The 288,358-nt window shown below is 38.7% G+C and overlaps 1 protein-coding gene across 14 annotated transcripts; it reads left to right on the top strand.

The window, feature by feature from the left end:
- The first annotated feature begins 97,684 nt into the window (after positions 1-97,684).
- On the top strand, positions 97,685-276,813 carry MEF2C (myocyte enhancer factor 2C). 14 transcript variants are annotated; one of them, XM_059888099.1, is made up of 11 exons: positions 97,685-97,821; positions 115,787-115,873; positions 174,085-174,280; positions 193,901-194,104; positions 231,598-231,735; positions 241,722-241,908; positions 244,248-244,295; positions 261,927-262,099; positions 264,513-264,642; positions 265,491-265,626; positions 272,202-276,813. In XM_059888099.1, exons 3-11 carry the CDS (start codon positions 174,227-174,229, stop codon positions 272,425-272,427), a joined length of 1,296 nt encoding a protein of 431 aa, XP_059744082.1. In that variant the 5' UTR covers positions 97,685-97,821; positions 115,787-115,873; positions 174,085-174,226; the 3' UTR covers positions 272,428-276,813.
- Positions 276,814-288,358: the final 11,545 nt, after the last annotated feature.

Below are 288,358 nucleotides of genomic sequence, written 5' to 3'. Positions count from 1 at the left end.
TCTGCCAGTGAATTGGCCAAGTCAGGGGCTTTCTTATTTTTTGCCTCTCAATAATTTTGCAACCCAGCTCTGTTTCTAAGAATTCTGCTTTTACTTCATGCTGGAGAAAAGAAATTTGTTTGCATAAGGCAACAAGATTTAGGGATTGGTAATATGGGAAATAGATGGGGAAACAGTGGAAACAGTGTCAGACTTTATTTTTTGGGGCTCCAAAATCACTACAGATGGTGACTGCAGCCATGAAATTAAAAGACACTTACTCCTTGGAAGGAAAGTTATGACCAACCTAGACAGCATATTCAAAAGCAAAGATATTACTTTGCCAACAAAGGTCCGTCTAGTCAAGGCTATGGTTTTTCCAGTGGTCATGTATGGATGTGAAATTTGGACTGTGAAGAAAGCTGAGCGCTGAAGAATTGATGCTTTTGAACTGTGGTGTTGGAGAAGACTCTTGAGAGTCCCTTGGACTGCAAGGAGATCCAACCAGTCCATCCTAAAGGAGATCAGTCCTGGTTGTTCATCGGAAGGAGTGATGCTAAAGCTGAAACTCCAATACTTTGGCCACCTCATGCGAAGAGTTGACTCATTGGAAAAGACCCTGATGCTGGAGGGATTGGGGGCAGGAGGAGAAGGGGACGACAGAGGATGAGGTGGCTGGATGGCATCACTGACTTGATGGATGTGAGTCTGAGTGAACTCTGGGAGTTGGTGATGGACAGGGAGGCCTAGATTGCTGCAGTTCATGGGGTCGCAAAGAGTCACGACTGAGCGGCTGAACTGAACTGAACGTGGGAAACTGAGATATTGTGTCAATATTTCCACCAGTAGTTTCCAAGGATAGGATCATGCAACTATATTTAATCAGAAGACCTTATCACAGAAGCTTAGGATACAAATGTCAAGATATTGCATATAATGCAGTGTTGCCTGTTGGTATCCAGGATCTTCAGAATCCAAAGGAAAGACCCCCCAAAAATCCTTCCCAGAAAAGTCAAGAACTCCTGGGTATTTCAAAATGCTTACTCCTTAGTTGAATAACTGATCATATCTCCTTGATTCAAGATACCCATTTTTGACAACTATGGTTTCCAAAATCAGGAATCAACTTGTAAGTAAAGTATACATTTAATTCAGCCATCCATTACTTGCTCAGTTGTGTCTGATTCTTTGCGACCCTATGGACTATAGCCCACCAGACTCCTTGTACATGGGATTTTCCAGGCAAGAATACAGGAGTGGGTTGCCATTTCCTTCTCCAGGGGATCTTCCTGACCCAGGAGTGGAACCCTTGTCTCCTGCAAGTCTCCTACACTGCAGGCAAATTCTTTACCAATTGAGCCATTAGGGAAGCTCCTTTTAATATGGTGGGGTTTTTTTTGTTTTGTTTTGTTTTGTTTTTTGGGGGGGGGAACCTTTTTTAATCAGCGTGAATCTTAAATTATTAGTGATTACTTAGACTCCAGAACGGAGAAGGCAATAGCACCCCACTCCAGCACTCTTGCCTGGAAAATCCCATGGATGGAGGAGCCTGGTAGGCTGCAGTCCATGGGGTCGCTAAGAGTCTGGCACAACCGAGCGACTTCACTTTTGCTTTTCACTTTCCTGCATTGGAGAAGGAAATGACAACCCACTTCAGTGTTCTTGCCTGGAGAATCCCAGGGACAGGGGAGCCTGGTGGGCTGCCGTCTACGGGGTCACACAGGGTCAGACACGACTGAAGTGACTTAGCAGCAGCAGACTCCAGAACATAGGCATTCTAACAGACAAACATGAGACCAAGAATAAGAAGAGCAAACCTTATGAGAGGATCAAGATTTGCCCTGATATGTAAAACCTTAGAAAATGAAGAAAAATAGAAAAGGAAAAGTTCTGTACTGTGGTAGAGATCTTTGTTATTAGACACTAGAACTATGTTTAAAAGCATGTGGAATGTGCCTCCAGACTAAATTTAGTATCCTTGTGGGGGAGAGAATTTACTTGTTATTTATAAAAGCACTGAGTGTGTGTGTGTATGAGTGTGTGTGTGTGTGTGTGTGTGTGTGTGGTTTCCAAGTAATTCAAAGCACACTAAAGACCTTAATATCGTATCTACAATATGACAATTACTGTTTTCATAAAAGATAAAATGGTTACATGTGGTTAAGAGTGATGATAGCAGAAGAATATTTTTTTTCAATGATAGCTGTAGTTTGACCTGTTTTGACATATTAAGGGGAGACTTCAAATCTGAAATTTTTTTCTTAATTCATAAGTCAATTCAGTAATTCTAACTGAGGCTGTAATTGAGCATTTTGGCAATGCAAAGAGACTTAGAGATTATCTAGAACATCTGGCTCATTTTTCAGGCAAGAAAAATGAGGTCCAAAGAAGAGAGTCATTTGCTTCATCTGGTGTTGCCTAATTACTTAGTGACAAAACCACAGGTCGAACCCAGTACTTCTTTTTCCCAATGTAATGCTTTTTGTCTATGGAGAAGAGACTAGTTCCGTCCACACATATGCCAGAAATACTGTGGTTCTGGGTACCTTTGCCAGAACCTACAAATTGAGCCCAGGTCTCAGAGGAGTTTTGAGAAAGCACAGCTCAATACTATCACAATATTTCAAGTGGTTCTCTGTATGCCTCTAGCCACTGTGCAGAGATTAATGTCTGTCTACACGATTTTTGTAGTGGACCTGGGAACGCTTTCCTTCAAACACAGCATTTTAAGTGGTCAAGGAAGTCTTTAATAAGTCAGAATCATATATCATTGTGAGAATCGGAAGAGCCTTCTGCCATACGTTGCATTTCATTCCCCTCGGTTTACAGAAGAGGACGATAATGTCTGGGAAAGGAACATGTCTTATGGGTGTAGGGTCAGGACTGGAACACAATTTTTCTAACTCCTTGGTCACTGCTTTTCATGACAGCACACAGCTTCACCATGACTTATGCCCAGGAAATGGAAAGGCGCAAAGGTGAAATAACCACAGACAGCTTTCTAGGAGAGACGTCTCAAACGACGCGGTGAAATGGGTGATCCTTGTCCTCAGGCCTGGCGAATTCTCTAGCCCCGTCCCTCTCGTCAGGGTCCTCCCTCATGGGCTCTCCCCCTCTCTCACTACCAAAATACACTTTTTTTAGGAAAGGTTTCACCAGCTGTCTTATTTATTCTTAGCCACATATGCGGTAGGCACTGGTATTAGCCCTGCCGTTTAAAGATGGCGGAAGTCGAAGGTGTCTGAGGAGTGAGTCACTTCTCCGTGGCTCCACAGTTTGTAAGTGGCAAGCAAAGATTCAAGCCCAGAACTGTCAGGATTTTCTTAAACATTTGCTAATTCAGCACGGTATCTAGAACACAGTATGTGCACAAGAAATGTGAGCTACGGTAAAAATAAAGGGAGAAGGAAGGAAGGGAGGGAAGAAGGGAGAGCAGAGAGGAGGTAGGGAAGGAAGATGGATGTGGGAAGTGGGAGGAGGGGAGGCAGGGAGGAGAGAAGGAGGAAGGAGGGGAAGATTCAATTAAGACCAAGTTGTGATGAATAACATTTGAACTTGCTATCTTTCCGTTTGCATGTGAACAGGAAAAAAAAATCTTAAACTGAAGAAATAAATTAAAATTTCAGACATCTTCCAGCAGGGTGAGAAATTTGGCAGAAGATAAAGGTGCCCTAAAATTCCATGTTGGCCTTTTCAGAGCTTAGCAGTTACAAACTCATGATAAAACAGTTCTGTGATTATTTCAGAGAGGACTTCTCAGGATGCAGCAAAATTATCAACCCTGTTTCTGCCCAAAGACCACAGACAAAATGTTCCATGAAGCCCAAGGGTGGTTCCTTCCCTCAGTTTCCAAAGGGAGAGCTCAGGGAGCCTCAAATGCCAGAGGTGGACGCTGAGAAAAGTGGGTTCAAAATGTCCTGGTTTGTGGCAATACAGTGGAAAGCAGGGAGGGCAAACCTAGAGCCAGAATCCAGGTTTTAAAGAAAATGTCAGTCCTTCAGTCGTGCCCAACTCTTTGGGACCCCAGGGACTGTAGCCCACCAGGCTCCTCTGTCCATAGAATTCTCCAGGCAAGGATACTAGAGTGGGTTGCCATTTCCTTCTCCAGGAGATCTTCCCAACCCAGGAATCAAACCCAGGTCTCCTGCATTGCAGATTCTTTACTGTCTGAGCCAGCAGGGAAGCCCAGGGAAGGTTTTATTGAACTCATCTGCAATATCTTTGGGTTAATTCCTTAGATTTTGCTAAGGCTTTTAGGTTCAAAGAAGTGTTTCCAGGTAGGCCTAGCCATGGAGTCAAGCCCTGCTTCTGGAGATTTCAAGTTCCCCCCTGTTCGTGGTTCTGTCTGTATGAGGATATGAGGAGGCCAAGGAGGGGAAGGAGAGGTAGAACCAAAATGCAGAAGCTAACAGGGGAGACTATTGATGCTTTTAAACTGTGGTGATGGAGAAGACTCTTGAGAGTCCCTTGGACTGCAAGGAGATCCAACCAGTCCATGCTAAAGGAGATCAGTCCTGGGTGTTCATTGGAAGGACTGATGCTGAAGCTGAAACTCCAATACTTTGGCCACCTCATGCGAAGAGCTGACTCATTTGAAAAGACTCTGATGCTGGGAAAGATTGAAGGCAGAAGGAGAAGGGAATGGTTGGATGGCATCACCAACTCAATGGACATGAGTTTGAGTAAATTCCAGGAGTTGGTGATGGACAGGGAGGCCTGGCTTGCTACAGTCCATGGGATCGCAAAGAGTTAGACACAACCAAGTGACTGAACTGAATGGAACTGAACAGGGAAGGGAAAAGGAGGAAGACTGGGACCTTCTTCAAGTCAACTTAAGTGAGCCACTCAGGATCCCAAAGTCTGAAGGTCCTCTGGATCACTCTAATGTTATTTTCTTCATCTTCTTTCCTTAGATTATCTATGGCCTACCATCTGAGAATCAAAAAGCTGGGTCAAAGGCTCAGCACAATATAACTGCTGGTCAAATGGTCTGGGACAAATCAGTATTTTTATACCTCAAATTCATACATATATTGATGACAATTAATAGCTGTGTGATCCACCTCACCTGATGTGTGTTTTTAAAAAAAGCCTTTTATATTTAGAACATTCTGCAGCTGTGACTATAATCATTGCTTTATAATATGAATGTTCCTTTGTAGCTTTTTGGCCTTGTTCTTTTTCCCCTAAATTGGGATGCTTGAAGGCCACTCTTTACAAATAGGTGGAATGGCTTATCACAATGATGATATGTCCTAATGCCTCCTTATATTTAACATGAGTTGCAAAGACCATTGCTATAGAAATAGAATCATATTTCTACCTACTTCAGGTAGATCTCACCAAAGGTAGCACGTACCTACATGTAAATTCATAAACCTCAGGAAAGGACATAAGACATATATGTTTTAATAAAATATTCCCTAGGAAAACAGTTTGAAAGTGAAGAATATATAAGCAATTTCTACCTTATATTAATAACTACACAATATGTAAAATAGAGCAAGGATTAAGGAAAACAGGACTCCTAGATAACAAATGAATATATTTCACATATTAATCTCATATGTTCATTCCTATATATCTTATACCATCTTTCAGTTCAGTTCAGTTCAGTCGATCAGTCGTGTCTGACTCTTTGCGTCCGACTCTTTGCGACCCCATGAATCACAGCACGCCAGGCCTCCCTGTCCATCACCAACTCCCACAGTTCTCACTCAGGCTCACGTCCCTCGAGTCAGTGATGCCATCCAGCCATCTCATCCTCTGTCGTCCCCTTCTCCTCCTGCCCCCAATCCCTCCCAGCATCAGAGTCTTTTCCAATGAGTCAACTCTTCGCATGAGGTAGCCAAAGTACTGGAGTTTCAGCTTTAGCATCATTCCTTCCAAAGAAATCTCAGGGCTGATCTCCTTCAGAATGGACTGGTTGGATCTCCTTGTAGTCCAAGGGACTCTCAAGAGTCTTCTCCAACACCACAGTTCAAAAGCATCAATTCTTCAGCGCTCAGCTTTCTTCACAGTCCAACTCTCACATCCATACATGACCACTGGAAAAACCATAGCTTTGACTAGACGGACATTTGTTTACATGTATATATTGAATCTAAAGGTAATAAATGTAACACAGATTGCAAGGTATAAGCCAGAGTTCATTTTTTAATTGTTGTCCAATTTTTTAGAAAATAGAATACAAAGAGACAAAATTTCTTTAATATTTCAGAAAGCACACCATGGCTCTAATGGGTAGATTGAGAAGTTAAAATTTGGAGATCTTACTGTATATATTTTAATTTTAAACTTTTTCTATAAAACTCAATGAGTGTATGCCTGCCAGTGAAGTTTAAAAAGAGAGAGAAAAGTTTAAGAAGTAAATGCTGTAAATGAAGTGAAGTGAAAGTGTTAGTCACTCAATTGTGTCCGACTCTTTGTGACCCCATGGACTGTAGCCTGCCAGGCTCCTCTGTCCGTGGAATTCTCCAGGTAAGAATACTGGAGTGGGTTGCCATTCCCTTCTCCAGGGGATCTTCCCGACCCAGGGATCAAACATGGGTCTCCTGCATTTCAGGCAGATTCTTTACCATCTGAGCCCCCAAATGCTATAAATATTTAAATAAATATAACATATATGTACATACACAACTTGTTGGTAGGTATATTCCATTTCTGCCTGATAATTTTCTGTCTCCTCTCTGTGTCTTCCACCTCAATACAATACACTTTCTACAGAAAAACAAATGACACCACTTGCTCACTAGGTTCTCTTCAGGGAATAAAACTAATGGACAACTGCATAAGACACCATGGGTGAGAAGTTATACCTGCTTGGTAGTAGCCCGGAGCCTGACAGGACCAAGGGTTACCTAACACAGTGAGGCTAGAGGAAAGGGAAGAGTAAAGTTGAGGCAACAGGACTGGTTTGAAAAGGCAGACAAAATGATAATGGAGTCCATGTGCAGAAGATGAAACATAAGGTTGGAGACTGGAAGAATGAGGACTGAAAGGCTTGGTGAAAATGGGTTCAAGACAACACAAAAGAGTCACAGCCCTGCCTCTCTGCAGGTCCTGATGTGAGGGAGGACCTGATGACTTAGGAAACTAGATAGTTACTGACATGTATTTCTCAACTCACATACTATGGAGTCTATGATGACACTCTCCACTGTGCAGACACGCCAATGGCTCAGACATATGTGGTCAACTTCAGTAATTTTCTTGCTACTGCTAATTTGTTCCCAAACTGAATTTTTAGAAAACTTTGTAATGTATTTGTTGGGAGAAACATTGGGATTTCTAGAATCCTAAAATGAGAATGCATATAACCTTCATTTTAAGAAAAAATATATTTCAAAGAAAATCTTCAAAGGGTTATAATAAATGTCCCTCTTAAAATCTCTAGTAATTATTAATAATTTTAACAATGGCTTTCATATCTTTCTCAGTTGGGTATTTTGTTTAGCTCAAAAAAAGAAATAACTATGATATTTCTTTTCTAATAATGTCAGGAAGTTTCTATTATTGGCCAAAATGAAAATATTTCACGGTAGCTAATTTCCTTCTTCATTAAATAGCATAAAGATCAGGTGACGTAAGAGTAATTATTTTCCTGATGACCTCAATCTTCCTATTTCATAAAGGAACACTACCTCTCAATATTCCCAAGCCAGTTTGCTTTTGGATTTTGCATATTCAGGCAACTTAAGTGTTGGCTGTTTTACTGGTTTGAATAACCCAACAAGGTACAAGAGAATCTAACTTCTATGTTAGAACCTACATCTGCTTATGCTAGAATGAAAACCCATCTGAGAATCAATGAAGCACATGGAGAGGGTCTAATTAAACCCCTATGCCATTTCCTTTAAAACTGTCAAATTGAAATTGTAATCGTGTATTCATTCACCCCCAGTGGTGTAGTGGTAATTTTAGAAGTGGGAATATTTAAGCAATAAGAGCCAACAGGGTGTGTTTTGCTAGGATATCAACAAGCCTGGATAGTTCCTAGGTAAGCAGCCAATAGGCTGAAAACAAAACCTTTCCTACACGGTGAGTGAATCAGGAGACCCACTCCAAGTTTACAACCACATTAATGACAAAAACTTAATTCTGTATCAGGAATGAGAACTTATAAAGTATGTATGTATTAAATAATAGTATAAAATCACACGAAACTACTGAAATGATTCAAAGCATTGGCATATTAAAATCAAAATGATAATATGTTCAACAAATTAAAAATCAAACTTCCGAGATTTCTGGCTTTTGAATTCCAAATACTTCTTCTCTTTCTTCGTTGTCCTTTTTCTTCTTTGTCTGATTTTGTGGCTGCATTAATCCCCCAACAAAAATCTAACTGAATAAGTATGAGAGGGGTATATGCTCTGCAATTTGTTGCTGGGGTATCTTTTGACCTCATTTTAGGGAACAGCAATACTTTAAGGATGAGCCTCTTAAGAGCATGGCTATGCTCTTCACACATACTAAAATACATCGTGGCTCAGACATAAAAAAGAATCTGTCTGCAACACAGGAGACCTGGGTTTGATCCCTAGGTCAGAAGATCCCCTGGAGAAGAGAATGGCTACGCACTCTGGTATTCTTGCCTGGAGAATTCCATGGACAGAGGAGCCTGGCAGGCAAGAGTCCACAGGCTTGCAAAGAGCTGGACACAACTAAGAGACTAACACTTAACAACTAAGAGACTAATACTTAACAACTAAGAGACTAATACTTAACACTCTGGGCTTCTCAGATGGTGCTGGTGGTAAAGAACCTGCCTCCCAATGCAGAGGATGCAGGGGTATAAGAGACACAGCTTTGATCCCTGGGTCAGGAAGACCCCCTGGAGTAGGAAAAGGCAACCTGCCCCAGTATTTTTACCTGGAAAATTCCACAGACAGAGGAGCTTGGTGGCCTACAGTCCATGGGGTCACAAAGAGTCAGACATAACAGCATACACACACCCCTACATCATCAGCTAAGACCCAAGTTACCCAGGATGGTTTTTGTACTATGTTTAAATAACAAATAGGGAAGAAAGGCAACCACATTACACAGGTAATTCACTGCCTTCATATAGATTCAGCCTGAGTTAAGAGACCACCAGGGTATCTCCAGACCTCATCATTAGTATCTACACATTCTTGCTTCTAGGCTATGGTGTGGTTTACTCAATATAGAGAATGATCAAAAAAAAAAAAAAAAAGTTATGCAGGTTAAATTGTTAAACTGCTTTCCTTGATATACTTATTGACCAGAGAATTTGGTAGCTGGTGGTGGTTTAGTCACTAAGTCGTGTCCAACTCTTGCAACCCCATGGACTGCAGCCCTCCAGGCTCCTCTATCCAAGAGATTTCCCAGGCAAGAATTCTGGACTGGGTTGCCATTTCCTTCTCCAGGGAGAGGCCAGTAAAACAGGCTAGTGTGATGGTGTTCAAACAATCTGCATATTAAAAAGTCCTCCTTTCACTCACTTTCTCTCATTTGATACCCTCCCCTCCTCCTCCAAGCCCAACCCCAAACATGAACACATCTGCAGGGATGGGTGTCTGGCTGCTCTGCAGATGAAACCAGGCAGCAAAGATCATCAAGGAGGAGCAAGAATAGATAAAAAGGAAAATAGAGAATTTGGTTCACTTTGTCCTCCCCACTCTTTATGCCAGCCCTTGCACCACACAAAAGCCCCTTCGAAAGCCTTCCTCAGTCAAGCTGGGCCATCCTCCAATGTCACTGTATACAAGTATAGGGACTTCAGAGGAAAATTAAAGGGGAGTTTCCATTGTTTGTCTAGGATATCCTTAAGGAAAGAATTAAAGTAAGCAGTATTGGCGGTTAAAAAAATTTATATAAAGTAAAATAGACTTCTGTACAAATAACTATGGAAAACTGAGTAGAACTAGAGGTCACATGAAAGAGAGAAACAACTGGATAACGGCTAGGCATGCTTCCCATCTTTCTTGCCACTTAGATTAAGCCTGTTTAACTTCCGGTGTCTGGGAACGGGGGAGGGTTTGGAACACTTGAGAGAAAGGACATCTACTGCTTTGACCAAATAAACTCACCTTTTCTGATCTGATTCTCCTAGAATATGAAAATCACTCGCAACCACCAGTATGAAGAACCACAACACCAACTCACACAAGACGTTCTCTACCCTACACAGGCAACTATACAGAGAGTAAGAATTTATAGACAAGTTAAAGGAGGATAGAATTCACAAATAATGAACAGGAATTAAAAACCATCAGAATGCCAAGGGAGTCCATAAATTACATCTCTCTGCAATATGTCAGATCCCCAACATCAATCAGTGACAGGGAGAACATACACAAGGTTAACATGAAATTCCAACACTAAACTGACTCTTGTAAAAAGCATCATAAACTTTTCAAGCACAAGCCAACTTTTGAATTCTAAGGGATTGCTCTTTGGGCTCTTATGTTACCTGAGCCACTTTTGTCCACTCTTATAAAGAAGACATTGCCTTCAAAGAGCATATATTCCCACTTTCCAGCATTAGTGATAAATTTCTAAAACCTCTGCAGGGAGAAAAAAAAAAGGCAATAAATAACTTGTTTTCAATCCTCATCTGACAGCAAGTTTGAGGACTCAAGTTAACTGAATATTGTCCAGTAGACCATTTCAGAGACATCAAACACACGATCCTAAATTATAAGTATATTTTATATAATTTATTTCCACAAAAAAAGTGATCAGTTTTGCTGAAATAAAAGCATTATCCCTCAACTTGTATTTTCCTTTTTTTGGCAAAGAACCATATAAATGGATTTCAAAAAATACCTTTCATTTATCACAGGATATACTTTTTCATTTTTGCTAGGTTTTCATTTTTACATATAATATAAAATATCATAAATGTCTACAGTGAAAGGACTGAATCTCCACTTAAATAAATGTGCTGATTACTAGCATTTTATATTAAAAGGAAATAATTTTATAGCATCAGATGATTCACTCTTTCGTATATATCCAAAACAAAAACGAACCATTAATAAGTACTATTAGCACCTTAAAACATAAGTCAATCTGCTACAATGTAAGCAGGTTAATAATGAAAAATAATTAGTTATTAAGCCGGTATTTGGCCAGAAAAGAGACATGTAGAAGACACGCGGTCTAGGCATTTTAGACTAAATAACACCTGACTTGCCTTGAGAGAGAAAAAGAGCAAAACTTGTTAAAATCTCTGCTGTTTTAATTAGAGATGTTACATCATGAAATACTTACTAGTTGATTTTTTTTCCTGCTACTAGAAAAACACCTGCTTCTCACCCATCACTTGATCTTTCCAGTGCCCAAAGAGTGGAGAGCAAATGTTCATTACCAAAAGGCTTTCTGAGCAGTATGTCTCAACTAAACTTGATACACAGAACACAGGCTTGATAGAGGAATAATGATCCCAATAACCCTAGCAATAATTTTTCTTTGGAAGCCAAATGTTTATAAGTTTTCTTATTTCATGTGTGTTTTATCACACCTGTGCAGCTTTGCCAGAAGGCATGCTGGGAGTTCAATGGATGGCTAACATGAGAAGTTACATAAGGTGAAATTATGTTGAGCCAAGCCTGGGAACACTCATTAAGCTGTAGATGCAGCTCTCAAGGTGTTCAAACCAGTCAATCCTAAGGGAAATCAACCCTGAATACTTATTGGAAGCACTGATGCTGAAGCTGAAGCTCCAATACTTTGGCCACCTGATGCAAAGAGCCAACTCATTGGAAAAGACCCTAATGCTGGGCAAGATTGAAGGCAGAGGGAGAAAAGGATGACAAAAGATGAGATGGTTGGATGGCATCACCAGTTCAACGGACATGAACTCGGGCAAACTCTGGGAGTTGGAGAGGGACAGGGAGGCCTGGCATGCTGCAGTCCATGGGGTCACAAACAATGGGACACAACTTGGTGACTAAACAACTACAACCAGCCCTCAAGGAATCAAAATGTTATACTTAGGAGAGCATCACAGTCTCAGATGTATTGCTGCCTCATGTTTATACACAGGAAGCCATGCATGGGAAGCATGCAATAGCTTATGCTCAACAGGACAGACTGGAAGAGGAATGGTAAGCGTTATACGAGAGGTAAGCTTATAGCTGAGTGGCCTGGGGTTTGTGGCAGGACCCCCTCACAGCAAGCTGAACTGAGTGACACCTGAGAAAGTAAGCACAGTCATGGAAACAGCACAACTGGGTCAGGAGATGTGGTTGCAGCTTGGTAGGTAGCACGTGGGACTGACTCAAGACAGTAAGACCTATGCCAAGCTCCCCTGCGGGCAGACAGCCAGTTCATATTTCTCTTTTAGTCTTCGTTCTCTCTGCTCAAACCCGATGGAAATGAGCCTACAAGGTAAAGGGTTTTGATATCTAAATTTAAATGAGGCTAGAGAAGTTGTATATCTACCTCCGCATGGTCATTCATAATTTTTTTCCAACAAATGCTAAATTCTACATTCACATAGGACTGACACATATATACACGTGCTAACACACTTCTGTAAATATACTATGAATGATTTTCTTATACTGGACCTTTCAAAGGTCCAGATTTATTGCTGACTGCCAAGCCTTCTTGATTTAGGATAAAAACTAATAAATTTTACTTAAGAGTAGAATAAGATTAGAAAAGCCACATTAAGTTTATGACCTTTCACATCTGAGCATATTGTTTAAAATGTTCTAAAAATGATGTACTTGACTGAGAGATGTGCTTCCGGCTTATACGCCAGAACAGATTACGAAAATCAGTGGGAAAACAGAGCTGTGGAATAACCAGTGGAAATATATACACTTGCAATTCTGGGTTTCCTAATTTTAAGCTCTTGGTATCTTGATTTATCAAAAGCAAACTTTGAGCTTCTCCAGTTGAAATATTTCTTAAATTCTAACATAGAAGCATTTACGTATACTCCCCATTGTTCCATTTACTTAGAAAACCGATTGAAAAACAATGATGCTGGATTTCAAATGTCTGAAGGAAATACTGCATGCATGACATCTGTTTTCCCTGGGGATTTGACACACATTTGCTTTAATGTACTGGTGTGTTCTTCAATACCTTAGAAGCTATATGCTAAAAACAAGTGTGTGTTTCAAGTTTTCAAGGAAAGAAAAAAAAAAATCATAAATCCCAAAGCCCTTGTCTCTGAAGAAGAATAATTTAAGCATTAAGCTTTCACAAAATAAAAAATGCAAATGATCATGTTTCTATATGGCCCAGCTTTTTAAAGATTATGTGTAAATCTTCTATAGACTTCCATGTAAGTCTTCTTCACTACTGAAAAATTATCCAGAGTCAGAAAGAACGGGCCTTTGAAAATCAACGGCTAAAAGAAATAAGATCTTCATTTCAATTTGAGATGTTTGAAGTATTAATCTTCTGGAAAATTACTTGGCCTCCAGAAGCAGTCAATTGCTAAACATTTTTGGTGGATACCCTGGAGTTTTGCCACAAACTGACACATGAAGTTTCAGGCGGAATGCAGAAATCCACCACTGTACACTCTACCAGCTGGCTTGGGACATCTGCATCTATGAAGAAGTCCCCTTAATTAAAAACATATAAAATATCCAAATTACTTCCATGATTCTCACTCAGTATATGTTCAACCAACTTGCAAATTAAGGAATACCCCTGCTCGGCTCACCTGAATTTCAAAAGCTTTTGTAAAGATCCTTCATAGTGAAGGAACACAGTTCCATATGAGAGCTTGAAGAGTAAAGTACACTGCAAGTTGAAGTTCACACATTAAATGGGTAGATAAAATAAAATCTTTTTTTCTTCCACTTTATTTGTCCTTTGCCTAAAACCACCACATCAAATGATCAGATGTTACTCTGCAGCATGGGAACTTGATGGTGCTCTGAAATCAACAGTCTCAAATCATTTCCTAAGTCCAGACAATGATAATAAACATCTCTCGAAGGGTCTAAACCAGACCCATTAGTGAACATAAGCTGCTTCACCTCAGCTAAAAGGAAAACTGTCTCCTCCAGAAATTAAAGGGCAATTGATATCAACATTTGCTTTCTCCTGGCACCATCTTTAGAATCTTGGATTCAGACCTCTGACTCATGTATCCTGGTGCACTTAAATAAAACTGAAAAGACTTTAAAATCCCCCACTCAGTGAGCTGAAGTGTATAGGTGAGTAGATATAATAAATTGCATCCATACACTTAATTTAATTCAATTCACAACTTAAGTTGGAGAATTAGACTTAAGTTTACATTTATTGTAAGTGTCTTTTCCTATTAAAAACGCAGACACCAAGAGAGTCAGGGTGAGTTAGGTACAGAGGTTAGAAGGCTCATACTAAAAAGACTAATAAAAAGTGACTTAAATGTCACCATCTCTCTGCCAAAGTATGTGAGTGTTATTTTCAGTTTGACATGAAAACGCTATCCTTGTTTGTTGGTGTTGAATTCCAAACATAAGTTCTACAGTTTTCAGAAAGAAAGGATATGTATGTACTAAAAAGCTGAAATACTGACATCTTGGAAACCAAAATCTTCTGTTTATCCAAAGGTTAGGGACAGTGTACTCAACCACATACAAAGGCAGAGTACCTACAGAAGCTTTCCAACAGGAATCTTTAGGGTAGAACAGTAACTCAATGCCCACCTTAGCTAGGCATTCAGCAGGCATAGCTGGCTAAGTCTAGCTGACTAAGGCAAGTTACTATTAGCAAAGATCTCCACTGAAGATGAGATTTGGTAGTTTTTATGGTCTATGTCTCTTCTAGCTTGACTATTTTCAAAGCCTAGGAAACTATAAAAATATTAGAGTGCAAGCTCTTTATTGATTTAATGAATAAAACAATACATTGATTAATTGATTGGTAGAGACTGAAAGTATAGATGGGCAGACAGATGAATCTCAAAGACTGTAATCTATCATTTGTTCTCCAGTTTGTGGGTTGCCCACCTGTGGCTCTATGGTAGGGCTATTAGACTCTATGGTAGGGCTAATGGCGACCTCCTCCAAGAGGACTTATGCCATACACTGCACCTCCCAGGACTGAGGCTGCCAGGGTCCCTGTCCCCAAGGAAGGCCACTGCTGACCCATGCCTCCATAGAGTTTGTACATAAATAAGAGACCAAAATGCTTTTCTTCTTATTACAGTATACGGTCTGAAATTGTACCCAGTATATGGAAGACAGCTGAAGGAACCACTCGAGAAATTTTTCTTTAAGAGGCTAAAATGACTCAACAACTCATTTTCCGTGTATCATAGACATTATCATGGAAGGCAAATTGAAGAGATATTCCAAGACACAAAAGATGTCATGACCCTAGGTATTAATTCTTCAGTCAAGAGTTTGCCCTCACGAAACTCTGTTTACATTTTTCACAAAACTAGATTTTGAATCTCTTGGCTGGATATATGTAGTGCATCAGAAAAAGCAACTAGTTCATGATAAGCTAGATTCTCCATACACCAGGATCATCTCCAGTTGTAAATTAAATACCAGTGGAAGTCAAATCAGCAGAGTATAATTTATTAAGCTACTGCTGTGTTAATGCAACTTCCAAAGGTAGCTCATTTACTATCCAGGATTTGATTAGCCCCTAGAAGAACCTGGTTCATTTTATTCAAATAAGACTATTTCAAATCATAAATTCCACAAACTGACCCTCAAAGGAAAAAAAAATGTGAATTTAAGTATATTGGAAATCTGTAAAATTCTAATGCATTCATTTGCCATCCATATTGACACCTTGCTAGTTGTACCAGGAGTTATAAAACATATAATCCTACTGTTTTTCAAAGATAAGTAAGGGAATATCATGGGGAGGCATATTTTGCTCAGGGATCCTTACTCCATTATGATACTACCCAATATGTTATGGCAATTGTAATACTTTGTAGACTGGTGGAAAATATATCTAAAAATAACTGTGCCATTTCTGAGCAAAAGCAGAAGTAATTGATGTTTCCTAGAAAAATGATCCCACCTGGCTTTGTAGAAGAGCAGCATGAGCGTTTCAATGACAGGTAGATCCAGAACAGAGCTTTGTCCTCAATATCATTCCAATTCTCTGAAACTCCAAAGCAAGGTTCATAGAGATTCTTTAGAATGCTCCACTTGAAAGCCAGATTACACTATTTAAGTGGCCCATGGAGTTCTGTATTAAAGGCTCCCTGCTGCTCAGGCATTTTTCCCATTATAATATATTGCTGTAGATTTAACACTGTAAATGTTCTATCATTTAACTAATATGGCTCAAAAGGTTGTCATCGGGGATGATTCTAAATTATTATCACTGCAAATAAACCTTGCTACAGAAGGAACTGCTTATTTAGCAAAGACATTTCATGGCATATTTGCATAAAAATACTACTGCTGTCTTTCGAGTTCATCTGTAACATTGCTGCTGAGCAGAAGAGCATTAGATGTGTTACAAATACAAGCAACTTTGGCAGCAAGCTAATTTGTAAATGCATATTTTCAAACTTTAAGTGCACTGCTGTGCCCTAACTTATACCCAGCATAACCCATAGATGTTTGTATAATCAGAAAAGAGGGGAAAAAATGCTTATTACTCAGCTTTCCCATTTAACTTACGGGAAATTAGTAGCCAATCGTTGGATGTTAGTCCCCCATTACATGTGGCCTGCAAAGCAGGTGAATGAAGCAATTCAAAGCAAGGCAAGGCAGTTTCCAAAGGAGAATGAAATACTAGTCGCCTGGTTAGATTATTTGAAGAGATTTTTTTTTTACCACTTGTCTGAAACCAACCAACAGTGAACGTGAAAGCAGACGTGAGAATAAAGCTATTTACCAAGTATTTTCAAGGCCTCTTGATCTCAGTTGAGTGTCTGTGCTTGTTGGATACTGCAGAACATGCTAATAGCTTAGATTTCAAAATCAGAGAAGGCTAGGTTCAATATTTGTGTTAACGTATGTGCTATGTGATCTTAGACAAGCTGTTTGACCTAAGATTCAACTCCCTCATATCGTTTTAAATGTGCATAATACTCTGATCTTTGTGGTTAAAAGAAGTTAACAGCCTTTTGAATTAGATGAGGCAGACACCTTTACTTAGGTTGTTTAGACAGGGAAAGTAAGGCTCAACGAATTGAAGAGATTTGTGCAATGTTACCTACCTAGGAACAGAACAGTTGGATACAAATTCCCAGATTCTGGCTCTTGACTTAGACATATTTCTGTTCCATAAAGTTTCTCAATTTGCCTAATTTTTCACTGGGTAGTCCAACCTCACAAATGTACATATTTTCATTTTTCATTATTTTTCATTTTCATTTTTAATCCAAACAAATCTTTATTTAAAGATATTAAAAAGTGGGGGAAAAAAATCAGACAGTAGTCATGTCAAAAACCTCATACTTGCTATTTTGAAAGTCAGTCCCTGGTTCTCCTAAACTGTTCCTACTTTTTACAGATTCTTCATTTCACTTCTGAACTGAAAACAAACATAAAGCTTCAGCTTCTCTCTGAAATCCAGTCGTGTCCTGTGATACTAGGGAGTACAGGATGAAGGAGGCCATTTGTGAGTTTGTCATCATGGACTGAATGTTAACTGGGCAATGCCGTGGTTGCCACATGTTTGCTATAATTTTCCCCTAATTAACATGTTTATCTCAAAAACAGATGAAAACAATAGTCATAACAAAAATACATGCCTACAAATTAATTTACACATACAATGAAAAAGAGTTTTAAGTTCGAATTTATCCATGTCTTTTGTACAATATACCATATTATATAATTTATGTGTTTATTTCCTTTATTTGCTGCAGAATTTGTAATGACTATTGTCATACTACATCCCCAACACCTGGAAAGAGTGCTTCAGATATAGACATGTATTAAATATTTGTTAAGTTAAATAAATGAATGAATGAGTTACTGAGTGAAGGCATCTCTCAGTATAATACATCCCCCTACCTTTCTGTATACTCGTACTCTGACTTCCCTGGGTCAGGAAGATTCCCTGGAGAAGGAAATGGCAACCCACTCCAGTATTCTTGCCTGGAGAATCCTTCATGGACAAAAGAGCCTGGAGGGCTACAATCCATGACTCACAAAGAGTCAGACACGACTGAAGCGACTGAGCACACACTCTGACTTCCACCCATACCCTAAATGGGGGTATAAATTCCATCTAATGCCAATCCAACTATTTTTGTACTGTATCATCTTTTCTCATCTATTTAAGGTTAGGTTATCATCTGTTTAAGGTACAATTTCCCCTACACCATCAATTTACACTAAATTCTTCCCATACACATACAATTATCCATGATATCTATCAACTTGAAAACTAATACCTTGAACCCATAGCTCCCTCCAGCTCTGTCCTCATTTGTCTACTTCCTTTACATGAATCTTCCTGAAAAGGAAGTCTCCAGTTCCTGATTTCACTTTCCATTATTTCTTGTCATACACCTCTAAAACTGTAATTGTTTTTATTCTTATCAATGATCTCATGTTGTCAAAGTCAGTGGTCAGTATGGTTTCTTTATCTGACTTTATCTGACTCTTGGGACACCACTTATCTGTTTTCCTCTTCCTTTCTCATTGGTATCTACTTATCTTTTGAAACGAATCACTGGAATGTTCTAGGGCATTCATCAAGGCTCTTTGCTTCCATTTTCTATTAACACTCACCATCTAGGTAATCTCACCCAATACCATTGGCTTTAAATATCATCTATGTGAAATTATTCAAATTTTAATCACTAGCACTAATCTCCCCCTTGACTCCAGAGTCATATATACAGTTCTTATTTAACATGTTTGCCCTGATAGCTGAAAGACCTCTCAAATTTAACTTGCCCAAATGCAAACTCTTGATTCCACTTCAACCCTCAAAACCTACAACTTTTTCCAGTCTTTTTAATTTCAATAAATGGCATGTCCATGATTTCAACCATTTGAATTTACTGTCATATAAAATTTACTGTCATAATAGATTCTCTTTCTTTCATACCCCACATTCAACCCATCAATAAGTCCCAAAAGCTCTACCTTCAACACATATGCCTAACGAACTACTTCTTAATGTTTCTAACTCCCTAGTTGAAATCACTGTCATCTGTCACCTATCTTACTTCTATTCTAAAGCTTCCTAAATGTGTCTCTGTGTTTCTAACCATGCCACTCTAGCAGCCTATTCTCCATACAGTATCCAATAATATTTATAAAGCATAAACTGAATCATGTCAAAACTTTGTTAACAGCCATCCATTGGCTTCCCATATCACTCAGAATGAGACCAAAGTCTTATCATAGCATTTGTGAGTTGTTGTGTGTTGGTCACTCAGTTGTGTCCTCCTCTTTGCAACCCCATGGACTGTATCCCACCAGACTCCTCTGTGCATGGAATTCTCCAGGCAAGAATACTGGAGTGGGTTGCCATTCCCTTCTCCACTGTCATTCCCTTTTGCCATTCCCTTACTGACCCAGGAAATGAACCTGGGTCTCCTGCATTGCAGGTGGATTCTTCACCATCTGAGCAACAGCATACATGACTCTAAATCATCTCCTTCTACCCATCCCACAAATTCTCTGATTTCATCACCTATCATTCTTTTACTAATTCTGACCAAGTAAAACTAGACTTCTAGCTATTCCTCAACTATTCCAAGCACCCTTCCCTCATTGCAATTATATTTTCCTCTCCCTAGAAGAGGCTTCCTCAAAATGTTTCTGTGGCTGATCCATCACTTCCTCAAGATCTGTGCTCAAATGCAGATCTAGCTGTGAAGGCTTCATTGGTCATTCTACTAATATACAAAATAATGCCCAATCCCCTCTCTGTATCCCTAATCCTTCCTTCCTAGGATTCATCATTAACTCCTGTACATTATTTGCTTGTTTTTTTCTACTTCAGAACATAAGCTCCAAGAGAGCAGAAACATTATCTTAAGTGTGTACTGCTATATCCCAGTCTTGGGACAGTTCCTGGTATGGGGTTAACACTCAGGAGACAGCTATTGAATCAGCTGAATGGCCCCTCTTAATTATGAAAATACAGTGTAAGAAGAAACTGATGTCCAAGGGAAAATTAAAATACTATGACCTTGAACTTCCTGGTGGTACAGTGGGTAACAATCCACTTACCCAATACAGGGGACATGGGGTCGATCCCTGATCCTGGAAGATTCCACATGCTGTGGAACAACAATCCCCTGCACCACTACTAAGCCTGAGCTCCACAGCCCGCGAGACAACTACGGGGCCCATGTGCAGCCACTGCTGAAGCTCGCACACTCTAGAGCCTGTGCTCCCCAACCAGAGAAGCCACTGCAGTGAGGAGCCTGAATGCTACAACAAAGAGTAGCCCCCATTTGCCGCAACTAGAGAAAGCCCTCGTAAAGCAATGAAGACCCAGCACAGCCAAACATCAATTACTTTTAAAAAATACTATGATCTTGGTCTAACTTAAGGAGTCTACTTCTCACTGCTATTCTTTGACATTCAGAGCCCTGGGGATGGGTTCAACCAATCTGAAAAGGGAGACCCTGGGCCTTCAGGGAAGAAAGTTACAAAGACTCATCACCTATTACCCAAATTTGAGGTTAGAAAAACTGTTAAAATAGACTAAGCTGATTCTGTCCATAGTCTCCTGGTCCAAAAGAACATGAAGTCACCAAGCAGGAACTCACTAAGAGGGCAAGGGGAGTCTGAGCTAGAGATTCTGATTTGAGAGCCTATGAGAGCCAGCAAGGCTGACTCTGGAGTCAGACACTCTAAATTGTTTTATGCTTGATGGGTCAGTGACTGAGAAATTATTATAAAATGGCATTCTAACATTAAGGTCCTAGTACCGTGCACCAGTGATCAATGTCAGGGCTAGCAAAGAGAGGCATGTGGATCATCTTCTGTGGGTTTGTACAAAGCCACACTTCAGCAAAGGAAAATGTGGATTGCGGTTCACTCTCTGCTCTGTATTCAGAAAAATAAAACCCTCCTTTAGGACTGAGTAAATATCAGAGTTCTTAGACGACTTGAGAGAGTGCGGATAGGATGGGGAGTGATGGAGATGTTGATCCAATACAAGCGAGTTCCTGCTACTAATAGCAAATCAAGCCTTCAAAGAATTTTTTAATGAAAAGATATATGACTATATTTGCATATAGGGTTGGTGAAGCAGATCAATTACACAAACATGTCACAAAATATATTCCATGGACTATAAATGGAAGCTACCTAAAAAGAATTTCCATGGCCAAATAAAGTAAGAAAACACATAAATTTTAAAAACTTCCTTTACTGGAGGAAAGAGGAAACAGGATGGAGTGCAGCATTTCCCAAATGTATAGGGTTAGCAAAACCTTCTTTACAAGGGAGATTTCATTAGACTAAAATTCTGGAAGTACACTGGAGGAATGCTGTCAATTTTAAATTATATAGAATGAAACATATTCTGCAAGAAAGTTTTATTAATGACTTGAGTGAACACTAGTGGGGCCAGTTAGATATGGCACCAGAGTTTGTGTAAAATAATGTAATCAATGAAAAATAGTTTAATTCTATAGACATGGAAAAAATATTTTTAAACACCTAAAGATGGGAAATTTGTAAGGGAATGAGCTACTGCGTGCGGCAGGCATAAAGTATTCAACTCATAAAGTCCCTCACTTCATTTTCGTGGGAACTCTATAAGATGTATAATGTTATCTCTATTTGTTATATGAAGAAAACAAAACTTGAGCTGTTCAAGTGACATCCTAAAAAATTAATGGCAGGAGGACTCTGACCAGGTCATTCCATTGCCAAAACTCCCACAACTGACAGACTGATTGATTCCTTCCTTTTTCCCAACCATCCTTCCTTCCCTTCTTTCTCTTCATGATACCTCACCAGAACTCAAAATCAATTTTAAAAAAATCAGCAATATCACCACCAAGGTTATGGGAGAGATACTCTGTCTTACAAATCCAAACTATTTTGCAACTTACCTAAAAAAACAGGTCCCATTTCATTTTACAGTGATCCATTCTTTCATAAGGACCACCCTGCACTTCCTATATTCTCCCCAGGCTCTCTTTATTTCAAGGGAGCAAAAAAATTTTTTTCTCTTAAAACAAAAGTTTCATTTAAAAGGAAAATTAACTATTATTTAAGGTGCAGTTTAAATTACCATTTCAAACCATACCCTATTTCTCTACACCCAAGGCACTCTATATAGAATGCAGACTATTTTTAACACGGTCACTTTTTTCCAGTCCATGTTTCAATCACTTATGTGGCAAGCAGGAAAGCAAAAGTGTCATGCAAATGTGCTCAGTTGCCACCTAATACTGGTATTTTGCATTCTTGTTTTAATCCTCCTTTAAAACCAAACCAAGAGTTGTTCACATTTGGAAGGTATGATGGATCAAAAACTTATATAAATTCAAACAAATTGCTGGAAAGAAAAGAAGTTAATCTGCTTTTATGCCTTTACATTCTCCCCACTGCCTATAAAATTGATTATGATTTTGCTATTTCATGACCAAATTCTGCCTTAAATACAGGTTCTTTGCCCCAAGTTGAGCTCTGAAATACTACTGCTGTGATAAATCCTGACTGTAAGATTTGTCTTAATAATACTTACTTTCTAGCAACTTGAGTAATTTAAGTGTTATGAGGATAAATGATAGTATTGCCAAATTTGTGGATTCGTTCTCTAGTAACTTTAACTTTCACTTTCTCTTACAGCATCAGTTCAGATTAAGATTGAGATTTTAAATCCATATATATAAATCCATCAACATAAATATTCATAAGTAATGAAGAAAATGCAGATGTAAACAATAATGCATACCATTTTTATGTAAGGGGATAGAGTTACTAATCCAACTGTGGTAATCATTTTGCTGTATATAAGTGTATCACGTCAACATGGCACACACCTTAAAATTGTACAATGCTATATGTAAATCAAACTTCAATAAAGCTGGTGAAAAAATGAGATAGCATGCGGCAGTTCTTGGTGAGGGCCCTTTTCGGGTTTATAGACTGTCACCAGCTTGCTGAGTAATCACATGACCTCGTCTCTGTTCTCCAGCAGAAAGCAAGAGCTCCTGGGTCTCTCCCTCTTCTTATAAGGGGACTAATCCCATCATGAAGGCCCTACCCTCATGTTTAATCTAAACCTAATTACCTCCAAAGGCCCTACCTTCTCATATCATCACTTTGGGGGTTAGAGCTTCAACACACAATTTTGGGGTGGGAGAGGCCACAAACTTTCAGGCCATAATACTGACCAAGGACAACTTTAGAATATTTGTCAGTGGAGACACAAACATGCATAATCCACAGGCACAATTCCTGCAGTACTGCTGATGCTAATAAAATAGATTTAATTATACTGAGAAATTGTAAAAAAAAATAACACCAAGTGAAAACAGAAAGTAAAAATTATAAATACAGTAGTGATACAACTAACATTAAACATTTTTAAACACTTATAAATTATCCATAATACATATATGTATATAAAATAAAAATGAACTAGAAAGACATATACCAAATTCATGATAGAGATCTCCCATGGGAACCAGTACAAGACTGATACTGGTGGTTAATAGTAACTAAATATGAAAATTTTTTTTTTAATTGTTCATTATGGAAAATACAAAGTAGCTTACTCAGCTACTCTTAGAAGAAATGACTCCCAAGTCCATTCTTTGTATTTTTGAAATATTCTTTGTATTTTTTTGAAATATTTACATTTTAAAGTATTTTTAAAACAATTACATTATCAGAATCTAGCTACTTTGTGCTTTGTAATAAATTACTAACTACACCAGGGTTCAGGAGGCTAAAGGAGGTCATGTTATCTTTATCATGATTACAAATAAATGGGACATACATTTGCAGATAACCAGAACTGTTTCACAGGATTGGTAATTATATATTGAATGTTCCAACGAAATATTTACCCAGTTTGGATGTTGGAAAGACATTTTCAAATATAAAAAACCTGTGAAAATTTATACTATAATATGCTAAGACCACGCTGGTTGGCATTAGTAATGTGTTACATGATTGCATTGATTGCAATATGGATAAAAGTAGTGTAATCACACCCAATACTGAGCAACCTAAGGAAAGATTATAGTGTGACTGGAAGGTGGAAAATGTTGTTTTATTCAAAGACAATGTTGGCATGCATTCTAAAGTAAACCACCAGTGGATTTAGCCACTTGAGTTTCAAAACAAGTTTGAGATTAAGGATAGTTTACAGGAAAGTGTACAAAATAAAGGAGAAAGAAGAGAAGCATGGATTTATGTGACTTAATAATACATCTTTCTAAAAACTCCACCTGAGCTAGTGGTAAATGTTTTGAGCCTATGCTTCTCTAAGCTGCACACTCAAGAGTATCTACTGTCAAAATTTTAGAATTAGGTAATGGTGGCCACTGGCATTTTATTGAGACATGGTAAATGGCAATTCATTACTTATTTGAAGCTTGTATGGCTTCCCTGGTGGCTCAGATGCTAAAGAATCTGCCTGTAATGCAGGAGACCCAGGTTCAATCCCTGGGTCTGGAAGATCCCCTGGAGAAGGGAATGGCAACCCACTCCAGTATTCTTGCCTGGGAAATCCCATGGACAGAAGAGCCTGGCGGGCTACAGTCCACGGGGTCACAGAGTCGGACATGACTCACTGGCTAACGCACATGTGCTAAGAATATGTCCTTGCCAAAACTGAATGCATAGCTCAGGCCCCATCATTTGTTACCTGCTTATTTACCAATTTGCCTCCCTCCTCTAGGTCCTACCCGCTTTCTAGCTCATTGTTCACTCCAACATGGTATCTCTGATAAAAGATATTCTCGTCACATCAGTCTCTACCATGAGCTCACCCTATGGACTTGGGAGTCATTTCTTCTAAGAGTAGCTGAGTAAGAAAAGCAAGACATGGAAAAATATGTAAAGTATTCTTTCATAAAGCAAACAATGGCCCAAAAAAGCTGTGTGTATGGGTACTGTATATATATATTCACACATATTTGAATATGGTTATATAATCAAGGAGAAAGAAAAAGGATGAAAAATAAGTGTAAACATGAGTTGGGAAGGAAAGAGGTGATTTAGGAAGGGGGAGAAGATAGAGAGGAGACAGAACAATGAGAGGGAGGACTCAATATAAAAGGAAAAGGAGAAACCAGTATGTACATGCTCACTTCTGCACATACTGAAATACAGTATGTGTGTAATATTTTTAAATAAACACTTGAAAGGCAAAACAATAATTGTAACTTCTCTCACATGCTAGTAAAGTAATGCTCAAAATTCTCCAAGCCAGGCTTCAGCAATACATGAACCGTGAACTTCCAGATGTTCAAGCTGGTTTTAGAAAAGGCAGAGGAACCAGAGATCAAATTGCCAACATCCAGTGGAGCATTGAAAAAGCAAGAGAGTTCCAGAAAAACTATTTCTGCTTTATTGACTATGCCAAAGCCTTTGACTGTGTGGATCACAATAAACTGTGGAAAATTCTGAAAGAGATGGGAATACCAGACCACCTGACCTGCCTCTGGAGAAACCTGTATGTAGGTCAGGAAGCAAGAGCTAAAACTTCACATGGAACAATAGACTGGTTCCAAATAGGAAAAGGAGTACGTCAGGGCTGTATATTGTCACCCTGTTTATTTAACTTCTATGCAGAAACGCTGGGCTGGAAGAAGCACAAGCGGGAATCAAGACTGCTGGGAGAAATATCAATAACCTCAGATATGCAGATGGCACCTTCCTTATGGCAGAAAATGAAGAAGAACTAAAGAGCCTCTTGATGAAAGTGAAAGAGGAGAGTGAAAAAGTTGGCTTAAAGTTCAACATTCATAAAACTAAGATCATGACATCTGGTCCCATCACTCCATGGCAAACAGATGGGGGAAAAGTGGAAACAGTGGCTGACTTAATTTTGGGGGCCCCAAAATCACTGCAGATGGTCATTGCAGCCATGAAATTAAAACACTCCTTGGAAGGAAAGTTATGACCAAACTAGAGAGCTTATTAAAAAGCAGAGACATTACTTTGTCCACAAAGGTCCCTCTAGTCAAGGCTATGGTTTTTCCAGTAGTCATGTACTGATGTGAGAGTTGGACTATAAAGAAAGCTGAGCACCAAAGAATTGATGCTTTTGAACTGTGGTGTTGGAGAAGACTCTTGAGAGTCCCTTGGACTGCAAGGAGATCAAACCAGTCTATCCTAAAGGAAATCAGTCTGGAATATTCATTGGAAGGACTGATGTTGAAGCTGAAACTCCAATACTTTGGCCACCTGATGTGAAGAGCTGACTCATTTGAAAAGACCCTGATGCTGGGAAAGATTGAAGGCAGGAGGAGAAGGGGACAACAGAGGATGAGATGGTTGGATGGCATCACCAACTCAAGGCACATGAGTTTGGGTGAACTCTAGGAGTTGGTGATGGACAGAGGCCTGGCGTGCTGCAGTTCATGGGGTCGCAAAGAGTGAGACACGACTGAGCAACTGAACTGAACTGAATATCTTTGGGGAGAAGCCAAAACTCTGGTATGAAACGAAGTCTTTCCAATCACTAAGTTTGTATCTCACAATCGCACCAGCCTATGTACCAGCTGCTTCATTGTCCCCACACCACAGCATCCGAACGCTCCCTTTCTACTTTTACACAACCAGTGTGCATCTGGAATGCCCTTTCCTCCTTTCTCCCCAGGGAATCCCTATCTCCCTTCAAGATCCAGTTTAAATGTCCCTTGTGAAGCCTTTTTTTTTTTTTTAATTGATTTATAATTTTGTGTTAGTTTCTGTGGTAGACAATCGGTTATATATACATGCTGCTGCTGAGTCACTTCAGTCATGTCCGACTCTGTGCGACCCCATAGACAGCAGCCCACCAAGGCTCCCCTGTCCCTGGGATTCTCCAGGCAAGAACACTGGAGTGGGTTGCCATTTCCTTCTCCAATGCATGAAAGGGAAAAGTGAAAGTGACGTCACTCAGTCGTGTCCAACCCTCAGTGACCCCATGGACTGCAGTCTACCAGGCTCCTCCGTCCGTGGGATTTTCCAGGCAAGAGTACTGGAGTGGGGTGCCATTGTCTTCTCCATATATATACATATGTCCTCTCTTTTTTAGATTCTTTCCCAATATAGACCATTAAAGAGTATTGAGTAGAGTTCCCTATGGTATACAGTCGGTCCTTATTAGCTATCTATTTTATATATAGTAGTGTATATATGTTAGTCTCAGTCTCCCAATTTATCCCTTCCTTCCCTTATCCCCAGGTAACCATAAATTTGTTTTCTACATCTGTTACTCTATTTCCATTTTGTAGATAAGTCTTTATACCCTTTGACTAGATTCTGCATGTAAGCGATGTCATACAATATTTTCTGACTTACTTCACTGGGTATGACAATCTCTGGGTCCATTCATGTTGTTGCAAATGGGAAGACTGTCTTAAATTCAAATACTCTGTGTTCTGGGCCCCCTTACATCTCTACAGATCCCTCTACTATGATGTTAAATTATATTGTGATTACTTGGGGACATATTTTAACAGATGATTCTCTCACTAGATGATTAGTTCCATAAGGAAAAGTACCATATGCAACATTTTTGTACATCAGGCACCTAGGATAACCCCAGTATTTAGGAGATGGTAAGGATTTTTTGGTTGAATGAACTGACTTATTGGTTTCTATGTGATTCTACATTTCTTAAATGATGTGCAATATTGTTTGCCTATTGTGTGCCAAGTTTAAGCATTTAAATCTCCATAAACAAATTAGCTTTATTCTGGTTAACAGCCATGTTTTACACATATCTCACAGTTGCTTGTGTAACAGGTATTAGGGAGGGATCCGTTCTAAATTTTGGAGGAGACCTGCCGTAAACTAAGAACAAAACAATAGGTAGCATGTTCCCCCATCTAAAATGAGGTGCTCTCTCTCCTATACAAGACTTGAAAGGAAGTGGACTACAACCACTTGGTAACAGCTACCCTCAAGGTCTCAACGAGGTGAAATTGAGGGTGACTGAAAGAAAGGAAAGAACTTCTCTGGAGAAAGTCGCTGGGGGCTGCCACAATATTCCATCTCCCTCACCCATGAGAGAGGCTTTGAGAGCCCCTCTCAGACAGGTTGCTGTTTATTCCTTAAAGTTGGGAGGACAGAGAAGACAAGTGCTCGGTCCACTTTTGGAAAAGGTCAGGCAAAAGACAGTAGCACCAGAACGGTCTCCTCCGCAGCAGAGCGAAGAGACCAGCTGTACTTGGAGCCAGCAGCATTCCTGATGACAAGGTAGAGTTCTGTGGTTCTTCTAACCCAAGGTGGGGGTATAGATGGAAGCTGGCGAAGAGGCTCTTTTGGAAGGAGTTTTCTAGGAATGCAGGAGACCCGGATTCGATCCCTGGGTCGGGAAGATTCCTGGAGAAGGAGATGGCAACCCACTCCAGTATTCTTGCCTGGAAAATCCCACGGACGGAGGAGCCTGGCAGGCTACAGTCCATGGGGTCGCAAAGAGTCAGACACGACTGAGCAACTTCACTTTCTCTTCTTTCTTTCTTTCTAGGGATGAGGTAACCTGAGCATCGAGAAACTGTGAAAGTATTAGTTGCTCAGTCGCCTCCAACTCTGCAACCCCATGGACTATAGCCCACCAGGCGCCTCTGTCCATGGGATTCTCCAGGCAAGGATACTGCAGTGGGTTGCCATCTCCTACTCCAGGGATCTTGCCGACCCAGGGATCCAACCTAAGTCTCCTGCATTGCAGGTGGATTCTTGACTGACTGAGCCACCAGGGAAGCCACCATAGAGAAGCTACAGGGTCCGAATTGATGCCAAAGTTGAGGAGCAGTTAAAGCATTTGAGCAGAAGAGAGGTGATTGGATGGCTCTAGTGAGAGAGCCTCTGAGGAGCTCACAAGAGTGTCCACAGGTCAGCCATATTCACACCACAAGGCAAGCCTGATGTTGTTGCCCCACACATGCCCCACTTTGCTCCCTCCCGCCCCAACAAGCAAGGGCGAAACTCCAGAGCTGGTGGAGGATGGCAGGATGGCAGCAGGACCACAATGGGGATGAGAGGAGCTTGGAACTTTACATGAAACTGGGAGTTCATTACTGAAATAGGCTTGTTATTGTGACTATATATGACTAGAGTACTTCCTTTACTGTTCAAAAATGAATGAAAAAACTATGGAACTCACATGAGATTTCAACCCAAGGTGGGGAAAGAGCTAATCCATAGGCAAGTCTGAATTTAACATGTCGTACTTGCTCAAACTGCTGATGCATGTTACTTTACACAACAGGAATGGAATGAAAAATATGAATTAATTTGTATACATTTATTGCCACTAGCTAGGGGGGAAAAAACCTCAAATGCATGCTTGGCTCAGAGAGAAATACTGGATCATTGTTATTTTGAAGGCCAACATTAGAGTAAATTGCCTAATTCATATCATATATATATATATATTCATGATTGAAACTTGCAATTAAATCACAGCAGCAACTCTAACACCAAAAAAAAAAAATGTTATCTTCATAAAGAATTTTAAATGTTCATACAATATAAGATACTCTCATAGTCCAATAGAGTAATTAAGAGAATACTACTTTTAGAAACTTTTTTCTGCTACATTAATTTACTGCATGTCAGGTATGGTAGTAGGGACTGGGGAAATAAAGATGAAGATAACACATCCTTATTACCAAGAACTTCACAGCCAAGAAGGAAGATAAACACACAGACAAAAAGTGCCAGCCACTGGGTTAGTATCTGGCCACATCACATCTAGACTATTGTCAGATCACATCTAGACTATTATAGTGTCACCAAACTGTGCTTCCTGCCTCTAGACTCACGGCTCTCATGCCCATTTACATTAGCTTCTAAAATAAATCAAATGTGCCTACAGCATACACTTGTATTGAATGTCTACTAGCTTCCAGTAAACTTCAATTTTCAGTTCAAGTGCCTGAATCTGGGATGGTGTTTACGATCTGCCCCCTAACTACTTCTCCAGTCTCCCTTCTAAACACTCCCCTTTTGTAAACTTTATACTCCCGTGCCTCAAACCACACATACTGTTTCACACCTCTGCACCTTGGCCCATGCTATTCCTTCTCCCGGAAGTTCCTTCCCTATCTGGTGTGCTCAATCATGTTTGACTCTTTGCAACCTCATGGACTGTAGCCCACCAGGATCCTGGGTCCATGGGGTTTCCCAGGCAAGAACACTGGAGTGGATTTCTACTTCCATACTATAAGGCAGCAGTCCCCAACTTTTTTGGCACCAGGGAGCACTTTGGTAGAAGACAGTTTTTCCACAGACTGGGGTAGCGTGGATGGTTTGGGGATGATTCAGGCACACTACATTTACTGAGGACTTCCCAGGTGGCTGCTGCTTCTGCTGCTAAGTCACTTCAGTCGTGTCCGACTCTGTGTGACCCCATAGACGGCAGCCCACTAGGCTCCCCTGTCCCTGGGATTCTCTAGGAAAGAACACTGGAGTGGGTTGCCATTTCCTTCTCCAATGCTTGAAAGTGAAAAGTGAAAGGGAAGTCGCTCAGTCGTGTCCGACTCCTAGCGACCCCATGGAATGCAGCCTACCAGGCGGCACTAGTGGTAAAAACCCACCTGCCAATGCAGGAGACATAAGAGACATGGGTTCAGTCCCTGGATTGGAAATATCCCCTGGAGGACTGACTGACTGACATGACTTGGAAGTGAAAGTGAAGTTGCTCAGTCATGCCCGACTCTTTGCGACCCTATGGACAGTTGCCTGCACCAAGCTCCTCCGTCCATTGGATTTTCCAAGCAAGAGTACTGGAATGGGTTGCCATTTCCTTCTCCAGGGAATTTTCCCGACCCAGGGATTGAACCCAGGTCTCCAGCATTGTAGACAGACGCTTTACCGTCTGAGCCACCAGGGAAGTCCGACGTGACTTAGCATGCACATTTATTGTGTACTTTTATTTCTATTATTGTTACATCAGCTTCTCCTTAGATCATCAGGCACTGGATCCCGGAGGTTGGGGACCCCTGCTATAAGGACTTGGGAATTAGAAGAAACAATTAGCTCCCACTACTGAGAAATTAAACAAGAAATCCCTGCAGCCGGGAACAATGTTCTTCTGAACTCTGCTCAAGCTCTACATGCCGTTTGTTTTTTCATATGGCTACCATGTTCCTGTAGCTTTCCCTAAGGCACGCTCATGTTTGGAGAACCTGCAATAAAAAGATTAGATAAACAATAACAATGGCTGCTTTTCACTTATTGGAAATTCACACAATTTATATAAATGTATAAATGTCAGGAAGAATTATTAACCAGACACACTCCCCCACCACACACACACAATTCCTTGGTATCTTTCTTTTCTTCCTTGATCACATTTTTTAAAAACAAAAAGACTTGAACATGTCCTCCTAATTTTATTATTCCTGAATAGTAAATAATAATAAATTGTTCCTGAGTAATAATAGCTGCATGGGAAATATATATTTATCTTTAATTTATATATTTTGGCCATCCCACATGCATACAGAATCTTAGTTCCCAGACCAAAGACTGAACCCACGCCCCCGAAAGTGGAAGCATAGTCTTAACCACCGGAGTGCCAAGGAAGTCCCATGAATGGGAAATACTTACATTAATTTTTCCATAGCACCATGATTCACATCTTCATTTTAACATCCATAATTGCGATTAATGGTTCCTCATCTCTACCACTATCACTATCAGGAGTAGTAGAACATTTTTAGGGTCTTCTTATCCCAGAGATCAACTTAAGTTGGTTTATAGATTATGCACCTTGGTTTTTACAGTTCACATATACAAACAAGAAATCTAGTCCATTTAGACACAGATCACTACCTTGGCTCTGCATATCCCAAGAGGCAAATTACTAAGTAATCTATTCCAAGCTAACTGAGAGCCTGAAGCCTAACAACAGTTTCCAACCATTGATTTGTTCAACAAATACTTAGCGAGCTGCTACTGAGGGTCAAGTACTAAAACTACACTTTATAAATACTAATATACAAAGAACACGCATTACCTTCAGGGAGTTCCACAGTGAATCCACAGATAGTGACAGATACCTGAGGAAGGTGTATGTTGGAAGATTCTGAAGGAACCGAGGATACGTCTAGGAAGCCTCCTGGAAGAGGTTGTGTTTTAAGTTTTGAAGGATGAACAGGAATTAGGCCAAATAATGCAGAAGAGAAGTCTAAGCAGCAAGAACCACAGATATTAATGCATGAACTCATGAGCCTGATGGTGCATTAAGAAGCTTCATGCTTTTAATGTAACTGGAGCCTGGTGTGCAGGAGGATGGAGAATAGAGATGAAGCTGAACAAGCAGGCAGGCCTTGATGGTCAACAGCCTCTTGGGCCATGTTTGGATTTTCCCTGAAACTGATGAGGAGTCACTTCAGAAATTTTACCAGGCGAGTGGCTAGATCAAATCGGTATTTTTTAAAAATCATTCTGGTTGAAGTGTGAAGGACAAAGAAGAACCAGTGGCAGTTGCTGCAGTAACTCACGTGAGACAGGGAATCCTGAGAATGAGCTGTTGGAGATGGAAGACGCTGAAGTCAGTTGGGGGTGAGCTGAGATAGCTACTAGAAGATTAACTAGAACAGACACTTTCTGATTTCTATAATTGTGTAGTGTGCCCTTCTAACTAACCCTAGTCTCAGTCTAAACTGCATGCTTTCTGTGCAAGTAGTGCACTAACCAGTCTACTGTACGCCTGCTAACTCCAGACTGTTGTGTAGTTTTATAATAATATACCTGGATGATAGAGTTTGTATTATACCTGAGTTACCCACACTGCAAAAGTCTGTTTTTGGAATTTCAGACACTTTTGATTTAGCCTTAAATCAGGAAAGAAAAACTCTATCCTCAATGTCTTGCTTCCTGGGAAAAAAAAAATATCATGGAAATCTTGCTCCATGGCTATCTCTTAGCCAGAGCTTCATGGCATAACCAGGTAAAGTAGAAAAGATACCCAGAAGTGAAGAACTCTAGTTTTTGGTGTTTTGGTTTGGTTTGCCAATGAACAGAAAATTAACAAGCAACTACACTGCTTTGAAAATTTTATCATAAAGTCTTTTGCCATGATTTCTTAAAGGAAAACTGTTTTTGATAAATGCATTTTTGGATTATTCATCCTCCAGTAATTCCATCACATATGTCAAAGAGTTACTATATATGTGTCTAGAAACAAGGATAAAAGATCTAAGCAAGAAATATTCAAATATAATTTGGTTTAAAAACAACAAAAAACAAAGGAATTAACTTTTTAAATATGAAAGAATTACTGTCTCTGATTCCATCTTAAAGGCGAATGACCAAAAAAAATTAATGAATGTGAGTGCCAAATATCCTAAATAATGAGCTCTAATAACTAAACAAGTATGTTGGGATTTTTATTTAATGATCCAACTGTCACTATGCAATGTTTTCTTATTTGAATAGATGCATGAAGTTCCGCAATTCAGATACTTCACAAATTCCAATTTCCAAATTAATTTTGAAAACTTTGAAATGTTTTAAATGTGATTAACTCCAAACTTGTGATTCCATACTCCTCCCCAAAAAAGGGAATACTTCAGAAACCTTGATTTAACAGGCAAACTTAAAATGATAAGATTTTTAAAGTCTGAGATTCTACTCAAACTAGTAAGAATCAAACTAAAAAAGCTATACTCCCGCATTGCAGGCAGATTCTTTACCAGCTGAGCCACCAGGGAAGCCGATGCTAACCACTAGTTCATTAAAAAATGTTATTTTAATTTCTAAACATGCATTATGCAAAAAATAAAGAATATTTATGGTGATTTCAACTGGTATACTAGAAAAACGCTGAGTGAAGTATTGCTTTCTGTTCATGAAACTCCAAAATGTAGATGAATTTTATTATCTTCATAAAATCACCTTATATAAAAGGCCAATATGAAGTAACTCAAGAAATCAGCACATTTTCTACCCCTTGATAGTAGTGACTAGAAATAGAATTCTTGAAAAAAAATTAAGTAACATAAAACTGGCTTCTTAGTTAGCAACTCTGGAGTTTCCCAGTCTGTTATGTGGTTGGACTATTGCTGGTTTGTCTGGGTAGGGCTGACCACCCATCTAGCACTCAATCCACATGCTCAGTCTTGTGGGCGTCTTTCTGTTCTCCTGTTTTTAAAGCCATGTTTGAGTTTTCACTGACCTCCTGTTATGATGACCTTTGAAGCAAAAACATTATTACTCCCCCCGTGCTCTTATGTGTGATGTTGTAAATGTGAATTAAGTATTGGGCAGACGGGTTTTTTTAAAAAGGCTAGAAATCCATGTAGGAGGCCAAACCAGTAGGGGAAAAATGCAAAAATCTAAATTGCAAACTTCTGAGAACTTCCCAGGACCATCACATCATTTCCACACATTTTGAAAAGAATGTAGTAAGACGTTTTACAAAACAGAGACAGATACAAATAATAGCGGAAAGACAGAGAAATATAATTCATTTGTTGAAGACCTAAAAAAGATAGTATATTTTATACACAGTTAAAACAATGCCTGGATGTATTCAAAGTGGCACTAAATAGGTTCATAGGGCAACTAGCGTTTAGTCCCTATGTATGTACAAATGACATAGAAAGACCTCAGAAACAGTCTCTTCCCGTAGAGGCTTTGGGAAGAGAACCAACTGGGACTTCTGCTCTACCACCACTATATGCCCTTCAATCCAAGGAGTACTGATCTTAACTATTTTTTTGAACACCATTTTTTTTGAACAGTGTTTCATAACTTTAAGAAAATTTTTAAAAGTACTAATCATCTCTGGTACTCTGAAAGATAAATTTACAAGTTACAAAAAGATTGGAGCGTAGATCCCCTTTCTCCTGGGCATCCCTGGTGGCTCAGATGGTAAAGAATCCACCTGCAATTTAGGAGACACAAGTCTGATCCCTGGGTGAGGAAGATCCCCTGGAGGAGGGCATGGCAACCCACCCCAGATTTCTAGACTGGAGAATTCCCATGGACAGAGGAGCCTGGTGGGCCACAGTCCATAGGATTGCAAGGAGTTGGACAGGCTGCACACACCCCTTTCTCTTAACTGTTCAGCCAGGTTCTGCTTATCTACCTCATAGTAGCTCAAGTTAATTCAGCCAACAAATATGAAAAAAATCACAATACAGTACAGTTAGGCAGTGAACCTGACTTTCCTCTTAGACATCCTATTCTTTCATTCACTTAGACTTTTGTTTTATTTTGAAACTCTGAGTCAGATTTCTATTTTTCTGAACTTAGAGATTTGCAGCTGATATGACTAGTTATACTAGTTATACAATGGATATACAAGTTATACTAGATATACTAGTTATACATGATTACAGATAATCTTATAATCTACATTCCTCACTAACTGGTCCCAGCTTAGTTGAGGGTTGCAAAGTGTTCAGCTAAAAATTGTATTTCCCAGCCTCTCTTGCAGGTGGGTGGTCCATGACAAAATTCTGCCAATAAAATGTAAGCAGATGCTACTGGAAGGCGTGGGGGAGGGTGGTTGCTGAAGAGAACTTGCTCTATCACAGCTGTGAAGCAGAAAGCTAGAAGAATCTTGAGGCCTGGGTGACAATATGGCACTAACACACCAGCCCTAGAACTTTGCACTTTCCTCACAATTGGGTGTTGTTAATCACAGTCCTACCTTTGGTACAAAAATCACAGTCCTACACCTTGGTACAAAAACATATGGTAAAAATTCCTCAAATTCTCCCACAGTTTAAAAGTAGAAGAATAACAATACCTCAAATGTGTAAAGTTATTTTAATAGAAATGTATCACTCATTGATAGGGACGGTTTACATCTTCTACTCCCACTTCGAAAAGAATCTCAACTTCTGAAAGAGACAGTAAGACTACAGCATTTGCTTGATACATGGAAAATGCTTTCCTGTGAAAGTAAATCTCTGTGTAGTAACTGATTTTAATCAGATTCCTTGAAGAGAAAGTCCCATGCTAGTCCAATATTTCAATTTTAAATTGTGTCTAAAAAGAAACATAGTTTTATTGTTTTCCTAATGATAATATCTATTTATTAATAGCAAACACTTTAAGGGTTTGTTCCCTTATCTTAATTAAATATATAAATCACATGATTTCTTCAGAGCCTTGAAGAAATATTTTTATGTTCAACTTTGTTTTCAGCTTTATTGAGAAATAACTGATAGATTTTACTGTATAAGCTTAAGGTATAGAGCATGATGGTTTGATTTACATATTTTATGAACTGACTACAATAGGCTTAGTTAATATCCATTGTCTCATATAGATATAATAAAAAGAAAAGAAAAAAATGTTTTCTCCTTGTAAGGAACTCTTAAAATCTACTCTCTTACAACCTTCCTATATGATCATAGAGTGGTGTTAACTCTATTCATGTTATATCCATTACATCCAAGCACTTATTTCTTTATATAATTTTATTTATCTATTTATGTACGGCTGTGCTGGGTCTTTTATACCCATTACATCCAAGCACTTATTTCTTTATATAATTTTATTTATCTATTTATGTACGGCTGCTCTGGGTCTTCACAGCTGTGTGGGCTTTTCTCTAGACGCCATGCATGGATTTCTCACGGCAGTGACTTTTCTAGTTGTGGAGCATGGGCCCTAGGGCAAGCAGGCATCAGTAGTCATGGCCATGGGCTCAGTCGTTGCAGTTTCTGGACTGGAGAGCATAGGCTCAGTAGTTGTGGTGCTTGACCTCGGTTGCTCTTCGGCATGTGGGATCTTCCCAGATCAGAGACTGAACCTGTGTCTCTGGCACTGGCAGGCAGATTCTTTACCACTAAGCTAACAGGGAAGACTCCAAGCACTTATTTATCTTATAAATGAAAGTTTGGACCTTTGGACCACCTTCCTCTAATTCCCCTCCCACCCACCCCCTTCCTCTGATAGCCACAAACCTGTTTCCTTTTATTGTGAGTTTTGTGGGTGGGGGTGGGATTGTTTTGTTCTGCTTTAGATGCCAAATACATGTGAAATTATATGTCTTTCTCTGACTTATTTCACTTAGTATAATGTATTCAAGGTCCATCCATGAAGCTGCAAATAATAGGATTTCCTTTTTATGACTGAATAATATTCCTCTGTGTGTGTGTGTGTGTGCTATAATTTGAAATCTTGATGATACTCTAGCCAATGCTCTCATTTTTCAAAGGAAAAGGGAAAAAAAAGCCAAGGGATGCTAACTGGTACTTCTTAACTTTTCACTATTCACTGAATTCTATCTCAAATGGAAGAACTTTATGAAGTGGTGAAAGAAGAACATACTTCTACCACTTGCTTAGAGTTCTCCTTCCTTCTTTTCCTTTTCCTTTGATCTGCTCCCCCACCTCAAGGAGGAGGCCCTTCCATCCCCCACTTATCAATTCTGCCCTCCTCTAACCCAGACGACTGCAGCTCAGTCTTTAAGACTCTGTGTGGTCTCAAGCAGAAAGCTGTCCCCGACTCTGCCCACTCCCCATACGCCCAGGCCCTAGCCAGGCAAGGAGCATACCCTTTGCTGGCTCCACACTGCACATACCACCATCCCCACACCTACCTTGGATCATGGTGATCTAGGTATGCCTTCTTTTTCCCAAAAGGAAATGAACTCCCCAAGGGCCAGGGCCAAATCTGTATGTTCCAGCATGAAGCACAGGATCTGGCAGAATGTTCCTTCCACTAATACTTCTTTTTTAGAAAATATATGCCAGTGAACCCCAGGAAATGAGGATACATGCTGAATCAGTGGTATCTCACTCAGCTCTTTAATGTAGTTTGAAACCTTTCTTCTTCTGACTTCCATTCTACAGCCAAACACATGAGCCAAACACATAAGCTCACAAGAAGTGGTTCCCAAAGGCGACAAGGAGGTTTGGTAATACTGGAAATGTTGTGAACAACCTATTTTAACATATGGGAGTTACCCTATGCACAACTCAAAGTACACAGGTTGTCTCTGGGGAGAGGTATAAGAATTTAATTATAAGGAGCAAGTAGGGCAAATAAACAGAACACACTTGATAAAATTGTTTGTGCAAGGCTCTGGTTGCTCAGGCTTGGTTTCCTAGCACATTGTGAAAGTTACGGCTTTTGAAATTAATAGGTTAATCTAGGCTTACGAAAGGAAGATACAACAATGGAGAAAGCTCTGATGCAAATTGCGGCAAGAAATCAACTCTTGGAAGAAGCGTATTTCCTAGAACAGAGATAAGGGAAACTAGAATGTTTCAAATTATATTCTGTAAGCAACATATTAAATTTGTTCTTTACCACATCAACTATAATTTAGTTGAAGAGATTTCTAAATGAGAGTTCTCTGGTAATTCCCCCCACCTCTTTTTTAATGAGTACTCTTTTTCCATTCATCATATTTTAAATGATTCTATAAATAGTTTTTTTTTAATGTTAAAAAATAGTTTTCTCTTTAAAACAGAGTATGAAATGGGGGTCCTATATAAAACATCCTACAGAGTGAAATATTAGGAAATAACTTAACCAAATAATTGATGCAGGCATTTTAATTGCTACCTTGTTATCTGTGACCTAGTTTGCGTAGTGGTTTTTATGGAGCCTGACTCTGATTTACTGGAGAATCTTAGGTTCAGAGTGCATGTAAGAATATTCTGATCTCTTTCAGTTCTATTGGATTGACAGTATTTCTGTAAAAACAAATCAGGCCAATAAAATTTATATTTAGTAGTTTTTCTAAACAGCAAGTTTTTATTAAATTGTATTTAATAAGCTAAATATAAATTGTATTTAATAAAAAGGAAAAAATAATGTTTCCATGATTATTATTCCCTATGGAGTATATATAAGAAGGCAGACAAGACAGAAAATTATCTTATATTCTCTTGGAACACTATTACAATCACATAAAATTAACCTGAAGTCCACTTTTTTCTTTATAAACTAAAAACTAAATAAAGAAAACTTATTAAAACTTAGTTTCTTAAAAACTAACTAAAGAAAACTTAGTTTCTTTATAAACTAAGCCTGACAACTTCTGGAGTCTGTGTCAGGCCTCACACTGACACAGTTGTTTGCTATTCCCTATAGCTTCCCTGGTGGCTCAGATAGTAAAGAATCTGCCTGTAGTGCTGGAGACCCAGGTTCGATCTCTGGGTTGGGAGGATTTCCCTGGAGAAGGGAATGGCAACCCACTCCAGTATTCTGGCCTGGAGAATTTCCATGGACGGAGGAGCCTGACAGGCTACCGTCCATGGGGTCTCAAAGGACATGACGAAGCAACTAATACTTTCACACAGCCAGTCTTTCATCTGCAAGTGCTTCTTAAAAGCACTCCGCTTTATGAGTCATCCCATCTAACCAAGGCACAGAATGGCATTCATTTGTGATTACTATGTTCGCCGTGCAAGCACTCCATTCCCAGAATGTGTAAGGGTCTAGATGAAAACTGCAGAATCGTGAAACAAGTGCAAGGTATGCAGAAAGGCTTTTTTATGAGAAGCAGTGAGAATAAAAAACAAATGATGACAAAGTAAAGAGAAAGAGATAGGACAGGGTATTGTGAGACATGCGCGTGCATGGGGACCCTCCTGTAGGCGTGCCTGTAGCATCACTGCTTATAAGATTCAGTCTTACATGAACAGTCTCTCTGATCAGCCCCCATACTGGACAGTGTGGTGTTCTTTAGCAGTGACAGTATTCCTTAGCGGTGACAGTTTCTCGTTCCAGAGAAGGTGAACACTCAGCCTGAGGTGCGGACCCCATCTCTCCATATTTTGCTTCTCTGTGTCCAAGCATCTGTGTAGACACCAAGCACACACTTACCTAGAAGGTGATAATAAAGCGAGAAATTAAAGCCAGATCACCTGAAACTTGTAACGCCATGCTGCTGCTAAGTCACTTCAGTCGTGTCCGACTCTGTGCAACCCCATAGACGGCAGCCCACCAGGCTCCCCCGTCCCTGGGATTCTCCAGGCCAAGAACACTGGAGTGGGTTGCCGTTTCCTTCTCCAATGCAGGAAAGTGAAAAGTGAAAGTGAAGTCGCTCAGTTGTGTCAGACTCTTAGTGACCCCATGGACTACAGCCTATAGGCTCCTCCATCCATGGGATTTTCCAGGCAAGAGTACTGGAGTGGGGTGCCATTGCCTTCTCCATGTAATGCCATAGGACACCATAAAGACCAAGCTGGATAAAACTGTGACGTTGTTGATTAGGTTCTTCTGAGTCACTGGTGGTGAACTGAAGGGTTGCTAAAAAGATTAGGGTCATCTTTGTGGCTAAACTTGCCTCTAGCCTCATTGTGTTCTCTTATTTTGGTCTTTTCTTTGGCTATGTGATATCTTTCTAATGGGTTCAAGTCATTTTTACTGACTTAATGGTATTTCCCTTGTGAACCATTTGACTCTTCAATAAAAGACCAGATGGGAAGGATGAGAGGAAGGCAGGGAGAGAGGAGGACAAACAGGAAGACAGTAAGTGTGTGATCTGGGTGGTGGAGCTCAGGCAGCCCCAGGTGAGGAGCCCAATGTTCTCCAGTTTCATTTTTTTTAAATTTTGGGCACATTGCCTAAGTCGTAATTTGCTTAACTGCTCTGAGCCTCAAACTCATCTAAAATGGAAGAACATTAGTACCTACCCTGAATGGAGAAAATACCATAAGAGATCAGTTACTTTTTGTTTATCTCTTTCTTCCAGATATTCCCATCAACATCTAAATCCCATGTGTGTGAGGGTGTGTATATATCACAGAGTGCACACAGAGACATCTCATAGATGTCTAATCTATAGGTAAACAAACACGAATATATTTACATGTACACATATGTACACCCTCTTTCTCCACCTCACCCCCCCTACGTACACACAAAGCAGATTTCTGGGATGAAAGCCTCATTCAGAAGGTGCCCATTCATCAATTTCGAAAGAACTTCTAAATATGCCATTAGGAAACTAATCCATCCTTCATTACAAATGCTGTTTTGCTTTTTGGTTAAAATGATGACCTACTGAAGACACTGGAAGAACTTGTAGATATGCCATTAGGAAAATAAGCCATCCTTCATTACAAATGCTGTTTTGCATTTGTAATGCAATACCTACTGAAGATACTGGAAGTAAGTCTAGGAAAAAAGCCATTTTACTACGCAGAGTTTGGGCAGCCTCTGTGTTAACCGGAGCCTAAGAGAAACGGGCTCCCTCTGGGTCCCTCACCTGCCCGTCTGCTACAACCATCACCGCAGGCATGCAGCGCTCACCACTGACCTATCGCAGACAGGTAATCAAGAGCAGAGAGAGCAGCCTTCGGAGGACAAGCACTTACTTGTTCTCAACTTTTTAAAGTTCATAATTCAGTCTTACTGTCATTTCTTTCCTCATGCTGGTGCTTTTATGAAAGGTAAAGCTGAACAGAAAGAAAACCAGAGTCATTAACCGTTTGAAAGTTTAATGTGCTACCAAACCAGAATTAGATGTGATAATGAAATTTCCACTGCTGAAAGCAGACTTTGCTAACTGATGTATGTAGTGAGAAGGTGGTCACATAACCAATGAAAATAAAAACCAGGCTCATTTTTTTATATTTCTCATTCATTTATTTTATTTAAACTGGCCAAACACCAAATTAGATTTGAGGTAAAAATTGGATGTAGTAAAGTTCCTCTTGTTTCTTTTAGAAAATATATATTCTACACTCATAGTATAGATGTTGATCAAGTAACCTAATATCTAGAGACATTCTAGAACAATGGCTCAAGACTTATGGCTTAATATTGCTAGACTTTATTCAGCCATCTCATGGATCAGAAAGGCCATCCAAGTCACCAGAGTCCATGGCTGTGGGATGGCTCACCCTGTGCACGCCACTCCCTAGTCTGGCTCCCAGGGTGTGTCTACAAAGGATTCCTATTCACCTTATCTAACTACAGTCTACCCATGAACAACATGGTTTTGAATTGCATGGGTCCACTTACACGCGGATTCCTCTCAACAAACCCTACAGCCCTACAGTACTAAGCAACCCCTGGTTGTTTGAACCCTCAGATGCAGAACTCTGTGTGTGTGTGTGTGTGTGTGTGTGTTAGTCACTTAGTTGTGTCCAACTCTCTGTGGCCCCATGGACTGTAGCCTCTGTCCATGGGATTCCCCAGGCAAGAATACTGGAGTGGATGGCCATTCCTTTCTCCAGGGGATCTTCCCCATGCAGGGATCAAACCCTGGTCTCCTGCACTGCAGGCAGATTCCTTACTATCAAAGCCACCAGGGAAGCCCAGAACTGTGTCTACCAAGGGCTAACTATAAAGTCATGGGCAGATTTTCCACCGTGTGGAGAGCTGGTATGCCTAACCTCCACATTGTTCAGGGTGAATTGTACTGTGTTCTATGCTCAGAATTGTCAAAATGGACCATTAGCTGTTGCCCAGATACAACACACTTTTTCCTCCCCCCATTTTTGTCTCTGCACATCCTCTGTCTGCTCCTGAAGCTCTCCACCATGGCTTGTTTCCCCTTCTCCAGGCACCCTGGCCCCTGTGCCCTTCTTCCCAGTACTTCCACTCAAGCACCTCTGACAGATCACCATCTGTTGAAATGACACCCATTTAAAGTTCATTTAAAATGCCCTTTTTTCAAGAAATTATTCCTTCCTACCCATGCCAAGGTGCTTCCCAGGTGGCTCAATAGTAAAGACCCTGCCTGACAATGTAAGAGACAGTGGTCCAATCCCTGGGTCAGGGAGATTCCCTGGAGAACGAAATGGCAACCCACTCCAGTATTCGTGTCTGGAAAATTCCATGGACAGGGGACCGTGGCTGTCTACAATCCACTGGGTCACAAGGAGTCAGACATGACTGAGCCTGCACACACACAAACACACCCATGCCAAACTGACCTTATCTCTTTCTTCTCTCCAACCAGAGTCATTTTGCTTTAACTCTTGTACATCACTTTCCCCAGTTTTTGGCACAGAGTAGATACTCATTTACTGTATTATAGGTGAATTAAAGAATTATAGGTTATATTGCACTTTCATCTACTCCCTAACCTTCTCCTCCTCCTTAAGCATCTAGCTTCTTAATGGCAAAGACGGAGTTGGTGGGAATAGGGTGCTTATTAATCTTCATAACCTTTAAATTTTCTAATAGGTTCATTGCACATAATGAAGGCTTGATAAATATTTCTTGAATTGCATGATTAAACCAGGTCGGCCAGGCTGGGCTTGGTTAGAAGCGCTTCAGGATCGCCCCTTGATTTAGCAGGAGCAGTGCAGTGATGCAAGAGGTAATTTTCTTTGCTGAATCATAACTGAGTTTATATCACCCTAAGCTTTGGAAGGTACCATTTTTCAAATTAAATATAAAAACAATAACCTTTCTGTTTGTGACGGTGTAAGTTCTCCTGGCTCCTTTCAGGCATAGGGGCATTTCTGTAAGGTGTTGACCTAAATTTCTTGTGACCTAATTTCCTTGTTGCAAAAGGAATTCGGTGCAGCCAGCCCCTACTGCGGAAAGGTTTTGTTCTATATCACTGTCACATTTCAATGACAAATGGAATGAACTTTGTTAGTCCTTTTGAGATTTCAGAATAGCTCAGGATATTCCCCTCTAATATCTAAGAGGATTTCAGTGATTTGTCCTGCTGGCTACAGAGCATAAAGGGCCTCCCTTTGTCCCATGCATTCCCCAAAGCAGTCTGGCTTCCTCCCTGGAAGTACCAGAAACCACTTGTACACATTTTTACTGCACAGCAGCTGAAGAGATGCTTGTGATGAAGTAGAAAAAAATGCAAGTGATATAAATGCCCCATTGGGCTCTTGAATTAAAAAAACATCTTTCTCAACAATAACCAAGTGTACTTTGGTTCTAGTCCTAAGTATTTTGAAGCAAAACCAAACTAACCTCTACTCCTCTGACAGGAAAAGAAGTTTCCCCTTCAAGATACAAATGAACCAAAAAACCTATTTTTCCTATCTTTGTAAGCATGTGTATATGTTTGTGAGCCTGTGAGTTTGTGAAAGAGTAAACTAGTGAAAGAATAGGATTTATCTCAAATAATTCAGTAAGCTGTACACATCTTAAAACAATAGACAAGAACGTAAGAAAAATTCTTTTGCATTTTTAAAGAAAAGACAAGACAGTCTTCTATGAAGAATAGCCTCCTAGAAGACGAGTATACTGGATGACTCCTTAGGGCTTCTTTCTGGTCCTGTTATTAACACACGACCATTATCTGAATCAGGTGTTGACACGCAGTATCAATATGGGGTGGACTGATTTTAAGATGCAGACTTTTAATATGCATTTCAGTAATATAGTGAATGTGCTTTAAAATGCTTAAGCTGACTGGGATTCTCTCATGCTGAGCATAAATTATAACTCAGAAATGTTATTCCATTATTTCCATTTGGAAGCATGTCCCCTGGAAGACCTCAAGGCACCACACCCTGCCAGTTGGTGATGTGGTCGGCAAAGTCTAGAGCAGGTCAAAGAGAGCAGCTGGCCCAGCAATTTAGCCTCAGCCTAAATGGTAACATGAAAGAGAGTAACGGAGAAAAATATCAACAAAGGAAAACCAAAAAGTCTGTTTCAAAAAGAAAAGACGCAAGAAGAGCAATAGATAATAAAGAAGCATGGGAGGGGAAAAAAAGTTATTTCTAACAAACGATGAGAAGGAAAGTAAGTTTGAAGCACAGAGGGAATTTTCTTTAATTAATTAATTTATTTTAATTGGAGGCTAATTACTTTACAATAGTGTAGTGGTTTTTGTCATACATCGACATGAATCAGCCATGGGTGTACATGTGTCCCCCATCCTGAACCCCCCATCCCATCCCTCAGGGTCATCCCAGTGCACTGGCCCTGAGTGCCTGAATAGAGGGAATTTTAATGAATAAAAAAAAAAAATTACAGAACATCTTTGGAGTACCTCCCCAAAGGATCAAAAAATCATGAGTGAAAGACACACCTAGACAATAGCTTATACTAATAGAAAGCCCATCAGGTGAGAGCCTCAGTGGTCTAGCAGTCTCTGGGCAGACACGGCTCTGTGTGTCAGGGAGGCTGGGAAGACTAAGGCAGGCAAGCCCATTGCTTCACCATGACTCTGTTGCCAAGGGCAGAAAAAAAACTGAATGTTGTTTGGACGTGCATTTCTTATAGCCTGGTGCCTAGTACTAAACCAAGAGTAAGTCCTGACTATTCATTGGAAGGACTGATGCTGAAGCTGAAACTCCAATACTCTGGCCACCTGATGCGAAGAACTGATACATTTGAAAAGACCCTGATGCTAGGAAAGATAGAAGGCCGGAGGAGAAGGGGATGACAGAGGATGAGATGGTTGGATGGCATCACCCCCTCGATCAACATGAGTTTGAGTAAGCTCCGGGAGCTGGTGATAGACAGGGAAGCCTGGCATGCTGAAGTCCACGGGGTCGCAAAGAGTTGGACATGACTGAGTGACTGAACTGAACTGAAGACGAGAGAGGATGCATACAGATACTGAAACTATTAGACAGGTTGGCTCTTGAACAGAAAAGGCTAATATAGTAATCAGATCGGATTACTGAATAGATTAGATCCAGTAAAAGAATAGATTCTCCTCTGAGAGCACTTATCTGAATCTCTAGAAAGATCATCTACTATAGGGAGAAAAAAAGGGACAATCTTATGTGAAATCAAAGGAAATTATTCCAGGAAGTTGGTTTCGGCAAAAGAATTTCTTGGCATGTTTCTGTGAATTGTAAAGGATTTCCTAGTATGAAGTAAAATTTGAAAAATTTCTGCCCAGTAAGCAATGACTCAGCAGATGCCATTACAAAATGGCAGAGGACCTTGGCTGGATCTTTTGAATCTCTTTGATATCTTCTCATTCTAATTGAGAATTTACCATGACCCCTCCAGCTTGATTCATGTAGAAGGCAGTAAAGCTTTTATTAATCAAGTAAGTTGGGAACTTGAAAATACATGTCAACTCAAATGTAAGCTCTGTGGTGAACCTGAAAGTCAGTTCTCATGGGGACTAGCTTTCCATGATTGTCTATTCCAGGATCCAATCAAGGAGCACAGGACCTTAGGCTGCTGGAATTTAAATACCAAGCATGGTATCCTGGCGCCATTACCCTCTGCTTCTGATGAAATATACCTGCTACTCCCGGATCTACTCTCTATCAAACATGTGGAAAGGAGAACAACATCCAACATCCATTTTTTTTTAAACCTTACCAAGAACAAAGATGACAATTGGAAGCAAAAGCTGGGTCAAATTTAGCTCTCCATAAAATTGGCTGGGCCTGCCTCCACTCAGGGAAAAGCCTTGCTGAATCTCCACTTCCAGAAGCCACACTAGATTGAACAATCAGACTGTTTGAAAAACCCATCATCCCACAAGGATTTGTGAAGTGTTGAGCGTCTGGCACACGAGTGTTCTGAATAAAAGGATTTTGCCAGGAGTTTTGAGATCAGAGATCCATGATTAATTCTGACTGCCTGGATCAATAAAGATTGTTTTCCTTTGAAACAGAGCACCTATAAAATTATGTAATTTGAGGTATAGGAAAATCATTGCCGAACGAGCGAAGAGTACTTTGCTACCCACAGAATCCATTTGGTAATAATTTCAGCATGAAACATAAGACCATTATTTTGATAGGACAAATGCATTTGAAAGTCATGAAAGATTATATCAGTTACAAATTATATTTGCATAAAATCCTTTTTCAGGGCAAACTCACTCAGGTGTAGTACTATTCACACCAGAAATGCAATTCAGTGTGAGCTGTTTCCTAAAGGAAAAGTACATGTGAGAATTTAGATTATTTTGTCTAGCACAGCTGCTGCTTGTACTGCAAAAGCAGAGATGCAGCTGATGACAAGGTAGAATGGAACTTGGCACCTCCACTGGCATCCAGCCAAGAATACAGAATGTTTTAGCCGGTCTGTGGCATGTGATCCATTTCTTAATTGTTGATAACATATAATTAGGACAATCTAAGCCTAGTTTAATGAATGCAATAAGTTAAACTGCAGCGCCTGACTATACTTGGAGAGACTTTGTTAGTCTTGGAGCATGGAACTGCAGAGTAACATTTTATAAACAGTACAAAATGGAATCTTCCCTTTACAAACTATCAGCCTAGAATTATGGCCGACATCCTAACCCACAGTATAAATTCTGCGCACTGTATAAATGTCAACTGATATTCATGGCCAATGTGCCCAAAATAAATTTTCCCCTTGAAGATTTTAAAGGTAAGATTTATGTGAAGAAATTGGGCACATATTTAAAAATGACAGACTACAAGTTCTGCTAATCAGTTATCAACCTGATTTATTTTGACAGACTTCTTTCTAAGATGATCAGAGCTCAGTCTAGTGTACTACACGGTTTTTAAAATGCAATGATTTTCTCGAAAATAATGAATTGATTATTAACTTTTTATTCAAATAGATTCATTGCATTCCTCTTTTCACATGCCATATTACTTACCTGTAGGTGTTGCCAAAATGTTTGATTATAAAGCATACAAAAGAGATTTACCTATGCCACAAATAAGTTCAGCTGAATCTTTCATATCTCTGGTAAAAGAACTATTTTTTCCAAAGGTGTATAAATCCTACCTAGATATCAAATAATACAAGAAATAAAAACTTTTGGAAAAAATACATTTTAGCTTTTGAGTGAAAAAAAAATAAGAAAAGGAAGCTCTGTTTATTCACAGCATGCATGCTGCTCTGATTGTTTTTTTTTTTTTTTCCATCTTTAAATTTGTCCTAATGTTATCAGAATTGATTTTTAGTCTCAGTCATCCCAGAGGAACTGTCTTGAGTGAAGCTCTTATCGGGGAACTGTAATGAAGAATCAGCTTGCAAAGCTGTTACTATGGTGCTCACATATCTGAAGAAATTTTTAGTGGAAATAAAATTCCAAAGCACTAAATTTAGAGGTATTTCGTTTCCTAGTAAGAGGTATAAAAATAGTACTACTAGATACAATTTAAATTCCAAGGGGGAGATATTTATTTCTGTACGATGCTCAACCATGTACATTCTAGAAAGCCAATCTCTTTCCACAGGCCTTGAGACAAATTAAAAATCATGTTAAAAATCTTAGGCCACCAAAAGAATAATGCATTTTTAAAAAGAGAAATCCTCATTTTCACATTTTCATGCTAGTGTTGCTTTTCAGATAAAACTTTACACAGTGAAGGTATAAATATTTGAAAATATATTTTTCTTCATATATTTAAGAAAAAGCTTTTGACAATGATACATAACTAGTCTTGAAACTAAATTGTATACTACCTCACGGAGGACAAGGAGAGCTAAAGAATGTCAAGCCCCAGCTTGGTTGTCAGAATGTTCAGGTTTAAGACACACATTCCATTAAAAGCAGTAATTACTATAGTGCGCACAGTCAACAAATCTCCTTTTCCAAAAATAAAAAAATATTTCTGGAAATCATGACAAATTACAGTCCTGAAATTAAAGTGATTATAAGCATCATATATAACCATGCATCTTCCTCTGCCCTGTATTAAAATATGTATCACTTCCTAAAGCCAAATTGTATTCCAGGGATGCTGCCTAAGTTCCCCGTGTAGGGGAAGACAACTTTTGAAATCACCTTTAAATTTTCATTTTTATGATTAAGTCACCAAAAACGGCAGGAAAAAAAAACCTATAAGAATATGGGTAAGAATATTACATTACATCTATACTTCTAAGTTCGTAAGTCAAAAAGAGGGACTGGCATTTCTCAGGAAACAAGATGAAAGCAATTACAGTTCTATTTCATGTAAGTGATAGATACACATCTATTGACGAGGAGGAAATAAAGAGCACTGCCATAATTCGCTATCCATTATGTGTAATTTTATATATGTATATTTGAATGAAAAACTTTTAAACATTGAAATTTGACAAGCACAGTAAAGAAAAAGATTCTGGACTTAGGCTGTTTCATAGATACAGGAGAGAAGAGAAGGGTTCATGTTATAATTGCTTTTGGTTTTATTTATTCTTACAAAGTGTCCTTAAATGAAATTATTCAGAAAAACAATCCACAGCACTATCATCTAAATTAAACTGTAAACCTCACATTAACACAAATAAATGTATTCACAATTTCAGAGATTATTTTAGGAAATGTAATCATTATATGTGTTTCTTTTTATGATGAATTTGGGAGAAATTTTCACTTATAATTAGAATAGAATACCAAAACTAAAAGATACAATGCAGTGCAACAGTGGGTAATTTCCACTATTCTCTTACAAATATCTAATTCAGTACTTCTAATTATCATTTTGCACCACGAAGGAAATATTCCTTTGAATGCAGCAAACACACAGCCTTTGTTAAAGAATTCGCACGATTTCCTAGGTACACTTTTCAGGTTATCATAATTTAATTTTCACCTCTATTTGACAAGGCCTGCTACAAATACTAAAATCTAATGGGAAATAAGTATAGAAGTGAGTTGATTTTGCCATCGTGTAGAACAGAACTCTAAATTGCAGCATTCATAAAATAAAATTTACTGACACTTTTTTTTCCTGACAAAACACTTAGAAAACAATTCCTAAAAATGCCAGTTTAAAAACAGCTTCGGAACGTTACACTGTAAAAGTCACCTTTTTTGTTAATTCCTTATTTATTGATAAAAGAAGTGTTTGCCTGTTTTTTGTCACAATAGCTATTTTTTATAGGCTGTCTTCTAAATATAATCTACCAGTTTTATCCATTTTTATCTCACAATGAAACCGGCTTTCCACCTTTCCTACTTGCTAGACAAAATGGATCAGAAAGTGATTCTCATGTTAATTTTACCAGAAACTAGACAGTGCAACATGGAGAAGGAAATGCCAACCCACTCCAGGATTCTTGCCTGCAGAACCCCATGGACAGAGGCGCCTGACAGGCTACCGTCCATAGGGTTGCACAGAGTTGCACGGAAGTGACTGAGCACACATGCAGATGGTGCAAACTGCACGTGCAGCTACCCAGATTTTAGGACTTTTGACTATGTCTATGTAACTGTACCATGGATAGTATTTTGCAAACATTAAATCAATATATTTCATGGCATCCCCTAAATCATGTTTCTTTGCAGTCTCTCACCTCCTAGGCAGAGCCAGAAAACTTACTGCCCTGTATCAGGAGAGCAGAAGAATTTAATTTGAGAGCAAGGCTTTGTGGAAAGTAAATAGATGTGCTAAAATCTTTTAGCTCCTATTTAACATTCCAAGGACTAAGCCCGGAGGCTTCAACCACAGAATTTTTGTTTTGAAGAGAGTATACCTTCCACCTGTGAACTCTCCAGGCCATGCGGCAGGCTACCTTATGGGAAAAGGGCTTAGGACACAGAGAAAAGGGGGCAAAAGCCCACTTCCTATGTTTCTGAGAATGGTGGAGTGTGGAAGGCAATCTGAGAGTGTTGCCCAATTGTGCGTTCTGGCTTCACTCTTCTGAGTGGTAAAGTGTGGAAAGCCCAAGAGAAAGGCAATCTCAAATTCCATATCTGACTCTAGAATGAACCTGTGCCCCTCATCCCAGGCCCACCCCACATGAAACTCCTAGGAGCTCATATATTGGCCATTTCCTTCTCCAGGGGATCTTCCCGACCCAGGAATCGAACCCACGTCTCTAGCATCCTCTGCATTGGCAGGCAGCCTCAGACAAGGGATATCACCCCGAAATCCAGAGGAATAGGAGACTACACCCACAAAGACGCTCTCCACTACCACTCCACCACTAAGAGTGACAGAAGGTTGGGAAACCTGGGGGACTAAGCATGTTTCCCTACAAGAGCAGCATTACCTAGGGGATGGTTTTAATTACTGGACTGGCCTGAATTTTAAACTGCATAGGACTTTAAATTTCTATGAGAGCCAGAGTAGTTATAGACAAAATAATGGAGCAACATATCCCAAGCACATCCAAGTTGCTATGTGAGTGAAGTCAATGTTACATAACCAACACAAAGAAGCAAGTTTCTGTAGTAAAAATAATTCCCTCTCCAGACACACATTCTTGTACACACATACAAGATCTCAACATGGTCTTTGGTGAGAAGCCTGGGATGATCTTTTTTTGACCTGAATTGTCCCCACTAAATGACTATGTTAATCAAACCGACCAAATACCCATTTGGGTTTCCGCTTGGTTTTTCTGCGTATGTATTAGTCAGAATTACCAGTTTAAAAACAAAGTAAAAGAACTTGCTCTTTCTTAGTTTATTCATCTGCGAGAAGGGAATACTAATACCTGGCACAGTTATTTTGGGAATGAAATATGATAATGCATGTGCTGTGAAGGGCTTTCTGTAAATTGGCTAGCACCATGTCAGGCCTGAGTCTCTCCTTCCCCTCTTCCCTCCCCATCTTCACACCATTTCTGAGATCAGCCAGGTTTAAACCTTCAGCATCACTGCCATTCCACTTTCCATTACCACGATGTCCAAACTCTAGTCACTAAGTTGGCACGAATTCTTTGTTCTTCATGTGAAATAGTTCTTTCTCAATGCCGTGACCTTCAGTTGGGATGTCATTTCTTCTCTTTGGCACCTGCACTTTCTAAGCAACAACCTGTCTCTTGTTTGATTCCCTCTCATTTGCAAACTGTTGCTGAGTTCTGAGCTGCTCACTCCTCTCTCCAAGACCCTCTCTATTTTTCTTTCATCCCTGCTTTTCTCCTTGCCTCCAAATCTTTCACTTACTTTTTTTTTTCCTTTTAACCTCCATAAAAAACAAACTTAAAATGTTGAAGGGCTTCCCTGGTGGTTCAGTAGTAAAGAATCCACCTGCCAAAGCAGGAGACATGGGTTCTACCCCTGGTTTGGGAAGATCCCTTGGAGAAGGAAATAGCAACCCACTCCAGTATCCTTGACTGGGAAATGCAACAGACAGAGGAGCCTGGCGGGCTACAGTCCATGGAGTTACAAAAGAGTTGGACACGATTTAGCGACTAAACAACAACAACAAAATGTTGAAATACAGAACACGAATCAGTTAAAATTAAATCAAATAAAGATGAAACAAAAGGAGTAAAGAGAAATATCACAAGAATCTAATAGACCATTTTTCAGCTACGGTCTCCATTTAACACTGAACTTTTTGGCGGTTCATGAGGAAAGACAGATATTGTTTCAATGGTCATGAACTCAAAATTTTAAAACAATTTACATTATAGTTAATATTCATGTTTCACATGACTCAAGTGGTAAAGAATCCACCTGCTAATGCAGGAGTCATATGAGATGCAGCTTCAATCCCTGGGTCAGGAAGATCCACTGGAAGAGAAAATGGCAACCCACTCCTGTAACCTTGCCGGGAGAGTCGTACACAACTGAGTGTCCAAGGAGGAGGATGGAATAAGATTTTCTAAAGAAGTGCTGAAAAATTCTATTTTTTTAAAAAGCTGAGCTATTAGGAATATATGTTACATTACAAATTATCTATAAATCAATATCTAGCATATAATTTCTTAACATAATACATAAATGACGGAAACTCAATCAATGGGAATCTAGTTGGCTTAAATCCTCAGGTGACTGAATTCTCTTTTCTTCACTCAAATGAGGAAAAAGAAAATAAAGTGGGAAAAGTTACCAAATAAGAGGTGGTAATTCAAGGAGAAAAAAAATAACAAATTTAAAAATAACAAATTTTCTAGATATGCTCTGAAAGATGCAACTCATTTTTCTATATCATTTTACATTAACTTTGTAGAGATAATCAATACTCATATTTACATATACACACCATATTCCTAGCATCTGGCACACTGCTTTGCTCCTTTCAAACTGTCCATAAACTTTCATTTCTGAGTGAATGATATGCCTCAAAACCTTTCAGTACAGAATGGGAAATGACTCTTACAATGAAGACCCAGCTCCTTATGTAAAATAGGAAAAAATAATAACAAGTACACCCACAATAATAACTGGCATGTGGAGAACACAGGAGTGATCAGTGACTTTTTATGAGCATCTCATTTGATACTCACAAGAAAACTGGATTTCTCAGAGGTGAAACAAACTGATCGGGATTCCACATCCAGTAAACAGCAATGTCAGAGCTTGAACACAGCTTTGCTAAACTCTTTTCACAGTCCCAATCAGCTTCAATTGATTGATTAATTAAGTGAGAGTGATTAATTGCAAGCAGCTGGAGCCTGTGTCACTGAGAGTATATTCTTCATGCAGCCTCATCCAGTCCCATTCTGATGTGTTATACTGTCCTCATTTCCTTTTATCTACTTTAACCAAATAGATGGGAGAGGAGATAACTGAAGAGGGAGGAGAGTGACATGTTGCCTGTGTAAGATGTGTATTTCAGAACTGGGCAGATACAACTTCAGGACAATTTGCGGAGGGCTCATTTGGAAAAGACTCTGATGCTGGGAGGGATTGGGGGCAGGAGGAGAAGGGATCGACAGAGGATGAGATGGCTGGATGGCATCACTGACTCGATGGACGTGAGTCTGAGTGGACTCCGGGAGTTGGTGATGGACAGGGAGGCCTGGCGTGCTGCTGCAGTTCATGGGGTTGCAAAGAGTCGGACACGACTGAGCAACTGAACTGAACTGAACTGTACTTCTGGGAAAGGCGGTCCCTGAGGTGCTCCTATGTCTCTGCTGGACACAAACAGGCAAACAGGTAGCCCCGGTGTCAGCCGGTCATCCTGTGACCATGAGGGAAGCTCTGAGAAGCCAAGTAAGAGAGAAAAATACCCAGTTTTCTTGAGGAAATGGAGCCACCTACATTACACCACATTTCACTAAAGAGGCCTGTTCACTCTTGTCGAGCCAGCCTGAGTTGAGTTTTTCCCTCTTGCGACCAAAAATAAAGGCTTCCCGGGTGGCTCAGCGGTAAAGAATCCACCTGCCAAGCAGGAGACACGGGTTCAATCCTGGGATCGGGAAGATCCCCTGGAGGAGGACATAGCAACCCACTCTAGTATTCTTGCTTTAAAAAATCCCATAGACAGAGGAGCCTGGTGGGCTACAGTCTACAGGGTCGCAAAAGAGTTGGACACGACTCAGCAGCTAAACAACAACCAAAAATATCCAGATAAAGGAGAGAAGTAGGAGTGGAGGAGGGCAGTTCACGGTTTCTCATGCATGTCAGTCTTCTATGTAAAAGTCATCAGCTCACGCACTAAAGTTTGAAAGTGTTTGAGACCCTCATGGATCACACAGCAGGACTCACAAGCCATGGATACTGAGGTCTGAACAGGGCATGAGGGAGACGGCAGACGCCTTTCTGAGGGCTGAAGGAGGGCACAGGACAGCCCCCTCATCCTACACACTCAGTATGTCAGTGGATAGTCCCTCTGGTTTACAGGTGCCACAAACAACAAAAAACAAAAAAGCGGAGGAAAAATTAGCCCAGAAGGGTATGTCTAAGTGGAACGTCCTCTCATCAGATCTCCTCTCCTCAAGAGGAAAGGGGAGGATTTCCACCCACACTGGGCATTCTGTTGCTATTTTCTGGGCTCTGCCCTATCCCAGGCCCCTCTCCCTACTGAAAGGCCACGGAGAAAATAGACCTCACCAAAGCATAAGACAGAATGACCCACAGCGCAGGGCTGGAAGACAGCCAGTTCCTCAGCATTGATGTGGTCCCGCTTAACTCCCCTGGGGTGGATGCGTGTAGTGGCTCGGTGACAGCAAGCAAGCACAGCAGCGGGCACACAGGGAGCTGGAGTGGACTCCCTGAAAGAAGGGTGGGCAGCAGAAATGCTCCAGGATGCCCTGAAGTGTAATTTCGGGTGATGTTGCATTGTTTGGGAATTTGGGAAACCACAGGAGTAAACAGGCCAAGCTGGCCTGCAACAGGCCAAAATAAGACTTTTTTTTTTTTCTTCCCTGACCCGACAGAGAAACCAGATCAAAGATAGGGAGCAGTTGGCATGCAGCTCCCGGCTCTCTAATACTGTTTCATTCTGTTACCGACTGTTCATTGCGTCCGTACTACGCGTCACATACTCTGACAAAGGAGCGTAAGGGCATAATTCCTTTCTTTGACGCATACAAACCTGGAACCACCAAACTCAGACATGCAAAACAACAGCATTTTCTTTCTTTTTCCATAACAATTTCTTTTTTATTTCAAGCCCACACTAACACAGTGATAGAAATAAGACCTCCTCTAACCCGTCTCCCCTGGGTTGCCTCTAACTCCAGGAGGCTTAAAAAGTACCAGGGAGTCTAGAATGCAGAGTGGGGTCGAGAAATCCAGTCCTCACTGTATCATCCCTCACACTGGACACTGTGAGAAAGCCACAGGTACTTGAGCTGACAGGGAAGAGTTGGGGACATCCTCCTTATTCTAGAAGCAAGACCTCACCAGCTCCCACCAGCATCTAACTTCCTTTTCTCCTGTCTCAACTCTTCTCTTCCTAGAATCCATGAAATCTCTACCTACCCTGGGCTGAGGAGAGCACAACAGAAGCTAACCCCTTATTCTTTCAAGTCTATTTTCTAAATTGGGACCTTAATTTTAAGTTACAAAGACAAAGAGGTTGACTCCTTTATGGCCACTTGTTTCCTTTTTTGTCTCTTTCCTGAAGTAGCCTAGCTTCCAGAACGCAGAGGAAGAGTAGGGGATATAGGAAATACGAGGAGACAGGGGCACTGGATAATATCTTATAAAATGATCCCACTGCAATTCAGCTACATTTTTCTTTGAGAAGATGTTTATATTTTCACATATGTTCATATATTTTCATATGTTTTTCATATATTTTCACAATATATGAAGAGGAGAATATATAAGCCAAGGACTTGAAAACAGATTGGAGTTCACCAAAAGAAGAGAATAAAAAAGGATCAAAGGTGTGAGCAAGATTTTATTTGTATTTTCAGATCACTAAATAGTAGGGAATTTAAGAACATTTTGCAGAACCTCATAGAAAATGAAGGTTCAATATCATTAATAGTATGAAATGTCCACCATGAATAAAACAACCTGATCATATGCCACTATATTTTTTTTGTAGTTAAATGGTGATTTGAAATTTACATCCTTTCCTTACTTTAAAAGTTACAAAACTGAAAAGTTGGATTTAAGAAAAACATAACTTTGGTACAAGGCCCCAAAGCAGAGGTCAGATACATAATCAAGAAGTTTATTTTCCCTTCCTTCTGTGGCAAGTACCTATTCTAATTATTATATTTTATTCTAATGGAAGAGACTTCCATTAGAATAATTGAGTAATGAAACTCTGTACTATGTATGAAAAGAGATCCCTAATGACACTGATACTTCTGAACCAGAAATTTTTAGATCCATGTTACATAATTGTTTGTCTGATCAACTCTATTGTTGAAGAAACATGGGGACACAATAGGCAAGAGCAATTTTTTTTTTAAACCACCCATCAGTGGGAAGTTTCCTACCAGCCATCTGTAACACAAAATTTTATCCACACGTCTAACCTCCCTTCACTTCAGCGAGAGTTGTGTGGGTGTCTGCGTGCTGGAGAAATGAATCCCAAAAACACACATCACTCTTCCCAATTTACATTTGCAGTATCCTGAATTTAAGCACGGTCAATGAATCTGACAGGGAGTGCTACTGAAGTCTCAACTCTAAATAAATAGTTTAAAATAAAAAGTTGTATAAATATCAGTCTGTGCCAATGATGCGGTTTGGGAGGGAGTGCTATAAACACAAAGTAAATTAAATGGGATCTACTTTTGAGGGGTAAAAGGCTACTTAGACGGGTTATTATAGAGAAGATTTTGTTGTGTGGTGCGACAGCACGTACCCATGTGGGCAACCTACAACTGGTTGAAGAAACAAGTCCCACCCGTACCTAGGAGCGGTGCCACAGCCAGACCACAATTCCTGTGAGGGATGAACTTAATTTGCTGAAAATGAAGGCCAGGCTCTGTTGCAGCTCATTAGCTGGTTACAGACACACTGCGAGAGAAGAAAGTGGAATTTAGTCGATGTTCCAACTTCTACATGTGCTGTGAATAAAACAGACTATTGTTTTTTTGATAAAGAAGTATTGTTTTGAATGTGCAGAGTGGCTAAGTCAAGCCAGCAGAATTTTTTGGCCAAATATAGTCTCTTGCTCACTCCTAAAAATCCTAGCTTTCAAATTAGGAGCTGAAGTCATTGAAAAAAAAAAAAAAAAAAAGTTTACATTCCTGCAGCCTGCTGCAGCAAAGCCAAACAAATGTTTGGCTTAAAGCTCACTTACATCTCTTTCATGAGCCTTTTCTTCAACATGGAAGTCTGAAAAATACCATTTCTTGTACCGAGTCATTTAATGCCAAGTGTTTTGTGTGTGAGTGTGTGTGTGTGGACACGCATACTCAGCAACAGTACTATAGGGTCAGTGTAGTGGTTTTAAAGCATGTGGGTCATATTTGAATTTAAAGAAACCATGGTTTTACAGCTTCTGGCATAATTTAGGTCACAGTAACAAACTGTGATTTTTTTTTAAGCATCATTAACCACTGAATGGACAACGAATGTGTTATTTTCAAGGAGTTTCTTTGGTGCCAGTTCAGGCAATAAAAACCCAAGGACAGGGGTCAAACTGGGAAGGTAACCTAGTATGTAGTTGCCCTCCTCGTGCACTTTTTTACCATAAAAACTCAACATGCTTTTTGGCCTTCAGTCTCTAAGGCCAGGCTGGGTAACATGGAGTAACAGCACCAGTTTGTTAGAGTCAGGCATCTCGATGGCCAGTTTCCACATAGTTGGTTGGATTGGTGATCGGCTACTCTGAAGAGCCAATTAAGATGACAAAATTGTGGAACTGAATCAGTGGTGATCTAGTGTTGTTTCAGGATCAGGTAGACTCTCCTTAAAACATGCTTCATGGATCAGTCAAATTTTTGCTATAATACAACTGAGTTTGGGATGTCCCTGCTGGCCCAGTGGCTAAGAATCCACCTTCCAGTGCAGAGGACACAGGTTCTACCTCTGGTTGAGGAACTAAGATCCCACATACTGCAGAGCAACTAGACCCACGGGTGGCAACTACTGAGCCCACGTGCCTCAACTAGTGAGTCCATAGTGAGTGAATAAAAGTCGCTCAGTTCGTGTCTGACTCTTTGCGACCCCATGGACTGTCCATGGAATTCTCCAGGCCAGAATACTGGAGTAGGTAGCCCTTCCCTTCTCCAGGAGATCTTCTCAACCCAGGGATCAAACCCAGGTCTCCTGCATTGCAGGCGGATTCTTTACCAGCTAAGCCACAAGAGAAGCCCAAGAACACTGGAGTGGGTAGCCTTTCCCTTCTCCAGGGGATCTTCCCAACGCAGGGAGTCCATACTCCACAGCAAAAGATCCCGTGTACTGCAAGTAAGACCAGACACAGCCAAATAAATAGATAAATAAAATATTAGGGGAAAAAAATAAGAGTTTTGTAACAATGAGGACCTTCATTGAAAATAAATTTCTAATCCGAGAGCAGAAAATGAACTGGTTTAAATCAAGGTGCTTTATAACTTCCCAACCCAGGGATAGAACCAGTGTCTCCCGCATTGTGGGCAGATTCTTTACCATCTGAGCCACCAGGGAAGCCCATTTAGAGCTAATTGGCACCTGACAATCCAGGCCCGGACCTGAGGAAAGGAAATGGAGGAAGGCATGTGCACCTCCTTTTAGCCCTCTCCTCCTAGCTGTCTACAGCTCTGCATGTTAGTGGTGTTATTTTATTTTCAGGAGTAATTTGATGGTGAAGGTAGTTTTCCCCCGTGCAAATGATGGGTGCATCGGAGGAGGGGAGCAGAGAATAAGCAAGTCTTCCTGGTCAAACAATAGCATAATGAGAGGCTAGGGGCCTCCGCAGACTAATTCTAGTTCCCTTCTGAACCTTTAACACTGAAAAAAAAAAAAAGCACTTTCCTTAACAGGGCGGTTGTTACATGGAAGGCATAAAATAAGGCATTTACTAAAAAACATGATTTACATATTGAATTTTTTCAAAATAATATAAAAAACCTGGGTTCTTATTGTCACATCCACAGGATCTCCAAACTCAGTGTTCAGATGCCAATTTTTGTAGCGGCAGTGGTGTCAGTATAATTTTACCTGCCCAGATTTACCTGCATAATTTACATCATCAAGGTAATAGTAAATGTATCAGGATCAAAGAAAGAGTAGAAGAATATACATTTTATTGAACTGTTTTCTAGATATTCCAGATTCCAATTCTTGTGCTTTTCAAGACTGTTATATTACAACCTGCTGTAGTACAACCTATTAAATTAGGCTGTACATCTGAAACTAATATTGTAAACCAACTGTATTTCAATTTATAAAAAAAGAAGACATTACAATCTACCAAAGAATTTTTTTATTTGTATCAAAACTTCTGAGAATTAAGTCTTGGAGGGCTGGCGATAGGAGAAAAAAAGATCACCTTTTGAGAGGAGTGATGGCAAATGACTTCAATTCTAAATACAGTACCATGTCATTAATGAGATGGTGCCAGATGTGGCTTCCCGGATGCAGCTGGTAGTAAAGAACCCACTTGCCAATGCAGAAGACCTAGAGAAACAGGTTTGATCTCTGGGTCAGGAAGATCCCCTGGAGGAGTGGATCTTGCAACCCAGCCTAGTATTCTTGCCTAGGGAAATCCCATGGACAGAGGAGCCTGGCAAGCTACAGTCCACAGGGTCACAAAGAGTCAGACACAACTGAGTAAATGACCACTCACTCCCACATGTTAATTTTCTGAATAAATATTTCTTGAGGATATAAACTAAAACACTTAAATTGTAACCATTTTTATTAAATAGTTTCTAAAATGTTTTCTAAATGCTCTTGCCTCCATAAAAAAAAATCTTTCAGTTCAGTTCAGTTCAGTCACTCAGCCATGTCCTACTCTTTGCAACCCCATGGACTGCAGCATGCCAGGCCTCCCAGTCCATCACCAACTCCCAGAGTTTACTCAAACTCATGTCCATTGAATCAGTGATGCTATCCAACCATCTCATCCTCTGTCGTCCCCTTCTCCTCCTGCCTTCAATCTTTCCCAGCATCAAGGTCTTTTCCAACGAGTCAGTTCATCGCATCAGGTAGCAAAAGTATTGAAGTTTCAGCTTCAGCATCAGTCCAGTGAATATTCAGGACTGATTTCCTTTAGGGTGGACTGGTTGGATCTCCTTGTTGTCCAAGGGACTCTCAAGAGTCTTCTCCAACACCACAGTTCAAAAGCATCAATTCTTCTGCGCTCAGCGTTCTTTATGGTCCAACTTTCACATCCATACATGACTACTGGAAAAACTATAGCTTTGACTAGATGGACCTTTGTCAGCAAAGTAATGTTTCTGCTTCTTAATACACTGTCTAAGTTGGTCATAACTTTTCTTCCAAGGAGCAAGTGTCTTTTAATTTCATGGCTGCTGTCACCATTTGCAGTGATTTTGGAGCCCGAGAAAATAAAGTCTGTCACTGTTTTCATTGTTTCCCCATCTATTTGCCAGGAAGTGATGGGACCAGATGCCATGATCTTGGTTTTCTGAATGTTGAGTTTTAAGCCAACTTTTTCACTCTCCTCTTTCACTTTCAAGAAGCTCTTTAGTTCTTCTTTGCTTTATGCCATAAGTTTTTCTCTTATGGCAGAAAAAAATCTTTTAGAATACACAATTTAAATTTTTTGTCTTATGTCATCATTGTGAAGCTCCACATTGTACTATACAATTTTTGTCCCTAAACATTATTATACAATGTTTGTCCCTAAAGTTGGTTGCTTTCTCCTTCAATTCCAGGTTCTCCTTTAAGATATTACTGCTGTTGCTCCTCTCACAGACGATGTATCTAATATCATTTCACCTTCTCCCTTCCAATCTGCTCTGAGATAGAAAAAGATATCTAAATTTGTTAATTTACACGAAATAATCATTGATATGACTCCAGATAAAAATCTACTATAGAAATTCGCTAGAAGTTTTGCAACTAGATTTTCTACCAAAGAGCTTAAGTTGCCAAAAGCTCAGTAGTCAGGTAAGGATTTACTGCAGCAAGTCCTGACCACCTTGACACTATTTTGTAAAGTCAAGAAATACATACACAACTGAAATTTGAGTTGACGACCAAATAAATTTCTCCTTAATAAGCATTTATGTTTTGAGGCTAATTTGTGTCTTAAACTTCTCTAATGCCACCTCATATTTGAACACTAGCTTACAACTTACAAATAACTTCCACATATTACAGGATTCCATTTTCCCTTCATACCATGAGTATGTTTGGCTTTTTCGGGGAACAAGGAACAGAAACATATTCAAGCTACTTTAAACTAGTATGAGGCATTACAGAATCTTTAAAATAAGCCAAATGGACACAGGATCTTACTCAGAGATGGGAAAATAGGTCAGAGTACTGTCAATCCACACAGTCTGATTATCACATTCTCACCTCAACACCGGGAACACATTTCTCCCTTTGCTGCAACTTCACCATTATTCTCACTGTTTTGTTACTTTAGTGAATTCTTAGTAACACTCAAGATTACTTAATAAACTATTTAAAAAATATTTTTAGTGTTTATTTTAAAACTTAATAAAAACATTGTATAAAATACTATTTTAAAGCAATAAAAATATTTTAAATATTTTCATTATTATATGAAAGATTACATGCTGCATACTTTAAATAACCAAAAATAAGATGGTACTTAACACTCAGATACACACACATACATACAAAATGATTCGCTAGTAAAAGGAAAAAATATTGAGCCTTTGTGTGTGAAACCTTTCTGGTAAATCACAGATAACTTTGCAACTTCTACCTGAGTTTCTCTACATGGCTGGTGTTCAATTAAAGACACAGATTTGAGAAATTATAGCTATTATTTGGTCCAGAGAAAGAGAAATTATTTAGTAATGCAACTCCGACTCCTGAAACATCAGAGTTTCTACTCTGCTTGTCGTCTTGAGTGCAAACTGAGCGCTCTATTCCATGAGGTGCTTTCACTTAGGAAGGACCACTTTTTTTTAGAAAAGAAACCCCCAAATCTTAACCAGAATATAGAAGTTGTCAGGTACGTAAAAGTCAGCCTAGAAGCATCAACACCACAGTCTCCTCGGGGGGCTAAGGGAATATGTACAGCATCGTTTCACCAGCTTCCCTGACTAAGTCCACTTTTATAAAGCGTCAGCCTTGGTATCTTGAAAAAAGAAGCAACTCAAAAGGAAGTGTGGTGGAAATTTCCAAAATACAGGGAGTCTGTTTGGATAAAACCAGTGAAGACAGGCTTCTATATTTAATGATGGGGCCTGGGTTGCCTGTCTTCTGTGATCACTGGCTCTGTGTGCTACACTTTGGTGAGTTTATGATGGTGTAATCCTCCCATGAATGAAGCCCTCCCTCCTTCCAGTGCTGTTTATTCTTAGCTTGTGCACACAAAGAGCAAAGAAAGTCGTCAACAACACATCCAGTTTATACACTGAACGCTGCTAAGAGCCTTGCTGACTCAAGTGAACCAAGACGCTCTTGTGTCCTGAACATCCTTCCTTCATTCATTCACACACACACACAAATATTTACCCTGCACCTACTATGTGCCAGGCACAACAACACGAGAGGTTAACCGGGGAAAAGTGAAGATCAGGGACACGGCAGTGGTAGTGACGGAGCAGAGAGGGAAAAACAGTTCGTTAATAAAAGGGGAGATTCTTTTCCTGACATCCTGTAAAAATGTGTGGCTCTAACGTGTCAGTCATATTAATTAAGCTTGTTTCTAATTTGAACCGTAAGATTCAAGAGAAAGCACCCCATGTTGATGGGCCTTTCTTATTCTCACCAAAATTCCCATAATAGTTGAAAAATAAATCTATGGTAGTTCTCCAAACTGTCAAACCTAAAGAATATCCAACTCCATATGTTTCAAGAGCAGAGAATGACGGAGCTAATGATTTGTTGCTTTTTACAAAACAAATAAATAAATTTCATATGGGAAGATTCCCTAGAGAAGGGAATGGCTACCCACTCTAGTATTCTTGCCTGGAGAATCCCATGGACAGAGGAGCCTAGTGGGCTACATACAGTCCATGGGGTTGCATAACTGAGCAACTAACACTTTTGCTTTTTCACACATTGTCCATTTTACAATTGGAAAATAAACAGATTAAAATGAATACTCTCGCAGCACCTAAAGTCTAATACTTTGGAAATAATCATAATCATTGGGGAAAAGAATTGGCAGAGAGTAGAAGACAAGCACTTTTTAGTGGGAATTTGGAAGAGTTATAGATGACTTTTCATGTTAAAAAATGAAGGGGAAAAAATTAGTAGTTCTAGCCAATGGCAGGCTGTTCTAATGATGATTCTGTGAATTGGGATAACAGAAATTGCACTTGTTCAGAAAATATTTTCAAGTCACGATTTCTAGAAGTTACCCCACTTATCACTATGTCAGAATATTTTCCTCCAGTCCGTTAGAAGCAGGTTTTGCCTCTGTGCTGCCTTCAAGGATTCCAAAGGTTCACTCACAATGTCAGACTACAATAAAATTCAGCGTAATGTGAACCACTCTGTGATATTGCCTTTCCTTACTGCCTTTCAGTTACACTATTCTAAATGCAATAAAGGAGAAGTTGTTCTGAATGGGACAGAGAGAGAAATGAGTGCCATTCCCTGAGTTGAAAAGTCACAGACTGTAATATGCTAACAGCTTAGAGGAGAATTTCTTATATTGATGGCTGGTTATGCGTGCTGGAACATCTGAGTAACCTGAAAAGCATACGGGATTGCCTCTTAACACATTGTGGCGGTTTTTATTTGGTATGCATTCCACAATGGGCGATAAAAAAGCAGTTATCCCCACCAGCTGCAAACGTGTTGATGCGTTTTTCTGGAGAGGAAACCCAAGCAAGCACTGTGGACACAGAAGAGGCAAAATTTGTGACCACTCGCTCTGCTGAGTGGCCCCTATGAAAATGGGGTGCTCCTTTTTACATAGAGGCTTGACTCAGCAACAGGTCAGAGCTCGGGAAACAAGCGCTGCCCAAGATATTCAGGGGGCCATAAACCCAGGAATGCTCTGAGAGCTGCCAGTGGGGCCCCAGAGGATTCTGAGCCGTCTGCACACCACCTTGGCACAGGACAGGCCTGTCTCTTTGCATTCATTAGCTGGAGTTAAGTTTCTCGACGGGAAGGCAAGAACACATGAAGAAGTCTTCTATGCCTTCTGTGAACACGCAAGCAAAGCAGGAACTTGAGGACAGCAGCACTGATCTCTGCAGGTGATGTCCGGAGCATGCCAGACATGAGAGGCAGATTTAAAATACTTCAGCATATATAATAGTTATTTTACATACACGGTCATCTGTTTATTTGAAGATGAAAAGAAGGACTGCCAGACAATTCTGACCTAAAAATACCACTCACCCCAGTCATTATTGTAAGTGTTTCCTTCACCTTCTAAGGAAAAAAGAAAAAAAGGAAAAAACTTAAAAAAAAAAAACACTCAAAAGTAACATTTCAAGGGTAATTATACTCATATTTTGAAGTAACTTATCTTAAGAATATGAATGATTCCTGTCCACTCACATCTTGGGTCGTTTCGTGCAGAATTCCCACTAACGATCCCTTTGCCCAGTACTTAAAATAAACCCATCTATTCCTTCTCCCAGAAAGAAAATAGCAGAAATCTCAATGGTCACAGTGAAATTATCCCCTATGACAGAGTGAGTCAGCTAAGTCACAGTAAGCAAAAGCTCACTTCTTTGAAAACTTGCTCCCTGTCTTCCTTGCAGGGAACCTGCACCCCTGATGTATGACTGCAAAACAAACCGCTTGACTTCACTATGTGCACCCACCACAGTCTGAGCAAGTGCTATTCAAACTTACTGTTTATGAATGAAATTATACTTTCTTACTGATTTTCACCATAAAGTTAAAGTGGCAGACCCACAGAAAGGAGTTTGTACTGAAACATTTTTAATTTCAGTTAAGAGCTTCAACATTTGCCTCAATGGACAATATTTGTGACTTTTTTTTTTTCATACATAACCATTAATTCTGCAAAACAGCAGATTCTGTTCACTTATTATAACAAAAGTAAATATCCACAATTTCTTATATCACGGACAGTTTTCCTTGAATGTTATAAAGGCATGCTGACTACACCAATTTTATAGTTATCCAGTAAATGCTCATTTGTTAGAAAATCTTTATGAAGATTGTATTGATTAGAATCCACTAGTCTTACCAGTAATTTTACACATAATGCATTCATTTACTACCACCTTTTTCTCTTCCATTCTACTACAATTATTAAAGGTTTAATAGATGCAAGTTTCATGATATATCTCAAATCTGATGGGTTGATTTCTTAATCATATCCTTTTTATTTAAATCAATAAAAAAGAATGACAAAATACCTATTATTTATGACATACTTTTAATTAATGCCAATGAAATAAATAACTTTTACAAAGTAAACCCAATTTTTCTGCAAATGTTTCAAAAATTTTTTAATTCTTCACCTTAAATATTGAATTTCCATATTTCTAAAAGTTCATTGGAAGCTGTCCAGCCAACAGAGAAATTCTGATTAAAATTTAAAATCTCCAGTCTTCCTAGTTCTGGGCAGTGTATTTACTAACACAATGGTGTGTTGTGTTTTAAGAAGCACAACAGGAAACCATCAGTGAGTGCGTTATAAATCCCTCTTAAAGGTATAAGTGCGAGAAAGGCAAGAAGTCTATGTACAATGCCATATGATGAGCCAAATATAGTTAAGAAATGTCAGGTTCGTGCCAAAATTTTCTGAATGGTTATCTTGGTGGGATCAGCTGCCTCCATCAAGACTGTACCCAAACTGACAACCTCAGAGCGATAAGAAACCAACTTGGCTCCACTACCCAATGAGAGCCAGAACCAAACATCCTGAGAAATTCCCTAAGGAAAAATTACCAAGAGAGATCACAGGAAGTTAGGACTGAAGAGAACTTTAGAGGTCACTGGTGAGGAAAACAGCTATTTTCATGGAATAACATAAGAGTTAAAGAAACCATAACATCTCTATAATTTAAAAAATTAACGAATATATAAATTCAAATAAAGGACTTGGAAAATATAGGTCCTATTAAAAAAAATTAGAGGTAACTCCAACATGATTCAGTAAGTTAATTATACAACTAGGATTTAGTGATTTTTAGAACTTAGATAATGAATGAATAATAGAAAAATTCAGAGCTTCCAGCTCTTACTTTTAGAACCCTTCTCGCCACCTTTTGTTCTCTTCCAGGCAGCCACCTCTGTATTTCCTTAGGCCTATATTTATCTCCTTAGGCCTATATTCACCAAACTGATCAATGATTTCAATTAAACTGTAGCTGTTTAGTATGTTAATCTTGCAACAGGTATTTCAAATGAAGACTACAAGGTCTCAAGACCTCAAGAAATGACTAGAAGAATTTTCACTATTGATGAATAATGATAACTATTGACAAACAATCTTTAGTTCACAAAGGGCTTCAAATTTGTCCTCAGGGATAGCCATCTAGTCACATACATGTAACAGTCCTTAGCGTGGAAGTTACAGTATTATGGTGATAATGTTTTCAACCAAGATAAATGGGAAAGTTTTGTTAGAATTACCCAATTATTAGTCATTCACTTTGTAGAACTGCTAAATAATAATAAATACCACTCAGGGAAAGGCACCGTTTCTTCTCCAAAACATTTTCATGATGCAATTTGCTGGGAATGGGAAAAGAGATCGGTGGGAAGTATGTCTTCCCTCAAGAACATACGCATCTTACTAATTAAGCCATGTGTTGTAATTTTATCTAAGCAAGCAGGAATGCACATAAAAGCGCCTAAATTGTACCATAAGAACTTGATCTAAAACACAAGTGTGAAATAGAATAAGAACAGTAAATTATCACTAAGTGGAAGGTGGTTAACACTAGTAGTTCAAAATTCATAGTCAGCAAAGCAGTGCTAAACAACGAGAGCCCCAGGCACGTGCTTCACTTGGGTGGCGTAGTAGGACAGAACCACACATCCATGCTGAAGGATTCTGTCTGTGGAGGTTTACAACAGCCAGCGAGACAAGCAAAGAAACTCACAACGGGGAAGTTGTTAGAGGAGAAGCATCTTTGGATAGGGAAGATGGTCTCCATGAAGTTCATGGTCTAACGGACAATGTAAATGGTTCAGTTGTGTCTGACTCTTTGTGACCCTGTGGACTGTAGCCCACCAGGCTCCTCTGTCCATGGGATTCTCCAGGCAAGAATTAAGTTATGAAAACTGCATGGTTTCTGCAACAATCTTTACTGCTCCCCTGACCTCCTAAACCCATCGCTGCTCTCACTGGAGAGGTTTCCAGTGAGTCAGCTACAAAATCAGGAGTTGCTTCAAAGTTATCTTGAACTTCATAGTTACCTTGAACTTCCAGAGTCAATTTTTCCAGAATTAGTCAGCAGTGGAAGGCCATGCCCTGAGACCAGACAGACCACTAGTCTGACAGGTACTGAAGGCATCCAAGGAGTGGGCACACGGGGAAGTCAGGTGAAGACCAGGCATGTACTGGGAGCTCCATGAAGAACGAGCAGGAGGCACAGGGATTCAGAAGCAGAAGTTTTTATACAGGGGGAGTCAAAAGGGGGGAATCTGGAGAGCAGGCAAAGGGTAGTGAAGTACCCCGATGTTTAGCTCACATATTCATCCTGTGTTTAAACATGTGCTCATCTCTAAAGGCCCTCACAATGAGGTTTAGGAAAATTAAATGGTGTGTATCTAACCAAACAAAAATAGGGCAAAAGACCTTAGAACACAAAAAGAGAAACAGATAGGAGAGAGTAGAGAAGACTGGCCCTCTACAGAGGTGAAGCTAGATTAGCTAGAACTATATTGAAATATCCTACATATAGTTGTCTTTTCATCTTCTATTTTTTTTAATGTTGCTTTCTCTGACATTCGAGAATCAGATTATCAGCTGGTATTTCTCATTTCTTTCATTTGCCTGAATCTACATGTTCAATCATCCCAAATTTGAGTAATTTGCCCCTTCGAATCTCCTAAAGGCATGTGAACAAACAAAAGCTTGTTAGAATTGGAACATAAGAATAAGTAGCCCTGTCTGAGTGGAAGACTGAGGAGCTCTTCTACCATAATTGACATTGGGAACTTATTTCCTTTGCATTTCTATGCCCTTTTGATTATTTCTTAATTCCTAGCTATCGTCTGAATGGTTAACCTGACCAGTTACTATGTGAAGTATTAGTATTTCAGGTTTTAGAGTTAATTTTCTCTACCAGCTTTAGTTCTGAGCTGCAGTGAATACCTTCAAATAAAAATTGTAGGCATGTGGTTCTGTTACATCTTTACGAGTTGCAATGTATCTAAATTAGTTCTTCTGTATGAAGTGTTATACTAAAAGCAATGATGCTGGCTCCACAAAATGAAGTGCACATAAAATAAACTTATTATTTAAGGTAAATGAATCCTTAAGGGCTCTCGACTGTCAATGATAGGTATGGAGAGCATTTCATTCGTAGATAGATTTCTCAACACGTCTGGTACATGAGAGATTCTGACGATAGGTGAACTCACAGTAATGGTTGGAGGCTGGGACACAAATACTACACAAAGCTACATCACCATCAACAAATAGTTAAATGGCATCTACCATAGGCCTGGCACTATGCAAGATCAAAGGAATACAAAAATGGATACGATATAATCCTTACGTTCAAAGGACTCACAGTCTAGCCTGAGGGATAAAGGTACCTTCAAATCCTGTACAGTAGGATGCACTATGAATAAATGCTAAAACAAACACAAAATAGAAGGATCTCATGCCTTTCTTGGGTGGTCAAGGAAAGTTTCATCAGGAAGATGTCATTTGAACCCCATCTTGAAAGTAAATACATGTTCCAAAGGTGGAGAAACTGAAACGGTCTCCTGGTGGAAGACATTCCCGATATGGGCAGAACATGGTAATATTCAGCCATGCTCAGATTGCTGTAGCTATGAAGAGGCTATACAGAAGAGTCGGAAAAGTCGATGGTGCATGGTCTTTCTGTGCCACACAGAAGAATCTAGATTTATCCTGGGGAGTGACAGTAGGTCATGGTTGCTTTTAATCACAATTGATAATCCATCAGAAAAACAAAACATACCATTTTAAACTTTGTGATGTATTTAGTAACCCTCTATCCTCCCCACCATTTACGAGTCTTTGCATACTACCCTTCTCAAACATACAGCCAGAGCAGAGTAGCCCTGGAGAGAAAGCTTCTCCAGTTCTCCAGTGGCCATTTATTCTAACGTTACTTCCATCCCCAAACCCTGGCTAATATTCTGCAGCAAACCCAAATGACACAGAATAAAACCCACCAGTAAAATATTTCAGAACACTCGAAATGTTCAGTAAAAGGAATTTCATCTTGCACACCCCAGAAAAACATAATAAAACTTTCATATAAGTATTTATAGCATGATTGATAACATTACTTTTGTCTCATGAAATTCTCAGTATCATGAGAAAGTTCAGAAGCAAATGAAAAGCAGTCACATCATCCTTCATCCACCAGTAAAATCCGGTCACCTTGCAAAGAGGAGTTTTATGGCCTTCAGGAGTGATAGGGTAAGGAGAAATACAATTGTTTGAGATACCTACATGATATATTTCTGATATCTCACAAAAGTCCCCAAAGAACAACTTATCTTCATTTCTCTTCTGACAACAATTGCATCAGGAGATGAACTCAAATTGTGCATTAAAGAATGTGACTGTACGTGTTTACTCAGAGAAAAGAATTTCTTTTTACACTATTTACACAAGTAACGGTTTTATTTTCCTCACCCTTTGCTTTTGTCTATCAATAACATATCTACAACTGGATTGAATCAGAGTCTTGGGAAGATATTGGCAGTGAGAAGATCTGAGTTTTACGGACAGATTATGCACTTCTGGACTAACACACAAAATCAAAACCAAGGAAGAGGCTAAGACCAGAATGTCATAAATCTCATAAATGAGATATCATTATTCAAGTACAAAAAGTCATCATCAATAAAATGGTGATGAAATTTTACAAAATAAAAATGCATGAAAATCTGTAGGAAAAAAGAGCCATGTTTTTCCTGCCTGCATGCCCTTATCTATTCATACACATCTTGCTTCTCTTTATTTACTCAACTTTTTTTTATAAACCACTCATGCTTTTTTGGTCAGATGGATCTAAACACTGACTAGATTTGGTCAGATTTTAATCAGAAATTTCTCCTGTCTCACCCCTTGACTACATGAAAATAAAGATGCTAACTGTGGCAAATTTTCCACAAGAATATCTGCTTCCTAAAATGTTTAACTGACAACAGATATAAGACAGGTGTTAAAGGTTATCACAATTATATTGACTTTCATTTTATTCCATTAGCAACTTTTTGTGAACTTTTCAAATTATGCGTTGTTACCTTGACCCATTTTTAGATGCCTCATTGGATCTGAAAGGTAGTCATTTGGGACTTAAAATTTGAACTTTAGATGGTTATATTTTTAGTACAACCCAAAGGTGTTCATGGGAAAACGTGAATCTAGATTGGAAAATACAGAGGTGTTTTATGAAAGCCACTATCCTTTCTAGTTCAAGTCACTTTTCATCCTAAATTTTTACCTAAAATTAATTTTTCACTCATATCTTTAGCTAATTACTCATTCGGTTAATTGGATTAATTTTAATAGTGGGTTTTAAAATTGTGTCCCTTTGCTAACTGTAAGAATGAAAATATTTTAAAATGATGTATGCTAATTTAACATCGCACCATAAATGTATACCTTTCAAAACTTTTAAAGCACAAAGATTTTACACACTGTAAATGGCATTGCCGTTTCTACATGAAATTGTTGAGATTCAGGAATCATGAACCGTGCCTAAGTTCTTGGAAACTATGTGTCTGCTATGGTGGCTGCTGGCTCCTGCGAATGGAAAAAAGTGCCACAGAGAATTTCAACCAACATGAAGCACCTGTTGCAAAGAATGTGGTTTAAGATTTTCAAAGACCAGTCAGACAGTTAAAGCATGCAGCTGTACTAGAAGGTGACCAAGAATAAGAACAGATGAATCAAATAGCAAATGCATTACAAGACAGGTTTGAATTGCCAGGACTGAGTTTTGTATTTTTACCTGAAGAGCATTCACATTTTAAAAGAAACTGAATTAAAATTGTATCAACAGACATACAGTAAATTTCAAAACTGAGCCGTGGTCAACAAAATGATGAATAAATCATGTCCAAAGTCAAAAGTTATCTTGACAATGGGAAATACCTAAACCCTGTATGTTCTTTTGAGGACTGCACATATGACAATTTTAAGTCATGCTAAAATTCAACTACAAAATTCTCCCAGAATAAATTAGCTTCCAAAAATCAAACATTTTCAGAGAGCCTATAAAAAAAAAAAGATAAGTGTGAAATGTAGGCCTTCTGTGGAATCACCAAAATCTCTCAGCTCTTTATTCTTCTTTCTAAAAAGTTTCCTGCTGAAATATAATTTAGAGAACACACAGAAAATAAATGTAAGATGGGCCAAGAAAGTGTGAGGGCTGAGACTACAATGACAATTTAGAGAATGTACATGTTATTAAACGTCAACTTGTCTCTTCTTGGTGAACATAACTCATTATTTCCGAAGGAAATCAGGCTTGACCCACACCATTGTGAATTACTTATATAAATTAAATATGCCACTTCTATAGAAAACTTAGGTCAGCAGCAGATGTTGGTAAATTCCTACAGAAATGCATGCCCAGAGAATGTTTTTTTTTTTTTTTTAAATGGCAGAAATCTGCTAGCTATTCCTGCCTTATCTGCAACAGCTGAGCAATCTTGCAGTGCCACGCGGAGACGGAAAACTTGGCTCAGATATAGCGTGGACAAGCTTGCCTTAATCACATTGCTCTTTTACACGTGCACGAGGACATCAACATTGACAGTAGAGAGTAAAGCAGCCATTTGCTGAAAACAACTGTCAACGTTGTCAAGTTTTTGGAACCTCTTATAATGTGATTTGTATGACAAATCTTGTGGCATTTTGTTTGTCAGCAACAGTAGTGAATTTCCATGTATCTGGGAAGGCAGGAGAAATGCTCAGAAGTGGATTCGGTTTCTTTACACAGACTGCGTTAAGGGAAAACAGTTATTAATTTTAAAATGACAGATTTCAAATAGATTGAGAAGTTTTAAAGTGTAATTTCATTTAAAATAATCACAGAAGTCTCTTTTTCCCCCCTTCCGCTCAAACCTTGAAAAACGGCAAGAGTCGTTCAATTTTCCCTTATTGCGCTTCAGGTCTTGCAAACGGTTCCTGTAAAAATATTAATATTTTAGAGACGGGAATCTGTGGCAGTAATTACTGGGGTGTGTTCTAAGTGACAACAGTGGGTTCAGTCCTTTCCTCCTGAATGAGGTGTGCACTGCCATGCAGCTCAGGAAATCGGATGTAACAAGTTATAACTAACCTAGCGCACACCAGTGTTATTCAACAATGTGCCTATTAAGAGACGATTACGGAGATCTTATGGTTCATTAGTTTTTCAACATTTCCTTTATTCCTACTCTAGCTGCGTTTTTCACACAGCTCTTCCTTAACGTGCTTCCCACGTCTGTCCTCGGCCAAGGTCCTCCCCCATGTGGGTGGACTCCACTTGGATAGGCCACATGACAGACGGCGTACCCCCTTCCTGCACCTGCCATCAAATGCCCTTGGGTGGGTGAGACCAATGTCCCCACCCAGCCAGCAAACTCTCGGGCTCTGCACCTCCTCACTGCTTCAGTTCTTTAGAAGAGATCTGATCAAATCTAATGAGAGAATCCTTTGTATGCCTCTTCCGCTAACTGGTTAAAGAATTCCAGAAAAGACAGTCTCTCCCCCTGTTATGATTCATTTCTCCTCTCCTCAAAATGTGCTCAATATATTGCCTAGAATCACTTTTGTAAATATTAGGTACTCAATGACTTTTTGAATTGAACTGATAAATAAAACTGAGACACAGTTGGAGAATGAATGCTTCACACTCTATAATACCCAGTTCCCCTTCCTTTTTTTTCTTCCCTTTATTTTTCTGGAAAGTCCTAGATGAGGTGCCGAGAGTAGCAAGAGGAATATAATGCAAGTCACATAAGTAATTTAAAATTTTCCAGTAGCCATATTAAAAAATAAATAGAAATAAATGAATGAATTTCAATAATATTTTTATTTAACCCAATATATCCATTTTTTGTTGTTGTTTAGTCGCTAAGTCGTGTCCCACTCTTTGCAACCCCAGTGACTGTAACCCACAAGGCTCCTCTGTCCATGGGATTCTCCAGGCAAGAATACTGCAGTGGGTTGCCATTCCCTGCTCCAGAGCATCTTCCAGACCCAGGGATCAAACTCTCACCTCCTGCATTGGCAGGCAGGTTCTTTAATGCTAAGTCACCTGAGAAGTCCCATATGTCCATAAGGTTGTGTAGAATATTTCTGTTTCTCTGTAGTAGCTTTTAGAAATCTCATGAGTATTTTATACGTGCAGCGCATCTCAAATAGGACTAGGTACCTTTCAAGGGCTCAACAGCCCCAGTGGCTGGTAGCTACCAAACTGCACAGCTGAGTTCTAGAGGCCTCAGTTCTAGTAGCACTGCTTTGTCCACTTCCTTCTGTGACTTCAGGTAACTCTCTTTTCTATTGAGTCTCATTTTCTCTATTTCTTAAAAGGGCTTTAATAATTTCTCTCCTATTTTATCTGTAGCTTGTGATTAACGTGGAAAAATACATTTAAAATACATTTAAAAATACATTTTCTATTGAGTCTCATTTTCTCTATTTCTTAAAAGGGCTTTAATAATTTCTCTTCTATTTTATTTGTAGCTTGTGATTAACATGGAAAAATACATTTAAAAGTATTTTGAAAGCAAGGAAGTTCTCTCGAGTTTTTAATTGTTTGTTGTTATCTCCTCTTTCATTCCCTAGAAATCGCTCACTCCTCCCTTTTTTTCTTTTCTTTTTACTGGCTGCTAGTTAAAAATCACATATGGTAAGTGAGGCTTGATGTGTTTTATGGTTTAAAAAACTACTGTCGTAAAGCATTAAGTCTTTCCTCTCCCAATAGCAGCTTACCAACCTTAACGATAACATCAATAGCTTGCCTTTTTTGTGGTCACTGTTTCTAAAAGACACATTCCCTGGTTCTGGCTTCCTTCTTCCATCTTCTAGCTGGGCTTTGATACTTCTAGACTAGAGCTTAGCTGAGTGTCAAAGATAATGCAGAGGAAAAAGACAAGACTTCCATACCAAATTAAACCTCTAGCTTATTCACTATTTCTCAAAACAGTTAAAATTGAAAATTATATATGTGGTTGAGATTTCAATCACCCCATTTTTAGTACAACCTAAAGGTGTTCACAGGAAAACGTGGATCTAGAGTAGAAAATGAATTTTATGAAAGCAACCACCCTTTCTAGTTCAAGTCTCTTTCATCCTAAAGTTCTCCTAAATGACATATATAGCTAATATTTGTGGCTAATTACTTGCTCATGGGTAGGAAATGCCTGGGTAGGGAACCTCACTTCATATTCCCACTGTTTCATTTATTTAAGTTCGGAGAACATCCTTTGCCACACCACGATCCTTACTGGCTTTTCCCCTCCAGACTACCTCACATTCATTTTTGTTCTCACCATCTCTCTCTCCCTCCTTCCCTCTCTCTTCTTTCTCTGTCTCTCTCCTCCCCTTGCCCTCTCAGCCAACTCAGGAGGTGTGTTTTCAGACTAAAGCCACACTGTAACCACACCCTTTTCCTCCTCCTACCCTCTCCCTAGAGCAGCTTGTATTTATTATCTGGCAGGCTGGAAGCTGGCTATGGCCAAAGAACTTTGAACTTTTTGTTTGTTGGCTTACCAACAACCACTATCCTATATACTATAAATATAACATTTAAAATACAAATTTAACATATAAAATATATTAAGTTAAAAAACATCTTAGAAGCATCTAGGAATACCACGAGCTGTCCAACTCGTCTGTCCCAATAAATAGCAATCTATCTGAACAGTGATCTAAACGTTGTGGGTTTTTCTGAATGCTTTTGAATATGATCTTAATCACCATTTCCAGTGATGTGTCTACATACCAGCTGCAGCCCTGCTGATTACAGCATCAATACCAATTGATTTTCTAACACATACTTGCAATGTCTATTGTATCTCATTGCACACTATACACTACTGGTAGTTAGCCAAAGCTAAGAGGAAAAAAAGATTTTGTGTACAGAACACACGGGCCCCCAAGAGTTTCATAATTCGCAGGAGAACAGAAGAATCAGGTACTCAATGTCAGGCTAAATGGTTTCTTACAGTTAATGTGTTTGGTGGCCACAGGCTCAAATAATTCTCTTGTACAGAGCCAGAGTTACTCAGCTGTATAATAACCTCTGAAGTCTCTCCTTCGAAAGGACTCAGGATTCATGGCTTTAATTTTGCCACTGATAATATGAAAAGTATACTCCATATAGTACTGAGCAAGCATTCACTCTCAGCTTCCACTATAATGAAATTCTAATTGTTTCTAAAGTTTAGGAAGGATAAAATGGTTAATCTCCGTGATGACAAAAGGAAGCCAGGAAAATAAAGTGACACACTTGAATGAACTGTGAGGAAATAAAGTGCACAACATGCGATAATGCCATGACTCCGTGTTATTGCGCATTTCTGGGCTGAAAAGATATGGCTTGATGGGTAATTTGTCATGCTGTGCAATAGAGAACAACAGTAAAGAGACTTCAGACAGAAGAAAATTACACAAATAGTAGGGTGGAAAGGTATAATTGAAGATGGCAAAAGATTGAAAGAAAGACATTTAAAATTACTGTACTGACCTACTAAATGCACTTGGGCGTGGAATCTTGGCCTCACAAGAAGAGGCATTAAATGACTGCGGGCTGTGACACTGCTGCGGAGTAATGCCAATCTCCCAAGCTCTCGGAGGAGAAAAACACAATGCACAGCTGAGCTTCAACAGCCTCAACCTGCTTTCTTTCCAAGAGGAGCCTGGGCTTCTGGTGAACTTAGGAAAAGTTTCCTAAATAAGTTTTGCTTTTTTAAAAAATTATGAGTAGATTTCATTTAGTATTTGGGGAGCTTAACTCCTTCACTTTCTGAAGTCAGTAAAGCTCCACTCTGTGAAACTGCAAAACCACCGTAATATTTTTATTAATGAATTCATGCAAAAGGATTTTGCTTCTCACATGTGGTTAAGTTTCTTTCACATTGAAGAGTCCAAGAGAGCAGCCTGATGCTGTGCAGAGCACATCCATAAGTCTGAGGGCAGGAGACACCAGTACTAGCCCAGGCTCCTCTGCAGGCTCATTCGCTGCAAGGCTCTGGGCAAGTGGCTTAACTTCACTAAGCCCAGTCTTCTTCTCAGTAGAAGAAGGGGAAACACGAACCAGATACTTTCCGAAGATTTCTACCAAAGATTTGCATGCGTGCATACAAAGTCACTCTAGTCATGTGCAATTCTTTGCGACCCTATGTACTGTAGCCCGCCAGGCTCCTCTGCCCATGGAATTCTCCAGGCAAGAATACCAGAGGGGGCTGCCATGCCTTCCTCCAGGCGATCTTCCCAACCCAGGGATCAAATCTGCGGCTCCTGCGGCTCCTGCTTTGCAGGATGATTCTTTACCACTGAGCCACGGGGGAAGCCCACAAGTCCTGTTGTTCTACCCCAAACAGCAGAACCTCCAAAAAACTTCTCAACAAAGGTTATTTTCTTTTCCTTCCCAGGGTCTCAAAGCAGAGGATGTCCCAACCAATCATACTTTGTGATAGAGAAGGTTATTCGTCTCCTTTGCTTCCTTCAATTAGAGAATATGTGTTCACCTGTCACAATTACATAGGAAACTTATAAATCATTTGCAGTGTCCATTAATTACACAGTTCTTTCTATTTCTTACATATAACTATAGAACCATAATGTACCTTAAAAAGCTAATTTTTCCTAACAATGAAGAACTTATTAATATTACAGGAATGTGATATTTATATAAAGGAAAATGTTATCTTTGATGATAACACTAAATAAGGCATTCAGTTCAGTTCAGTTCAGTCGCTCAGTCGTGTCCGACTCTTCGCGACCCCATGAATCACAGCACGCCAGGCCTCCCTGTCCATCACCAGCTCCCAGAGTTCACTCAGACTCATGTCCATCGAGTTGGTGATGCCGTCCAGCCATCTCATCCTCTGTCGTCCCCTTCTCCTCCTGCCCCCAATCCCTCCCAGCATTAGTCTTTTCCAATGAGTCAACTCTTCGCACGAGGTGGCCAAAGTACTGGAGTTTCAGCTTTAACATCATTCCTTCCAAAGAACACACAGGGCTGATCTCCTTTAGAATGGACTGGTATTAAGTGGGAGCATTTTTGCAATTCTTATTGTTATTAATTGCCCCCCAGAGTAATTTCTTACAGAAAGCAGAAATTTGGGGTTATAAGTCCATGAACTGCTCAAAAATGTCTTCTAATGGGAACTGTCTGAAATATATTACAGGTTGGGTGAAAATGTGTAAAAATTATTTATAATTAATGGAACAGTGGTTTCCATGTTTAAAATAGTTTTTATAACTTAGAAAAAGCTAAATAAACTTTTTAAAGAGGTCTTAATCAATAAAGCAATCCTGTCTAGTTGATATCATAAGGAATTCATTAAATTAAGAGACTTCAAACTTGCAGGTACATTTAAAAGTATTTAGAAAGACTACAAAAAACAGACTTGTGACAAACTCTGGGAAAACATCTAGAATTTGCTGTAGAGATCTTTAGAGACTCACTAGCCCACTGCAAAAAATCCTTAACATCACAAATAGAACTGGGGGTTAGATTTCAATATGAGATATCAATATTATTATATATTATTATTACATTCTTTTTCTCCAAGTTAAACATATCAGATATTCAATAGTTGGTGCTTTATATTTATAAATTATAATACTGGTGATAATGAGCAGCAAGTACTATATACCATTCTATCCAAAAGCATCTTTTCATTAATTTATTTCAATATACAAAGCTTACTTTAAAACTTCAAATGGAAAATGCAGTATAGTAGAATCCAGCAAAATCTTTCCCCAGCTCCATGGTCCACTACTAGTATATTACACATCAAAGAACAGACAGAAAGGTAATTTCCGGTTAATATCAATAAAATCATATATGAATGTGAAAAGTCAAAGTGAAGTCACTCAGTCGTGTCTGACTCTTTGCGACCCCATGGAGTGCAGCCCACCACGCTCCTCCATCCATGGGATTTTCCAGGCAAGAGTACTGGAGTGGGTTGCCATTGCCTTCTCCAATCATTTAATTAGAAGCTTCTAAAATCATAAAACTAAAAGAAACATCAGAAAGTCACCTGAGCTGGAATTTTATCATATGGGTTTACCTTTTAAGAATGTGATGAGGAAAGACAGCATTCCAATAGACAAAGACTCATCCAACACATGAGTCTCATTGACTTTTATGGTCTCATCCTATTCTGGAACTGTGCAGTGTATAGATATGTGTAACTATGCTTAAGAAAAATCCTATCCAGACTAGTTCATCATATCAGAGTCAAAAAACTCCCCAGAATCTGCAAGACTCATGTTTCACTGCCCACATTTCATGACTATTTATAAGAAACCTAATCAGGACCATAAATGTTATTACCATTCTTATCAATGTAGAAATGAAGAGGTCCAAATTCTGTCATTTAATAAAAGAATATGTGCGTGTATGCTAAGTTGCTTCGGTCGCATCTGATTTTTTGTGATCCTATGGACTGCAGCCTGCCAAGCTCCTCTGTCCATAGGATTCTCCAGGCAAGAATACTGGAGTGGATTACCATCCCTTCCTCCAGGGGATCTTCCCGACACAAGGATCAAACCCATGTCTCTTACCGTCTCCTGCATTGGCAGGCGGGTTCTTTACCACTAACACCACCTGGGAAGCCCTTAATAAAAGAATAACAGATCACTGATTCATTTGTACATTTAACAAGCACTTACTAGCTCCCTGTGATGCCAGGCAACATGCTAGGCACCAGGAATAGACGTGCAGTTAGACAGGCATGGACTCTGCCCTCACAGAGTCTAGTAGAGAAAAACAGGCAGTGAGCAAATAACAGTGAAGCGTGGTGAGTGGTTAAGATGGGCCAAGTACAGGTAAGAAGGGGACCACACAAGGCTCTGTTACACCTCTCCTGCAAGACAAGGTGAAGCTGAGACTTGAGGAATGAATAAGGGAGTTGCTTTTGTACAATGCACTCTCTCACGTCTGTGTCTTTGCACCCATGTCCTTCATTTCCTGCATACCCTCTCCACCGCCTTGTTCCTTCTCATCCTCCTGGATTTAGTTTGGGCAGCATCTCTTCAAGGAATCCTTTCCTGAATCCCTCATCTCCATCAGTCTAGAATGAAAATCCTCCCACACTCCCCACCCCACCAATGCTCCCACAAAACCCATATATAGCCATAACCACCAGTCCTGTAATTGCCTGCAAAGGCTTGGCCTCTTGGAGCTAATAAAATCCAAGACAAGATTTCTTTGAAGCTCTTGGGAAAGCCTTTCTAACTCTTCTAGAAAGACTCAGAAGTAGCCCCTCTTGCTTGATAGCTGTCTTGGTACTAGCCCCTGATGAAGCTGTTTCACCAAGAAGGTAAGGAAAAAGGATGAAAGGAAAACTAAGTCAAAACTACTAGATTAGAATGTTCCTGAATTCCACCCTACCGCTGGACTTTCAGTGGTGGGGCCAACAAATTTTCTTATTCCTAAAGCCATTTGAAGTTGGGTTTTCTGTTACCAATAGTCTAAAGCATAGTAACTGACAGAAACATGATAGACGAGAATCATCTTTTTTCCTTAGCCTCCAACATACTATCTAGCCCATAACAGTTAGGCAATAAATGCTTCTTAAATACCTGATGTTGAAACTGAAACTCAATACTTTGGCCACTTGATGCAAAGAACTGACTCATTTGAAAAGACCCTGATGCTGGGAAAGACTGAAGGTGGGAGGCGAAGGGGACGACAGAGGATGAGATGGTTGGATGGCATCACCGACTCAATGGACATGAGTTTGAGTAAACTCCGGGAGTAGGTGATGGACAGGGAGGCCTGGCAGTCCACAGGGCCACAAAGAGTAGAACACAACTGAGCAACTGAACTGAAATACTTGAACTAAGTAATTCAAAGAAAACATGTGACAGCAATGAAATCATAAATTTTATACCTAAGAAAACTGAAAACAAATCCAGTTTTAAACTAGGATTTTTAAAAGTGCTTTAAAACTGTAATTAGAAAGTATGACATTTTCAGAGCTTTCCTATAGGGTAGACAAAGCAAATCTTGTCCTCTTCTGTTCTAATCCTCCTCCCACCTGGCCTTTTATCTTGCCCTACTAAGCTCACAAGGCACTTCCTCTTACACCCTTGCTACTCAGTGTCCTCATTTTTTTTAGCCACCCCACTTTCAAACTCCTATTCTCCAGAAAGAGCTGGTAAGCTCGCTCACTCTGAGTTCTATGGGTCTGGCTTATATGAAGTGTTAACATTTCAAGGGATATTTGTAAAACCCTCAAGTTTTCATCTCTGTGCAACTCCAGGTTTCAGCAAACAGGTAAAGGAGGCATTTGAGGTGTCTGATAGCCAACTCTGTGGTTATGAAACAGCAGGAAGAGATGCCTGATTTCCTGGCAGACAAGGGCAACCCCAAACATTGTCATCAATGACCAGCCCTACAGCTCAACAGGAGCCTACTCTTGTTCCATTTTCTTAAGAAAAAATAATCCAATAACCAGTGAACCACATCTACCAAGTGATATTCATGCCTCTAAGAAGTTCTGACTGTAGACTTTATCCCTGGGATAGGTCTGTATCCCATTTGGAACCAAATACTACCACAAGCGTTAAGAAGCATCTACATTAGAAATTCCCCTACCTTCAAATCCTATGAGGTAATAATAGACAATGCTTGAGTGCCCTCCGGGAGTTGGTGATGGACAGGGAGGCCTGGCGTGCTGTGATTCACAGGGTGGCAAAGAGTCGGACACAACTGAGCGACTGAACTGAACTGACTGACTGACTCCAACACTAAGCAAACTCCGGACTCTTGTTTATAGACTCCAGACTCCAAGGAAAAGTAAACTCCTTTTAAAAAGAAGATGTCCCTAAAGTTTCAACCTAGAACAACTGCAAATTACTTTGGCTACCTTTTATTTTGCAAATCAGATATCCCAGGGCCACCTTTATTGCCAAACATAAAAGCATCCCACTGCACACCTCAACAGAATTGCCTGTATATCCTTAATGTCTCTTCAAGCAATTTTATGCAGTCAGCACCCTATACATTAGGAAAGGAATGGATGTGTGCTTTATGGGTTTCTTATAATAGCAACAAACCTTCAAAATCAGAACCATTCCTTAATTTTGCTTACTTTTTTATGCAGCTGCATTGATACTACATCGCTAGACAAAAGACAAGAATGAACATTAAGACTTGAGTTTAAGAAAAAACAAACCAGCAACTGTACAGCCATCCAAGGCCCAAGTGCTGAGCTTGTGGGAAAAAAAAACACAACAGCCCCCATTTTATTAAATAATAGTGTTCATGCAAGAATGTCTGAAGTACTCTGCAAGGCTAATTAGGACAGATCAATGCACACTTACCTCTTCAGAAGGCTGAAAGGTGTGTAGTGACTACGTGTCATTAAAAATTTACTTGACCATGGGCATCAGATGTCCATGAGAGAATGACCCTGATGAGCACTCTAAGTTTCCATTTTGCTCATATCATCCTTAATGCATCAAAAACACCATAGACACCATCACTATCACACTGCCTCGTAGCAGCTGATGTGCTATATATGTTGGAGAGGGTGGTATCAATTAACTATATTATCTATAAAGCCATACTTGCAATTACTACCACTTCACAATTTATTATTAACACATTTGGCAGGGGTTTTTTTTTTCAAAGTAACATTTATTTAAAGGTTAATCAAAATTCTTAGAACAGCATTTATTATAATGTGATTTTTGATAATTGACTAAATCAGTGGCTCTTAAGAAAAACACCCTTGTCTCGGTCCTGCTCAGGATACACCACAGTGCCTATTTGGGGAAAAGAAATACATATTAGAAATGTTCATTTCAGACCTCGTCATGAAAGATCATATATTAATGTAATCAGGTGGTACATTTACATGCTCATTAGTAATCCATCATTAGTCCAAATGCTCACTATTAGGAATAAATGTACAACGAGTTATTCAGAATACCCAGAAATAGTATTTCTTATTTAAACATTCAGAATCAGCTGACTGAAATAAGTGCACACCTTGAATTTGAACTTTCAAGGCACATCACTAAAGTCAATCAGTTATGTCAGGATACTCTTCTATAATAATCTTAATTATAAAATTCTTGCCCCTCCCTTAAGGCATGGAGCAGTGAGGGAGAGTTCCAGTATCTAAATCTTTCTAATTCACTGTAACTGCAAAAATTCCCAATGAAGTGTGTGTTTAAATTTTATGCTTTAATACATAGCATGCCACTAAAAACCACATTAGTTATGCTTTATGCTATTTAATCATATGTCAAAATCTGTAAAATCTGTTCTAGCATGCTAAGGTAATTTAACTGCAATTAATCAATCAAAGAAATAAATAAAATATAATAAATGCCAAATAATGTAACATCTTAAAAAACAAACCACTATATACACATTTATTCTAAAAATACTTATTAGCCAACACCACTGAAGGAAAAACAGAGTGAAAATTAGATTTACTGAATCTTTTTCCCATTAGTAGCTAGCTTGCTCTACATTTAAAAATGGTTTAGAAAGATCTTTGCAGTGTTCTGGTTTGCCGACTAAAATGGGAGCAACCTGAGGGTCAGAATGTTTTGGTTTTTATCCGCTATGCCTAACACAATTTCTCAATTATAACAGGTATTCAGTGTCTTACAGATAAAAGAATGAATGACTCAAATATACAAAGACTATATTCTTTCATCATAACGCTTAGCACCTACAATGAGAGTTCTACTTGAATTAAAAATAAATTTTAAGAAGAGCCCTACTTTTCCTTCTGGCAAAAACTATATATTCTACTTCATTGGCATTCAACTAAAGTTAGTGTCAGTCTCTCCATTAATTCTTTCCTTTTTCATAGAGTCAGTTATGAACCAGCAAGGAAGGTTGGTGATGTGTGTTTGTATTTCTTCCTCCAAATGAAAACAATGATTTTCTTTTCAGGGAATGTAATTTAACAGTTTGAGGATACAGCTTTGGACCAACACTAGGAAGGCCAATGATGAGTCCCGGGTCCAGTCAGCAAGAATTCACCAAGCATCAAGCACATTCCCCACACTATGCTACAAATACAACAGAGGAGTCAAAAGCATACCCCTGCTTTCCAGACCATAAGTCAGAGGAGAAGACACACATGCATTCATTCAACAAGAATTACTGAGTACACTTTACTCCATGAAGCAAATGGAAGGAAAGGAGGACAGTCAACAAGTCTCAGTTCTCCACCGGGGGCTAACAAAGAAATTAACCAGAAACTGTATGCCAAGCAAAAGGCCATGAATGTCATTGGAAAATATACCGACTAATTCCTGCTGGAACCCTAGAAGAGAAAGCTCTTGAAATCATGGAAGTCTTAAGGAAACAGGTGGCATACAAATAGATCAAGAGAGTCTCCCAGATAACATAAATTAGTGCATTCACTAGTGATGAGGGATTGAAAGTGAGGGTCCATAAGTATTCAAAGCATGTTATTCACTTTCTTGATAATGACTGACTTTATTTGTTCTTCTTATCAATTTGTTTTGGCCACATAAAAGGATAACTTCCAGATTAATGATCACTCAGTACAAGGAACACTGAAGAATTTGCCTTACGAGGTTCCTGATGAAACTGTAGCTGAGAAATCCCAAGACTGAAATTATCACAAGGATATTACAACAAAGACTGGCCCCTTCTACCACTATCCCACTAACCCACAAGTGGCTAGTGAGCACTCGACTATGACCAGTCCAAACCGAGTTAATACTGTAAGTGTGAAATATATACTGGACTTGAAAGACTTACTTACAGAAGAAAATATACTGATAACTTTATAGTTATTACCTGTTGAAATAATATTTTTGAATATATTGAGCAGCATATGTATATCATTATTTTCACATGTATCTCTGCACTTTATACTGTGGATTCTAGAAAGTTACTGAACAGTGCTCATCTAAAGGCATTTTAAAGAAGAATGATTTTCTGAAGTATATCATGCTAGAAAGGAAGGATTAAAATTCAGCAGCATGCACTAGCATTTTAATATGATAATCAGATACAAAAATTTTATATAATGAAAATGCATTCTTCCCCAAAATGTATCAATTTTACACCTCCCTTTTATCTGACTGGTAGAAAGCTTAAGTCTAAAAGTCAAGTTACTCAACTCCAGGCTATTTTGCAGCAGGGACTAGATTTTCTGGTTCAGTTTAATCCTACCACTTATTTCTTACTTGCCTCAGTTCCGTTCGTTATGGTAATCATCTTATTGTGAAGTTATGAAAAAGCTTTTGGAACTAGGAAGAGTTAAATAGCAAATAAGAAAGTGGGTGAGGGACGTCCTTGGTGGTCCAGTAGTTAAGAGTCTTCCTTGCAATGCAGGGGACGAGGGTTCAATCCCTGGTCGGGGAACTAAGATCTCAAATGCTTTGAAGCAACCAAACCTGCAGCACAACTAGAGTCTGTGCACTGCAGAGAAAGACCCCATGTGCCACAACTAAGACCCGATGCAGCCAAATAAAATAAATAAATAAACACGGGGAAAAAAAGAAAAGAAAGCGAGTGAGCCTCTGACTATGGTGTTATCAGTGAGAGGCCACTCTCCAGAGACACATGATGCCGGTGGTCCTTCTCCCAGTTACAGGTGTGAGGCAGAATGGCTGTTTGGCCATACTGGGCCAGTTCTCACATTTGGGATCATAAATGCAGCGCTGGCCTCATCCAAGGCTGCCCCCCAAGGCTCAGTGAGATAGACAGGCATAATATTCAAAGGGTACAGCAAGTGCTGAAGTCATCTGCAGCTGTGGGTGCCCGCATGCTAAGGCACTTGGGTCGTATCTGACCCTTTGAGACCCCTATGGACTGTAGTCCAGTAACTTGGTATCAGATCAGGCAGAGGAAGGAGCCACTACCTGGATACCTAGAAATCAGCCGAGCAGTGGTCATTTCAGATCTGATCATATTCTGTAAGACACTACAGTGGAAAGTGAAGAGACAGCATCCAAAGATCCAAGAAGAACTAGCAGAGACCTAGACCTGTAAAGAGAGAAAAGGGGATAGTTTCTGTAACCATGAAGCCAGGCGGGCCCCTGGGGCCAGGTTTAGAGTCAGGGCCTCCAGGATCCACCGGACTACAGAGATTTGAGCTGGGAATGAGCAGTGAGACTAGCAGCTGTTGTTGGGCACCAGATGTACCCACTGAGGGAGAAATAGTCAAAGGCTCTAAATATGCTTCCTATTCTCGTTGGGTTTGGTCCAGGCACTGACGGGCTTGGGTACAGGTTGGAGCCAGTACATTCAGCTCAGTTTTGTTCAGGCACGCGCAGGGCAAGGAAGGCAGATGGTGGCGGTGCCTCTCTTTATAAAGTGGAGGAATTACACTGGTGCTTATGCAACTCTTATTCCAAAATTAATGTTTCAAGGATATTTAAGCTGCCTAGAAAAAAAAACATTTCAGAGCTTCCCAAATCTATGAAAAAGCCACTGCTTCCTGTTAATCCCTATTCCTCTCCAAGAAAAATGCTTATAACATTATTTAATAGTATTATAGAACCAGACTAACATGGTAGAATCTTAAGGTTGCAGGAAAAGCACATAACATGTGGAATGTTATGCAACCTTAAGAGTCTTTATAAGTACATTTTAAAGAAATAAATAAGAATTAGTAATAATTTTCTAAGATATACAGAGATAGGATAAGATACAGAAAAGATCATGGTTATATAAAACTCAGGACCATCCAGTTGGCACAGATTACCAGAAAACAAGAAAGAAATATTCAGCTGTACTATTGACATAGTCTTGTCTGTTTTCTTAAACAGTTTTAAAGGATTTAGCACACAAATAACAGGTTTTTATTTCAGAAAATCAAAATTAATTAAATGTCAAAAAGTAATATGCAATTGGCTACCACAAAAAAAAAAATAATAAGAAAAAAAAAATCTCAGGATCTGATCGATAATAAATGACCTGTTAACTCAAAAACGTATTATTTCTATCTTGGGAAAATTTGAAAAAAAGATGGATCAAAACTCCACTGCTTCATCAATTCTTTTTTTAAAAAAATAAGAATGAGTTCAAAAGATAGAACTAAGTGTGAATTTCCCAAAGTAGATGTAGGAAATTTCACGTTGGCTGCTATGTTCATAGACAAAGGTGCCTATCTGTGCATCTTGAGACCCTATTTCAGGGAGACTCAGATTGGATTAAAAAGTCTACAGATGCCAAAAAAAAAAAAAAAAAGTCTACAGATGTTTGCTACCCAGGGAATATTCCTGTAACACACACAGGCACAGACTCAGACACCTTCCTTAGTCCAAGAGCAACTCCAGGGAGGTCTTCTTCACACTGAGAGAGGAGGGGTGAGTTGCTGGCACAGCAACAGCGACAAATAATACCGTAACATTTCTAGTCCATACATCGTAAGCCCACCTTGTCTGGATCTGTGAAATACAGGCACATCCTGGCAAAAGTTCTAAGACAACGGAGTTGTCACAATGTGACAAGAGAATAAATTGACACTGAGTGGCTTTTCTAGTGCTTCCTATTAAATAGGAGTAAAACCAAAATATACCCCCCAACATATAGAAATAATATATACATTCTACTTAGTTTCAAGGGGTAAAAACTTTGATAACTTTTGAAAATGCAAAAGATTTGACAATCTGTCACTGATTTAAAATACATTACAGTAACAAGTGACAACGTACGTACAAAACCCACTGCAGCTCTGTGTTCGTCGTCACGCACAAAGGTTATTTCTAAACAGGTCACAGTCAAGCTTTAGCTGATGCGGTTGATGGCAGAACAGGGTCTCAGACGAGCCAAAGCTGTGTGTAATCCAAGACTCATTGATATTTAAATCTGGAATTGGTTTTTGAACTTCCATTTGAACATGTCGTGAGAACATGAGATTCCTGTTACTTTATACACGCTCAATCTTATAAAATGTTTGCCTTGAATGGTGAAGATATTTTGCTGAGGTCTTAACGAGTACGGCACATCACTCTGTGTGGTGAGGGTGGAGGAAGGTTACTCCCAAGCCTTCTGCAAGTCCCTTACCACTTATGCATGTCCCTCAGATAGAAATGACTTCCCTGATGGAACAATGGTAAAGAATGCGCCTGCCAATGCAGGAGACACACGAGATGTGGGTTCAATCCGAATCAGGAAGATCCCCTGGAGTGAAAGTGGCAACCCACTCCAGTATTCTTGCCTGGAAAACTCCATGAAGAGAGGAGCCTGGAAGTACACAGTCCATGGGGCAGCAAAGAGTCGGACACGGCTGTGACTGACCACACACACAGTTAGAAGTAGAGCCTGACTGGGAAGTTGCAGGAGACAAGGGAGCAGCAGAAACATTGCCTCTGGACTTGAGAATAAGGTATTCCTCCAAACACATACCCCATAGCATTTCCCGTTAACTGAGTATTATTACGATGTACTGTAACTGCTGAGCGCCGAAGAATTGATGCTTTTGAACTGTGGTGTTGGAGAAGACTCTTGAGAGTCCCTTGGACTGCAAGGAGATCCAACCAGTCCATTCTAAAGGAGATCAGCCCTGGGATTTCTTTGGAAGGAATGATGCTAAAGCTGAAACTCCAGTATTTTGGCCACCTCATGCGAAGAGTTGATTCATTGGAAAAGACTCTGATGCCCGGAGGGATTGGGGGCAAGAGGAGAAGGGGACGACAGAGGATGAGATGGCTGGATGGCATCACTGACTCAATGGACATGAGTCTGAGTGAACTCCAGGAGTTGGTGATGGACAGGGAGGCCTGGCGTGCTGTGATTCAAGGAGTCGCAAAGAGTCGGACACGACTGAGCAACTGATCTGATCTGATCTGATTGTAACTGGATATTTCATTCCTTGTATCTTCCACGAAGTTGTAAGATTTTTAAGGAAAGTGAAAGTGAAAGTTGCTCAGTCATGCCTGACTCTTTGCAACCCCATGGACTACACGGTCCATGGAATTCTCCAGGCCAGAATACTGGAGTGGGTATCCTTTCCCTTCTCCAGGGGGTCTTCCCAACCCACGGATCGAACCCAGGCCTCCCACATTGCAGGCAGATTCTTTACCAGCTGAGCCACAAGGGAAGCTCAAGAATACTGGAGTGGGTAGCCTATCCCTTCTCCAGCAGATCTTCCCAACCCAGGAATAGAACCGGGGCTTCCTGCATTGCAGACAGATTCTTTACCAACTAAGCTATGAGGGAAGCCCTTTTAAGAAAAATCATATGATTTTGCAATAACTAAAAATTCACATAGATGGCTGGATGGCATCACCAACTCGATGGACATGAGTTTGAGTAAACTCCGGGAATTGGTGATGGACAGGGAGGCCTGGCGTGCTGCGATTCATGGGGTTGCAAAGAGTCAGACACGACTGAGCGACTGAACTGACTGAAAAATTCACAAGGTGCAAAGAACTGTCCTGTGCCTGTGCATGTACCCTTCCCCAGCCCCTGTCCCCAGGGGTTAAAATCTTGCATAACTACAACAGCGGCGACCCCATGAACTGTAGCCCACCAGGCTCCTCTGTCCATGGAATTTTCTGGGCAAGGATACTGAAGTGGATTGCCATTCCTTTATCCAGGGGATCTTCCCTACTCAATGATCAAACCGGGTCTCCCACACTGCAGGCAGATTCTTTACCATCTGACCTACCAGGGAAGCCCAACTACAATAGCAGAACCAGATAATTAACATTGCTACAATCCACAAAGCATATTCAGATTTCACCAGTTATATATGCACTTATTTGTGTGTATGTGTGTGTGCATGTGTAGCTGTATGTAACTTTATCACATGTGTAGCTTTGAGTAACCACTACCACATCAAGACCCTACATCGCAATTACCACAGATGCCCAGCACCCCACCCTTTCACTTCCACACCTACTCCCTCCTCTGCCCTCTCACCCCTGGCAACCACTAATCTGTCCTCCATCTCTACAATTATGTTTTTATTAACTGTTATATTAATGAAAACAAGCAATAATTATCTGCTTAAGATAAACTCTTCATTCAACACAAGTTCCTTGAGGTTCATCCAAGTTGTTACCCTTAACAGTAGTTCATCACTCGTTATTGCTAAGTAGTATTCCACACTGTGGATAGATCACTGTCCATTTAACCATTCATCTATTATGGATATTTAGGTATTTCCAGTTTGCGGCTATTAACTAATAAAGCTGTTATGAATATCCATGTCCAAGTTTTAGGGTGAAAATAAATGGCAAGATTTTTAAAGGGATAGGTTGAATTGTATTCCTCACTGGATCTCCCACACTTTACACAATACATAGTAGGCACTCAAAATATTTGCTGAAGGAATGAATAAAAGAACCTCAAAATCGCTTCTAAATGGCAGGAAATAAAACAGGGTTCATCTTATGGAAAAAGCATAGTTAATTGGGAGGGAAAATGTCAGCAAGAGATCCTGGAGGTTGCACTGGCAGTTTAAAGACTTCAGCAGTGTTCCAAAGTACACACACAGGCACACTTCAATTCCAACATTTTTCACTTTGCTTTAAATATTGAGCTTCATGTTAAGATAGTGTTTGAATTAATAGTGAAAGTCGCTCAGTCGTGTCTGACTCTTTGCAACCCCATGGACTACATAGTTCACGGAATTCTCTAGGACAGAATACTGGATTAGGTAGCCTTTCCCTTCTCCAGGGGATCTTCCCAACCTAGGGATTGAAACCAGGTCTCCCGTATTGCAGGCAGATTCTTTACCAGTTGAGCCACAAGGGAAGCCCTTGAATTAATAAGCTATGGTTAAACTTTTTCAGACAAACAATTTAAAGAAACAATTGCAGAGACTTCCTATCCAGCCAAGATGGACTAAGAAGGGCTGGATGTACCCTCCTTCCTAAAACAACAACAACCATCAAACTCTGATAAAATACATGAAACAATGATTTTTAAGACACTGGACATCAGGGAATGAAGAACAGTGATCTCTGAGAGATGAGAAGCCAAGGAGGTGAATCTCATGATTTCCCTGCTTAGTGTCTTGAGGGTTTCTTAGAAGTGGCAGAGAAATGGTAACTCAAGGGACACAAACCCCCAAATTGAGGAAACGGAGCTGAATGCACTGAAGAACAAGGTGGCTACAGTTCCCAGGCCAGAGCGTGCGGCACAGACAACGCTCCTAAAACCTGCAGAGTCCCACTCTGCATCAGTACTCAGATGCAGAGTACTGACCTGAGCAAAGGTGTGAGGAAACTACCCAAGGCTGGTTATTCCTTAGCTCTGAGGAATAAATGGATCTGAGCAATGATCAATACCTGCTAACATCTCACACAGAGAGAGAACCAATAGCTTTTGCTCAGCCTTCTCCAAATGAACCTGGTCAAGTTCCTAGTTTTAATTACCAACTAAGAGGAAAGACATGGGACAAAGGATCTTATAAACAACTCCAAAGGAATGCATCAGCAAATACTAACTATGGAAAGCTCTACAAGCACTATTCAGTTTTCTCAACAAATAAGGAAAAGGGGGGATACCTACACATTAAAAGGGGGGAGACCTACACATTAAAAGAGAAGAGAAATATCAACCAATTGCAATATATGGATCTTATATGTATTCTGTTTCAAACAGTAAAAAGTAATTAAAAAATTATTGAGACCACTGAGAAAATCTAAATATTGATTGTACCTACTTGATAACAATAAGACATATCGACTTTTTCTGTGTGGTTTAGGTTTTAGATGTGGTTCATTTTCTCAGTTAAAAAAAAAAGTTCTAATCTTAAAGCTAGCTACTGAAAAATTAAAGGATGAGATGATGTCATGTCTGGCATTGGCTTCAAAATAATTTGGGATGGGATGAGAGGTGGTAATAGGGATATGAGGAAACAAAGATGCCTATGCCTATGAGACAATAGTTCCTGAAGCTAGGTGTAACTGTACACAAGTTTATACCCTTCTCTCTACTTTTAAATACATTTGGAACCTTCATATAACAAATTAGATAAATAAACCTGTGGAGGTGGTGGTTTAGTTGCTAAGTCGTGTCCGACTCTTTGAGACCCCATGGACTGTAGCCCACCAGGCTCCTCTGTCCATGGGATTTTCCAGGCAAGAGTACTGGAGTGGATTGCCATTTCCTTCTCCAGGGGATCTTCCCAACCCAGGAATCGAACCCAGGTCTTCTGCATTGCAGGCAGATTCTTTACCAACTGAGCTGTGAGGGAAGTCCATAAACTTGAAAACATACCAAAAAAGTACACAGTTGAGGTAGTAACTAAGGGCTCAGAGGTCACAGTCCAAATGAAAACAATTTCTCAGATACAGAGATATCAGAGATGACATTTTACACAGACAGTGAAGACCGATATGTCGGATCTCCTCATGGAGGACCACATCGTCTCTACACAGAACACTGGCTTTTAAGCAAGGATGGACCTTCTCTCTGAAGACCTAACAGCATACAAATGGTTGACTACCTAATCTAAGACACCAAAAGACATCAAAGGAGACCAGAAAATTGGGTATATACATGTGGTTGTTACTTCTTCCTGTTCTTTTAATAAGGGGAGGTGTTACAAGAGGTCTGCTAGAGCATGTGACTGCCATCCTCCCCACAGCATCCCTGCAACACAGCTCATTCCATTCTGTTTGGCCATTCCCGTGTTTACTGTTTGCTTAGCAACTCCACTTGCTGCTCACGCTTTGTGGTTTCTGGGTTCTGAGGTGAGAGGAAAGGAATCTTTGGAGATGTCCAAAATTCTTTTCTCAAGTCAAACAATTTGTTAGAGGAGAGTATGTATTATCTAGAAACTGTTTTTCTTTCGTTCATTTTTTTTTTTTTGACAGTAGGAAGGATACTCTGAGTAGCTTGTCCAAGGTTTTCTGCCAAAAGAAATCTCCTCTCTTTTACCTTATCTGAATCCCATCCTCCAAAAGGATATGTTCAGTTCCAAAAAATGGAACTCCTAAGAGGATGAGTGCTATGTCATCTGTTTTAAAACAATTCCTCACAGTCAATATCCTACAAATAACCCATATGCTACATATATGCAAGAAATGAGTTGGTTCACTGATTTTTTTAAAAATCAATGTAATTTTAAATTCTTAGTATTTTAGGTAATCATTCTGTCTATAATACCACTGTACACGTACTATTTTTAAAATATCATCATGCATCCTGATGTTCATTTTCACTAAAGGTCTGAAAAGGCCTTGCAAGTGGATTTAAAACATGATGTGTGCTTTGGAAGCAAAATCAACTGTAGGTTGGCTACACTTTGGGAAGTATATGCAAGGATGTATTGCAGAAATTGTAAGTGAATTCTTCAAAGCAAAGGGAGAAAGGGAAAGATATACCCAACTGAATACAGAGCTCCAAACAAAAGCAAGGAGAGATAAGAAGGCCTTCTTAAGTAAACAATGCAGAGAAATAGAGGAAAACAACATAATGGGAAAGACTAGAGATCTCTTTAAGAAACTTAGAGAAACCACAGGAACATTTCATGCAAAGATGGGCACAATAAAGGACAGAAACAATAGGGATCACAGAAGCAGAAGAGATTAAGAAGAGACTGGCAAGAATGCACAGAAGAACTATATAAGAAAGGTCCTAGTGATCCGGATAATCATGATGGTGTGATCACTCACCTAGAGCCAGACATCCTGGGGTGTGAAGTCAAGTGGGCCTTAGGAAGCATTACTACCAGCAGAGATAGTGGAGGTGATGGAATTCCAGCTGTGCTATTTCAAATACTAAAAGGTGATGCTGTGAAAGTGCCACATTCGATATGCCAGCAAATTTGGAAAACTCAGCAGTGACCACAGGACTGGAAAAGGTCAGTTTCATTCCAATCCCAAAGAAGGGCAATGCCAAAGAATGTTCAAACTACCATACAATTGTGCATATAATTTCACATGCTAGCAAGGTAATGTTCAAAATCCTTCATGTTAGGCTTCAGTAATACATGAACCAAGAACTTTCAGATGTACAAGCTGGATTTAGAAAAGGCAGAGGATCCAGAGATCAAATTGCTTGGATCACTGAAAAAGCAAGAGAGTTCCAGGAAAACATCTACTTCTGCTCTATTGACTATGCCAAAGCCTTTGGCTGTGTGGATCACAAAAACTGGAAAATTCTTAAAGCGGTGGGAATACCAGACCATCTTACCTGCCTCCTGAGAAACCTGCACGCAGGTCAAAAAGCAACAGTCAGAACCAGACATGGAACCACAGACTGGTTTACAATTGGAAAAGGAGTACATTAAGGTTGTATATGGTCACCCCGCTTATTTAACCTACATGCAGAGTACATCATGTAAAATGCCAGGCTGGTAGAATCACAAGGTGAAATCAAGATTGCCAGGGGAAATATCAGTAACCTCAGATATACAGATAACACTCTAACGGCAGAAAGAGAAGAAGAACTAAAGAGCCTCTTGATGAAGGTGAAAGAGAGTGAAAAGCTGATTTAAAACTCAACATTCAAAAAACTAAGATCAGGGCATCCAGTTCCATCATTTCATGGTAAATAGATAGGGAAAAAATGGAAAGAGTGACAGAGTTTATTTCCTTAGGCTCCAAAATTACTGCAGAAGGTGACTGCAGCCATGAAATTAAAAGATGCTTGCTCCTTGAAAGGAAATTTATGACAAGTCTAGATAATGTACTAAAAAGCAGAAACATCACTTTGCCACCAAAGTCCGTATAGTCAAAGTTGTAGTTTTTCTAGGAGTCATGTATGGATGTAAAGAAGGACCATAAAGAAGGCTGAGCACTGAAGAATTGATGCTTTTGAACTGTGGTGCTGAAGAAGACTCTTGAGAGTCCCTTGGACAGCAAAGAGATCAAACCAGTCAATCGTAAAGGAAATCAACCGTGAATATTAATATGAAAGACTGAGGCTGAAGCTGAAATTCCAATACTTTGGCCACCAGATGCGAAGTGTTGACCCACTGGAAAAGACCCTGATGCTGGGAAAGACTTGAAGACAGGAGGAGAAGGGGGCAACAGAGGATGAGATGGTGGATGGCATCATTGACTCGAGTTTGAGCAAACTCTGGGAGATAGTGAAGGACAGGGAAGCCTGGTGTGCTGCAGTCCATGGGGTCACAAAGAATCTGACAGGACTGAGCGACTGAACAACAACATTTAGAACTTTCATTAAAGTGTTTTTCTTTTTAGACACAGTCTTGTTTACAATAGCCATTTCAAAAGCTGCTACTCCTGGCTTAGAAAACAATGTTATAATATCTTCCCATCAATATTATTAAAAACATTTATCTCTGGAAAAGTTCTAAAAATTTCACTACAATGATAATTCAAATATTAAAGCAAATATAAAAATGACATTATATGATAAGATACCAAAGGATTAAAAAGGTTTAAAAATTCTTTGCAAGAGGGTATTTTAATTTCTGATTAAGCAAAATATAGTACAGTAGCCACTAGTCACATATGGCCTATCTAAATTTAAAGTAATTAAAGTTACATAAAACCTAAAATTCAGCTTCTTCATTGCACAAGCCATGTTTCAAGAGCTCAACAGACACATATGGCTGCTGGTTACCATACTGGACAGGGCAAATAGAGAACACAACCATCGTCACAGAAAGTTTCTACTGAATAATGATGGTCTTTGTTAGAGAGACCACTACCGATGAACTGATGTGCACAGACCAATTTATTTCTGTTAAGTCATTTTTCCTTTGGTATAGGAGGTTGAATTAAACCTCTCAAATTTAAATGATTTTCCTGGAAAATCCATATTATAATGTAACTAAAGTTGTGCCATAAGTACTGCAGTGTAGATTTTCTTTTTCTTCTTGTGACACGGAGAATGGAATTTTTAAAAATTCCATTTCCTCTAGATAAGGAATTATAACATAGCTAGTTTTTCCTTTGAATTTCCATTTTTCTTTCTTTATAACAGTCTGCTCTAACCCTGGTCTGCTTCAAGGTTTACCCAGCGGCAGCCTGACCTGTGTTTTGTGGCAAGGTGTTCCTAGTTGATGGATAGCGCAGTACTGCAGGCTTCCAACTCCACACTGGTGAAGTTCATAAGTAGCATTAAACAAAACCCTCACAGCCTAGCCAGGTTTTCCAACCAGGTGAAGGGTATGTCTAATTTAGTGGAGAAAAATGTTAGTGAGATCATCTCTGTTACTCATGCTTAGCAGTGAACCATGCGGCAGAGCAAAGACAGAAATATAACAGTAACAAAAGTAAATACAAATAATATGAAAAACTCCCAAATCACAGGGCTAAACCAGCTGCTTTTAAACACAACTCCTGAAAACCTTGAGAGAAGTAATACATTTGTATTTAAAAGACTGGTTAAACCATGTAGTTGATCCACGTGGTAAGAAAGGAGGTCTGTAATTACATGAGCATACTTTTAAGTGTTTTCATCAGAAAGTAAAGTGTAATGAATAATCACTTAGTATTAAAAATAGTTTGATTTTAAAAGTAGAAAGGTCATATATGAAAAACATAATAAAGTCCAGGTAAAGAAATACCTGATAGAACAATCCAATTAGTTTAGAAATGAATCTTTCACATTGTTGTGAAACTAGATTTCCATAGAAGATTCCATAGTTCCTAAAAAATTACTTAGCACCTTGAAATTAGCCACAGAATATACCTTAGCCTGGGGGCAAAAAAAGGAAGAATAAAAATGCTGAGCCAACCTCCCAAATCATTCTGCAAATAGATTTTTGTATTTTGGAAATTACACTTGCTTTCAAGATTCTTTGGGTCATTTAAACACTCAACATCTCTTTGCTCCCTTGCACACTTCCCAAGCAAGTCTAAAACCAAATAAACTGCCACAAATGTTTACCAACAAAATACCAATTTTCCAAGTCGTTTTTCTTAATTTTTAAAACTTAAGAAGTATTATTACAATTAGGTAACTACTCCTGGCAGAAGGCCTCTGAAATATTGTCTCCCAGACACTAATGGGTCTTTGAAAAGTTGGAAACTCTCAATTCATTAGGACTTTGAGTAGCTGTTTTGTACCTAAGAATGAGAATTGATGGAGAGGTTGTGACTAAACACATAATTTTATGAAATATGATCAAAACATAATGGTTTTGTTATGATGCACATAACAATCAAGAACCTGTTTCTTTTTAGCAAGCTCCTAAAAAGTGCCTCCCGTATAATTATTAAATAAAAACACTCACTTATTCAGTACTCAGCTAAGCTTTTAAACTCTGAATAAGAGAAGTACACAGTGAGAGAGGTACTTACATGGTTTCCTTGGATACTGGATGATGCCATTCAGGTCTATGTTTTTATCTGAAAGTGGTGCCCTGTGGAGAAATGAGGCTTGGTGAGTGGCTGTTTATACATAGTAAGTAAATAAGAACTTTGTTTATTTTACAAAGCACTTTTGATTTTGACCTAGATTTATTTTTCTCGTCACACCCAACCCTTGTAAACGGCAATAATACAGGAGAACAGGTACTTTGTACAATTCTTTTTAACACCACTGAAGGAATCATAATTATTAAAGCAGAAACTCTGAATGCCATGGCTAAGCACATTACTCCTTGGACTGCTTTATGTATCTTGACTACTATATTGACGTCAGATGAATCAATGAACACCACCTGACTCTTTCTTTTCCTTCAAAAAGAACTGTTCTTGAAGCATCAATAAAGAAGTGAATCTAAAAAATTCACATAAAGGATAAATGTCCTTACCGTAATCAGAGTAAGAGAACTCTAGCTTTAGCCCACTCCTAAACACCTCAGGGTTTCCTTAGCTGCCATTTTAAATATTGTAGTGGGATCCTCGAGTCCCAATCGTTGAAGTGCTATGAGCATACAATTTTGACATTCAGTCTCTCAGAACTACATGTTTTCTAATTTTGGTAGCATGATTAATCCCTCCTATGTGATGAGTTTTAACCGTCTAATATTTCTTTGGATCGAAAAGAACAAATGAGCTACAGCAAAGAATGGCAACTAACTTGAACGCTTCACGCAATTTAATAACCCGAAATGAAGTAAGTGTGTGCTAGGTTTCCATTAAAAAGTTTCCAGCCACAATTAATTGAACAAAAACTCGTCTTGTTCCAAGATTATTCTTGGAAATGTAATTTTGAAGTCTATGTGAAATAAGGAAACTTACTTTTTACCATATGAAAGCAATCTCATTTTTTCAGGAATGATTTTTGGATAGACTTCCGATTTGACATTTTCCATTTGAACGAGCAGCGAAGGGGTTTGGAAGGGGTGGGGGAGGGCAGCAGTTCTGTGTTCTTTTGCCAGCTCTGACAAAGGTCTGGTTGTCAGTGATACCTTTACAGCTAAATTTACTCCAGAGTGACAGGAACAGGTGCACCTCGGCCTGCCAGACACTTGTGCACAGGGATCACGCATCTTACGGCTTGACGATCAAGGGGGGAAAGCCTGGGTCTTCATAGAAAAGGAGAGGAGACAAACGCAGCCCAAACTGGGGGGTTTCTCTTCAAAGCCAGCTGGTCTGGCTTTATTCTACAGGAATTTTTTTACCTGTCAGAGTTTGGACAACAAAGCCCTCAGCAGGTGCTGACGGGTACAACTTCCTGGAGAAGCAGAAAGGCGCTGGTGAGTTTCAATTGCCAAAATGTATTTTTTTAATCTCTAAAAGTTCATTTTGTTATCTTGGAAGAGGCACTGCTGAGGTACCTACGTTCAGAAAGCTGATGAGACCATTGGAATCAGAGCCAACTAACTCAACAGTGGGTTTTCCTGGCGTAGAAAGTAGGGCTGTTACCATTTGACAGTTTTTTAGAGGAAAGAACAAAGTTTTTTTTTTTTAAAGAAAATACTTTATATTTTTAATGTTGTTCTCGCTCATTACTCTCTTCAGTATCTGAAAGATGAAGAATTAATTATGTATATGATACTAGACTATTCAAATAAATACATAAATATCATTTTGACACTTGTTAATCTAACTGCCATAATCTATTCATTCTAAATAAAATGTTATTTTTCAATAAATCTCCAAACTAAAATGTGAAATGGTACATGCTCTTTTCAAAAGTTTCATGGGCTAGAATATTTTATGTGTGCATGTGACAGGAATATGATTAGAGAGAATATGAAATTAATTTTATTTTTAATAAATTTTTAAAACATGTATTGCACAGAATATTTAACAAATAGAAGTGGCAACATTTTCTCATGACAAAGAGTTTCTTTAGAGCAAAGTCTTCAGAATAAACAATACACTACTAAAGCATGTTTTTACGTCACTGATTTCCAAAATTAGCACTTTTATATACTTGGTATTTTTACTTTGTGAATTCAAAACTTTAGGCAAAAATTTTTTTCAGAATAGGATCTTAATTAATGCAAAATATGGAAAAATGAGACCACATGTTAGGACATATTTTTAAAAAGTGATTCTATTTCAAGGACTCATTCTTTTAACTATGCTTCACAGCATTTCTCTACAAATTGTTGTATAATAGCAAATTGAAAACATTTATTTAAGCAAGTCAGGAGCTTAAAGCTAGGGACTATACATAGTAAACATATGAAACCACTTTAATAACCAAATTCCATATTTGCAAGCAACATGGACTAATGAATGTAAAAGATGCACGCATACATTTATCAAGAATGCTATAAATTATTATGCATAAAATCAATTTTCTGGGCTGTGGGGGGTAGAACTGGTGGTGCTTAAGAAGAGAAATGCTCCTACCAGTATAAATTAATACTATAAGACAACTATTTTACTCTGATGATCCCATAAATAATTTTCAATCTATATGCTTAACACATTGTCACATAGTGGGAAAATAACAAGGTCTGATATTTTTTTAATGACCACTATATCTAAAACAATTTTCAGATCAATGATGACACAGGTATGTTACAAATTTATATGTATCATTCTCTTTCAAATTAATTTAATTGCTGTTTAATTATGAAATATGTGTGGTTTAAAAAACTACCAGAAATTATTCACCCCCCCCAAAAAAAGTAATGTTTTTAAAACATAATCTCATCTACATTTTAATGAAACAATATTTTGCAATCTCAAAACTCAGATCTGATTTTCATTATAAATTATTACATGTAGAATGTGGTTCAGAAAAGTAAAGTCCATTTTATTTTTTTTTAATTCATGTATTTATTGTGGTTTCAAACTGCTCTTTTTATGTAATATTTTATCAACTTCATCATATTGATTTTGGCACCTGAGTAACCGTGGTCACTGAAAATTTTAGATGACTTCATTAGCCTCTTAAAGAATGAATATGCACTCCATGCACTTGATCATTGTTTTTTAATCTGCTCTGTTAAATCCTATATTCGAAAGAAAGGATTCAATTTGAAAGATGACTACTGCAAAACTGAACATATATTTTTAAGTCAACTTCAGAATTGTATTTATTAAACTTTTATATGCAATACAATTGGCTATAATTATAATAATATTTGTCATTAACACTAAGTACAAGCAACACAAAAACTTCTTCCAAATTATTTTTTATGACTTCAGTGAATTATTTAAGTGTGACTCAACCTATGAGAAACATTGTTAGGAATAGCCCAAATATTTCTACATAACTAAAATTTATCATTTTAACCCTGCCCTAAGTTATTGGCTTAATCTAAAATTCTATGATAAATTCTTTTAATTATAAGAAAAAGTTTTAACTCCTAGTTCAACATGCAACTACATGTTTGTCCTTTCTGATAAACCTTCAACTTTCATGTCAGAAAAATACCTATGCCAACTCCCCACAATGTATGGGGATGGTTTCTTTTAATCAGTCTTAGAAACTTGGCTTAAAGTTGCAACGACTCATATATGCCCTAAAACTTTAATTTTAAAATACATGCACTTTAAGCATTATTTGCAATATATCTTTGTATCTTAAGGACAGTTTTTAGTGGAGAAAAAATAATTATTTTCCCCTTTCAGAAAGACATTTGAAAAACATTTTGTTTACCTTATATGGTCATAGGGAAAATCTTGGTTCTCCAAGCAAATAACTTCAATAAGTCATATTCCGAATATCAATCTATTTAATTACAGGACAAAGAAGTTTCCAGCTAAAATGGTTTACTTGGAAGTATTTAAAGAAACAAAAATACTTTGGCAGCTTTATATGTATCTCCTCATTGACCAGCCACCTGACTGACAGCTGTCAACTGTCTGTGGGCCAAATGTAACCCAGTCAAGATAAAAATTACATATTACTCATCCCTGTTGATATTACCTGGTGCCAGTAGGTTTTCCAATAGGAATAACTAGACTATAGATATAAAGAAGTAAAAGAGGAATCATTTTAATTGCTTACCACGGCTCCTTTGTCACTAACTTGTTCCCCCTTTTTTTTTCTTATTTATTCCACTTCTCCCAATGGCCAAGTATCACATCCACAGAGTTCATTTCCTTAAGGAAACTTCAGATGTATGTAACAAGTATGTGTCCATGAATAAACTGAGCAGCGAGGTAATAATGGCCACGCATTTCTTTCAATCAGTCTTCTTTTAAGTTCATGAAATCTTTGAGTCTTTGAAGCTTTCAACTACTCATTTTAAAGAAAATGAAACAGAAGCACAAAAATGAAATTTATCCAAGGTCACCAACCATGAGGATGTAGATGTAGACTTGGGTCTGTCTCATAACTTCATATCCAGTGATTTTTGTTTTCTTCTGTTAGACTTAAACATGTGGACTGTCAAACTATAAGTTTAAAAAGTATACATGAAAAATTAATGTGATTTACATTCCTTTGGAGAACCATTTTCAGTTACCAAATTAATACCTTACTCAAGAGATACAGTTTTATCAGAGCATATTAAAATGTAGTTTAATAAAATAGCATAAACACATTAAAATATCTATGGTATAAATTCTTTTTTAGATTCTCTTTATTATTTAAATTGATTTCTAAACTGAAAATGTTTATGGTGCTTATGAAAAAGCAGAAGTAAAATATAATCAATGGCAGCATAAATGTTGAGAAGGTGAATGTAGAAATGAAAAGTTCAGGTTGAAAATTTCTTATATATTAGGGGATAATTAAAAATACCAAATATACCAAAGTATAAGCATTTGTATAATAGAATACTCATGAGAAGAATATATTAAACGGTTCACATAACTGACTCAACAACTGACTAGCTGGTGTGTGTATATGTGTGTTAATTACTAAACTTCTCTGGACCCAAGAGGCCTCATCAGCAAGTGTTTTCTAACAGCTAAGAAATTCTATAACTCAATAATCCTGTATTAACATGAGTGTTTTGTATTTATTCATATAATTATATTAATAAAAAGTAATATTGCTATGAGTTTTTATAATGCTGCACAATACACTGATTCACAGACATGAGGATATAGTCAAATGTTTTCTGACCCTTCAGAATAGAAATTGTTTAGAATATATCTACCATATTCTAAATGTAAAATAATTTATGTTAACCCTGGGCTTTGAAGAAATATTTGCCTTTGAGAAGCGTCTGCTTTAAAATCCAAACACGGAAATGAATTTTTTGTAAAAGGAGTTGGGGGTGGGGGGGGTACTTAAAACATTGATATCAGATATGGGAGGAAACTGTGGACAGGGTTTTCCTGCAAGGAATTAGTCTAAAATAATCTCCAACAGCTCTATGATACCATTTAGCAACTAAATTATATATCTAAATTTACAAATGAATCTGCTTATTCTATTACATTTGGTCCAAATCAACATTAGTCATTAATCAGCAAACCATTTAACAATAGGCAATAACAGTATGCAAATCAATTGCAAGCAAAATAATCAGTAAATAATATCCATTCCTAAGAATTGGGAAAGACAAGGGTGTCAAAGCAAAATATGCAAAATCACTAGACTTTCAAATGAATTCAATCATTCCCCTGCATCTCAAAGGGCTGTTAGTGAGGGTGATAGATTGTCCCTCGTCTGCCTTTTAAGAATCATAAATGTTTTCTCCTTAGAGCTGAAGACTGTTGTCCACCCAGAGTAGAAGCAGGTAGCTGAGCTGTCTCTGTTTCACTGCTTAGTAATTTTGTAATTGGAATGGATGAGACTCTTTGCTGGGCTATGTGTAAATCGCAGGAAAGGAAGTTTTAGTTTTTAAACAGAAGGGGTTTCCTCTGCTACACATCCCAAAAGGATTCTAGGCCATATTGGTGGATTCCTGTCGGCAATGGCTTGCCCTGCCCTCTCCCTATTGCTGTAAGTAGCCCACAATTTCAGCATTCCAAATAATTAAAACACCAATATTAACTTATGAAATCAGCAGACAAAACAAAATCACTTTGTAATACACTACTGTTCAGTTGGCTATATTTTTCCCACTTGGGTACTCTGGTAACAAAACATGCAAGGTCTTACCCAGGGATGATATTATCACAGATAGCTTTGAATTTTTCAGTGTGTTCTATAGGCCTGAGTTGACACAAAGGACTTAATGTTCACTTAACGTTTACAGTTTTATAAAATGGGACCCTTTTTTTCCTATTTTTTTTTTAATTGAAGTGTAGTTGACTTTACAATGTTCTGTTAATTACAAGTGTAAGCAAAGTGATTCAGTTATACATACATATATATACATATATGTATATTCTTTGAAAAAGAATCTGAAAGATTCTTTTCCATTATAGGTTATAACAAGAAACTGAATATAGTTCCCTGTGCTATACAATAGGGAGACATTTTTTTAATGGAAGAAAAAAAATGTAAGCCAGCACATGAATATGTCTGTTTGTGTCAGAAAAACACTGGTACAAAAAACAGGCGTGGTAGAGGCTCCCCCCCAATCCGAAGTGTTAAAAATATCTGTGTCCAAGAGAGGCTAATGGCAGCAGCTGGGTATGGAGAGAGGTTAAAAGCCTGGGAATGTGGATCCCTGTGTGGCCTCGGAAGCCCATGTTGTAAAGGTTTCTCCTGATGGCTCGGCAGACAGAGGTAATTAGGAGGAAGTAAGGGACATTTGTATTGATTGAAAGCTTCTCTCAGGAAAAGTCACATTTCTTACATGATCAAGAACAACGCTAGCCCTGGGCGTAGGGAATCTGGGCTTACAGCAGCTGGTGGTCACTGAAGCAGGCATGTGTTTGCCAGCCAGTTGTCACTAAAGGTAGAGGTTCCTGGAGCCAGAACTCATTTTACTGGTTTTGCTGAGATTCTGGGATCCCAAGAACATATTCCACCCAAGAAAAATAAGCACTTCCCCTTTGATAAGTAAAGATGAAGAAGTGTACAGAAAATTAGGAAAATTAGGTCTACATATGGTTCAGTCCATTCTAAAGGAGATCAGTCCCTGGGTGTTCTTTGGAAGGAATGATGCTAAAGCTGAAACTCCAGTACTTTGGCCACCTCATGCGAAGAGTTGACTCACTGGAAAAGACTCTGATGCTGGGAGGGACTGGGGGCAGGAGGAGAAGGGGACGACAGAGGATGAGATGGCTGGATGGCATCACAGACTGGATGGACGTGAGTTTGAGTGAACTCTGGGAGTTGGTGATGGACAGGAAGGCCTGGCGTGCTGCGATTTATGGGGTCGCAAAGAGTCGGACACAACTGAGCAACTGAACTGAACTGAACTGAACTGAATGGCTCAACCAATTTTCTGACTACCATGGGTAGAATACATGTGGCATGTTTTTTTCATTTGTTTATAATATGAACCAAGACAGGTGATGGAAAAAATCTGTACCATTTTGAACTCTCATTCTTACTATTTTGAAAGGCATTCACTAACTTGGAAAGTTTCATAAAGTTTAAGTTGGGAGGCCAGGAAGGAATAATAGAGAAAAGGTAAGATTATAGGATTAGGTCTTTGCAGATTTTATGCTCACCCCTACATTCAAGCAGTCCCTGGAGAAGGAAATGGCAACCCACTCCAAATATTCTTGCCTGGAAAATTTCATGGACAGAGGAGCCTGGAGGGCTACAGCCCATGGGGTCACAAAGAGTCAGACACGACTGAGCACGCATGCACATTCAAGCAGTAGATTGCAAACAAAATGTACATAATACTGGAGGAGCTAGTTAAAATGCTGATTCCTGTGATTGAGGCCTTGTGGGCCTGAAGTAGGGCCCAGAAATCTGGGCATTCTGCTAAGCTGTTCTCTGTACTAAATTGTTCAGTCCTTACCACAGCCTTCTCTTCTTAAAGAGGGTCAATTCTCCTGCTCTATGGTAGCAGGAAAACTAGAACTTAGGGATCTCAAGACCTGAATGATCAAAGTGAACCCATGGAAACAGATGTTACACGCACATTGTTATTTACTATCTGATATAATTGTGCTTAAAAGTTTAATTATTTTTATGTGCATTGGCAAATGATGAAATTTACCCACTACTAGTGAATAAGGCAAAAGTCAGTCTCAAGTTCTACTTAAGTTTCAGGCACTTGATAGTATAGCTTGAAATATGAAAAATGGCTTGAACTAACTCTTCGGGAAAGTCATAAACAGCACAGACAGTGGTTATTATAAATGTGTAGGCACAGACATTCAAGTTTTGGAATATTCAGTTAATCACCACTGACCTAGGAAGTTTAACAGTTTACAGCCTAGCTATAACGTAAGGAAACCACAAGCTTTATTCTCCCGTGTGTGAGTCATTTTTTTTGCCATCGGCTACACCAACCAGAACCTCACAGCTACATAAGAGTGAGGTGAGGACGTGTGGATGGATGAACACAAATACTAGATAAACAACATAAGCATGTGATTTATTTGCTGTGAGTTAATCATCATTGTAATCAAAGAGCAATTATAGTGATTAATAAAAATAATCATAGAAATTCTTCTATGACCATATTGCCTATCGTATACATCACAGGTTGTTTAGGAAATACGCAGCTTTGTTAGCAGTATTTTATTTTGGAGTGATTCAGATAAATAGAAAATATTATTAATGAAATCCTATGGTTCTGAAACAAAAAATGCAGTTTTCCAAAGCAATGAAAAAAACCTGATTAATAGCCAGCCATGGTAGGACGCTTTACTGAGTTTACAACTGAAAATAAAAAACAAACAGCTGACAATAAAAAGATGGAGCAGAAAAGATGAAGGAAAGACAAAAGGAAAGAGAGAAAGGGAAGGAAATTTTAAAAATGGGAGTATATCTATTGATTGGCTATTTAGTCATTCTTAAAGGAGCCAAAAGGAATACAAAAATTGTAGAATGTTTCTTGCTGCTGCTGCTAAGTTGCTTCAGTCGTGTCTGACCCTGTGCGACCCCATAGACAGCACCCACCAGGCTCCCCCGTCCCTGGGATTCTCCGGGCAAGAACACTGGAGTGGGTTGCCATTTCCTTCTCCAATGCATGAAAGTGAAAAGTGAAAGTGAAGTCGCTCGGTCGTGTCCGATTCTTAGCGACCTCGTGGACTGCAGCCTACCAGGCTCCTCCGTCCATGGGATTTTCCAGGCAAGAGTACTGGAGTGGGGTGCCATTGCCTTCTTCGAGAATATTTCTTAGTGCCCCACTTTAAGTAGTGTTAAAATCTTTTACTTAGAATATTTTGTTTCTGAATAAAGTGATCTGATTTGATATGGATGTTCCATGTTTACAGGTTTAGTGCTATACAAGGTTGAGAAATATTTAATTTACATGCCCCACCTCTGCACATAGAAAGAGGCTTTATCAGGGATTTTGTAGAGGAGAGAAAGGGCAGAATGCATTTTCCCCTCCAACCTTGTACCTCTCCCCAACCCTACCAAATTCTTCCCTTCATCCAGGAAGCAGCACGATTCTTAACACGGAGTTCTTATATCTCCTTCAAGATGTTCCTGGAAGAATACTCACTAATTACATCTCTGGGAGCTGTTGGAGTGGGAACAAAAGGGAGTGCGCACAGGGTGAAACCGAGGAACCACAGAGTAGGCTGTGGCCACAGCACACGCAGCAACCGTGTGCAAAGAGGGGACAAAAGAGGTGAGCGGAGCAGCAGGAACCACAGAGTGCTGTTTTTTTATTTTAAATAGTAAGCAGGCAAATTCTCAAGCATCAAGATATTCTGCTGACAGACAACGTGTTTTTCAATTCCAACCTTTTCAAAAACGGTAAAATTTCCTCCTCGAGAGCCAGGCTGCCCACTGATCTGCACCCAGGACACGTCTCTGTCAGCAAACAAACGGGAGAACGTACTCAGAGTCTCCTCCCCAAAGCACTCCAGACCAACACGGCAGGGCATCTGTGGAATCTCAGTCATCACGGATACTCCTTTGGATTTTGAACCCTTTGCAGAAAACTCTGGAAGAGAAGTTCATTGAAAGGAGTAGCAACGCATTGTTACTGTGTCACCGAGGGAGTGGGGTTGGAGTGCCTGGCTCCTCTGGTAGAACAGAGGCCAGGAGAATCCCGGAGGCTTCTGAGGAAAGGAAAGGACCTTGTGGGTCACCACAGGGAGAGGCCATGAGGAGATAGGGGCGCTCAATAAAGAGCTATTATTGATTTTAAGCAGTGCTGCTGGGTGAGTGGAGCATGCCAGAGGGCAAAGGAGGACAGACTGAAGGTGAGTAGAGGGAAGCAGGGAGACAGAAACAAGTCTCAGCTGCCTCACCAATTGCCTACACCACGCAGAGAGTATTGATCGGAAAGGACTTAAAAATTCAGCTTGAACAGGAAGCATATCTATAATAAATATAGTAATATTGCTATGCTATGCTATGCTAAGTCACTTCAGTCGTGTCCAACTCTGTGCGACCCCATAGATGGCAGCTCACCAGGCTCCGTCGACCCTGGGATTCTCCAGGCAAGAATACTGGAGTGGATTGCCATTTCCTTCTCCAGTGCATGAAAAGAGAAAAGTGAAAGTGAAGTCGCTCAGTCGTATCCGACTTTTAGCGACCCCATGGACTGCAGCCTACCAGGCTCCTCCGTCCATGGGATTTTCCAGGCAAGAGTATGCTATACTTAACAGCATAATATTCTACATATTTATGCTAAGTTTCCTTAAATTGCAGAGTAAGATCATGTCATCAATAAGCAGTTTAGAAGATGTCTGATTATTCTGATGTAGCCTTGGTGGTGGTGGTGGTGGTGGTTTAGTTGCTAAGTCGTGTCCAACTCTTGCGACCTCATCGACTGTAGCCCGCCAGGCTCCTCTGCCCATGGGATTTTCCAGGCAAGAATACTGGAGTGGATTGCCATTTCCTTCTCCAGGGGATCTTCCTGACCTAGGAATTGAACCCAGGTCTCCTGTATTGCAGGCAGGTTCTTTACCAACTAAGCTATGAGGGAAGCCCGATGTAGCCTTACTCTGGACAAATGGATATATAACTATCTCCATAAGTCTGCTAAAGTCAAGTATGAATACAAAATAAAAGTCTCCAAGAAGAATATTACATGGAACACTGATGAGGATAATATAAATTGGTCATCCCAAAACATAAGACTTCTTGATATAATGTATATTGGCTTGATCAACATATGGTCATAAATATGTTTTATGCATGTGTGCTAAGTCACTTCAGCTGTGTTGAACTCTTTCTGACCCCATGGACTGTAGCCTGTCAGTCTCCCCTGTCCATGGGATTCTCCAGGCAAGAATAGTGGTGGGGGTTGCCATGCCCTCCTCCATGGGATCTTTCCCACCCAGAGACTGAAGCCTGCATCTCTTATGTCTCTGCATTGGAAGCGCCACCTGGGAAGCCCAAATAGGTTCTATATTTATTTCAAATGTGAATGCTCTAATATGAAATAAAACTGCTTTGAAACATGGAAGCTGATAGAAAAGAAGTGGTCTTCTAAAATTTTAAGATAACAGACACTGAGATGTTTTTCAGGAATATGGATAGCCCTTGAAAGTGAACAGTATAACAATAGCTAACATTTATTGAGCATTTTCTATATGCCAAGCACTAAGTGGTTACAGAAATACAATTTCATGTACTCTTGTCAGCAAAATTCCCTCTTCCCATCCAGGAAGTTCCCATCACTTTCCCCATTTTACAATGAGGACATTTAGAAAATTAAGGTCAGATGGTTACTCAGTGTCTGAGCCTGGATTCTAACCCAGGGTCTCTGATTTACCCTTTCCTGTCATACATTCTCCGAAAAGGTATTTCCCATAATGTTCATACATTGATGCACAACTTTTCATTAGTGAAGCTGACTTTTTAAAAAATGATCAGATCTTTCATGAGTGTTACTCACCAAAATGTCTCCTTAAAGGCTATACCACATTTATATAAGGGACACCCTTGAAATTTCCCTTTTGTATCTGTGATTAGTGTCAATTTAGGACACCAATATCATATATCAAATAATCTGGTGCTTTATAATCATATCATAGTTTCTATCAAGCACCTTGTTCATTACATTTGGTTTGGATTTAGTTTCAGCAACAAATTCGTCCTTAATGATAATGATTTGCTAACAATCAGACTGTTAAGACTGCAGAGCAAATTCCTAAGGATATTTCTGTTGAGCCTTCATCACTGAAATAAGCAAATAACCTCCTAAGGCATCTATCTTGAAGAGGATGACACAGGGTTAGATACATATTTGTAAAATATTTTCTGGTTGGGAAAAAGTGTCAATTATATCATGCCCTGCTCTCATCATCCCTATAAGTGAGCAAAGGTTTATGAGTATAATGAAGCAGTAAGCACTGTGAAAGTGAAAGTGAAGTCGCTCAGTTGTGTCCGACTCTTTGCTACCCCATGGACGGTAACCTACCAGGCTCCGCGGTCCATGGGATTTTCCAGGCAAGAATACTGGAGTGGGCTGCCATTTCCTTCTCCAGGGGATCTTCCCAACCCAGGGATCGAACCCGTGTCTCCTGCATTGCAGATAGACGCTTTACTGTCTGAGCCACTAGGGAAGCCCTATTGGGCTTATAATAGAAGGACATCTATTGGAAACAAACCAACATAGTTTCACGTCCTTTGTCTGGCACTTAAGAGTTATGTGACTTGGGGCAGGTAGCATTACCTCTCTAAGCTTCAGTTTTAAACATGTATAAAATGGGAGAATAGTAGTACCTTCTAAGAGACTGTTATTTAGATAAAAAGAAAAAGTTTATAAAGGAGTTAATTGAGTATTGATCCAACACTGATAAGTAGTGAATGGTCATTATGCACTGTGAACTTATTTCAACCCACATTCTAAGTGAAAGTCGCTCAGTCGTGTCCGATTCTTCGAGACTCTATGGACTACACAGTCCATGGAATTCTCCAGGCCAGAATACTGGAGTGGGTAGCCTTTCCCTTCTCCAGGGGATCTTCCCAACCCAGAGATTGAACCAGGGTCTCCTGCATTATGGGCAGATTCTTTACCAACTGAGCTATCAGGGAAGCCCCACCCACATTCTAAACAGATAGTAATATTTTTGTACATATACTACAAATACATTTGTATTACAAATCTGAATATTATTGATATAGAAATATTTAGCTACAAATTCATTTTAAAATTTTTCAATAAGATATTAGACCTCTTTGGTTTGGATCTTTGACTTAATGAACTAGTTGTTGTTATTTAGTGACTAAGTCATGTCTGACTCTTTCTGCGACTCTGTAGCCTGTCAGGCTCCTATGTGCATGAGATTTCCTAGCCAAGAATACTGGAGTGGGTTGCCATTTCCTCCTCCAGAGCATCTTCCAGACCCAGGGACTGAACACGTGTCTCTTGCACTGGCAGGCAGATTCTTTACCACTGAGCCACCAGGGAACTAGTGAGCCCCAGTGAACTAGTATCCACTGCTAAAAACAAACTGGTTTTAATCACTAACTTAAAAGTTTTATTGCATTTTACTTTCAGTTCTCATCATATGCCAAAATAGAGACTGCAACCCAAATAACGCAAATTAATTCTCTAGTAAACTGAAATATAGATTTAATATGTATCTTTTTGTTTTTAAATCTAGTGAGTATTGCAAACATATATATCTATGCATGATCTTGCCTTCTTGAAAAAAATACAATTTTATATTGTTTGGTTAGGTTTGAAAATTTAGCTTATAAATGAAATATTTTAGAAATAATTTTTTAAGTTTTCAGCTAAGTAAAAAACCATCATTCAGAAAATTATCTAGAGAGAGGAAACAAGGTGAAAATTATCTAGAGAGAAGAAACAAGGTACTGTGGTAGCTTTATTCTGTCCTTTCAAGAATCTTTCCCCTTAACTTGGTGTTCTTGATGAGGACAGCTAACATGAATACCAGATATAAACTGTTTATTAATGATCTTTAGTCTGTTTTTTTCCTGTAGTCCATATTTATACCTATCATGACATCAATAGGAATCATACACATCCCAAGTGGGACTTTATTAAACAAACAAAAAATGCAAAATGCTATGGTTTCTGTTTTTCAAGAAGTGGCAAACAGTCTCCTAGATATAGCTGTAAAGTTGATCATGAGTCCAACAGGGAACTACTTCGAGTAGTTCTTCTACTTGAACAGAAGGCACCATTAGACATTCCACGGGCTCCTCCTTCCCGGCAGGCCTCCACCCAGCCCTGCTGCCATAGATGGCCATCAGACATTTGGAATGACCTCAGGAGATAATCTGAGCAGGCTCTGCCCTGAAGAATTCAAGCTAGTGGGAGACCGAAGATATCAATGTTTTCCTGGCTGACAAGAGCATAAAAAGGTCAACCAGGGTGAATAGAGGATGGACTTGGAGTTTCCAGTGCCTTTTCAACAACCAAGCCGCTAACAAGCATAAGGAAGCCTCTCTCAGGATGCCTGTGAAAGGGAAATAAAGCCACCTACAGCCGCTGAGTCAGGAACTTTTAGGATTAAAGAGATCTCTATCTCTTGAAGGCAAAATTCACAAACAGAGCTTATCCAGAACTAATCCTCAGCCTTATGACAACCTACTTCTCCAACTTTTTCTAGTGCGACTACCCGGTATGGGTGAAAATGAAACTCAATGGTGGAGAAGTAGAAATTCTTTGCTGGAGAATAAGAATGGCTAACTTTTACTGTAGTTGACCACTTTCCCAGCTCTGTGCTTCACACTGAATTTCTTGCTGAATGCTCATAACAAAGTTTTGAGGGTAGCACTTTCTGTTCTATATTTTATCCATGAGGAAACTGAGACAAAGGGTAGTTCAATAAGTTGTGTATTAACTATACAGTTCCCATAGGATAGAGCCAATTATCTTTTGGTCACATATATTCTCCCTAGCCAGACTAGCCTTTTCAGTAGTCAGCCATGGAGAGGTTGAAGTTTCTAGCACACTGCAAGCACTTCAGGAATTTACAAGATTTTCTCTTAGGCTATCAGATTTCAGAAGACTAGGAAGAACGCTTTCTACCATGAACCACATGCAAATGGTAAATTAATAAAAGAAGACAGACAACAATTCAAATACACATCAGCTCAGGAGAAATTCAAGCTTTAAAAAACATTTTGTTATTTTTTAAAAATTAGCTATCACTCATGAGTACTCATCTGAAATCTTAGGGGTCCTTCAGTTCAGTCGTGTCCAACTCTTTGAGACCCCATGAACCACAGCACACCAGGCCTCCCTGTCTATCACCAACTCCCAGAGCTTACTCAAACTCATGTCCATTGAGTCGGTGATGCCATCTAACCATCTCATCCTCTGTCATCCCCTTCTCCTCCTGCCTTCAATCTTTACCAACATCAGAGTCTTTTCAAATGAGTCAGCTTAACTTAAAAGCTAATTACCATAAACGACCAAAATTAATACCAACATTTCACCCTGAAATAACAGTAAGAAACATAGGGGATAATCATGGCAAAACCAACCAATCAAAGCAATGAAGTTAGAAAGTTTGTGCTTTGCCTCTAAATCTGTATGATGTTTTGTCTTTCATCTCTCAAATACTGTAATTTGTAATTAGGTTTTGTTCATGTTACATACACTTCAAATCAAATGCCATGCTAGTGATGAGTCTAAGACATAATCAATGTATTTGATAATACCCTCATTGAATTTGAGAAAGATTATGCTTTGCTAACAATTCTCACTTTATATCATACCTTCTTCCCTGACCTTAAGAGTGCTTTTAGCTATTACTTTAAAAATATAATTCCATTTCCTCAGAATTTTTAAGTACAACTAATCACAATGTTATACCAATTAGTCTCTTTAAAAAAGCATTATATGTAATCCATGACACTGCCAATAATACATTTTTAGCTTGAGAGATAGTGTTATTCCCTACTTACTCTCACACACTTTATTCTTTATTAAATGGAATTTCTTCTTGGAACAATACTTAGAAATATTTTGCTCTTGTAAAAGGGTATTCGTGTCTAAAATCCTCCATCAGGTCACCATTCTGTAGAGTTAATTTGCCTCACCAACTCCAGGCAATGGGCCTGGTCTGGCAGAAAGTGTACTATACCTTGTCAGGTGACCTTATCTTCTTTCCAAATTGATGTCATGATTTGGGGGCACACATCTACCTTCCCTTCTCTGTAAAAAAGTACTGTGTTAAGTGTTTCCTAAGACCTCTTTCAGCAGGAAGATACTGAAACTCTGACTTGACAACTTTTCACACTAGTGCCAAGAAACACAAATGCCAAGAGTGTCCTAAAATCTGACTTGTGTCATAAAGCAGGTTCTTTCTTTTACCCATATTCATTTAAACCTCTACAGCCGCACATCCCAACAGAACTTTAGGTACTGATGGAAACGGTCAACCTCTGGCAGTCAAGTAGGGTAGCCACTAGTGAGCACCCAAAATGTGACTAGTGTATCTGAAGAGCTGATTTTAAATTTTATATAAGTTTAATTAACTGAAAGAACCCCATGCGCCCGGGGCTGCCATATTGATAGCCGCTTATAGCTTCAAGGGCGTGACAAGATAAACATTCTACACCTTTGATCGACACAGCCAGGCACTCCACCATGACTTTGGAGCACGTTATCTTCCCAGAGCTCCACGGACAGATCAAAACACAGCACAGGTATTTCCATTTCGTGATGATAATTAGCCAAGCGATCCCCGCACGGTTCTCACGTGCAAACCAGTAAAGCGAGAAGAAAGGGGGAAGAACATTTAGGGGGTTTTGAGTGTGCGTTTTCTCCCTCGTATCCCATTTCTCCTTGTAGCTAGTTGGTGGCCTTTCTCTGGCCAAGATGCGAACGCATGCACTGAGGCAGCTTCCCTGCTAAAGCCAATGGTTGGTTGTTCATCTTTTAAAACGGTCCTTTGGACCCCCGAGAACGTGAGCTTAAAAAAAAAAAAAAAAAAAATCCGCCTCGGGGACCCCGTCCTTTTCCTGTCTGCGTGCCAGGTGAGAAAGCAGGCGGGGCTGGCGCGGGAACCGGGCGGCGGCCCGACCGGCGCGCACCACGCGGTCGCTCTCCCGGGCTCGCCCAGGGTTGGAGCGCTCCGGCCGCGGGCGCAGCCGACCGCGTGCCAGCGCTTTGTGCACGTGCGTGGGTTGGCTCGCCCAGTGCCGGGCTCGGAGCGCGCCCCGAAAAGTCTGCGGGGCTGTCCCTCGCCCACCCAGGGTAAATACCTCCAGGTCCCCATCCCAGACCAACAGGGCAACTCTGCTGACGCCGCCACCGCTCCCCTCTGGATTGCAAAACCCACCCCACCAGCGTCTGCGTCCTCCTCCATTCCCGGAGCCCGAAACGTGGCCTCCTTGCCCAGCCACCGGCCCTCTGCCTGCCCCCCTCCCCAACCCCCGCCAACCCCAGCCCGGACGGCCCCGCTGTTAGACGCCACCCGATGCACGCCCGGCCGAACTCCCCATCCGCGCGCCCAGGCCCAGCAGGCCCCAAGAAGGGCCGGAGCCCGCCTCCTGCTCGCCCGGGGCGCTCGCACGTGGCGCACTCACCCCCTGCGAGCTGCCTCCGAGCTCTAGAAACGCTCCCGGGGAGGGAGCCCCCCCACCACCGCCCCCTCGGCTCCGTCCGCGCGGGGAGGGGGGGTGGATCGTGGGTAGAGGGGAAGTGGAGACTGACACAGCAAGGAGTGTGTAGGTAGTGAGCGCGGGGTTGGAGGGGAGGACCGGCAATAATTGGCTGGCTTTGCGGCTGCGGCGCCTCTGCTGAACGCCTATCCAGCGAGGATTCACTTTCCACACAAATCAACCTGAGGGACTGCTGCTGCCTGCAATCAATAACTCAGCGGAGGGAGCTGCTGAAACCAGAGGCGTCCCCGGTCTGGGTCTTTAAAAGGGGCTCTTGAGTACGGGATCCCAGTCCCCTTCTTGCCATTCCCCAGACAAAGAAGTGGGCACCAAAAACGCAGGGCGGTATTTGTCACCCCCATCCCTACCCCCGGTAAAGATCTTTTTAAAATTAAAGGGCACACGGGTATCTAGAAGAAAAAAAAAAGTTAAAAGGGGAAGTGTGAAAATCCATTCTTTGAATTGAAGGTTTCTGTGATATTTCAAGAAATGGAATAGAATCAATGTTCCGAAGAACATTTAACAATTTTGTAAGTAAAAGGTAAAGTCTATTAAATTTAGCCATGCATATGGATACTTTTTTAATGAACTACACATTCGCAAGCAAATTTGTGATCAAGCCTTATTTGGGCATACTGAGCCAGGAAAAGGAAGAAATGTATCATAATTGTAGTGGCATTTTTAAAAGCCTTAACATATCTTTCAGACATTATTTCATGGAGATTGCATTTCTGTAAGGTGAAAAGGCCCTGGGAGATGTGTATTATGATTCCTACTTAATAGACTTTAAAAACCAAGCAGAGCTGAAGAAAGGGAACCAAGCTGAGACTAACTCACTATGGACTTGAGTCTAAAAGACTAAACTGAGCTAACACCTCTGAAATAAAAGTGGTCAAAATTCTTCATGTCTCCTTGACTGTGAAGCAACTTAAAAATAAAAATCAATCTTAAGGATGTCAACCCAAATCTAGAAGCTTTATAAATCTTAATGACTCCAGACTACAAAAAATCTTCTTGCTAATACAAATGGGAAAATGGTTATTGACCTTCATTGTCCCACAGTTGGGAAGACCAGACCCATTCTGAAGCCAAGGGAAAGGTCATTTGTGTGCTCAGAGTCACTGAAAGCTGGCTTCAGAGACCAGAATACATGAGCACTTGTCTGAGCTCAAAATTCACATCATTAATCCCAAAGTATTAAAATTGGCCTTTAAGGATATAAAATAAGCCCTTTTAGCAACTTTAGTTGCAACTTCAGTATCCCAACCTGACAAATTTTGTTACCTTGGAATATGATGGATTTGACTTTTTTCCTTGTAATTCTTCATTAGATATTAAAATAAAGATAAATATTGAATCTTTAAATGAGATAAAGGATATGATTAAACCTTGGCTTGGAATAACAAATCCTTTTTATATTGCAGATTTTCTCAATCACAAGCAGTCCATATGGTGTATATACCATGCAATGAACTAAAGCCGTACCTAAAGAATTTTTGAAATTTATCTATTTGGAACTATTTATGTTAAAGGTTATAAGTATTGTCACAATTAATGGTCATTTGAATTATTTTATATTCAGTACACATTCATTTGGTTTAAAATTAGAATTAACATTAATGTTTCTTCAGATTAGAAGTTTCAGAAATAAATTAATTTGAATGTATTTTAATATCAACATTCTTTAACATTTTTTTAAATTATTTACCTTGTACTTTTGCATTTTTAAGGTGCCAAAGAAGAGCTGCAAACTGTGAAGTAACTTCTATGAAGAGATGAAGTGAAGAATGGAAGGCAAATGACTGTATGTGTATGTGGTGAGTGCTTAACATTTGTTATTATCATCCATCACAAAGTTAATTCATAAAGGTGAAACCGCCAAACTCTTTGTCATTAGGTACTTATATTGTAAACATGTATAAAACTGATGAGTGTTATATAACCATTATGTGATCTATTATATAGCAATACCATAGCATTTTGTTTAAAGCTCACGTGTCACCTTTTAGGGCATACCTTTACAAGTCTGTTTTACGATGAATCCATTTCAGGGGAAGTTATGTATATCATATCTACTGTAACTATAAAAAAGATATAACATTTTTTATGTGCTTGGAATTTCTATCCTACTACTTTTTATATCTGAACTTCTGTGTTAATCATGTTTGTGTTGAAAGTATTCTGGCTGAAGAACAGGTACTACACAGTTGAATAATATTGAGGGGTAGATTAATCTATAGACTTTCTTCAGTTTAGGGTGGGTTGCTGTGGCAACCACCCAGCTTACTTTAGGATAATTTTTTAAAGCTCACTTCAAGAGCTACACCCAGCGTAGGCCAAGCTTAAAAGCAGGCAGACCCCAGAGTACAGGTAGACTGCTGATTTAATGTAGGAAATTAATAAAGAATGGAGGGTGGAGTAAGATGATATGCAACCTTGACCAGAAATTAGAAATGAGCTTTCCCTAGAATTAAATCCTGAGGGTCATGCTTTCTGTACCTTCTGTGGCACTTTATTTAAATATATTGCTAAACAGTTATTTTTTGGGGAAAAAAACTTAATATATATTTACATGTTTAATACAACACTTAATGATACTTACTTTAAAAGCAATATTTGGTGACTGGGGACAGGGGGTGAGCTGGTTTAAATAGTATCTCAATCCCAGACATCATTTTCTCTTATAAGAAATATCATCACCTTTTATGTAACAGGATAGGCCACTAGCTTCCAATTCACTTAAAGAATATAAGAATTTTCTACTTTCCAATCACAGAATTGGAATAGATTGAAGAAGTCATTTAATGTGTAAGCAAGCTGAAGCCCAGAAAGGACACACTCATTAGTTAGGCAAAAACCTTGAACCAGAGAATCCAGGCCTGTTAACACGTAGGACAGACTCCTCCCTGCACCAGAAAATATTTTGATCCTAGCAAAGTGCCATTTGATGGCGAGAATGAGGATGATTTTGGTAAAAAATTCAGAAGCATTTGAAGATGAACACAAAGCACGCCTTGGATTAACCACTCTGGATTACCAGTAAATAATTTTAAATCTCAGATGGCTTTCTTCCATTGTGTATTTCTGCACAACCTCTTCTGTTCCACTTCAACTGTAAAGGCTCATGGGAAGGAAACTCATGCTAATATTAACTTGGGTCACACATAATTAAGAAACTAAATCTGCTGAGGGGAATATTCTATATTTTAAAAGGCCAATTGCGGTCTTATTTTCCAGATCTTATTTTCAAATAAGATCAATCCAGATCTTATTTTCAAATTATCCACAACGTGGGGTTATAGGATTTGTTACAATGTTATTAAATAATTCTTTAAAATGTTAAAAGGTAAAAAGTTTATTTTTTAAGGAAAATAAAACTAAAGTGTACTGTGGTAAAAATCATCTATTGCCTATGTCTATTTGCTCCTATAAAATAAGCTGGTACACTTCATTACATTAATATCAGACATCATGCAATAAACAAATGTTCCTACAAATAATTTGTTTTGTCAGGACATTTGTGAATCTGGAAAAATTAATTTCCTTTTACCACTATATATAGACATACCTTAATACTCAAAAATGTCAATGCACCTTTATATTTTTGGATTTTTTTAGAAGTTGTACCTTACATTAAAACCTAATATAGATTATCTCTGCCATATTATTAAAATAAATTCATGGTAGTAACAAACTCGCCAGATGAAAAACAAACAGGCCAACAAATATATTGTAGGTATTAATCTGCAAGAAATAATAGTATTTCAGGTGGTTTTTGCTTTGTGACAGTTTGCCATGCTCTCTTATAATAACAGCAAAAGATTCATCTTATCTGGGTTGATAGTCATAATGGTGATGAGCTAGTTGTACTTGCCTGTAAAATCAACCTTCCCCTTTCAAGTGAAGCCTTGGGGCAGACACCTAAATGTTGAACCCACTCTTGTGAGAAAAGCTACTCAGATCAAATAGCCCAACAATGAAGACGGAGGCTTTCTGATTCACACTGCCCTCATGTATTAAAATAGACTAGAGGCACAGTGCAGAACTTAAGGGGAAATGCATCTAGTCATTGGGTTAAACACACAGTGCTGAAAGGAATTTTTTTTAAGTGAGGAAATATCTTTAATTAGCTAGATATTTCAGTATACTGTTATTGTGTACTCTTGTACATCCACATTTTAATTTCCCCAATGTATTTTCCCTTCTTTTCACGATATTAAAATTTTTTTAATTTGGTTTAAACATTTTATATAGTCCATAGTTCTACTGGCATGTAATTTGATCTTTTCATGGTTTGTGGACTAGTTGGTATATTTTATCTTTGGCTTAATTGGGCGTGGTGTAATTGGCTAGGGAGAGGAGGTGCTCAATTCTAGTAACCTTTCCTAAATCTTGAATATTAACCCTTTTTTTTTTTTTTTTTTGATAAGGAAAAGTGTTTGCTGTGCTCAAACCTTAGCACAAGTATCTTATCAGTCTCTATTGCTGCTTCCTGTGCAGCTGAAACTCTTCAGGATAAGTGAAGTCATCAGCTATCGGATAGGGAAGCCTAAAGCATTTGGGAAGTTGGTTAGTTTACATGTTAATGCCTTGAAGAAAATCCAGTCTAAGGTGTGGAAGAGAGATTGTGGGAGGTGGGGGGCGGGGGGAACCTCCGGGGAAGCTGCCGCCTCGGTAAATATTTCTAACCTGATTAGAAAGTTCATGGCTCGAGATGAAGTCAAGATTTCAAATGCCGGTCATGCGTTTATCATTTTGTACATTACTACCAGTTGAGAAGCGTTTCGGCCCCCTTTCTAGCCCTCCAAGCTCTCGGGGCCGAAACCCCGCGTATTCAGGGCGTGGAGGAAAACCGCGCGCTGGAATCGAGTGGTGCAGGCATCCTGGACCGGAGCTTTTTACGCGTGAGTCACGGAGGAGCGCTCAGACCAGTGGAAGAATGAAGTGGTTAACGCGTCTCCAAACGGGAAGGGGGGCGGGGGAAGTCACAAGAGCAACTATTAGGGTCGCGCTCCTATTGGTCAGAGGAAAGATCCCGACTTTAGAAGGACTTTCCCGCTGGCTGGCTCGCTGCGTCCCCCGGGGAAGGGAGCGCGCCGCAGCCGGAGACTCGGCTCTCCGAGCGTCCTCGGCGGCGCCGGGAGAGAGCGAGAGCCGGGAGCCAGCGCTTGCGGTGTCGTCTTCAGCTGGAGCAATAAAGGATTGTCATTAGGTTTGCGTATGGCATGTGCCATTACCCTACCGTAAAACTAAAATTAGCAAAATGTCAGGAATGGAAAGATTGATTCACCCAAGATGCAATTATCATTTAAAAGTGCTTGATTGAGGTACTGATGTTCAGTGATTTATTCTGCATACCATATACATAATTAAAGTAGTGTAGTGGAGTAATTTATCAATCTAGTTGAGACTGGAGGGGTGAGGAGGGAACTGCTGGATGTTTGTTTTATTTAAAAAAAAAAAAAATTGCTCCAAGGTCTGGTCCCGCCCCCCTTTTGCAAGAGTGAAACTGATGATTTCTCCAGCTCGCGAGGCGAGAGAGAGGGAGTCAACGGTTTGGGATTGTGAGGGAGGGAGAGGGGAAAAAAAGGCAGCGCTCGCAAAGGCAAGGGCAAAATAAAATAAAGGAAAAGAAGGCAAGAGGCGCTTCATGGGATGGGCCTCTTAGAACCCCAAGCCGTGCGCTCCTTTTTCTTCGCCACCCCCGCCTCCCCTCCCAATATCCTTCCACTCCCCCCGCCCCTCGCCTTTTTGACGCTATGTTTCAAAGGCTGTGAGCGGACTCTCCTTTTCCCACTCGTTTTCTGTCACTTCCTTCCTGGACGCAGTTTTCTGGACGAGTCTGGTTACTTTTAATCCGGCTGGCCGCCGAGAGCCACTTTCTCCTCCTCCTCCTCCCCTTCCTCCTCCCTCCTCCTCCTCCTCCTCCCCTCACTCCTCCAAGCGGCCTTGGCGCGCGCACGCGCGCGCGAATGCGCGGCCCTGCGCGTGCCTCCCCCGCGCGCGCGCTCCTTTCGCGCGCTCGCGCGCGCGCACACACACACATCGTTTCTCCAGCTCTGCTCGCTCTGCTCGCAGTCAGACACTTGAGCACACGCGTACACCCAGACATCTTCGGGCTGCTATTGGATTGACTTTGAAGGTTCTGTGTGGGTCGCCGTGACTGCATGTTTGAATCAGGTGGAGAAGCACTTCAAGGCTGGACGAAGTAAAGATTACTGTTGTCGTGTTTTATTTTTTTTTTTTTTCCTCTCTCTCTTTCTCTCTAAGAAAAAGGAAAATATCCCAAGGACTAATCTGATCGGTTCTTCCTTCATGTAAGTACCTCTGACATTTCTCCAGGAAATAGAAATAGCCGGGGTATTGTCTCTGAAATCTGCATCAGTATATTCCACGGCACTGGGTCTACCGCTGTGCCTTTTTGAAGGTTGAAGTTGAGGCTTGTTGTGCATTTTTTTTCCTTAGGTTCCATGATTTTCTTGTGTGTGGCTAAAAGTAACTTTTTAGATAGTCCTGTCTGTTTGCTATCAGTTGCTGAAATCACTCCTGACTTGTTCTTGTCACACTGGTGTGTTTAAAGTTTCATGAAGTTAGTGCACGTCATTAGCATGTTTGCTATGGTGGAGCATGTGGAGCCTGGTGGACTTTAGTATTTCACAGAATGTTCTGTGACCTTGAAGTACATGCCTTAAGATTTAGCCGGCAGTTCACCATGGAAAGATGCTCCTGTGAGTCCCACCAGAGACTCTGATTTGCTTTGGGTTATGCTTCTGAGCCACTAAATCTTGAGATTAGTTTGAGCTGAAGCATGGCTGTCTGTCAGAGTATACCTTTGTGCATCTCCTTCCATTACCAAAGTGCTGGCTTGATGAGGGCTAATGTGGACAAAATGTGATACAGTGGCCATGGTAGTCTACACATTTCACAATTCTTGTTGAGACTTCAGTATATATCACTGCTCTTTAGGTCAAGTCAGATACATAGCTGTTTAAAAACAAGTAAGGTTAAGTCACTGAAATTGCCATCTGTTTGGACTTTGGCTGAAAGTTACCAAACTCAGTGATAAAGTTGGGCACAAAGGAAGTATATACGGATGTGGCACATTGTTTGTTGTGTTATTAAATATTATGCAAGTATTTAAATTTAATAGTAGTGTTATGTCCTTCCCAGAATATGGCTAGTTATTCTTAAAGGAAATTCTATGTCTGAAACATGTCTGACTATTCTAGGTCCAGTAGTTACCATTTTGGGGAAAAGCCCTTTTTCTTCACATTTTAGGAATGTGTGTCTTTTGTATAAAATTCCTTTATATGTAAATGCTGACAGTATAATAAGTAGAATCAGGCTTTCTGCCAGTTCTCTAACCAGTCCTCAGTGGAGAATTGCTTTGACACAAAGTGCATTTTACTATTGTGAATCTGATTCTAACTCTAATAGTAACTGTCTTGTGAAATGGTTAGTGACTGCATGTATTTTCTAAGTGCTATGAAAGGAACTCTAGCTACCTCATTATACCAGTCAAAAAGAGTGACCAGCCTCTTTTTCACTGGCACCTTGTAATAGAATTGTGGTTGCAAAGTAAAGATGTTTATATAGAATATAATAACTCTGATCCCTAGGGACTTGGTAAGACATGGAAATGTGACCACCTGTGAACCCCATTTAACCTCTGCGTTGCATACTAATTTTAGCTTTAAAGAGATTTACAATCTCCAATTTGAAACTAAAACATTTAATTTATAAAATAATATCAGTCTTGGCCAGTCTTTGAGAACATTGAATATGTACCAATATGGCACAGGCAGTTTTGGTTGAATATTGTGCAGTTAATAAACCATATTATTGTCTTCCAGTGTGTGCATGAAATTATTTATCAAGATAAAGAGGTAGTCCTAAAGCAAGTAGATTCAGAACTTGACAGATAAAATGAGATGTACCTATCTAATGTCTTATCTCAATAGGGAAAACAAATCTCTAAAATCAAATATCTCATTCTATTTGTAGGAAAGTATATTTGGCTATGTATTAGACTTCTAACTCAATCCTAAAAGTTTTCATCAAAACATACTTTAAACTCAGTGTTTGTTTAAAATATGGTCCCCTGGCCAAGTTAAGGAGACAATAGGTGGTAGTTATTTTTCCTTCGGATTTTACTAAACTTTATAAAAATCTACTGTTTTTTACTAATGTAATTCATGCAGCTTTGGAATATTTATGGCATATTTTCCAGACTTCTTACTAAAGACAGTATTTTACCTCATTCATTAATTACATTCTGATTGCTGTAGAATATAGTGAAAGACAATATTAAAGACGTAACTTTTATTAAATTTTTTTTCTTAGTTTTTAATAACAAATGAGCACTTTATAATAATAAGTCAATTTTTGAGCTTTCCGGAGCTGTTCATACTTTAAAAGTATGCAATCATATATGTGAACTCTTCAGAACAAAAACATATTATAATTAAATACATGAAATTTAAATAACAAGGAGTTTACTGTACCTTGCCTCTTTTCTTCTTTGTAAACATATTCAGTTTTCAAAATCTAGGGGAAATGGTCCATTCCAAGAGGCAGAGGGACTATCTAATGATTCAAAACTGAATCCTGGAAAAGCATCATGTTTTATATTTTTCAGATGTCTATGAGTTTCTTCCTTGGCCCTCACTTTACCAGATCAATAAACTGTATAACACTACAACCATATCTTTTCAATGAATGATTTATTGTGTTTAAACTTATTTTATAAAACAACTGAGTTAAATAACTCCTTGGCATTTGTTAACATTATATTTCAAAACTTTCTTCTGTTTATTGTAGTATATTTTGTGGTTTTATTTCCCAACTCCACATGCGGTATATTTTGAGTGTATGAAATCTCAGAAAGTGACAAAAATGGGGAAATATCTGTGCAGCGACACTTGTACTTCATAACAACAACAAAAAAAGAGTTATTAAATAGAGAACCCTGGCTTCAGAGACATGATTCAGAATAACATGGAAGAATTTCATATGCAATTAAGGATCACAGAGAGGACTTTAAAAAGACTATTAATAAAGTTCTACTTTTTTTTTTCCCAAAGCACATCCTCTGAGAAAACACCACGCAAATTAATATCTAAAACTTATAAAAATGCACATATTCATTTTATGAATACAGTGATTGCCTGGACACAATGAAAAGATTTAATCACTGGTGCTCAGTCTGTGTGCTGCATGTGGAAGGGTAGGTGATTAAGATCCGTCCTCAACACTGTACCTTAATCTCATGGGCGCGTGGACTGCCCTGCACTCAGTAAAGCCTGACTGTTCACCGAGATCTGTCATCTTTAGGAAATCAAACCAGATTACAGAGGCAATTCACAAAACCAGGAGCGACAACAGAGTCTGTGCACCTTACAAAAGGCGGATTACGCAGTTCACATGTTATTTTGATAGGTCAAAGATAAAAGCTGATTGTTGAGAAATGGCAAGACACTCCAATTTCAAATGATTGCTAGATAAGTATACCACGACCCTGTTGCTTTATCATTATGAAGAGCCATTCAAACAGTAGAAAACTCAGTTTTCAAACGCGTCAGGCTTTCAATAGTAAAATAAGGAAAAACATGTACTTTATATGTACATCCTCATTGCTTTCAAGTTCCATCACTTCTTTTGGAACAGACTGCAAATTCTGGATGCTTATGAGAAGCAATTATTACTATAAGGTTTAATTTCAGTAGACATTTTCTGAGGCATTGTAGAGAGCACAAAACAGAATTTGCCAGAAATAAAACATACAGTCACGGTATTGAGTAACCGAGCAGAAAATGCATGGTAGTCAATAGCCATTATGTTATTCTGTTACCAGATATATTCTTCACAAAAATGTGAAATTACATAGTTAATGAATTTATATATTTGAAGTAGATCTTCATAGGTGTTTCTTGGTCAAAGTATATCTATTTCATGAATATTTTACAAAGGTCATTCTTTACAACAAAATGCGATGTTTTCAGAGTTTATTTCAGAGAAAAAGTTTTGGTTTACATAATAACATTTTGAAAACCCCTACTTTTTATGCATCCAACTCTACAGTAATTTCTTGCTTCTTTAAAAATTGAAGTCCTTTTTTACCCAACTGATGCCTCCTAGTGTTTCACACAATAAAACACTAATGAGTCACCCATAAATGTAAACATTGCGTTTTCATTGCCTACATCTTCTATGATAACATAAAATTAATATTTATGTGTTTAATTTTCTGTGCATTGTTATAATAAGATAGGAAATTCCAGTGAATGAGATGTTTCATCTGAATGGATTTGTGGTACACTTGCAGGTTTTCTTTGACCATAACAATATCTTACTAAGTTTTAATAAGTTTATTACCATCAGCGCCAGTTCATATACTCACTGTTTATATTCACTCTTATTCCAAGTGATAAAACATAGGCAGAGTAGCAGAGCTTCCATTTTGTAGGCCTGAAAATTGTATAGCTGAGTTCATCAGCAAGTGCCTGATGAACAAATTGCAAAGGGACTAACCATTTAAATACTGAATATCTTTAAAAAGATATAAAATTTTGCTCACTCGGTGTCTTTACACTTGGAAATTTCTGTGTAAAAGTGGAATTAGAAAAGAGGGTTTTGGAAAAAGTAAAGATAAAGGTATAGATACCTACAAATATGAAGTATATCACATTTTTAGACAATAAGAATAGAAATAACTTGCTCTTGGAACATTGGCTTCTACATAGTAGAAGGAAAACTTGTTAGAGGACAATTTTCATGACCAAAAAATTGTCAAACGCACAAGCTAAAGGATACCAACTTTGGTATGAGTTTTCTGTCATGAGGAGAGTGAGCATAGACTTTCAATATTCATGCACTTACGTGATTTCAGACAACTTTCTGATTCCACTTATGAAGGATGGATATTTCACTTTCTGGGTATTTTTTTCCTTAAAGAATTTATGAAAAAGAGGAACCATTCTTCTAATGGGTCTTAAGTTCAAAGGCTGCACTCAGAAACCTGTAACATTTATGGACCTCCTCCTGAGTTGTCATAGGTACACAGGTGCACAAAAACACTCACAGGTTTCTTCCATTAACACTTACAAGTGTTCTGAGTGTCCAAACATAGACACCAGGCAGAGGCTGAACATAGTTCATTTCTGTTACCTCTGTATGCATCATTTAGTTGTCCCCAAACACACGCAGTTTAACAATATTTGACTCATTTAAGATTTTCTAGTTTGGTCAGTAATACAGTGCTATTCCAATTCTTTGCATATTGGACACATTTCAAAGAATGTTAGGGGGTGTGTTCCTTTCGTTCAAGGAAGCAAACATGTAGAAAGGGGTGGACCTTTCCCACAAGAGCCACATTTCTTCCCTTGGAGAATTGAAGCAAGTATGTAAGTGAATAACAGCATGAGAAAGAAAATAATTTCTGATCATTTGCTATAGTTAGCGAGCAAAGGAAACTGTCAGGTTTTTCTTAAAAGCAATTCTTGTTGATAACCTCTCTCACACTGAAAAAAAGTCTATGCTGAAAAATAGTCTGTGAAAATTTTGTTCTCTTGATATTAACTTCTGTAAAGCCCACTGGAATTAATTTTGCTTAAAACAAGATCTCAATAGTAACTATTTTACAGATGTGTTGAGACATAAAGAGAGCTAAAAGCACCCTTTCGCGACCTCTCTTAAGAATAAGTAGATAGCATCAATAGTTTTTGTCTGTGCAAGAAAAATAATTATGGAAAATTCTGTAACAAAGAATATCATTAGAAAAAAGAAGATTATCCAATATAGTATTATCTAACATTTCTTTGGAATTATTTTAACATTAACTACAAAAAGGAAAGTCATATTCCTACTAAATATGGAAATTATATACCTGTTATATAAATATTTGGGTGTGAGGTGGTAATACGAGTAGCATTCATTTGTCCTCACCATAAAGCATTCTTGTACATTGTCATTATATTGCTTCAGTTAAATCTCTATTTATTTTTAAAATATAGCCAGTTGTAAACAAAGTTTAAAGTATACATGAAGATTGTCTTCTGAGAACGTTATAAAGGAAATCGGTGATCTTACAAGCAATAGAAACAGTAAACCTATTACAGGCAGATTTCTGCAGGAATCATTACTCTTTAATAATGCAGATGTTATAGAGACTATTAATTCTTAATGCTGTAAGTTTGAAATGAATGGAACGGTGTTGTTCATCCTGCAAGTGGTTGCGATTCATGTGGAATGACAATGCAAATCTTCTAGTAATGATTTAAGTAAAGTACCTTGAACTTGTTTCTAGAGACTGGAGATACTGATCTCTGAAGCAGTCCCTGGTGAGAACCTGCTTTTTCCAAAAGACTAGCCTGAGTGTGGTCTGGTTTTCCTCTTGTATCTTGTTGTCATAGATAAGATGCACATGAAGAATTCATATAAATTGTTCTTTGATACCATGGATCTCTAGCATATTGGATATAAAAAGCGATAGATAATGGTCTTGATAGAATGTGAAGTGTATTTTTAAAAACAGCTAACAACTATCCCTCTCACTTTCTCACACGTCTGTGATTCTTTCAGCAAGTTAGAATGATAGCTCGAGAATGCATCTTTCCTGGAACCCTGAAAATAGGCAGCTTTGCCTTTAGATATGCTTATTTATTTGCAAAATTAGGAAATAGATTCACGAGCGTAAATAAGTGGGGACAGATAAGGAAATTAGTCTCCTACTTAATAGAGTAAACATGACTTTTTTTAACCTTCTAATTAATTATTGACCATGCGTGAGGTATACAACCAAGGCTTATTCTGGAAGCTGGTATTATTGCTTAATGTAACATGAGGGATTGGGGTTTCTTTAAAGTAATTTTTGAAGATGTGATTATTTAGCAGAAATATTCACTGGAGCATTTTATTTTTAGAAATCATGGTCACACAAGGAAACCTTTATAGGACCGACTACCTAATTGCAGTCAAAAATCTCTTTAATGAATGAACACACGCACACACAGAAGGACACACATTTTAAGAATATAATGGCCCTATATTTTTCAGCTTTCTGGCCACATTCTTTATATCTGAACAGAACGTACGTGTCTAAGCAGATGTTTTAAGTTATATCTTTCATGTAGGTGAGTCTGTAAATGTACCATTTAACTTAAATGGCTTTGTGGGAAGGTAGTTTGAGGAGTTTAAAAGGGGAGGGGAAAAAAAAGAAACCCCTCCAGTTACTATAGTTTCAGCTCTTTTCTTTTTAAAAACAGTAATTACACTCAGGATAAAGAAAGAAAAATAAACTCTTTTAATTCTTTGTAACATCCACAGTTTCTGAGGTTGAGTTCTGGTGTATTTTTATTTCTGAATATGCAGGGCAGGTACTGGCAGCAGAGCTACAAAATGAAAACTTCCTGGCTGCAGACCAGACACAGCACACAGTGCCACATCTTAAACTTCCCCACTTATGTCTCCGAGTGATTTCAGCCCCAAGTAATGTCCTTTTTTCCCCTTGCGTAGGCTAAGGACCAGAGGGCCTTCTTCCTGGGCACTCGCTCTGGGAAAGGAAAAGCATAAGGTTTCCCTTCTTTAACTTGAAAACTCTGCCTCTTAAATCACTGAGACATTAACTGCAAAGTGAATTCAGCATGTTTCTTTTTGCTTCCCCTAGAGCAGTTTAGAATGCCTAAAACAATAGGTGTAAGATAGAAAATGAGCCCTCTTCCCCACCCTCCCCTCCTCCAGCACACACAGGCCCAATCAGATGTCTGTATTTTTTTTTGTTTTGCTGAGAAAAATATAATGACATCTTTTCAATGAAGCTTGTGCATTATATTCCAGATATGTTAGGTCATTTTGTGATGCAAATTAACATTGAGTGGTTTTTGTACTTATCTCGGGGAAATAGCAATGTTCTACCACAATATGTGGCACTTCAGTCGCTTTTATTGATAAACACTCACACTTTTAATGATTACGAGGTCAAAATACAAAGAGAGAAAATGCGGGCTTTAGTTTTCAGATTTGGTTTATGTTCTTTATTTGAAAGGTGTGTTGTGGATAGTGTATTTATTACCATGCAAAATACATCAGTTTCTAAATATCTGCATTAATATTCTTTGCATTTGAAAGTGTAGTGTGAAAGCTTATACTTCTTGTAAAATATGGTAAAAAAAAAATTGTTAAAACCATTCTTTAATTACCAGTTACATTTTCAACCATTAGCAACGTGATTTTTTAAAATCCTATTAAAAAATAATTTCTAGCTGCCATGGCTCCTTTCAATCTGTAGTAGAATTCTGATTTGTGTGAAGTGGAGTCAAATTATTGCCAGCATACCTTTCTAAAACTGGCCTTCTGTTGTAGAAGTGCATTAAGTGAAAGCCTTAAGTAGAAAGTATTATTATGTAATAAATATTTGTTCCAACTTTATTTTTAAACTAGATTATTGATTTCACAGTATACAAATAGCATATACATGTTAGTTTATTCATTAACCCACTAAACCAGTTATTAATTGCCTGTATAAAATTTACCGCATCATACCGATAGTTAAACATAATTTTATTTCTCCTTAAACTAAAACAGATAAGAAAGATAATTTTAATTATGTTTGAATATTAAGAAACTATTTTCTGTGGATGCAGATATTTCCTAATGGAGTGTTAAGGAATTAACACAACATGGACTTTAAAAGGAAACTTGTGAGGGTATGATCACAATGGCTTTTCTTGGTGTTATGAGTAAGAACCCTACACCTGGCACATGTTCAAACCCCATTAACAAGAGGAAAACTTTTAAACTTTTTTTTACATATGTTAATATACATATGTTTTAAACTTTTTTTTACATATGTTTCATAGGAGTCACTAATTTTTGATATTTATTTTGTACAAAATTAGACATTCTATTTAAAAATTCAGATTCACCCTTTAAAACTATGCTTTCATTTAGGATATGGTACGAGATTTCTTTATCTTTTTTGGAATTCTTCCGAACCATAGTTTAATTTGAATCATCACCGCTCAATAAATATTGTTAGACACACTGTAAAGTTTCAGTTGTTCAATATGTGCCCTGGATAAATTTTTAATAGAAAATGGATTGTTGTACTATTTAAATATTACAAAACTATGCCTGATTAAAACATTAATCTCTTGGATATTCTTAAAGTAGGTAATTCGCTGGGCAAGAAATAAAAATTTTTTAAACAGTTAATGAGTAAATTACCATGTACTTTTTAAAAGCTGCCTTATTTCTGTTCACGTTTGAGAAGACTTAAGTTGTCAGAGGGTCTTAAAGTAAAGGTTTGGTGGTTGAGAAAGTTGGTCTTTTTACCCTTCTTTTATAACAGTTAAATATATTTGTAAAAGGTGTAAGTCCAGACCTACTTTCATCAAGGTTACTTTTCTTAACTAAACGAAGAGGAGCAAACCTGGCTATTTTATTTTTTTAAGAAGTGTATTCATTCATTCATTTCTATTTTTTATTAGAAGATCACTTTTAACCTAGCATCTGTCTAGGTTGTAGGTTAAGGAAATAATTTTAGCTACATTTTTGTCACCATTGAGTGTTTCTCCCCCTTAGAAAAAACAAAAAGAAAATTTCACGATGACATTAATAGATTTGTGAAGGGCCGGGTAGGATACTCAGAACCATTGCTTGTTTCCATATGGTCCTTTTGTTGAAATGGATGGCCAGTGTCCCTTCTAGGACTATTTGATCCTTCTTGAGTTAGCCTGAGCGCCGTGTGATATTTTTTGACTTCTCTCATGTTTTAGCTTAAAAATCAAAGAGTTCTTGACGTTGTTCTTCCTTTCTTCAGTTTTTGTTGTTTTTTGATTCTCTCTTGAGTTCTTGCTTCAGAATATTGGTATTGTGAGAAAGCAAGTGCACTTTTATATTGTTTTCGCTACACAGGAAAGATTATAGAATTGTTTCAGGTGTTAACTTATCTTCTGACACTTGAGAGATTGATGTGGTTCATCACAGCCCAATGCCATGTCACGAAAGAGCTCTAGACACCGATCTTAGAATGGTGTCTTTGTAAGGAAGCACTGACAGCTTTAGAGTCAGCAAATGGTGCATCCCTGTCAAAAATGCATAGTGCTACGAAGTCTGAGGAGATGGTACAGTTATTGAACTAGTTGAACCAAATTTAGGCCTTGATTATGTTCATTGAAGTGCTGGGTCAGAACTCCAAAGGACGTGTGTGTGTGTGTGTGTGTGTGTGTGTGTGTGTGTGTAGAGGAAAAGATGGGTTGAAAAAAATGCAAAGAGAGTGAGAAACAAAAAGTATGAGAGGATAAGGATGAATGCAAGAGAAAATCAGATTGATTTGCAGACATAGAGTTTGAAGACCCCATTGTTATACTTAATATAATTTCTTTAATTTTACATATATGTGCTATTAGACAAATAGACCCATAAGCAATGGACAGTAATGGTTAAAAACGAAGATCAAACTGGGTTCAAAATCCAGTCTTCCATTTACTGGGTAGTGGCTGTAGATAGGTTATTTAACCATCAGAAAGCATTGTCTTCAGCATCTGTAAAATGGGAATAATACCCATCTCTTAAAGTTGTAATGATTAAACAGGATAATACATATAAAAATGAATGTAAGTGATCAGTAATTAGTAAGTTATTATGTTGTAGTTGCTAAGTTGTGTCCAGCTCTTTCTACGACCACATGGACTGAAGCCTGCCAGGCTCCTCTGTCCATGGGATTTCCCAGGCAAGAATACTGGAGTGGGTTGCCATTTCCTTCTCCAGAGGATATTCCCGACCACGGGGTCAAACCCACATCTCCTGCATTGCTAGGCGGTTTCTTTGCCACTGAGCCATCAGGGAAGCCTGAATTATTATCACAGCACTACACTATATTTTAATTATTTTATCTTCCTGCCAATGATGAGCATTTAGAAATGCTTGGTGGGAATCATTATTTTGAACTTTTTGTCAATAATACTTTCATACCATTAAAATTGGGTCACTTTCAGGCCAAGTCTCTAATTCTGATGTTACATGAGGTCAGTGCAAATGATCACTCAGTACAATATACTTCAAGAAAATAAAAATCTTTCACAGATCAGATGTTATTAATAAATATCACATTATTTTTAGAACCAGAAATGTAACCAAAGAAACCAAATAATTTCATCTATGAGTTTTATAAGTCATTTACTGGAAGTTCTGAATTCCAGATAGATTACTGCTTAGTTTTAATAAAAATTCATTTTAGAGGAAGTATTTGAGATACATAGAGTTGTTACATGATTTTAATAGTGAAAACAACATCACAGAGAATTCTGAAGGGTTTTTTTCTCTTAGCATTAGTATGAACCACTTTTGAAGGATTTATTAGTATTTATTTTTCTTATTACATAATTTTGACTTTATGTGGAGATAAATTAATTTGTGAAGACTGAGTGTCATTTTACTCATCTTTCTATTCCTTCACAATCACTCTTGCATAGAACAGGTATTCTGTAGAGATTTGTTGAATAAATTAGTAAATTCTGTTCACTTTTAAAGATAAAATATATTTTATTGAAAGAGTTAAAAAATAAATAAAAAGCACCTCTATTGTCCTTTTTCCCCTTTTATCTATCCCTTTTTGGAGGCATTATTCATTGTAGTCATAGTTTATCAACTTTGAGATGATGAAAAAATGAACTTAAGCATTTTTCTTTGTGTAAGAAGAAATACAAAGTAGTGCAGAAAATGCAGACGTTTACCTGAGGATTATACCTTTTGATAACACAAACAAATTTAGGTAAGATGTGGATGAAAATGGGAATAAGTCTGGTCTCAGAGTCTGCCTACCCCTTTTTTGTTCCGCTTTTATATTCACTTAATTTCTCAAAAAGAAAATCATATTTGGGGTGACAGGTAGTGTTGATGAGGCAGCCTTTGGAGTTGCAACTACTTGAAATTATTCTCATGCTCTTGAATAACACCCCTTCAGTGTACACCTTGCATTTCAGCTTTCTTTTCTAGCCCTGTTTTAATGCCTGGATAAAGAGTGCTCATTGCAAGGAATACTTGCAGAGTGGACTTCCCTATGGTAGAACAGCATGGACAGCTCCCAACTCTGCAATCAAGGATGTCTCTAAAAGCTTTAATTTAAAAATAATAATAATAGTAATAATAAGCTGCATGAAGATGATGGAGCCCTCTAAGGCACATGGGCTTAGAGAATTACTCCCATCTGCACCCCCTCCCCCTGCTCAGTAGCCCTTTCCAGGGTTATGATTACTGGAAAATGGCTGTTAATCACCAGATTTTTTTTTTTTTTTTGACTGCAGCTGCTTCAGTCAGACTACTGATCTATTAAACAACTTCGTCTCCAATTTAAAATTTGCATTGTATACTGTATAGAATAAATTTTCATTGTAATCAGAACATCCAAGATAACTTACTGATATGATTTGTAGAAGCACATTTGTTTTTATGTATGGACCTCTCTAGTGCTATTGAGCCAACTGTTTAAACAATATTGTGGTTGATCAGCATAAAATCAAATATTGTAGCACTATTGAGTGCAAGCAACATTTACAATAGTCACATTTGCAGAATATTTGAATTGTGGTATCTCTAGCACTTGGCAATGTAATAGCCATATAATTCAGAACTTAACCCAGATTATTTAAAATTTGATTTGAACCTGAAAGGGTTTTAGAAGTTTAGCATTCTCTTACCAGACTGTGGTAGAGTGGTTTGGCCTCTTTTTCTACCCAGATGCTTATTAGATTTGCCATAATTTGAAGAAATAATCCAAAACTTGAGTCAATATTTATTGCAAGGTCAAGGAACTCTGCTCCATGTTATGTAGCAGCCTGGATGGGAGGAGAGTTTGGGGGAGAATAGATAACACTTTGCTGTCCACCTAAATCTATCACAACATTGCTAATTGGCTGTACTCTGATGCAAACTGAAAAGTTTAGTAAAAAAAATTTAGTACAAGGAGAGGACAAAACAGCTCTAACTTACAAAGGACCCTTTTAAAACACATTCTTACATGTTAAATTGACAGGCTACAAGAGGAGGTTGGATGAAGTTCATCATGTTGGAAAGAATGTTTCAATTAAAGTTGAGCACTTTCTCTTCCAGGTCTTTTTTTTCTCCATTTTTTATTTGCTGTGCCAAGGTATCCATGTGCGTTTTTCCACTGTCATCTGGCTCATTCCCAGCAGATGCACACAATCTGTTCTGCTGTCACTAACAGGGTTCGGTTTATGAAAAGAATGTGTCAGAACATGCCACTATAGTCACTTTTACAGGTTTTTTTTTAAGAGTAACTGAGAATATATGCATTGCCCTAGTTTTATTGTACTCAGCCTTTAAGAGATTTCTAAGAAACTTTTATAATATTCAGAGACCAAAAGCTTTCTTCCAAACATAGTTTTGGCCAAATATTCACTTTCTATTAAAAATAAAATTTTAGAAGTTCACAAACATCTATGATGATGAACAAAATGTACTGTATTTAAATTTTAGAGTAGGTTTTCATAGGGATGTTTAAAATAGACCAAAGATATTTATGAAAAATCAAATTTCTAATTATAGAATTTATCTTATAGTCATTAAATTACATATACTAACAACAAGCATTCTCTCCTACTTAAATCAAGGCTTTATTTTTTAAAATATCATGACATACTGTTTAGTATCATTATTTGACTTGATAGATAATGTTGATTTCCTTAAGTCTTTGATACCATTAAATGAAATCAAAAGCATACTATCAAATACATCTTTATTCTGTATAACGACCTTTGATAATCTGTACTCTCAAAGTATTGTAACATTTTTTTCCTTCATAGATATCCACGTTTTAAAAACGTAATAGGTAAATATTTCTGAAGTTAATTTTTATTTGTTAAGGCATCTCTGTTCCTATCAAATATTCTAAATAAATATTCAGAGTTTTGTTGTCTTCTCCATATAAAACAATTTCTCTGGTTTTATGTACAAGTAAAGAAAAATTGAGCAATGGAAACGTGTATTTATTCCTGAAAAAAAATGAATTCAATAAGTTAGCAGAATTTGAAGCTTATGAGTAGTAAGTACATATTGCATATATATGCACATGTGGATAGATAATGGATACACATTTACTTTTGTGTACAGATCATGGTACTTAAGTTATCTCCCAGAACTGAAGATTTTCAAATGTACTTAAGTGCTAATTTTAGATTTTTAAAATAATTTTTGATATGAAGATCAACTCAAAGTTTGGGAAATTAAAAAATTCTTAATCAAAGTTGTAATTCATATGAACTAAAATGAAGATTATTAATGAATAATCACTTATACAAATTAAGCATTAATTATATATATTTATGGGCTTCCCTCATAGCTCAGTGGTAAAGAATCTACCTGCAGTGCAGGAGACCCAGGTTCAATCCCTAGGTTGGGAAAATCCCCTGGAGAAGGGCAGGGCAACCCATTCCATTACTCTTGCCTGGAAAATTCCATGGACAGAGGAGCCTGGCAGGCTATAGTCCATGGGGTCACAAAGAGTCGGACACAACTGAAGCAACTAACCAGGAGCAGCAGCGTGTATATTTATATGGGAAAACTAGTTATTAGGTTTCTATATAAAGAAAATTTATGAAATATATTTTAAGATATAACTTATGTCAGAACTTTTTTCTGATTACACAACTGATATACTGCCACATATAGAGACCTTCTTCAAACAGCTTCACAAATTTTAGCAAGAAAATCATTTTCTTGGCACACATTGGCTCTCTTGTCACATGATATAGATTAATTGCTAAATTATCTTTCTAGAGTTATATCAAATGATTGTTACAGTAAGTTTTCTTAATAGCTAAAGAAAGAAAAGTCCTTGGTGGTTAAATTTGAAATACAGTAGTGTATACATGTCTATGCATTGATTTTGTTACATTTTTGATAATGTGAGCAGGGCACATGTATTTAAGATGTGTGACCGAGGTCAGTTCTGGAGCTCGCTTTTTCTAGGCAAAGTTTTAGTTTATTCATGACATTATGTGTCAGATAACTTTAGTTTTTAATTAGCCTGTAGTACTTGAATTGTTTAGTTTTGGTAATCCTCAATGTTTGCTCTTGGCTTAAGAAGGCTATTCTATACCAGGAATCACAGCTGGTGAACTGTAAAGAATATTTGGTCAAACCCTATAAGATGTCAGAGCCTCTTACTCGTCCCCTCAAAGCCCTCGGCAGTGGGGCTGAGAACGAACAGAGAACATACATCATTTTGTATTACAAGATGGTAGACTTGACCTCATTGACTGACTACTGCTGATATTGGGGGAGGAGTCCCAGGGTTGAGAGAACAAAACCAGAATCTTTTCTTTTGCTACAATTTGAATACACAGATCATTTAGAGACAAAACTTCATAGGCGAACTTAATCATGTTTATCATGAATGACTAATCTTTAAAATCCTCTGCTTACCATTCAGAGTGTAAATACAAACTTAAATTTCATTGGGGGAAAAAAAGCTCACTCCTCTTAGTGATATTCACAGAACTTAAAGAATGTTTGCAAGGATGGTTTGCATTGTGAAATACTTAGTATATAGAATACCAGGTCATCTAAAAAGATGGGCTCTTTTAGGGACTTCTCCAGCGGTCCAGCAGTTAAGCCTTCTTCACCTTCTAGTGCAGGGGGAGCAGGCCAGGGAGCAGAGATCCCACATGCCTCCTGGCCAAAAAACTAAAACATAAAAAACAGAAGCAGTATTGTAACAGATTCAATAAAGAGTTTAAAAATGGTCCACATTAAAAAAAAAAAAAAAAAGATAAGCTCTTTTATCTAATAATTCCTTACACAGAAACAATTAAAATTTTTTCCCAATTTTATTTTTAACAATTAAGGGAAGAGTCATTTTGAAGCTTGAAACTCTCCTGGTTCTCTAGAATATAAACTACGGGACCAGTTTATCTCAAAAATACTTTTGGATTTTGCCAGTTGCCTCAATTTCCGACATGAGTACCACCCTGCCTTGTGGTTGGGAGGTAATTCTTTCTTTGCATCTGCTTAGTCATAGGTCGTTTTGGAGCAAAGAAAGATTATTTTTGTAAAGCTGTCCCCAAAATATGTATTATTCATAGACAAGAAACCCATCAAAGAGTCTCACTGCACGGGTAATGATAGGTTGGACTGCAGTGACCAGAAGGGCTCTCCACCAGCTTTCTTTGGGGAATTTAAAGACAGTTGTAGCCTTTTTCCATCTGCATCAACATATGTTGACCAGTTGGTTTTCAGTTCTTGCTGGCTTGGTGGCTGGAAGTAAGACCGATCTTCTATAAATATAATTGATACTTTCAACTATGAGTTAGGAATTCCACTTTTAAATACTTTTATTCAGCATCACTACTCAAGATGTCTCTAATAATTCCCAGTAACTTTTATGACATGTGTCAAAAGCATGTATTATTCATTTGAAAGCATTATTAATTACAGCTATCCCACAGCTAACTTTCTTGAAGAGCTTACTATATATTTGGGCACTGGTTTAAGAGCTTGAGCATTAACAAGCATTAACTCATTTTTTTCCTCAAAACCAAATGATACAGGCACTGTTATTATCCGCATTTTATAGATGAAGAAACTGAGGTAGAAATAAACAACTTGCCTAACAGGGATCTACTTTGTTAATGACAGATCTAGAGCTTCAAACTGACAGTCTCGAGTCCACTCTCTTACCCACTGAGTCAAAGTCTCACATACATTCTCTTAGCAATGAGATAAGAAAACGGAAATGACTCAATTATAGAAACTTAATTTTGGTGGCATCATGGGGAAAAGTGTTCAGTAACCCCAGAATGACATGTTATACCCATGTTTGTGTGATATGTTGGTGTGGTGATATTTCTCTTTTTAAGGAGAAATGAATTAATTCTTGGTCCATGATACAGTTCTATATTGTTACCCTGGAAAGGAAAATATGTATATTAACTATTTGATAGAATTTCTTTTCACAAGCAACAGCTTATTACTATCTGTGAAAATGGATTTTTCCAGTTATAGTATTACCTTTAACTGAAATGTGAACAACTAGTTTTATGTCATCTCCATCTCGAGAGGTACAGTTTGCTTCTCACTTTTTAAACTGCTTTAAGTTTTAACCGTTTTTTAACCCTTAGTGGGTAAGGAATTGTAGGAATTTATAAAATTTTAAGAATGAAAGCTGTGTAACAGTTTATACATGGATATTAAATGTGTTTCAGTAGTTAATTTAACTCATGCAGGTGCATATTCTAGAGAATTTTTAATTCAGGCACACCTTGTAATATTCTCTTCGTAGTTAAAAAAGAGAAACAACAAAACATTAAAACCAGGAAGATTTGAAATACTGAGAAGTTAGAACAGTTTGCGTTATATTTGAGAACTAGAAAATGTTACATCATTTATTCACCAAATGCATGGCTTTTAGTTTTTAACTGAATATTTCTATATTCAGTAAAAGGCCTTTTGAAAAAGGAAACGGATCACTTTTAGAATTTTACTATGAAAAATAATATAAAATTTCTTTCTTCTAATAAACAACTTTCTTGTTTTTTCATAAAAGCATTACCATGCTCTTGAAGTGAGGAGAGAGACAAGTCAGAGGTCAGACAGGATTCAGGTACTTCTGAATTAGCAAATGTATACACTCTGAACTTCAAAATTAGTAACTGCCGTATCTTTACGTCATGGATTCCTTGACAAATTTCCACAGTGAATTTTAGTAACAGCATTTGGTTTGCTTTATTTTGCTGTTGAAGAGAATCAAATGCGTATTTGGATTACCATGCAAACACCAAAATAGTCTTTGTTCTCTGTATTTAACAATGCTTTTATTAGAAATATGACTTGAAGATTTGGGAATTAGATATGTAGTTTGGAATTAATTGGCCACAGTGGTAAGTGGCCTCCATGTCACTTTGAGGTGCCCACTGGCCTGGGCAGTTTTGTGTGCTTTACAGAATAGTAAGTGTACTGGTAATGTTATGTGCATCCTTATCTTTCACACAAAACAACTAGTTAGTATACTTCCTAATGTGATTTTGACTATAGTTGTTTGAATTCCTTTCTTGGAGCTTTCCAATTGTAGAGCACGCTCTAAGACTCCATAAAATACCAGATTTATATTGAATGTCCATACATAACAACAAGTATTCTAAATGTAGAGGAAGTAAGAATTCACTAAGCAGGCCTGGGTTACTCAAAGGCTGGGGAGGAATCATAGCTACTGGCTAATTCTATAAATGATAAAGTTATTAGTAATGTTTCTGAAAGAGGATTATGATGTAGTTAATATTGCATTTTGAAAGCCTTTTTTTAAAAGCTGTGATCATTGAAGGACTAAAATCAACTACCAGTTTCACACAGACTCCATACAAATTTGTGAGCTGTAATTGATCTTGGGTATATGTGAAGTGACAAGGTCAGAGGTATGAAACTTTGGTTGTCCTGCATACAGTTAGTTTAGAGCAGTAGTTCTCAATCGTGACTGTATGAGAGCTTTAAAAAACTGCTCATGCCCATCCACTTCCAGATTTGGATTAAATCAGCCTGCTCTTTTGGCATTGCTATTTCTCAAAGCTGCCTGGGTGATTTTAATGTGAAGTCTGGGTGAGAACCACTGTTTAGAAGAAACATGTGAATTTTGAACTTAGTCATACAACTCCATGCATTCTGAAATTTAAATGAATAAGCGTATAATTTGAAAACTGTCTTTGGTTCTGTCCGTAAAATGTCTACTGCTATTCCCTAACACTTCCTCTTGGACATGAACTCAGAATTTATTAATCAGTCAGCTCATTCCCTAAGTGTTTAAAGGGAAATGACTTGCAAGGTGTTAAGGATACAAAAATGAAAGATGGAGTCTTCTCTGTCCCCGAGGAATTCAGTCTGGCGAGGGACATGAACTTCAGGTGCAATTGTGAATGTCATATGATCACCAGTGTCCTACGGGTGTGTTGAAGGTAAAATGGTTAATGTTCAACTTTTTTGGGAGATGACTGGTCAGGTCAGTCTTCAGTAGAAGAAAGGACACCTAAAGTGAGTGGTAAATGATGAGTCAAATCCTGGCAGTATTCTGGAAAAGGCAGTTCATCACCAAAAATGTCACAGACTTTTAGAAGTTTTCTTTTTTTTTTTACGGCCTGCCATGTTCTCAAACTTGCTGCCCTTTGGGAGAGGTTGCCCAGGCCTTGCCCAAGACTTTAGTCTCTTCTGAAATTGGTAACAGCTAATGAAGCTTCCCTGGTGGCTCAGAGGGTAAAGCGTCTGCCCGCAGTGCGGTTCGATCCCTGGGTCAGGAAGATCCCCTGGAAAAGGAAATGGCAACCCACTTCCGTACTCTTGCCTGGGAAATCCCATGGAAGGAGGAGCCTGGCAGGCTACAGTCCATGGGGTCGCAAAGAGTCGAACAGGACTGAGCGACTTCACTTTGACTTTCTTTCAGTGAAGCTGCGAGGATGCTCCTTGAAGTGGGAAGAGTCCAGCTAATCCCCTTTCCATTCTCTGGCATGACAGAAAACCTCCCTGTTACAGACCTCGAGGTGACTTGGGGGTTTGCTCTTCCTCTGTTCCCACTCAGGCCCTGTTTCCTAGACACAGCTGAAAGGAAGGACAGCCTGATCCAAGTCCTCCTCTGCAATTCACTGTTTGGACAGGGATGTAGAACAGGGTATGAATGAGGGAGAAGAGTACCAACAGTGAGATGCTACCAGGAATACTTCATATTGGAGATGCAATTTTTATCTGCTACAAAAAATAATTTTAGAAAAAAACTTCACATGGTATTTCTCTCTTTTTTTTCCCTTGTTCTAAAAAAAATTAAAAATAAATAAAAGGACTTTAGATGTCATAACCTTACGAAAAAACATCATGTACTTTGGTGGTGATGGTGGTGGTGGTTTAGTCACTAAGTCATGTTCGACTCTTGCAACTCCCATGGACTGTAGCCCTCCAGGCTCCTCTGTCCATGGGATTCTCCAGGCAAGAATACTGGAGTGGGTTGCCCTTTCCTTCTCCAGGGGATCTTCCTGACCCAGAGATAGAACCCAGGTCTCCTGCATTGCAGGCAGATTCTTTACCAACTGAGCCACCAGGGAAGCCTATTGTATACTTTAAAATTACTGTATTAAGGGTACTCTAAAAGAAGAGAATAAATTTGTAAGACATTGCAAGCCATGACTTTATAAGATACATGGAATCCAAGAAACTGGACTTGTTCTTTCTATATAGCCAAACAAACATACAACACACACTCAGCTTCAGAAGACAGAAAAGGCAGGACATGCAGAGGAAATAAATGTATTGGTTCCACAAGGTACATAGGAAAATGTTGCGTTTTTTCATAGAAAGCTTTACTGTAAAATGAGCCGCATCCAATTTTATATAAAGGGGGTTAGATGGTGGTCTTAATTATATAGTGGAATAAACTTCCAAGTCTGTAAACAAACTTTTCATTTCAGCTCCTAGACCATGTTATTTCTACAAACCAGATCCCTTCTAAGTCCAGCTTCATATCGGGAGGAAAGAGGGGAAACTGAACTGCACTGCTTTGTTAATCACATCGCAGTGACTAGAAAATTAAATTAGTTATGAAAGACCAGGTACTTTGATCCAATGGATTGATTTTTCTGGAAGTCATAAAATGAACTGGATTTGGTCTTAGATAACGCATTAATACCACAAATACAGTTAGAAAATTTTCACTTTGAGTAAATTAAATACACAGCATTGAATTCAATTAGCATATTATTAGAGATTTACAAGTCAGTAAATATCATAAGGTGAGTTTATTTTTTTAATGCAACTGGAAACTCTCCAAAAAATCAGTATGATCCAAATGAAAACAAGCGACTTTTAAGTCCTCGAAGCTCTTGATGCTGGTTTTCCAGAAGAGCGACATACTTATCAGTGCTGTTTTATCTCAGGAAGGCAGAGCTTTCTATGATTGCAACTTACAAATCTGTTGAGAGTCAGTGAGGTTATCCAGATGAGCTTTTTTTCTCACATCATTCAATAACTGAGAAGTGTTTTCATGGCAGTCAGCTCATAAATAGACTAGTAAATTTCAGGAACATATATACCCAAATTAAATAATGCTACAACATACCTGTAATGAGATGCTATATTTCTAAGAGATTTTAATGGAATAGACTTCAGATCTGACTTTACATTCAAATTCCTGGAGAGCTTTTAAAAAATAACAGTGCTGTGGAATCAGCTCCAACATTTCCAGTTTCATTGGTCTGGGATGGGTCTAGAGATCAGTCATTTTTGAAAGTATCTCAAGTAATTCAGATGTGCAGACAGGGTTAAAAACTACTGTCAACATTGAAAATCTTAAGAACTTTGAATCGTCTGTAAATCTATGGTGAGCTAAGTAATAGGAATATTAGCATTACCTCCCTTCTAGCTATAAAATTGAGAAGAAAATAAATTGATTGCTGAAGTTATACAAAGGGAAATTATCTCTTCCGTAGAATCTTCCTTTTACCAGTTTGTAAGACCAGCTGCATCATTCCAGTTTCTAAATTATTGGCATTTCTAAAGATGAAGTAACAGGGGAAGTGATGAACTTTATAAATAGACTGCGTGAAATATTTGGCACGAGGGGTCAAGATGTAGGCGAAGCTGGAAAAAGACTTTAGTTCGCATGTTAGCCAGAGGCCAACAGTTGTTAAATGCCCTAAATTTCCTTAAGGAAGAGTAAGAATCCCTTTAAGAACATAATTTTTTTTCTCTCTCCAATGTGTAGTCAGTAAAACCCAGAGGGGAAAAAATGTACCTTTCGAGCCAAAATTAGGTCATGCCAACCACAGCAAATTGGAAGCTCTCCTTAAAATGTAGTCTTGCAGGATTGCTGTGGATCATCTTAATGTCACGCACGTGGTGGGGCTGATGCTTCCAGATTGTGGCTGCGGGGCTCTGCTGGGCAGGGCAGCCCTGCAGACAGAGTCTGACCAAACCCAGTGGCTGCAGTTGGCACACAGACATGACCTAAGATTGTGTCTGAAAGGTAGGCTCTGGAATACGGCATTTATTAAGGTGAAAAAATTTACAGTTTCAAAAAAAAAAAAACCAACAAAGCAACAAAACTCAGTTCATTTTGTTTTATGATTCTAGAAGGGGAAAATGTTAAAGGCAACAGGGAATGGACAAACCCAGCATTGTGGCCTGCAGGCACAGCTTCCTGGTAATTAGGAATAGTGTGCCAAAGAACTACCTTGCCATTAAAAAAAAAAAGAAACCTACAAAGTAATAGTTTCATTCATGTATTCACCTGTTCACAGAAGTGGCAGGATTGTTCTTTTTCCAGCCTTGAGGGACATGGAAGAAAATTAGAAGGCACTTCATTCATTTCATTGGCACTTATCATTATTAGAATGTTGAATCTGCGGTAAAATGCAATATATTTCCATTATGTAAAAGAAACTGCTGCTTTTTTCCTACCTGCAGAACATAGCACTTCATGGGTGTTTCTATTCATTATTTGAATGTTGAACTGGCCATAAAAATATAGCTTATTTCCATTACATAAAGGAAATTTATACTCTTTCCTACTCAGAGCAAGTATTTAATAAAGTGATAAGGCCTCTAAGATTTAAAATTTTTTATTGTGGAATGCACTAGAGAACTTTATTGAGTTGTATAAGGAACGTATGAATGTCTGTTATAGTATCCCATGTGTCTGTTATGTTCTCAAAGAAAAAAAACTAAGGTCTGCCTTTTGTTGAACACTAATGAATTCATTCCCCCCCCCAAAAAAACAAAACCTCAGGAGTTTTGGAGTTGTTCCTAAATGAACAAGTATATTAGCAGCTGCGGTCTTTGCTGCCATTAGCTTTACATGTAAGTCATAGCTGTGAAAAGAAGTTTTTCTCTTCCAGAACAATGTGTACAATTAGTTGTATCAGTATAGTTTCCAAATTATTGACATCTCCTAGGATGAGCTAGCAGTGAATATTTAATATTCTATTATGAACTGGTTAATTGGTGGCCCAGTGGTAAAGAATCCACCGGCCAATGCAGGAGACACAAGAGATGCAGGTTCAGGAAGATCTGGGCTCTCTGGGCTGGGAAGATCCTCTTGGAGGAGGGCATGGCCACCAACTCTGGTATTCTTGCCTGGAAAATTCCATGGACAGAGGAGCCTGGCGGGCTACAGTCCATGGAGCAGCAAAGAGACAGACACAACTGAGAATGCTCGTGCGTGCACACACACACACACACAGAGTTACAAACTGGGATATTATGCAGGAGATTGAAAAAAGAAATATTCTCCTTCTAATATAGAATTCTTACATTCTTGAATTAATGTAGGAACTTTCACATGTGACATTACATTCCCTTTGATTTTTATGGCGTGCTGGTTCTATTGTCTCTGATAACACAGGGAATAAAAGGCCCAATGGGTACTGCATGAGGATTCTAGAAATATTTCACAGAGGAGAAAACTGTTGAACTTGATCTTAAAGGAAGATCTTGAAAGTATCTTGTCATTGTATGCATGCCTTTTGAGTGTACACTCTAGTGTGCCACTATGCACCCAATGATACAGTCAAATCCCCCACTTATGAATAATTTGGTCCCCCAATAATTTTTATAATTGGAAACAGATACTTTATTTTTCCTGGAAACAGTCTTTACATGGTTAACTTCTCACATGAGCCCGCAGAAACCCATTGTACACTTACAGAAAATTTTTTAACGCCGTACAGGTGTTGTAATACAAATAGCTGAATTGGACTGTGCAAACTTTCCTTCACCAGCAATGCTTAGCCAAAGCAGTCTCTGATGTTGTTCAGTCACTGAGTCATGTCTGACTCTTTGCGACCCCATGGACTGCAGCTCACCAAGCTTCCCTGTCTTCCACTATCTCACAGAGTTTGATCAGATTCATGTGTGTTGAGTCAGTGAGGCTGTCTAACCATCTCATCCTCTGCCACTCTTCTTTTGCCTTCAGTCTTTCCCTGATGAGGCAGATGGAATTTTTGTGAAAATAATGAAAATAATTTCTACGTTTCACAATGCAGTACCTCAGAATCATATACAATGTTCCTTTAAAGTGCAGAATTCCCACCACCACCTTCCTCAGGAGACCTTTACAAGTATTCTTAGTTTATAGCTTTTTAGAATAGCTTTTTCTGTTCAGATATATAATAAGCATCACTCTCAAATGTTTATTAGTTATCTTTAGCTAACAATGTGGAATATACAAGTAAGAACTTCCCAAGAGGTATCTGAACAAGAAGACTGAAGGCAAGTAGCAAGCATATGCACCTGGATGAGAGTGTCAAGGATTTGACTAGCCTCACATTAGGACCCTGGCATTTGGGCTCCAGTGTGTGAAAAGCGAACATTGCTCAGTTATGTCTGACTCTTTGTGACCCCGTGGGCTGTAGCCCACCAGGCTTCCCTGTCCATGGGATTCTCCAGGCAAGAATACTGGAGTGGGTGGCCATTCCCTTCTCCAGGAGATCTTCCCAACACAGGCATCAAACCCAGGTCTGTTGCATTGCAGGCAGATTCTTTACCCTCTGAGCTACCAGCAACTCTGTACCTTATCAGCTGTATTCTGCTGCTTTCCATAACCCCTAATAAACTTATTGGATTGCCTCCTCCAGGAATGTCCAAGGCCAGATTTGAGTTTTATCACCCATGTGCCCAAAATCTAGACCCTGCCAGGCATATGGTTCAGTTCAGTTCAATTCAGTCGCTCAGTCGTGTCCGACTCTTTGCGACCCCATAAATCGCAGCACGCCAGGTCTCCCTGTCCATCACCAACTCCCGGAGTTCACCCAGACTCACGTCCATCGAGTCAGTGATGCCATCCAGCCATCTCATCCTCTGTCGTCCCCTTCTCCTCCTGCCCCCAATCCCTCCCAGCATTAGTCTTTTCCAGTGAGTCAACTCTTCGCATGAGGTGGCCAAAGTACTGGAGTTTCAGCATCATTCCTTCCAAAGAAATCCCTTATGGTTAATAGATACTTATTAAATGAGCAAATGAATTCTTCCACTCACTTCCTTCAGAATGTTTGTGGAGTCTTGTTCATTTGGGCTCCCCTGATATGACTGAGAAGGTTCCGCAAACATATTGTAGATAGGTAGTCTACTTGAATTGACTTAAATTGAGGAAAAATTTGGTGGGACTTGAATTTAGAATCTCTTCTAAGTCCTGGTCATGAGGTGATTTGTACCTGAAGCAAAGTGGAGATTATGCATTGGGTTTATTTGAATTAGACATTTTGCAGAATGGATTTCATGATCAGAAAATGCCTAAATTTGTTAACTCAGTAGAGAGTACCTTGCTGCATAATTTTATGAGTCTAAAAACAGTACTCCATATATTTAACTCAAAAGTTTTTGTTCGTGGTGTTTATTAACTTCATGGCTTTTAAAATCCTTTCAGATTTTTCTCCGAACCATCTAGAGTTGGACCATAATTTGTGCATAATTCAAATTGCAGGAATATGAAGGAAGAGAAAAGAATTCATGCAACATGAAATACATTATTTTATTCGCTGCCTTTTAAATTACTCTGCTTATCAATTCAACTAGATATTTTATTCTTCTGAATTGGAAAAAGAAACTGTGAAAAATAAAGGAAAAGTATCCAAAATTATTAAAAAGAAAAGTATCACCCCTATTACTTTATGTAGTACTGTCCTGAAAACTTCAATGATTCTTTTCTAAAAAGTAAAGTAGTTTGGGGAGATAAAAATATTTTCAGATTACTCAAGAAAATAAGCTGGAATGTGAAATATATTTTTAAATGTTTCTTGACATATTCTCTGTAGCATTTATCAAGACTTTTTCAGTCTCAGAGGGTCTCAAAAGTTAATAACGGTGATTAAAAAATATATAATACTGAGAAAGAATTCCAAGCTCTTTTATAAATTTGTGTCAGTTCTTCAGGTTTGTTGCCTCCCTGGTGGCTCAGACTGTAAAGAACCTGCCCGCAATGCAGGAGATGTGAGTTCAGACCCTGGGTCAGGAAGATTCCCTGGAGAAGGGAATAGCTACCCACTCCAGTATTCTTGCCTGGAGAATTGCGTGGACAGAGGAGCCTGATGGGCTGCAGTCCACGGGGTCGCAAAGAGTCGGACAGGACTGCGCAAGGAACAGCACACTTTCAGGTTTGTTAGCAAGGACGGCACTGGGACTGACAGCCTTCCAGCTTGCCTCCCAGTCTGCTGCTTATCTTCCTTCCTACACGTAGAGCCACTTCAGAGCGTAAACCACGCTACAATGGGTCACTCCACTCACGTAGCGCATCTTACTGGTTCTGTTTGGAGTTTACGTTTTATCCAACTGATTCACGTAAGTTGGAATTTTTTTGTTTTGTGATACATAGCTGCCTAGGTTGATCTCTTATTCCATAAATATATGAAGAGCCAAGTACTTTGGAAAGGGTTTTGTATTTTTTGTAAACGCATTAAGTCAACACTTAATAAAAGCTGATTCAAACGTTTTACTTATTCCACTGCTAGTTACTTAGCGTCACTATATGAAGGGAATAAGAAAAACAAAATGATTGTCAAATCACGGAGTTTTACTCTTCATCAGCAATCTCATGATACATTTGTTTCAGTGATATTTTATCCAGAAGTGATATTTTGCGTGGTTTTCATCTATTCAGACAATTTCTAATTGCCTGTATTCATTTAAGTGTAGAGACTAACCATTGTTTTAAGTTTATTGAATGTCTAGGCATTGTGTAGCTACAGAACATTTCTTCTCAGTTGTCCTAATGGAAGGTATTTGGCTAACAGGTGTACACAGTTGTTTGATAAGTGACTTTTGTTCAAGGGTGTTCAAGTCCAGTCTAGACCTCATTATCCATTAAGTACCCACCCTAGCTAGAGCCACATTTTAACACTGCATTCTTTTTTTTTTTTTTAACACTGCATTCTTAAGAGCTGCATATGTATCATTTTCATGATCACTTGGAAAATAGAATAATTATGATAAAATCGTTATTAAAATTGTTTTCTTATTGTATAGTCACTTACTTCAAATGATGGTTAATGCAGCCAGAAAGCCGTCTTTACATAAGTTGAACATTGTCTTGAATGTTCTTTTACAGAAATTGACTTCAGAGTATGATTCTGACTCTTCTGATTCTTCTCTCGTTGTTTTTGTTTCATGTACTGTCTTCATCCCAACTTGCATCTCTCCCACTGGTACTTTTAGATATATATTTTTCCTGATATTTGTTCGTAGAACTAGCTTTAAAATTAATGTTTTAGTTGTATAAAATTGGTACAAGATGTATAGTAAAAGGATGTAATTTTTTTAAATATAAAGTTTGATTCTGTTGGTAATGAATATTGAATATGTACTTCAATATATAGTTCTAAAATTCTTTAATCATACCATAATATCTGAGTAGATACTAATAACCTTTTATTAGCAACTGTACTACTAAGGAATATAAAGGATTCTGCATGAATTATTTCCATGTGCAGTTACTTTTAGTCATTTAAGTTTCCATTTGTCATTTTGGAGATGTTGTAACCTAAAATATAAATACAGTTTGATAGTTTGCATTCTAGATATATAAAGCCCCTACAGATTGAGTCTTGATTGTATTGGTTGCATTATAAATCTTCAAGTAAGAGTTGGCTTGCCAGGTGTCTCAGTGATGAAGAATCCTCCTGCCTGAGCAGTGATTCTGGAGATGTGATTTCGATCCCTGGGTTGGAAAGATCCCCTGGAGTAGGAAATGGCAACCCACTCGTTTTCTTGCCTGAAAAATTCTATGGACGAAGGAGCCTGGCAGACCCCAGTCCTTGGTGTCACAAAGAGTTGTACAAGATTGAGCGCGCACACACACACACACACACACACGCAAGTAATAATTACCCCAGTACATTTTAGTGTAGTTAGAATCCTTTACTCTTTTTGAGATGCTGAAAATAGATTTCATAATTTCAGATACCTAGGATAAATAATTATAGTCTATGCACACAGCTATATAAATGAATAAGTTATTTTAATTTAAAAATAGAAGTATACATCACAAAATATTGACTTTTTGCACCTTAAGTTAGCTAGCTGGTCAGACAGAATGTGAAATTTACATTGATAGTTTATAGATGTTAGCATGTAGAAGCTTAAAGTTAGTAGAAAAAAATCTGTCAAATTTTAGCAGATAGGTGTTCACTGAGTAAATTCATTAAATCTATATCCAGTACTTGTAAGACAGGTTGATTGATATCAAAATGTGTGGTTATTTACTGGAAGATAAAGCAAAGACTTACCATTATTCTAATAATTAAGCAGAACAAGGTTTAAATTGAAAAGATACATATTCTTCGTTTAAAAACTCATTATGTATAAGTTCTTAATGATATCTGTTATACAGAAACACATATGTACATATCTATGTAGGAATGTATGTCAAAGGAATTGCCAAAGTCAAAGTCAGTACATGAGACTAGAAGTTTCTCTCGGCTCCATTTTAAAATGAAGGGTGTTCTGAACATCATGACAGTGCTAAAGAGCAATGACCTTCTAGCATCTACTCCAACTCTATATTCTTCCATTCTCTTGTCTTCTTTGGCAGTTACCATCCACGTGCTCTTAAAGCAATCAAAGTAAGACACCAAATTTTATTAAAATATTGAATTCTTTGTAGCATGACATAAAGGGTGGATGCTGGAGTCATATTGTGTATGGGGCTCCAACCCCAGACCCGCCGCTCACCTTGTGCAAGAGAAGTCTGCTTTGTCCAAGTTTCTTCATGTGTGAAGTCGATGCAATAATGCACTACTGTAAGATAGTTTTGAGGATTAAATGAATTAATACATGTAAGTAGAACAATTCAGGACACAAGAATCAGTGATCATTATCCTTTTTAAATTTTTATATTCAAGAAATTTTTCGTCGAAAGATTTTTAGGTTTTGCTTTTTGCGGAAGCTGGTCTAGGACATAGATTTTATAATTACCTACATCATCCTACAAGTTAAAGTCATTAAAGGCAGATTTACTACTTGATTTACCTTTACAAAGTTTTTTTAATTCTTGTAGTGAAATGTTAACGGTTTCAATTCATATTATTAAATTTGAAATAGACCTGGGGAATACCAGGTTTACCAACTGCTGGAAGTTTATGAGTTTTGAAATATTGATTAACAACCGATAATTTCCTGAAGGAATTTTCAGATTCATTTCCCTGAAACATCAGAGAAAACTGAACTTTAATAGGTTCAAACATTAATCCCTTTGAAACGAAGTTGAATGTTTAGACACAGATCGAATGGATAAATGTATTGAAACCTTTATTGTAGATATTAAATTAAGCTTTGGATGACATTTTGTATTAGCCATATACCACACATTTTCAGTTTATTTTATTATGTCTGTGTGACTTTTTTTAAAAAAAGAAACCGATTTCTCAGTACTTGTAAACAAGAAAGATTTACCATAGCATTCAATAGAATAACCAAAATCATGTGGGGCTTGCGTTTAGATATGTGATTTCTTAAGATTTAGACAGTTGAAGCTTGTGAATTTATGAATGTCATTTATTTTCAAATTAACTAGAAACAAGTAAATTAAAAATACTTTAAAGTGCTTAGCACCACCATATTCTTTTCAGAAATACTGAAGAATTTTTGTTTCCGTCTGAGAAACCAAAATAGTGCCATACAGGCCCAGTATAACTCTAAATAATCAGTCCATGGACAGAGGGAATCTTCTAACCAACTCTTTCACGGAGAAGAGTGTCATTAGTAAACAATTTTATCCTCAAGTATGTCCATTTTTGACCAAAATCTAAATTGTATTCTTTTTCATCATTGCGCCCCACTCATCACTGGGGATAAATTCATGACTTTTTTTTTTATATGCTTACCAAAGTCGAAAATAGCTAGTTAACATTGTGCAGTGTCAAATTCCACTACTTAAAAAGTTTTTGAAATGTGTCTCAGTTTATTACCTTAGTGTGTCTAAAATAATTACAAAAGAAATATTGTATATAAAACACTTACCATATTACCTGCTATTATTTCGGTGTAGAAAGACATCAATGTGTGAAAAATGTGAATTTTTTTCTTAAAGGAGATGGGGGTTTTATCCATATAAAAGGTTTACCACTACTCTACAAAGTTAGAGATGTTGTGTAACTAGAGAGTTAAACCCTCAGACAAACTGCTGGAAGTAGGTTTGTTATTTTCTACTAAACAGTTTTCAGCCTCTATAGCGTTGGACTTTCAGATACAGATTATCAGTAGGTTGTTAAATCATGTAGATTCTCTCTACTGCCTCCTCTGCAATGTGCCTTTGCAGAATTTTTTTTTAATAGGAAATTATTCTGCATCATCTTTGTAAAAGTTATTGTGTAGGATTATAAATTTCAGCTAAAATATTGTGTATGAATTTTAGTTACATTACCCTGTGCCCAATTACTGGTTATAATTGTAAGTTTGCAGAATGGAATTTATTTGCACTCTATATATTGCCAGTTTTTACTCAGGTACTTTATAAAAGCTATAGATTTAAATCCAATTTTTATAACTTAATAGTTGTTTGTATTCAGCTTCAAATTTGAGAAACTTCTTTGTAACACATTTGTGACCCAAGTCATTACCAAAAATTGTGCAAATATAAATGAGATAAACAAATTGGAAATAGTAATCTTATATGAAAGCTTATAGATTGGTGTCTTATCTAGTCTTGTAACTAATTTTGTATCTTATCAGACTTAAAATTCTTTCCAGAGGTCCTGAAATTATTCTCTTCTTTTTTAAAGTCATTGTTTTATAGATGAGTTACTAAATGAAAAAAAGAAAAGTGGTAATAGAGGAAGTTGGCATGGAGAATTCTTGCTGTACTCAGCTCTTTTTATCTTTTTCTAAATATAGTTTTAAAATATTGTTCAGGTCAGCTGATGTAAGCAGGGGAGTGCTTCTTCATGACTCCTTTCTTTCCCAATCATTTCAATAATGTTTTGATGAATTAAAGTATGTAAGTGAAACAAAGAAATCAGTGCCAAGTTCTCATATTAAATTGAGAAGTGAAATTGCTAATTCCCCAGATATTTTTAATATATTGCTAATCTCAAGACCAGGACTAAATTGGTATTCCAGGACTGAAGTGGTAAATTTTTAATAGAGATGTCTCTTACAAGCAGGTCTTATTATAACATACTAGAATATCATTTATTATTTGAGGGTGTGATTTCTTCTATTTAAATGTAAGCCCTGTAAAGGAGATGTGTTCATCTATTTTTACTCTAAGTACATAAATATGTCTGCTGCTGCACTCTAGTCAGTAGATGTATTCAGAAGCCACTATGCCTGCACTCTCACATTTCTTCTGTAAATGATGAAGAATATTGATACATGAAAATTACAAATCTGCAATAGAGCTTAACTATTGAACACTAAATCATTCTGTTACTAACTCTGTGTTCCAGTGACATTTTTTAGATTAAAAAAAATGTCATTCCTACACTTAAAAAATATTGTACACTTTTGCTGTGATGTAAGCAAATGTGCATTTGAAAGAAAATTCACAAATAATTCCCTTTAAGACTCAGAGTGCCATTTTCAAAAATGGTTCAATTTTTACAATAGAATATTTAAAACCTCTTTCCTGCCAGACTTTACACTTCACATGTTTGGTACAATTAAAAAAGGAGAGTTGGAGGAATGGAACTCCTCCGTCTATATTTTGGAAAAACATATTCACTCACCTCAATTTGTCAGTGTACATTAAGAGGGAGGTCATTATGCAGGAGAAAAAGAAGAAGAAGGCAGCTCTAACTCATGTGACTGACATGTACTGAACATAGCCATTAATACAACTTGGCAGTGACCTTGGCAGAATTACAGGTAATCTCCTTGCAGGGATCAACTATTTGAATGATATTTCTACCATGTTAAGCACAAAGAGAAGACCCTTTGGAATTTTACGCTTTAGTTTTCTTTTATCCTAACAAATACATTTTTTAAATGATCTCTCAATGATTTTCTTTATCCCTTTGCTCTCTGAAATGACAGTTTATCTAAAACATTGTTGCTGTCATTTTCCCATCATTATAGGGAACTATTATATATTGGTAGCACTTTTATTTTTATTATAAGTGTAAATCTATAGTCAAATTTTATTATACCACTCATAACCAAAGTTCTAAAAAGCAGAAAACCCATAGAGAAGATATAGGTTGAAAACTCACTGTTGAAAAAATTTCTTTGTACTTTATAAAAAGACTCAGCACCATTGTTATTACCATGTTGGACATATTTGAATTATGTAATATAAAGCATGTATTTTTATCATAACTTCTTAGAGTTTGCAAAAGAAATTCCGAGTATATCACTACTTATTTCTTCCTACTTCAGGGTAGGTGGTCACATAAGAAGGGAACTGTGGTACATAAAAGATTCAGGTAAATTAATGGAAAATGTCACGGCAAATACTAAAGTTGTAATCTTATTAAAACGTCCTGCTGCCACTGTAATCTCATATTTAGTAATTATCTGTACTAAAATGCCTATAACATATAAGAAGCTTCACAAAATGGAGTTTGGGCTTGGTAAAAAGCCTCTAGGCAGGTTATAATTTCTTACATTTACTCCTATGTCACATTTCAGTACAGGAAATGAGCAGTGACTGTAAAGGAATGGATCCATTTAAGAACGATTCCTTCCTGAATTGTTTCTGGGGTCTTTTGGCCATTTGAACCAGCTGTTGACAACAGCGCTGAAGGGCCCATTGACAGTGGAGGATCTGACAGTTTCTGTTTGGTGTTCATTATTCATAATTTTGATTCCAGCTTAACTTTTGAAAGCAAATTAGTTAATTTCTGGAATTAAAGCAAATTCATTGGTCATTTTTATTTTTGAGTTTCACATATATGTACAGTATTAGAAAGCTGTTTTCAATCAGTGAGGCATTTACAGTGCAAAAGGTGAATTATTTTCATACAGAGAACCGTTAAGAATCATTTGATAAGAAGGACATGGAAATTTATTAGGTAAGGCATGTTCAACAGATTATAGTATCCTGTATTTCTCATCAGTGTACCTATAAATTTAACCTTTAGCACCTATTTCCAATTTCCTGTCAAGTTGATCTATATAATCAGAATTCCTTATTATGTTTACGTTACCCAGGAATCCACCAAATGGAAAATTAGAGGTATCTTATCTCTGGCTATAATTTATAAGTAAATGGTTGCTGGCATTGTAACATTATTTAAAATCTTAACCATGGGGAAAAAGAGTTGTTCTTGAAATATTGCAATAGAAGTACATTAAGTTCAAAGACAAAAGAAGCATAATTTCAAGCAGTAAAAAAGTTAAAGTTACTTAGTGTTTTTGGTGTATTATATTTAAGGTACAAATATGTTAATCTAGTTTCAAAGGATGACGTGGCAAAGTCAAAGAGAAAATGAAACACCCTTCTCTATTCTGGGGGAATCAAACTTTGAGGTTTGTTTTTAGGTAAAAGCTCAGATCATGAATATACTGGATTTTATTTTACTGTCAACTGATTTAGGCCCTTCATATATAAAATTTTAAAACTAGATGATTAAGATATGTCATTAGAATTTTGTAAGGCCGCCTAACACATGAGGCATATGGCAGAGGAATACAAGCTTGGAATTTGGAGTTTGGCTCTCTTACCTTAACCCAGTTTTGCTACTTACTTATGGGGTAAAGTTGGGCAGGTTTTATATTTTTTCAGTGCCTTGATTTTTTTTCTGAATCAGAAATGTAATATGAAGCATGATCATGATAGTATACACTTATCTAGTATAAGGTTCAGTTGAAATAATAGAAATAATATTCCTGGAACATGTTCAGTCAATGAACTATCACTATTATTAGGATGATTAAAAATTGTTTCACAGGAATAAACTGTCAACACTAATTAAAATTCTATTGCCCAAACTTCAAATTTTACTGTTTAGATCTTTATTTTCCTTCCATATTTCCAATCTGAAATAGAATCTCCTAACATGATAATGTTCTGGATTAAAGAAAGCCATAGATATTAGTTTCAATAGATCATAAAATCTTTCATTAAAAATGAAAGAGACATGTGTATCATCCAGACAGTGCCTCTCACTTTCTTGTAGAGAAACTTTGTATTAGGAAAAATGAAATGCAAAAATTGAATTTCAGAAATATTAAAAACGTAATTTAAATGTGATTGTGTAGCATACATTGTCTACTTAGTAATTGGTGTGTCTGACTTTTGCACAATGTCTCAATAGAATTTTAGAGATAGATTTGGGGTTTTTTAAAACTTAATTCCCACAATTTATTGTTTTACCATTGATTTTTAAAAATAAAACTTAAATAGCACATACACACAAAATATTTGAAAATATTTTAAGTGATGGAACGTGTCTGTGCTTGGGTAATTTAAGCATAGAATACAGTTAAAGTTTTCAGTTCCGTTCAGTCGCTCAGTCATGTCCGACTCTTTGTGGCCCCATGGACCGCAGAACGCCAGGCCTCCCTGTCCATCACCAACTCCCGGAGTTCACTCAAACTCATGTCCATTGAGTTGGCTGTTAAAGTTTTAGGGAAAGGCAAACGGCTAATGGAAAAATAGACCTAAATAGAAATGCTTTTTATGATGTGATTTTAAAAAAGAAACAAAACACAGAAGAAATCAAAAGAGACATTTTACAAAGCCTTGCATTTAAAAAAAAATGAATTAGGGAAAGCGTTGAGAGAGACAAGGCAACACCAGGCCAGATATTAGGATCTTTCAGAGTAACTCAGTCTGTTGTATCTCCCAGCTGTCTGTCAGTGGTGTGCCCATCTCTGTATTGTACTGCACACTCTTCTCCTCCTAGAACAGAATTGGAGGAGAGGCAGAAGTTTCTGTGGTGGCTGTGGTGAGCATCAGGTGCCCTCTCCAGTTCAGAGTGGGGCGGCTACCCTATGGAGTGTTTGCATTAACACCGTTTATTTAACTTAAGAAAAAATATATATAGGATGGTGTCCATCCTGATTTCAAGGCTTCTAGCAAAGAAGAGTTGCTTTCCTTCAAAAGCCTTTGAAAACCGAATGTAGATTAACATCTTTTAAAAACGGTTATTATTTAGGCTCACAAATATATGAAAAACTTACCTATGAAGCTGGCATATTGGCATACATCTAACCACACAGAAGAGATGTGTACTCCCTTATCTGACTGTTTTACTGAGAATCTTTTCAACATACTTAATGAAAACTAAAATTTTGGCAAAGAATCTTCACAGGATCTCCCACTCTTTGTTTACTGTCATTTTGATTGCTGATACTGTATCCATGGAAGAAAAGTTATGACCCACCTAGACAGCATATTAAAAAGCAGAGACATTACTTTGCCAACAAAGGTCCGTCTAGTTAAAGCTTTGGTTTTTCCAGTAGTCATGTATGGATGTGAGAGTTGGACCATAATGAAAGCTGAGCACAGAAGAATTGATGCTTTTGAACTGTGGTGCTGGAGAAGATGCTTGAGAGTCCCTTGGACTGCAAGGAGATCCAACCAGTCCATCCTAAAGGAAATCAGTCCTGAATATTCATTGGAAGGACTGATGCTGAAGCTCCAATACTTTGGCCACCTGGTGCAAAGAACCAACTCACTGGAAAAGACCTTGATGCTGGGATGATTGAAGGCGGGAGGAGAAGGGGATGACAGAGGATGAGATGGTTGGATGGCATCACCAACTCGATGGGCATGAGTTTGAGTAAGCTCTGGGAGTTGGTGATGGACAAGGAAGCCTGGAGTACTACAGTCCAGGGGGTAGCTAAGAGTCAGATATGACTGAGCGACTGAACTGAACTGTATCCATGAACTTTCAGGGAAGAATTTTTCTTACTGTGTATCTTTTATTTTTTCCGTACAGTTGATGTCTGTAGTTGTACTTCATTCCTAATCTACTATCTTTTATTATACAGTAGGGAGTCACTTGTCCTTATCCTAGTACAATTTATTGTTGTGCAGTCACTTAGTGATGTTCGACTCTTTGCAACCCCATGGACTTCAGCATGCCAGTAAAGATCTTCCCTGTCCTTTACCATCTCTTGGAGTTGGCTCAAACTTGGTTATGCCATCCAACCATCTCATTTTCTGTTGTCCCCTTCTCCTGCCTTCAATCTGTTCAGCATCAGGGTCTTTTCCAATGGGTCAGCCCTTCACATCCAATGGCCAAAGTATTGGAGCTTCAGCATCAGTTGTTCCAGTGAAATCAGGGTTGATTTCCTTTAGAATTGACTGGTTTGATCTTTCAGTCCAAGAGACTCTCCTAGTATAATAGAAATATCCAAATATTTCAGTCAAACCTTAACCAGACGTATAATCAGGAAATATGAAAATGAGTTGGCTTTCTTAATGTATTAGAATTTATTTTTCTTTCAGTAAAGCAAAGACAATATTATTCATTAATTAGTTTAGGTCAATCAAACTTGGCTGATTGACCAAAGATTCATACTAATTTAAGGTCCAGTCATAAGCAGGAATTAAAGAACTAAAGAAATCGACAATAAAGATGAATTTAATAAAACAGATCTTCAGAGGACATGGAACTGTTTAAAAGGTATTTTTAGAAAATTTAGTATATAGGATAGAGGATTGCCCAAGTAGTCAAAGACTACTTCATCTTGTATGACAAACATTTAAAAAGGGAGAATAATGTCTGGTTGGCTAAAGAAAAACCTTATGAGGCATGGGAATAAAGAAGTATTATGAGAAAAAAAAATTTTAATAATATGGAAGTGAAAGTTCTAAGGTATAGTGAAAGCTTAAACTTTAATAAGGGGAGTCAAAATTAAGATATGATATTTACAAACTTATTCACTGTAACCAAAAACAACAACAAAGGATAAAAAGGCCATATTTCATGTGGAGGGGAAAGTAAATATAGATAATATCAGAAATATTTTAAGTTCCATGAAGGCATGAATTTTTGTCTGTTTTACCCCTTGATAGACCTCTTAGAATAGTGCTTGGAACATAATAGTTACTGCAAAAAAAAAAAATGTTGAATGAAGTAAATGTTTCTTTGCTTTATTTTTTACCTTTATTAAGCAGTAAAATGACCTCATGCTTTTAGCCACATACGTGAAATGTAACATGTACGTATGACCTAAGCAATCAAGTGATATTAAATAACAAAGCAAATTTCATGAAACTACTGGGCAAGTCTCACTAAAGCCTAAGATAATCTTAGTAGCAGGAATTCTTGTAACATAATGCCATTGCAGGGCCACAAGCTACTATTCTTAAGGATTTTTAAATAAAGACTAGAAGATAACCATTACAGTGAGGACATTAAAAAAAAGGATGAACCAGAGAACCATCCTTACTCGCTTTGCAGACTTAAAAATATACAAGGAAAAACATCACAATGATTTGTTATATATCCTGTAACACCCTGGGTGTCAGTATTAAAACTGGTCATGTCAGTATATTTTAACTGTCTGAGTGTGAAGGAGAAGGATAGGTATAATCTCAACTTTCCAAGGCCTTTGATTTTGTTCTGGATGACATCCTTGTCCTTAAATTGAGAAGATATTCTCAAAACCACACAGATTTGAATGGTAGCTGAAGGAATACTGAAATAAATAAATTGTTCATTTAATTTATAGAGTCTTGTGTAAAGAGACTTTTTGAGGTCTGATCCTTGAAAGATGAGATCAGAACCCAGCATGACCTTGGTAAACTGGAGAAGTGGTCAGAAATCATGAATACCAGGAGAAAGAAAATAAATTCTTTAAATGTAAAATGTGGAAGAGTTGGCTGGAAGCAAATCTGGCAAGGGAAAAAAATGCAAAATTGGAATAAATGAAAAGGTAAACATTTACTTTAAAATTCATGCAGTGTGTGGATAATTAAAAATATGTATCTGATAGAAGTATACAAGAGCCTTTTTTTAGTACTGTGTGTATTTTTGGACTCCAGAACTAAGGTATGACTTGAAATGAAGAGCCACAAGGATGGGTGAAAAAGAACAGGAGAAATAGGTGCAATTCAGTCCACAGTCTTAAAGCCCACGACACAAAGACGTGCTCATCCAGTGTTGTTCTCTGTACAGAGGTAGAACAACAGGCCTGGACATAAAGTATTCCGTGAGGGATTAGCTATAAGTAAGAATTTCCTGAGAGTGAGAGTTGTGAGATATCAAAATAGGTTACTGAGGAAGGTTATGTTGCTCCTTTTTCCGGAAGGCCTTAAAAATAGGAGAGGTGGAATCTTTATGAAATAATTTGGGTATAGTATTATCTGAAGGAGGGAAAAATGATATGACCTTGCATGGCCCCTGCTGCTATTAATATCCGGCATTTCTACTCTTACCTTGGCTGAATGGAAATGTAGATATGTGTTTATACCAAAAGAAAAAAAAAAGACATTTTTTGCTCTTTTGTAACGTAGCAAAATTTGTCTGTCTCATAAAGAGGCATTTTAAGGCAAGTGAAATGTCCAAGCCCATCCTGAAATTCTCCATATTAAATTTAGAGAAGCAGTTAATTAAATATTCATCTTAACTATATTTTGTCAAAGGAACTGGGGAGAGTCTGTGCCATTTTTCTTTGTTTTCCAGTTCATTAAGATATAAAAGATGAACACTTACCTATACCTTTGAATTTTGGAATCCTCAGGAATGTGCCCAGATAAGGACTTGGTCTGTTCAGGAGTTTCTTGATAACCGTGTCCCCTTTCCTAGCACCTAGAAGGGATGTGCTCCCCCACCACCCCTCAAATCTCTTAGTATTGGATCCACCCACGGGCATGATGACACCAACGGAGAAGTTATCCCAGAGGTGTCTTCACTGTGAAAGGCAGTACGTGCCAACAGGTCCTTTCTTGCTAAGTTAGAAATCTCAGAGGTTTCCTGTTTACCACAAGCTCTCTCAAAGCGCCGGGGATACGTGGGTAGCCATTTTGAGCTTTCACTTTACAGTCACCTGCCCAGCATCTTAAACTGAATTCAGACTTGGATATAATGTGCCCTTGTCGCTTGAGGAGTTTTTGAGTGGCTCTGACCCACGGTACTCATCAGCTGGTACAGTAAACGTGTATAAGTACATAAGGGAAGACCTCTGTGCTTTTATCTATACCACAGATTTCTACCTATGAAAGGAGGAGGAAAGGCTGATACATGCCGAAAATATACAAATTCACTACATATCGTCATGTGTTGTCATGCACTGTAGCTCTGATAGAGCAAGCTATGTGATACTTTGAGGGGAAAAATGATGTGAACTTGTTTAACACACCAGTGTGTGATTTTTCTTCCAGCTCTCGTAAATAGATTGCCAATACTGTCAACTGTTTTTGTGAGGTTAATTTGTGTATTATATTAGTGTATTTGTGTATTATATTGTGTATTTGTATTAATTTGTGTATTATAAAGTTGATAGCCATAAAATTACTTCTAAAAAGAATATATTCCAAGAGTTTGCATTGCAGTTATATCCAGAGGTCTCCAACACAATTCTAAATCAGTAGGGAAATGTATAAAATCCTAAAGTGGAGACTCTTCTGCCTATAGAGGGATATTGTAGTAGACCATAACTGGAGGAGAAGAAGGAAGAGAAAGAGGAGGAATAGAAAGAGGGTGGGGAAAAGATAATGACAGGGTTTTTCCAGGCTTAGTTAGATCCAGGTTAGAAACCTACTCGAGATACTTTGAAGGACTGCAAGATGAGTACCCTAAGCCTGGAAATAAGATGTCTATAATACTTCTCTGCAATTCTTATCTTACCATAAATGAGGTTGATCCCCTGACCCATCCTCAGGAAGACACCTGTTTTGATGGTTTTTACCAGGAGTCGAGATGAATATATGCTGATTCATATACACTCACCTGCTTTCTCTTGTGAGCAACCACATTCATTTGCAGAAAGGAAGGGGGAGAAAACCGTTGGTGCTGATCAGCCAGTAAATACTGACATTTTAATGGAAAGTATCTAGCTCAAGTTTCATTCTGTTCCCCTGGGAGCAGTGAAGTAAACTCTCCTTTTGCCATCAAGGGTAAGAAAATGTTAGATACATAAAAGAACATTGAGTTTAAAAGTGTTTCTTAGATTCCACTAAATCCCTCTAAACATCTTGTTTTCTGTGTATAGTTTTAAATTTAAGGTACTCCTTTTTTGAATATTACCTTGCATCGTAGAGGAGTAGCAGAGGGTGTGGTTCGATTACTAAGTCTAGGACTAGGTTTGCAGGGATTCAAATTATAGCTCTAACACCAGCTCTGTGACCCTGGGCAAGTAATTTAACTTGTCTGTCCTCCAGTCTTCTTTTTTTTTTTTTTTCTGTCAAAGGGAAATGGTAATAGTTCCTGCCTCGTAGGCTGCTGTGAGGGTTAGAGTCAATAGATGTAATGTTTTTAGTGCTATGATATTTTATAACTTACAGCTAATTATTTAGTAAATTTCTAAACATAGTTAGCAGTCCAAAATACGTAATGTAACCTTGATCTTAACTGCTTATTTTGCTTGAGACTGAGGTGAACCAACTTTTCAAGGCAAAAAAAAAAAGCAATTATATTTACCAGGCAACTAAACATTTTTGTCAGCTTAATTGTTTCTCTAAAGCATTCTGACTTCATTTTGTCTTACACCTTTATTGAATTTATACCATTTAGGAACTGCAAAGGGAGCTTTAGAAACTGAACCCAGCTCCCTTTATATGTCTGAGGAAAATGAGACTCAACAGAGATGACCGACCCAAAGACTTGCAACTTGTGGGTAACAGAACCCGCGTTAGAGTCCAATTCCAAATAGAGCTTTCTCCACAATGCACTTTACTGCCCTTCAGTGCTTTGGACTTTGGACACAAATTACACTAATTACCAAATATTCTATTAATATTTTTACTTTAAAAAAGGTTCCTGCACCTGATGTTATGTTTGTGTTCCTTTGTCGAGCTAAAAGAATAGTTTGTTCCTATCAATTATTATTCAACAGTACTGGTAGGTTTTTCTTTGAGCCAGTCACTGAGCTAAGTGTTGTTTTAGAGCATTTGTGTTCAGTAGACAGGAAAGGAGCCTGTCCCTTTCTTTAAAGCTAGCATTTCCCAAGGGATATTCCTGATAAATTTGGGAATACTCCAGATTCTGATGTCACACACATTAAAGAATATGAAAAGTCCTGTAGCAGAGAAATCTTATTTTCCTGATTTTTTTCATCTTCTAACTTGCGGGGGGGTGGTGCTGTAGGGTGGGGAATCACTTGTTGGCATCCCCAGAAACCAGTGATCTTTGGAATACACTTTGGGATTTCTAAGAAGACTCATGAGCTTGCTTCCACCCTTGGGTGCTTTTCTTAACAGACCCTAAGGTTTAGAGAATCAGGACGAAAAGCTGCCTGTGTCAGTAACTTCTCGTGTCATAGCATGGTCTTTGTTACAGGGGAAGTACTGTAATACTTTCCATGTAGTATTATCTGCCAAGGATGACTTGGGCTTTCCTTGAGAAGAGCCTGGGACGGAATGTGTAGACGTGCTGAGATAAGGAGCCACCCGCCAGGCTTTAGGCCTGGGACCCGACTCCGCTCTCCCTGGCCGGCAGCCCCCAGCCCTGTGCAGCCTGCTTGCCTGTCCTGCCTGCATCTTAGGGAGGAAACGTTCTGTTCGTCTGAAAACACCTCTATTCCTAGCTCTTTGACAGTTTCACTTTCCATATCCCCTCAGTTCTAAGCATGTAGAAAGAGAGATAAAGAAAGGCAATGAAATGAAAAATCAAGTGGGGCATGCTTCACATAGAGGGGAGAAATTAGTATTTATGTGCCTGCTTTGTGTGCAGTTATGACTTGAGTTTTGAAGGGAGAGAAGCGTCCTCCACAGATCACTGGACAAGATAGGGAGGGACGCGAGTGTGCAATGTGAAGTATTGGTTGGCACCGGGCATAAAAGAAGATGCTGTGCTAGTTTTTATTAAAAAAAAAAAAAAGTGTCTATACTGTGATTCATTTAGGAAAGAAAAAAGGCAGCCTGACTTAAAAAAAAAAACTTCCAGATTTTCAGGGTATTTGATCAATATGAAAACAGATGAGTGTTCATTTAGGCTTCTTGGTAAATTATACAACTTTAACATAAATTATGTTCGCCAAACAGGACGTAAGAGCAAAATGATGGAATAAAGGATCAAATTTATACCACTTCCCCCCCCCAAAAAAAAATGACAGGGGAGAGAGAATTTAAAATGTATGCCCACTTTTCCTTAAATAAAATTTCCTTAAATAGGAAATTTTGACCCTTCCCCGACTTAAAATTCTGTACTCTTTTGATGGACATTTATATTTTACAGCTTTTAAAATCAAAGTGTCTATTGTCCTTCACTCTAATTTCCTATTTATTAAAATTTGCAATCCTTAAATTTTGTATTTTTCCTCTTAAAAATGCTTTAAAAAGTTTTAGATGGTTCAGTTTGTCTATTCCTTCTAAGTAGGAAATTAATCTCTTTGGCTTGATGAGGCTACGTAGCTTAATCTCATTGGATGCTTGTGTCCAAAGATGTGTGAATATTTCCCATACAGTGAGACACTGGCATTATCTCTGAGATCTTAATCAAAACTGTGCTGATTGCTTAGGAGTTGGGCCCTATGAGAGAGGAAATAAGTCAACCTAAAACAGTGACTCGGTTACATTAGTAATGCTGTAAGATTGTTTATTTCTAAAAGAGTTTTAAAAATACAGTTTAAAAAATATAATTCTTATATTTGCAGAAATTTTGTGTTGTATTTGTCAGACTGCCCATGGTATTATCTATATTTAGCAATGCAAAGTGAACTTATATCCCCAAGACCTACTGATATTTCAACCAGTGGGCATTACTTAAATGAAACAGCCACATCTCAAGGGAAGATACACTGTTGGATTCAACTAATACAAATTTAGAAACGTTTTGCATTATACTGTATTCTCCCTGTTTCAAAGTATTTATAATTTCCATAAAATTAAATCATGTTAAAGTGAAGAAAACAAGTTTACACAGGGTAGTCAAGAAATTGAATTGCATCTAACTGAATTTTTGCAAATGAATGTGGATCTATTTTTCTTCCTGAGCCTCATAACCTCTTTACAGAATGTATGCGTTATTATTCCCATTCTCTAGCTAAGGCAGCTGAGGTTTATGAAACTGTGAATTGGCCAAATTTGTACCCCCAGTGATGGGTGGGGTGCCAAAATGTTCACCCTCCAAACACTGCCTTGCTCCATCCGTTGTTTACAGCTCGCCTCGGATGTCATCTTTTCAAATAACCTTTCCCTGACAGCACCAACCACCTGGGCCCCTTTCCTATGTCGTCACCCCCTACCTAGCCTGTTCTGCTGTGGTGGTTTCTCTGTATCATTTTTCTATCTGCAATTGTTATACAAATCCCCTGTGTCCCTTAAAGTCTCAGTTTCATGATGACCAGTACTTTTGTTTTGTTCACCGTGGCGTCTCTGGCACCAAGTATAATGCGTGACGTATTTATATATCTGTGACTGTTGATCAGACTTTGTTCATTGATATGTGTAATATTAAACAGCATGATTTTGGCTCACGGCCTCCAGTGACATCAGCTTAGCCAGGATTTGATTGGCCGTGTGGTCCAAGCTAGAGTTTAGTTTAAATTCTGTGATGAGCATACACCACATACAGTTTCGTATAGTTTATCTGCTCCAAAGCTGGCTCAGATCGCCTGCCTTGTGTCCCGTAAAAGGATCTGCACTGCGTTCGTGCACCTTAATCTCATTTCTGACATTTAACTGTCACCCTTCCTGACCACCAGCCCTGACAAAAGTTCCGAAGTATTAAAACTTGTGTGTTACACAGTCCTGGTGTGTTTTGTAGTCAGCAGGGCAGTCATGTCGAGTCCTCTTGTCCTGGAGTTTTACACAGATAAAGGGAGGATATAGTTTTGAGAGGAATGCTCTAACTACAAAGTGCATCCTGAAGGCCATTTAGCTCACAATGAAGGTCTGTGTTTAAAATAGCACTATAACAAAGTAACTACAGAGTTTTGGCAAGAGCTTCAACTATTTATAGAACTAAGTAAGGCATAGTAAATAGGGCTGCAGTACCCAGTTCTCCCTTGCCATAACCCCAGACTTAAGAGAAGCACTGTAATTATATTTTTCAACTTAAAAAAAAATCATAGTAGCCATTATCAGTTTAACCATACGGAAGCTCAGGCTGGGATTTCTTTTTTAAATGCATACTTTTGATTTTCAACAGCTGCACTGGGGCTTTAATCATATATTATCTTTATGAAGCCTTTTTCTAACATATGTTAATTGGCTGTTTTCTGTGACAAATTATGAGCTCTTACTTTGATGAGGTTCAATTGCAATCATGTTGGAGTCGAGTATGTAGAGTTTCCACCCCTGCTAGCTCCTCAAACCACTACAAACATCCGCACGTCACTGCAGTGCTGAGTAATGGCAGGATTTGGGCTGGCTGATTTTGCTACAGATTTTTTTTTCCACAGGATATTTTCAGCTTCTTTGTACTAAATCTGTTGCAGGGTTTGCCCTTTTTAGCAGAAGCATGCTCTAAAATTAACATCAAATCTTATTGGAGATTACTATAATACAGTGAGAAATATTTCATAATACAGCACCCAGCGTCTGTTTTGCTTTACTAACATTTTAATACATTTGTTAGACATTTTGTAGAAGAGTCAGTTAGTTGTGAGGTTGGTAAATGTTTTCTAATTCGTCAGCGTTTTGTAATGTGTATTTTGAATTTTGCTCTTTTGAGGAAAAGAACAGTGATTTATTGAGTAGCTGACCAAGTGTATATTTAACTATCATAAAGAAAATGCACATACTTTTTTTGTTTTTTCTAGGTGTTGCCAAACATCAATATGCTAAAGATTCCATTGTATTTTCCTTTTTCTTTGTAGTCACATCTGTTGGTCAGTGATAAAAAGAATTACATGTTCCATCAAGGTTAATGTCCTATGGGATGCATAACATCCATTCCAGTCGTCTGTCCTAATGTCAGTTTTTATATATGATTAGGATGCGCAGATATGTTCTAATCCATCTACTCTGAGAACTGTGACAGCCTGCATCAGAAACCAGCAGATGATCACTGATAGCTAGTGTTAGACTAGATACAAAAATGCAGTGCATTTGTTTGTATTCAGAGGAAAGTAGTCAGGTCAGTGATTAAGGCCTTCAGAAACTGTGTCAAACGCCAGTCATACTGGGATTAATTTCTCTATGTTTCTGCCTTGCCACCTAAGGTAAAGGGTCTGTAAACTGAGGTTCTCCAAAGCCAAAGCTTGGGGTCAAATTTCCACATAGGTATTAGAGTTTAGAATAAGATGAGCCAGATGTGAATAGGAGCTACTCCTCAAGAGGCTGTTTTTAATCAGCCGTTTCCCAGGAGTAGCACACAGTCAATGAGCTCTAAATCCTGAGGCTACCTGCGCACGTAGGAAGGCCTGGGAACATCATTACAGAACTTACATTTGAGCATATGTGGAAAAATTAGAGCAGAAATTAAGGGTAAGAAAGGTTAACTTCAGAAGTCTTACTTTGGTACTGCTGTTTTAGAGGGTCTTAAAGAGATCATTTCAAATTTTTTTTTTTTTAAAGGAATATTAAACTTAACTAAATGCAGGTACTACTCTATTAAAAGAGCCTTGTAAATAAGCCAAATGAAAAATTACTATTGATTTATGTTCACCAGAACCATTTAAACATGTGTATTACTTTGAGAAGGTACACATGCACCAATTTCATCCTGAGTAAATAAATATAAAGTTTTTTGTTTTTTTTTTCCATTAATAGCACTACAGCTAGAGAGAAAGTCTTCAGGAGTCATGCATGATGTTGGAGTCATGCATGATGTTTCAGTGTGACTCTGGAGTCAGGAGGTGCCCTGTCTTGAGCTAGTGGACACAAGGAAATTTATTGTAGTTCCACTTGATAAGACACATATACTTAATTGGCTTTAAGAAAATAAACCAAGGTAAAGAATGATGTGTAAATGAAACAGGGAACTTGACACTTGACTGTATGGAAGCCCGTGAGCCATGTGGCTTAATTGGGGCCAGTTGGGATCATTTAATGATTGCTGTCAGAAGATCAGATTTAATTCTCCTTATAAGAAGACCACAGTGGGACAGAGTTAAACAAATTGTCATCAGAGGTTTCAGATGAACAAAGCCTTAATTAGGTTGATTAGGATGCTGTAAAGGAGATGAAGAGAAATAGAAAAATTGATGAATCACGAGCTTCCATGTTGAGCCATATATAATAGTAATATCAAATATCTGTATTTTGATTTGAGATATGATTATGGCATTTTGAATATTATGTAAATTATCATAGAAGGTTTCTGTGTAAACACTACATTTCTAAAGTTTAGCTAGAGACAAAAGTAAATGACATTCAGTGAATGTAAATAGCAGATGATTTATCAAGCATACTCTTCTTAATGTAGAACAAAAACATTGGCAGGAAGACAGTAGTATTTCTTCTCATTCCAAGGTCATTTTTAAAATGTTAATAAATTGGTAAAGTAAATAACAGCAGAGGCAAATCATTTTCAAGAACATAATTTTCAATCATGTAATGTAACATTTGAATACAGATTATTATTTTATTACTTAGCCTTTACGTAGAATGTCCTTTTAACCATTTATATCACAATCCTAATAGTATTATGATCATTTATTGGTGATAATACTCAGGAGTACTCAGGTGTCTTAAAATGCACTCTTGTTGTTTACCCACATCTTATGAAAAACTAAAATGTGTTTTTTCTATTTGTTGCAATTTTGTGGGAAAATATTCCCTCTGCACAAACACACACACACACATGCAAATGGATTAGTAAGGGTGAAAACTGTGTCTAATACACACAGGCTTTTGAGAAAAAAAATTGTTGAATATTTACATTTTAATAATGAAATATGGTGTATTAAAGATTAAGAAAATAATAAGTTTTTCAAAAGGAATTCATATTTTTATCCTAACAAGATGAAAATTTACAATAGCACATCCCCCATTTCAAGCCTAGTATGCTGTGAAGGCTGACACTTTTGTTTCGCTAATATTGGTGTCATATAGTGCTTAACTTGCTGTGTTCAATAACAGCAACAGAACATCCAGATGCATGTGCTTTTGGAGCGGTTACAGCTGGGGAACAGAGCACACTCTGTGATGCGTGGTAGCTCTTGCTTTGTGATGAGGACAGGGCTGGATCTGCGTTGGTGGTGAGCCCTGCCCCATCACTAAATAGCCTGTAGAAGAAAGCAAGGTGGACATGCTGTTGTGAAACATCAGGAAACCAAAGACTTGATGGAACCCTGACTTAATTACTCAGTACAATGCGGAAAGACTAAAAACTGTGGTGTGGTTGGATAGCACAAGGCTTCTGACATCTTTAGACCATTCGGAGTTTATTTTAGCATGGGATTGGAGAATACTGTTTAAGCTCCACTGTGAAAAATATGTCCAAGGCAAAATATACCATGGATGATCATGACAGGGAAGCTGTGCTTCCCTTGTGTTTATTAAATTGTTTATAATGAAATACAGTTGTTTAAAGATTTCTGTCTCTTAAATTCTAGTTTTGTGTAAATAAAATGATTTATATCAGTGATAATGGCAGGTTAGGCCCACTTACTAAATTAATTGCAGGGGTTTTCAAAATGAGTTCTTTTTTAGCCTTATTATATTTCTGACATACATTTCATCTCCTTTTGTCCTTGGGGAAAGATATTAAAGTAGGACTAGAAACATTAATGTAGAGTTTTCAGCAGCCGTGGTCATTGGGAAAATTGATATATTTCCCTAGTTATTTCCACTTTTGCAGCCTGAAGCTCTTCCATGACTGATACTTATGAGAAGCTTCTTAATTTTTATAACACTGTAAATTTTTCTTCATATAATGATTATTGCTAGTGGATAAATGAGGTATTACCTTCAGAAGTTGCCCATCATCATCTCTGCAAAGTGAGGTCTTCATGGTATAAGTAAAGACGACATGGTTCACTTGATAACCTCATTGTACAGAACTTTCAATTTGCCTCAAAGCTGAAGCAGTCTTAAAAGTAGTAAGCCACGTTCTCAGTCCTACTTTGGACCTAGCCTTCACCTACAGTACTACATTTAATGATTACACTGTCCTAAAGATGAAGACGTCTTTCCCAGCTGTTTTGTAAGGCAGGGGAACAAACAGTGGTTCTAAGTGATTAAATTATTAGTCTGTAATCAGCCTCACTTCTCAGAATCTCTTATTCCATATATGAGATGCTATATAAATACAATGAAAGATTAAGTGAGTCGTCTTCATGTATAAATGAAAAATGTTCTTAGTAGTCATTCAAAATAGTGATAAAGACCTGAGAGATAAAAATCTTAATGAATTAATTCATTAATCAACCAATAGTTATTAGCTCCCACTGTATGCTTGGCACTGGGCTAGAAACTGAGAATGCAAAAGTTGGGCAAGCCAGACTTGGCCCACAGATGTTGTGGAAGTCAGCAGACAGAATTTCTATCATGACATGCCACAAAGGAAGGCATGGTGCTCTGAGCCCTCACGGGAGCATTTGATGTGATCAGGAGTGTGGAGTGCTTTCTGGGAGGTGAAACGGGCGCTGAGTCAGAAAGGAAGGGAAGAAGTTAAGGAGGCACAGAGGAGAGGGAGGAACATTCCAGGAAGAAGGAATTGCATATGCAAAGGCCCTGTGGTAGGAAGGAGCATGGCGGGTGTGAGGAGCTGAAAGACAGTTGACATTATTTACTATCTGTATGTGTGACATTATGTTACTGTTTTGAAAATGACTCAAAATTAATCATATTAACTTGGAATAAATAAAAAAAATAACTTTAGTTTGGCATGATGGTACTTAGCCGGTGGAGAAGAATGGGTAAATTTGTTATCCTTAAGAGGATGTCTTAGCTATGTGTCGTCAGAATGAGCTCAGCTTGCATTCATACCTAGGGTAATATAGCATTCTATATAATACATGGTAAACTTAGAGAGAAATGGAATAACTTTCAAGACCAAGGGAATATTCCTTAGCTCATAAGACATCACACAGTTGACTAACAATAAGATTAATAATTATTGTAATATCTTTGGAAGTTCCTCTATCAGGAAGATCCCCTGGAGGAGGAAATGTCTACCCACTCCAGTATTCTTGCCTGGAGAATTCCATGGGCAGAGGAGCCTGCCAGTCTACAGTCCATGGAGTTGCAGAGAGTTGAACACAACAGAGTGACTAACACTTTTGAAGTTCAGAATACTTAAGAGAAAAAAGTGAAAGTTCTACTTGTTCCTTTTAACCAGAATATAATTAAAGGCCTCATATGTCTTTCAAATACATCATAAAGCAGAAAGTTAAATGTATCTAGATGCAGCATAATGAGCAACGTTTTCCACTTAAAATAATAATGTATCATTTAATTGTTTGAATTAGTAATACGAGGCTTGAAGCAACTAGGCTTATGTTCATTTTTGTCCTTTGCTAAGTAACCAGCTTGTATTTATTTAACCATATAATTTCTTGTATGATGTAGCATGCTTGGTTTTCAGCCCTGAATGTTTTCAAAACGTTTTATGAAGATGCTAATGTCAGTGAAAATGTGAGTCAGTGAAAAAGTTATTTGCTAATGTGAGTAAAAGAAAAACAGAATTCTTCATTGCAAACTGACATCACATTTTTTAATGTTTTATCATTATTCATAGGCTGTTTTTATTTAAGTGATTGCACTGTGCTTATTGTAGCAAAATACATGCTTTGCAAAGATAAGTTTAGCAGCAGAGAATTAATTTCTTCCCACATCTTTTAATGTGGCATGGCAGTCTCACTCTAAGATCAAAACATAAAACTGAAGGTTATGTTTAATTTCTAAATCAAAGTGTTGTGGGAAGATGATTGAAATCTGAAGATGACTCAGATCCACTTGATATGTGGTTTTCTTCCTACAGAAATCTTATGGTAGACTGCCATTTCCATGTTAGAAATAACCTAATAGTGATGAGATTAAAATAAATAGTTTCACTATAACTGAAAGTTTATGTTAGTTACTTTGATTCTTAATCTGAATTCTTGTTAAGAACTTTGAAAATTTCAATAACTTAGGTATCTCTCCTCTCCCCACCTCACTATATCTTTTTTTTTTTAATGGAGGCAAAGAAGTAATCTGTGTATTTTGTATTTTCCAACAAACACTGATTTTTTTCACAATTACCAAAAAAATAAATAAATAAAGTATCCATTTGGCTCTTTGCCTATATAGAATCCTTCATGTGCCTCGAGGGAGTGAATTAAGGTTATATGGCTGCATGAGCTGTGTTAAGATGATTTTGGTGAGGCGTGGTAAATGGTCATTGCTGTGTATCTCCTACTTCACCAAAATGAACTTATTTATCTTCTTATTTTTATTTCTTCCAGCAGTCAGACAGAATACTAACCTAGAGCTGAAATGGATTTTTTTTTTCCCTCAGGTGTCTTAAAAATAGGAGTCAGAAATGTTGTCCCATGTCTGGAGTTCTCTGCTTGTCCCTTATCTGAACCTCTCAAAGGCCTCCCTGTGTGGGGTGTGCAGCCCAGCACCCTCAGACAGTTCTGCTCAGAGAAGGAAGTGAAGAGTTTTGGTTCCCATTTTACACTTCTGGAACAGTTTAGGGAAGGAAGCACCTTTACACCTTTTATTGTTCGTGGTTGCTGACATCATATCCTTCCCTGACCAGCCTGTGCGTGTTTCCTGCCATTCTGTCAAGATTCTTCTGTGTTACTGGGAGGGATTTGTGGGAGGGAGGGAGAGAGGAAGAGAGCAAGAAAGAGGGGGGTAAGAGGGGAGGAGGTGTGTGTCACTCAAGGGAACTGGTTTGTAAATGAGAGAGTCCCGGGTGGGAGAAGGAGCTTTTAGCATCTGTCCACAAGAATCCTTCTCTCCTTGGGTCTCAAACCACTTTGCCTTCATCTGTCTGCTTATGCCAAACTCAAAGTGAACAGAAGCCTGCCATAATGAAGTTCCCCTTTTTTTTAGTAAGCAGCCTGATTTTATTTTTCTTATATTTAGGTTGGCAAAAGAAAAAAAAATGCAGAAGACTGTAGTATAGAGTGTAACTATGGTAGACTGTTGTTTTTTTTTTTAATTACTGATTGTTTCTCTGTAGCTCTGTCATTTTCCAAGAATTCTTCTTTTATGTGGAAAGAAGTAGCGGCAAGGCTGCTGGAATTATTTTAAGCTTATGGTTGATTGTACATAATGAAAGTTCTCAGTGTAACTCGAATACTACTACATGTCGTTCAGCTGTTATATCCTTTTCTTCATATACATACAAAGCAATTTTTCAGATTAATGAGATTATGTAATCTCTTCTTCAGCCTCTCTAGGCCTTCTAGAAACTAATTCTTGAAACCAACTTTGCAGTATAATTTTTGTGTAAAAATCAGGTTGAAAAAATAGTTATGCTAAGAAAACAGCTACTGAGCTGTTACTGACCTTCCTAACTCTTTGAATTTTTACTGACAACCTTGAAACATGGTGACCCATAATCAAATAGTCTTTAAGCCCAATAGTCCAAAGCACATTTTACTTCATGAAAACAATCTCATCATCACCACATCTTCTTCTGCATATGTACTTAATCATATCAGATTTTGCATTTCAGAAATGTTCAAAAAGCAGCACCCTTCAAGACACATTCATTTTTATAGGAAGTAAGATATTTGAATGCTATTAAAATTTAACCTTGCATTCTCTCTACCTTGTATATTTCACAAAGGAAAATATATTTAATGTCATCTTTAATCAGATATATATTTATACATATTGATACAAACCATTTCTTTCTGGCAAATATGTCCCATTATGTTTTAAGAATTAAAAAAAAAAAAAATCCTTGCTCTGCTCTTTTTAAGAAATGTCCCTTGTTTCAAAGTTGTGAAATATGGGGTGGTGAGATGGAAGAACTCTTCTAAGTTTGATTCATCAGGAACTCTGTCCTTCCGAGAAGACTCTTCTCCAGGGATGTTTCTCTACTCGTTTGGTTATTTGTATTTTGAAATCAGGATCTGCAGAGGTTCTCCTCTTCCCCGCCTCATTCCACTCTCTAATCTGTTCACCCTGACCTTCCACCTTAAAGTGAATAAGCGCTTAGGCAGGCATAGTCCTGTAAGCCGATAGTGCCACCGGCCTCAGCTCAATGAAAGAAAGGAAATTGTCCCTTATGCATTTGCTGTGGATTCATGGGTTGGCTTTTCTGTGACCGAGGAAGCCTGCTTGTCTCTTTGGGGTCTTGCACATGCATGGGAAATACCATTCTAACGTGCTGCTTGCTTCTAAGGTAAGACTATAGGAAACACAGGAAAATTGTCCAGTTGAGTGATATTTTAGACTGACTCTAAAAATAGATAGATGGACAATGTTTGGCAATAGTGAATATGCAGTTGTGCTTTGCAGATTTTTCGTGTTTTAATGTAATTTTTAATGTTATCTTGTAGCTAATTTTTTCCTGTCTGTCCAAATGTGTGTTATTTATATAAGTCTAAAACTTTGAACTACTTCCAACATTCAAAATTACCGCTGGAGTAATCATTTTGATGAGCCCTGTGTGGTCGTGAAATTACTCAACATATATATATATATATTCTCAGAGGCAGAACTGAGCTGTAGTTTCATAGAAGGCATTGGGAAAAAGAGAATGGATAGTCTTAGTATTTAAGCAGAACTTAATCCACCAGAACTAATTATATCATAATAGTTTCTGCAATTAGATAATCACAGAAAACTTTTAAAAAATTTATTCAAGGTGATAAAGAATTTAGAAATTAAATTAAAGAAATCAAAAGACAGCTAATGTGATCAGACCAAGTGTGCAACAGTTCCAATTCCTGTTCCAATAACTTTGAATTGGAGCCAGATAATCTATTAAATAGCCAGGACATGGGCTTAATGTTACATAATACATGTGGGAATTTATCAGGTCGGTTGTCAGACACCAACTAAAATAAACAGGGAAACTCTGAGCAACATGTTAAGTATTTGCATTCTTTGAGGGAAAAGGGATAAAATGATTGAAGCTGTTGCTTGCAAATTAAGAAGCCATTTGTGGAATGCCTTTTTTTTTAACTTCCACATTTCACAGCAATTCACTTTCACTCAAATATTTTCAGATATAATTTAAACAAAGAAGAATACTTTCAATACCCTGGATTCTCTGGATTTATCTTACATTGTCAATGATCACTTCTCTCATTTTATTTCATGGCCTAAGATATCCAGTATATAATTTTGTATTTTACTACCCAAAAAGATATGATAGATCTTCTTAAAATATTTTAAAATAGGGGACTGACAGCTTATAGTCATAAATGAAATAATACTCTAATTTTTGCACCATTTCTTTCTTTTCTGTGAATGATTATCTTTTTTGATTATTGTATTCAAGATATAGCTTAAGGGCTTTCAAAAGGAAAAGGAGATCTCACAGCTGATAGCTGCTTGTTATGTAAGATTAAATATCCCACATTATTTTTACAGTGTTCCCATAACAGTGACTTTTTAAAAGTAAGATTAAAGGATTTAGATTTAAATTAGTTGACATTTGCATATATCAAATAGCACTTTCATAATAGTCCATCCTATTTGCATAACGAGGGACGTTATCACCTCTGCTGTCAAAACATGAGATTGTTTTCCCTTCAGAAATGAATTAGCTGCCCTACTTAGCATACACAGGTACATAAAGGTTCATTAACTCTCTGATTTAGGTAATTTTTCATAACAGAAGGGTAAAAATAGTCACCTAATTTCATTAAAAAAATACTAAGAAACTCTTTGCAAAAGATATATTTCAAGTGTTGGGCTTTAAAGAATAGTTTTCATCATTTAAATGACTTGTTAAGTTACTTACAAGAGTCTTTTAATTATAAAAACAAACCATTTCTACTTGATACGCTCCTGCATGTGATGTATCATGTGCTTTTAATAAATACTTACTTTCTGTTCATTTGATTTGTTTAGTTCCACAGAATTAAAAAAAAATAGAATGTGATAGTTCTTATGAAAGTGGCTTGCTATTAAAGTCGTGCTTGATCTTTGTTTTTTGTTCAGCAGGAACGAATGCAGGAATTTGGGAACTGAGCAGCGCAAGTGCTGAAAAAGGAGATTTGTTTGGAGGAAACAGGAAAGAGAAAGAAAAGGAAGGAAAAAATACATAATTTCAGGGACGAGAGAGAGAAGAAAGACGGGGACTATGGGGAGAAAAAAGATTCAGATTACGAGGATTATGGATGAACGTAACAGACAGGTGAGTGGGGTAAACTTTTTGGAATTATTATTTACATGGACCGTTTATTACATTTCCTCCCAGATACATTAAGGGTATTGAAAGCATTTCGAGCTTATCCATTGAGAAAAGATTTAGTGAGTTAAATGCGGTCTGTTTAAGTGCTAGTATTCTCTTATAGGTACAGGGTAAAAATCATCCTGTGGGTAAAAATTATACTTTACACATTCATGATGATTCACCTTTTGCTTCAACATTAATTTTAAATGGAAGCTGCATTTGTGTAACATAAATAGTTTAATAATTGAGTTAATAAGTATAATATTGCTCTACTGCGCACATCACCAAATAAAGATATTCTTAGATTTGTGGGAATGAGGCCTTTTGTGGTCCTCCACCTAAAGGTTTATAATATGGGCTAAATATCCTGTATAAAAATAGTTTTCATTCTGTTCACAGTGAAAGAGACTTTGAAATACATTCAAAATATTTACCATTGTGCTCACAACAACAAAGAAGATACCCCCACAAAGTATTAGCAGCTTCAAACATACAGGCAAGAACCACCAGTTAATCCATACCATTTCTTTAAACCCTTGAGTTTTATAAACCTAGAGGTACCTGATGTTATTATTTGCTTTTAGAACTCCAGTGATACCTTTATGGTACAATTAATCTATTCTAAAGACTTTACGCATCCAAGTGCTCTATTCAGCAAAGACTTGTATATTATGAATATTTGTGATTTGACCCTATTTTTCTTCATGCTTGGGGAGAGCAGATTTAGTTAGGTGAAGTAAGACTAGCTGTGTGACCAAGATGGAGCTGCATTTAAAAAGCTTTTACTAAAGTGACCTGTATTTTCCATTGGTTTTCCATGTATCTCCTAATCACTTCCCCATGATTTATCATCCCTTAAAGCTCAAACCATCTTTCCTTTGTTAAAAAGAGTATATAAGCTCCAGTGTCTAACTGCTTCTTTGAGTTTCATTTCTTTTCTGTGAGCTCTTGTGAATTAGTGTCAATGTATAAGTCATTGGCTCAGTCGTGTCCGACTCCTTGCGACCCCGTGGACTACAGCCCACCAGGCTCCTCTGTCCATGGAATTCAGACAAGAACACTGGAGTGGGTAGCCATTCCCTTCTCCAGGGGATCTTCCTAACCCAGGGATAGAACCTGGGTCTCCTGCATTGCATTACTGTTTGTGCCACCAGGGAAGCCCCCTGTGAATACAGAAATATTAATAAATTTTTTGTTTTTCTTCAAAAAAAGAATAGTTGGGTGGTTTGTTAATGTTAAATTAACATTCAGTTCAGTTCAGTCACTCAGTTGTGTTCGACTCTTTGCAACCCCATGAAATCGCAGCACGCCCAGGCCTCCCTGTAACATTAGGATGGATGCAACCAATAACAGATACCAGTTCTAAGAGACAGTACTGCCAGATTCCAACCATTGCAATAGATAATGGAACCTACAGAACAGACGTTCCTTGACCCTGGGAGAGGATAATGTCTTGCCTGTTGCCCATTGAAAGCTAAGAGAACAGCCTTCGGGAAGCCCCGCTAGATTGTAATTTCCCGCAGATAAAAATGTTCTTTCTTCCCTTCTGTGCCTTTCTGTCTTCTTGGACCTTCAAGTGAGACTAGAACTTATTTGTGCTTTAAAACTTTTTATTGCTACTTGTGTAAATTATAATGAATGCAAGTTGTTATTTATGCCATCAAAGCCAATATGCCATTAAGTGATAAAGAAACTTTTGAGATTTTCAGGTTTATATTCCTTTAAATTACTGTGTTTAAGGTACATATGACTTGAACTATTTTTGGCGAAAATTGAGCTAAAGGATGAATAATGCTAAGATTTATGATGGATTCCTTCAGTGTTTCCTAAACATTGTTTATTGCTATGGGTCAAGCCAAAAAGCAATAATTCTGTCAATATTAAAAAAACCCACAGTATTTTTAATTGATTTATAGCTTGAAATTGAAATTAAGACTGAAATATTGAACATCATATACCACTAACTGTTTAGACCTTACTGTTTGGGCTAGCACCTGTTTGGGGTAGAGTCAAAAATATATATGAATTAGCATCTACACTTTATTAATAATACCAGGTAATATGGGGGTTCATGAGATTTATTGTATCTTCTTTTTGCTTACAAAGACAAAAGAAAGTTTTTGCAGGTTGAAGTCATGAGCTTCCATTATGCTTTATAAAGAAATACGAAGCTCATATAAGCATGCAAGAATGTTAAAACACTAACTTTTGAGCTACAAGTGACCATTTCTTCATAATTTAAATATAGCTGCATCTACAGTTGCTACCACTCTCACCAATATTAGAAGTCATAATAACTTTTAAGAGAATAAAATTTATTTAAATTCAGTTTAATTAGCCTTATCTTTTTTAATCCTGAAGACGAATTCCTTGGTTTTATTCTATAGAATGTAGGATCTGGGTAGTCTTTACTTAGGACTTCCCTGATGGCTCAGAAGGTCAGGAATCCATCTGCAATGCAAGGAGACATGGGTTTGATCCCTGGGTTGGGAAGATCCCCTGGAGAAGGAAATGGCAACCCACTCCAGTCTTCTTGCCTGGACAATTCCATGGACAAGGAGCCTGGTAGACTGCAGTCCATGGGGTGGCAAAGAGCCAGACATGACTAAGCACATTAGCACATACATACATCGTCTTTTCTTCAGTCTTTAGGTTCAGTTGGCCTTGTGATTCAGTACTCTTAAATAGAATTAGTAAAATTGAAAACTTCCATGTTTTAGTATATATTTCAGTGATTATTGTAAATGGCTATTGACAGTCTTAAACAGCCATCTTACTTAAAAATAGTCATCTGCGTGCCTCTCATCTACTGCAAGAGTGATCACAAGAGCCATTTGGGAGAGAGCCTAGAAGATGTAGGTCACTTCTAATAATCAGCACCAGCAAATCTGCAACCGCGTGTTGTCCAAAGTGAGGAGACACCCCTAACATAGGCTCCCTTTAAAGTGCATGTTCAGATGTTGAAAAGAAAAGCATTCACTGCTTTGCCCTTTTGGAAGCTTCCCCCCACTGTAGACTCCTTAATAGAACCTCATACAATAGCTCACTGTCATCTTTTCTCAGAAGCAGTAAAAGCTTGCCCTGCCATCACAGGTGTTTATTTGGCTATACAGAACAGGGTGTGTTTTTACAGAATAAGAAATACTGACTTAAAGTGTGAAATGAAATATTACAGAGCTGATGTGATAAGTTGTATATCATTAAGAAATAAAACTGTGGGAAAACAGAGCGGCCGACTGTTTAAATTGAATTTTGCCCTTACTTTATTTTTCATTATGGCAGTAGGCAACAGCTAAACTTCAGGAACTCTGATTATATACATAAAATAGTTTAGGGGAGGGAAAAAGTAACAGCTTGTTTTTTTTTTAATTTTCCAGAGTCTCCAAATTTATGAAAAGCACTAATTTCTCAATCTCTAACCTAAACAAGGTGATTTCTTAAGCTACTATATAAAACTAAAATCATGAATTGTCAATTTGTCTCCCAGAAGTTTTCAAATAATTTTAAAGTAGCTACATGTACCAAGAACTACATATTTATTATTCCATTTAATCCTCATTAATTCCATTAACAGCTGAATAATTCATTTATTTATTAAGTCAGCAAATATCATTTGTTTGCAACCTGCCTAACATGAAGTGCTCAGCGATAAGCCAATTGAATCTTATTCAGCTTATTGTCCGCTGTAGAAGTCAGGAGCCTGGTTCTGTAAAGGACCAGATAACAAATATTTTTGACCTTGTGAACCATGCAATCTCTGTCTCAGATGCTCAGTTCTACCCTTGAGTGAAAGCAGCAAAGGACAACACGTACATGAATTTTAACGTGTCTGTGTTTGAATAAAACTTTACTGGCAAAAACAGGAGGCAGACAGGATTGGCCTGTGGGCCTAGTCAGATGAACCAGACGTGAGATATGCAAATATATAACAAAAATTTGGTTCACATGTGTTATGAATGAAACTACCCAAATGCTATGAAAGAATAACAGGAGGTGCTTTCTTTAGATTGGGGGTGGGAGAAAGGCTTCCCTGAGGAAATGCTGAAAGATGGGAGCAAAGAGGTGTTTCAGAGTTCGGCAGGAGACAGCATTCCAGAGGGAACAGTGTTTTCAAAGCTCCTTGAGAAAGGGAAGAGCTGGCTGAGGAGTCGAAGGAATGCCCCAAGGAACTTACTTGAGCCTCCTGTGTGTAACTTCAGAGAGACGAGAGAAAAGGTTTAGATGCTAGGCAGGGCCCAGATCATGCAGAGCTTTGAAGTCAGAGAGTTAACACTGGGAGGTGGCCAGGATTTGAGCCCAAATCTTTCAGATCCAAAAACAAAGTAAGCTGTTTTTCAGTTACCTCATGCTGCGTTCTGTATAAGATAATGGCTTTATGTCATTACTTTCTCCCATTACATACATCATCCTGCATCCAGCATATCATGGTGAAGAGCATAGGTTTTAGAGACACACAAAACTTGTTCTGGCCTGAGTTCTGCCTGCTACTAGCTGTGTGACTCTCCAGCAAGTAACTTGACCCCTCTGAGCCTTGCTTCCCTCATCAGTAGAGGGGAAGATTGAAAAATAGTACCTGCTTCATTGGGTCATTGAAATAATTAAACTGGGGGATAACTGTAAAGTACCTAGCACGTGATGAGTGCCCAAGAAATTTACCTGTTAGTTATCCCTGTTAAGACTCGAGGTCTTTGAACCATTAGTTATTATAGTTAATGTGATTTCTGTCAAAACAACTAAGCACCCTAAAGAATGGTACCTGAACCTTCATTTCCAGTGCATTGTTACCCGCTTGAAAGGGTATCAGGGAGGTGGAAGGAAAAGTGGAACACAGTAGAGCCTGTATGCATGCTTACGACTCTTTGTGATCCCATGGCCCACCAAGCTCCTCTGTCCATGGAATTTTCCAGGCATGAATACTAGAGTGGGTTGGTCCTTTCCAACCCAGGGATCAAACCCGAGTCTCTTGCTTCTCCTGCATGGACAGGCAGATTCTTTTACCACTGTGCCAGCAGGGGAGCCCGAAACAGAGTAGAGTTGGGGCACAAAGGAACCTTTGGAAGCTAACAAGGGGCAAGAGAATCATTTCTAAGCAAGAGCCAGGATGACAGAGAATGGCTAGTGAACAGGGAAAAAAATCACACAGAACATTTGTAGGGCCGGGCTCGTGCCAAGGATGGGGAGAAGTAATTTCCCAATTTCTCATGCTTGTGGGACTGACTTTCAAATGTATGTTCCTGACCAAATTATTCTGAACTACTTGTCACCATTTTTATCACTTCTAGCTTGCAGCTTATTCTCACACTACAATTTCAAGTCTCTCCACCTGCATTTTTTGTTCTTACCTGTGAGTTACCTTCATCAATTAGGCAATAATCTTAGCCTCCTTCATATGGTACCAGTTGTTACTGTGCTTCTGAAACAGCCAGATTTTTAAATGAGTTTTGTCCTCATATGACTCTTTCTGCAAACAGAATATACTTAGAAATCTGTTATATCTGTTACATCAAGAAAAAAGATATATGAAAATCAGGCATGCTTAACCTAAACCTGTTTACTTAATGTGTTTGTATTTTAAAATTTCAGTTTTCCACTTTGAGAGGATAGGAGAGACACACACCCAAATTTATTTGTATGACTTGCTCTAAAAAAGATATTTACATATTTGAGTGACTACCAGGGAGAAATATTTGCCAAAGAACCCAATTACGACCTAATATAGTAAGTTAAGGCATAAAGATTATTAAATGTCTTAAATTCTTTTCTTCCATCAGACCTGGCACAATAACAGTTTTTGCCAGCAAACAAAATTTCATGTAATTATCAGTGCAGTATCTGGAGCACAAATTAAAGACAATTAGCAACATTCTCCTGCTAATAGAATAGGAGAATCCCCTTATGACTAAAGGGGATTAGTCATAGCTGTTACATTTTGTAACTTTTTCCCTTTTCTTATGTCCCTATCTCCATTTCCTTACATGACTTATGATTATTTTAAGTGGGCTCAGAAAAAAAAAAAGAAAACTAGAGAAATATGTTCAGTATAGATGCAATCTCCGACAACTTCTACGTACTGAGGTTTTTAAACTAAACCTGATATTTTCTAAACTAAACTGTAAAAAAAAGAGGTGCGTTGATTTTCTCAAATGACTCTTTTTTAAAAAACAAAGTTTTACTCCTTAATTTTCCTAGTTTTTCTCTATTTTAGGTTTTTAGAATTTTAACTAAAATTTTCAATGGAATTTTTACTGTAATGTTCCTTCAAGGTAATATCCAGAATATTAGGGAATAAAAGGGCTACTTACGGTGCTAAACTTGAGAGTTGCAGCCTACTAACCTAGTATAAAATTTATTGAAGTTGAGATAGATTCAATGTTTAAATGTGAGGAATTGGATAACATAGAAAGACAAATAAATTACTTCAAGAAAATATTTTTTGGATAAATTCTAAGCCAAGAGTTAGAAGAGAGTCATCCGAGCACACTTTTCTTCTGTCATCTTCACAAACAGAACTTCCAGACTTGCCAGTTGCTTGTATGCATGTCAAGCAAATACAAATTATTTGAGAGGAAACTATGCTTTAAATACAATAGAAGCATTATCCATGTTAGACGGTGAATATCTGGGACCTTTTTTTAAAATTAAGTGATTAAAAAGTTCAATCAGTGCCAAAGTGTTGGGTTTTTTTAAATCTCTAAATCCAGAATAAACCTGGAAATAACTCATGATGGTGATGATGATACCACTTTTCCCTCAATACCATTTAACAGGTCACTGCTAAATTCATATTAAATTTTTTCATTAAACTAATTTTAGAAAATGAATCAGTAAATAAAAGTAGGATATATCATGGCAATGCATTAGGACACAGCAGTGCACCTCAGAATTCGATCGCAAGGTATTTTGACGCAGCCTGTGCATGCCTGTTCAGAGGTTACCTCTGCATATAAATTAAGTCACTCTTTTGTTATTCATAAAATCACCAAGAGGAAAAGTTTTTATTCGAGAGTTGAAATTAACTGAAAAAGAAAGCCAGAAGGGAAAAGTGACAAACTACTTCTGCAAGATTCCAAATCAAAGAAAGTATAACCAAAGAGCTCAGATGTATGTTTAACAGCTGTGACATCAAGCCATTCCTTTCTGTTCTGTTCCTGTCAGTTTGAAAACAATTCACAAATGATCGCCCAGCTCTGTAGACGAATCATAGAGATAGGACACAGCACATTTTCTGTACATTCCATGTGGTGTGGGCCATTTTACACTTTATAGCTAGATCTGTTTCTTTATTGCCAACAAGATATTATCTGAACTGCCATGTAACTATGCATTAGTTTTTACTTTAGTGAGAAGTCCAGGAGAGCCCAAAATGTTCATAAGGCAAAGGGTAACTGTCTACTCTTGAATTCTGTCTCTGATTTAAAAACTAAGCTCTGAACTTGAGGGCTTCGAGACTTCTGTTGTTTCAGTTCTAATTTGTGTATCTCATACAATTTCCATGTAAAACTGTAACTTAGAAAAATTTCAATGCTTATATTTATCGTGTCTCACTCTGGGTGCAAGTTGGCACCAAATAGCACCTTCCACCTCTGAGTGCATGCACACATCATTCTGCGTGCTGCAGATGCCCTTGTGCTCTGCAAATGCACAAACTTTCTGACATTGTATTACTGAGAAACCAGCACCAAAAATATTAACATTATAAATAGACCGTATATACGTCATAAACCAAGAAGTTTCTTCCGAACTGTAGATTAAAGAACATGTTGCTAATTGTTTCAAAAGCCTTGTACTTTGCAGTCTAGACTTCCTTTAAGATTGTAATTTATTCATTTAAAATGAGCTCCTTCAAAAATTATTATAGTAAAAGTATTTTTAAAGCTTACATCCCAGATAGTCTTATTGAAGACAGGTGGAACCCCCGCCCCCACCAAGAATAATGACTTTGTTTGGAAGGGGGAAAAAAAAATAACAACATAGTTAAAGTAAATGAAATCCCATAATATGGAATATGTATTTGTGTTTCTTTTGAAATATGTTGGACCACTAATAGGAATAAGAGAACCGCTCTAAATGTTTGGATATTTGACTTTTAATTTTAAGTTGGAACAGCTTAGCTTAAGAAATCACTAACATTTAAATAACATTTCAACAAATGTAACTGTTTGGAAACTACAAGGGAGACAGCCTCCTGCCTTCTGTCTTCCAAGGATTGATTTGGAAGGCCCTGAGGGAGAAAATATTGGAGTTGGGAGGTAAAACTGAAGCCATTGTGGAAAGGAAGAAGTTACACTCTTCCTGTTATGACAGGAAACATAGACAAATGTGCTTCCTGAGCATTTGCTCAGCAGGGAATGAAGTAGTCTTTGACCTTTACCTTAGGTACATTCTGGCTTTGTTAAACTAGTAAACATGTTTTTGACCCCAAAATATTAATCTGGTTTATTTGATTCTTTTCAGACTCAAATGATGTATTTCATGTATACAAGATAAAGAGAAATAAGTATTTGTTTCATGACTGCATCTGCAGATTGAATTTAGAATGTAAATCATCCTCTTAAGAAACGAAGCAGACCTCAAGAGCATGTATTAAAAAATGTAAAACATATTGCATTATATCTAGTCTCTTTTTAAAATCCAAAACATTCTTAAGCTTGAAAGTGGACCACAATGAAATCTTTTAAATCCTAAGTGTAATCATTATAGCTTATCATCTTCCTTGTCCCCATGTATATAAATATATCAGAAATCAGCCATGACAAGTTTTAAAACTCAGACTCTGCATTTGCTAATAGATACTCAATTTTAACCCCATGCTTTTATTACACTTCCTCAAAATAGCGTGCAAGGCACAAGATTTAAAGGCCCGTTCTGAGGGTTGGGGTGTTGACTTAGGGTGAGGGGGTCTGTAGAGTTCTAAATTCCATACGCTGAGCCCCCCTATTTTAATCCTTTTGTGGTGTTCAGAATTTTAGGATTGCCTGCAACCCTTTGGAAATCCTACTGCATTGCAGCGAAACGGGGCTCAATTTGCTGGAGGCTAACGAGGACAATAGTCCTCTTTGCAGCAGAACACACTGCTGTCTCATCCTCGCAAGTTATGCTGGAGGGTTACAAGCACATGGTAGCACTCTGCTTAAAAGAGTCCCTCTCTGCTCTTTAAAGAGCCTTTCATTTATGGTGGCAGGCCCCGTCATTGTATAAAGGAGCGCTTGTCTAGAACACAAGTCTGCAGTGGCCCTACTTCCTCCCACCGAAAGTAATCATCAGGCCTAAAGCTCGCAAGCCTTTCTAATGACAGACTGAATTAAACAAAATAAAATTGAAGAGGAAGACTTTAGAACAGTCACACCATTACTTACTGTCAGGAACAAGCTGGGGGAAGAAAAAGAGCATTTAAGAGGGCATTTCCCTTTTTTTTTTTTTCAATTAAAGATTGTCGTGGCAGACTCTTGACTCCATCGCTAACCCTTTAAACACAGAGGAAGACCTAGATGCTCTCTGGATTAGAGAGCGCATTGTATCCGCCAACTGCCCATCTCATTCCTCATTAGTCACTCCATTTCCTTAACTGGGAGGAAGCAGAGAGATTCTCTAGGCTGTGGGTGAGGAGGGGTGGATCTAAAATATTTTCGTAAGATGACAGTAGTATTCATCGTGACTCTCTTTGGGAAAAACAAAACAAAACCTGATAAAACCTCAAAACTTTGAAAATAAAAGTAGCTGGGTTTATTAGTCCCAAACTATGAAACTACTGTTACTTTATGAGTTGAAATGAGTAAAAAGTCCTCTACTCACTGAGCAGTTCAATTAAGATCAGGATGAAAAATTCTGATTGGTGGGAAGAAACACCGGAGATCCATAGATAAAGTCACCCTTACTCCCCTTGGTAATACATCTGAAGTCATTTAGAGTTAGGTCTCCATTATTCTCATAAATGTGAATAGCTGCTGTTTCCGAAGGTCTTTTTCCTTTCATTTATTCTTGCCTATAAGGTGCAAGGACTCCCACCGTTAAAATGTGGCAGAAAAGTTCTCCTGAGGTGACTTTATGAATGGAGCCAGGATTGGGAGGGTGAACAGAGGCCTGCGTGTGGCGTGGAGACTCATTATTAAATGCCCTTTCTGTTACCCAGTCGTCTAACTAATTTCCCTGCCCTGTAGGAAATGACACAGGACTTGTCCTCTGTTTTAGAACTTGTTATTTACATCGACTGTGAGTAAATCAGAGACCCACCTCTTTTATTCCGGCTGTAAACAGGCTTGTATTTGCTACCAACCAAAATGCTTCTCATTTTGTGAAATTTAAATAAACATCCATAAATATAGAACGAGTGTGTGCCCGCTAGTGCATACGTGTGGTTCTCACTGGCTTTGGCGGTCCTGTCTGGGGGTCTGAGGACAGAGGTGACTGTAGAGTCCACACAAAAGGAGCTTTGGTTTATTGTCAGAACCTAGAAACCAACTTCTCAGTGTTAGTATTCTAGTTTAGTTTTTTTTTTTTTTTTTTCCACTTTAGCCTAGAAAGCTATCCTTATACTAATTAATAAGTTGTGCCAGTACTCTGTTTCTTCTGCTGCTCAGAATTGCTGACAGTTCTTGTTGTACAATGCTTGATGAGTGGCTGTCGAGGTCCATGCTGTGCTGACTTTCAGCCCCTAAAACACACTGTTATCTAAAAGAGGGAAGAAACGCCAACTAATGGGAAGAAAGATGGATGTTGTGTGAAGAGGGCTCTATTTCTGGTTCATCAAGGACTAGTTTTGTGACCCTGGAATAAGGCAATCCATGCCTTTGTTTGCAGTATCATCTGAGAAATGGGGATGATAAACTATGCCACATAATAACTTCAAAGAGATGCTGTCAGATGTAGCAAGATAGCTTATAAAGTCTTTGAACTTCTTAGAAAAAAGTCACCAAAGTCAACACTCTTATCTAAAAACAGTTATAAAAAATATATGCTCCAATTTCACAACAAGCCCCCACACAAACTGGACCCAATCCAGTTTTTCTCCTATTCATTTTTACCAAATGTATGTTTAAAAACATACTTACAGTAAACTGTAAGCTAATGTGACAAAAAGAAAGAAAAATAACTACGTGAAATTTTCTCCCTCAGTGGCAAACTTCCTATTAGCATAGTTTGGGCTTGCATAGAGATTCAGTTTGAATTACAAAAAAAAATGAGTAATTATTCCATCCATCTATCCATTCATTCATTCAACAAATATTGAGTGAAGCGTTGTTCTGGGACTTCAGTTTACAAGAGCAGACTGGAGATGTTCCAGCCTTCAAGTGAAGCTTGAGGTTTAGTTGAGAGAGAAACTCTTAAACATGATGATGGTGAAACAAGCTAGCAGATCTTAGGAGAGCAGTCTTTTACAGTTTATAACAAGAAGTAACTGAGCCTCACACTTCAGAAAAAAAATATTATCTACCTTGTATCATGTTGCACAGTCAACACGTCACTGACACTGTGTGTTCCTTAGTTTAACTCTCATCATTACTCTGTAGGATGCCTGTTATTACCTTCATTTTACAGATGAGGATACTGGGGGACTGATAAGTTAAACAATTTCCCCAAGGCCAAGGGCACACGGATCGTACATGGCAGAGCTTAGACTTGATTTTCAGTTCCCATGTTTTTGCTTCCACACCACAGAGCTTCAGTAACAATGTATAGATACTGCTTCTTTCGAAATATTTTAACAATGTGAATTTGTTATTTTATCAATCTGGACAGTTGTTTTTCTGTGCTATACATAATTTAATACTGTCCACTACACTTATTTAGAGTCTTTTTTATATCTCTTCTAACTGCAAAAAGAAAGTGATGTAGTTTTATTTCTTGGAATATGAAAATTAGAAGTGATTATGGTAATGTATTGACGAGACTGAGTAACCAAAATATAAAGCATTCTGCAGAATGAAATTGCAGAAATAGATTCTGTTGGAAATCATATTTCATTCACTCTAAACTTCCCCTTCACCTGAAGGTCTGTGCTACCTAGGCATAGAATCTGAACATCTAAAATCTGGAATAAATATTTTAAAGATCTCTAGTCCAGCTTCTTCTTTAATTCAGGAACGCCTTCTACACCTTCCTTGATATGCAGCCCTACTTGAACATATTCAGGGAAGAACTGCTTCTTAACTTCATGAGGCTAGGTCCTCTGTTAGACAGTTCTCATCACTAGGTTTCCCTGTATGTTGAACCTCGATGATTTTCAGCAGTGCTTGCTAACTCTGCTCTATAGAATAAGACAGAATAACTCATCTGCCTCTTCACATGGCCACAAAGTCTGCAGATCTTCTTGGAAAGTGTTTGGCATTTCTGGCTTAAACATTCCAGATTCCTTCAATGATTTCTCCTGCAAAATTATTCTCAGACCATATGTCGACTTGTTTGCCATCCTATAGATGCTCTAATTTTGTCGGTATCGTTAATGTCTTCTTAAAATTCTCAGAGCTGAATATAGTACCAAAGATTAGTTAGTGCTGACTAACAGAGATCATTAGGATAATTAATTCCCACTGTGAAACACTATAACTTTAGAACCTTTTCCCATAATCAGCTATCACATTAGTTTTCCTCCAACCTGAGATTACATGATTCTATTTTTTTTTAATACAAGTGAAGTCTTTAACATTATCTCTGTTATCTTATTTGTGACCCAGCTTTCCAGTGGGTAGAGGGAGCTATATATGGACAGAGACTCTGCCACCTATTGGGTTATCACCTGGGCTTGTCTTGTATGCAGATTTGATAAACATGCCAGGTACATCTTCCTCTATACCAATGGTAAAAATGGTGCCTCGGACAGGAAAGTTACTGAACTCCATAGCCATTGCAAGAGACTGTCTTTAAACTTAACACTGGTTGATTAATTCATATTTAAACCATCTAAATTGCTACCATCTAATCTCAAATCTATAGTATTGTGATGAGGATTTCATCAAATACTTTGCCAAACGCATGTTCTTTAAAAATCTGAACTCATTAGAAAGTTCAATAAATTTTTGCTCAATTGAATGCAGTCATTTGAACTCTTAGATCCTCCCCCTTTACTTTTGTTTCCTGTGATTGTAAAATTTAGTTTTTGCCTTCACATTTGTCTTTCATGGTGAGTCATCAGGGCAAGGAATAAAGTCCACTTTTTTCTGAACTTTTTGAATTATTTTTTTCTTACCTCAGGAAAAAATAATATATTAAAAACACAAGTTTTTTAAAGTATCTACTTTTAGTGGAAAATTTCATTGAGACATTCAGAGTTTAAAACACCATTCTAAAATCCATTCGTTCATTGAGTATCTATTGGTCAGTCTTGTGAGGCCAGACATGGGGTCTTCAGAGAGAGGCAAACTCAGACAACCAGTCAACTCTGCAATATTAGAATAAGTCTCATAATAAAGGTTTGTCAAAACTTCTATAATTAATTAATGTGCCTTTTCTCAATTTAAAATTCTAATTTCAAGCCCTGATTCATACCTAATAAGTTCTAGAGTAATTGTCAGCATGAGATGTGTGATCCCTGCCCTTACGCTAGGATTTAAAACCCAAGGCTAACATACAACTTAATACTGAAATGTCTTAATAAAACATCATCAGTATTACATTTGGGACTGTTTCAAGAGGTAAAGAAAAAAACATAAAATGCTCAATGTTTACAGAGTCGTCTTGCTTTCCATATATATGTTACATGTTGATTTTGAAAACTGAATGTAAATTCAGTGCCCACTTAAACAGTATTGGTTTTATTCTCTTCTTGCTGCACCTTGATTGATGTCACACTAGAAAAGAGCATCTCTTTGCCTAACTACTGTAAAAACAGTTTTCCATGTCACCTAAGGTTCGAATATGTTTTTGAAGTAGAAATGGACTTGTCCCCATTACGAACTATTCTTAACTTATGAAAAATGTAATCATTACAATACATTATTATATTTAAGTGTAAAAGCTCTGAATTGCAATCTTTGTCATTGAGTGGCATATTTTAAATGAAGAGTAATATCCCAGTTCTCTTAAGAAAGCTTAATGCTGAAAAACAATTTTATCTAACTGTGAACAATGAGAAAAAGCATTATAAAATACATTTTGAGTATGCTATGAAGAATATGAACATAATACAGAATTAAATTTAGCACAATTAAGAGTAGATTTTGAAGATATTTTCTTGAATGCTTTAATGCAGTTATCATCATTTCAGTCTGCAGTTTTAATGAAAAGAAGCTATATGCACTGACTTTTTTGACAGGTATTATTAAATAAGTATGCATTATCCAGCAGCCTATTTGGTTACACAAATGTTGAGGAGCACCTAAAAGTAAACACAAATAGTGGCTTTAATGATATTTCTGTGCTGAAATGTACTTTGATGGTGAGTGTTGTAACGTGCCAAATTCTGAGGTTTGAGTACAACAGAAACCATACTGTATTGAGACATTCCACCTACAGTTTGTGGTCATGAAAGTCTGATTAAAAGTGGTTTTAGATATATGAAAGTATTTTGGGTCAGTGCCTTCTGCACTGAACGCCTCTGTAACCTATTTCACTAAACAAATACCAATGTGCAGGTATGTCTGCATAACTAAACATCTAGAGAATTATTAAAAGACATTTTGTATAAATCTAATTAATAGTAATGATTTTTATCCATTCCAAAAGATAGTCTTAATTTAGCTCATCCCTAATCATGACTCATCTGAATGAACCAGAATAAAAAAAGCTTCTAAAGTAGTATGATAATCAGATATGAAAACACTAGCTGTATTTTATTTGAAGTACTTTTTAGTAAGCCAATCGATAAACATAAAATAGAAGGTGAGACATTGGCAGATATTACAAAGAAAAATTATCCAAGTTGAAGCATAAATAACGTATATTAGTAGATTTTGACTAGCTGATGTCAGCTGGTAAATACCTAAATGCTGTATTTTCCAAAGAATGATCAGTGGAGATTCCATAGTTCAGTTTTATCTTTCTATCAGGAAGACTGTAGTAAGATCTTCAAATAACCTTGATCAGTAGACTCTGAGCCACTAAGACAGGTATATTTGTAAGTTCATTTCCTATAAGTCAACCAAGAAAGGGATAAAAACAGATTTATTGAGCTTCTACTTTAAATGCAAAGCTTACTGAACTGAATATTGTACATATGTTATATTATATAATCCTCTCAGCAACCCCAAGAGTAGGCGCTATCACCATTTTATAAATGAAAAGTCAAACTCGGAGAAAAATCAAATTTGAAGAAGTTAATTTCTCATGACTAGTAAATAGCAGATCTGCCTTAAAATCTAGGATCCCTTGAATCCATACCCCATGTTCTTCTCTTTCTGTCATGCTGCCTTCCATGCAGATGTGATATCAGAATATAATCATTATTAAAGTATAGGTTTATCTTTTTAAAGTTCCATTTATGAGTTGCTTAATGAAAATTTGGTGGGGAAAGCTATCACAGTATTTTTTTTTCAAACTTTTTTAAAGATTTTTGGTTTTTTTTTTATTTTTTGATGTGGACTATTTTTAAAGTCTTTACTGAATGTGTTACAGTATTGCTTCTGTCTTATGTTTGGGTTTTTTGGCCCCGTGACATGTGGGATCTTACCTCCCTGACTGGGGATCAAACCCACACCCCCCGCATTGAATGGCAAAGTCTTAATGACTGGGCAGCCAGCCAGGGAAGTCTCCACAGTTTTATGTAACATATATCACTTTGATATTTCTAAAAAACAGCAAAATAGTTTTTCCTTTTTAGACAATTGCCCACATGTCTGCTGTCTGGGCACTGGGGTACAGTAGTGGACAAAATAAAAATGGTACATGCTCTTGTGGAATGTGCAGCGTAGTGGAAGACAGACATTAAGCCAGTTATCACCCGGAAAGTCATGCAAGTTATAAAAGGTCAGAACTATAACAAAAAATAAAAGGTGATAGGTAAAACAAGTATTAACAAAAGGGGGAGCGGGGAGTGAGGAGACCAGGAAGTCAGATTTTCTGTCTGCTAGTCCACACTTCCTGTCAACACATTTATTTAGGAGTGTGGGATAGGGGGTGTTCACAGTCAACTCGGTGGTCTGTAGTTTGGGTGGCTGAGTTTACAATGAGATCGGGGACCCAGGAAGGGGAGCAGATTTGAGGTTGAAGATGAAATTTGGGCTTTGGGAGTACGACATTCCTAAGACTTGTAGATAGACACAGGAGTGGAGGACATCCATTGGGTTTCTGGAGACAGATAAGGAGTAGGACTCTAGATTTAGGAATTACAAGCAAGTAGGTAAAGATGGGAGAAGGCAATGGCATCCCACTCCAGTACTCTTGCCTGGAAAATCCCATAGACAGAGGAGCCTGGTAGGCTGCAGTCCATGGGGTCGCTAAGAGTCGGGCACGACTGAGCGACCTCACTTTCACTTTTCACTTTCATGCACTGGAGAAGGAAATGGCAACCCACTCCAGTGTTCTTGTCTGGAGAATCCCAGGGACAGGGGAGCCTAGTGAGCTGCTGTCTATGGGGTCGCACAGAGTTGGACACAACTGAAGCGACTTAGCAGCAGCAGCAGGTAAAGATGAGGCTGTGAAATTGCTGCACTCAATATGCCAGCAAATTTGGAAAACTCAGCAGTGGCCACAGGACTGGAAAAGGTCGGTTTTCCTTCCAATCCCAAAGAAAGGCAATGCCAAAGAATGCTCAAACTACTGCACAATTGCACTCATCTCACATGCTAGTAAAATAATGCTCAAAATTCTCCAAGCCAGGCTTCAGCAATACGTGAACCGCGAACTTCCAGATGTTCAAGCTGGTTTTAGAAAAGGCAGAGGAACCAGAGATCAAATTGCCAACATCCACTGGATCATGGAAAAAGCAAGAGTGTTCCAGAAAAACATCTATTTCTGCTTTATTGACTATGCCAAAGCCTTTGACTGTGTGGATCACAATAAACTGTGGAAAATTCTGAAAGAGATGGGAATACCAGACCACCTGACCTGCCTCTTGAGAAACCTATATGCAGGTCAGGAAGCAACAGTTAGAACTGGACATGGAACAACAGACTGTTTCCAGATAGGAAAAGGAGTACGTCAAGGCTATATATTGTCACCCTGCTTATTTAACTTCAATGCAGAGTACATCATGAGAAACGCTGGACTGGAAGAAACACAAGCTGGAATCAAGATTGCCAGGAGAAATATCAATAACCTCAGATATGCAGATGACACCACCCTTATGGCAGAAAGTGAAGAGGAACTCAAAAGCCTCTTGATGAAAGTGAAAGAGGAGAGTGAAAAAGTTGGCTTAAAGCTCAATATTCAGAAAACGAAGATCATGGCATCTGGTCCCATCACTTCATGGGAAATAGATGGGGAAACAGTGGAAACAGTGCCAGACTTTATTTTGGGGGCTCCAGAATCACTGCAGATGGTGATTGCAGCCATGAAATTAAAAGACGCTTACTCCTTGGAAGGAAAGTTATGACCAATCTAGATAGCATATTCAAAAGCAGAGACATTACTTTGCCAACAAAGGTCTGTCTAGTCAAGGCTATGGTTTTTCCTGTGGTCATGTATGGATGTGAGAGTTGGACTGTGAAGAAAGCTGAGCGCCAAAGAATTGATGCTTTTGAACTGTGGTGTTGGAGAAGACTCTTGAGAGTCCCTTGGACTGCAAGGAGATCCAACCAGTCCATTCTAAAGGAGATCAGTCCTGGGTGTTCTTTGGAAGGACTGATGCTAAAGCTGAAACTCCAGTCCTTTGGCCACCTCATGCGAAGAGTTGACTCATTGGAAAAGACTCTGATGCTGGGAGGGATTGGGGGCAGGAGGAGAAGGGGACGACAGAGGATGAGATGGCTGGATGGCATCACTGACTCGATGGACGTGAGTCTGAGTGAACTCCGGGACTTGGTGATGGACAGGGAGGCCTGGCGTCCTGCAGTTCATGGGGTTGCAAAGAGTCAGACATGACTGAGCGACTGAACTGAACTGAACTAAGGTAGTAGATAAAACTGACCTCTGCAGGATAAGTTGGATTTGAAGATGAGGGGGGAAATTTTAAAGCCTCACCTTTGATAATAATAATTCAGTCAGTCAGAATTTCCCTTGGTAGATACTTCAGAGACCTTGTTTTGAAGAATGACAGCAAGTGCTCCTCAAAATAAATAAATAAGCAAAGAAGTAAACATTCTGTCAACAATAAGTTTGGAAAGCAGGTTGAAGTTTTTAAAAGTTGCTCAGCCCTTAAGATACCACTGTGCCTCATTTCCTACATGTATTGAGCCATTGAACTTTGGTCTTAAGGAGAATTTTATAGAAATACTGTTCTACAAAAACCTGCTGAGAAGCACTGGACCACAAAGTGTGCAGGCTTATGCTTAAGAAAGTTCATGGTTTTGGGTGGGCAAAGCGGAGTTTACTGAAGACTGAAACTGGGAACAGTGAAATGCACGTTTGTAGTTGGTAGCATTGGCAGGTAGAAGTGTTTCAAGCCAGAGGAGCTCTTGTAGCCGACTCATCAGGAAGAAGAGGCAGTGACAAGAGTGAGGTTTTGAAGATTAGGATGAAATGAGGGAATGGTTTCAGACAGGAAGATTGCCTAGGACAGGAAGCTGATAAAGACGGGAATGATAAAGACGCCTGGGAAATAAGACGAGGAAGCGTGAACCTGAGAAACATTTTGAGGAAAGGAATTATGGGGTTTGGTAATAGATTGGAGTAAAAGAAGGGAAGGGCAAAGATAACAATAGAATTTCTGGCTTGGGAGAGCAAGAAAGGGACACAGAAGAATGAAACCAAGACCCTAACAGTGTTATGGCTAAAGCTCTTCCCAACTCCCTGCTGGATTTCTAGAAAACAGAATATTACTCTGTCGGAAAGTACAGTAGGATCCCTTCAAGTGTTTTCAGTTAAATGGCATGAGACTAAACAATTTTGAGAAGTTTTAAACACAGATCTAAAATACTATGTCCATAATGTCATGTCCAGTCTTCGAGTAGCCAAAATACAAGCTCCAGATTTATAATTAAGAAGTATGCTAACATTGCTCAACAAAACAGCTCCCAGGTCACCATCATTATAACGCCTTACACAAAATCTGGCATTTACAGTTTCTGTATTCAGCAGCAAGTTGCTGCTGCTGCTAAGTCGCTTCAGTCGTGTCCAACTCTGTGCAACACCATAGATGGCAGCCCACCAGGCTCCCCCGTCCCTGGGATTCTCCAGGCAAGAATACTGGAGTGGGTTACCATTTCCTTCTCCAGTGCACGAAAGTGAAGAGTGAAAGTGAAGTCACTCAGTTGTGCCCGACTCTTTGCGACCCCATGGACTGCAGCCTACCAGGCTCCCCCATCCACGGGATTTTCCAGGCAAGAGTACTGGAGTGGGTTGCCATTGCCTTCTCTGCAGCAGCAAGCTAGAAATCACAATTCTAAGCAGAAATTGGTTTTAGATCTCTTTGCTTTCTTTCCAAATGCGTTCGTGCCAAGGGCTCTGATCACGACACACTTGGTGTTACAAAGGGAAAAAAGTACTGTTTTGTTTTTCAAGGCGCGCTTTTTCTCTCTGTTTTAAAAAACCCGCCTGCTTGCTTTCTTCCAGGTGACGTTTACAAAGAGGAAATTTGGGTTGATGAAGAAGGCATACGAGCTGAGCGTGCTGTGTGACTGTGAGATTGCGCTGATCATTTTCAACAGCACCAACAAGCTGTTCCAGTACGCCAGCACGGACATGGACAAGGTGCTGCTCAAGTACACCGAGTACAACGAGCCGCACGAGAGCCGGACGAACTCAGACATCGTGGAGGTGAGCGCGCATGCGTGCCTGATGAACCCCAAACTTAGGCAGAGCCGCTTGGTTCAGCCCTTCCCTCCTCTCTTCCCTGCCTCCACACAAGCACAACTTCCTTTTCCTAAAATGTTTATATGCCCGCAGGTGTCCCCAGAGTTATTGCCCCGGTTATTACTCCACCCTCTCTCTCTCTATCTCAAAATGCGAAGTGAGCGTGGCCTGGTAGTAGGGACTCCGTGAATCTGCTCCTTGCTAGGAATCAGGCATCTTGTCAAATTATTAATCTCATCCTTCTTGAGCCGTCCTTGTCCACCCCAGTGTCAGGCCACCAGAAATGGGACGTGTGGCTACGGGGACAGCTCACCCACATTTTAGGTGACTTCTCATGATCTCTTTGAAGTATATACTGAAGTATATAGTACTCATGGTTTCTTTTAAGTATATGCTTTGGCAGCATAGTCAAAGAAAAAAATTAAAGTGAGCTCACCGTAACTTTTCATTTGTTTTTCACTTTATGTCTCTTCTAATTCATTCGTCCTAATGTATTCTTGCTGAAAGAGTAAAGACAGTTATTCTCCCAGAAGTGTTTTTTCCCCCAAATCATATAATTTAATATAGCGCTATTGATACACGTGGAATCAGAAATCTGATGAAAATGAATTTCTAAATGTCACTTGGTGTTTTATCAAAGTTAGATTTAAAACATGGTTCCATTGTGCCAAAAATAAGTAAGCACCATGTTGAAACTCAAAAATATTTTTTATCTCTTACCATAAGTAACATTGCCATACAATTTTAAGTGTTTCCCACATGTATCCTATTTAAATGTTATTGCCTTATAGTACCCTTTGTAAGCAATGAATACTAAATCAAAAGGGAAGAGGTATAATGAAGTATGTATCCCCATTATTCGGAGATAAGATGTCCCCATCTATTTTATCCACCTGTCTTTCTCCTCATGGTTTCCTTGATTATGACTGCTTTTCCACAATTAAGAGAAAATAAATGTTTCAGAAGTATGTATTCAGAATCAGTCTACCAGAATACAAGTTATTCTTGCCATTGCTATAAGTGGTTCTATATTATGAAAAAATGTAGTTCTAATCCTGATCAAATTAATCTGCCTCTTACATCCATCTTCTCTTTACCTGTTATAATTGTCTAAGATTAATTCTCATTTCTTTACTTTTACTTGAAAGTTTTTAAATATTTTTTTGATTTTTTGCCTAATAAGACTAAGCAAATAATTTCAGAGAAACAAAAGTAGATGATAAGTAGACCTAATATGTGTATTTTAAGATACTTTCAGATTTGCATTACTACACATTTAGTGTTTCACTGACCAATGATTTTAATTGTGGGCTTGCCTTGATCTTGAAATTTAAGATCATTTATAAAATTTACCTAGTATGTATTTCAGATAGCATTTTATTCATGCACAGATATAAATGTGAAAATACATAAATATTAACAGTTGTCAAACCTCATAAGTGTTTTCACATGTGAAAGTGCTTTCACAGGCATGCTTGTATACATTCACACACAGTAAACGTGAGTTCTGAAGACAGAACTCTATACTCAAAACTCCACTTCATTACCAAAATCATTACAATGAACATTGCAGAGCAACAACAAAAAATTGAATTGGAATTTGTCATCAAACTTGAACGGCTCCTGTCCTTCATATGGTGGGAAATGAGTTGAACTGTATTAATCTAGGTGAAAATTTGACTTTTTAGATTTGTTTTCTTAGGAGTTTAAAAATCTATAAAATTATCTTCTATGGGCTTTGCTCAGGAATATACTCTGTGGTTTAAAGGAGAGTTAAAACTTCACATACTCTAGAGATTTTCATATTCTGGGACAGATGGGGGTCTCACCCAGACTTCTTCATGGTCATAAGAAGAACACTGAGTTGAAAGTCAAAGGGCTTGCACTGGAGCCCGTGCCTTGCACAGTCTTCCTGGGTGACAGACTGGCTACTTCTCAGGTCTGAAGTTTTCTCTTCTCAAAAAAGAGGACAGTGAATTTGCAAGTTTTGTACAATGTAATTCTTTAAAAAGCAAAAATAGAGTAGCAATTCCATCATTATGTTGCCCTTAACATCAATAGATTAAAGTTCTGAATCTCTCAAAAAGACATTCTGAGGCTCCTAGATCAAAACTAGAGATGCTTTGATTCTCTGAAAATCACATATAAGTCTATCATGATTCGAGACTGGCCTGCTCTACTACCTTAATCACAACAGGCTTCACCATTTGGCTTTCCCACACTGCAGTAATAACTGAGATGATGGAGAAAGTTGGATCCCTAAGCTTGACAAAGTTTGTGCCAGAAAAATACAGAGAGTACTTTTCAAAGTGCATTTCACTGAAGTCAGTGTGCCTGAGATCCTTGGTGAAGAAGAAGGGATCTCGGTGGGAAGCTGTGTTTGTAATAAGTTTCCCAAAGTAATTCTTACACACACGAAGTTTGAAGACCTCTGCAAGACGAAGACATAAATTGTGTTGCAGGCTAAGAACCTGTGATGCATCAGGGACTTGAGAAATCTATTCTTAGAATAGATCTAACACAAAGTTGAAAGTTAGGATAGTTTACTACTCCTGGGTAAAATTTTAAATCCTATTTATTTTAAATTAATGGAATACACTTAACTGAGAAAGTTTAATGAGGAGCATAATATGTTTCATGAAGGGTCATTAGTTTTATATTTCCCATTTGGACCATTACCCCTCTCCCTTAACCCTCTGAAAACAGTTTACTCACAAGAAAAAAAAAGATTGGTGAAGAGAGAGGAATAACACGATTCCCAGTATTCAGCCTGAAATACAAATTTCTGGGCCATACCAGAGTAGTGTTACAGGGTCATAGGAAATTGTGCAGCGCGTGGGTGTTGAAAGAGATTCCTTCTTTTAGCAAAAAAGCTCTTTGTAATTATCATGTCTTTGCTTGATAATTAGCACTACAGTTACAATGACACAAAGACTTACAAAGACTTAATAGACAGACTGGGATCTGGGTTTTTTTATTATTATATTATAATGCAGCTTGAATATCTGTTTAGATACAATATATAAATATGCCAGATTTTGTAAATGTGTTAAGTTTTTAATCCACTGGTTAGGGAAAAAAAACAATCATTGTATTAAAAATGCCTCCTTTGAAGAAAGCCCATCTTATTTAACTCTATGGTAAGTACACTAGGTATTTGCCCAAAATGGTAGCTTGTGAGGCTGTGGAAATTCAGTGGAGGCTCTGATGGTATTCAGAAACGGCTTCCTTCATCCTCATGTGCCTGTCTAGCGCACTCCGAGTTCTCTTGGCTGCCTTCCGACTCCCACAGTTGATGCTGGGGAAGGAGACGTGGGGCTGAGCACTTCAGGATGAACTGAAGATCTCAGGTCCCAGGGGACATGCTGTAAGCCTGTAGAGCCATTTCTTCACTCAACAAGGATTTAGCAGGCACCGGCTTACGTTCAGCACCGCTCAAGGACTTCTGAACCAGGAGACAGGCATTCGTGTTAAGGATATGAAACAGACAAAAATTAGCTTGGGAACAGTCAGAGGGCAAAGGAGCAATAATCTCATTAAAGTAATACAAACTGCTGAAAGGAAGGCTTCAGCTAAACAGTTCAACAAAACTTCAGACAGGTCGTTGATCACCAGATCATTCCAGGTGATCCTTGGAGAGACAGAAGTCCAGACAGGTTACCTCATATCCAGCGCATGTTTTCTAACCACAAAACCCACTTGGGAGCATCACTTAGCACCTGGCCAGGAGGGAACCTCTCACCCCTCAGTGACTCAGTAATTCTGTTTGAGCTGCTCATCTAGTCTGGGCTGGTGACTAAGTGACTCTGTGTGGCCATGGGATAAAACATAAGAACCCGTGCCGCTCTCTGGGAAATCAAAAAGATGGATGTAACCCCTGCAGAAAGAACCTCTGATTCACAGCTGTCTCAGGAGAAGATTACTGGCTTTTCTTTTTGAGGTGCAAGGATGAAAAGAAGAGAGTGTGTGTGGGTGAGAGAGGGAGCATGTGAGTGAGGTGGGCAAAAAGAAAGGGGAGAATGAGAGGTGATATTTACATGAAATTTTATTTTCTGTTACCTGATTCCTGTTTTTGGATTTAAAGACTGTTCTAGCAAAATGTCTCCTTGCACAGTAATAATTAAGGCCTGAATTGGGTCTGCAAAGGCCTTAAAATAGCTAATACGCTTTAGTATTCCTCAGTGCTCCTGGAGGTTATCAGTAAGTTAACTTCCTTTACATAGTTGGTAAAAGTTAAGAACAATTTTTGTTGAAAAGCAAATTCAGCCAATAGTGGAACTGGACTTTACAAATTCTGTATTACAAAAGTCAGGAGTAGATATAAAATATCAAAATATGTCTGTTTTACATGAGTTTTCCTTATATAACCCAAATAGGTTTCAATTTTATGCTTATAAAAATATAGATACATGAAAATATATATGCTTTATATGTGTATGTTACACATACTTTTTCTAAAAGAAAAAGAACATTCACTTATATGTTTGATCATTTGCTTAATTTTCATTCTTTCATGCATTCACTGAACAAAGATTGGCTGAATTCCTGCCATGTGCTATGTGCCATGGAATGCATGGAGATACGAACGTAACCAAGGTCCCTCAAGGTCTCTTGGTCAAGATTGCTCACAAGGTCATGTGTGATCTAGCCTCTGTAATTCTCTTCTTCTCTAGCCTCACCTTTTGTTATTTCCCTCAGCCACCCCCTCACCCAGTTCCCATCCTATACTCAAGCCATCTAAAGATGCTTACATCCTTCAGCTTCTCCAAGCCCCTGTTTGTTTTGTCTTCAACATTCCTTACTCAGCCTTTGCTTGGCTTTTATTAATCCCTCATTCAAGTCAGGCCCCAGTTTATACTTTTGGAAATATCCTGGAGATGCTCTGTAACTTATGTTTATTGTCTTTCCTATATTATAATATAGGACTCTAATATGTTCTGTTTTCTCTATCATCAAAGCACTGTTGAAGCTATTGTCCAATTTCTTGTTCCACACTAGATTTTTTAACTTCTGGAAGGCAGGGCCAGTGCACATTTTGTTTTCCATCACATCTCCAGGGCTTAATGTGAGGTTGAGAGAGTGTTAGGCCATCAGAATACATCTGTAGAAAAAATAAACAGGGGAACAGTTATAATAAGATATAGCCATGGGATTGTCATATAGCATAATGTTACTCGTTTAAAGTATAAAAATGTTTTTATAGCTCCAATGAAACAGTTCACTAAAATTTTATAAATTTCATCAAAGCACTATCAAAAACTACAGTGATCTAGGTTGTACCATCTAATACAGTAGCTACCGGCCACATGTGGCTAGTGACTGGCAGATGGGACAAGGGAAGATGGAGACTACATGGATATCCAAAAAGTTCGTGAGACAGCACTGGTCTAGACTGAAATCTGAAAAAGGAGGCATTTCAACTAATTGTGTTTTCAAATCAACACCAGGATTAATTCTTCAGTGTGAAATTAGAACAGTGCATTTCAGAGGTGAAGAACTGTGTAGCCTTGAGATTTTAGAATCCAACGCATAAATGTTCACTTTGAGAGACACCAGTCTGGAATTACACACTCATTGTAAAACTGAAAGCACATTTTGCCCCCACACCAGTAACCACAGAGTCAGTCGGTAAGCTTACCGTCTGGTTCGAAAGTTCTTTTGAGTTGTCCAGGCTGACAGGGAGCGCTAGCCACGTGAACGAGGTAACGTGTGCTGTTTTTTTAAATGTGAAGCTTGTGAACGGAAGGATGGTAGGTCTTCATTGTTACTATTTTAAACTTACCTGAAGCAGCAAAGGCTAGTATTTAACTTTATAATTAGTAATTAATTTCTTCAGAAAAGCAGTTTTTTCCCAGAAACTTAGAGAAGTAATATTCTTGAGCTACATTAAAAATTCTTCTTAGATTACTGTGAATTATAATTAAAATAGTTCTTATTGCGAGTAGCTCAGTAATTCTGCCTTGTCCTCTGTTAAACTAAATATATAATTGCTTTTAGATAGATAGTATTGAAAATTGAAGGATTAGTATATTCCATAAAGATTTAAACCTTCAGTGTTGAGGCTTCTAAGGAAAACAAGAAAAAAGTTATTTTGTTAAAAACAGTAAAAGAAAAGGTTTTGCATATTTCTCCTAAGTTGTAATGTTTGTTTTTGTTTATATATCTTTAAAAGACTTTTGTTTGTCTCTGTAAATCAAATTTATATTTGTTCCCCAAAGTCTAAAAGAAACAGGTCTAAAATATATTCATATTTCTCATCAATCCACAATGAATTTCTGTATGTCAAATTTGAAAATCCATTCCTTTTTAAAAATAATGCACTTGCTTAATTTGCATATATTTTATAAACATGAAAAGCTGCTTCACATGTCATTTATTAAGAAAATCACTGTTGAACAAATAAAGTGCATGTTAGATTACTCAAGTTATATGCACGAAGCAATAACACATTACCTCTCATCTCTCTCGTTACACAGCTCTAATGGCTTAGTACTAACAGAGTCAACAGAAAAGTATTTAATAATAGTAGGAGCAGAAAAGACAATAGGTTTCAAAATACAGCCCTTTTGTCAGTAGTGAAACTGCTTTATAATTATTAACCATCACCATTTTATCGTTATTATTTTACATGAATCATCTTGAATTGGAACAAACCAAAGGCCTCGTGGTTTTTTTCCTTCAATATCTGAAAGTGAAAGGGGAAACATATTTAGCCTGAATCATCATTATCAATATTTAATGACATTTACAGAGTTCACGACACCTACAACTTGGTGTTGGACTGCACATTTGAACCAAATGTTGCATTCTAGCCATTGACAGTCCTTAGGTAAAGGTAACATTATTTGGTTTTAAAACATATCAAATAAGATATCAAAGAGTGGAATATCCTTATTTCCTTAGGGTTGGTACTAAGTATATGGCTATGAAATACTCAAAAGTGAAGCTTTAGGAACAATTTCAGAGTCCTGCCTAGAGTCAGAATAAAAGATGATGAGTCTTTAATCAAAGGATGTTTATTATTTCAACTGCCTCATTGCATTTTTAAGAATTATTATAAACCTACTTCCTCTCTGTGAAGGACATGATGATGTTTTATTTATAACTTCAACTGCCAGCTCAATGTATGGCATATTGTAGACATTTAATAAATATTATATATATGTACATATATATGAGGCTTTCTGGGTGGCTCAGTGTTAAAGAATCTGCCTGTCAATACAGGAGATGCAGGAGACATGGGTTTAATCCCTAGGTCAGGAAGATCCCCTGGAGAAGGAAATGGCACATCGCTCCAGTATTTTTGTCTGGAAAATTCCATTGACAAAGGAGCCTGGTGGGCTACAGTCCATAGGGTCACAAAGAGTGGGCCACAACTGAGCGACTGAGCATGTATGTACAGATATATATATATATATGTATGCATATATACAGATACATCTATACCTGTGTATATATACTTATGTATATATATAAAATATATATATATAAACAACTTACTGATGATCATTATGGTATAGATATTAAAAGTTACCAAATTTTCTTCATTGAAGTCAGATATGTTCTAATAATAATAAAAGGTGAGACTTTTTCAAGAGAACCAGAGATAGATAAAAGCTGTTGCTTCCCTCATCGCTCAGTTGGTAAAGAATCTGCCTGCAATGCAGGAGACCCCGGTTCGATTCCTGGGTCAGGAAGATCCACTGGAGAAGGGATAGGCTATCCACTCCAGTATTCTTGGGCTTCCCTTGTGGCTCAGCTGGTAAAGAATCCACCTGTAATGCGGAAGACCTGGGTTTGATCCCTGGGTTGGGACAATCCCCTGGAGAAGGGAAAGGCTACCCACTCCAGTATTCTTGGGCTTCCCTTGTGGCTCAGCTGGTAAAGAATCCGCCTGCAATGCAGGAGACCTGGGTTCGATCCCTGGGTTGGGACGATCCCCTGGAGAAGGGAAAGGCTACCCACTCCAGTATTCTGGCCTGGAGAATTCCATGGACTATGTAGTCTCTGGGATCACAAAGAGTTGGACATGACTGAGCGACTTTCACTTTCATCACTTTATATAAGGGAAAAAAAAAAGGCATGGGGACAATGTAGAGATATTTCTTGTAGTCCTAGTGGAAAGTAAAAGACTTTCAGACCAACATATGTAGATTCCTGGGAAAAAGAGAAGCGATGGTGGTACTTCGGCCAGGATCTAACAAGAGAGATCAGAGAGTCTCAGACAAAATGCCTCTGGCCCAGTCTGAATCACTGGGGGGATCTTGCTCAAAGGCTGATTCTGATTCAGTGAGCACAGGGCAGGGCCCAAGAGTCTGTATTTCCGACAAGCTCCCAGGTGATAACTGATGCTGCTAGTCTGTGAACCAAACTGAGTAGCAAGGAGCCAGAGCCTTTCCAGATATCTATTTTCTCCAGCGTGGAGTTTGAAAAGTACATTTGTGAACATTTTTCATACCATAAAAAAAATTTTTTTTAACTGATATATGGTTAAACTAACTCTTGAAAGCAAGCACGTTACATTTTTGGAAGCACAATATAAAAGGCCTGTTATCACACAGTGAAGTGAGCACTGCATCTCCGGGCCCTCCCTGTGCGTGCCCATCAGTTGCTAGTGGCTCCCAAGAGCACGTATCAAAGAAGATTCTGAGTTCAAGATCAGACTCGGCAGGCAAGTATGATGTTGGTGGTTAGCAGTGGGTACAGAGTGGTGGCAGCTATACATTCCTCATTACCCTCATGATCAAAATAATTCATAGGACATTCTGGAAAAAGACTCCAGACTCCATCATTAAAAGCACTGTAATTAGGCAAATGTTGCATACGGATGCAACAGATTGGGTGGATAGATTATCTTATTGGGAATATATCTCATTTTACTAATAGCTGTTTGGCATGTTATCCAGTCACGTCTCAACGGCATTTAGCGTATTCTGTGTTATCCCGAAGTTTAGCCACCTAATGGAAGTTTTCAATAAGGGGGAAAAAAAAAAAAATCCCTGTCAATTATTTCTAAAGGTCATAGAGTTAATGACTAGCTGGGAGGTTAATTAGATTCTGAAAGCCTCTTCATATCAATTAAATCTCTTATCTTTATGTTTTAGTAAATAAACTCAGTAACTATTTAGAGCTACTGTTTTAGGATAAGAAACACTGTAAACAGTAAACTCTACAATGAGTATTTGGTTTTTTCCCTCACATCTGATAAAATATTATTACAAAAAACTTATATACAAATGAATAATAGTAACTCTTATTCAAGAATTTCTGGATTTAAAACTTTATTTTTTGATATACCATACAAATGCCTCTTTCAGTTCAGTTGCTCAGTCGTGTCCGACTCTTTGCGACCCCATGAACTGCAGGATGCCAGGCCTCCCTGTCCATCACCAAGTCCCGGAGTTCACTTAGACTCACGTCCATCGAGTCAGTGATGCCATCCAGCCATCTCATCCTCTGTCGTCCCCCTCTCCTCCTGCCCCCAATCCCTCCCAGCATCAGAGTCTTTTCTAATGAGTCAGTTCTTCCCATGAGATGGCCAAAGTACTGGAGTTTCTGCTTTAGCATCAGTCCTTCCAAAGAAATCCAGGACTGATCTCCTTTAGAATGTTCTGGTTGGATCTCCTTGCAGTCCAAGGGACTCTCAAGAGTCTTCTCCAACACCACAGTTCAAAAGCATCAATTCTTCGGCACTCAGCTTTCTTCACAGTCCAACTCTCACATCCATACATGACTACTGGAAAAACCATAGCCTTGACTAGACAGACCTTTGTTGGCAAAGTAATGTCTCTGCTTTTGAATATGCTATCTAGGCTGGTCATAACTTTCCTTCCAAGGAGTAAGCGTCTTTTAATTTCATGGCTGCAGTCACCATCTGCAGTGACTTTAGAGCCCATAAAAATAAAATCTGACACTGTTTCCACTGTTTCCCCATCTATTTCCCATGAAGTGATAGGACCAGATGCCATGATCTTAATTTTCTGAATGTTGAGCTTTAAGCCAACTTTTTCACTCTCCTCTTTCACTTTCATCAAGAGGCTTTTGAGTTCCTCTTCACTTTCTGCCATAAGGGTGGTGTCATCTGCATATCTGAGGTTATTGATATTTCTCCTGGCAATCTTGATTCCAGCTTGTGCTTCTTCCAGCCCAGCATTTCTCATGATGTACTCTGCATATAAGTTAAATAAGCAGGGTGACAATATACAGCCTTGACATACTCCTTTTCCTATTTGGAACCAGTCTGTTGTTCCAGGTCCAGTTCTAAATCCCTCTTTAGTCATAAACAAATGCCATCACTGTGGCCTCAAGAAAACCATTTAGGAGAGAAAAACTCAGGTCAAAGTTGCCCTGAGAATGAGCTCCAATCTAAAACCAACCCCAGTCTCTGTTCCCTTTAGTTCCAGCAACCAAACCCTTTTCAAGGTTACCTGTCAGTCAGTCAGTCAGTTCAGTTGCTCAGTCGTGTCCAATTCTTTGCGACCCCATGAATCGCAGCACGCCAGGCCTCCCTGTCCATCACCAACTCCCAGAGTTTACTCAAACTCACATCCATCAAGTCAGTGATGCCATCCAGCCATCTCATCCTCTGTCATCCCCTTCTCCTCCTGCCCCCAATCCTTCCCAGCATCAGAGTCTTTTCCAATGAGTCAACTCTTCGCATGAGGTGGCCAAAGTATTGGAGTTTCAGCTTCAGCATCAGTCCTTCCAAAGAACACCCAGGACTGATCTCCTTTAGAATGTTCTGGTTGGATCTCCTTGCAGTCCAAGGGACTCTCAAGAGTCTTCTCCAACACCACAGTTCAAAAGCATCAATTCTTCGGCGCTCAGCTTTCTTCACAGTCCAACTCTCACATCCATACATGACCACTGGAAAAACCATAGTCTTGACTAGACAGACCTTTGTTGGCAAAGTAATGTCTCTGCTTTTGAATATGCTATCTAGGTTGGTCATAACTTTCCTTCCAAGGAGTAAGCGTCTTTTAATACCTGTACACATTTGTAAATAAGTAATACATTTAGCGCCTATGATCTGACACAGTCATTTCTGTCATGTGAATTCTCTTTGGATAATACAGCCAGGTTTCAGATGAAATGAAACAGATCTGCCCTAATGGCTACAGGTGGCTATTTACATTTTAATTAATTGAAATTAATAAACTCAAAAGTTTAGTTCTTCAGTCTAACTGGCCACATCTCAAGTGCCCCATAGCAACATGTGACTAGTGGCTTCCGTTGGTCAAGATGGGTCCAAAAATGTTCGTCACTCCAGAAACCTACTCGGCAGCCCTGGTGTAAGAATGAAACTGGCACACCCAGCACTCTTGTTGATGAGTAACTAGCGTGATGGATGATGGATACAACATAATAAAGGACCTGTGAGCTGGAGAGGTTGCAGCGGCCATTCCATCTTTCATTCCCACGGCAGGCATTGGTTGCATCCCTACTGGGTGTTAGGGTCTGTGCCAGGGCAGGGAGAATCAATCAGGAAAGCTGCGTCATTTACTCCCAGGAATATTTGTTAAAGTAAGTGGGATTCTGTGGATCAAGGTGAGAGGATGGAGGGAACACTGAAGTTGAAATTACCCTGAGGACGAAAAAGAAACGGAGGAAGGACAGGAAAGGACAATCCTAGGGGAGCAGAAACAAACCAGGTCAACTCTAAGCTTTTCCACCAGAAAGGGAATGCGCATGCGTACGCAGGCTCATGTTTCCTAATTAGGTATGCGGGGAATTTTATCTTCTCCCCAGGCTTCGTGACTAGGTTCTCCTTAAAGGTGGTGGTTCTGAATTAATTTCACATGGGGGAAAAGAAAGCTGCAGAGCGATTTTCCTAAAGAATGTTGTTGGAAGCGTTACCGTGAGAGTTCTCCTTTAAATTGTACTTGTAGGAAAGAACTTTTAAAGCCCCACAGATTTGGAGAGAGATTAGTTCTGGTTATGGAAACACCACACATTAGTTCTATAACCTGGGCTGACTTGTTCAACGTTCTGAGTTGGTCCACCCTGATCCATCCTGGCTCACAGGGCTGATGGGATGATCATGGCTGTAAAAGATGTCAGAGCCCACTGTCAACTGTTAAGTTAGGTGGTGGTTTAGGTGCTAAGTGGTGTCCGACTCTGTGTGACCCCCATGGACTGCAGCCTGCCAGGTTCCTCTGTCCATGGGATTGTCCAGGCAAGAACAATGGAGTGGGTAACCATTTCCTTCTCCAGAGGATCTTCCTGACCCAGGGGTCGAACCCAGGTCTCCTGCATTGCAGGCAGATTCTTTACCCACTTAGCTACGAGGGAAGCCCTTAAGTTAGATAAAATGTTTTTATTTTCAACATCAAGGGAAAAGTTCAGGAAATTTAAGCTGTTTTACCAAAGGACAGAGAAGCAGCAGTTTTTTATATTGAGAATAATTATATAGCATTTTCTGTTAATCGTTATGTGTGGGTTAGTCGCTCAGTTTTGACCCCTTAAACAAGTACCCCACCAGACTCCTCTGTCCGTGGGTTTCCCAGGCAAGGATCCTGGAGTGGATAGCCATTTCCTTATCCTGGGGATCTTCCGGACCCAGGGATCGAAATTGTGTCTCCCGCATGGCAGGCAGATTCTTGACCCACTGAGCCATCGGGGAATGCCTTAATAAATATCAGATTCTTATATAAATAATGATAGCACTTATATAAATTAAAGTGAAAGTGAAGTCGCTCAGTCATGTCTGACTCTTTGCGATCCCATGGACTGTAGTCTACCAGGCTTCTCTGTCCATGGGATTTTCCAGGCAAGAGTACTGGAATGGGTTGCCACTAATAAAGGCTAGTGAATTGATGTTTTTTCCACAAGCATTTGTGGGGTGTTCTCTACCTGCAAGGCATTGTGCTGAGCACATAGGAAACGTGACAGTGATCATGAGGAGTCCATGGTCCTCCGGGTCGATACGCCGTTGTGGACACAGCATGCTCAGTATTTGTTCCCTCATTCAGCAGATATACATGAACATGAAGATCAGGTGCTAAAGTTTGTGGTAGTTACTGGTGATGCGCCGCTGACTATCCTATCCACCAGTCTGAACCTTGAAAAGACTTAGGGCACAGCAGGATAACTGAAGGAAAAGAAAGTAATTTCAATTGTGAGCCCATGAAAACGTCCATCTCATGGTGGGTTAGAGGGGAAAACACAACTTTGAAAGATAAGTAGAGTAAGTTGATAGGCTGAGCCAGTCTGCAAGTCATTTTTCCCCATGTAAAGTAAAAGCAAGACTAATAAAGGTAATGATTTAGAGATATACAAATGCATACACACACACACACATCTATGTGTATATGTAGCAGGCTTTAATTTTGTTTCCCATTGGCACTGGGTTTTTTTTTTTTAATATGTCCTTTCTCTGTAAACATGTGGTTATAATTTTTAGGGAAATTCTATAGAATACAAATGTTTGAAAAATGCAGTGAATATAATTACCTTTAAGTTTGACACAAGGGTCTCTGGTGTTGAGAAGGGAAACTTTCAGTTTGTATCGGACATCCTCATCTTACCTTACAGATGAGGATCCCTCTACCCTCTCCCTAATTTCTAAAACACCCTCCATCTGGCTGAGAGGCTGGAAAATTGTTACATGCCTGTGTAACATTCCTATAACCTAATAGTTCTACAACCTTTCTCGCAGTTCAATCATTGGAGAATGTTCTTTGTTTTTGTAGTCCGCTGTTTCACATAGTAACAGCTTGTTGTATTTTGGTCTGTTTGCCGGAGGGAAGGTTTATTTTTAAAACCCTGAACTCTGAATTTTTCTTTATTTTTCCAAGATTGAAAGCAGCTGAAATGCCTGGAGTTACAGGTTGAAGGCTGCTTTACAATATGTGAAGAGAAGCTTCTTTCCCTCCTCCTTTTGTGTGTGTGTGTGTGTGTGTGTGTTTAAATTTTTTCCGAACAAATGTCTTCTAACTGGTAGTTGTCTAAAAATAGAAAACTGCCTAACTAAAAATAGCCTGGCTCTAGTTCGTGCCAAGGAAAATGGAGAGGAATAGGCGTGGAATAGAAGGCTGAGTAATCCAGTTCTATTCATTCAGAGAAACCTTTGAGAATGCAGCGATGATAAAGTACCCTCCAAAAACCGCAGGCCTGAGTCTCCCTTCAGACTTCTAGGTGCCAATAAACATTTTAGCCCCAGGACACATTTTTTTCTCATAGGTTGTAAACATTTTCTAAAAGACAAGGCTTTGTTTCACAGAAATCTGACCAACTGCCATAACTAACTTTCCTAAGGTCTTAAAAATCCATAATTATAACATGTATTTCAAAAACGCATCTTAAATGAAAGTATTGTAAAATAATGTACATCATGTAATAATCAGGAGGAAACAGTTATAATAAAAACCGCTTACTGCTTGCAATTAAACTCGAAACTTTAAAGAGTTTCGCAGAAAGAAAATTATTCCTGTGACTCATTGTAGCTAAAAAGAGCGGCTGACTTATTTTAGTTTAGCTCTCTTGGACATAGAATTCTCTTGTTACGTATGTAACCCCTTGATACACCAGTATTTAGTCTCTTTTCTTACAACTATACTTTGCATCCAAGCGTATTTTCACTTTTAATTTTATAAAGGGAGTAGAAACTACTTTGAAAAGGAACATTTTGAAGGTAGGATGGCTTTCAGTTTAGAGAAACGGAATTCTGAGTAAGCCTGAAAAAAAAAAGTACATACACCAGTTTTGCAATGGTAACGCTTTTTTTCTCGCTCGCTGTCTTTTTGTTTTGCTTAAGTAATCTGAATAACCAGGTCAAACATAGCAACAGGGTGTGGAAATGTCAGCACAGTTCATGGGGTTATACGGGTCTGAGCATTGTTATGCCCAGTTCCTGTAGTGCTGCTGGTGATAAGACTCTTGAGACAAAGGACGATAATTGATGGAAAGAGACTTAAATCATTGCTAGAAGAATCAAGGTCCTTGTATCTGTGTCCATCAGCTCCTCTGGTCTCCTTCCGTCTTGTAAAGCATTTTGTCGTCTTGCGTGGTGGCCCCCTACTGCTCTTTGTAATGGATGCAGACCACAAGTGATTCCTTCATGCCGCATACAGGGTGTAATTGTGTCTGTGTGGTGTATTAGTAATTACCAAGCTGAATTCCCATATTGTATCTTTAGTGCAGGCATGGAAAAATAGGACATACAACCCTGCATAGCCATTTTCAACCTAGATAGTGAGCCACTTAGAGCTGCATTCCAGGGACAAAGCCTTTTATATGCACACTTTTTGAACAAAATTTTCATTGTTGAGTCATTTGTGCTATGCAGGATACGTTCTGTTTTGGAAATAATTAACCTCTAATAATATATTCACTTCTGACTTTTCAGCAAAGCCTTTGTAATATAGAAAATATTGCTATTTTAATTGCTAAAAAATCATTTTAATATTGCTAAATAATAGTGATATGAGCTATAATAGCCATGCTAGAGTATCGTATGAAAAGACAGTGCATGAATTACTACATGTAACAGATTGTATAACATTCATAAATATTAAATAATTGTTTTATTAGCATTTTTACTTTAAATAATGTTATTTTCATATATAATTTATCCATCTTGGCTGAAGCATTGTTAAACTTCAGAAAAAGCTAACAATGAATTTTTGTTACAGTAGTAAGCAGATATAAATTAATAATTAATTTCTTTGCTATAAAATTTGCATCCATTCTTTATGTATTATGTAGCCAATATTGATTTGACTACCTTCTACTGTTAGAGATTTGAAATGTCTACAGCATTATTTATAATAGAAGGCCAAATAACCCAAGCAGAATGGTTTAAACACGAGGTGTGTTTATTCTGTGCATCAAAAGCTCTTAAATGTAGCAAAGAAGTTAATATGGCCATTTCATTAGTGATAAGCAATGACATTAGATGTATATTGTTATCAAATATGTGCAAGGTTTTAATTCCATTTTTACCTCCAACTTTACAAGTGGGCTTCCAATATGTGTATTTTAGATGTTTACTCCCACTTTTTTTTTCTAATTTTATTTTATTTTTAAACTTTACATAATTGTATTAGTTTTGCCAAATATCAAAATGAATCCGCCACAGGTATACATGTGTTCCCACTTTTATCTGTAGATATTTTTATTCTAGCAGTGATTATTGAATTTCTAGAATATATAGAACTTTATAGTGATGACAGGAAAGAGGAAAGATACAAGTTGGGAAGCTTCCATCTGTGACCTCACAAAACTTACAGTCTAGCTAAGGTAGAAAATACATATGTGAATCAACAGGACAAAATGGCCTAACAGGGATTATGAGATTTTGGCGGAGGCAGCGTAACAGTGTTTGGGAGCCCCAGTTCCCAAAGTGGAGCTAAACTACCCAAGTTTGTGTCCCTTCCTACTGCTTACCAGTTGTATGTCCCTGGACAAATCCCTTAAGTGTTCTTCCTCTTTATTTTTCCGCTTTCTAAATGGGGTTTAATAATAGTACCTAGTATATAGCTATTATGACAGTTAAATGATTGAATATTTTTTAAATGCATAGAACAGGGTCTGGCACATAATAAGGTTTATGATGATGATACCTTGTAATTGAGTTACAACTATAGAAAGAATATTTTAAAAGTTAGAAATGGTAGCCATGATTGGTGATATCTTTTTAGCTCAAACAATTGAAATGCAGAAAGATGGTTGTGAATTGATGAAGCGGATGGAGACGAATCTTTCAAAAGACTAGTTATGCAAAGATTCACAAGAAGAAAGGAGCAAGGGCCTGAAAAGTACTAGTTTAAGAATTAGTTTTAAGAATTGAAAGTTCACAGAGAGAAGGAGCGGTGGGAAAAATGGCAAGGGCAATGAGGAAGAGGAGGAAACAGACAAATGAAGAGTTCTAACAACCCACTCCAGTACTCTTGCCTGGAAAATCCCATGGATGAAGGAGCCTAGTAGGCTGCACTCCATGGGGTCGCGAAGAGACGGACACGACTGAGCAACTTCATACTCACTTTTCACTTTGATGCATTGGAGAAGGAAATGGCAACCCACTCCAGTGTTCTTGCCTAGAGAATCCCAGGGACGGGGGAGCCTGGTGGGCTGCTGTCTTTGGGGTCGCACAGAGTCGGACACAACTGAAGCAACTTAGCAGCAGCAGCAGCAGCAGCAGCAAATGTTTGGTGCAGAATTAGATACAATACGGAAGGTATGAGAACGACACTGTATGGTCTCAAGCAGAAAATAACAAAATGACAACCAGATAGAAGTAATATAATTGTAAAATGTAAATGTGCCAAAACATTTTAATTTTTACAAGTAACATGTATATGTGTACATCCTGTAAAGCCTAAAACCTTTCATTATACTTATATATTTTAAGCCATTTATGCCATACTGTGAACAGCTATGATTATAACATAAAAAGTTGTTTTTGAAATATGCATGTAATTTCAGTTTGCACTGATGATATGCACATGGATTTATTTCTCTGACTAAAGACGAAATGTCAGATGTAGTATCTTAAAGAAGCAAATTATAAAGACTTCAGCAAGCATATTTAAACTATATAAGCTTCTCTAGATTAAATTGAAGAAATCAAAATCTGTAAATTTTGATGTTCTTAATGACGTATATGGACTTCCCCAGTGACTCAGATGGTAAAGAATCTGCCTGCAATACAGGAGACCCAGGTTCAACCCCTGGGTCAGGGAGATCCCCTGGAGAAGGGAATGGCTACCCACTCCAGTATTCTTGCCTGGAGAATTCCGTGGACAGAGGTGCCTGGAGGGCTACAGTCCAGGGAGTCCCAAAGAGTTGGACACCACAGGACGACTAACAAACACACACAATGAAGTGTGTGTACTTTAAATGACCACATGAACAGGCCAAGATTCTGGATACAATACTGCCAAATGTAAAAACTTTACCCTTAGACTTCCACACCTATAATCTAAAAACTCAGCCATTTTTTGGATATTATTTTAATTGAAGTATAATTGACTTACAATGTGCCAATTTATGATGTACGGTATATTAGACATATAGACATTATTTATATATATAATATATAGATAGATAGATTCTTTTCCATTATGGTTTGTAAGGCCACAGGTGGTATGGGAGAAGGGGCAGAAGCAAGTTCTAGAGAGTCAGACAAATCTGGTTTCTTCCACTTTCATAAACTCCATGCTCTTCGGCAAGTGTCTTAATCTCTGCTGATGCTTAGCTTCATAAGTAGTAAAGTTGGGATGGTAAGTCTCTCTTTTGGTCTTTTTGTGCACATTAGCTTGTACAATGTACATATATAGCCATTAGCACGTGTTGGGCACATGATGCCCTAAACATGTTAATTCCTTTCCTTCTGCTCCTTCCTCCTGTATGTGTAAACACAGACAATGTTTTCTAACTTTCTTCTCTCTCTCTCTCTTGCTCACACACATACACACAGACACATTCACACCTTGGACATTGAAATCTTCAGTATATTTTGTGATTATGTTCAAACAAAATATAGTATTTTATAAATTGTTACATATAATACATGCATAAATATTTCTTGTGTCATGAAGTCATGAAATTCTTCAGAGATAAAATATTTACTATACAGATTTGAAACTAAGGAAAAGATAGAGAAAGGTTAAAAACTAGAAGTCACAAATAACTCTATTAACGAAGGTCAAAACAGAAGTAAAAAAAATAGGTTGAACCCTGTCACGTGGAGGAGCTTACCCAAGTTTTGTTGGTGAACTCTGGCAAATAGAGTTAGGATAGAATTTGTTCTCTGGTGTTCCTTTTGAGGGCTTCCATGGTAGCTCACTTGGTGAAGAATCCACCTGCAATGCAGGAGACCCCGGTTTGATCCTGGGTTGGGAAGATCCCCTGGAGAAGGGAATGCTTACCCACTCCAGTATTTTGCCTGGAGAATTCCATGGACAGAGAAGATTGGCAGACTGTGTAGTCCATGGGGGTCAAACTACCATGTATCCAGGGAAGAACGCAGTGAAAAGAGAGAGGGTGGGGGAGGGAGGGAGAGTGGGAGAGAGCTTGATTAAGATTTTAAGGCAAGGAAAGTAATTAGCAAATCTAAGACAAGAAGTTCCATACACTGCTGGTTTCTTTTCTGACGCAAAAACAAATAATTGATTTCATTAAAATACTAGCTAGCCAGCAGTGTCTAATGTGATAGTATTGTTAACAATAAAATATATCTTTCTTACATGGCTTCTAGCTTTGTACCTTTGCCCTGACTCCCTCAGTATTTTGATGGCAGTAATGATACATGTTCTTGGAAGTGAGCCAAGCACGCTAACACATTACACATTTGGCTTAGCTCCAAGTGAACAGGTGTTTTAAATATTCCAGTCACATACCCGCAATGTATATCGCTACTGGGGAAAGGGTATTCGCTTCTGAACCACTGATGTTCCTTTGACACTCCTCTGAACCACACCTATTTTGCACTCTGAAGACCTAGCAAAGATGAATTGTGATTTAAGGACAGACAACCATCAGAGCCCTAATATTTCCTATAGGAGGTGCAACAAATGTTATAGTTCTGGACTCTACACCTGACATCCAGTTACTGAGATCAAAGCACTTGAGAAAAAAAGGAGAAATATTTCATTGCTTTCCATGATTGAGTTCCTACAAATATGAGAGAAAATATTAGAGAAAAATTTAGTAAATTATATGACAGCAAATGATTTGCTATATTATGAGTAGGGAAATAAATTGCTTTTCCACTAGACACCATCATTCAGTTTGCAAATGTCCTAAAATAAAACAACCAAAAAAAATTTGTGGAACCTAAATTCTGAAAGTGAAGTATTTCCTTCTGGGGGCAAAAAGATGAAAACAGCTATGCAGAAATACATCTACCCAGAAATAATTCTGAAGATCCTTTCGAAATGCTTAGCTTCATGGTATAGTATGCGTGTGCACGCACGCACACGCACACACACACACGGATACATACACATGCACACGCAGTTCACATGAAACTGGTAAGTTTTCCAGCAGGTGAACTTGGTTATATAACTTGCATCTTCCTACGTCCTGTTTCCTGTGTCTGATCAACAGAATTTTCACTGATTTCTATCTGTCCCTCTGGCTGCAGCAATAAAGTAATATAAAAGGTTGAAGTGGGAGAGGGTTCTCACTTCTCCCAGCCACCTGCTTTGACTTCACACCCCATCTCGGTATAGACTGGATTCCTCTGACCAGTAGTCAATTGTGTGCATGACCTCATGGAAACAGACACGGACTCTGTTTTGCTTCCTCTTTTAATGGTACTGTTTCCCCTCATCTTTTTCACAGTGGACTTTAAAAAGAAGTGGGAGTCTATTCAGAATGATGGTGATGGCTGTTTGAGGCATTTTTAAACGATTAGGTGGTTACTGTGTGGTTAATATTATTTATTCAACAGAAAATTGACTTTAAGCCCGTGTAAAAAGCCAAGTATCATAATTGTAAACTTCTTTTAAATGTTATACAACTTTGTTTAATTTCACTTTTCAAAAAGTCCAGTTTCCCATCGAGAGACGTGTGTGGGTTGGCCGGGCTGGGGAACCCTCCAGAGAAAACAGGGCAGCTAAGCCACTGCGGAAGCAGCGTCGGTGACTGTGGGTGGCATTTCTCTGCTGAGTCAGGTCCGTGCCAGCCTTTCCCCAGGCTTTTACTAACACTGCGGATTTTCTGACAAGATGCAAAGCCCAAGTCTTGTGGTTCTTGAAACTCTCCTGTAGTTTTCCCCTTTTCCTTGGGACTTTGGGAAATTTTCACTTAAGAAGATCTCACTTCTTGCTCTGTCTTCCTAACTGCTGGAAAAAAAATGGGAAGCTTTACCGTCATTCCTTTTACTTTTCCTCCCATCCGGCCTGTAAAGTAACAGTGTTATCAGTATCGTTTTGAAAACAAAGGCAAGGAAAGAGCTTATGTACCCATTTTAAAAGAAGTTTTTATAACGCATGAAAGATTTCTCCTTGATCCTATAGCTTTGCCCAGAGAGAAACAATAGTTGTCTCCATAAAAAGCATACATTTCTTTTCTTTTCCCTACCCTCCTCTCCTGAAACACAGCAAAAATGTCATCTTGTAGTTACCAGACTTGGCATCACTTACCTACTCAAGCAAATTAAAGTGAAGAGCTGAGTGGTTAGATTGTGAATCTAAGTCATATAGGCACCAAAATTTATAAAGCAACCTTTTTTCCTTAAGAACAGAGACATAAATTTCTTGCAAAATATTATTTTAATAATTGTAGCAAACCTACACTTTGTTTTACCCAGGTAGATACAGTCAAAATGTTATTGCAAAGGACTTCCTTCCTCATCTTAAAAGTGTAGAGCTCAAAAAAATTAATCCACCTTTCTTTCCTTAGGTTTTCAATAATCTCCCCTTGATTTTAACTGTGTAGCTGCATCCAAAATATGGATATTATTGAGAGCTTCCACAAAATATTGATATTATTGAGAAGTTCCCCTCTCTTCAGTGGATAGTACAACAGAACCACAGGGAAAGCATTTTAGTTATCATTCATAAGAAAATGAATTCTATTGCAAATATATCCCTTTATGGAAAAATGAGATTTGCCATGAACTTACTTTCACCTGAGAATAAGTGTTCAAAGAAGACATAGGCAGACATCCCCGGTGGGCCAGTAGTTAAGAATCTGCCTGCCAGTGCAGGGGACACAGGTTCAATCCCTGGTCCGTGAAGACTCCACGTGCTGCTGGGCAACTGAGCCCACGGGCCAAAGCTCCTGAGCCCACGTGCTTCAACTCCTGAAGCCTGTGTCTAGAGCCTGTGCTTCACAATAGGAGAAGCCACTGCAATGAGAAACCCAAGTACCACAGTTAGAGAGAAGCCCCCCACTCACGGCAACTAGAGAAAACCCACATGCACCAAAGAAGACAGCACATCCAGAAAGAAAAAGAATAAAAAAAGAAAACATAGGCATAATTTAGGTAGCCTTTATTAAGGGGACAGGTTTGCAGAGGCAGCATCCTGAGAGAGCTAAGAAAGCTAATTCTGGAGCTTGCGCCTGACTGAGTTGGTTAACTTGGTTCTGCCACTAACTCGCTTGGTGGACTTCGGCAAGTTCTTGGACCGCCTGGCCCTTCTTTTTTCTTCATCTGTAGAATGACAGTCGTAGTGGAAGAGTGGCTGTGAGGATTAAAAAACAGATCCACGCCAAGCTACAGGCTCAGTCCCTGGCACACAGCATATGCTCAGTAAATGGTAGGTGTTATTGGTGAGGAACAGATTCAACTAAGGGGAAGGTTAATATTTTGATAGTGTGGGAAGACTGGTTTAATTTCCTCTTCATGCCATAGAAGGGGAAATGTTGTTTTTATAATTACCTAATGAATAATATGGAAGAAACTATTGCACAAATGAAAAATCGTAGTTCACCACTCAACCAACAGAATCACTGAGAAATCGTCAGTTACAGAAGTTGAAACACCAAACGTAAAAATCAGGTTACAGTACATTTCCAGGGATAATGGCTGAAATTATTAAAACCATCCTGGCTGCAAAAGCAGGCAGCTCCCACCACGGGGGCCTGGAGCCCAAGGCCACACAGACTGGCCAGAGAAGGCCGTCTGGGGCCAGAGGACAGAGCTGTCTGCAGGGCTGGCAGCTGCCAGTTGGCTTCTCCAAATTAGACAACAGGTGCTGAGCTGCTGCCAGGGTTGGGTATCAGGATGAGTCAAAGTGCTGATGGCCCATGATCGAGCTTTATGTTAAGATCACGAAGTGCTGAGCCCACACACTGGGAGAGGCCAGCTCACATACCAAGGGATCACTTGATGTGCTCACTTGATTATTTTTTCCCTGTCTCTTTCACAACACCTTCAGCTTGTGTCTTTCACATATTTTCATGCCCTTCCCTCCCTCTTCTCCCAGTATGTATCAATATTTTCTGTCACCTATTCATACTCGCTCATTGTTGTCATTATTTCCATTAAATACTTAACTCTCCGTGCCTTTCTGGTAATCATTTCTCAATACTGTCTCTCCAGTTTTTGTAGCATCATGTGAAATCCACGGTGACTGAATACAAAACCTAAGAATGTTACTTATCTGTGTCATATATGACATCATAAGAAATGGGATTTTTATAAACTACAGGTTGGTCCAAGGTTATGGGGACATAGGTTCGTACATAGATAGTAGTCATAGCATAAGAAAAGTGAACTGAAATGAGTTTAATTTTCATGAATTTAACTTGGTCACATAAATTTACAGCAATTTTAATCTGCACATAAAATGATAAGGTGGCATCCTATGTAGGCTTTTATCGGCCCTTGATAATAATGCTAGACTTTCTAAAACGTTTCTCATGAAGTATATTTTATTTGTAAATGTTCAATCCAGAAGAAAAGATCCCAGTTTGCCACAATGGATTGTGTATTAGGTATTTTCAGAATCCATTTGTAGATGCCCTATGGCCTATTTATTTCTAATCATTACCTTCAATTCATAATAGTCTACACTAATGAGAAGGACCCTTCATGTCAAAACCATTGAATAGCAGGAACTACAGTATGGGTCCAGGAGATAGCAACCCCCAGTAACAAATGAGCCAGGAAACTAGAGGGCATGTCCCTGCGGAAAGTTGAACAAAGGGTCCAATCTCTGAAATGCTACTGGCATTTTTGATGTCTGTTCTGTAGATACTCTGATTATTTTGCTGGCACCACCTGGAAATAATTATATTTTTAGGAAAGCAAATAGAGACCCTTTGATTAATGAATTTAAAATTCATATTAATTTATAATTTCTAGGTGCCATGTACTCTGCTTGGTCCTAGGGATTCCCAGAAAACAGGCACAGTCCTGCCCTCTGGGAATCCAGTCTTGTGTGGATGCTGAGGTGGGCTTGCAGTGGCCTGGCAGACAGAACCATGATGGGGCTGCCGGGTGGGCGAGTTAAAGAGACTAGAATGGTGTCAGAGGGTTTGCCAGCGGCTCAGCGGTAAAGAATCTGCCTGCAGTGTAGGAGACACAGGAGACATGAGTTCGATCCCTGGATCTGAAAGATCCCTTGGAGGAGGGAATGGCAACCCACTCCAGTATTCTTGCCTGGAGAACCCCAAGGACAGAGGAGCATGGTGGGCGATAGTCCACAGGGTCGCAAAGAGTCAGACTGAGCACACCGAATGGTGTTCGTGTATTTTATAAATCCAGCAAAAGCCTTGAAAGGGCTAGGATGGAGCAACTGCCTGAGGATTTTGAAGTGCTTTCATTTTTAAGCACCTTTTATTTACCTGAAGCTCCTTAATTACTGAGAATAACAGTTTTACCAAACTTTCTTCCATGAGACACCTACTCAGGGTAATTGAATGTAAAATCCACCACTTATTACCGATCCACATATTCGGTTTGTGGTAATGACATAACAGCTGTAGAAGATGAATAGATTAGACTCTTCCCTTCCCCACAAGCACTTTTTAATGTGGTGAGAGAGATCAGAGGTATAAACCAAAATAAACTCATGTGCAGAAAAGAAAGGAAGGGGCATGGAAAGTGTGCTGCTGCGCGTTGGGAGGTCTGGTCTGCGGGACTTGCTTCATGCCTGCTGTGCGTGCGGGTAGAGATTTGTTCCCTGACCATTTGACAGCATCCTGTAAACCTGACATTCAGTGAAGCCAAGTCTGCTTGCAGGACGACCCTTGGAAACATATAAGGAGCGTTTAAATTCCCAGCCACCAGTGCTGGCCTGTCAATCACTTGGGAATACACCCTGCTTTCCTGGCCACACACCAGGACTAACAAGTCCATGGCGTCCTCCCACCACTGGTTTAAGCAGCCCAGTCCCTGGCCAGTGACCATCCCATCCTTTATATTTTGTTAAGCAGAAAGTAGATCAACCTAATAACAGGAAAAGATTAATACTGTGTTAACCAAGATCCAGAGGATTCTACGTTGAAAAAGGCAAGCCACAAGCGTAAGGCTAGAGACCAAGGTTGCTAGCCTTGGACAGACCTCACACACATTACTATTGTTGAAAGGAGAGAGAGAAGGGTTAGTGTTAAAGGAAATGGAAGTAGAAAACTTGGATCCTCACTAGCTTTTGCTTAATCTTTCTGAAAGTAGAAGTGTTAGTCACTCAGTCATGTCCAACTCTTTGCAACCCATAGAGAAACCTGGCAGACTCCTCTGTCCATGGAATTCTCCAGGCAAGAATACTGGAGTGGGTAGCCATTCCCTTCTCCAGAATGAGACCCAGGGATTGAACCAGGTCTCCTGCATTGCAGGCAGATTCTTTACCATCTGAGCCACCAGGGAAGCCCAATCTTTCTGAACCTTCTTATTATAAGTGACCAGGCTCTCCTTAGAGGTATTCTCATATATGACCCCCATCCAGAAGAGCTAATGAACTTCTTGAAACTTTGTGCTATCTACCACGCGAATTGGTTGGTAGAGAAGAAAAGCTCTCAAGAGACGCTTCCTGTCTACAAGAATCTTACAGTCTAGAAAATAAAACAAAAATACAGACAAGAACATTATAAAGTAAATGTTAGTTACAGAGTTCTGAGGACGCATAAAAGAGAGACATATTAATGCCATTATCCCTGTAGTTCATGATTCTTCCCTTTTATAATTTAAATTCGTGTGTGGCATTAGAGAGAGTGGTTGGTAGGAATGAAAGCAACCCATGCCCTGAACACAGACCTTGCAGCTGCTGCTTGTGTGTTTTCAGATCCCACTGTGATTCCATCTTAAATAAGAACCTCTGGCACTGCAGCCTTGGATTCTGTTATTCTTTTAACAACAATATTTACTGGGTGTTATCCATGTGCTGGGCACATTCAAGTTGCTGTGGATACAGAGATTAAAAAAAAAAGTTTCTGCTCTCATGGAGGTTTGTTCGAACACACTGAGACTCTCCCCTCGCCTGGCAGTCACAGTTGCTGGGCCTCATGTATTACAGTCCCTGTAATGCTCTACCTCATTTTGTCAAGTCAGACCAGTACATGTCTTGAGCCACGTGCGCTAACACAGTGATTAATACTAGTCTCTCGGATGGCATACCACCGATCCAGGCAAAACTCTCATAGTACTTGGATTCTTCCTCCCAGGGTATGCTAACTGGGAAGGTGGAGAGTAAGAGGCCCTTTCCTAGCATGGCTGTCCAAACTCTGTAGAATAACCAAAATCAAAACTTTTCGATTGAGAGGTTTCAGTAGAGAATGGCTTATTGTCACTCATTGGAGACACTGGGAAGAGAGAGAAATTAATTAGGAAAGTAAGTTTGAATGTCAGGTATCATAGGAAGAAGGTAAGGATACCATCAATAAATAAAATCTATATTCACAATCCAGAATTGGTCCTTGAAAATCTCTCTCCCCACAATTTAATAAATTGAGGAATAGAAGACAAAAAAAAACTTAGTATTTTCAGTGATACCGCAGACTGAAAAGTCTGTTATTGGTGGGTGTTGGGCCAGCCTGTGACCGAAGACATGGCAAGTGTTAATACAGCAGTGAGACTGAATGGCAAAGAGAGGGTTTCCCCATCTAGCCAAAGGCCAGCCGAAGAGAGAGTGGGGCAGGGCCAAGCCCACTGGAGCGCTTTCCTCTGTGCAGCCTGGCAGAGGCTCATGGTGCGAGGGTGATGTGAGGGAAAGAAGCAACATTACCCTTCATCTAGAAGTGCCTGACTGTCTCAGAAGTGAGGTTTGGCTGCCTCAGGTACCATTCTTAGGTGTAATCAAAATCGTCAGAACTTGAGTTGATCAGATGTCAACCTCAAGTCGCTTTATCTTGTGTTATTTTGTGTTGCCTTTTATGTGTTCCAGAACTTTCTGCGTTTCTAATAAGCTAGTGCTAAACTGTAGATCCCAACTGCCAGCGATTCTTCAGCTTACTTCGAATGCAATGCCTTGTTTCTGAGGGGAAGAAGAGAAGGGAGTGCACAAAAGGACCTCTTGCAGTATTTTTGGTTTTCAATGCATTTGTGTCCCATTGGTGGTAACTTAAAGCACCAACAGCCAGAAGACGCAAAAGCGTCTTTTGTGAAAAGGATCAGCCCGTGATGCTTCGGACTCAGCAGTTCTAACCACAAAGGAGCCTAAGCCTTTGGGTCCCGTTTACAGTATTTTATGTTACTTCCACTGTTCCCTCTGCTTCCCACGGGATGTGCTGTGCTACAGTCGTGAAGTAATTACAGAGATTGCTTTAACCAACCAGACTCGTGCACCTTGAATTTTGACTTACTGATCTTATTAAAACAAATAAATAACACCATCACCTCAGGAGACCACCCAACTCATTTCAATTAGTCTGTCACTGTTAGAAAGGATGACCGTCAAGTTTGTTTGCTTATTCATTCATCCGATGAACAGTTGCTGAGAACATATATTGACCCCACGTATATTAATCAGAGCCTCTGTCAGGCATCAGAAATATTCAGCCCTAATAGACTCACTATCAAGTATTGAAGCTGATGTGGCAAAAGATAGATTACAATCTGAAACACCATGTATTATAAGAAAATGCAAAAAATTAAGGGTCCTAGGGGCTTTGTTGCCGTTAGGTCACTCAGTGGTGTCCAACTCTTTGTGACCCCACGAACTGCAGAACACCAGCCTTCCCTGTCCTTCACTATCTCCTGGCGTTTGCTCAAATTCACGTCCACTGAGTCAGTGATGCCATCCAACCAATCTCATCCTCTGTCGTCCCCTTCTCCTCCTGCCCTCAGTCTTTCCCAGCATCAAGGTCTTTTCAGTGAGTGAGCTCTTCGCATCAGGTGGCCAAAGCACTGGAGTTCAGCATCAGTCCTTCGAATGAATATTCAGGGTTGATTTCCTTTCGGATTGACCCATTTGATCCCCTTGCTGCCCAAGGGACTAGAGGTACAGAGATGGGAAACTCTCTGGGCCCAGGAGAGTTAGGAAGAAGCCTCACCGAACATGGGATGCCTTAGGCAGTAGATGTCCTGAGATGACTGTGGTTTGTGTAGCAGAGGGGAGGAGTAAACAAGGCTATTCCAGACAAGAAAGAATGACACATATCGAAACAGTATTATTAAGAGGCCTACCCAGCTTGGGAAATGGTGAGAAGTTCCCCCTTGGCAAAACCCGGAGTGCTGCGGGAGAAGAGAGGAGATAGTGCCGGAGAGGCAGGTGGAGGGCTTGCAGAGAAAACTCGTAGGTCAGGCTGGTGGGAACGGCCATGGTTTATGAGAACAAGTGGACTTGCCTGGTAAGAAGACCTTGCCAAAAGAAGGAAAAATGATTGACCAGAAAGTGGGTCAGGCAACAAACAGACTCAGGATGGGAGACCAAGTAGGAAAAAAAACAATAGTTGAGTCAAGAGATGGTGGAATCTAGGGTGATTTCTGGGTCTCCAGCTTGAACATTGTAGGAGCTTCCATGGTTTATAAGAACAGGTAGACTTGCCTTGTAATCAGACCTTGCCAAAAGAAGGAAGAATGACTGACCGGAAAGTGGGTCAGGGAACAAACACACGCAGGATGGGAGACCAAATAGAAAAAAACGATAGTTGAGGCAAGAGATGGTGGAATCTAGGGTGATTTCTCAGAGAAGGCAATGGCACCCCACTCCAGTACTCTTGCCTGGAAAATCCCATGGACGGAGAAGCCTGGTAAGCTGCAGTCCATGGGGTCGCTAAGAGTTGGACACGACGAGCAACTTCACTTTCACTTTTCACTTTCATGCATTGGAGAAGAAAATGGCAACCCACTCCAGTGTTCTTGCCTGGAGAATCCCAGGGACAGGGGAGCCTGGTGGGCTGCCGTCTATGGGGTCGCACAGAGTCGGACACGACTGAAGAGACTTAGCAGCAGCAGCAGCAGCAGCAGGGTGATTTCTGGGTCTCCAGCTTGAACAACTAAGTGTGATGTTTGCTAGAAAAGGAAAGTTGGGAGGGGAATGGATGAAAGGAGGTGTTGGAAGCAAAAATGTAAGTGGGAAAATAAATGATGTAGCAGAGAGCATGGGAACTCTACAGAAATGAGGAAGTATGATGACTAAGTACAATCCTGAGCTGACTGATAAATAAGGCAGTGAAGACTACTCCCATTTCAAATGACTAATCATGCCTTGGCCCAACTTGAATAAAAAGGCATTTACTAGATAAGAGCCTACAGAGAAACAAAAATAATGATTTGACCTTGCTGTCATTACTCAAGATAATATATACATCTTCTTTTGTTAAAATAAGTCATTAATGGTTTATAAATGATGCTTCAACATGTTATTTTTAAAGAATCAATGCCCTCAGTATCTGCTTTTATGCCCCTGTAACCTATTTGCAAGTAAAATGCCATAGTCCAAAAAGGTTAGTAGATGAGTTGCATTCATATTTCATACTTTCGAAAATCCTGCTTCCTGATCTTTGTTCCTGTGCTCTTCTCCTCTCTTTCTCAACCTTTGTTTAATTTATAATTCTGCCTTATCTTTTCCTTCCTTATTTAAGAAATGACTAGCATCCTCCATTTTTCAAACTCACCTACAATTTGATCCTTTGTATTTCAGCTTTTTTATTTTGTATTCCAGCCTATATTTTCTAAACTTGCTTTATAAGAGATTATTAGGATTAACTGCACATTTTAGCATGCATTTTAATCACTATATATTAAAGTACTCCCGGTTTCATATTTCACTTCAGATCGCTCCTGGATTCAGATGTCAGGAGACATTTCCTGCCAAACTTCCTCATCTCCATCGTGTTCTAGGCCAGTCTCCTGACCCATGCCTAGCCAGGTTCCAAAGGAGGTGTGGTGGAAGAAATGTTCATTAGAAACTTGAAACCATTGACCAGTCCTGAGGAAGCCTGAATCATTTGGCCCTAGAATCACCCTGATTTTCCATGAATCCTCCAGGCTGAGATTGGCCCAGAGTAAGACCAATGTCAGAGCCAGGGAGAACATGGAACAGCGTCCAGGAATAGGGAAAAGATGAACTTTGCCCAAGAACTTTGAAACATGCTCACTTCAGATTTATAGGATCTGACTCACATTCCCAGAAGTTCACTGTGTTCTTTAAGCTTTCTGCTTTTCCCTTTCTAACCTTATACACGCTGCCTAAAATACTACTCCCTTGTTTCTTGTGTGCTGAATTCTCTTTTTCCTTCCTATTCATTTCATCACTGAGATTACATACTTATGGCTTTTTGCCCTTAAAGATTTCACAAATGCTTCGTTTTTCTGACGTTCCATATGTAGACCAGTACACCACACTGTAAGTGTTTAATGATATAAATCTCCTCATGACTTATAACCAGTTTCATTCCCAGTACAAATTATGCCTGTACTGCATTGCTTTCTAAGTTAAAAGCGGAACATTTCAGAAAATAGTCACTTCATAACAGTTACTTGAAAAGACTGAAATAATAACTGAGTTTTAACAGTGTGAAATAATGATATAAAATGTGAAGGAAGAAACTGCAGCTGCAAAAATCCTACACTGAGCTTGTGAACATTTTTTCCTGTTCTGTCCATCCATCCATCCAGTCTGTCAATGCTGCAAACATTTATTCAGCTTCTGCACGGCAGACCTTGTGCTAAGTCCTAGTGTTACAAGATGACTAGTAAATGATCCCTGACCTCCAGGAGTTCACTCTTGGGAAGAAAAACATGTAAATAAAACATATAAACAGATTGTCTTAGTCATATATTCGGAAAAAGCATCCTTGCATCCAGAGGACCATAGATAACACCGAACATAACGGCACTTAGTAATATGTGTCAGGAGGTCTGGATCGCTCTGCCGTCTTTACCTTCAACCAAAACAGTAGCCTCTGTCCAGCCATGAAACCTCTGCACACGTTAACACTGAAGTGGAAATATGTGTTCTGTTCATTCTGCGAGCATTTATTGAGCACCTCCAGTGTATCAGACTCTGCTCTATATTGCAGCTTCCAAAGTAAGTAAAGAAAGGTGCTATAATGACCAAGCAATTTAGCAAAGGAGACAAACACATAAATAATAACTTGTGATAAAAGCACGTAGAAAAAAATGTATACAATAAATGAGTGCATGAATTAGGGAGAAACTAATTCAGCCCTAGTGATCAGAGAAGTCTGCAGAGAGGAAAAGATTATGTCAGCTCTGCCTTGGAGGAGGACTGTCTGCATGCAGGAAGCAGATACTCCCTGGGGTCATTCCAGTTGGTGAGCCCAGCTGAGCCAAGACAAGAAATGTGAAAGGCCAGTGTTTATACAGCATTATCCTCCCTTCTAGAAGGCATGAGAAAGGGCCAGGGACTCCTTGGTAGTCTCAGTCAGCATTAGAGTATCAGTACTAGGAACTATCACCCTCAACATATTTATATGAAATTACTTGTGGCCATTAGGAGAAGTAGGTGGATATTTCTTTATGTTCTGTACATTAAAAATCTTCATATCTTCAATCAGTCTTTTACTTCCACTATTTAAAGATGGAAAAGTATTCAGTGAAAAAAATTTCCAGTCTGATATTAAGATTATCTTTTGAGGGAAGGAATAAAAGCAAAAACAATAAAATGCCCCATCTCTCCCCAGCCTTTCCCCAGTAGGCGTTAATATCTGGTTAGAATCAGCGTTAATAACCTAGAGAAATGTACTGTTATTAAGGTTTATATTTTTTGATTTTTCATGAAAATTTTTACCACAAATGGATAATTTGGGGTAAAATTTAATTTTTTCATACTCTATACTAGCTATGATTTGCTTGTCTAATTAAAGTCTACCTACCGATTGTACTGAATTCACAGTATTTTAATGTGCCTTTTCATTTCTATATTAAGAACAAAGAAGAACTGTGGAACAAGAGCGAGAGTAGAGACAATGCTTACAGTTTTGATTATTAAAACCTGTGGAGGAATTTCTTGGCACTTGATCTTCCCCCAGCCTAAGTGATTTGTGGTAGAAATCACCAAAAAACAGAATATTATAGGTGGAGTCAGAGCTTTTCGGTTTGAATTTGTATTGCCTACTTCTCTAAAAAAAAAAACAAAACACAAGTGTACAAAACAGTATCTGGCATTTGGAAGGTTCTCAGGAATTATTCGCTGAATGTTTTTTAAATGAAGTGAGTCACAGAGCATAGTCCTTAGGGCAGCACCCACTCCACGGGTACTGAAGGGCCTGGAAGTAGCAGAGTCATAAGCATCAGCGCCAGGGTGGAAAGGGTATTTGTGAACCGCCCTCAGAACCTTCACCGGTGGGCAGTCTCCGTTTCAACGGCACCTCCTGTGCCTGTATGGACTCACTGCCTTCTAAAGATTTTTCAGCTTGTGAAGAGCAGACGCTTGTCTTCATAAAACTGTGACAGACAAGCACACAAGATGATTTACTATCAGAGAAACGGAAGCTATTTTTCCGAAGTTGATGTGTTTTTTTTTCCTTGACTATCGTGTGAACAAGACGTTCACTGAACTCATGGTACCAGTTCCTGCGTGTGTTCTTGACACATCAGCCCTTTGAAGGGTAAAGTTAGCTGTGCAAGCAAGGGTGATTGTTTGAATTTTAGCAAAAATTAATAATTTGGGAGGTTTGGGGTTTTTAACAAGGAGATGTGAAATTTCTGCTCTGAAATGGGGAGGCACAGAAAAAGAAAGATGATGGAAATACACATTCTTGAGGACTGAAACTGCAGACGTGGAAAGAAATTGAATGATTGGAAGCTTTTAATCTGTGATGGTGGGTCTCTGACAGAAGCTGAATTTTGCTTAAATAGCATCAACATAAAATATACTGTTTGCATATAATCGAAAAAGGCCAATAGTTTAGTTATTTCTTTTCTACTAACAAGAAATAATTAAGAAAGGGGAGCCGGTTTTAACCATTGTATACACAGGAATATTTCTAGTTGATAACATAATGCCTAAGACAAGAAATGAGAGCTCCGTGTGGCATTCTTTTTCATTTATATTCCTTTCAGTAATGAAATAGAATCTGTTCCCTACATCTCTTTCATTAGAATTGTTGAAGCACCTGTCACCTATCACCGTCAGTTTTATGTATTTCAAGGTTTCCCAGCGAACAAATGGAAGAATGCAGGGTCCATATGTCCACCTATCTGGGAGGGGAGAGTCCACGTGGTTTTGGATTACCTGTCTGCACTCCTTTTTCCGTTTATTGTTTGGAGTGTGTCACCTTCTGTCAATCTGATTACTTCTCTAAGAAAAGGCTTTTCTCAGCTCCCTGCATGACAATCGCTGCCTTGTGGAGACATCCCAGAAGCCTCTGCAGTCACTTGATCTACCCTACAAATGCCACTCTCACATGGAAGGCTGACTCCAGATTTACAGAGTTCTCTGAGGGAAGTTTCTTCAGATGCGTAGCAAGAGATGCTGGTTTCCGTAGATATCTTGCCTTCTCTTGACATACGGAATAAATCTTTTCAAAACATAGTCAGCCAAGAGGCACTTACAGTATGTACTAATACATACAGGACTTCTAGCCCCTGTGAAAGAATAGAGATATAAGTGCCTTACCTGACCAGTCACATTTATAAAAGATCAGAGACGCTTTCAAAGGCCAGCAACAGAAATTTTGATCTTACTAGAAGAAGGCCATAAGGAATAATGCTTATTTATCCATTTAGTAATCCCTTTAGTTAATAGCAACAATTCATTACTATGATAAAAACAGATTTGGCTGAATCTAATAGCAATTCTTTTGTCATCATTAAGCAGCTGTAGATTTTTGATATACTAAGGATAAGACTACTCTTAAGGTTTCACATTCAAACTATGGTAAAGTTTGTGCCATTTCTTCCATTTTCAGAGCTTTATAATTCCACTGTAATCATTTGTTCTTGGCAGAAATGTGTTTTACAAGCTCTCAGCCGAGAATAATATTTTTGAACAATTTTTTCAATGTTCTGGTTATGTGGTTATGGGAATTTGGAACTCAATATTAATATGCTCTTGGGTTTTGTGTTTGTATATCTCAAAATGCACTTTTTAAAAAAATAACACAATTTAACTTGAAATAAGACTATAAGTGCTTTTAAATGGTAGAGACAAACCTGAAAAGGAATAGATGTTTGTATATGTATAACTAAACCACTTTGCTGTACACCTGAAACTAACGTACCATTATAAATAAAATATAAAATTTAAAAAATACAAAGTAAATGGTAGAGATATTTTGTTGCTTTAATAGTGGTGATATTCATTGTAGGACGAGATAGTCAGATACAAGAAGCATTTACAGGGAGAAAAGGAGCCGCTGCTTCTGCCTCACTCCCATCACTTCCATTTCCTATGTGACTTCATGCCACTTGCTTTGTTAATTCTTCAGGTATAAAGGAGCTATTGATCTAGTTCATTTTTTAATCTATAAACTGAGAAGTGTTTTGTTGAACAACAAGCATTCCCACTTGGTCTAAAATTTGACATCTAAGAAGTATCAATATTTTAGCCATGTTTTTATACTTTAATATTTCCCACAGCCTAATTTTTAAAAATTCTACCTAGTTTTTTCAGTGTCCAGTCCACTGCTGCAGCTCTATGTGAGTGGAAGAGATCTATTCCACGTCTCTCACTTTATACTTCACGAGTGTGGGAAAGCCTCGAAGAGGCACGGTGACCCCTTGGTGCCCTGGCAGGAGGCGTTGGGGGGTCATCATGCTGGGCTCTGCTGGCCTGAGACCTGGCATCAGGTTTCCCTAAAATCTTCATGGAAGATTTGTGAGAGATAATGAGTTAATATTTGTGGAGATCTTTCAATAAAGTGTAATTGATGTTTGAATTTTCATAAACCAAACAGAATATCTACCCCGAAAGCTTTGTAAGAATATTTAGCACACATGTACATGCCAGATGGATTGTAATGACAGTTGATAGGCCTCTCCTAACCCTTGCGTTCTGTTGTCAAAAATCTGCACATCAAAACAACTATAGTTTTCATAAGAGGATTTATTGGGTAAAAGATTCGGGTGCACATGGAAAATTCTACCATCTAGATAGGACTACAAATTAATGTTATAAAAGATAAGACTTTAAATTAGGGGTTTATATAAGAATATTCTTAACATGCCTTAAAGAAATATCAGTAGATAAATTTTTTAAAAATCAGATAATATGTACTTGATCTTACATATTTTTTCTGCGTAAGAGAATTTTTATGAAAAATCCATGGAATGTGATGCAAGACAATCAGAAATTATTCTTAAAAGCTCAAGGACATGTAAAGATCAAAGTGGAACCACATCATAATACAAATAGTCATCACAGGGAAGAATGTTTTTGCAATTGAGATAATGCCAATGAAAGAGTTTAAAATATAGGAAGTTAAGTTAGAAATGAGGTTATTATTCTAATATATTGTGACATCCTCAATAGTATTATTGTAGGAACCCTCTGGAAGTACTTACTCTGGGTGAAACATGATAGCTATAGATCCATGATAGGGGGACAGGTGGCCCCACCAATTATAAATTCCCCAAGATTGTAAATGTACATTTTATCATCGTGTGTCAAAATATTCATTTTAATATTCAAACATTTTACCACATAATAAGCTGTAACCATATGTTTATTTGTTATATCACTGTAACATTAATAAATATTTACAGAGCCACAGTGTATCATAGATGTATTCAAAATGGTAGCTCTCAGTTTGATTTTAAGTGAATATCTTTAGTGCATCAAACTAATTTCTAAAGCATTACATTTGTATTACACATCAATAAGAGCCAAGGAGTTTAAATTTTTAAGACTGACACCCCCTTTTTAACTCATGTTGTCTTATTTGTTTTCCCCAATTGCATGAATTAAAAATGGAGTGTTATCTCAGTTTTGAATTCCTTAGCTTGATGTCACAGCTCTCGCTTTATTTGTATGTGAATTTGATCTTTAATAAAGATGAGCTCTGCTGAACTTTCCATGAATGAGAGACACTTAGGTACACAGCTTTTTAGAAATGATTTGGTAGTACTGGGAAAATTCAGAAAAGTTGCTAGTCTGTTAATAGTGTACATGGCAAGCTGTGTGATTGATTAATCAGAAGTTTTATAATCTCTAAAAACATAACTCTGTCTGTAAATTCGGATTGTGTCCAATTAAGTTGACAACCATCAATTTTTAAAAAAGAAAAGTAAAAACTCAGGACTCCTGACTCATACTTTTCCTGTTACAGCGTCATATGAGTATTTATCCTTCTGTGACAGCTGAGACTAGAGCAGATGTACGTTCAGGAGGTTGCAGATGAGGCACTGAGTTTTCACTCTCGTGTGTCAGGAGGCAGTCGCAGGGTAATCCTCCTGAGCTGCAGCCAGGAGGAACTTGTGCTAGTTTGGTAGTTATTGACTTGGTTACCTCTCTGCAGTGTTCTTTGACTTCCTTACTTAGCTCATGATAATGAAACCCTAGGGCTTCCCCGGTGGCTCAGATGGTAAAAAATCTGCCTGCAATGCAGGAGACCTGAGTTTGATCCCTGGGTTCGATCCCTGGGTTCAATCCCTGGGTCAGAAAGATCCTCTGGAAAAGGAGATGGCCACCCACTCCAGTATTCTTGCCTGGAGAATCCCATGGAGAGCGAAGCCTGGCGGACTATGGTCCACGGGGTCGCAAAGAGTTGGACACGACTGAGCGACTAACACACACTTCTTCCTTCCTAATGAAGCTCTCCGCTCAGCTGTGTTGACTTTTCTTTCAGCCTCTGTTCAGGCAGACAACTTCTCAGTATTATCCATTTTAGTACAAATTTTCACATACAGAACTCTAACCAGAGTAAACGAAGGTGATTCTCCTTTTGATCACAGTGTCTAAACATTCATAATGGGTACTTCGGGAGAACGTTAGCTGGATTCTCTTACCACCTTTCGCTGTCAAGCACATATCCAAAGGTGGGGTGCAGGACGCTTTTAGTGCCAATCATTATTTTCAACTCCAACTGGGGATCTCTTTCCACCATTTCTGCTTTTGTCATGATCACATTTTCAGAAATCATTGTGTAATGCCCTGACTTCTAATTTTTCTGTGGGAAAATAGTGTTGCAATTTGCGCCCTTGTATTCTTGTGATTGTCTCTCACTAGATATTGGAAGCACATATGCATTCCAGATCATGGAACTTCGACCCTCATCCCATCTTTTGTTCGTTTAATTTGGTTTCAGAATGAATATTTCCCTTTTACTTTTTTTTCTTGAGTAGTAATGAGTGCACTGTTGAAATGACTCACTGTTTCTCTCTACAGTTTCTTTACCCTCATGTAATATAGCCCATGTAATAACCTAAAATACTGGCAAGCTTAAACGTCTATGACACCCCTGAATGTCTTTTACAGCCTTTGTCTAGGTTTGAACTTTCCAAATTATGTATTTCAGACGTTGAGAAAGAAGGGCCTTAATGGCTGTGACAGCCCAGATCCTGATGCAGACGATTCAGTAGGTCACAGCCCTGAGTCTGAGGACAAGTACAGGAAAATTAACGAAGATATTGATCTAATGATCAGCAGGCAAAGATTGTGTGTAAGTACTCAAAACACCCTTCATTTTTTTTACTCTTGATATTTCTCTGAACCTGGCAGGCCTTGAACAAGAAAGAGAACAAAGGCTGTGAAAGCCCCGACCCCGACTCCTCTTATGCACTCACCCCACGCACTGAAGAAAAATACAAAAAAATTAATGAAGAATTTGATAATATGATCAAGAGCCATAAAATTCCTGTAAGTACCAAAGGTAGATGGCTGGTCTGCTGATAACTGCTGCAGTAACATCCCTTAACCCTTTCAGTGAGGGCTTTCTCTCACCAACACTGCAAGGCAAACCCAGAAAATAGCCATCTCATTCCAAGGGTCGTTCACTTGGAAAGCAAACCCTCAGGGTTGCTGAAGTTATGTCATCGAAACGATGTGCCATTCAGAAGTTCATTAGGAGGTAGCAAGTTCACAGGAGGAAGAGAAAGATCTTCATGATCCACCCAGAATTTACACAATCTCTTAAACACACAGTCCACACAAATCACCAGGCATTCGCGAATACGAGAGTCTCCTTCTGAACGAGGATTGACTATAAAATAGATATATTTTAACTGAGATCAGATACACAGGTGAGACGGCCATTCTCTCGCGTAAACTGCCGCTCATCAGCTCATCACCCAAGTAAAAGCTTGTTCCTGAGTGAAGCTTCCACCCTCTCCCTAAACATGAAACTCAGCAGCAGCACTGAAGGGTTAAAGCTAATGCTCGCTGCAGGGAAGCAGAGTGCATGACAACCTAACGGTAAGATTTCAACATGTTTGTGTGCTGGGGTGATGTTACAGCTTTATCAGAATATTCGCTTTGCCTACATCAACATTTTCCATGCTTTAACATTTGGCTAAATTTTGTCTTAACCAAGTCAAAAAATTCCTAACAATCAATCATATGCCTTGCCAGATATTTAAGAGAAATAACTCTGCATGTATTATTTTGTTTGCCCACATATTATAGAGGGGGAAAGTACATACCTTTTATTCTGTCATCAATCAAGTGATGTTCATTTTGTGACATAAAGTGTTACAACTTGAGGTTCACATACTTTCTGAATAATGAATGTTCGTGTCTGAACCTTCACTGTATACAAGCTCTTCAGTAGGTAATTAATTCCTTTCTCAAAAAAGTACACTTTCTCTAAGTTAGGGAAACATCTGAAACCTGAGGATTGAGAGAGGCTGTACTGAAAACAGGCTTCAGCAATTAAAGATATTTGTCCTCAGATATCTGAGGACAAAAGCTCCAGGCCAAACCCACAATGACACTCACGAGATAAGTTAACACTTTACACATAGTAGGTGCACGATCAGCCCGTGTTGGATTAAACTGAACCCTTAAAACTTCTTTATAAAATGTATGCACGTTAAACTTCATGTCCTCATAAATAGACATCTGCTGCTTTTGTTAAATAATGTCCACAGGAAATCTTTTGTTGAATCAGAATTATTAATTCTATCATGAAGGAAAGCTAACTGCTGTAAACTCTTAAAGGTTTCATGAGACCGAGCGCATACAGCGTTTCCACAGTGGGCGCTTGGTCAAATGAAACATTTCCTATCAGAGGCAGCAGTGCACACTTGATGCAGCCAGAATTCTTACGTGAAATCTCCTAGGATTTTATTGCCCAGCAGAAGGAAAGAAGGAGCTCCTTTGGGCCAAGTTTTAGCTCCTATGGCCTGAGTTTCTCTCACTATTTAATACACTAGTTGAGAGCTGCTGGGCGCGTTTGTGAATGTTAAGATTTTAAGGTGAAGCATGTTTAGGTGTCTCAGGAGGGATGCCCAGCATGGTGAGGAAAGGGGCGTGTGTGTAGACCTGGCAGTCACTCTCCATGTGTGTGTGGAGCTTTAACCCCCAAAGATCTGGGAGGATGCCCATGTTTGCACGTCGGATCATTTCCCCTGTGCTCCAGGGGGAAGGAGGTGTAATGCATACCTGGGTTCCCTCACCGTATTTCATCCTGTCATGCCAAGAGTTCAAAATCAGGATACATGCTTTCTTAAGAGGTGCAGTGGCGTGCGGCAGGGGATGGAAAACCACATTAGAGCTCACAGGCAGAGCCGTGAGAAGGAGCCACACAGCTCCGGGCTGTGCCTCCAAGGCCCCGCTGCTTTAGTAAGTGCTTCAGTCTCCACGATGAAAAGCCCAGTTTTCGCACATCGCGTCTAGTTGCTGGAAGTAAATTTTGTTGAAAGTTTCCACAGCTGCTGAAACATTTACAGCAGGGCAAGGACACTCTGCCCTTTGTATGGAGAGAGTGTCTCTGCCTCTCTAAAAACATTACAAGGGTGTTTTGCTATTCCAGAGACCCAGGTGGAAGAGTTTTCCCTTCTCAAATCGAGAATTTAATATCGCAGTCACCTGTTGGTACCATCTCATTTTTGCCCGTATTCCTCAATGACATGAAATCATTCATGGCTGATTTGGAATCCTGTTGACCAGCATTTCCTCGTGTGGGGTTTGCCATGGTTCATGCTGGGCTTCACAGCGAGAAAAAAAAAAAAAACAGCTCCATTTGAGGAACCAGGAATTAGGAAATGGGCTGAAGGGAGGAGAGGGCAAGTGCAAGTCTGGTTGAGAGGGACCAGGAAGAGAGGAAGTGGAAATGGGAGAGTGTGGATGTATTTTTTCCAAATAATGAACTGTGAAGAGCGAGAAAGAAGACTGGAACTAGGATCGAGGAGGGGGGTAGAAAAAGTACTTGAGGTGATTTATATGCCGAGGAGGAACACTTACTTAAAGAAGGAAAAGATTGGACGTGTAGATAAAAATGGGGATAAAATGGTGAAGCCTCTCAAGGAAGGGGGATGGGCTGGGAGCCAGAAGGATTCGCAGATGTAGTCAGAGTAGCAGCCGAGAGAGGGAAGTTGAGAGGTTGGCCACCTGATGACCTCTGTTTTTATACTGAATTCAGATTCCGTAGCTTTGAGGTGGGGAAGCAGGTGCTTGAGAGAGGACCACAGGAACACCCGTGGGTGTAGACATTGTGAGGAGCTGCAGGCACAGCGGGTGGTGAGCACTGGCCACAGTCGTGGGGCGGCCTGGAGGGGGTTTGGATACCAGCAAGCGAGGTTGCTCGGCTTCCCTGGTAGTTCAGTGGGAAAAGAATCCGCCTTCAATGCAGGAGACTGGGGTTCGATCCCTGGGTCAGGAATATACCCTGGAGGAGGGCATGGCAACTCACTCCAGTATTCTTGCCTGGAGAATCCCATGGACAGAAGAGCCTGGCGGGCTGCAGTCCATGGGGTACAGTCCAGGGGGTCGCCAAGAGTCAGATACAACTGAAGCGACTGAGCACACACGCCCACCAGGTGTAGTCACTAGTCATCAGCGTTGTGTGATTCCTTTCTCTGCTAGTTCTCAGCAGGCTGGTCATGGATGTTCACAAGTGAGAGTGTCAGCTGTGGCCCCAGAAAAGAACTCCGTTCAGTCATTCCCATTAAATGAAAGAGGGCCTATTAACTAAAAATATTTTATTAAAAATATTTTATTGGACTTTTCCTTGCGGTAAGTTTGGGAAATCATGGGTTTTGGATAAGAGTTCAGATACCTTTCTGACCGCAGTGACTCACTTTAGTAACCATGATCCATTTGTTCAGGGATAGAAACTAAAAACTTTTTAGCTCTCATGCCCGTAGCCCTAAAGCCCGTGGCGTGGGTGTGTGACCTGTACAGTTGCACAGGGCCCTGCTCCCCTGGTCCACGCCTGGTTAAGTGCTGCACTGTCTCCATCTTGAAATTCTTAGCAGTTTTTTAACAAGGGCCCCCCATTTTCATTTTGCCCAGAGCCCTGCAAATTATACAGCCAGTCCTACTTATATCATCTTATTTAATCACCCAAAATTCTCTCTTCTTTCCTTTCTTGGGGGATTCTAAAATTTGGAGCCTGCCCCTGAAATCTTTGCAAGTTTGGAGTCGTTAACGACTTTTTGGCTTTCGTTTTTTCAACAAAAATTTTTTAAATTTAGATGCTGTTTGTTTGTTTGTTTTGGCTGTGCCGGGTCATCCTAGCGGCACACAGGATATTTAGTTATGGCATGTGGGCTCTACTTCACCAATCAGGGATCAAACCTGGGCCCCCTGCACTGGGAGTGTGGAGTCCTAGCCACTGGACCACCAGGGAAGTACCTAGATGCTTTTAAGTTCCTTAATTTTGAAAAGTTGAGAAGAAAAAGAAAAAATGCCAGTTTCTTACAAACATGGGCACATTGTCATAAGCATTTCCTAAGGCATCTAGAGTTGATGGGTCTCTTCTGGATGCAGCTGCTTCAGGTCCCACATAGGGTCAAGGGAGATGAAATGACTTGCTTGCTTAAGTTGCAGTGTATTACACTACCTGGACTGAACTAAGATTCCTGATACAAAGGCTGATGTTCCTTCTGATTCTCTGAGACAGCTTCTCCCTGTGGTCAAATTTAAGCTTATAATGTTATTTCAAAATTATTTAGCCAGTTCCTGGTGCAGATAAAGAAACAAAGCAAAAGCTGAACTGCAATGGATGTTACCAGGTTTTATGAATTGTGAATTTCTGAAGTATGCTTGACTTCCTGAAAGATGATGCTAGTGATAAAGAACCCACCTGCCAATGCAGGATTCATAAGAGATGCAGGTTCGATCCCTAGGTTTGGGATGATCCCCTGGAGGAAGGCGTGGCAACCCACTCCATTATTCTTGCCTGGAGAATCCCATGGACAGAGGAGCTTGGCGGGCTACAGTCCATGGAGTCACAAAGAGTTGGACACAACTGAATAAACTTAGCATTCATGCATGCTAATATCAGAATTATATCTGACTTCTGTCTAGCCAATCACAAGAGAGTTTTATAATAACTCTTATCAAATTGTTTATAGCCCAGAATCCTGGAAACTGAATGATTTGGGGATGATGGTCAGAGGTAGAAAGGAGTAGAGAGACTTTTACCAAATTGGTTAGTAGAGTAGTTCAGAATTCATTAATTGATTACTAACCATCCTCTTTATTTTGGATATGCAAATAATCACGGGGTGGGGGAAGGTATTGGCTTTGTTCTCTACTGAGACACAGTCAATATTCTGCAGAATATTCAGGGGAGAAGTAGTCTTATAGTGGGGTCCTTAGGTATCCAGTTAAACATTTATAAGTAGTAATAATGAATACAGAGTAAAACATTTTTAAGCAAAAGAGAGCTTTAAAATATGAAATCTGAGTAAATTTGAACCAGAGGAGGCTTTAAGGTATATTTTTTCCCAAGCCCTCGTCCCACCCTGGCATCAGTAGGCATAAGCACACACCCTCACGTGACATTCAGCCATGTCCCGTAAGAACCCATTTAGTCTGTTACTTCCTGGTTCATAAATAATAAGCTTCTCACATGCAGCCCATACTCACTTCACAGTATGATTTCTGACCAAAATATTTTATTTCTATCCAAAAATATATACTGTGTTGCACAGTCATTTAGTAGCAGAACCAACAGGCTCCGTCACTTGTTACCTGACCTTGGATCACTTACTTAATCTCACCAATTTAAAAAGGAAGGTTTATATCTGTAGCGAAGGGATGTTGGAAGCTTCAGTCATATTGTGTATGTGATTTATGGTATAGTGTCTGCTCAATAAATAATACACAGTAAGTTGTTGTAACCTTACTTTTACATTCATATAGTACCTTCCTAAACCCACTCCAGTGTTCTTGCCTGGAGAATCCCAGGGACGGGGGAGCCTGGTGGGTTGCCGTCTATGGGGTCTCACAGAGTCGGACACGACTTAAGTGACTTGGCAGCAGCAGCAGTATCTTCCTAAAAATTCTTTGAATGAAAATATTCAATTAATACAATAAAAAGTGGGCTAGGCTTTGTATTACCTCGTAGCAAATGAGCTTTAGCATCTGATGAAAGGGGACATTAAGTGGCCAATATCTTAATTGATCTTGTAAAAGAAGAGAAAGCGATCAGGAGATGGGTGGGAGCAGGAGCAGGGTTAAACAGAGTGGTCAGGGTGGGCTTCTTTGAGAAGACTAGCTTTTTTTAAAATTTTATTTTATTCAAGGGTAGTTAATTTACAATGTTGTGTTAACCTCTGCTGTACAGGAGAGTGACTCAGTTATATATCTATTTCTTTTTCATATTCTTTTCCATTATGGTTTATCACGGGATGTTGAATGTAGTTGCCCATGCTATACAGTGAACCTTGCTGTTTATCCATCGTATATATGATTTTTTTGCATCAGCTAATCCCAAACTCCCAATTCTTCCCTCCCTTTTCCCCTCTCCCCCTTCAAAATCTGGAAAAGACCAGATTTTGAGCAGAAATTTGAAGAAAGTGATGGAGTTAACCAGAGAAATAAGAATCAGGGAGGTGAGAAGAGGATGGCAGGAAATCAGTAATGGAGCCAGGTGAAAACTGGAATTAGGACCTGTGAAACATTGGGAGAAGTTGGGCTTTGCTCCAACTAGGATGAGAGTTCACACAAGGTTTGGAATAGAGAAGTGCCATCACCTGATTTATGTTTCTAAAGGATCTATCTGATTGCAGGGTTGAAAATAAAAGGGAGGGCAAGGATAGAAGCAGGTAGCTATGAGCAGGTGACTGCAGTGATCAAGGCAAGAGATGATGGTACTAGAAGCAGCCATTGGAAGGTGAGAGGTGGTTGGAGGTTATATGTGAAAGTTAAGCCAATAGTGTTTCCGGGTAGACTGAGAGTAGGGTATGGGAGAAAGAGAAGATTCAGCGGTGACTCCAGAACTTTATTCTGTGCAAAGGAAAGCATTGAGCTGCCATCAGCTGAAGATGGGAAGAGCTAGATTGGGGCTAGTTTTGAGATGCTTATCAGACACTTAAATAGAAATATTGAGAATGTAGCTGAATATGCAAGTTTGGAATCAGGAGAGAGATCCGAGCTAGAACTAGAAAAAGGACCATGGTACTCTTTCATGCGAGTTTCCCAGGTGATGCTAGCAGTAGGGTTCTATCCCTGGGTCAGAAAGACCCCCCCTAGAGGAGGGCATGGTAACCCACTCCAGTATTCTTGCCTGGAAAATCCCATGGACAGAAGAGCCTGGGAGACTATGGTCCATCAGGTCGCGGAGAGTCATACATGACTGAGCACGCACTCTTAAATTCGCAGAGCAGGGAGAAGAGGATGAACCAGAAACCAAAGCTGAGAAGGAGCAGCTATCGAAATAGGAGGGAAAGTCCAGGGATGTGGAAGGGGAGGAAGTTTATCAAGAAGCAGTGATCAACTGCGTCCCTGTTGAGAACTAAGAAGTTACCGTTGGATTTAGCAATCTGAAAGTTATTCATGACAATGACAAGAGCATTTTTAGTGAAGTGGCGAGGAGAACTTTTTTTAATGGAGTGAGTTGAGAGAAAGCAGTGTGCCAGATTTCCAACCCAGGCCACAAGAGCAGAACTGTCACTGGTGACATGATTTTCCAAAGTCCCCACCAAAGTGGTACATTCCCTCTCCATACACAGTAGTTGCATTTCTGGGAATTTCAGTGCATTAAAAAATCTGTGTTTCAGTGTATTAAAAATACCTTGTGTTTGCAGAACAAAGTTAGTTCTGACTCAGATGATTATTAAAAGGTTTTTCATACACATGAATGTCCAGTGGAGCATTTGAAGGTAGGATGGGATAAAAGACAATTCTTTGTTGTGTACAACTGCCCCACATATAATAGGATATACAGCATATCATATTGGGGTTTCCCTGGTAACTCAGTCAGTAAAGAATCTGCCTGCAGGGCAGGAGACCTGGGTTCAATCCCAGGGTCAGGAAGATCCCCTGGAGAAGGAAATGGCAACCCACTCCAGTATTCTTGCCTGGAAAATCCCGTGGACAGAGAAGCCTGGTGGGTTCTACAGTCCACGGGGTCGCAAGAGTCGGACCCAACTGAGCAACTAAACCACCACCACAGCATATCTACCAACCAGGAAAATACCAGCTCAATCATTGACACCCACAAGTTTCCAGAATGCCCCCTAAGGAGATAGTCCACCTGCAAAATGTACCACAGTTCTAGATCTAGAGTTACTACTGTGGATCTAGTTGGAAAACAGATGGCAAACTCAGAAGGGTAATGGAAGAGAGTTTAGTAAAGGGTCTATTTACAGATGAGTAGAGATCAGGCATGCTGCAGTCCATGGGGTCGCAAGGAGTCAGACACGACTGAGCGACTGAACCGAACTGAGAGATCAGGTAAACTCAAGAAATAGTGAAGGACAGTAGGGCTTCCAACCTGGAAGCTGTTACCATACGTAGGTCTGAACGAGCAAGAGGAGGGAGAATTTATCAGAGCACAGTAAGATCTATGTCACTGGAAAGAGGACCAAAAAGGAGGTGTGCTGTTCACTAGGGGAAGGCAGCCTCTGCCGTCCCCTGGCCCGGCAAGAGGGCAGATATATCCGGACCTCTCTTCTCTGACTGTCTGTACTTCTGCCGGTGCCTTCGTTGGCCCAGGTGAAGCCGGAGGGCCAGGGGATTGTGCTGGATGCAGTCTGGGACATCAGCCTCCTGGGCCCAGAGCAGTGGAGAGAGGGTCGGGGTAAATGGAGAAATCCTGGAAGCTTACTTTGTTTTCTCAAGTATGCTAGAGTAATTCTCATTTGGCCTTTTAATAAGGGAATGCATTATTTTATTAACTCTATAGACATTTATTTTACAGCATACACCAATATTTTTTTGTTGTTTAAGGGCTTTGGGAGTCGGGGAACATAATCATTCTTTGATGTCTTATCAAACATTCATATTCAATCATATCATGGTGTTTATCCAAAATTATTTTTGTTACCCTGTTTATAACAGATAAAGCTTAATAAAATCTGTGTTAGTATAATACTTGTATACTTTATTTCACCCAAATCAATAACGGATCAAAGATATGTAAATGAAAAGAGTTAATGACACATTTGTTCTTATCTGTATTGCCATGTCCAGATCAGGGAAGAAAAGAAAAATAGGAAAAGTAAAGAATAAGGGAGCAGAAGCAGAGAAAGAGGACAGTGTTGTAATTATCACCAGGATAAACAGAGAACTGCTGCAGAGCACAACATGTGATGCAGGCCAGCCAATCAACAAGAAATAAAGAAAAAGAAAAAAAACTTGATGTTAGGATTACAGAAAAAAATAGTAAAAAGAGAAGACTTTGAGCCACAGGCACATATGCATTTAAATTTGTACAGTGGGTTATTAGAGACTCCCTGAGGGAATCTTCTATGTAAACCCTAACAATACATACTAGATCCACACATATACACATACACACATACATCCATTTTATATTAAGAATGCTGCATACTCTGACACCATGAGTCCTCTGGCAATATATTCAAACAGTATTTTCATTTATAATGTTAAAAATGAAAAAGAAGGAGGAGGGGAGGATATTTCAACTATGGTTATCTAGCAAATGCAAGCAGAAAAATAAGCATGTGTGGGTTATATTACAAAATAATACCAAAAAATCAATAATTGGGGCCTGAAGTACTCTAATTAGACATCCACACAGGTCACTAAATGTTTGCAACTCTCTCATTGGAGATACAGGTCTTGCCATTTGTCAATGTCAGTATATCCCAAAAGGTGAAGTATGATGTATATTCTGAACTATCATTTTAAAATATGAATTATTGAATGATACATGCTCTGTTGAACCCTGTGTCTTAAAATGTCAATTATCTTTAGAGTTACTTTCAAAAGACAGACTTTTAATATAATAATTAAAATATATATGCTATTCACACGCCCGGAGATGATTTTATATCATTAAATGTCTGCATAAATATGCTTCAATAAGCAATTAAACCACAGGCTCAAGTGTGCATTTTAATCCTTTTTCTCTGTGAAGTCATCACAGTCATGTACCTTTGATCTTGCAGTCATTTCTGGCACCAGATTCAGATATCAGAAATGAACAATTACCACTTAATAGAATGCAATTCAAAGACAATGGAGTCTAATGAAATGGGGCTTTGTTTTAAACAAAAGTGAAACGTTTTCTAATAGTTGCAAAGAAACAGTTCTAAGCACATTAAAGAAATCAGTTTACGATCTGAACATCTTGAGAGCTCTTCCCAATGATCTTCTAGACACCAAGCAGTCTGGAATTTGAAACTGTCCTTGGGGAAGTAAGGCTCTCTGTACTGGACTGTGTTTCTCTTCATTTCTTTTACCCATGCTTGTTTTTCTTGCTCCTACAGGCTGTTCCACCTCCCAACTTTGAGATGCCAGTCTCCATCCCAGTGTCCAGCCACAACAGTTTGGTATACAGCAACCCCGTCAGCTCACTGGGAAACCCCAACCTTTTGCCACTGGCCCACCCTTCTCTGCAGAGGAATAGTATGTCTCCTGGTGTAACACATCGACCTCCAAGTGCAGGTAACACAGGTATGTCCTCATAATAACGCAACAGTGGCAAATCATTGGAAGGAGCACCCTTGGCAAAGAAGGCTGTTTTACCTACAAGACACTGAGCGTTCCAGCTTTCCACTTGTTACGTTCCTTCATCGCTTAATACCCATCCCCATCTAGGTCTTGCACATGATAAAAACCTAACCCTGTTAGCCTGTCTTTCAAAATCTTTCATGATCTGCTTATGTTTACATGTTTAGCCCATCACCCATCTCCTCAGGTGGCTATATTTTAACCGCATACTTTCTCAAAGAGAACACTTGTCTCCATGTTTTTGTTTCTCCTCTTCTCTGGCCTAAAATGCCATTTTCTCTCTTACCTCTAGCCAGATATCACCTTTTCTATGAAACTTTCTCTTGTGTCCCTTGATAGCATTTATCTCCTTTAGTTATTTATTATTTTGGTCATTTTTTAATTTATCAATCCAGTAACTTATAGCACAGAGGACTTAAGGCAGAGAATAAATGTGATGATATAGCATAATTTATAAGAACTGTGAATTAAAAACAAAACTAAGTCAGAAATGAAGATAAGAGCATATCACAAGGACATACACAACTGCCATAAATTTGTGTCTATACTTCCAGGAGATTCTTATGGTTATACAATTCACAGTGTCTCAGAGAAAAGAAATCTTTGCTCAGGAAAAGTCTGGCCATTCTTAGAACTCAGATCAAGTGATACATGGTATGATTCACTGTATTGAGTGTGGGTCCATTTCCCCACTGGTCTTACACGACCTTGAAGGAAAGAATGTCCTCTTGCTTGTCAGGGTCACGGTAGGAACTCAGTAAATACTGAATAAATCCTTCATATTTCTAAACTAAGCACCAAAATTGAATTTCTAAATTGTATACAGCCAATCATTATACATTTACATTTTATTTCTTAAAAAGCACTTAATAGGGAATTTTAATATGTCTTAGACATACTTTTTATTAAAAGTAATTTATCCACAGAAGAATTTTTCCTTCAGAATACTTATATCTGCCTTAGAATTAAATGTGTATTACTTTTTAGTACAGAAACTTCATGTACAGGATACAATCAGCCACGTTAAAAAAAATCTTCATAAATCTTAAATCTGAGAGATATGTATAAAGGACTTATGCTGTTATCCCTACTTCTGAATATGTTGAAATTTTTCATAAGCATTTCCTTTTAGATCATACTCAAATGCTGTTGAATTTCCTATTTGATGAACTCACGCTCATTTATTTTTTTAAAAAATCTTGTGGTTTATTTCCAAAATATTTATTTGGTTGGAAATAATAAACTCTTTCCTAAAATGTAATGAACATTTTCTTCTAATTCCAAACCCAGTACCAAATAATAATAATAGCAATTAGAAAATAATCTCGCTGATATTGTATTCTTTTAGCTAAATTTTGTTTCTTAAAAAGTAAAACTAATTATTATATTTAGTATCTTTTTGAAACATCCCAACTCCCATAAATGAAGATTGCCAAATTTTAACCTGCTTTCTTAAGCTGCTGCTGCTGCTAAGTCACGTCAGTCGTGTCTGACTCTGTGCAACCCCATAGACAGCAGCCCACCAGGCTCCCCCGTCCCTGGGATTCTCCAGGCAAGAACACTGGAGTGGATTGCCATTTCCTTCTCCAATGCATGAAAGTGAAAAGTGAAAGTGAAGTCACTCAGTCGCGTCCAACTCTTTGTGACCCCATGGACTGCAGCCTACCAGGCTCCTCTGTCCATGGGAGTTTCCAGGCAAGAGTACTGGAGTGGGTTGCCAGTGCCAGTGAATAAACATATGTCTCTAAATTTGTGGCCAGTAAAGCCTGTCTTATTGTATTAGTAAGATTCAGGTAGTAAAGGAGGTCATTCACTTTTAGAATATTCATGAAACGACCAAAGTGCTAGGCAATTAGCATTGCACAGAATTAATTGTATAAAATATATTTACAAAAAATTAAGCATCAGATATATGGTTATTTGAGCGTATAATAAACTTTACTCTTCACTTTCTAGAAAATGCAATCTTAGGAAAACTAAATGTAAAAATACAGTAAACATTTAGAGACCATTCAAAGACTAGATTTTTTGACTAGATTTTTTTTAAAGATAATCTTTCTTAGGTAAAAAGATGCTGCAAAATATCAGTGATGGAATGTATTTTTAGTGTTTGAGCACAGCATGTCACAGTAAAACAAATGTCAGCCATCTGACCTGGGTAACACTTGACAAATGTAGGACTCTTGGGAGAATCCTAAGAATACCACAGTTGCTAGAGGTACAGTGTGCTGTCCCGTGGGCCGTTAGCCGTCCTCCTTTTGATCTTCCTCTTTCGTCCACAGGTGGTCTGATGGGTGGAGACCTCACGTCCGGTGCAGGCACCAGTGCAGGTGAGTGGAGGCCCCAGGACTGGAGTGCGTGTCATTCTTGAGCAGTCCTGTACTTGGTGATCTGCAGAAGTAAGTCTTTTCAATAAAGCTGAGAGATCAGGGAGACTCATGGCAAAATGGCCCCAAGAATTTCTAAAGCATTTTGATGAAGCAGGAGTGCTTGGATAGTAACTCAGAGATGACTGTTTATTAAGTAGACCTTTCCATAATACAGCTTCAGCTAGTCAACATAATCAGAATTGGGAGTTCTGATCAAATCAGTTTAATCCTAGGTACCATCTCTGGTGGCCGCCAGAGTACCTTTAGCAAACCTTGCAAGTCACGTCCTTTGTAGACTATTTCACATTAAATGTGAATCACTTTCTACACAAAGTACTGAACGCCTGTTTACTTCTAAAGGAGAATATGTAAAGAAAAGGAAGGAGTGAGATTATAACCATTCAACAAAACTGTTAATAAAATAAAACCACATTTGGGATTAAAATGAGTTCTTGGAGAATATAAACACAGTGTACCTCTCATAAAAGCACATTAAATACAGGTCAGCTCTTTAAGAACTTCTTGCATTATGGCCAATTGGTCTCATAGTCACATTTCTCCAGGGTCCCATGTTAATTCATATTATTGTGATTACTGAGATGTCAATGTCATTTCCAATGCAGAGGTAAGACAGCACAATACTTTCTAATGCTCACTGCAGTTCACTATTGGAATAACAAGTAACCATGGTAATTCCTGCAGTAGAACATACTGTACATTTAAAATAGCAGGAGGCAGGCATGATAACACAAGGTTATGTTTTAAATATCAAAAAAATTCAAGTTTATTGAACTATCTATTGACAGCCAAATTAAAATATTTTGCCAGGTTCAACTATAATAGGCTGTTAATTATAAGAAAGAAGATTAAAAATTGCATATAGAAACATGTTTATAAATATGTCCATTTGGGAGTCATGTTTCTTATTTCTGATATAGGCTCTTCACTAATGCAGTAAGTAATGAAGAAAAAGTGTAGGAACTAGTGGATTAACAAACAGAATCAATGGTCCTGACTTCCTGTTTTATCTAGCTGTTAAGGTAGTCAGATTAGTGACTAGACTGAATATACTATTTTGCTGGATATTGAAACAAAGGGCTCTTTTTTTCCCCTCAAAAAAAAAAAACAAAAACCTCAGGATTTGTAGCCTGAAAATTATAGACCAAAACTAGACCACTGTGTCTTGGATTCAAGTCTCTGCCAGACACTATGGCTAGAGGGAGTGGTGGGGCTGAAAACTGGTTTTTCTCAAAGTCCAATAAAAAGGTAAATAAGAGTAGTTTAGATATTACGATATTTTATCCAGTATCTTGATGCATCAGTTTGCTTGCTTGTATGAGAACAGCTAATAACAGTGATGAAAGTTAATAGGAAAAACATGTGGAGTTGGGGAACGGGTACTCATCTTTGATGACGTGGCCTCTTGTTACTGCCTAATAGCTAAAATGCTTTAGAATTCTATATTGAAAATAAGCGTTGTTCAATTATGCTGTCATTGTCAATTCCCTGACAGTCCACTAAGTTAAATGGCCGTCCAGGGAGAAAGAAGACACTCAATCTTGTAAACATAAAAGTTAGCCATATATAGGCTATAGCGTCATTGAACTAAAAAAAAAAAAAATCTTGTAGGCTTAGCAAATTCATTCCCCAACTTCAGGACCTCTGCCATAACTCAAGAATCTTTTACTTCAAAAATGGAAGAAAGTTAAAAAAACAACACTTCGTTGGTCCACCTTGATGATGATAAATACTGTATCTTGATGATTGTATCTTTTAGTGAGGAGCATATAACAGTCAGTTTCTGTATAGTTATGAAAGAGTTACTTCCCCACTTTTTAAAAATAGAGGAAGAAGCCCTTTCTAACTCTGGTTCCACAGAACACCTGTTGCAGATGCCACTGAGTCTTAAGCTTAGCTGCTATGTCCTGCCCACAGACTCAGCCGTCTGCCCCTTCTTGCTCACACCAGCCTGTATCAAATGTCAGAGTGAATATATTGGTGCTGATGTCAGAGAATCACATAAGACCCAAGGAAACAAGGCCAGTCAGAATGTCTCTGCATTTTCAGAAAAGAAAACTAAAGCAAAACGGCCAAAAGATACCTTCCAAATTTTGAATATTGTCATTGAAATTCAAGGTCTCAGATAAAGTTAGAAACTCTGAGGTCAAGTGGCAGGACTCTCCAATTAAGTTAAAATATTTTTCAGTCTGTGCGTGCTCAGTTGCTTCAGTCGTGTCCGACTCTGCAACCTCATGGGCTGTAGCCGGTCAAGCTCCTCTGTCCATGGGGATTTTCCAGGCAAGAATACTGGAGTGGGTTGCTATGTCTTCTTCCAGGGATTGAACCCGTATCTTGTATGTCTCCTGCATTGGCAGATGGGTTCTTTACCACATTTAGCCTCCACCTGGGAAACCCATTTCAGTCCAATTTTCTTCAGTATCCACTCATCTCAACTTGCAAAAAGAGTATAGTCTCACGAGGGAAGGAAGTAAATTCAATATTTATTGTATTTCTTTAAAACCAAGAGACCAAAGAAGTAAGCATCCTTCCCTCTCAGCTCAATCATAAAGTATAGCATCTTTGCATCCACTCACTCCCTGCACTATACCTCTCCCTCATCCCACCGTCCACTGAGTCATCAGATCTTACCAACTTACCAAATGTCTCCAAGGTATTTCCTAAATCTACCCCATTTCTCTCCATTCCTATCTCACTGCCCTGGTTCAGGCTCATAGCAACACTCCAGAACTATTTCCAAAGATCCCTAATTCATCTCCCGACCTCACATTGCATCCCACTCCAGACTCCCCATTAGTCTTTATCAAAGCCTTAAACTCATTGTAGGTCCTCATTCAGATGCTTAAATTCCAGCAATGATTTCCCAGCTCTTTCAGAATTAACCATGAGCCTCTTATCTCTATGGCCTTTCCCCGTGGCTCTGCGGTAAAGAATCTGCCTGCAATGCAGGAGACATAAAAGGTTGGGGGTTCGATCCCTGGGTCGGGAAGATCCTCTGGAGGAGGTCATGGCAACCCACTCCAGTATTCTTGCCTGAAGAATCCCATGGACAGAGGGGCCTGGCAGCAACAGTCCATAGGGTCACAAAGAGTCAGACACTACTGAAGCAACAGCATGCTTGCATGCTCTTATCTCTGGCCCATCCCTACTCTCTGGTCTTCAACCTTCTTACTTTCTGCCACTGGCATCAAGAACCCTGCACTCAAGCTCTAATAATAGCAAACATCTAAATTACTCTTACTATGTGATTTACAAAAAAACCTTTTATTTACATAGCAGCCCTTTCATGTAGATATTCATATTATGCCCTTTCTATAGTCAGGGGACCTAAGGCACAGAGCAATTAAGTAATGGCCCAAGGCAGTCTGTCTCCAGAGTGCGTGTTCTTAAATGCATTGTGCTTCCACTTTCTAAGCAGCATCACAGCTTCTTGCCTTTGTGTGAGCATTCTTAGCATTCTCCTACTTCATGCTCCTGAGCACTACTTATCTTCCTGCAGAATTCAGTTCAACCATTCAGGAAATCCTTTCCTGACTCTTCCAGAAGGAATTAGGCACCTTTCTTGCCTACATTGTTTATCTCCTTGCATTGTAATTGCATTATCTGGTCATACATCTGTCTCCTGGACACTTCCCTCTGGGGGCAAACTGTCTTCTTCAGTTTGTATTCCCAGCTCGAGGACATGGCAGATATTCAGTAAATCTGTGTTAGCCGAATAAAGGAAAATTTGATCTTCTAGACATAAATTTTTTATACTGTTTATGTGAAAAAAAGAAAAAATACTTCAAAGAAATAATGTAATTTTACATATAAAAAGATATACCCTTGATCTGTAATTCACAGAAATAACATAATCTTCTGATACTGTAGATAATGAATAATGAATTCATTATTTGATTAAATAGCTGAGCACTATTAACCAATAAAGTTTTAAACAAACTTTAACTTACCTAATGGAAAACCTGAAGGGCTGATATATATCACTAAGTAAAACATAGGCGGGTACCTCTGACCATCACAAGTTTCTTCTTGAAATAATGAACATCTTATTGCTTAAGTTGAAGTCCTTTCATACATGAAGGTGAGAGGTGATAAAGAAGAAACAGGATGGGGTTGAACTCTTGATGTAAGGGAAATATACACCAAGTCATTGTAATACGTTAGTAATAGTGACATTTGTAGGTTTCAGTTGACAGTTATTCATCCACGGTTTAATCCTTTACTTTCAAGAGCCAAACTTGAAAGTCATTGCTTTTAAAATTACATTTTGTCATATCTCTGTACATTTCAGCTTTTAACATGCTGCTCTTAGTGCTTACAGATGATTGTACGATCACGTTCAGTTGAGTTTCTGTATTCATCAGGTTTAATCGTTAGCACAGCAGTGCCTTATGTTGGATTATTCATTTTCTTATTGGTGCCCTTTGTTTTCATGACATGATTGCTTTTTTATTGAGTGGAAAGTACCAGTATGCTCAAGGAGGTACTGTTTCCTGATTGAGATGTTTTTAAAAAAAGGGGGGTGGTCGAGGACCAGAAAGAAAATCCTTTAGGAATCTCTTTGAAAAGTCAGGAGAATTGTACAGTCTACATAGCTATTTGACAATAAGGCAAAGGATATTTATGTATATTGGTTAATAATTTTAATTGGCATTTATTGTAAATTAGAGATAATTTTATATAAAAAGAAACTAACAGCTGTTTCCTTATTTTGATTGTTAATTGTTTACTATTTTATGCATTTGGTTGTCAAGCGTTGTCACTTCTGGAATGCTTAATTTGTATCAGCTAAATACATGGAGACTTGGTAGCGGCAGTGTGCTGCTGTGGATAAAACACTGAGCAGTGGCTAAGGAAGGAGACCTGGCTTCCAGACTCTGAAAAGACTCCACCCGGTGATACTTTGGGCCATGACTTTGGACTTCTGAACGTAGTACTCACATTAGGGATAAGACACAAAAGTCTTTAGGGTCCATTTACATGTAATGTTTTATGATCATATAATCATAAAAGTTTTCACCGACATGACATTTTTGTAATTCATTTAGCATTGGAAAAGAAAAATTTAGCATATCATAAAATAGAACTAAATGAGAAGAGGAAAAGTTCATAACAATGTTTAATTATTCTATACCAATACCATTGCTTTACAACTATTTGTTTTTGAAAATACTTATCAAAATTTTCTTGGCTGACTTTCTTATCTACCAAGTAGACTACTCTGCAGTTCTTACTCAATGATTTAAAATATCGATGAGAAGTGGTTAAAAATTCAGTTTAAAAGATTTGGCTTTGACAAGTTTCCCTTTTTTTGGCCTAACAAAACACAACTTCAGAATCAATATTCAAGAAAAGGAGATTACCATTTAGTTACTCTCAAACAAAACTTTTTTGTTAGTATAAAAATATAGTTTTATATTACTTTTTAAAAATTTGTTAAGCAGCCTATGAATAAAATCTAAGTTAACAGTTGGATTCTTTTGCAGTATTATGTTAGTTTCAGTTGTTCTCAATAAAAATTCTGAGCGCATTTTCAATTTTACCTTGGGAGTTCACCCAAAACATAAATAAAGATCCAACAGCATTGCTTTATTACTATCTATGCAATTCAGTGACAGTGATATTTTTAACCCAAACCAAGGTTATGTAGATTTATTAAAAGAAAAAAAAAAAATACTGTCCTCTAGTTGGATAACCTACAGCACGTGATAATCAGCCACTGCCAAGAAAATCAGTGTCCACTTCCCAAATACAAGCCCTGGCAGGTTGTAGATCAAGTGATACCTTGACACCATTCTGTAGAGGCCATGTTGAAATGAGAGAGGCAGGTGAGAGAAGACAAGTGGATGTTATAGGCTAAGTCAGGACACCATCTAATTTCAGCCCCTTTGGTTTGAATTAATTCTTAAGGACTTTGATTTCCAGAAGGAAAAACAAAATTTCAAATTGTAACTTCCCCAGAGAGTGTTTCAGCAGATTTTAGAGCCTTTTGTATATCAGTGATTTCTGACCTCACAAATTGGATCCTTTTTATCCCCTTTCTATTGTATTCAGTAAAGCAATGTGAAAATTGGTCTCTTCACTCATATCCCACTGATTTAACCTAAGAGTGTGATTAATAATAAAATTTTGGTCTTTTTTAATATTGATTCACGAAGTTAACATTTCCTCCCTAAATTATTAGTTTTAGTCAAAGTTTGCCTTTTTTCTCTCAGCATTTTTTTTTCCTCGCACAGTGTTGGTTTCTCTCTTTCCCGCTTTTGGCATCACCATAAGATTTTATTTGGAGATAATACAGAAGCTCTTTTCAAAATCATTAGTGATATGAAACTGCATCAATAGACAGCAGATCCTGACGGAGGGATGTGGTTAAAAAACCCCTCTTGGAAATCAATGTTTTACCTACCGGGGACTTTTTGAGGCTTCAAGGCTTTCGGCCAAGAGTATAATGTGCTGTTTTTAGAAAAACCTTTGCCAGTCTTACATTTTAGTTAGGCTTATATAGTATGTTTCACTTGAATTTCAGTTCTAAGTGTACAGTCATGAAAGTCTCATATTTGAAAGATCAAATATATTCCTTTAGTTTATGTGAAAGGAAACTCAGGGGCTTCCCTCGTGGCTCAGAGGTAAAGAATCTGCCTGTGATGCAGGGGACCCAGGTTCGATCCCTGGATCGGGAGGATCCCCTGAAGAAGGGAATGGCAATGCAGTCCAGTATTCTTTCCTGGAGAATCCATGGACAGAGGAGCCTGGCGGGCTATCGTCCATAGAGTTGCAGAGAGTCGTACATGACGGAAGCAACTGAGCAGCACACAAAGGAAGCTATTGTACCAAAACCTGTATAAATAGGTTCAATTTGTCATCTGCAGATGTGTTCATTAAGGATTCACTCAGTTCATTCATTATTGCTCCATTTCAGCTATAGTAACTGAACATAATATCTACTTGGTAAACTGTCTTACTAAACACTATGCCTTCCTTTCACAATTTTTTGACCTTAGACTCCACTTACAATCTCTAGTTATGACAAAGAACTAGTTTGCTGTATTTGTACTGTAAGATGGGGAAAAAAATCCCTGCTGTATTAGGTTATGATGATATAATAATATTATATTATCAGTCATATCCTACTCTTTGTGATCCCATGGACTGTAGCCCACCAGGCTCCTCTGTCTGTGGGATTTTCCAGGCAAGAATACTGGAGTGGGTTGCCATTTCCTCCTCCAGGGGATCTTCCTGTCCCAGGGATCAATCGAACCTAAGTCTCCTGCATCTCATGCATTGGCAGGCAAATTCTTTACCACTGAGCCACCTGGGCAACCCATGGTAATAATAGTAAATCTAAATATGTGGTCAATTTCCCTATTCAAACATGATAACATTAATTTACATAGCAATCATGTAAAGGAAACCTTTGGTATTAAGCAGCTCGGAGAAAACTGTAAAATCATGGAGCAAAAGTTTTGCTCATGCAGTAATTTGGAAAAAATACTTTAGAGGCAGATATTCAGAATAATAAAATAACCAAGAAAAATACATGATGTTCGAGTTACTTTAGGGAAGATGTTGTCCTTGGAAAGTCAGTGAATCCCCACATTGCAGGATTGTGGTGAAAATTAAATGAGATCTTCGATACAAGGCAGCATTGAGCACGCTTTCTGCCCCAGAGTAAGTGCTTGTTAAAAAATGTTGGCTCTTGTTAGTATTACAATTATCTATATTCTTGACTTCCTAAGCAAAAAATAAAGCTTGGTTTAATCTAGTCCCAGTAATATTTATGAAATGTGCAGGGTGTGAGTAGTGCTCTACTAGGCTTCACCAAGACAGATGCCTGCCACAGCCCCTACCCTAGACGGTGGGAGTAGAGAGGAGATATTAATAAATCCCAGACAGAAAGGGAGCGCAGTGCAGTGCAGTGCAACACGTTTCGCTCAAACATTATCATCTTCTGATGTGTTTGCAGCAGTTGTGTAAATGTTAAAACCACAAGTAATTATTCTTTCTCTTCTGTCACGTTCTCTCTAATTTGAACTGTCTCAATATTTTTGTTTAGAAAAATGACTGAAAGAATGAGCAATTGTGTCAATAATGAAGACACCCCCTCATTTTTTAGCAAAGAGACAGCCCCCAAATCGCAAGAAGTGAACAATTAAGTGAGTCATAAATCTATCTATCATTCATTGTTAAATGGAACTTTTTTTTTAAGATAGCAAGGTTCCATCTCATTTTTATGGTGCAATGAAAAACTATCCCTTCAGTAAGACAATCCTCAGAACAGAACGATATTTTGTGTGTCTTTGTGCCCTGGAAACATCAGATTGTCAACTTTTTTCTTATTTGCAAATGGAGCCTTTATTCTAAGAGAAGGGAAGATTCATGGATGCATTCTAAATCTGAAACATCTGGCTTTGGTAATAATGTAGTTCAAGCAGCTTGTGCTTTGGATTCAAATCAAAGCTCTCCCACTTACTGACAAGCCTTAGAAACTCCCGGAACCTCAGTTTCCTCATCTGTCAAAAATCGGGATGAGAATGCCTGACCCACATGACTCTCAGGAAAGAAATGAGAGTGGTCTGCCAACACAAACCTGTTTTATGACACAGACTCCAGTCTTTGGAAGAATAACTTAGTACCCAGTAAAATTTCTTTACCTCTGCCTCACAATCCAGAGGCTACTGTATGTGCTGAATGTTTAAAGTTCTAGTTGGCAGATAGACTGTTAATTTCTCAAAAGATTCTAAACAGAACCAAGAAACATCAAGGACGAGTAGGGTCAATAGCAAATTCATGAAGGTCTGGTTCATCATCAGGGTGACCTAGTCAAGCTAAAGAGACTAGTCTCTTTTTAGAATGTCTGCTGCCCTCCAACTGGTACAACCAAGAATAGTCTTGGCTTGGGTGTATTCTTGGGGTATTTTTCTAAGAATACACCACAAAAGACACTGAGGTTTCACAGGAGTTTATTCTCAGTCTGACATTATGCATTATTATATTGTTTCCCTAAGAAACCCCCAGATAGAGTGGAGACTTGATTTTTACTTTTAAGAATCTGTAATCGGGAGTCTTTAGCTGGATAAGAATCAGAAATCTGATTTGCCCCCATTCTGCAGTAGGCATATTGAAATTTTCATTATTCCCAGATTTCTGACCTCTAAATGTTTTGTGGTTGCCTTTTCCCTTAGAGCCATCCCATGAAAAAGATCTCCTTTCCCCTCCAAAAAAAGAAAAAAAAACCTGATTGTGATTTACAACAGCTGGATAACTTAGAGTTGCTGTTGCTTTTAACAGCGTTTCAAGCATTCAGGGCAAAGTGAATGTAAGACTGAAGACTAGAAGGTCATAATTTTTTCCACTAAAAACTATTTTAGGTGTCTTTCTTACAGTAGAGCAGTGGGTTATATGAGCCAGTTTACTGTTTACAATTAAAATTTCATGAAAAGATGTAGGTTTATTTGCGACACAAAACAATGTCCTGACATTGGAAACTAACTTAAAACTTTTTAAAAGTCAAATGTAAAAGTAATTGATAGTAGTGAACATTATTGGGCTTCCCTAATAGCCCAGTTAGTAAAGAATCCGCCTGCAATGCAGGAGACCCCAGTTTGATTTCTGGGTCAGGAAGATCTGCTGGAGAAGGGATAGGCTACCCACTCCAGTATTCTTGGGCTTCCCTTGTGACTCAGCTGGTAAAGAATCCAGCTGCAATGCAGGAGACCTGGGTTCGATTCTTGGGTTGAGAAGATCCCCTGAAGAAGGGAAAGGCTACCCACTGCAGTATTCTGGCGTGGATAATTCCATGGGGTCACAAAGAGTCAGACACGACTGAGCAACTTTCACTTCAGTGAACATTATTATATATGTAACATCTTTAGTTTAACAAGATTGTATGCTGTAAATGTTTTCAGAATTGTTCTGTTGAAAGAAAAAAAAAAAAAACAAACCTAAGTGGGAAAAACATTTGGCTGAAGTAAAAACAGAAAATCAATACATCAGAGGTTTAGCTCTATGTTCAACTTAATGTTTTCCTGTGGCAATTTGCTCCAAATTCCCAAAAATAAAATACCATTAACAAAGTACTAAACAAAGTAATTTCTATAAGCTATATGTTAGAAATTCTTTTTTAGATACCTAATAGTGGATACTATAAGATACTGGGCATTTTCCTATCATGTTGAGTGGTTTTGATGATGAAGTTGGTCTCTGAAATAGATGGTCGGTAGGTAAACATCTTTACCCTGTATTACAGGGGAGAAGATTATTGACTAAAATATTTCAGAATCTACCTTTAAAAGCATACTTAATCATCCGCTCAAAATAGCACACTGAAAGTTAAACAGCTTCTCTGGCATTTAGTGTAGCTAAACCCAATATTTCCTATTTGTAAATATTTATTTATCCAGAAGGAGACTAGAAACATGGTTTGGAACGTTGCCCCTTATGTAAGTCCAGTGTCTTTTGAACCAGAATTGCTATTTTTGACGCCCAAATTGACCATGTTCCACATTACCTCTGACTTAGGAGGCCCCTTTTTTAAAAATATTTGTTTTATTTTGACTCTGCCGGGTCTTCGTTGTGGCCCGCAGAATCTTTGTTTCAGCGGGCGAACTCTTGGTTCCAGCATGTGGGATCGAGTTCTCCAACCAGGGATCGGACCCGGGCCCCCTGCGTTGGGAGCATGACATGTTAACCTCTGGACCGGCAGGGAAGACCCTTAGGGGCCCCTTTGAGTCTCACGTCCCTGGTCTCCCACTTTGTTTCCTTTCTTCGTGTTCCTGGAATTTAAGGATGAGATTGGATAGAGAAGGGTTTTCAGAGTCTCTGAGTACACCCCTGTTCGGAGGAGCAGGTCTGTGCTGTGCTTCAGAGCGTGGGCTCTGGACATACTGCTGGGTTCAAACCATGGCTTAACCAACTGATAGCTGTTTGCCGTTGGGCAAGTTACGGGATCTTTCTGTTCTTCAGCTTTCTATTTATGTAACCCAAGGATACTCTTAGCACCTCACCGGGTTGTTGTTGTGAGGATGAAAGGTGCTTTATATCCGTGTGTAATAGCCAGCACACTGCATAGGTGCATGTACTGTTCTGGGTACGTACTGTGGCTGCATGATGTTAATGCGCTTGGTCATTCATACGATATAAAATGCTTGCCGTTGTTAATACTGCGTGGTCGTGTTGGTGATGGCTGCCTCGGGAGAGTACGTGGGAGTCTCTGATTCAGATGACTTTTATGCTTCTCTCACACTAATGAAATCATTGCTTAGCGTGTGAAAAACCAAGGTGCAGTATAGTTGAAGAAACTCTAATGGAGACCTCATGACGAGGAACTGCATTTATCTGCTTAATCCGCCTTTGTCCTCATCGCCCATCTGCCTTGTAAATCTTGCAAGGCTGCCGCTTCACTCAGACCTCATTCCTCATGTGCTCCCTGGCAGATGCGTCCTAACTAGCTCCCTCACAACAGTCTCACCCTTTAATGCCTCCTTTCTGCTGCCACTCTTTTCTCTCGACACACAGCTAACGATGCCGCTTCCTACTCACAAACAACTTTGGCTGTTCTTTATCTATGGTATAAAGTTTAGTGAAAGTTTAGTATCAAGTCTCCAGTATTAAAGTTAACATGACCCAAGAGGCTTGTGTTAGCCAAGCCTACTTTCCCAGCTTCTGAAAACTGCATCCCCTGAAATGACCTATATTTCGCCTTCACAGGAATCCTTATCCTTCTCAAACACAGTCATGACTCTGAGATCTATCATGAATTCCCTCCCTCCAGGAAGCCTCCCTCCGAACCATCTAGTAAAATCCAGTGCACTCTTAATTGCCACCCTTCTACCATTCTTTTTCCTAGGAAAGCATGCAGCCCAACTTTTGGTAGAAAGTTCTGTGTGAGTAAATTGTTACTGAAATTCATCTTGACATAGAGACAACCCATGGCAGTAGACATTTGTCAGTGTGGAAGAAAAGATCCAGCATCTCCGAGTTTTCTTCTTCATTAGGGGGAAGTTCTACTTTATTTGATTCTGCTGCTTACATTTAACTAAGGTAATGTGCTAGGAAATGATTAACAGGTGCAGCAGATGAAAAAAGAAGCTTCAGTTAGCTCTCTATTAACAAATTTAGTAGGTGGGCACTTGCATGATTTTCTGATTTTTATCTTATGTGGTTGGTAAGCAGTTTGTCTCAGCGGTATACTTGGTCATCACCTTGATGTTTGAAATTACCGAGTTACACATTACATTTTCAGTTCTTATCCCATGTTCCCTCATGACTTGTAGTGCCATTTCTGAATAATTTTAATTTTTCCAGCATAATCGTCTATGTGTTTTGTGAGCATTTGAAACACGTAATAGATGAGTGCTCTGTGTAGTATTAGCCTCTAATTGCGCAGCATTTGTGGGGAGAGTGAGTTCAAGGTGGATTAAGGTTGTCTGAAAGGTATCATGAGAGCCCTGGGCCTTAGCTGATCCTTAAAAATGAATTTTGAGTTGAACAGGAAGTCATACACTGCCAGTTACTGACCTGCTAGAGCAAAGACTCAGATGTATTCAGAGGATAGTGAGTTTGGCCATGGCCATTGGAAGTTAGGTTAGATACACAGAGCAGGTCAAACTGTGTCCAGCTCTGAGAGCCAAGCCAGGGCACTGACCCACTAGAGTTAAGTATGATCTGAAAAAGGAACATGAAGGGAACACATGTATACCTGTGGCGGATTCATTTTGATATTTGGCAAAACCAATACAATATTGTAAAGTTTAAAAATAAAATTTTTTTAAAAATAAAAAATAAAATAAAAAGGAACATGAGAGAAGCAGCATTGGAGAAAGATTTTTTTATATAGAACATCTTGGGAGTGTACATTAGCTTTATTATCACACATATGCACGGAAGTTTGCATACAGCTTCAAGGAGCAATCTTCCTGCAGCCCATCATTGTAAGGCCTGCTGAAAAACCCTTCAACTAGAGACCAGGAACCCAAACAGCAGGTTATGGAAAGACCGAGGCAGATGGCAGTGAAACCTTAATGTAGGATGGTGGCAGTGAAAATGGAAAGAGGCCTTTTTGAAGAAAAATTGACAAGATTTGGTAACTAATTAGATATGGAGTTGAAAGAGGCAGGGGGGAACAGTCAAAAGATGACAACTTGAGAGACTACAGAAAAAATGGTGCCGATGAAAAAGGTTAACCTTGGTCCATTGGAACTAGTTTCTGTTTTGTGCTGATTAGTTTTATATGCTTGTATTTATAATTTAAAGTCTAGGAGGAAAAAAATGAAGTGAAAAGACTCATAATGTCTAAACATCCAAATAGAAAGTTTCAGAACTTCGGGCTCAAAGAGAGCTCCACATTCAGCTGAGCTCTTTGAAACAAGGCAAAGTGTCCTCCTCGCAACATCATCAGCCAGAAATATGTTCTTTGAATTTACAACTTCTTAAAATAGGAGTCAATTAAAAAAAAAAATAAGTAGAGCAAGTGTTTTCAAGTTAACTGGACAGAAAAAAAAATTTTTCTGCTAACACTACATTTGAAGTTCTGTATTTACACTAGTTTTAATATGAGTGTTTAGAAATTTGTAACCCAGCGAGGTGGCTTCTATTATCCTTGATATAGATTACATTGTGAATGCTCAAATTGTTTTATGTGAAACAATATTTTTCATCAAATGAAACTATAAAACAGGCGAACTCTAAAGTTGGTCTGCTCTTCATTTTCTTATAATCTGTAATCAGGAAATCCATTCACTCGTGCTTTATAATTTTTGTGCTTTTAAGTGGTCAGGGGAATGTGACATCTGCATGCAGCCCCATCCAAATTGATCATCGTCCCAGGCAGAGGGTAATTTTCAAACGTAGCATGAAGAGAGGTGGAATCTATATCTCAGAAGTTTATTGAAGGGTAGCATTTCCCACCTCCCGACCCTGACTTTGAAAGAGACCATTCCGTTGGGTGAATTTATCTTAAGGTAAGACAGCAGCCTCAACAGAAGGCCACAGCGCCCGGAGTGAGGAGGAGGCCACAGTTTCCGAGCCGGTTTAAATGCAGGCTCTTCTTAGCAGTAAACCGCACGAATGTATTCATCATTGATTTTCAAATGATAGGTTTCTATATCACTGGTTTAGGATCCACAGCCTCGCATTCCTGAATCGATATTATGCCAAAAGAATAACAACTTGGTGGCTGGAAACAGAAATGGTTATTATATGGCTCCAAAATGCTAGCTGGCACAATATGCTAAAAACAGCAGAAATTCACCGGTAAAAGGCAGAATTTATTTGTTCTCAAAAATAACTTTTATGCTCTAAAAATATGAATTTAAGAAGTGTCATCGTGGTTCAAAATATTTTACCTTCAGTATGTAAACACCTTAAAATATGTGACTAATCTTCTAAAATGGCATAATTTCCAAACAAGAGGAAATATTCCAAGAGGAAAAATAGAATGCTTTTCAAATCTTTTTTTTTTTTAAGTTTTAAGGCATTTATTAGGTGAAAACCTAAAATATATGTTTGCTTTTTATCTACTCCCCCCTCCCCCCACCTACTGCTGCCCCAAATCATTGTTTAAAATGTGGGCAAAAGGCTTTGTTGGAATTTCTCAGAACTCACTCTAGAAAAAAAATTTTTTTTCTTAATAAAAAAAAAGCTTTTCTCAGAGCCTTCATGCAGCATTTCCATTTTCGCACACTGGCCCAGTGCTCGTCATATCACAGGACAACACATTTCATAAAGTGGTTTTACTTCCTTTTAGCAAAATAACTCCTCCATGCAAACCAGTATCGGCATCTACCAAGCCTGGGTTTTAGTTTCTTCTGATCTGTTCAAGCTTCATTGCACTGCTTAACTGACTTTTTTTTCCCCCCTTTCTTTTGAAATTACCCAGCTAATTTTCCATTTGATTGTTTATTTAAACCAGATCTCACACAGGCTTAATAGATAAGTGACATAGGCATTCAGCATATCTGTCAGTCTGAGCTTCGGCTGACAGGAAAGAAGAGTGCAAACTTTGTCTCGGTTTTCTCACTCTGTTTTTATCCCATGGAATCTATTAATTAAAGCGAAAGCCCTAGCATAGTCACAATAATGATTCAGTAAGACACATTAAATATAAAAGTCCTCTGAGCATTCTGTCTTATCAAGTGTCTTTCTATATGAACATACCCTCTGTATTTCTAGCCAAAAAAGGTAAATGTGTTTGTTCCTTGTAATCACTTTTGCCACAGAAAACTGTCCAAATTAACTGTGCAAATTTCTTCTCGGCTTTTGGCATCATTAGTTGGCTTCAGAGAATATAGCTAATTTTCTGGAAGTTTTATTACAGAAGAGCAGCTTATATACAAATTCAACCAACATTTCTTAAGCAGCTACTTTATACTTGATACGTTTTGCCAGGAGGGGATTGTTTGTTTTATTTTGTGGGTTTTTTCCTCCAGTAAGGTGGAGAATGTTATGCATAATCCAATTGACAGATTTAATCTTGTAGTTATTTGTTATACATTCAGCCTGATTATTCATGCATAAAATAAGACAAGTAAAATGAAAGGGATATGAAGAATCAGTATGCTCTAAACATTATTAAAGTTGTGTGTGTGCATGCTCAGTCATGTCTGACTCTTGGCAACCCCATGAACTGTAGCCTGCCAGGCTCCTCTGTCCATAGGATTTCCCAAGCAAGAATACTGGAGTGGGGTGCCATGCCCTCCTCCAGGGGATCTTCCTGACCCAGGGATTGAAACCTCTCCTGCATCTCCTACATTGGCGGGCAGATTCTTTACCACTGCGCTACTTGGGAAGCCAAAACAGTGTACCTCAAATAGATTCTAATTCAAAAGATGTGCCCCAAAATATCTCCTGAAATATACTGGGGCTTTGCCTTCCTAATTCCTCACTGTATCTCGGGTCATCACAGAAATTTCCAGACTGGATCACACTATCAGGCCTTCCTGAAATATTCCAATGCTAGTAGAACTCTCTGTCCCCTTAAGGGCCTGTGTTCCCTCTGCTCTGCAGCCTTCAGGGGTCTGCATTTCCACCATTTAAAACCAAGACACACAAGCCTGGAATTCACAGGCTAACCTCCAGTGGGCTCCACAGCCCAGCCCTCCATATTCCTTCAGAATCTCTGCCTCTTCTCTCATGGGTTCCCTTCTCACCGGGATCCTCACAGAGTCTCTGGCCGTCCTCTGTAAATCGCCACAGTGGCCCTTTCCTAGTGCCCGGTCACAAGACCAGAGATCTTTTTGTCTCCTCTGTTTTTTCAGGACCCACATCAGTTCTTGCCTCTTCCGTGAATCTCGTTCGGATAATCTCTTCCCTGCTGGGAAACGAGTGGCCCTTAATCTGGATTCCTCTGTGGCACCTCACCCCAGGCTGCCCCATCTTGGTGTGTACGTACCGTACACGTCCGTATCGGATTGCCACAAAGGACTGCAAGGGCCTTGGAGGCCCGGGGCCTTGTCTCTGCTGCCCCACAGAGTAGCACACAGTTATCATTCGTCCTGGGGTCATAGGTGCTGGGGTTTTGCCGTAATGATAATGATGACAGCAACGATGAGGTTTGACTGTCTCCTTTAGAGAGCCCCAGAAAACAGCTGTCTGGGTTTCCAGCAAGGGTTGTTGAATTGGCCTGGGTGGTTTCTCCGATTCTCCAGTCAGAGACGGTGGAGGAAACAGGGACTTCCGGTTCAGCTCAGGTTGCATCAGCTGCCTCTGCACCTCTGCCGGTCACGGGCCAGTGTATTTTGAGTTCTGAGAAATGGACACCTTCAGATAGCCATTTGTCTGCTAATGGGAGGGGAAGAACTAAACATCAGAGACCCAAGAAAAACCTTTCAGGACAGTTCCCAACTCGCTGGCTACTCCTGTGCCCGGGGCATCAGCCCTGTAGTGGAGGCCTCACTCCCTCCTTTCAGCTCCTGAGGAGGAGGCCTGCTTTCTGAAGTTCTCCGTGAGCAAGAGAGCAGGGCTTCAGGTTCATCCACTGAGCCTCGTGAGGGAAGCAGACCAGAGAGAAAAAAGCCATAGGGAGAAATCGCTCAGAGAAAAGGGGAACTGAAGAGCAAAGGGTGTGAGAGGCTGCTACGCCTCCCGCATGTCCTAGAAACTATAGCCTCGCTGGTGTGTCCTTTCTTTACTTAAGGACACACAGACACACAAAATAAAACCCAAATCGTTGAACCGAAAGAGTGAGTCATGCCAGCCAGGCCTCCGCTGAGCTAGTCAATTAAAGTTCAAGACCAATTCGGTGCTTTTCTTAGGCCCTGAAAGACTGTCTTGACTTTCGTCCCAACTTTTTTCTAATAGAAAAAAAATAAATAAAAGTATATGCTGGCTTCCGGACAAGTTGATGTCTCTTAGGTTTCTTCTAATTAGGAGTTTTTAATCTTCCTTCAGCGGCATTTTAAAGAACTGATTGGGTTACTCCTGAGGAGGTTGTCAGTCATCCTGTGAACTTTGCATGTACGTTATTGTCTCACCCTGTTAATGCTTTCTTCATCGTCTCATGTAGTGTATGCTCTAGAAACATTTCGTGAGTCCGGATTTTTTTTTTTCCTGAGTGCTCTCATTGTTTTCTTTTAACAGGGAACGGGTATGGCAATCCCCGAAACTCACCAGGTCTGCTGGTCTCACCTGGTAACTTGAACAAGAATATGCAAGCGAAATCTCCTCCCCCCATGAATTTAGGGATGAATAACCGTAAACCAGACCTCCGAGTTCTTATTCCACCAGGCAGCAAGAATACAATGCCATCCGTGGTAATGTGAAATTCCATGTTAAATAAATGTTGATAATGTTTTGTATACGTTTTGCTGTTTTTGTATTTGTCTGACTTGATGGGTTACTTGCATGTTCCCAGAAAATCAACATGTCAGTGCTGTTGCTGCAGCCCTGTTTGGATTTAGCTCTTATTTCTGGTAACTGGTTTGCATTTCCCTTTTCCATGGGAAAAAAAAAAAAAAGAACCAACATCTAATAAACTCCATTATCGGGCTGGTGTTCTGGGGCAAAGAAAACATTTCCTTTTAAGGCCCCCAATTTATAATTAGAAAAAAAATCATTACCTAGTACTCTGCTTATGGGATGTATGATTTGACCAATGGTAGAACCAAACTCACAGAGTGAGGTATTTCATAAGATTTTTACAGGATTGAACTAAATAAGTATGTTCTTAAGGTGCTGACAGTGAAAAATCTTTTTCATAATTTCTAAATGAACTCTCTCCCGTTAATTGGCATTTCTTCTCTTAGGTATATTGCAGTGATATAATACATCACATGCCTGTGCAGTGCCTCAGTTCTCCTTTCCAAATATGTGTTTAATGCCAGTAATTACCTCTCAAAAACAAATTGTCTTAAAATTCTAGGCAACTGAGAACAAAGGTTATATTTTCCATCAAAAAAAAAAGTTGTGACACTTATAAGAATAAATATGAAATATAAATAATATCCCTAGAAGCTATCATTTTTCCTTCTCCTGGGTCTGAAGGACTAAGGTGAAGATAAATCTGTGGGCCCAAATTCAACAACAAAGAGACTCACATCCATGTTCTCCAAATTAGCTTTGCTTAAGAGCGAGAGAACATTTAAAACCAAGATTCAGTAGACAAATTTAGATCATTCTGCAAACACATTTTTTTTTCTTTCTCTGCTCTGTGGCAAGCTTCAGGGTAAAACGGTCCTGCAAGCTGATTAGTTTATTATGGCACAGTGCAGATTAATTTTGAATATCAACCCCCCAAAATTCACATAATATGCAACATTCTCTTTGGAAAAGGCTGGGGCTAATAAATAAAACCTCCCACAGGCCATCACCAAGCAGTTTGGGCCACGCATGGCAGGCTGTCTCTATCAGCAGATTGATTCCAAGTGCCTTAAAACTGATGCTTTCCCAGGGATCCCATGAGCTGTGGGTCAGGTCTCTATCAGTGCTAGCTACGTGCAGTTGCCCCTTCCTCCAGCAAGTGCACTTTCAAAGTACCATCTTTTTTTTTTTTTTTTTCTCAAAATGTGGTGGTGAAATAATGAAGGTTGAAACCCTGACCTGTGCTGAAAACTGGATAGATTGTCTTCAGGTTGGAGACAAACCGCTCATTAAAGGAAACAAAGAATATCTTTGTAAGGAGTTGTCTTTAGAGTCTGGGTTTTAAAGCTGTTTAAACTGTCATGCCTGTCAGAAGATGCTTTTCCTTTTGTTGAAAAGATTTTGCCCAAGTATAAATATTTACAGACACTAATTAATAAAACTCCTTCCCCATGCTCTCAGTCTGAGGATGTCGACCTGCTCTTGGTAAGTGGTGAGGGCACATCCCTTCAGTGCTACGTGCCAGGAAAAACCCAAAGCCGCCGTTAGGCGAGAGGTGGCAGCAGTAACATGGAGAGATTTGGGGAGTTAGTGTGTGTCAACACTGATTATTTAGAAATCATTTCAAGTATCACTTACAGGTGAAATACCAGGTTATCTATTTTTCTGTTTTACCCTCTGTAAGTGAAGGCCCATGTTTTCAGTGTATTTTTGGATTTAATTTATAGTACAATTGTAACAAACAAATGTCCTCAGTTATTTAAAGCCACAAAGATACTTATTTTTCTAAGAATTAAATTCTCACGATATTTAAGTGTATATGAATTTTTAATCTCCTTGCTCTAAGGAATTAAATATACACGTTAGCTGTTTTACCATCTAGTTTGAGGGAAGTTTTAGAAGAATCTGAAAAAAAGTGGTCAGAGCACCACCTGCTGGTCAAAACATGGCATGAACCCTCTACCCATCTGCTTTGCTATATATACAACTGAACATAAAAACCACCGTGGTTGATTTTAATTTTTTTTCAATTTGCATTTGAATAAAAACTGAAACAATGGAAGTACAGTATACATATTTCATCAGTTTTCAACATAGTCTGTTTTTACCCATAATAAAGCTATGCTACTTGTTACTAGTTCAGTTGCCTAGGAGATACTGATGTAATGGGTTACTATGGCAACAGCTGGTCTCTTGAAGGATTGTAAATGATAGGGTTGGCAGAGTTCATAGAGACACATGTTAAATGATTAATTTCATGAGATTTGTACCAAGTTATCGCTTTATGTGCAAAACTAATACTGAAATCTAGTGTTTTTAAGTTTAAAAAAAATCTATTCCATAATATCTTTTTATTTACTTTAAAAGAATCAAAGGATAAATAACTCCCAGTCTGCTCAGTCATTGGCTACCCCAGTGGTTTCCGTAGCAACTCCTACTTTACCAGGACAAGGGATGGGAGGATATCCATCAGCCATTTCAACAACATATGGTACCGGTGAGTAGTTTTGCCATGTTCAAATAATATATTAAATACTTTCTATTAAAAAGCAAAATGAAAATGATATTACCTATTAGTCTGTTAGGAAGCTTTATTTAATACCTGTGGTGTTCAGATCATTATACCATTACCTATTCATTACTAAGACAAAGTGAATATCCACATGATTCTTTCTTAGTGACCAAAAGTTTTGTTAACCCAACCTGAATTCAACATAGAAGAACAATTTCAAGGAAAATGAGCTGTTAATTTTTTTTTTTTTGATGTAATACTGAAGCTGAAGCTCCAATACTTCGGCCAGAGCTAAACTCATTGGAAAAGACCCTGATGCTGGGAAAGATGGAGGGCTTGGAGGAGAAAGGGGGAACAGAGGATGAGATGATTGGATGGCATCACCAATTCAATGGACATGAGTTTGAGCAAACTACAGTAGATAGTGAAGGACAGGGAAGCCTGGCATGTTTCAATCCATGGGATCACAGAGTCAGACACAACTTACTGACTGAACAATAGAAAGCTCACTTTCTCAGGATTGTTTAAAAAACGTTTCTAGATCATCAAATACTAGATACCTGCCTGTGATGCCAGATTGTAGTTCTAATAAACTGAAATTGCTTGCTGTACTATGTTGAAGTTTTCATGGAATACTTAATTTTTGGTGCATAATATATATATCTCTTTTGAATTAAAATTGTCCCTAATGTTTTATCTCCCTCCCTGCCCAAATTTTTTTAAGCATATCATTCAATAACAGAATATTTTAAAAATTGAAAATGATTATCCTGTTCTCCATTTGGTAATTTCCAAAGTAAATCTTTTGCCTTCTTCTCTCGTCTTTGCTCTAGAGTACTCTCTGAGTAGTGCAGACCTGTCATCTCTCTCTGGCTTTAACACCGCCAGCGCTCTTCATCTTGGGTCAGTAACTGGCTGGCAACAGCAGCACCTGCACAGCATGCCACCGTCCGCCCTCAGCCAGCTGGGGTAAGCAGTGTTACTTCTTCCATAACACACTTCCGTAAACGCGTTTTTAAAGTGACAGATGGCAACCTCTGAGTTTGTGCTCTGATGTCCCTTTAGAGGATGTGAGTTTCTGCCGGATCAAAATCTGAAAGTAATTATCAGGTTAATATCTTTCACATGGCTGAAATCACTTTCCTTCTTTATGAGGAGGGGGAGCTCTGTGATAATAGGGCATTTTATTCTCCTGTTGTTTTAGGCTGTATTTGTTTCCACTGCTCTCAGTGATTAAGTTCTCTTCAGTTAAGCTTTCACATAGTTAACATGGGACAGAAGAAAACATTTACAGTTATTAGTTCTTTGAATTTTTGCACTATTTCAGAGTCTTTTTCGCTTCGCATAAACCGCATAGTTCTTAATGTGATTAGCATAGTTAGCCTGTTACTCAGAGGGTCACCTATTCCACTGATATACAGACCTCATATATTTATAATATACTCATAATATAGTTGTGTATTTGTAGATATTGTATGAATATACATATATGTATATGTACACACACACTAATTATTTAAATTTGGGTATAAAAATAGTTTGGGTTGTTTTCTGAAGTCAGAAGGTGTCTGTTTTCCGCCCCCTTGTGGTACTTTTGAGATATGTCTATATTATAGAAATAACTCCTGTCATTTCTCAATGGAAAGGTTCAAATCTTAAAAAGCCCTAAATTCACAAATAATACTGCTTGTAAAACCATTAGTTTTATTTTTAAGTTTAAAACATGAACCAAAGACTTGACTTTCAGTTTAAGAACTCCAAAACTTCAGTTAATCTTCAAAAGAAAATGCAAGGAGGATATAAAATATTTAAAGATAACCCATTTTTATATGTTAGAAAAATGCTATTTGTTTACTCCGCTTTTACCCTTCTGCTGATCCATTTGGTTAAAATAGTTAGCTAGCTCTATGTTCATATTCTAAGGAGACAATGAGAATAAAATCCTAATTAGAATAAAAATTACTGATTGATATCAGAGCTTCTCTTACCCCTCTCCAGCCCCACTAGCTTTCACGTGGAATTGAGTTCACATAGATTAGTGCTCTGGTTGTGGAGTTTATACCCAGCTACTATTTGCTTACGTGCATTTTCCTCACTAATCACTATTGTTGAAACTCTAACCTAAAAATAAAATAAATTCTCTTGACACTGTTGCTCTGCTTCCTTGAAAGATTAACTTTGAAGATATAGCACATATTGATCAGCAACACAATATCTCTTTTTAGGATAACATTTAAATTTTGCTAGAAATGTTTAACTATCCAAATAGACGTGTATTGCAATACCTTTTTCAGGTAGTTACCACTAAGTACATTGTACCCACAGGCATTCTTAAAATCATACACACGGCATTGTACTTCCGTGGTTCAGCAGTAAATCCACCGTTTATTGCTTTTTGTCAAAAGTAAGGGTCCCCGTTCTGACTTTTCCCAAAATTCATCCATTATAGGACTAGCTCTCCTTAGAGATGATCAGTGTCAAAAGTCATATTATTTTCTCTGATATGGCTTTCTTTTGTTTGCAGTAACACCTGACAATTTGCATTTTTACATAGAAAATACATGGATTTATGTATTTTAACTACGCTACAATTTTTTAATTCGCTTCTGGGAAGAGAATTTTATTTTATTCTATATGGGAAGAATCTAATTCTCTGCTGCCCTTAACAGCAGCTTCAGTAAATGAGAAAGAGGGGACAGCCCTGGACTAGTGAGGAACTGAATTGCAACAGTCGAGGATGAAGCATTTTGTTTAGTTCCGGTTGCTTTCAACACCAGTCCTCATGGTGCACGAGTTGACTCTGAATTTAGTCTATGTGTTTTTATTGCACTTAATCACTTCCCTTATCCCTCAAATAGATACCCCTTCCAGGCCTTCTAATTTTGGTCTGCCTGCCTTTCTTCTCTCCTCCCTTCCTTCCTTCCTTCCTTCCTTCCTCAAACCCCCCACCACACACACACACACACACACACGCACGCACGCACACACACACACACACACAGTAGTTTTCAGAAGGAGATTCCTTCAGATGGATTAGCCTATGCTCACACGATTAAATCTTAAACTCAAAAACAAAAAAATCACGTTATAATACTTATGTAAAATAAATTATATGATCTATCTTTATTCCTTACAATGTCAGTCACTTGTTGAAAAATTGATATTTTCCCAAGCCAAACTAGTCTCAAGTACTTGTATGGTGGATTCACATTCTTTCCAGTAGATACAGTGTTCAAAGCAGAGTAAAATATCTTTCAGCCCACCAAAGCAAATATTCCCCATAGCCAAGAGGGTCACCATGGTTCTTTCTCAGAATTAAACTATGAAAGAGATCTTCATATTTCGCTCATGGAAATACCTTTAAATCCTCAAAACTATACTGTTAGCACTCTCTAGTATCTGATTTTATCTAAGCAAGTTAGAAAAACAGCATAAACTGACCAGATACAGGGGATAGAGCAGACTAGAAGGAACTTGCCATCAAGGGTTAGCACAAGTCATTCGCATACTAATATTTGAGAAAGTGACCCTCAAATGTTTTGGTGTTTTTCTCCTACCATCTAAAAAAAAGACAACCTATCTTCTAGAAGCATGTCCATCATCATGCTTAACAATGTGGGTATTCAGTACACACTGAGAGATGACTTTAAGATGATTTTTAAAGGGTTAGGTTAAATACAGTTGGATAGTCTAATTTCCAGGCGGAGGCAGTAAGAAATTTGAACAAAGCTCTCCAGTCATGTTTCATTTCTGAACACCATGGGGAAGGTAGGTGTTTTCCCAGCTGGAAGGAAGGCCTCTGCAGTAGCTGGAATCCTACAGCAGGGGATGTGGGATGTGGGAACTTGCGTATCTGGCTTCTGTCTCCCACGCACCTCCTCATCACCCACACATAGGAAGTATCTCACAGTTATCTATATCTATCAAAACTGCATTCTCAAGAACAAGTAGACCAACATGCTTATCTCTGAGTCTAGTATAGCTAAGTGATGTTCAATTCAGTTCACTCACTCGGTCGTGTCCAACTCTTTGTGACCCCATGGACTGTAGCACTCCAGGCTTCCCTGTCCATCACCAACTCCCGGACTCATGTCCATCAAGTCAGTGATGCCATCCAACCATCTCATCCTCTGTCATCTCCTTCTCCTCTCACCTTCAGTCTTTCCCAGCATCAGGGTCTTTTCCAGTGAGTCAGTTCTTCGCATCAGGTGGCCAAAGTATTGGAGTTTCAGCTTCAGCATCAATCCTTCCAGTGAATATTCAGGACTGATTTCTTTTAGGATGGACTGGTTGGGGACTCTCAAGAGTCTTCTCCAACACCACAGTCCAAAAGCATCAATTCTTTGGTGCTCAGCTTTCTTTATAGTCCAACTCTCACATCCATACATGACTACTGGAAAAGCCATAGCTTTGACTAGATGGACTTTTGTTGACAAAGTAATGTCTCTGCTTTTTAATATGCTGTCTAGGTTGGTCATAGCTTTTCTTCCAAGGAACAAGCATCTTTTAATTTCATGGCTGCAATCACCATCTGCAGTGATTTTGGAGCCCCAAAAAATAAAGTCTCTCACTGTTTCCATTATTTCCGCATCTATTTGCCATGAAGTGATGGGACCACATGCCATGATCTTAGTTTTCTGAATGTTGAGTTTTAAGCCAACATTTTCACTCTCCTCTTTCACCTTTATTAAGAGGCTCTTTAGTTCCTCTTCACTTTCTGCCATAAGGGTGGTGTCATCTGCATATCTGAGGTTATTGACATTTCTCCCAGCAATCTTGATTCCAGCTTGTGCTTCATCCAGCCTGGCATTTCACATGATGTACTCTGCATATAAGTTAAATAAGCAGGGTGACAATATACAGCCTTGATGTACTCATTAAGTAGTGTTAATGTTCCTTTTTCTTTTCAAGAACATACTTCTTTGATAATGGAGACTAGGCAATTAAAAATCATTCTGTTCTAAATCCCATTGCACAGTATAATGAAGCTGAACCTAAGATATCACTTAGAATTCATTACTGTGAATTCAGTGTCCCCAGAACTACTCAAAATGCTTCATAAATGCTTTCAGTGTCAAATGAAATGCCACCAACTAAGTTTATCTTATCTTGGGAACTAGCCTGTTTGTTTGAAGGAAAGGATAAACAATAAGTATTGTATCTTTTATGAGGAAGAGAAATAGCAAAATCTCTACAAGCCAGCTGACTTTAGGAGAAGAGTGAATAAGTAGAAAAAGCAGCTTCCAAAAGCTGTATTAAAGAAATATCATTTCAATTATGTTTTGCTCAGTTTATTGAGATTAACTGCTTATACTGGTTCAACTTACCAAATATTGTTTTCTAATTTTTCATGTCACCCTGCTTGTGAAGACACAATCTAAATGTCAGAGGGCAGACAAAAGTATTTATTGATATGCCACTTTATTTTCAGACACTTAATTGACATTCATCATTAAACAGGTGTGTGACTCATAGTAGAAGCATTTAATTAAATTTTAGTGAAATAGTCTTTCTCATCCAGAGCCAATAAAATTCTTTATTCCAGAAATCAAAAGATGATTTCCTCTCACATCAAAATGAATCATTAAGTAACTCTGAACCAAGATAAAATAGTCCACCATTATGGATCCTTTTGAAATACAGGTGCTTCCCCCCCCCTCATTTCAATATCTTCTTTATTTAAAGATTATTTAATTAAAACCCTTAGAGAATTAGTATACTGCTTCACTATCTGCTTTAATAGAAGGCAGTTGATACTGTAAAGCAATTATCCTTCAATTAAAAAAAAATAAAAAGAAAAAAAAGACACTATAAAATAAAAGCAATAAATAAATAAAAGTATAAACAGGTGATTGAAAATGACACTCCATGTGGTATCTTGATACAAATGCTAAGACTGCTTTGATTCTGTAATATTATAAAAGCAAAGGAAAGCAAGCCTTATTAAGGAAACAAACAATTCTCCTTTATGTTATTCTCAACATTAGCTCATCTATTAATAAGAGAAGGAAAGTAATTCTTTGCCAGTAGGTGGTGCTTTTGTATAAAACATCACTCAAAGATAAATTCCTTTCTAATTTTGTATCTCTTTATATCTTGAATCTGAATTGCATCTCCGAAAAACCAAGCCCCAAGTTATTCCTCTTTTTCCTCTGAAATATATACCCATGTTCTCACTGCTTACAATGACAGTTTTAGTATTGAGTACCATCTGATTCTGTTCATTGGGAAGTGACATAGTCACCTGCATGCATAGGTGGGTTTGCTCTCCTTTGTTTTAAATAGGTGTGTCAGTATGGATTATTTTTTACCTCAACTCTCCTCAGAAAAAGAGATTTCTGCTCCCTGTTGACAACATGGGCTACTAACACTGACTCTAGCTGTGAATGTCAGTCCACTTAGAACATAAGAACAATACAAGCATCTTACAACTGATGTCAGCATTAGTACTATGGTTTATACTGAGCAAAGCCATTGTGATTGCTAGTCTATACCTAAAGGCTTAATGCTTTTCCCTTCACAACCTCAAGTATCAAATTCTCCCACGGTTTGGAATAAGAGCAAGTTATGCTGTCCTGAAATTAATGGGGATTGAGGGTTATAAACACAATAAAACCACAGTAAATCCTTCTTTACAACGTGCATCAACTAATGACAATAATAAATTGAGGCGTGGTCTCCTTAGCATCTTTAGCAGGGAGAGACTAGCAGTAGTTTTATTCAGGTAGTTGTGTGTGGTATTTTCATCCCATGTAACTGAGAAAACATGAGGAAAGTCAGATTCTCTTACCAGTTTTAGTGGGGTAGGAAGTCTTGAGTGTTTTTAAGCCAGTACTGAAAATTTCCTTCCCCATTTTTCCCCCTCCCAAGCTTTTCATCAGAAATGGTTATGGGTAGCATTTTATGGGTTCTATTTATTTGAAATTTGGATTCTCTTTACGTTTTCTGAAGACTAGGCAACTTAATGTGTGTATTAAAATGAGGGAAACATTTATATCCCTAGTAAGCAATTTACAGTAATTTTCAAACACAGGCATTAGTAAATCAAAGAAGTCTTAATTCAGAACCTAAACGCTGTATCGTTAACTCTTGGATGATATTTTGGAACTAGTCTGGGGAGAAATTCCAGGGACATAGAAAATGCTTTTTCCAGGGTGTCTTGTTAAAAGCTTCCTGAAGCTGTAACCTGTACATTTAGGGAGACTAGAGGTATCATTCAGAGGCCTGGACCAGTTAAACGTGGTCATTATCACCAGGCAAATCAACAGAAGCATCCCAATCGCTCGGAGAAGGCGATGCCCCCAAGTGCTTTCAAGCACGCTGGCTCTCCTCCCCTGGGCATGCTCTGATGTCGCTGCAAATCTTTAAGCTGATGTTTTATGTAATTGTGAGTTCCTGGGGGCTCCAGGCCTCCTCAATCTGTAACTGGGTTTCCTTTCCTCCTACAGAGCTTGCACTAGCACTCATTTATCTCAGAGTTCAAATCTCTCCCTGCCTTCTACTCAAAGCCTCAACATCAAGTCAGAACCTGTTTCTCCTCCTAGAGACCGTACCACCACCCCTTCGAGATACCCACAACACACGCGCCACGAGGCGGGGAGATCTCCTGTTGACAGCTTGAGCAGCTGTAGCAGTTCCTACGACGGCAGCGACCGAGAGGATCACCGGAACGAATTCCACTCCCCCATTGGACTCACCAGACCTTCGCCGGACGAAAGGGAAAGTCCCTCAGTCAAGCGCATGCGACTCTCTGAAGGATGGGCAACATGATCAGATTATTACTTAATAGTTTTTTTTTTTTTCTTGCAGTGTGTGTGTGTGCTATACCTTAATGGGGAAGGGGGGTCGATATGCATTATATGTGCTGTGTGTGGAAAAAAAAAAAGTCAGGTACTCTGTTTTGTAAAAGTACTTTTAAATTGCCTCAGTGATACAGTATAAAGATAAACAGAAATGCTGAGATAAGCTTAGCACTTGAGTTGTACAACAGAACACTTGTACAAAATAGATTTTAAGGCTAACTTCTTTTCACTGTTGTGCTCCTTTGCAAAATGTATGTTACAATAGATAGTGTCATGTTGCAGGTTCAACGTTATTTACATGTAAATAGACAAAAGGAAACATTTGCCAAAAGCGGCAGATCTTTACTGAAAGAGAGAGCAGCTGTTATGCAACATATAGAAAAGTGTATAGATGTTTTTGGACAGACCCGGCAAAGGGTGGCCACGGTTAAACGTTAGGAACACACCAGGTCACCTAATACCCACCCCGAGAACGCTCACAAACCTGCAGGCACATCCTTGATGTATGGCACTCATGAAAAAAGGATCGATGACCATTAAAAGAGGACCATACCTATTTTTAAAAAATGTGGAGTTTGAGGGCTAACGTATTTAATTAAATAAATAAATAAATCTGGGTCTGCATCTCTTATTAAATAAAAATATAAAAATATGTACATTACATTTTGCTTATTTTCATATAAAAGGTAAGACAGAGTTTGCAAAGCATTTGTGGCTTTTTGTAGTTTACTTAAGCCAAAATGTGTTTTTTTCCCCCTTGATAGCTTCGCTAATATTTTAAACAGTCCTGTAAAAAAACCAAAAAGGACTTTTTGTATAGAAAGCACTACCCTACCCAAGCCATGAGGAACTCCATGCTTTGCTAACCAAGATAACTGTTTTCTCTTTGTAGAAGTTTTGTTTTTGAAATGTGTATTTCTAATTATATAAAATATTAAGAATCTTTTAAAAAATCTGTGAAATTAACATGCTTGTGTATAGCTTTCTAATATATATAATATTATGGTAATAGCAGAAGTTTTGTTATCTTAATAGCGGGAGGGGGGTATATTTGTGCAGTTGCACATTTGAGTAACTATTTTCTTTCTGTTTTCTTTGACTCTGCATACATTTTATAAGTTCAAGGTCAGCTGTCAAAAGGATAACCTGTGGGATTAGAACATATCACATTGCAACACCCTAAATTGTTTTTAATCCATTAGCAATCTATTGGGTCAACTGACTTCCATTGTATATACTAATTAGTTTCTTTCATGCTATTTTTTGTTTTTGTTTTTGCATTTTTATCAAATGCAGGGCCCCTTTCTGATCTCACCATTTCACCAAGCATCTTGGAATTCAGTAAGTGAATAAATACCCTAAACTTGCCCATATCCTAAATTTTCTGGTTGGTTTTCAGCCTAGAATTTGATAATGCTTTTAAGAAATATGCCCAGAATAGAGAGCTGTGTTGGGGCACATGTCCTGCCAGTATAGCCCTAGAAACAAGTGATATGGAGTTTGCTTGATGCATGAGTTATAAATTCCCACAGAAGAAAAATGTGAAGGACTGGGTGCTAGATAAGAAGGAAGCAGGAAAAGGGATAGTTGCTTCGTCATCCGTTTTTAATTATTTTAACTGACCCTCCATAATCTTGTCAGCAATATAGGACTGTTGAACAATCCCGATGTGTCAGGACCCCCAAATGTCACTTCTGCATAAAGCATGTATGTCATCTATTTTTTCTTCAATAAAGAGATTTAATAGCCATTTCAAGAAATCCCATTAAAGAACCTCTCTATGTCCCTTTTTTTTAAAAAAAATAATGATGACTCTTGTCTAATATTCGTCTATAAGGGATTAATTTTCAGACCCTTTAAAAAGTGAGTGCCATTAAAAAAAAAAAAAGTTGATATATATTGTTTAAAAGAGATTTCAGTCTAGGAATGATTTTTCCTTCTCTTGGAATGTGAAGATCTGTCGATTCATTTCCAATCGTACACATTGACATACACAGCAAAGAAGATAAGACAGTAAGATCGACACTGCTGTATCAGGTGTAGGACATTTCTGATCCAGTTTTTTCTTTTTCTTGCATAGTTGCTATGTGTTTCTCCTTGTAAAAGGCTGCCACTGGGTGGCAAAAGCCAAGAGACCTTACTAACGAGGCTATATTTTTCTTAACTTGATCTGAAATCCACAATTAGACTGCAATGCACCTTTGGTTGTATCCATATAGGATGCTAGCCTGCCTTGTACTAACGTTTTTATGTACTAAATCAAACAAGAAAAACTCTATCAACCATTTCATCTATCCCACTCCTCAAGGTATCCATGAAACACAAGAGAAAAGCATTTATGCAGGGGAAAAACAGAAAGTCATCCCTAAAAACACACACATTCACACACAGGGGAAAAACTAAGGAAAATCATTTTCCTCACCATAGACTTGACCCCATTCTTAACAATCTATCCTTACAGCTTGATGTGTATAAAATATGCAAACGTCACAAATGTTCTTTGTCATTTCAGAACACTTTATCAATAACTTACCACTGGGTGGGAAAGGGTCATTATGTGAAAATATGAAAAAATAGCCATATTAATCTTTTTTACCTGCAATTTGCCTCAGCAACAAAGAAAAAGTGATTTTCTAAATGCTGAAGATAAAGTAAGCTAAAGGACCAGCAGAAGCCTTGGCTAGTCATAGCAGGTCTGACAATAGTTTTATAAGAACATGGAAAGAACAGAATCACTGGAGAATGGATGCCAGTCATCTCTTGTTCCCACCACTGAATTCATAGAAAGTGGTGGAAAGACAGCAAAGGGATAATCTGAGAATATTTTAAAGGTGATTGAATGAGAAGAAGCACAATTTTGATTGTGATGAGTCACTTTGTGTAAACATCACTATCTCTGCCCTTATACCTTATCTGTAATTTACCATTTGTTGTATTTGCAAAGCCAGTATGGTTTTGGGTTTTTATCATGGTAAATCCTTTGTATTCAGGAGTTTAGGGCAGAGCCCTGAGGGAGTATTATTTTACATAACCCATCCTAGAGCAACGTTTTAGGCAACATTCTTCACTGCAAGTAAAAGAACCCTAAGTGGCATTTTACACAGCTTACAAGTATTGTTATATCTAATCCTATTTTAGCAGATTTTTTGGTAATATTAAGCGGAAATACTGGTAACACTGACGCAATATCTGCGAGCTGCACAACCTGTATGCATTGGTGCATGGAGGGCTGTTCATTTCAACCTTTTTTAAAATTGTGTTTTTTAGTAAAATGGCTTATTTTTTCCCAAAGGTGGAATTTAGCATTTTATAATGAATATAAAAATACCTGTCATCCTCAGATCATTTTAAAGTTAACTAAAGTGAAGATTTTTAAAAATTCCAATACACTTTTTAAAAGAATGTCTGCCCTCTCACACTTTTATGTATTTATTTTTCCTACATACCCATCTTTTAATTTAGAGATAGCATTTTTTTCACCCGCTTTATCCTTGTGTTTGTTTTTCCAGAGAGTAAATGCTTTGTATTTCTTTCTTTCAAAAAAAAAGGGTGTTTTTTTTTTTTTAAAGAAGCAGCCACTTGAACCCTCAATAAAGGCTGTTGCCTAAGCATGGCATACTTCATCTGTTCCCGTTCGTGCCATCTGCTGTGATGTCGTCACTTATATGGCGTTAATTTCCTGCCACTCCAGATCTTTTGAAGATTGATGGAATACTGGTGTCTGTTAGAATGCTTCAGACTACAAGATGTAATTAAAGGCTTTCCTTAATATGTTTTAACCAAAGATGTGGAGCAATCCAGGCCACATATCTTCTACATTAAATTTGTCCATTTTGGTTATTTCCATAATCGAGTATTGCATTTTGCCTTCCCTGTTCATACCTCAAATTGATCCATACCTCAGTTTAATTCAGAGAGGTCAGCTAAGAGACGGATCCCGTTGTGGTTTGAATGCAGAACCAGTGTTCTCTTTGAACGAAGCCGCCCTGGGTCACTGTAGGCATAGGACTTGGATTGCTTCAGATGGTTTGCTGTATCATTTTTCTTCTTTTTCTTTTTCTGGGGACTTGTTTCCATTAAATGACAGTGATTAAAATAGCTTGTAAATGAGGGCATACAAGCATTTGCAACAAATACTCAAATAGAGGCTCACAGCGGCATAAGCTGGACTTTGTCGCCACTAGATGACAAGATGTTATAACTAAGTTAAACTACATCTGTGTATCTCAAGGGACTTAATTCAGCTGTCTGTAGTGAATAAAAGTGGGGAATTTTCAAAAGTTTCTCCTGCTGGAAATAAGGTATAATTTGTATTTTGCAGACAATTCAGTAAAGTTACTGGCTTTCTTAGTGATGCAGTGTCTGTGGTGCATTTTTTTTTAATGTTTTGCTGTTGAAATGTATTCCACTTTCTCTTGTTTTCTTAAAGCAGAAATGTATTCCACTTTCTCTTGTTTTCTTAAAGCAGCTTTTCCCACAAGCGCAAGTGAGCTTTCTTGTCTTCAACTCAAAATACTCAAAAGCCAGGGTATTTGTATTTTGCGGGGAGGGAGAATGTGAATTGGATCTCTGCTCTTCGGGTTATGTAGGTATACAGCTAGTGTGGGGAGTTCGGGTTTCTCATCAAGTGATTCAACTCGTTATCAAATCAGTTCCATGAAGATCTTTGATAAATTATTTCAATACACAGACTTTTCCAAAAGTCACTGTGCAAGGCAACCCCATGTTTAAAGCGCTTCCAGACTTATTTTTCTTCATCAGAATAGGGTTTTTAACCAAAAGCAGTTGAAACATAGGCATCTATCTCAGTATTTGAGAGAATTAGTGGATCCATCCATTTTTAGAAACCATAAGGTATCTCCATTGGCACATCTTAATTATAATTTCTACAGGAAATGTCCTTAGATCAACATAGAGATTAATTTAGGAACTGAAAAGGAAGTCAGGGAGGCACTGGCCAGCCAACTTGAGAACTGGACTTTTGCATTAGTCGTGGTTCTTGCTCTGATGAGAAAAAAGAACACCTCTTGCAGAAAGGCTGCCCATGAGTTCAGAATCGCAGTGCGTTTTCTCTGTGTTCTCTTCATCCATTGTCAGCAAACATCTATTAAGCAACTATTAATATGTAATCTGGGGCTTCCCACGGGGCTCACCTGGGTGAAGAACCTGTTCGCAGCGCAGGAGATACAGGAGACCACAGATTCAATTCCTGAGTTGGGACGATCCGCTGGAGGAGGGCATGGCAACCCACTCTGGTATTCTTGCCCGGGAAATTAAGTGGACAGAAGGAGCCTGGCAGGCTACAGTCCATTGGATTGCATAGAGTCAGGCTCAACTGGAACGACTCAGCACAGCACAGCACACGTGTAACTCATGTGGTAGATTCCAGGATGAATGAAGATGAGCTCTTGCTCTTAATAAACTTAGAACCTAATAGGAGATTAAAAGACTAATAAAAAATGGGTAGGGTGGGTGGGTAGGGTGGAGAAAGGCCCGGATGGAGGAGGACAGGGCGGCTTTGTGGGCCCAAGACCTCTGCAGTCACACGTGGCCCTCCACTTTGCTTCATGCTCTGCGGTCACCATCTTGATAATCTTTCAGTTTTGTAGGTGAAGTCATTTAGGACGATAGAGCATGGGTGTGAGCAGAGGCGATTCGCAGAGACGAACGTGGAAAGTTTGAATTGTAGTAGCTTGAGAGGCACTTTTCCCTTGCTCTTGAAGAAAGGACATTTTCACTTTGCAGTGAGCCCTGGGAATTACAGCTCCTGTCCTGGATGAGACTGACCTACAAGGAGGAAATAGTAGGGGCCGCAGCACAGGGATGGGAAAGCAGGAGATAAGTTTGCAGGAATGGTGGCCCATCCTGTTTGTAGTGTATGTAGGTGTTGGAGGAGGTTGTGGAGAGGTCATAACAACTAGTTGACCAGAGAGGTGGACTAGGGGAATCAGAGGCCCCTCACCCCCTCACCTGTCCTTGGAAGATACATTCTGCCCATTCTTCCCACAGTGGGGGCTGTTTTCAAGAATACAGCCTTGAGAGAGCAAGATGGTGTTGAGATCATCTGGACAGTGCATTAATGAACCCAATTAAAGCCTCTATCTAACCTTTTAAGGGAATTCCGTGGTGATCTAGTGGTTAGGACTCAGTGCTTTCGCTGCCATGGTTCCAGAGTCATTCCCTGGTCAGGGAACTAAGATCACACAAGCTGCATGGCCAAAAAAAAAAAAAAAACCTTTGAAGGTCCTGGTGGACGGGTGCAGAGATTCACTTGTATTGCAGCCACCCAAGACAAGCCTTCTATGTAAGTTTCTTTACTTAGTAAACTTGCCACCCACCTGTCCGGAGTGGCCTGCCTCTTTCTTTGCTGTCTCCTTCCCCTCTGTGTACAGAGGCGGGCAGGCTCCCACAAAACTGCAAGAGTTGTTTGGGTGTCCAATTATACAATTGCAATTTTGAGAAGTCTGGGATTTTAGAAATGAAAGATTACAAGAGGTGGAATTGTTAAAGTAGAGCAAATGATCAAGTTTATGGTAGAAGTGATGACGGATAAGGAATTTATAGTTTCATGCTTAAATGCTGAGGAGCACAGTAATGTTCAAATTGGATAAGGAGAAGTCATTGCTTTGCCAGGAAGGTAATTAATTCAAGTTTCCAGCCTGTGGAGTTTGAGTGATATCCAAGAATATGAGAATTTTGTAGATACAGACTTGATATCAGTTAATCTGAAGGTAAAGTTTTGGATGCTACTAACGGAGGTGATGGTGAAGGCTACGCCTTTGAATGAGTGTGTCAAGGGGAAGGGCAAGGGAGAGGGGAGAAGTAGGCTTGGAAGAGAATGTTGCAGAGGAGAGACTTACAGAGGAGAAGGGACAACGTCAAAACCCATGAGTGCTGTCAAGGCAAGAAGAGGTTTCAAGAAAAGAAAAATCAGCGTTCGACAGTGTCCAGTGCTTCACTGGGGTCCCAGGGGAAGAAAATCAAGGAAGGGTGATATCTGAGAATAGCTCAATAAAGTGGTTTGGGAGAGAGGAGAGACCACAAAAGCTGGCCTAGCAGATGTGAGATTTTTGTTACCGGGTCCAAGCTTGCTCTGCTCACCACACAACAAGCCAATGAATCCGACAGACAAGGGGTTGAGGCAAGAAGAGACTTTAATAGGTGAGCTGGCTGACCCAGAAGATGGCAGGCTAGCGCCTTGAAATAACCATCTTCTGGGGGTCTGGATGCCAGGTTCTTTTATAGATCAGAGATGGGGGGAGGTGAGGAAGCAAAGTAAAAAGGCCTTTAACTTTGCAAGCATCTAGAATGGAAGCCTCAGGCAGGGGATGTGTTAATTTCACCCTTCCTGCCTTCTACAGCTGGACAGGCTTCTGACAAAGGCACTTTAGTGCAACAGGCGGGCAGAGGGGCAGGATTCTCTGAGGCGAGCCATCCTGTACGATTGTAATAACAAAAGTAACGAAAAGCAAGTCAAAGAAGCATGGAGTCAGAATTGGCTTCTCCTCTGCAACAATTTCTGGCAGCGAGCATAAACTAATCTACGATGTTTGTGGTTAAGAGAGCGGACATGAAGGGCTAGCAGGGTAAGGATCAAGGGAAAGGCCAGGTGGAAATTGTCTGCGTCTGTAGACTGGAAGAGACCTAAGGGAGCAGAACACAAACATGAACCTCCCTAACCAAAGCCTAGAGGGTCACGCTTTGTGTTCCACGGGTCCAATTTGGATGTGGCCGTTGTCTGGATTGAATAGTTATTGAATTTGATACACAAAATCGACCTAAAACAGAGCATCTGAGTTTTCACTTTGTAAATTGAGGAAGTCCTTTTTCTATTTTGTTTACATATTTTTATGGCCTCTTTTCTACACATTATCCTTACAGACAGACTCCTAAGCAAGATCCAGGGATGGGAGAGGAAAGTCAAGCTCACTTCCCCACTGTGTATCTCCCTTGAATTCCCAGAGTGTCTATTTGATATCTCCATCATTAAAAATAAGGCTATTCTTTTAACCTCTCCTCTTCTAGGTACAGTCTCTTTCCTGGGGGACCTCTGCCTGAGAGTTATGTCGTGGTCCAGGCACAGGTTGGAAAACAATTTCCAGACATGAGACAGAATGAGAGGGAAGTAAAGTTTATTAGAGTGAGAAGAGCCTCAGGGCTCTGCTGTTTGTTAGAACAGCAGGCCAGCTCAGGGAGAACCAGCGTTGAACAGGGGTCCTTAGTCCACTTTTATACCCAGGGTACAAGGAGTGGGATCAGGCCTTGCGGGTCATTTGCTGATTGGATGAGGCATGTATACTAGATGGGGGAAGAGCAGGGCAAATACCTTCTCCCTACCGGGTAGGAGGGCAGACAGGTTATACTGTTCCATTAATAGTTACAACATGGGGGAGGGAAGGACAATAAGGGTCTGGTTTTCCCATCCCTGCATTTCAAGACCCTCCTTGGTTTTATCTGCTCTTTCATCCTTGGGTCACACAACTGATAGTCAGGAAAACAAGTAGGAAAATGTTCATATTTTCTGGCCCTAAAGTGGTTTCTGGTTTTAGCAACAGCCTTATCAGATCCTTAGCTCCATCACACCCCCGGTCTTGATCAGCTCACACTTGGGGAAGAACCTCAGCTCTAAAGCAACCATCTCTAGCAGCCAATCTCTGCTCTAGGCCAAATAGAAATCTTAGCCCCCTTTGAATCTGGTAACCAGAACAAAGGTCAGGCTGAAAGGCAGGAACATCCATCCTAAGGAGTCTTGCCCTCACGCACCAGTGCAGTTTATTTCCTCTTCTGCGAGGTCAATTCCCTTGTAACCCCACTCCTTGCCCCACCCCAAAGAAAGCACATGTGCCTGCTGGTTGCAACAGTCAGGCAACCAGAGGAAATAAACTGCACTGCTGCATGAGGACAAGACTCGTGACGGTGGATGTTGAGTACCGTCTCTGCAATAGACCTGACTTTCATATTCTTGTTTTACCTGCTCGGTGACACTGGATGCCGTTTTCCCAGAGGTTGTCTAGTCTCCCCAGTTGAGAATCATACTAGCTTTGCTCCTCACAAGCTAAAGTAGCATTTGTCAAGTTACTAGTTCTAAGAGTCAGTTTTCTCAGTTGAGGCTTAAGTCTCAGTGTTGCTCTGAGGCCCAATTAAGACCGTCCTAGGGGCTAAGCACTGAGCAGGTCAAGATCCTTACTCACCCCAAAAGGTATTCAAAATACAAACATTCTGTAAAATAAAAGTTAAAAGAAGTCCACAAAGCTCTGATTTCTCCCATGATGATGACAATGTGCTCTTCAATTTCTTGGGAATCTCACATTCTTTCCCCAAAACAATTTGATACGCCCCTTTGCTAAGGACGAAAGTACACGCTCTACCTATGGAGACAGCAACACTTTGCAGATATTCATCCGCAAACTTCCCACTAGTGGTGCCAAATATATCAAAACAGAGACCACTCTGTAGGTAATTGTTACAGGAAGAAAATTACCTCCTTTAAGCAATTGTTTCATGAGTGTTCCATGTTTCTCTCTACAAGAGCCCTGTGTGGCAATGCAAACCTCTTCGTATGCAAAAGTTTATGTGTCTGGTATTTATTTATTTATTTTTAAATTTTTATTTATTTTTGGCTGTGCTGGTTCTCAGTTGTCGCACGTGGGCTTTCTCTAGTTACAGTGAGCGGGGACTACACTTAAGGTGCACAGGCTTCTCACTGCAGTGGCTTCTCTTGTTGCAGGCGTGCAGGCTTGGAAGTTAGAGTGTACAGGCTTCATTGCCCCATGGCATGTGGGATTTTCCCAGACCAAGGATCGAACTGGTGTCCCTTGCATTACAAGGTGAACTCTTAACCACTGGACCACCAAGGAAGCCCAATATGTATAGTATTTATGATTAAACTATTGGGAAGGTGCCCATCCACAAAGGAGTGTTTAAATAAATTGTGATACATCAACACAATGAATACAGCAGCACTCAAGACGGCTGTTCTCTTGCTCTCTGTACATCCTCTGCTCAACCGGTCCTTGCTTTACCTACCTCTGCTCACCTGACATGAGTGAGTCAAGAGGGAAGGTCATTCTCTGTTAATATAGAGCCTGGTCAGTAAACGCCTACATACATGCTCCTGTCCCAGCTGGTGATTGTTTTAATCTTTAGATCCAAACATCTCCACCTTGAGAGCCTCTCAAAGGGGTGGTGAGAAGTGTGCTCCTTGGCTGGTTGCTTTGGTAACCAATGAGTTACCACCTGATGTCAATTTCCCCTAAAGCAGATAACTCTGTGGCTGCCACATCATGCCCGCCCAGTGCCACGCAGATGGGGTGTTGCTCCAGAACCTTGCTTTGGACATGTGAGCGCCCCCATCCATTAAACCACTGATGGCTCTGTCACTGACTCCAGGCTCTTTCTTAGATGTTGAGGCTGGGCAAGTACAGAGCTCTCAGGCCTACCTGGTACAGCCCAACAGAAGTAGCTCACCAGAAACATAAAGCAAAACATCCATGTGCTGATATAGAAAATTTCCAGAACATGTTGTTAGATTAAGAGAGCAATAATATCACAGTATATGGTATGCTGATTCCAGAGAAAAATGGGAGAGGTAAAGACAATCAATGTTCTTATATTTGCACAAAGAAACACTGGAAGGATATAGTACAAGAAAACCGACGAAGTAGTTTCAAAGTCCTTCAGGGGGAAGGAGTGAGAAGGGTGGGAGTCAGACTCAACAACATAGACTTTTTAATATTGTTTAGATGTGTGAACTGTATGAATGTGCTACTGATATTCAAAATAAAAACATTTTAGTTTAGAAAGAAATAAAAAGCTTTCCCAACAAAAGTGAACGCCACACAGAGTGGATTTATCGAAAGCACTCCTCACTGAAGAGGCCCTTGGAAAATTCCAGTGCATTTTTCAGTTTCAGTTTTCAAAATGTTAGGACAGGTGCGCTTGCCTTTAGGATTGTCTGGGTGCAGAAACTTTCAACTGTCATCTTCAGCTCAATGTCCAAGAGGAAAGATTAGAATTCGGTTTATCTGTTGACTATTCTAGCCAACCAAAAAGCCATACTAAAGCCACAAGCTTCCCATAATTAAATCACAAATATTATTTCCTAAGAATATCTGGGTTTTCTTTGCCTTTTTTCTAGCCACTTGCCTGCATTTTTTTTAACTGACTTCAGAATTCATCCCATAAGATTTCATTTTCTCTGCCCAATTGAGAATTGTGCTGTTCAGTCGCTAAGTTGTGTCTGACTCTCTGTGACCCCAGGGACTGAAGCACACCAGGCTTTCCTGTCCTTCACTATCTCCCAGAGTTTGCTCAAATTCATGTCCACTGAGTTGGTGATGCCATCTAACCATCTCACCCTCTGCCACCCTCTTCTTTTGCTTTCGATCTTTCCCAGCTTCCCTTGTGGCTAAGACAGTAAAGAGTCTGCCTGCAGTGCAGAAGAACTGGGTTCAAGCCCTGGGTTCAGAAGATCCCCTGGAGAAGGAAATGGCAACCCACTCCAGTACTCTTGCCTGGAACATCCCATGGACGGAGGAGCCTGGCAGGTACAGTCCATGGATTCGCAAAGAGTCAGACACGACTGACTGACTTCACTTTCACTTTCCCAGCATCAGGGTCTTTCCCAAAGAGTCATCTCTTCACATTAGGTGGTCAAAGTGTTGGAGCTTCAGCTTCAGCATCAGCATCAGTCCTTCCAAGAACAGTCAGGGTTGATTACTTTCAGGATTGATCTGTCTAGCCTGTTGAGCCATCTAAATTTAAGACTGCAAAATCAAGGGATCATGACTGGATTTCTGTTGAACCTGGTTCATGGTCATTGCATGCTACTCTCAACATGCAACCAACCTAACTCAATGGTGTTAGAACACAGAAAGCATGTCACCTTTGCTAACTTCTCCCTTTATAACCATAAACTGAAATGACATGGAGCGTATACTTTCTAGAATTTCCCAGTTCACCAGCTAAGTTACCAAGTATGAATTAGAAGGCTGAAAATAATCTAACTCTCCCACCCCACTTTCCTGTCCTCCGAATTAAGTATCTTGGTTTATGTTCTTTGCATGCAAAAGTTTTACCTTTAAAATGTTAAATTATCTGGCCAAATCAAAAAACATATTCTCTACCACAGAGTTCTACTAAGATAAAAGGAAAATATATTTCTTCACATCTCCTCCTAAACTCTCTGTTAGTGATGGTATTTCTCCTCTGAGTTCATTTATTAAGAAAAAAATTTTAAAACTGGTTCATTTTTCCTGAACAGTGCATTCTTTCCAGAATCCTCTTTAAACATCCTAACAATAAGAGAACATATACAATAGCACTAGAGAGCTCGCCTACTTTGCTAAAGACTAGTTTTCTTCCTGCCTTTAATAATGCATTTTGTAAAATCTGAGAGTAGAAGAGAAACTTACTGTGAAATATAGAATCAAGAAATATGAGACAGGATGCACTGAACTTCTGAATTTAGAAAATTATATACAACTAGTTATTAGATAAACCAGAATGTAACCGATATTGTGCTGATTGTGATCATAATTATTTAAACATCACTCATTAAAATGTTTGCAAGGATTAAATTGGATGAAAGAAGCTGAGCACAAAAGAGATTACACTTTATGATTCTATTTATATGCAGACCAAGCACGGACAGAAGCTTTCTGTGGTAAAAGAAATCAGAGCAGTGGTTGACTGTGTGGGTGGGGGGCACAAAGCGACTTTCTGGGTGACTGGTATACTCGGTCAAAATTCACCTAACTGCACATTTAAGATCCGTGCTTTTCACTCCAGTTTTATCTCAATTTAAAAAATGCTTATATGAAAAGAAATCTGATATTTGGAATATTTTACACAAAATAGTAGTGGAAGCTGTCATTCCACGGAGCTTCCTGTTGAGGTGTAGTAAGAGAAAATCATACTTCAGGGACTCTCCTGGTGGTTCATGGTTAAGACTTCGCCTTCCAATGCAGGAAGTGTGGGTTCGATCCCTGGCTAGGAAGCTAAGATCCCATAAGCCTAGTGGCCAAAAAACCAGAACATAAAAAGCAGAAGCAATATTGTAAAAAATTCAATAAAGACTTTAAAATACATGTATAATTAAAAAAATAATCATACTTCATCCAGCTTCAATTCAAATTAAGATAAGCTGCTCAAAATTATTCTTTCTTTTAAATATTTGGAACCTACTTTCCCACAATATTCATTGACAAATACTAACAATACTCATAGATAAAGGGGGACAAACTTCAGCTTAATCATGATCACACATGCTAAAGTAGAAGAGGTAAATCAATATGATTATGTTAGACTGATGTAATATAACAGTGCACATTGAATAAATTGACTGCTTCATGGATGAAAGTATTATGTATTCCAGAATATTAAATGACTTGACTATTTTGGTACTGAAGGTTCCTATACAATATTATTAGCAACTTTCGCTTAATATAATGTTGAACCTCAGAAAATAAAAGAAAATAAGAAAGTTAGAATGTTTACCTTCTGTATCTAAACTGTCCAAAAAGAGACTTCATCTGTTACTCCTCGGGGGAAGCTATTTGAAGCTGCAACATGTGTAGAACCGAAAGTGATTGTCAATCCAACCAGTAATATTAAACCACTTTTCTATAAAACTGACCATCCCTCTACCCATCCCTTGAGGGTTAAATAAGGGACAATGAAAATGAAAATAAAAGTCCTGGGTGCATTTTGAGGTGCACTTAGCGAAATTAAGGGCAAAGCCTATCTACTTAATTACTCTGGAGCTACCAGTAAGAGGACATTGCATTCTTCTCTACATTTAGTAAGGAAAAAAAGATCCTAAACCATTGAAACATAAAATATTTTTCATGAAATATTAAGAACTTTGTTTTTATGTATTTAACCAAATACATGTGTGTAACTGATAAAGTTTGGTACTTACGAACATGCCTTGACATAGACACACACACACACACGGAAGTAATGTGTCTATAGTTCATGAACATGAATCAGATTGGTACAATGAAACAGCAGAAAAGAGGTCTTGATTTTGTCTTCCTGCATATCTGTCTTAGAACATCAGCTCAATGAGACCAAAGACTCCCCATCTTGGCTTTTGCTTATCTTCTTTTGTCTATCACCACCACAAGGCTGACCACAGCCAAACAGCTAGTCAGTGTGGGAGGGCAGGCAGAAACAGCATAAGAAATCCTCATTCAAACTAACACACCATTGTAAAGCAATTGCATTTCAATAAAATCTTTTGACATCCTCATTCTACAAAGTAGGTATTGGGGCCTGAATTATAAGGTCACTTTCTAACTCCTCTATTTTTCCTGGATAACTCAGAAGAGTAATTCTTATATTACCTCCCAATATTTCTTCACACTACAGAAAAGGATGTAAAGATACTTACATGTGAAAAAGGTGAGCAGGTAAGGAAGCATGCCGCAGAAATACAAAACCACCAACATTCATTTCATCATAAACTATCATCTAGATTTTAAATAGTGTCCGGTATTGGTCTTGTGCTATTTTTATTATGTAAAATTTGAAATCTTTAGGAATCAGATATAACTTATTATGGATTAAGAAACATCTTAAATCATTCTGGTCTCATTTACAGTGTTGTGGACGTGGCTAAAGCAGTAACATGAGAGGGTCAAAAGATTACAAACGTTGAGGCAAATGAATCTGAACACCCTCTTGATCAGTAATGAGCTTTGTGGAAAATTGTTTAACTGCTCTGTATTGGTGTTTCCTCATCTGTAAATAGGCTTCCTTGATAGCTCAGTTGGTAAAGGATCCTCCTGCAATGCAGGAGACCCTGGTTCAATTCCTGCGTTGGGAAGATCTGCTGCAGATGGGAGAAAGCTACCATCTGGCCTCTATAACTAGTCCATGGGATCGCAATGCGTCGGACAGGACGGCGTGTCCGTGTCCGTGCGCGTGTGTGCGCGGGCGTGTAAATCCCTGAGAGACTTCCCTGGTGGCTCAGGGTAAAAGCATCTGCCTACAATGCAGGAGACCCAGGTTCAATCCCTGGGTTGGGAAGATCCCCTGGAGAAGGAAATGGCAACCCACTCCAGTATTCTTGCCTGGAAAATCCCATGGACAGAGGAGCCTGGCAGGCTACGGTCCATGGGGTTGCAAAGAGTCGGACACGACTGAGAGACTACACTTCACACTTCATCTGTAAATAGAAATAATAAGATCTACATGTAGAGATATAATAAGGATTTGAAACATTTTGAAAATTTAGGACCCTACTGTCACTATTACTGAGTATGATACTTCTTTCTTTCCCCTGATGGTGACGGTAGGCTGACCTAACTGATACATGTGCTGGGAGGCAATCTAGCCTAAAGGCTACATCAGCTTTATTCACTGTGGCATCATAAGTAGCTAGAATGGTACCTGGCATAGAATTAGCTCTCAACAATTATTTATTGAATTAAAAAATGTATAGTATGAGTAATATAAAGTATTATGTAACTCTTGAGTTCTTTCAGCCGGTTAAAAATAGCTTAGTAAGTTGACACATTCAGATCTAGTTTATTCATTTTAATCTCTAATACAATTCCTAGTGAGGATAAACCACAGTTGTTCATTTCTTCTATCAGTGTTTGTATGTAACAATGTGAAAAAAAATCAACTTTTTTTTGGAGAAAAAGCAAATTTTTATATACAAATATGTAGTAAAATAATTTTTGGTTGCACAGGAGAAACACATACTAACTTCTGGATAGCAGTTGCCTCTGGAAAGAAGGAATAGAAAAGGGATTAGGAGATAGAAGGATAGCTGATTTCTAACATTTTATTATTTTCTCTATAAACAGAGAGATTAAGCAAATAAGGTCTTCCAAAGATAAGGTCTTCCAAATATGGATAATGGTAATAATGATTTCTATTATTTTGTG

This window comes from Bos taurus, chromosome 7 (assembly GCF_002263795.3).
Source record: "Bos taurus isolate L1 Dominette 01449 registration number 42190680 breed Hereford chromosome 7, ARS-UCD2.0, whole genome shotgun sequence".
NCBI lineage: Eukaryota > Metazoa > Chordata > Mammalia > Artiodactyla > Bovidae > Bos > Bos taurus.
The sequence above is the reverse complement of the archived record's forward strand: the minus strand, read 5'-3'. Positions and strand labels throughout refer to the sequence as shown.

Excerpts from the sequence above, each read along its gene's own strand:
- MEF2C (XM_059888103.1), top strand. The coding sequence starts at position 174,227 with ATGGGGAGAAAAAAGATTCAGATTACGAGGATTATGGATGAACGTAAC. Across the intron at positions 241,909-244,247 it reads TCCAAGTGCAGGTAACACAG|GTGGTCTGATGGGTGGAGAC; the intron begins GTATGTCCTCAT and ends TTTCGTCCACAG. Across the intron at positions 262,100-264,512 it reads AGAATACAATGCCATCCGTG|AATCAAAGGATAAATAACTC; the intron begins GTAATGTGAAAT and ends TTACTTTAAAAG.